This window comes from Sinohyriopsis cumingii, chromosome 10 (genome assembly GCF_028554795.1).
Source record: "Sinohyriopsis cumingii isolate HCF-2022 chromosome 10, ASM2855479v2, whole genome shotgun sequence".
Classification (NCBI taxonomy): Eukaryota; Metazoa; Mollusca; class Bivalvia; order Unionida; family Unionidae; genus Sinohyriopsis; species Sinohyriopsis cumingii.
The window spans coordinates 30,352,320-30,612,278 of NC_142970.1; the positions used below are offsets into that span (position 1 = coordinate 30,352,320).

General features: G+C 34.9%; 3 protein-coding genes across 9 annotated transcripts in view; 2 read left to right on the forward strand and 1 right to left on the reverse strand.

The window, feature by feature from the left end:
- The window catches only part of LOC149789827 (anoctamin-4-like), a 143,309-nt gene extending 137,160 nt beyond the window's left edge, over window positions 1-6,149 (forward strand). The window contains exons 28-29 of the mRNA XM_089973133.1: window positions 2,920-3,025; window positions 5,690-6,149. Coding sequence (XP_089829259.1) covers window positions 2,920-3,025; window positions 5,690-5,860 — 277 coding nt within the window. The 3' untranslated portion in view covers window positions 5,861-6,149. The remainder of the gene's footprint in view (window positions 1-2,919; window positions 3,026-5,689) is intronic.
- A 26,366-nt stretch (window positions 6,150-32,515) lies between these two features.
- On the forward strand, window positions 32,516-33,343 carry LOC149789829 (uncharacterized). Its single transcript, XM_089973135.1, has one exon. The coding sequence runs from the start codon at window positions 32,516-32,518 to the stop codon at window positions 33,341-33,343; it is 828 nt and encodes a 275-aa protein (XP_089829261.1).
- Window positions 33,344-34,686: 1,343 nt separating this feature from the next.
- LOC149789830 (anoctamin-4-like) lies at window positions 34,687-225,244 on the reverse strand. 7 transcript variants are annotated; one of them, XM_089971819.1, is made up of 29 exons: window positions 224,873-225,244; window positions 215,965-216,072; window positions 181,069-181,176; window positions 178,177-178,233; window positions 171,920-171,969; window positions 170,828-170,872; window positions 163,760-163,933; window positions 144,828-144,926; window positions 134,332-134,462; window positions 116,613-116,725; window positions 114,438-114,493; window positions 110,424-110,480; window positions 109,457-109,521; window positions 103,077-103,211; window positions 99,242-99,408; window positions 95,747-95,829; window positions 94,620-94,682; window positions 92,022-92,096; window positions 83,424-83,588; window positions 79,747-79,783; window positions 78,590-78,701; window positions 75,088-75,145; window positions 74,536-74,633; window positions 68,233-68,369; window positions 67,661-67,813; window positions 64,611-64,663; window positions 59,824-60,008; window positions 50,408-50,513; window positions 34,687-44,051 (listed from the first exon to the last, which is right to left on the reverse strand). In XM_089971819.1, the coding sequence occupies exons 1-29, from the start codon at window positions 224,910-224,912 to the stop codon at window positions 43,878-43,880; spliced, it is 2,904 nt and encodes a 967-aa protein (XP_089827945.1). In that variant the 5' UTR covers window positions 224,913-225,244; the 3' UTR covers window positions 34,687-43,877. The 7 variants fall into 7 exon arrangements, with proteins under 7 accessions (XP_089827945.1, XP_089827951.1, XP_089827947.1 ...); XM_089971825.1 differs by lacking the exon at window positions 215,965-216,072; XM_089971821.1 differs by lacking the exon at window positions 178,177-178,233.
- Between the last annotated feature and the right edge of the window lie 34,715 nt (window positions 225,245-259,959).

Here is a 259,959-nt window from a genome sequence, read left to right on the forward strand (position 1 = left end):
TCTCCTGACCAATCTTCTTCCAGAGACTGACCTATCTGATAACTCTTTTGTGAAGATGTTCAGGGTCTATAATTTAATCAAATCCTGTCCATTGTCACTACTGAATGTCTCCTTCTGCAACTTAAGCTGTTCCATCCGATTACTGTTTGGATCTTTAACATTGTTGCAGCAGTCACAATTTAATGTCTCTTCCATCTTGGATCCTCCAGTTTTCAAATTTTCCTCCTTAACCTATAAACTTCATCCTCTAATAATTTTACTTTTCTGCTGTCTGGTCTGAAAAAAAAGGTAAAGTTAGTTAATTACAGATAATCTCTGATCAACATTGTTTTTAGCTTTTAGCACATTATCATTGTAACCCACTTTACTTACTGGAATAATATGATCCAACTCAAAAATGATTTAATCCCTTACACATAATACTGAGCATTTATATTATTGCAGAATTTTGTCACTGTTTTATATTAATTGAATCTGTCTAGCCATAGGTATAGTCACAGGAGACGGATGTTTTATTCAGTAAAATATGACAATTTTTTTGACAACATCGTAAGACTAAATAACCATATATATTACAGATAACGGTTATTTCATACTTTCAAATATTTTCGCCATTTTTTATTGATAAAACGCCAGACTTGTGTGGTATAGGCCCTTAGTATGTCACTAATGCATCCACTCCGACTCCGCATGTTGCGTATAGCTGCTTCTGGTTTCATCACGCTGTTATTTGCACTTTTATTGTGAACAGTTTCACGCATTAACTATTTTCTTAAGGTTTTTTTTTTTAAATTACCAAATTACATCAGATTATAGAAATAGTGATGTCATGTAAAAGAAAACGATCTCGAACATCTCAACTCCTGTCAATATCGTACCACGTCTGGTATTGAGAACTGGGGGGTGGGGGTGATAATGTTTAGTGATTTTCAAAACTTCGATGAGCAAGTTTAAATTAGGTCTGAACAAAATCGTGTCATTAGCTTGGTTATAAATAATATGATGACATATATAAACCAATAAAATATCCATATAACTTCTACTGAAATAATCACGAATGACCAAGAAAAAGATACTCACTGTAATTTTGGTCATCCAGGCTTGGTACACTTTTCCGCCTAATTTTGCTGTCACCAAATCATTTCCTTCATATTCTTCAAAATCGCTTCTCTGCACTTCTACTTACTTTAAAAATATGATATTGAAAATATTTTCATCTGTCCATTCCATGGAGTCCACGGTTTTTGTTCGAGGTTTTTGCCTAACCATCTGCATGATCTTTGGTTTCTGAGGAAGCTTGACTGTTGAAATTGCGCGCATATATTAACCAGTCATATCACGTCTTTTTTCATAGTCATCCAATCAGGATAATCGTTGTTAATATATTTCGGTTTTTACTGCAAATTGGCAACCAGTGGCTAAGTCAATAGAATATGCAGTTTATAACAGTAATGGAGAGAAGAAAAAAACGTTAGGACAAAGTCATTGAAAACTTTTTAAAGCAAATACATTTTGTTGATGCTGGCCAGAAAATATTTTTCCATATTAATCCAGAAATACTCAGGTTAAGTACACAAGTATTGAATTAAAGATCTGTATGAACATTTATACAGTATATCATTTTAAAAAAAGAAGAAAAAATTCACCTTTATTTAAATTTCACTAATATTGTGAGAAGTTTGTATGATAAATTTTCATGAACATTTTATGAATATAATGATATAGATATTTAATATACATTTTTTTAAGAAATACCATGGTATTGCATCAGAGTACTTGAATTGTTCATGAACCATAAGTTCATGACATTTCAGGAACTTCAAAGATATTATAATAGTTCATAAAAATTCATCAGTGTGTTCATGAACTTCAAGTACATGATTCATCAAAATTCTTGAAGTTCATGAACTTAGTTGAGGAACTTTCATGAACACTTCATGATTGTTCATCAAGTCATGAATTTGTTTTCATAGGGGCGTGACAGTAATGGTGCCTGTGCCTGCTACTTGGATACATGGTCTCAAACTTTCACAAGCAATGGATATATATATATATATATATATATATATATATATATATATATATATATATATATATGAAGAAACTTGTTGCAAGCTAGTTTAAATTTACTTTCTGAAACATACAAGAAAGCTTGCGCAAGCTAGTTTTACTTTCTGAAGAAAACAAGCTTGCGCAAGCTAATTTTACTTTCTGAAGAAAACAAGTAAGCTCGCGCAAGCTAGTTTTACTTTATGAAACAAACAAGAAAGCTTGTGCAAGCTAGTTTTAATTTCTGAAGCAAACAAGAAAGCTTGTACAAGCTTGCGAAAGCTTGTGCAAGCTTGCGGTTATATCCAGCTAGCTTGCCCAAGCCTGCACTTGCTTGTACAAGCTTGCGCAAGCATCCATGTTAGCTTATAAACATCAAACTAGCTTATCGCAAGCTTTCCACAAGCTTTCAGCAAGGATGCATTTTGGTTTGGGACTATTGTTTAAATAATGGAGACAATCCAAAGCACTGGAAGAAATTTCCACAGGAATCATCCAGCTGCCCCATATTTCTTCAACAACTGCTATTGCGTTATGCATTGAGGCAGATATGTTATCCAGGTGAATGATAATGGGTCCATTTGAATCTCTTATTTATTACAAAAAGGCTGAGAATTTATCAGGTCTAAGGATTTTAAGAGTACAACAGGACTCATATCAAATTCATTAGCCTGTGGTGTCTGTTAAATGTATCATTGAAGTTGAAACAGTGTGAAGGACATTTGAATGTATAAATATTTGGTGGAAACCTTAAGACATTTAATCAGATTGGGGCTTTGACCTTAGAACATTTATTTTAACAACCATGTTTCCAATAATGGAAAGAGACAAGAAAGAAATTTTTTGTTATTTTTTGTGCATTTTTTGCAGATATCGTGACTTCCGGCATCCACCAGGTTCTGATGATCAGTACAAGTACACTGTTGTATTCTGGCATGTACTCGTGGCCAGACTGGCCTTCATTGTTGTTTTTGAGGTAAGACTTTTAGTGTACCATAATCTGGATGATATTCAAGGTGTTACAAGATAATACCTCATTCTTCAGCTACTTTTATAAATCCAGGCTAAAGCATTTGGCAGGATATAAGTATGACTTTATTGCCAGCATCAAAGGTAAAGCATCAGAGTCATGATTTCTTTTGGAACTTTTGAATTGAAATCTTTGTCTTGCAGGCCATATGTTCCAGGTTCCAGGGAACCATTTCTTGTGACCAGCATCAAGCATAGTTTAGGAACCATTTAGCATATTTTCTAATGTAGTTTGGTGTGTTCATTGTCTTGTAGATCTAGATGTGCTTTTTCTGGATTTTGTCTTATCAGGTCAATAACTCGGGTCAGAATTATTGCCTTGACAATTTACTTCACATTTTCACATCGGTTATTGCTTGTAACAAGCAGGACTCCAAAATTATTCAACATATTTTGATGCAGTTTGGTATGAACATTATCTTGTAGACTTGTATTTACCTGTTATAGGTTTTGTGTCATTCTTTTTGGACATAGTTTTGTCTCTTATTTAATGTTTTGTTTCACCGTGGGACCCTTTTTGTCTTCATCATGCTTTCCAGTTTGGTTTAGTTATCAAATATCAAATATCATCTTAGACATTTCCTCCAATATATAATTAATTTCATATATTTTTCTTAAACACTGAACAAGTTGTTTACTATATATCTGCATTTGTACAGATATATTGTGAGAGGTTCTGTCTCTCTGTATTTGCATGATGTGAATAGTTTGTTTTTGCTGCTGGCTGCAAAGTGCTGTCAAGACATGTGAAAACATTTGATCACAAACATCTTAGTGCTGTTTGCAGATAAGGCTGCAGTTGTTTACAGAATTTCTAGACATATACATAGTGAAAATGATTCAGTTGGATATTGATACAATTAGAATTGTAATGTTTTTAATTTTTAATTTATTTTTATGTACTGATCATCAATAGATTACCTGGGATTTGAGTTTTACTTATCTCCTTTGTTCCTCCAGGCTGGTGATATAGGTTTTTAAAATTCAAAACAATGACATTCAGTACATTTGGAGTGATGTCATATATTATAAATGTTTTATACCGTATAATATACTTCATGCTATAAAAGCATGCATTTAAATCAATGTTTTTCTTGGTCACCTCTGGCGGGATTCAGTTTGTATGATACATCTTTGTTGAATATATAATGACAATTTCAGTACAACATCATTATGATCATTGTGATATTGTTTCCTACTACTGGATACAAGTATGAAAAACTCCATAACATCAATATCTGTTAACTCTGCCCAGTTCATACTAAATTTACGTAGGTGTGATATTATTGACTGATAAGTCATGAATAGTAGACAAATGCCATTCAGTGGCACATACAGTAAATTTGTTATGGACCATGCATGTTTAGTAGGAAATTGCCAGATCCAGATTAAGGTTAATAAAAACTTGCACTCAGGCTAAAAATCAACATGCTTCATAAAAATGCATAGGATGTAATTTCCATCCTTCAGAAAGGGGTCACTTTTAAATTCCAGGCATAATAATAATAATAATAATAATGACCTTATTTAAAGAGGGTAACACAATTAGCTAAAAACTAATCTACCTTGAGGCCCTCATACAAAGGAATTCATTTATTTAAGCTGCATTAAAACCAGAGGGTATGACACATGTCTATTGAAGACCTTGTTTGTTCATTTCTGATCTAGAATGAACTGAACCAACTCTTGCAAATGAAAAATGTGGTGGTTGCTTAGTACTGGTTCTATTTTTTCTATACTTGTTTGCTTAGTACACATGACCTGTTAAGCAGGTTCAACTTTTAGCTGTCCAAAGATATATAAGAATCAAATTTACATTTCCAAATTATTGAAACTGGAGACAGATGCCATAAAAGGGATCAGATTATGTGCACTTTATTATCTTGTCACACACACTGAACATTATGTCAAGAGTTCTGCCTCATCTTTTGGTGTAGAAAAAGCTCAGAGTGCTGGGAGACGCAATCAACAGCTGGACAGATGCTGAATGCACAGAACAGTGTTATATGGGGACATGTCCTTTAATGCAGATCCGTGCTTGAAAGCACAGATCAGTACATTGGCTTGGACAAACGGACAGGTCCTTGAATGTACTGATATACATGACAAATTAATTTTCTCTGCAGAAATCAGATATATTTTAAACATATTGTAATCAAAATCTTGAAACAAAAACATTATTCTTTGCCACTTGCATGACAACATTGGGAATCCAAAGTGGAAATGATCAGAACTCAAGTGAATGTCCAAATAATTTTTTATACCAAATTTTATTAGACTGTTATTTCAACTGAAAGCTTTGCTTGTCAACAGTCAGTGTCTTAGAGTAAAAATAAACGTTTTGTTGTGACCATCACAGACATGACTGACTGGTCTTTCTTTAGTTGCATAAAAACATAGCATTGTGAAAACATTTTAGAACATTGGTGATGGACTTGCTTTGCACCTTGGTATGTAGTGGTCTGTCCAAGATTATTGCTTTTCTCAAAGTTCTCAGGATTCTTCCACCTTATGTCATCATATAAGCTGTTGAGGGTATAAGGTGTTAGAACTTGGCATAAAACTGATATAATATCAGTAAAGTGTAAACTTGTGTTAAACTATATTACAGAACCTGACTGTGTTCCTGACATGGTTGATTATGTACCTGATTCCAGACATGCCATATGCTGTCAAGGTTCAGATGTTGAGAGAAAAATACCTTGCCAAGAAGGCACTCACTGCTTATATCAAAGACCATCAGATAGGAGATGAAGAACACATTGCCAAGCAGCTTCCTTGATGCTTAAACCTATACTTCCTTGCAAGGTTCAGCTGGAAAAAGATATACTGTGCAGGGACAGAATACTGATGTCATGGAGGACTGTCTTCTGACTTTATTCTCATTCTTACATTAGAACAAAGACATGTACAAAGCCATTTTAACTGTGCATTTTTCATTGTAAATTGCATCATTTTTTAAGCAAATCATATATATTATTTACTAAAATGCAATAGTTATTTTACAAGGATTCTACATATTCATGAAGATGTTTAGTTTCAGTTATTTTTCATCCAAAGTGTCCTTACAATTTCCACAACAAATACTGCTCAGGTTGGAGAATATATATATATATATATATATATATATATATATATATATATATATATATATATATATATATATATAATTAATCATACCTTCATAGAATTTATAATAGTTGGGTATAATCTCAGCTTTGTTTTCACCTGACATGACTTTTGTCAGCTTAAAGATACATGTCAGTTTTCACTTGGGTATTGTTTGTCAAGCACAATCACTTTATTAATACAGATATTGTATTTTTGTTAATTTATCTTTTGCTCAAGAAAAAACTCAATCCTTTTCTTTGAACATGGCAAGTCCTTTGTTTATTGCCATATTTGTTTAAAAGATTAAATCAAATTTCAAGAAATTCATTAATCCATCATTGCTGTCCTTGGGGTTCATAGAGTAGACTGTTTTATAGCCAGACCACCATATAATGGAATACACAATATAGATAATTTTATTGCCACGTAATAAAATGGGATCCATGTCCATACCAGCCTTATAACATGAACTGTTTTATTATGAAGGATGCTATAGTGAGGGGGTGCTGAATGTGTACAAACATTTATGGAAAATGCATCTTAAAAGTTTAGAAAGAGTGTGTTTTCCATGCCACTTTTTTTTTCAGAAATATTTGTGAGAAATATATTACTTAAAACAAATTTTCTTTATGAATGATTGGTATTGTTGGCTATAATTTTCTATTTCAAATTTTAATTATTTTAATTCCAGTATTTAAAATTTTTATAATTTACACAGGATTATTTTGTATGCTCAAAGACAGCATACTTTGATTTTAATTGTGCTGTTTGTAGGAATGAAATATACTGATACAGCTTGTTTTATGTTGATGAAGACACTAGAAAGAGAAAAGAACAGTTGAAACATAAGACTGGAAGAAGCAGACAAAGTAAATTGGTTTCTTACTTTACAATTCAAAAGAGAACATTTTCAGGTTGTAATGTAAAGGGACCCTAAATGTTTCTTTAAGGCAATGGACTATTATTCAAGACTGAGATCGTGAGGAACAATTACTAGTTAAGTTGGAGTTATAGTTTTTAATAGCATTGAATTAAAAAGGAAAAGTGGTCAGTTATATATAAAATTTTGTTGAATTTTAAATAAAATCAGAATGAATTCTTTTGATTGGTGAGAAAAATTTTATGTGATAGAAAGTACCACCAACTGGCCACAAATTTTGTTGATCTCCAGATTACCAAGTATATTTGTTTCATCTTCTTGAAACAGGTCATCTTTATGACCTTGACCTGATAAAGGGAGGTAATATGTGGTATCAGATACAAAGTGGAAATAAGCAGATTGGTCACCAATTCTTTGCTTTTAAAACAAATGTCACCGAGTAGTTTTTTTGCGACCAGAAATTTAAATCAAAGAGATCTCTTGATGATGACAGGTCTGATATTTAGAGACTATAAAATGTTTTTCCAATCATTTGCTGATTTTCTTGGGTAATTCTGAGAATTTCATGTGAAGTGCTTTCAGTTTAATGGGAAAAAACGATATTTTGCTACCAGAAGGATCTACATTTTCATTTCAAGCATATGATGAAAGTGCATGGAGGAAGAGGAGTGACAAAAGCAAAATTCTCTACATCTTGTTAAGATTTTGAACATGCATTTTTTTCATTGAAATGCTAGGAATGTGTGTTGCACTGCATTTGTTGACCTGCTTCAAATTGGTTTTATTTCTATGAAACATTGATACTTATCTTTTCCTAAAGAAAATATATTTGGTTATGTTCAACAGGATTTTGATTTTTAATAACTTATTGCAATTGGTATATCTGCCATACACAGAAAACTTGACAATTTTGCACACAGATACCTGTTATTCTAAAGGTCAAATTAAAAACACATTATAGTATACAAAGTGTTTAACTTTTAATTTTTACCTGTTCTATATTTGTTAATAATGTTGTTTTAGAAAATAAAATGTTTTATCTTCCATACATATCTGAATTATGTCAATGAAGAGGTTTTCCCAAAACTTATTCCATTTAATTTTAGATTAACCAAACTTAGCATGCAAGTACATCCATACATTGTCTTTGATAGGTTCTGATATCTTCTGCCAATGATATCAAAGGCAAAGACATGTGTAGGTCACTCACAGGTTTCGTATGAACATGTGAACTTTGATAAGTAAAAAAATATTTTTTTATACCAAGTATAATGGAGATTCTCATGAATATGTTTAAGAAACTGTCTTATTGTGGAGTCTTGAAAATTATTTTCATTCTGTCAGTCCCTTTATCTATTTGTATTTTAATTGCATGACATATTTGTATTCTAATCTACTGTTTCCTTTTTTATACCGTTCTGTTTTAATATAACGTTAGTTTGCTTAAGGCCTATGATATAATATACAAGTTACTGCAGAACTATTGAATTTTTTCAGGGCTATTACTGTGTGAATATGGAACATGACTTAATTACTACAACTTTAAAAGAAACTATTGGAATCTAATGGCATATAGAGTCATGGTTTTAAACCTTTATAGTGAATGATGTATTTCAATACCAAATAATTTACTTGCATATCCATTCACAGTACACACATCATGTTTTTCAGAAAATCCACATTCCCAGGGTGGGCCTTAATACTTTTCACTTTTACACAGGCTCTTTGAGCAAGCTCATGTTCCATTCTATAACCAGCTTAAAAATACACTTAGAATTGCAGGTTGGGTCAACTGATGAGTTTACATGTAATATTACACAATGGATGGGTGAAAAACTGAAATTGAAATAACATAAGTTTTTTCATTATCTCATGTATTATTTGCAGTTAATGCAGATGAGAATTTTGACATTGCATTCTTTAAATCTACGTGACAATTACCACAGTAGCAGTTACTTTTCTCCAGTACGTACAGTTACATACTATCATCATCTTTTGCATTTCAACGGAAAAGTCCACTATTATGCAGACTAGGTTGTGAAATAGGTATCTACAATACATGCAATTTTATTTACAGTACAACACATATCCTCAGTTTTGAAAGTTTGTTTTATAAAAGCTCTATTCTAATTGGAATTTGTTCTTGTTCATGTTTGACAAGGCTATAAAATCTATCTGTAATTGAACTGATTGTTATTAATGTGGCTTATTATTTTTCATGGTTTTCAACAGGTATCCCGTGTAAAACTTCATTCACTCTTTACTGAGAAGGATGAGATTTAGCTTCAAAACTTGTAAATTCCTATTATTTTATCTTTATTTTGAACATTTCCTATTAATTCTAAGGTCATCACTTTTTTTGGCAATAGTTCACAATTGTTTGACTTTCTATAAAATATTTGAAACATTAAGTTCATACATGTTAAATATGACCAAATTCAACAATAAATAAAAAGAAAATAAGAAAAGCACACTACTAGCAGATTAATGCATGTAACACAATTTATTATGTAACAATTCTTGCTAAATACAATATGATCTACTGCACAGAAATTTACCTTTTCACTTATTTTGAATAAAGAGTGGAATTTATTTAATTTAAATTTTTTGTCAGTAGACAAATTCCAAATTGAAGATAAATGTAATGCATTTTAAAAAATAATAATCTAATTATCAATGTCTGTTTCCAGGTTACAAAGTAGGTTATGGGTGACATCGATCAAAAGTTTTGGTGCACAAATACTGCAAGCACTAACTGAATGTCATACAAATATTGTTTATCATTTTAGGTATAAAAAAAGTATATTTTCACCCAATTATCTTTTTTAAAGTAGTTAACTTGTATACAGATAAAACATTTTGTTGCCAGACAAGTGCGTGTATATACAAGGTTTGGCAAATTGGCAATCAGTGTGAAATTACTAAACTATACCCATAATTGCCCAAATGGCACTGAATCATTGGGAACCAAAACTAAGCTTCAAGTCACATTAACAAAATTTTGATTAGTAAAACTGAAAGCAATCATAAATGAAGGTAAATGGGTGGGGCCAGTTAGTATGTGCTTATGTGGGAAAAAGAACTTTTTTCCTCATGTTGCAGTAGCTAATTTCTCTATACATCCATCATATCATTGCACTTCAACTTAAATGCTTACTATTTTGCAAATTTAGTTATGAAATGGGTATCTGCAGTAGATAAATTGTATTGGATGTACAATTAAAAGTAACCCACAATTTTATATGTATGTTTATTTAAGTGGAATTGATTTTTCTCCTTCATATTTCTTTTCCCCCCACTTCACATCATTGTTTAACTTGTACGGTATTAAGCATAGGCTGAACACATATCCATCAATAATGCCATGTAGATTGTCTGAAATGGCAAAGCCACATGTTTGCCAAGGCTATACGGTTTATCTCTAATTGCATTGTTGCTATTAAAATGTGGCTTCTTATTTTTCATGGCATTAAATAGATATCCCCTGGTAAACTTCATTAACTCTGTATACTCCAAACTAGAGATGGAACACATTTCTTTTGCTTCAGAGTTTGTAAATCTCTATCATTTCCTATTTATCTTGAACAAGTTCATATGTCTTGTAAGTAGTTGCAGAAATGTCACTGTATTCACTTTGATTAGTGTAGTAATGATCATTCATGCATCTTTCAATTTCTGGAGCTTTAAGTTCGTACACGTTAATAATAAGAAAAGGACACTAATATGCAAATATATCACAACAGAACCACATTGCAATCTGCAGTTCATATTATAAGTTCAGTATTTGTTATCTCACAATATTTGCATTCAGAAAAATTGGTGCAAGAAAGAAAAAAACAACATTGAGATTCAACACCTTCCTGACTGGACCTTTGTTAACAAATGTGGTGGCACACTTCAGCTGGTGCTTGATGATAGATTCATGAAAAAGTGATGAAGGCAGTTACTTTTTTCATAAAATTACTTTTTTATTGCATGAACAGTCACTGATGGAGAGCAGAGTTCAATACTGTACAAACAAATTGGATGCATTAGAAAGGATTATCATACTCTCAAATAATCAGCCATAGTCTGAGTCAGCTGATAAAGGTATTTGTATACTGCAAAGTTTATACATTCATCAAGGCCATTAACCTTTTTTCAAAAATTAAAGTAAATGACTAGTCTCTAATTAGGAAAATAAACTATAATTATATTCAGGGCCAGATCAGGTCATTTTTGTTGTTGGGGGATCCAAAATTTCAAAGGGCCCTGACTTCCTCAAAAGGGCACCAAAAGGAAACATCTACGTGTCTGTTTTTACTCAACATATGGATACCCAATATTCTTATAGAATAAATATTTAAAAGAATCATGACATGCATGTCATAATGTTCTAGTGTTCTTGATTTTACATATCCAATATAAATATATGGTGTTCATTTGTAATCTCTCATATTTTATTTGTATTACAGCATTCACTAATTTATTCAAGGTGGTTGTTGGAAATATAAAAATAGACACTGTGACAAATTGTTAACCAGCACACGAAACACATAATTTATTGAGAATGAACATCGAAGTTACCACTTGATGCAAAGCAGTATGTAAATGTAAACTGTAGCTAGACAAGGGACTGGGTAGGATTATATAGATGAAATTTAGAACCTCATTTTTTCTACATTTTCATCTTTATGTATCCATAGTTAGGCCACTGAAAAACATAACAAGAAATGTTAGCAATGTAGAGTTTGTACAGGTATAAGTATGAAATTGACATCTGCAATGACCGAGTTGACGCTGTCAGGGTTGCTCCCATCTATTTAATAGTGAATCAAGTCATGGAGAGAATACAATAAAATAAGTGAGGGGTACCATAAAACCCACCACAGCTGCAATTAGATGGGCTTCTAGTACATTGAGTGGATTTCGACTATAATGGGTGCAAAATCCACAAGATTGAGTGGACTTCCACTACTCATAGTGGGCACTTAATCCCCTGCCATTCTGTCCATGTCCACCAAATTGAATGGGTGAACTGTAAAACATGATGCATGCACTGTTATGAAATCTTGAAGTAATGACTGAATTTCTTCTGTGAGCACATGAATTTGGAAGTTACAGTAATATGATGCACAAGTTAATTCATAACTCAGTTGAAATAGTTTCATGCATCTTTAACTGTTTGTGATTATATGGTGAATCAGTTCAGAGTTTTGTTTTGACATAAATAAGAAGGTTACTTTTAGTGAAACACCCTTCTCAGTAATTTTATAATCTTTGGCTCCTAATATTTTTGTTGCCATTTTTCTTATTTTGCCTTTTTTTGTATTCCTCATTTTCTTTCTGCTATACATTAACCAAACTCATATTGAACCTTTCTGAAAGTAAATTCATTTCCATGAAGAAGTCCCAATGCAAGTAAATCTTTATTATGACTGAATAATATTAATAATATGTACTTGTCTACTCATTTTATTTACATAAATCAAAAGGAAATGCTGTGTAATACAAGTTATCTATGCAGCATGTTGCCTTCCTGACTTAAAGTAAGTATATGAACACACACACACACACACACACACACACATATATATATATATATATATATATATATATATATATATATATATATATATGCAATAAACTGACAACAAACAATGAGAAACTAGTATTTAACTAGCCCGAGCACTTTAAAGTCTTTTTCAAAGGCAAATACAAAACATAAGACAAACAAATGAAAACAGAAAAATGGTTACATTTGCAAAACTTTATGTAACTGTTTCTACAGGAATTCAACCTTTTAACTCTTTTATGTGTCAACTAGTTTATTTCAGCTTGTTGCTGATGTTGGAAAATATTTGTATTGACCTAGAAATTGATGAGCCATAACGACAGCTATTATTTTATGTAACTTTATGTAAGTGTAAATTATATCCTAGATATTTCATTGATATAGTAGTCATAGGCTATTAAGCAAATTTAGAGAATTATTTAAAAGAAAATGTGTCGGCTGCAAAAGATAATTGTATTTGTGCATGGTTGTCTTTTTCAGGTCTTCTTGGTTTAAACCGCTTGGTTTCAATGTTTTAAGGTGGCATATCCATTAAGATTCCTTTTCTTTCCTGGTTTGGGAACTCCAGTTGTGGTTGTGAGCAATTGCAATAAGTATTATATCACTGAAAGTGTGGCCAGGGGAGAAGAAGTGTTCTGCAACCGGGCTTCTGTACAGCTTCTTTGTCATCCAATCAGATCTATAAAGGTTGATCCTCTTGTGTAGCTTTTCAGTTTCTCCGACATACTGATTGCTACAGATCTTAGATGTGATGAGATAAGTTACATTCTCTGTTTTGCATTGGCATTATATATATATATATATATATATATATATATATATATATATATATATATATATATATATATATATATATATATATATATATATATATATATTCTTGTTGTGACACCTTATACTTACCAATATCTTGAGCCCTGGCAGCAAGTGGATGTTTCCATGCAGTGACAAACTTATATGCATCTATTCTGATCTCAAAGATATTGTTAAGGAGAGCAAAAAGTGGAGCCAAGGGGAATGCAGCCACAAATATTTATATTATCAGACTATAGTATCTAGCTAGCATGCGCACTGTCGACTCTTTAATGAGTCGTTTTTAAAGCAAATACAAAACATAGAGAAGACAAACAAATAAAACAGAAAACGGTTATGTTTGCAAAACTTTACGTGGCTATTTATGCAGGCATTCAACTTTTTAACTATATTATGTGACAACTAGTTTAGTTCAGCTTGTTGCTAATACTGGAAAATAATTGTATTGATCTAGAAATTGATGAGCCATAATGGCATCTGTTATTTTTTGTAATTTTATACAAGCGCAGATTATATCCCGGATATTTCATTTTTATAGTAGTCATAGGCTATTAAGCAAATTTAGAGAATTATTTAAAAGAAAATGTGTTGGCTGCAAAAGAGAATTTTATTTGTGCATGGTTGTCTTTTTCTAGTCTTCTTGGTTTAAACCGCTTGGTTTCAATGTTCTAAGGCTGCAAAAGAGAATTTTATTTGTGCATGGTTGTCTTTTTCTAGTCTTCTTGGTTTAAACTGCTTGGTTTGAATGTTCTAAGGCTGCAAAAGATAATTTTATTTATGCATGGTTGTCTTTTTCTAGTCTTCTTGGTTTAAACTGCTTGGTTTCAATGTTCTAAGGTGGTGTATCCAGTCAGATTCTTTTTCTTTCCTGGTTTGGGGACTTCAGTTGGGGTTGTGAGCAATAGCAATAAGTGTTATATCACTGAATGTGTGGCATGGAAAGGAAAAGTGTTCTGTGACCGGGCTTCTGTACAGCTTCTTTTTTTTCATCCAATCAGATCTATGAAGGTTGATTCTTTTGTGTATCTTCTCAGTTTCTCTGACATACTGAAGGCTACAGATCTTACATGTGATGAGATAAATTACATTCTCTGTTTTGTACGTTTTGTTTGGACCATGTCTGTTTAATTTTTATAAAACGGCAAATGGGCAAAAGGAAAGTTTTTGTGTATGTACATCACAAGAAGGAGTTAAAGTTAGGGACTTGACACTTGTTTACTGGGCAACTCTAGTCATTGGAAAAACGACAATTTCTACTTATATTCATGCTTTAATCCCCCCCCCCCAATATCTGCAACTAATATCTGTGAGGATTATACATGTTTCAATTTTTTTTTTAAAGTTGTCATGTTAAAACCATATCAATGATTAGTTTGTGAAAGATTTATATGCATAAGGATATTGAAGACAAAATGTCAGGAGTCATGGTACAACTGTGTTAATAATTATTGTTATGAAGCATGTTGCAGAGGGGTTTCCTTGTAGTAGTAATAGTAGTTGTGATTTAGCATAGATGATGTGCTTTGTACAGGGAGATCCAGCATGGATGGACTAAAGGATATATAATAACCAGAGTGATTTGACATAGATAGACTAAAGGACAAGTAATAAACAGAGAGTGGTGTGACATGGATGGACTAAGGACAAGTAACCACCAGACAGGTTTTACATGGATGGACTAAAGTTAAAGTAATCACCAAATAGTTATCTGACATGGTTGGACTAAAACCATGTAATAACCAGACAGTGATCTGACATGGATAGTCTAAATGACAAGTAATAACCAGACAGTAATCTGACATGGATGGACTAACAGACAAGTAATAATAAGATGCAGTAATCTGATTTGGATGGATTCAATGACAAGTAATAACCAGACATTTATATGACATGGTTGGCCTAATTGACAAGTAATCATTAGCCAGTGAACTGATATGAATGGACAAAAGTTAAAAGTAATCACCAAATACATGTAGTGATCAGACATTGATGGACTAAAGTACAGGTAATGATCAGACACAGTCATCTGATGTGGATGAATTAAATAACAAGAAATAACCAGAAAGTGATCTGACACAGATAGACTAAACTTAAAGTAATCACCAAAAGGTGATTAGACATGGGTAGGTTAAAGGACAATAATAACCAAACAAAGTAATCTGACATGTATGTGGTAAAAGACAAGTAATAGTCAGTTATCTGACATGGACGAATTAAAGGACAAGTAATAACCAGACCATGATCTGACTGGATGAATTAAAGTGATAACCAGGAAGTGATCTGACATGGACGGACTAAAATGAGTAGTCCCTAAACAACTGTTACACCATGCCCATTATTTTCATAACTTTAAAGCATGAAACTCAAGGTCAAACTTAAAGCTGAAAAATGTCAGTGTATTTCTTTTGTACCCAGCCTCCCCCGCTGAGTTAAGAAAAATGGTAGTTAATTAATTTTGCCTTACATCTTTATTATTACAGAGCTACTGAACTGAAATGCAAAATAAGTTTCATGGCTCTGTTTTTAGTCATCAGAGAAATAGCACAGAAATGAGTACCAGGTAAACACAGTTAGCAGTAACCTGAACCTTGAATATAGCCTTGATTAGTTCCTGTGATATGCTCTTAAAACAAGTAACATCAGTGTACCAAAACTCATTGTATCACACTGTATTGGCATTTAAATTTTAAAGCAGAAATAGAAAGAACTTGAAATATTGACATGTGACCATGGCTTTGAAGAGATGACAGTCAATGAGGTGTGCAAGATACCTTCTAGTCATGATATTGAACTATACTAAGTTTCATCCAATTACATCTAACAACTTTGAAGTTATTGGGTGGACATAACAGATATGGAAACTGAAAATATTAACCTGTGCGAATTGTCAAAAAGAGAGGGGTAACACACAACCCATCATTCATTGATACCATAAATGACTTGCTTATAGAAGTCCAACTGCGAACTGCACAGACCAAGATCTGCCATTGCATAATGCACTGCCAGACCTGAGTCTGAGCAATTTGTCAGGACTAATCAGTAGAACAAGCAGCATAGACCCTGATTTGCATGCGCATTATGCTATGGCAGATCAGGATCATTGTTGTTTGCAGTTTGACTTGATTTATAAGCAAGTATACATGGTAAGTAGATCATGTTTCACTGATATATCTCAAATGGCTTCATTGCTCAAGTGCGAAAAAGAAAGGTCATGGACACCTGCCTTTGACCTTGAAGATAATACCCTAATATATATTTAAGATACCTTCTAGTAATGATATTAATATACAAGTTTCATACATTCATCACAAATGCCTTTAAGTTACAGAGCAGAAGAGAAAATGTCGACAAAAAAAAACCATGTAAAATATTTACCAATGACATTTACATGGATGATAGATTCACCAATGTGTTGGTGACACACCCTCTAGTGATGATATTTAATCATACCAAAGTTTCAGAGCAGAAATAAAAGTGGGATGGATGAATGGACAGCGATTGAAGAACCAATGATATATCCAGTCACATTTTGCAAAAAGATAGGGAACAAACAGATTTACATAATAAACTTTTATAAAAATAAAGCTTGAATCTTGGAGCATGTGGATTTTCTTTACTTTGGTCTTTCAACTTGCATGCCAAATTTCAATGAGATGTTATACCCTCTTGGAATTTTGATCAGTAGATGTAAAAGGCGTGTTTTGACCATACCTCTCGAAACGGTATAAAAAACCAGGGCCAGGCACAACCATTTTGCCCCATGCTCAAGATTTTCTGCACCGTCTCCCCTGACCCCCAGTCCTCTCCCCATCTGCAAAGCAACTATTAGGCCATACCTGCCATATCTATGAATGGTTAGATTTTACTTAGAGAATTAATTTTCTTTGAGCAAATATTGGGGATATACCAATAATGAAGTCACCTATCATATGTCTGAATTAAAATGCACTGCAAAGGGCTGATAATCCAAAGTGAACTGAAGAATTGATGGATTTACTAGCACCCAGGGATAATTAGCCAGTTCAGGTGACTGGGCCTATGTTTCAATCACAGTAGCCAGTTCAAATATTAACCTCTCAGGAATAGGCCACAACCAGTTTTGACTTCTGGCCTAAGACAACAACTGACAGATAGGCATTGACTTTCTAAGAGTACAAGTGGCTGAAGAGAGAGGAATGTTAAGCAGAATTAATTACATTTCTCACGGCCCGGGCAGGCAAGTGGCCAAAATCAAGTGGCTTGGACAGATGAATTGGGTTTGATTAGTGGGTAAAAGTTTTATTACAGAGGTAGAGCTAACACTATTTTGAAAGATTATCACGCCAAGCTGGTTGGGGTGGAAAAGATGGGTCCGCTTAATTGGCTCAATATTTAAAATATGCACTGATCACTTTGTTATCAATACTTTTGTGCCTGTGGAAACTTTGTAACAGTATTGTCTGTATCTGTGTTGGGGATACATGTAGCGAATGGGATTTGTAAAAACATTAACTGTGGCGATGATGGTTCATGACCCTCTACTTCCATTCCAATTGAGGCAGCAATGCTTCATTTAAATGAGCTAAACTGCAGGTAAAACATAGATTGCTTTGGCGTCACTTTCCATTTAACTGTCAATCAGTAAATTCAGTGGAGGCACGCTAGGAATATGACTCATTTTTTACTTTTGAGAATTGTAAGAAGGACGTCATTCCTACAGTCTTGTTATTTCTGAGACCATAGAGCATTTGAGATTTTTTTGCAGGCTTCAGCCTTGCAGCAGGTGATCAGTTGTTTTGTTTTCTTTTCCAGTTTGTGAATGACAACAAAAGTATGCACCTTGAAAGTGGCTGACCATATTTAGTTTTCAATTTATCAAGGATATGCCTGAACATTTCAATGGATAGGGTGTTGTCGCATAGTACTGTGGATATATGCTCCACGATTGTATTAAGCTTGGCTTAGGCGAATATATAAATTTCATCATTCCTTTTTGGCTTTCATAGTGAGGCGGCAGCTGATAACATTTCCAATGATAGAAACCATCTTGCACTCCCAAGCTGTAATTTCACGGGCACTGGCGATAGAGCTGACAGTGACTGTTGCCAAACTGCACCACATCAGTGCCTACAATCTAGCTGTCAGTGCAGTATCAATGATATCCACAACATTTACTACATTGTTTATAGAGGGTGGACCGCTGTTCAGACTCAGACCATAAAAAAGTTTGTCTTGCAGACTTGCTTTAAATGAATTTTTGTAGATTTTGGAGGTTTGGCTATGGGGACATGATAATTTCTCTATCAGGAGTGTGATATGAACATTTGATTGATCAGTTGGAGGTGGGGTTTGCTCCTTTGCAAACATACACTTCTATCCTGTCAATGTGGTGTACTGGCAAGAGGGTAGTGAAGTGAAATACAAGGCCAGTGTCCTCTTTATCTTTAGATCCAAAATAGCATGGTCATTTTTAAGCATGAAGTCACGAGTTGCAAAAAGTATCTCATCTGTTCATAGGTTTAGTGATTGCTTTCTTTTTCTGGCTGATCACTGTAATGTGACAAATGTATCATTCTCTAAGATCACATGTATTTTCTTTTGTCCTGCTCAGCCAATTGATAGAGGTGTTCTATATATATCCTGAAGGAAATTTATCGCAGAGGCTGTTCTAGTTAAATATCGGTTATAATTATTACATCAATCACACCCATAACCCAAAAAGAGTAGTACTTTTGAGATTTGTTGAAACAGTGAAAGTCCAATTACCCCCACCTGACTGTGGATAGGCTTAATATGTTTAATCTAATTAAAACTGTCTATATCAACCTGTTTTGAAAGCAGTGCAAATAATCCATTATTACCTGTTAGTACTGGGTCATCAGACATTGTCATAGATTTGTATTCCCTGTCTATGTCTGGTTTCTCCCTATGGCTTTGCCTTTATACTTCGTCCTAACTGGGAAAGCCAAAGTGGTTACAGTGGATACAGACCCCACTGGCTTTATGTTGACTTTGAGACCTTCACACCAAACGTTTCCATTTGTGACAAACATAGACTCAAAGCTTGTTGTTAGACTTTCATGTGAAGTGTTAGCCAGAATGGCAGTACTGCCATTATGTGCCATTATGGCCCCACTTACACAGATTTAAAATGATGCCCATGTTTTATTACTGCAGCTTTTGTGGAGGCTTATGAAGTATGAAAGGTGCTAGTGTTGTTATCATAGCTGTGTCTGAAGCTGCCAACTTGTTGAAAGCCTTATGTTCAATTCTAGCAACAAAAACCAGAGGCATGTATTGCCATAACCCTACCAATGAATGTGATTCTGTTGGTTGTTTAGGTAATGCAGGTCATGCTAACAACAACAATAGAGTTACAGCCTAAAATTGCAGCCCCTGGGGCAAATAAGGGAGGTGATCCAGAGAAGATCACATTGTGGGTACTGAAAAAGTCAGGACAAAATAGACTTTGTGAGAGCACTAGTGCTTTAATTCCATATAATCGGTTGTTTTGTTTTTTGTTGTGTTTTTTGTTGTTGTCTAAAATACATCTTGAGAGCTCATGGAAGCTGCCTTCAGGTAAGTTTTGCAAAAGTGATTTTCCTTAGGAGATAGCATGCATTCCACATAAGACTTACCGTCCACGAAAATAATGTAGCAGGTTACTGTTATTCCCATCAAGAATAGTCTCAACTGTTGATAAATGCAGGAGGACTGGACGACATGAGCATGCCAGCTTCCTAGCAAAATTTGTGTAAGCCTTCAAATTTAAAAGATGAAGTGGGGTGGGGGCAGTGAGAAAGAGCTGATAGTTTGTGTCAGTGAGCATGATGCTGGTCTGTCCGGATGCAACAATGAAGTTGTAATGCCCATATGGAATGCCAAAGAATGTTGGCCTGATGGTTGGAGTTGGTTTAACAGCAGATTTGTTGTTAAGGGCACACAAAATTTTTGAGCAATCCTGGTATGTAAAAAGTCTCCAGGAGTGCTGCATATGTACTTTCTATAGTCACATACCCAACTTGAGGAGTTGTCAGTGTAACATACATTGTCATAAACAATGCATGCATGCGATGATGGTATTGCCACATGTACTTCACTTTTATATTGATGCGAAATAAAGCGTCAGAGACCTGTTTAACTATAGTGAAAGTTGTGGCATCAGCTTTTGCATTCATCAGTTTGCACAGACCTTTTATTGCTCACATGTATACTACCATATAAGAAGGAATCTCACTCAGTTGTGATGTACAAAACAGGGTGGAACTTGCTTGAAAACAGCACAGGCATGGTTGTCGAAGGATGCATTTGCAGTGAGCTTAAGGTGGGGAAGAATCTCAGACTGGCAGAATAAGCCCAGGAAAAACCAAGGCGTGGGTTTGATGTACAACTATAGTGTCAAGAGCAGCTACCACCAATCCAAGAGCAGCTACCAACCAGTCCATGGTGTATGCATTTGATCATTCGAGGAAACACAAAATTGATTACTTCATGCAGGACAGTGAATGTAACCACGGCTTTGTGTATCTTTGCTCAACAAGTCTCAAGGCTTTACCCAAGCTGGGGTATAACGTTTCAATGAAAGCGTTCTAGTGTATGTTTGGGCATTCATGGACTCACAAACGTAAATGCTTACCTTGACTGTGAGTGGGATCAGGAAAAGCCTAATATTTACAAGATAAAAACAAGCTGAAAATGCCTCCACTTTGTTAAGTACCCAACTTCCATGGTCATGACAAAAACTAGATTATGGCACTGGGGTTGCATCTACATGTTCCCAACTGACATGGAGCTTAAAGTTGTCACCAATGAGGAGTATAACAAGGAGATTCTTTTATCAAACAATGACATGGCAGAAGGCACCATATTAACATTAATTAGATAGGAACATCAGTACAATTTCCCACTGCTCAGAAGCAAAGCATGCTCTAACAGCCACAGTCACCAAAGTGGCAAATACACAAAGCAGCACTAAAGTGAGTACCAATTCATTTGTCGAAAGAAGCCAAAGAACATAATGCCAATAAAATGGCACTAGTCATTGGTGGTATCATGGTGTGGCTCATGTCCATCTGGTTTTGTTCAAGTCTCGGGCTCGGCCAATGTGGATATGTGAAAAAGCTTGCTGGTGGCTTCTTGTGGGTCGGTAGTTCTTTCCAGGGTTTTCCCGGGTTCTTCCTCCACCATTAATACTGGCCGCCATGTATAGCCTATGTTGTGCTGAAAAATGGCATTAAACCCTATAACAATAACAACAACAACCGCCTGGTTTTTTTTTCCTGAGTGCCTAGCTTTTTCGTTTATTTGCATAACAAAAGCCAAAAACAGCAAAGAATGGCAGCATAGTTGTGATGGCAAGCAACATATTTCTGGTGAGCTAGTTGATGGCATTGCCAGTGGCCCTCAGCAAGACAGACATGGTTGATCCAATAAGCATTGTCACCACCTCTATATTTCCTACTTTCGTTTTCAGCCTTCCAGCCAGTCGCTACAGCTGCTGTTTACCCATACTTTCACACTGGAATGTATGGTTTAAATGCTGGAGCAGAAGCTGAAGATGGCAATGTGCCCCCACCTACATGTGAGAACATTTGTGTTTATGATAAACCCATATACCAAGAGAATTGAATCGATTATGATGCCCTCATTGTGAAAGAGGGTTCATAACTATTCACTGAGGGTTGAATCAGCATTAGTATTTGGATACTAAATTCCCTGACAGCGGTAAATTGGTTATGAGGATGTCCTCATAATGCATTTGACTTCTGGGATAGGCCATCGAGTTCCTCCTCCTTAGATGGATTTGTAGCTGCTCATACTCTGTTTCCTCTTTGATCATTTGGGGTTTTGGCAACATTGTTTGCAAGTGTGAGTTGTGGCCTAAGAGCTTGTGGAGACATGGTACCTGCTTACATCCAAAGGTATATTCTTCTGTACTACTGGAGCTTTTTGTGTTTTGTTGTCCTGGAGCCGATATTTGGCTGTGACGATTCTTTCATTCTTTCCAGTGAGGCAAGGGAATACAGCGCAGCTTTTTCTCTGTGCCCGTAATCAAACCATATTTATTGCCTCCAGAGCATTAATTTGCCATTTTGTAGAGTATCCCTGGCATTGAGACGGTTCTTGTTTTAGGACATTTTTGTTACAAACATTTTATCAACCTTTGCATCTCTGATTTCATTCGTCTCTACAGACAGTTTATGGCCAGCTTTCCACTTTCTGCATAATTCAGCATCTGCTTTTTTTCTCCTAAATGTGCTTTTCAACATCCTCCTGGTACAACCCAAACAAACCCTGGGCACCTGTTTGTTTGCCGCTTGCAATCTTGCCACATCCCAACAAATTCCATGACTGGCATATAGCTGCATTCATTCTTAAACTTGTGAATGATATTTTAGACACTGCTGGACACTTGAAGGCAAACTAGGTAGTCACTGGTGTAGTACAGGCCAGTACCCTAAGCCATGTGGCTTCAGAGATGCAGCTTAAATAAATGAATTCCTTTGTATGAGGGCCTCAAGGTAGATTAGTTTTTAGCTAATTGTGTTACCCTCTTTAAATAAGGTCATTATTATTATTATTATTATTATGTTGCAGTAGACAGCATCGGTCTAGATATGCATTGACAGGCTGTCAATGTCCATGTACAGGAGGTTCACTATGTTGCTGTACCTAGCTTTTATGCAGTTATAATAAAAGTCATACATTAAGATCTTGCAGAGGTCAGAGATTCCAGTTCCAATGTAAATTGAAATTGAGGTTGTCCTTTGTGCAGTGGATGGCTACAAGGTCTCAGCTGAGGATTCTCCTTATCTTAAATGCTGAGAAACCAGGCAGGATGTGAAGCTTGTTCTTCTCATATTTAGTACTTATCAAGTCCATGTATATCTGCTTTAACAGGTTCTCCTTTGTTTTTACAAACTCAGGGTTGACCAAGTTTAAAGAAATTCTTTTTTAATTCTGATGATGTCTTTGTTTGCCACCATCTACGCACTCTAGTGCCTGATAGACCTTCGTAGCATGCACCCCATGTTTGATGTAAAGGTACAAGTTACAATAGTGGACCATGTTTCACTCTTTTTCTACAGGTTTGGAAGTAGTTTTATTGCAATATAGTAAACTTACTCCATGCCCTAGCTCATTTACTAACTCATGCTGATGGGAGTGGAATGTGCATTGCCTCTGGGGCCAGTGGTTAATAATAATAATAATGAGGACTTTGTATAGTGCCTAATCTTTAGAAGCTCTAAGCGCTTTACAACTTTAGACAACACCTATAAGATAAGAAACATAATAATATTATTACAAACACAAACAACATGAAATTAGAAAAACATTAAAAAAATAAAAAACATGCTGAGAATATTTCAGGTCGGAAACATTATTAGGTCTTTAAGATTGTTCTTGCTGTCAAAATAAGTGAGTTTTGAGAGCCCTCTTGAATGTGATCACTGAGTCTTTGTGTCTAAGTTCAGTGGGCAATTCATTCCACATTGCTGGGCCCTGGTATGCAAAAGAACGCTGTCCACATGACTTTGTTTTCATAGTGGGAATAATGAGTATACGATTGTCAGAAGAGGAGCGTAAGTATCTTGCTGGTGTGTATACATGAGTGAGGTCAGATAGGTATGTTGGACTAGAGTCCGACAGTGAAATGTAGCACAGAGAACAAATTTTGTGTTTGATTCTGGATCGAATGGATAGCCAGTGTAGGGTACAGAGCAGCGGGGAGGTGTGCTGTGATCGTGGTACTCTAAGTGTGATCCGAGCATCTGTGTTTTGAACTTTTTGAAGTTTCTGAAGTAGATATTGAGATGAACCAGACAGAACTGAGTTACAATAGTCCAGTCTTGAAAGTACTAATGAACACACAAGTGTTTTAGTGGCATCAACTGAAAGATATTTGCGAATTGAGCTGATGCGTCTCAGCTCAAGATATGCAGCCTTGCATATGTTCATGACATGTTGGTGCAATGTGAGAGTACTGTCCAGAGTAACACCAAGGTTTCATACTGATTGTGTGAATTTACTGTTGGCATTGCTGATATTTATTGTTTGAGGTAAAGGATGTGAATGAGAAAGTCTTTGTGTTGTGATCAGAATGGCCTTAGTTTTATCATCATTTATCTGCAGCTTGTTACAAGTCATCCATGATTTCACATCAGAAATGCACTTCTCTACACCTTGGATGGTAGCATCAACTTCATTTGGGTGGCTAGTTTTGTATATTTGCGTGTCATCAGCGTACAATTGATGAGACACTGGATGATGATCTATGATGCTTGAGAGTGACTGAGTGTACAGAATGAAGAGAACAGGTCCAAGAACAGACCCCTGTGGAACACCACAACATAGATCAACTGGGCTGGAGTGTATTCCATTTGCAGATACAATTTGTGTCCTGTTGACCAAGTAGGACTTGAGGTTAGTCACTCTGCACATCACGTAACTCCTCAGGGTACTCAAGGTCAATCTTGAGAATGTGGTGCTTTGGTAGACACACTGATTGATTTCCAAAGACCCACTTTAAACCATTTGCATTTTGGCCCACCTATGAAGGGTTGTTACAGTCTAGGTAGGTCATCCAATTTTTGGGCTTCCTGTTGTTATAACATTGAACTGTTGGTTTCAGCTTCACCACTGAATTGTCATCTAGAATAGCATTATCAACAAACTGGTGTCAAACAAACTGTCTGTTAACAACCTGAGCTTGATCCCAGTTGTAATAGGATAACTCAGTAAAAGTAGCAAATGGCTTCTGTAGTTTTTTTTCTTGAGGCTTCATGAAAGGCCTCAAACACATCTGCGATTAGGAGTAGGTTTATTTGCAGGGAAATTTATAGTAGTCATCCATGGTTTTGCAGCTGTATGCCTGCCATGCATTTTTTTTAGAAATGCAAGCAATTTAGCTAGCTGTAGAGGGTGCAAATTGACAGTAGTTTATGTATTTATATGGGTATATACTCACTCTTTTGAGTCAAAAGGCCAACATCACCAGTCATGTGGTGGGTCCTAATGTGGAAAGTCTACTTTGGAAAGTTGACAGTCAGCTTTTCTGAACTGCAGCTCATAAATTGCAGGCTGCCCACAATTTGCAGTTGCACCAGCCAGAACACCATATATTTTTTCCATGTTGTTAGGACACCAATGTTCTTTTTAGAGGATGTTCCATTTGCTTCCTTGACTAAATGACCATTGTAGCTTCACAGGTTATGAATTACAACTGGTGCCTTTTTTTTTCTTGGTAGATTTGCAACTTGAGGTTGTATTCTTTATGAGTGGTGCTGTGGTACTTGCCATTAATATGATAGTGGTCCAACACACAGCAGTTCACAAAGTTCCAAACAGTCCTGGCACATACATGTATGTATTTTTTAAAATGTTCTCATTGATTTTACAAACTGTAGCACCAACAAGCTGCCCCATCTCATCAGGTCATAGCATTGTGTAGGAATTGAATTGCTTCTAAAGCATGATAGTATAATGATGGCATCTGCATTGGTGCAGTTTTCCCCAAATTTACAGTAAGTATACAAGACTAAACATGCAAGTCTTCTCTGCTTCACTTTCTGCATGCTTAGAAATGCCAAGGCATTTACTTAATCTTTTTCCCGAGAGGCACTATGGCTTGGAAGTTCCAAGAGGCACTATGGCTTCGAAGTTCAGGAGGCACTAAGGCTTGGAAGTTCCAGGAGATACTATGACTTGGAAGTTCCAGAAGGCACTAACGCTCAGAAGTCCCTGGAGGCACTAGGGCTTGGAAGTCTATTACAGCTGCATCAGCTCTAACCCTCCTCCTTATAAATCTTGGTGGGGCCAGAGCATGTGACTTGTTTGTCTGCTTAGGAGCAGGAACTGGCCATTGTGCTTAAATGTTAAGAGCCTTAATCCTTTTTCTAGGGCTGGTACATGAGGCTCAACTCTATGTCTAGAAGCTATGACTGGACATTGTGGTTTTACATGAAGATCTGCAAGACTGTCCATTTATGCATAGGTTTTGGTAGTAACTGCCCCACTCTGCAATGTAGTTGTGTACACTCATATACTTGTCCTTCATATTTGTGAACTCTTGCAAACCTAATCTCTAAAAGAAAATTGAATAGGTGGGTGCAGTTCACGAAGAACTTTGTCAACTGTATCCTTGTGTTTTTTCTTTTTCTTTTAGTTTTATTTCAGGGGCATTACCTTTACAGCCTTTGCATATTCTATGCTTGGCTCCGACTCCAGCCACACATTTCTACCATGGCAAATGCACACATCCTGTTCTACATTTTGCAACATTTGCTCTTCAGTTTGAGCCAATGCAGCTTTTATAACAAATCTTTTTTCCTCAAGTTTTGGCTAAATACACACATTTTTACAGACAATTATCAATCTATATATTATTAATTAATGAAATCATTCACTAATGTGGTTGCCACATGGCAGGTATAGCCCCAACTGGAGTCTTGCAAAGGGGTTGGGGGCAGAAAGCCAGATCAGTCCTGACTGCAAGGGACAAAAACATTTTTGTTCCAATGCTTAGCCAAAAACTTTCAAGAATATAAGGTCTGGTCTGCTGGTAAACAGGACTAGGTTTGAAGGAATTCATGGCCAAATCTGCTGGATTACAGGACCTGGTCTTGAATACTGACCTTCTGAAATAAGAGACTGGTGTTCTGGAATACTTGGCCTTATCTGCTGAATAACAGGACTTCGTCTTTTGTAATACATGTTCAGGCTGTTGGAGTACAAGGCTGAAATGCTGGAATACAGCATCTGGTTGTTGGAGTACATGGCTTGATCTGCTGGAATACAGCATCTGGTTGTTGGAGTACAGGGCTTGATCTGCTGGAATACAGTGTCTGGTTGTTGGAGTACAGGGCTTGATCTGCTGGAATACAGTGTCTGGTTGTTGGAGTGCAGGGCTTGATCTGCTGGAATACATCATCTGGTTGTTGGAGTACAGGGCTTGATCTGCTGGAATACAGCATCCGGTTGTTGGAGTACAGGGCTTGATCTGCTGGAATACAGCATCTGGTTGTTGGAGTACAGGGCTTGATCTGCTGGAATACAGCATCTGGTTGTTGGAGTACAGGACTTGATCTGCTGGAATACAGCATCTGGTTGTTGGAGTACAGGGCTTGATCTGCTGGAATACAGCTTCTGGTTGTTGGAGTACAGGGCTTGATCTGCTGGAATACAGCATCTGGTTGTTGGAGTACAGGGCTTGATCTGCTGGAATACAGCATCTGGTTGTTGGAGTACAGGGCTTGATCTGCTGGAATACAGCTTCTGGTTGTTGGAGTACAGGGCTTGATCTGCTGGAATACAGGGCCTTGTGTGCTGAAATGCATGCACATTTCTTGGATGCATCCATTTGAGATGCACAGCCCTTGTGCCCTAGAGGTCTGTCACTGATATATATATATATATATATATATATATATATATATATATATATATATATATATATATATATATATATACACATACACACACACACACATAAATATATATGTATAAAGAGAGAGAGAGAGAGAAAGAGAGAAATACTGTGAAATCTAAGATTGCTCACCTGGCTTACATTAATTAACAGTTGGCCATTTCACTAAACATACTTGTATTTTTATAAGACAATCTATGTAAACCATCTCCCAAATCTTCATATCATGTGAAGTTGACCTAGTTTGCCTGATAAAAATTCTTTCTAATGACAATGGCATAATTAATATGCAGCCCCAAACTCATAATCTAAGTCATCCAAGATTTTGATGGTGTTGACCATCTGACCTACTTTTCTTGAAATGGGATGAGAGTTATAGTCTGTAGATCAGGTAACAAGCCCAGTCAGTCAGAAGCAAGATTAATATGCACAGATCCTACATAACACAGAAATTATCATAGATAATGAAAATGTCATTATCAAGCTGGAGCAAGATTAAACTGAATTTTCAATGGTAACAAGTTCAGCCAACCTGATACAAAATTACTTCATTAATATACACAGACCTTGCTTATAATCAAGCCTAGCAATATCTTGATAATATGGTAATATAAATGATTTCTTAATCCAAATCTAATCAGACATACCATAATAAAGTTGCAAGGATGTATGTGTGATTTAGATTTTTAACTTAGCTTTAACAATTTTCCAGTCATATCACTATGATGTCTGCAGTGTGGCAGTTTAAAGTGATGTCTAGTACTGGGGCATCGTGCCACAGACATGTAGCATGATGTCCCACCCAGTCACATTATCCTGACACCAGGCCGAACACTAGCCTCTTAATGCTGAGTGCCTATTGAGGCAGCTGTTAGTATCATTTTTTTTTTAAAAAGTCTTTGGTATGACTCGGCTGGGGTTTGAACCCATGACCTCCTGCATCTGTGGCAAATGCTTTAACCACTAGGCCACTGGAGCGGTCAAGAAGCTCAGTCAAGCTACTACAAGATCATGTCATTAATATGCATGGATCTTGTTCACAATCATATTTAACTGCTATAACTATTTGATGATATATGCCTACTAACCAAGACTGAGCATATTCTGTAAAAATACAGCTTCTAGAGAGGTAAGCAACTCAGACAATTGGACGCAAGATCACCTCATAAATATGCATAGGTCGCACTCAAAATAAAACACATTTTACACCTTGTTGATAAATTTATTTACCAAAGTTTATTAATTAATAAGGTAGTTTTATAGTAATTTGGCATCCAGAATAGTAACATGTTCAGCATAACAAATTCAAAATCACTTCATTAATATGCATGGATCTTACTCGTTATCAAATTCAATATTCAGAGTTTGATTGTAACTGGATCAAAAATAAGGTGTTCAGAGTAAGAACAAGCTCAGCAATTCCGATGTAATATCACATTATTATATGTATATACCTCACTGGTTATCATCATTAATATGCATGTACTTCACTGGTTATCATCATTAATATGCATGTACCTCACTGGTTATCATCATTAATATGCATGTACCTCACTGGTTATCATCATTAATATGCATGTACCTCACTGGTTATCATCATTAATATGCATGTACTTCACTGGTTATCATCATTAATATGCATGTACCTCACTGGTTATCATCATTAATATGCATGTACTTCACTGGTTATCATCATTAATATGCATGTACCTCACTGGTTATCATCATTAATATGCATGTACCTCACTGGTTATCATCATTAATATGCATGTACCTCACTTGTTATCATCATTAATATGCATGTACTTCACTGGTTATCATCATTAATATGCATGTACTTCACTGGTTATCATCATTAATATGCATGTACCTCACTGGTTATCATCATTAATATGCATGTACTTCACTGGTTATCATCATTAATATGCATGTACTTCACTGGTTATCATCATTAATATGCATGTACCTCACTGGTTATCATCATGAATATGCATGTACTTCACTGGTTATCATCATGAATATGCATGTACTTCACTGGTTATCATCATAATATGCATGTACCTCACTGGTTATCATCATTAATATGCATGTACCTCACTGGTTATCATCATGAATATGCATGTACCTCACTGGTTATCATCATTAGTATGCATGTACCTCATGGTTATTATCATTAATATGCATGTACCTCACTGGTTATCATTAATGTGCAAACTATTCCAAGATCTTCATAAGTCCAAGTTTCATCAAAATCAGTTACAGATACAGGAATGAGTAACAACCAGTTCTGCCAAGCTGACAAAAAGTAACCTAACAATAATATGCATGTATCTTGTCGATTATTGAGCTCAATCGAGATCTTGACGATATAAGTATATCCTAGTATTCCAGTTGTGATCAAAATCAGCTCAGAAATATGGTTCAAAGAGTGGTATCAGATTGAAGACCTCATTTATATTAAAATTAGGTCAAGGTAAGGTTAAATGTTTATGAGATAGATTACCCCTGTCCATAAGACGCAAATGAGGGGCAAAGTTCCAGGTCAAGAAGGGGCCATAAATCCGCAGCATCTTGCTGGAATATGAGAATTGAAACTGACAATGGCCTTCTAAATGTTAAGACTCGTACCCAATTTGATTTTGATCCAAAATTTCTTCAAAAATCAATAGCGTAACCTGAAATTAAACTTACAATGGACATAACATGATGGAATGAATGGAAATAAATAATGTTACATGTTCCATCCATAAAATCTTTCATGGTTTTGGCAGAAATATGTAATAGTCCTTGGTAAGTACAACCTCATCTATCCCTTGCAAAAGGAAGCAGTTTAATATATATATATATATATATATATATATATATATATATATATATATATATATATATATATACATACACACACACACCTCGGGGGGGGGGCATGTCTTGCTCCTTTGGGAGTAGCTCGTCCACCTTTGGCGCTCATCTCTCACCTGTGGCTCCAAGCAGCTGTAGTATGTACAGCGGCCACACCACGGGCAACGACTTTGACTGGCTGGCTAAACCAGGTTGAGGGTTGTTGACGGGCCTCAAACCCTCGGTGAGTTAGGAACTTGCCTATCCTTGCATGCAAAGCCAGCTTCGACAGACTGGGCGGAAGACATCAACTGAATGATCCAACAGCCATGAAGGCAAATCTGCCAAGGCTTTGTGAGAGTGCAGGGCATGACAAAGCACTGAAAACATCATGGCCATCCAATGCAGCTGAAGTAGTTCCCAGCCGTGACGAATCTTTGTGCCGCTGAGTTCCATGTACCAAAGCCTAGAGTGGGGCTTCTCTGCAAAGGCTGTTTCACTTAAATCTCCTTCACGCACAGGTCATGTTGTGCACCTATCATCACACTCATTGTTCCCTACCTACACCTACCAAAGTGCTACAGCAAGGGGCGACTGGCAAAGCAATAGGTGGAGATGACCACTGAGAGTTGTTGCTAGAGACCTGCATGTAGGCGGCCTTTGGGCAAGTGGTCGCTCTGCTCTGTACCCAGGGTAACGGAACAGTTTGGCAGCATCCGTGGCAACTGAGCAGACCTTTTCAGGACAGTGCTGCTCACCCTGCATAGGGATGGGCCTAGAAAAGGTGGCTTAAAATATATCCTGCCCTTCAAAACCTGGCCAGCTTGCCATGGCTGGCAAGATCATCAATATCTGCAGTCAAAACAAAGAAAAAACCTCCTTATTAGAGCATGCAACATCCGTACTCTCATGGACAAAGAGAACGTTGCATGACCTCACAGGAGAACAGCCCTAGTTGCTAAGGAGCTTTCATGCTACAATATCAACATTGCAGCCTTGAATGAAACCAGGTTCACAGAGGAGGGTTTTCTGAGTGAGCTAGCAAGCGGCTACACCTTCTGCACAGGAAAAGCCCAAAACAAACACTGGATCCACAGAGTCGGCCTGGCTATCAAATCAGGTCTTCCGAAGCAGCTTCTGGACCTGCCTGTTGGTATCAATGAGGTTAATGAAATTGTGACTACCCATCAGCCACAAACGCCATGCAATAATCATCAACATCTATGCCCCTACCCTCTCGAACCCAGCGGAAACCATAGAACAGTTCTTTGCAGACCTCAGCTCTGTACTGTGCTCAGTTAAAGCTGACGACAAGATCATACTACTGGGGTACTTCAATGCCCTTGTTGACTACGATTATGGTCGATGGAAAGGTGTGCTTGGCAAGCACAGTGTCAGCAAGATGAACAATGGCCTGCTATTATTCAGCATATGCACAGAATTAGACCTCCTCATCACAAAGTCAATATTCAAAATGGCAAACAAACACAGGAACACCTGGATACACCCCAAATCTCACCAATGGCACTTAATCGACTATGTAATAGTCTGCCAGCGCGATGCCCAGGATGTCCTCATCACCAAGGCCATGCAAGGAGCAGAATGCTGGACAGACTACAGACTTCTCCCAACTACCCTAAAGCTGCGCATTGCCCCACATCACCCAAGGCGTTCTAAGCTTGTATGCAAAGCCTTCAATGTTGTCAAACTTTAGCAGCCTTCCACCCAGCTCAATTTCCAGAAGAGCCTAGATGACAAGTTGTCCATCAATGGACCTATACATGGGAATGCCTCGAAGAAATGGAACAAGCTCAGAGACATGGTAAGAGAAACAGCTATGGCGACTCTGAGCCCCAAGAAGCGAACCTATCAAGACTGGTTCAATGAAAACAATGGTGCCATTGAAGATATGCTTGCCAGAAAGAACAAAACATTCATGGACTGGAAGAATGAATCAAACTCCATCCCCAAAAAAGACCACTTTAAATCCTATCAAGCTGAGGCTCAGAGAAAAATCTGCAAGATGCATGACCAGTGGTGGGAAAGGAAAGCTGATGAAGTGCAATGCTATGCGGACACTAATAACTCCAACAAGTTCCACAACGCCATCAAGTCAATCTTTGGCCCTTCAAAGTCTGGCTCTGCTCCCTTGCTTGCTGAAGATGGCAGTACAATAATAAAGGACAAAGCTGACATTAAGGACAGATGGAAAGAACACGTTAGTCAGCTCCTTAACCTGCCCTCATTGGTCAGCCAATCTGTTCTTGTCCAAATTTCCCAACAGCCAACGCATGACCAACTGGATGTGCCACCAACGATAGAGGAGATGATGTTAGCCATTAAACAAATGAACTGTGGCAGGGCACTTGGAAAGGATGTGTACAAGGCTCTCAGTGAACGGATTCTGGAGGCATTCCACGATGTGCTAATCAGCATGTGGATGGAAGAAGAGATGCCAGATGACCTCCATGACACATCAATTGTGACCCTCTATAAGAATAAAGGCACACTTGCGGACGACAGTAACAACAGAGGCATCTCCTTGTTCTCCATAGCTGGCAAACTACTTGCTCGCTTCATTCTCAACTGGCTTATTGCAGCAGTGTCAGAAGATAACCTCCCCGAGTCTCTGTGTGGTTTTTCGCTCAGACCACAGCACCTTTGACATAATCTTTGAAGTTAGACAAGTCCAAAAGAAATGCCTTAAGCAGAACATGAATATGTAAGCCGTCTCCGTGAACCTGACAAAGGCTTTCAATACAACAACAAAGATGCACTGTGGGTAGTACTCAAGGAGCTTGGTTGTCTTCAGAAGTTTACCAACCTCATCCAGCTCTTTCAGGATGACATGACTGGAGAGATTCTCTCAGACAGTGAACCCTCTAAGAAATTCCCCATATCTGACAGTGTCAAACAGGGCTGTGTACTCGCTCTGGTACTCTTCAACCTCTTCTTCACACAGGTACTGCTCCATGCCATTTGTGACCTTGATCGCCTGGATCAGTGTTTGATATCCATCGCCAAGCTGCAAAAACCAAGATGGCCCATGAAGAGACTCACCCACAGGCAATCGTGGACAGGTTATTTGACGCCCCAATCTAGGACTCACAATTAGTCTAGGAAAGATAGAAGTCCTCTTCCAGCCTGCTCCAAACACTGTCCCTTCACAACCCTGCATCACCATTGGCAACATGCAGCTGAATAATGTGGACAGTTTCAGTTACCTAGGCAGCACAATATCCAGTGAAGCTCCCTGAACAAAGAGATCACTGTGAGGATACAAAAAGCCCGTCAAGCACTCAGACGACTCCGAACCAAGGTCTTGCAGCACAAAGATATACACCAGTCAACAAAGATGAAGGTGTACAATGCAGTTGTCCTCACATCTCTCTTGTATGGCTATGAACCGTGGACTGTCTACCGAAGGCATATCAGTCAGTTGGAACAATTCCACCAGCGCTCCCCGAGATCCATCATGCAGATCAAGTGGCAGGACTGAATCACCAAACAGAAAGTCCTTGATAGAACCAACATAACAAGCAATGAAGCCAAACTAATCCAGGCCCAGCTTCATTGGACTGGCCATGTCATCCACATGGATCAAAACAGAATCCCAAAGCAGCTGTTCTTTGGCGAACAAGCCCAGGGCAACCATAACCAAGGCCACCCTTGCAAGAGGTACAAAGACAATCTCAAGATGCATATCAAATAGGCAGACCTTCAACCCCACCATCTCAAGCTGGTGAGCCCTGAACAGAAAGGCCAGTTCCACCTTCCAGGCTGACTGCAGCTTGTGAGAGACCTCACAGAGTTGTGTTCCAGCCACCCCCATCCGCTGGTGTCCAATGCCCCATCTGCAACCGCCTGTGTGCATCAGAATTTGGACTCAGGAGCCACATGCACATTCACCATCGATGAGATCGCACAACTTGTCTGCTGTGGCCCAAGAGACTGCCCTCATATATGTATGTGTTGATGTTTTGTAAAATAAATCAGAAAGACAATATATTGTATTGAGAAATTTAATATTACAACTCTGATTGCACAGTATTTTTCTTTATTTCATGGAAATAAAATTCGTAGAAAAGTACATGAAAATTAATCAATTAAAATAAAAAAGTATAATCCACCATGTTGATAGAAATCAATTTGCTTTTCTGGAAGATTCAATACAAGTTTGGTAAATTTACAGCAAATGGGAAATAATAGAGAACGGGAAAAAAAAGCAAACAGCAACAAAATTAAGGGCCATAGATAACATCACTAAGAATGGTGTGTTAATTGAAAATATTCATTTTCACAAACCCCTGAAATAATTAAAATTTTAGTCATAAACTGTTATATGTACATATAACTGTTTTAGTTATGATTGGTTTATTAATCCTACATCCAAGGGCTAACATAAAACTTCTAGATCCATGGGATCTCAGTAGAAATTCTACATCCATTGGCTGACAGTAAAATTTCTAGATCCAGGGGATCTCAGTAGAAATTCTACATCCATTGGCTGACAGTAGAACTTCTACATCCATGGACTCACAGTAGAACTTCTACATCCATGGACTCACAGTAAAACTTCTACATCCATGAGCTCACAGCAGAAATTCAGTCAAGGTATTACTTTGATAATAAAAAATAAAAATAGAAATAAGATTTCATACAAGAATATATGCAAATAAACTTACTGGCACTGAAATATAATATACACTATAAAGATTTAAAACCATGAATCTATATGCCATTAGATTCCAATAGTTTCTATTAACACATTAACCCCTAGTGACGACTTTACGGGGCAGGAGGTAGTAGCCTACTGCCGAGCTCTGTAGTGTCATGGTCATGCATGATACACTAAAGTGGGTGGTATTATAGAAAGGTAGACAGATGTAGCTCTACAATGATACCAAATAATCTGGAATATCTAGTTGCACTACAAAATACAAATAGAAAAACCTGATTTTTTGGACCCGACTTTTCTTTAACCAAAATTCGCCTGTGGTCGGAATCCGATTTTGTGTCCGGATTTTAGACTTTTTGGTTTCAGATCTAAGGCAAACCAGTATGAACTGCTAACAGACAGATAAGCCTTTGCAAAAAGTAGGATAATATGGGCATTTGGAATAGAGTGGTCTCGATACAAAAATAATGGCTCCATTTAGCAAAACAAATAAAAACAAATAAAAAGTATTTTAAAAAAAAAGTCCAACTTTTACCCTTCTGCTCATGCGCGAGTCAAATAGCCAACAAAAAACAATGTTTCTAACACAACTAGGCAGTATGTTATTGAAAGATGACTGGGGATTTGGTGTTTTCGAGTCTATTCAGAAATAGATTTCAAAATGTGTTTCCTACTCGATTTTCAGGCAAAAATGACAAAAAGCTCTAGGGGTTATGATGTTAAAGTTGTAGTAACTTAAGTCATGTTCCATATTTCCACAGTAATGGCCCTGAAACAATAAAATAGTTCTGCAGTAACTTGTATATTATATCATAGTCCTTAAGCAAACTAATGTTATATTAAGATAGAACTAAACTGTACAAATAAAAGAAACCCTATATGTAGAATACGTATTTTTCATTCATGCAATTAAAGTACAAACACAACAGGAGTCCATCAATAGGACCAACAATTTATTGGCTGAAAAGAATTTCCAAGAATCTATGATCAGATATTCTTGAGAAAGCAAATTTTTCAGTAAACTACGTTTCTCGGATAATACTTACCTGATTACATTACATTAAAATAACTTTCTTTTTGCTGCCTCTGAATCCACCCCTCCTGGAAAAACAGATGAATATTGTTATATCTACATATATTCGTTATGTCTGTCTATATATATATATATATATATATATATATATATATATATATATATATATATATATAATAAAGCAACTCCTACATGGTAACTTGTCTTGATATATGCTGGGTGGTTACCATTATACACTGATGTACCAGCTTTAATTGGGAAAAACTTTAAAGGATGCTTGTATTGCATCAGGACAGTGCGAGGGATTATTTTTTTCTTACATGATCAAGCAAGTATTATTGAAGAAACAAAATTTACTAAGAAATTAATAGGTAAGAGAAGGAGGAATGTCACCCAGTAGAAGCATAATTGTTCTACTAAAAGGATGAACTTGCCCTAATGGTAGCACAGAATAACAAGAGACAATTTGTATTAATAGACGTGTTGCACAAGAGAAAATCTGCAATTATGAAGAGGAACCAACAAATGCATACAACAAATATATATAAATAAAAAAATGTAAACTGCCTTAAAATGACTTGTGTGATAGTTGAAAACATTTCTCCAGCCAAAATGAATGTGAATGATCAAAATCAAATGTGACAATAAAAAAACTGAACTGTATGATAACTGCAAAAATATGAATAAATTCACCACAATTCACAGTTCAATAAATTCACAAAAAAAGGCTGCATGCTGTATGCACCATGTAAAGCAACATTATACCACTGAAAATAGAGATTTAAGTATAAGATTAAATGGATTCTCTTGAAAACATCTCTAAAGCATGACAGCAAAAATAAAAACTGGTACAGTATAATGGTAACCACCTAGTGGGGAGAAAGGGGAGTTAATCTGTAAGAGTTGCCAACCTTTGTCTACATTATAGCAAGAAATATGCTTTCTGTCCTTCTGGGAAGGTTGGATCAGGAGGTAGTAAGGAAATTTATCCTAATGTAATGTGATCAGGTAATGTATCTGATGCAGAAACTCCACCATATCTTATATGTTAACAAAAGTATTTTCTTACAAGTGCTAAGTTATAATATTAACAAGATACCTATAAATGCACTAAAAATTCTATGTCATGGTTTTTGCCCATGAACCTGATATTACTGACAGAAAATCAGAGAACTTGTCTCAGACAGACAGACAGAAAATCAGAGAAAATGTCTCAATTTAAATATATACACACATACTAAGTTTAGTTAAATCCATATTTAACTATCTCTATAATGGTTTTTGGGGGGAACAAAATGCTATTTAAGTGGCATCACAACAAACTGGATTTGATAAAGTCCATTTGTAATTGTTTTATCATGATCATTTGTAATTACCCATATTCTGTGCATAAATATCTTAAGTTCAAAATTTTCAGCATTATCACGCCATTATAAGTCATGTGATCAACATTAATCACTGATGAAGGCAGTGTGATAGTGCGGAAAATGTTGAGCTCTTAAGGTATTTATTCTTGGAGTATGGGAAATTACTAATGATCATGAATTATCCTGAGCAAGGAAGCAACCTTTGCATTTGTTTTATCATGTTCATAAACCAGTCAAGACCTCTGACTTTGAACTCAATGTCACAGTGCTGACTATCAACTTATTCACATATTCACTGCAGTGCAACTAAATACGAAGTCAGGTCAAAATTCAGTTGTATATGTACACTGTGTTCATAAGCTCAGTGAAGTACAAAAATGCAATACAAAAATGCAAGCAATGACCTGTATCAGATCTGGTTTTAAATTTTATTTTAAAAAAGTCCAGATATGTTGGTTGATATTCACTCAGAACAAATTAGATACTGCAAGAAGTGTGTTGTTGTAATTCTTGAAAGAAAAATTTGTTGACTGAAAAACACTAGCATAGAGAATAGACTAGCGTGAACAAAGTACATTTTTACATTAAAGCTGTCCAAAATATAGACCACCATGAAGAATGCTACACAACCCATATAGTAAATATGTAGAATTGAATATGCAGATGTCAGTTACCCAAACGTATTGATTACATGGACCAATGGCATGTTTCTCAGGCACACATTTTATTGTGAATACAATAATTAGTTAATATATGAACAACCAATTATCTGGACAAAATCTCCCAAGTTTTCCTGGATACTGTCGATACTTCATTATAAGTCAAGTCCAGCTGCAAAATGTAAAGAGCCCAGATCATGCACTAGCATATCTGGGTCTGTGCAGAGTAATCAGTAGAATAAACATCACAGACCCTGATCTACAGGTGCATAATGCAATGGCAGATCACGATCTTTACTCTTTGCAGTTTGTCTAGACTTATGAGTATAAATGGTGATCCATGTTTTACTGAATAACTCTACACAACAATATGACTGACAAGGAGTATAAAGTTCCCTCACTTATAATGTAAATAATTTTGTTGTGTCCCATAAAAAGCATAAGGAAGAAAGCACTGATCAAAATTTTTATAATGTATTTATTTGTTATACGTGATACCTTATTAAAAAATCCAACATAATGATCATAAAATATACGTTATAAATATTTAACACAAACCTTACACTAACACAGCAAAGAAATGAATATCACTAAGCACAGTTAAACTTTAAGAGCAAAAAGTTACACTTTTCCATTTGTGAAAAAATCTTATGATGAACAATAACTATTAAAAATATTAACAATAACTGTTAAAAATATGCAAACAACCTGTAACCTATAAACAGTAAAATTAACTCTTTAGTAAAAATGGAACTGAAAAATTGAAGACTAGACAAGCTGCACAGGTTAACAGAGACAAATTTGAAAAACAACTATACACTTTACTGTTTTCTTTGTTCACCAGTCATACAATTTTAGAACAGTAAAATATTTGACAAACATTATTTTGTTATTCCTGTGGGGACATCATAAGCATTACAATTAAGCTTCACGTCTTATTAAATAATGTGGTGAAATGGATCTGAAAACATTAAACACTGATAAACTTTGACTTGAATGCAGAATTCAGCACATGAAAAGATGAGAACAAAAAGTATCAGGTTCTGTACAAGAAGTCCTGTAAGCTACCAAAATGTTGCATTCCACTTAAGTTTGCTAATCTTAACCAAGCACAATTTCTGTAGCTATTATAACAGATCATGGCATCTGTCATGGACAAATTAAATGATATTTATGTGACCTTATTTTCTTATTCAGATTCTAAGACATCTGTGAATGTGATAAGCTATTTAGCTGAACATTAACATTTATTAACAATAAAAACTTTAATATCACAATCGTCCTTTTTATATATAGTATATATTCACTTATAAGTTGAGTCCAACCTCATACAAAGCCTTCCTTGATCTGCCAGCAGATCTGGGTCAATATTGTTTGTTCTGCTTATTACATGTAACCAAATGCACAGACCCAGATCTGCTGGTGCATTATGCAATAGCAAATCTGGGTCTGTGCAGTTGGGCTTGATTGATGAGCAAGTACATTGTAATTCCATGGACAAAGACAAATTTTCAATATTTATTTTGGAGACAAATGAAGGTAAACTGTATTAGAATAAGAATAACTGTATTATGTTTTCAGACTGCCATGGTATCATTGTGGTTATACAGTTAAAAATTTAATGTTTCATCGGTTTCGCTAAAAACATCATAGAGAAAAAAATCACATTTGTTTCATTATAATGACTATAACAGTACAGTTATCCTCTAATTCATTTGCATAACACATGAACACAAATTAAGTCACTCTTATATTTTTGGTGGGAGGGAAGTTTTAGCTAACAAAAAAGAAACTAAGATATTTCCTTGGGTAATAACATACTTGCGACTTTTATAAATGTATATCCATGCCTGCAGCTTTAATTTTTCTAGAGATTTTGTTTGGACCAACCATAAATGATGTTACGTTTGAAAAGTAGTTTCCGATTAGTTGAGTGTGAAAGTCTCAGACCCAAGCTCAGTTTTATGATCTACCAGACCAGATCTGTGATTGTACAATGTGCCAGCAGATTTAGTCTTTGTGTGTTCATTCAACCCAAAACTTTTTAGCAACATCATAGAGTTGTTGTTGTTATAGGCCTTAACACCATTTTTCAGCACAAGACAGGCTATACATAGCAGCAAGTATAGGAGTAATCAGTATAACAAACAACATAAATCCTGATCTGCCAGTGCATTATGTGATGGCAGATCTGGGTCTATGTCGTTTGTAGTTATACTCAACTTGTAAGTATAGGCAGTAGTTATCTACATCATTCATTCAGTGTTATCTAAGGGATTACAAAGATAATTCTCTGCAGTGTTGTGTGTGTAGGTGTTCATATGCAAGTCATATTGTGCTAGTTCTTTTCATATATTCAAGTCATACTGAGCTAGTTATTTTCAAGTATACAAACCATACTGTGCTAGTTATTTTCATGTAAGCAGGTCAATTTTATCTCTAGGGTAAACCAACAAGTAAATTTTATATCTAGGGTAAACATACAAGTCAATATTTTACAAGGAAAACAGACAAGTCAATATTATACAGGGTAAGCAGAAAAGTCAGTTTTATAATTAGAATAAACAGACAAGTCAATATTATACAAGGAAAACAGACAAGTCAATATTATACAAGGAAAACAGACAAGCCAATATTATACAGGGTAAACAGACAAGTCAGTTTTATACAAGGTAACAGATAAGGCTTGGCAATATTTCATGTTAACAATTGAATCAGATACTCATGACAAAAGTGTAAAAACAGCAATAAGTTCATGAAATGGCCATGAATTCTGAAAAAATAACATAGAGTGAATCATATTGTTACAGCTGATCGATTTTTATGGCTTGCATCTATGTAATCATAAGAACACTTAAAGTATAATTAATGTCAGTCAACATGTAAATTATTATCCAAAAAAGAAAATCAAAGTAAACATTCATTTTAGCTGATAAAATCTTAAGAAGTTCATCAGAAAAATCAAATTTAATTTAATGAAAAACATGGTCTTTTTTAACTTGATGAATTAAAATCACTCAATGTTTCAGGTGCATGCTGAATACAATTAGAATAATTGTATGTATCTTCAATTGCACTGTATTTCTTTATCACAACCTGAAGAATTAACTCTCCAAATGTGGACACTAAAAACAGGGTTTATTTTAGGATACACAATTACCAGAGTCACACATTTTTTTAAAAGTAATTACGCTGAAAAATTAATCACATATGCAAAATCAGGCATCACATCTTCAAGCCTTACCATTTCACAAAGATACAGCCAACTTGGTGCAGGACAACAAATGAAGGGTAACATGTATTGCTAACACGTGAATTAAAAAATAAAATTATAAGTAAAAAAAAATCTTAATAAAATATACAGAAAAATAAAAATTTCTTAAATGCATGATTTTAATCACATCAGGTTTAAAGTAAAGAATCAACAGCAAATACCTAAGTCAAAGTCTGGTAGAAAAATGTCTTCATAAGAAGCATTATTTTTACAATAAACTGAAATCACATCAACTAACATTCGTAAAATAAGCAAAGAAATCAGCAGATCATTAAGATCTGCAATAACCATCAATATCAACCTTTATTTCCACCACCAATTACAACCATTATTTCAACCATCAATATCAACCTTTATTTCCACCACCAATTACAACCATTATTTCAACCATCAACATCAACCTTTATTTCTGTCACAAATTATTTTGGAAAAACAGCTTAAAGTCCACAAACATCAGAACTGTCTTCATCAGGAGTTCTCTTTGATTTCCATTTTTGATAGCAAAACAATGATCTATTATTTTTAAGTAATCAACAAAATCAAAGAATTGGTGACCAATCTGTTTATTTCTACTTTGTATTACCTCCCTAGGAGTCATAAGGATGACCTGTTTCAGGAAGATGAATCAGACATACTTGGTAATCTAGAGATCAACAAAAATATGTGGCCAGTTGGTGGTACTTGTATCACAATACATTTTACTCTGCATCAAAAGTATTAATTTGAATTTTGTTTAAATTTTAACAAAATATTAAATATAAATGACCAATTCAATTTTCCTTAATTTTACTACGTTATTAAGAAAGACTATGACTGTATTTCGAACAGAAATGTCTCTTTACAATCCTACATTTAAGAATAAAACTTTTAGGGGACAAATGATACCTACAAAAATAAAGTGACTATTACAACAAATTCAAAACCAATTTTCACAATTTTCAGTCTTACTGTCTAGGATATTAGTACATTACCTTTTAAAAAAAACATATGGTCCCTTTAAATCACAACCTAAGAATGTTCTTTTAATTTTAAAGCAATAAAGCAATTTACTTTCTCTTCTTCCAGTCCCTATTTTCAAATATTCTTTGAGGTTGTTTTTTTGTATCAATTTAAAACATGCTACATCAATATATTTTACAATTATAATCAGCACCAATAAAATCAAAGTACATTCAATCTTTGAGTGTACAAAAAGTCCTGTGTGAACTGCAAATCTTTCAAAATACTGGAACTAAAATGAATTTAAATTTGAAAAGGAAAAGAATAGTCATAAAACTTATGATTCATATAGCAAATTTCTTTTTAAAGTCATAAATTTCTCACAAATACTTCTGAACAAAAGTGGCATGGAAAATGTAGTTTCTTAATCTTAAGATGTATTTTCCAAAAATGTTTTTTTACACATACAGCACTCCCTTACTATAGCACCCTTCATTATAACACCGATCAAGTAACAAGGTTGTGGCCATGGATAAAATTGTATTAAGTGGTAGTAGAATTAGCTATATTATGTATTTCATTATAGGGTGGTTTAACTAGAAGTCAGTACATGATATCATTTCTAAGGACAGCGATGAGGGAGTACTGTCTTTCTTTTTAGTTTGATCCAACGTTTTAAATAAATATGGCAATAAGCAAATGAATTACTGTGTTTATGGCACAAATTTGGCTTTTTCTTGAGCAACAGATAAATTAGGAATACAGTTATAACTATATTAACAAAGTTACTGTGCTTGCCACTGATACCTAACTGCAAATTAACTTGCATTGTTTAGCTTACAAAATTCATGTCAGGTGAAAATTCTGGTGAGTTTCCCCAACTATTATAAGCCATATGATGATAAAAGTAATTAAATAAACTGTATATATATTTTCCAACCTGAGTATGTAGTTGTTGTGGAAATTTTAAGGACACTTTGTATCAAAAAGTAACTGTAATAGAACATGTTTAAGTGTTTGTAAAGTAATGGTTTAAAAAAAATGCATCAACAAATAATGTCTATGATTTGCTTAAAAATTCATGCAATTTACAATGAAAAATTATGGTTAAAACAAGCTATGTACATATCTTTGTTCCAATGTAATAATAAGATGAAGATCTGAAGATGGTCCCTCCATGACATCAGTAATCCATCCCTGTGCAGTGCATCTGTTTCCAGGTGAACCTTGCAAGGGAGGGTGGGTGTGATCAGTAAAGAGGCTGCTTGGCCTGGTGTTCTTCATCATTATTCTGTTTGATGGTCTCTGCAGAAAAGTGTGCCTCCTTAACCAGGTATTTCTCTCTCAACATTTGAAGCTTGACAGCATATGGCATGTCTGGCACCAGGTACATAATCAACCATGTCAGGAACACAGTCAGATTCTGTAATATAGTTTATCACAAGTTTACACTCGACTGATATTAAATCAGTATTATGCCAAGTTCTAACAACTTATACCTTAAGCAGCTCATATGGTGACATAAGGTGGAAGATTCCTGTCAACCTGGAGAAAAGCACTAAATTTGGACAGATCGCTACATAGTGAGGTGCAAAGCAAGTTCATTATCACTGTATTATCCTAAGTTTCTGATAACACCTTGTTTCTACATAACTGAAGAAAGACCTTCAAGCCAAGTCTCTGTGGGCTATGACTCTAATTCAGTTGTAGATTTGAGATATTTTACTTTACGACATTGAGTGTTGATGAAGCAAAGGTTTTTAATTTAAATGATAACCTAATATTTAGTAGCTACAATTAGTTGGACATTCACTCAAGTTCTAACCAGTTTCTACTTTGGATTCTAATATTTATCATGCTGGTGGCAAAGAATAATATTTTGGTTTCAAGATTTTTATTGCAATCTCTTTCAAAATTTCTTGTTTCTGTATTTCTGCAGAGAGATTGTAACTGGTCATGTCTATCTGTACTCTGATCTGTGCATTCAAGGATATGTCCCTCTGTTCAAAGCATGCAATGACATGTGCATCCAAGGACCTGTCCATCTCTTCAAGGCATGCAATGATCTATGCATCCAAGGACCTGTCCATCTGTCCAAAGCATGCACTGATCTGTGCATTCAAGGACTTGTCCATCTGTCCAAAGCATGCACTGATCTGTGCATCCAAGGATTTATCCATCTGTCCAAAGCATGCATTGGCATGTGCATCCAATGACCTATCCATCTGTCCAAAACATACACTGATCTGTGTATCCAAGGACCTGTCCATCTGCCCAAGGCATGCAATGATCTATGCATTCAAGGCCCTGTCCATCTGTCCAAAGCATGCACTGATCTGTGCATCCAAGGAATTGTCCATCTGTCCAAAGTATGCAATGATCTGTGCATCCAAGGAATTGTCCATCTGTCCAAAGCATGCATTGATCTGTGCATCCAAGGACCTGTCCAAAGCATGCAGTGATCTGTGCATCCAAGGACCTGTTCATCTGTCCAAAGCATGCACTGATCTATGCATTCAAGGAATTATCCATCTGTCCATAGAATGCATTGATCTGCTGTGCATTCAAGGATCTGTCCATAGCATGCATTGATCTGTGCATCCAAGGACCTGTCCATCTGTCCAAAAGCATGCAGTGATCTGTGCATCCAAGGACCTGTTCATCTGTCCAAAGCATGCACTGATCTATGCATTCAAGGAATTATCCATCTGTCCATAGAATGCATTGATCTGCTGTGCATTCAAGGATCTGTCCATAGCATGCATTGATCTGTGCATCCAAGGACTTGTCCATCTGTCCAAAGCACGCAATGATCCATGCATTCAAGGACCTATACATCTGTCTAAAGCATTCATTGATTTGTGTGTTTAGCACCTATCCAATTATTGGTTGGATCTCGTAGTACCCTGAACTTTTTCTACACCAAAAGAAGCATGAGAATCCTTGACAGACTTTAATGAGGGTGATAAAATAAAGTGTGGGTAATCATTGTCATAGCATCTGTCGATAGTTTCAATTATTTGGAAATGTAATTTGATTCTTAAAAATCTCTAAAAACTAAAAGTCGAACCTGTCTCGTAGGTCACATTAAGCAATCACCTGTCTTAAACAGGCAGTTTTGCAAAGTCCCATCTATGTATAGAAAAAAATAAAACCTGAATTAAGGAAGTAACTGTTCTGTCTTTAGTGGCCAGCCATTTTTCTCATTTCCTGCTTAAGACAGATTTTTACTCCAAATCACTGTCATAGCATCTGTCTATGGTTTCAATTAATTGGAAATGTAACTTGATTCTTAAAAATCTCTAAAAACTAAAAGTTGAACCTGTCTTGTACATCATTCTAAGCAATCACCTGTCTTAAACAGGCAGTTTTGCAAAGTCCCATCTATGTGTAGAGCAAAAAAAAAGCAAGTACCTGTCTTTAGTGGCCAGGGATTTTCTCATTTCCTGCTTGAAACAGGTTTTACTCCAAATCAAAAATGAAGAAAGATCATTTCTTTAAAACAACCATAAACTATCTTAACCCTAGCAAAAAAAAATTGAAATAATTTTTTTAAGTTTTCAAATTTTAAAGTAAAAACTTACCATAAGTTGGCTAAATTTAAAGTTCTCATCTCTTGGTCAAAATAAGATAACCTGAATTCTATAAATGTTTCATGGCTTAAATAAGCATTGTGCATCTAGTAGAGCAAACAAAACTAATGATTCAGCAGGAACCTAAATCCTAATATACTGTCAAAAATAATGGTTGTCTTCTAAATTACAAGGGTTCCACCACAGAACAAAACAGAAGAAATGTTGTTTAGTCTTGTGACACCATAAGTTATTTTCAAATATAAAATAATTTTTTATGAATTAAAAAAGATGGGACAAAATTATAGCAATTTTTCCATGTACTGTAAGTCCTGAGACACCTTAGACATTTTTGTACAGAGTTTTGGTGTGTTTTATTGATCACAAAATTATTTTTAAAAAAAATAAAAAAAAAGTTAAGGGAGCATGATTATGAATTATTTGATGGATGAAATTATACATTTTTGAAATAGGTAGAAATATTAAAAAAAATAGAAGAAAATTAAATATATGCTGTTATTTTTCAAACAAATTATGTTAATTTATAACATATCATACAAAAAAAATTGGTATGCCCAAGCTTTAAAGGAGACCAGAAACGAATGGAAATATAGAATAATAATAAAAGTACTATAGCAGAAAACCTTATTCTCAAGTATCATCTGTGACCGTAATGCCAATATTTAAATATTGGCCTATGTTCTAGGAGCTGAATTTCCATGACCTCGTATGCAAAATTTCTATGATTATTTGGTTACTTTCGGGATCTAACATCATAGTAGCGACTCCAGCAGCCCAAGTGGGAGATGCCAGAGTAAAAGACAATGCTGTTTTGCGTTGCTTACGGGTGTAATAGAACATTAAGAAAGCCTGGACAATATTTTTTTTTATTTTCCAAAAGATAAAGGCATAATGAAAGAATGGATACATTATTACAAACGAGTCAATTTCAAAGCAACACCATATAGCACTCTGTGCTCGTTACGTTTCTCAAAAGAATGTTACGAAAGGGATCGTGAAAAATTGGCCGCTCAAGGATATGCAAATGCTAGGCCTAGACTAAAAGTTGGCGCTGTTCCAGACATACCTTTGGACATTTTAAATCCTGGGAAAAGTGTTAAACGTGTGAGTTACGAAAATAGGCAGAAGGCCGAGTAAGTGACCACAAAATGCACCAATCAATTCACAGATCTTTTATCAACACCAGCAGTGTTAAAAACAAACCTGATAGCCCGACACCCTGGGCCCCTCTGGTTTTAGTTCTGGCCCATCCTGTATTCAAAGTGAGGTGCCCATCAGGCTTGTCACAACAAAAAGTGTTTGCCTGAGGAAACTTTGATCGTACTGGTGAAATGAGTAAATGTATTTTCAAGATGTTGACATACATGCCTTAACACGGCACAATCTAAATCAAATCACCACTGTCCTAGGTGAAATTTAGATCTGATTTTAATCAAATGGAAGCTTTGCTAAAAATAAGATTCTAAACCTGTCATGTTTCGAGGAAGCACAATTTTCAGTAATCTTAAAAAAATTAAAAATTATAAAAAAAACTTTCAGTGTATGCCTGTTACATGTAAATCTGTAATTATTGGAACTGATATAAAAGTATCCCTTGGGCAGTTTAAATAGCAATTAAAAGAAAAGAGGTCAAAGTTTCACATTAACTGGCTGACAATAGAAATTGGGGGGGGGAGGGAGGAGACTATTGACCCAACCCCCTTGCCCCAATGTGCGATCGCCCATGGGATGTACCTTTTCTCCCTGTGATACGCCTTATTATTCACCCAGGACAAGCCCCTTTTGCGTATTCTGGTCAGCTCTGACTAAATTGCATAATAGCTAAAGTTCTGATTTAAGTATGCAAACAATAATGAACAGTTAATCCTTATCCTTGCATTAATCTTGTCTGAAGGCCTGCGCCTTCGGACATACTTCAAAGAAACCATGTTCGACAGTGTGTGTCTGCAAGCACCAGCAATTGATTGCCAAATAAACGATGCCTATTTTGTTGTTACTTATGATGCCAATCACTTCATTTTAACAGTTCATATCTGCAGCCACAAGTTTACCATACATGTGGCAACTGTTTTTCCCATGTTTTATGCCCCACCTTATTTCCTTAGGTTTAAGTTTTAATGCATGTAACACTGTTTGCTGAATAAAATATTTATTCTGAATTAGTTCTTTAGGGGCACATATACTGCATGGTATATTTTGTTTTATTCCTTGTTTTAATTTAATCATGGTAATTAAACTTTACATATACAGTAGAGGAATGTCAGGTGTTAACTGGCCGAGTTTCTTTGGCAGAAATGGAGATATGATTTTGTTTGCAGAGAAAATTTCACAGCATTCACAGTGATCATTCATTTAAGCTAATTGGTAACAATTTTATTCTTTTAATTTTTTTATATACTATAGTACTGTTGTAGTTGTTTAAAAACATCTGAAATTTACTTGAATAATGTTTAATGTTCATGTTCTATTTACTGAAGAAAAAAACCCTGTTGTGTGATATTAATTATTTCGTCCAGTGCCGGATTTAGACGTGTGTGCGTGATTTGAATTTTTAACGTAGCTTTAACAATTTTTCAGTCATATCGCTATGTCTGCAGTGTGGCAGTTTAGACTGTGGATTGCATACGTTATATCTATTTATAAATGGTTTGGGGTTGTTTTTTTTCTTCTTCTTCTGACAAATGAAAACTGCCAGACATAATGTAGTAATCCGGACTTCGCTGCGAAAAATTTAGAGGAGGTAGATGAGGAAATACCCCCAAAATCGGGAGGTTTTTCTCCCAGCTTGAGAGTTGACAGGAATGAACTGTCGAGGCTTGTGGAATTTCAGTCAGGACTTGTGCCTAACAAATTTCTTTTAGCACTGACCAGTACAGTACATAAACTATTATATCAGACAGCAGATTTAACTTCTGAATATGCAACCCAAATGTGGTCTCCTCCTGTTTGCCTCACTCACCATGTTTATGTTTGTATTCGAGGACTGGCTAGTATTGCATAACGTGACCACGTCATCTGTCGTCTCATCAAAACTCGGCAATTTACAGAATCATAGTATCTTCCACGCAATATAATCACTACCCACTTATGTTATTTAATTTATAAAACATTACAGTTGAATTAAAATCTGTAGAGAATTACATACGTAAAAGAAAAAGTTTCATTTCTGGTCTCCTTTAATTTAAGCAAACCAATATCCCATGTTAGGTTCAAAATAGTAAAGAGGTAAATCCCAAGTAATCTATTGAAGATCAATATAGAAATAATTGTTTAAAAATTAAGCTTTTATTTCAAAAATTATATTAAAAATCAAAAATTAAAAATAAGAAGTGGCAAAAAATGCAGAGCAAATGAAACAGTCATGACTTCTGTGAGGTATGGTATGTGGTACATAATGGTTAGGTTTTTAATTGTCTTGATGAAATTGAATCCTTTTGGTTACTGTAATCGATGCATATGTTTAGAAATTCTTGTAAATATTCCACACAAACAGCATTAACATGTATGTGGTATGAAATAAAATGCTTTCACAAAAAGTCTTCACACCACTTATGCATTTAGTCGATGCATTTACAAATAGAAGATGGAAGCCATCATAAACATGTGCACCATGTGGCTGCATTCAAGGTTTGAAAATTTTGGCTGCCATCAACTCGTCCTCCTGAAACATCATACAAAATATGATTCTCCTCCATCGCTTGTTGTAGTTGGAGCTTACATTACAAAGAAGAATCCAAATTACTTTATAACCTTTGATCTCCATATTATTTTTCCTTGGGGTTGCATCCAGGATCTGAAACCTACATTGTCATTGACTCATGCCTTTAAAATATCAGGTCAAATATGGTCACTCTCTTGCAAACAGTGTTCTAAGAGTTAAGAGAACAGAAAAAAATAGGGACAGATAGAACCTCTCACACTGTATCTGTAAAACAGTATGTAAAATAAATAGGATTTTAATAAAAAATATATGTAGGGAAATTAATTATATGTCAGAGGATATGTATGTCTAAAGTGACATTTGATGTTTGTTAACTATAGCAACTATACTGGCAGAAAGGTGATCATAACCCAAAAGCCACCTCTGTTGCTGGAAACAATGTACTGCTGCCTGTTTTACCCAGTCCTGACAAAAGCAGCTGACACCTTGTATGTCATCCAGATTATGGTACACTAAAAGTCTTACCTCAAAAACGACAATGAAGGCCAGTCTGGCTGCAAGTATATGCCAGAAGATAATACTGTACTCATACTCATTAGAAGAACCTGGTGGATTCCGGAAATCACGGTATCTGCAACAGAAAGCACAATGCATAACAAGAATTTCTTTTCTTTTCTTTATTCCTACTGGAAAGTTGGTTTTTATAGTAAATGCTGATTTAGAGAAAATTTGAAGGTCAAAGTGCCAATCTGACTAAATGTCTTAAAATTTCCTCCATAAATTTATATTTTCAAATGTCTTTCATACTGTTTTATATTTAATGATACACTGAAGCCCATTGATATAAGTCCTATACTCTCAAAATTTGTAGGAATTCCTTGTATTTGAAAAATTAATCAACTGTTATTTATGAACAATAAGAGACCCAAGTGGACTGAGATCATTCATCTGGCTAACATCTCTATAATAACCTACAGGTGGCCAAGAAATATGGGTCAGTTGAGTGCCTTCTGTGGAAATTTCTTCCAATGCTATTGATTGCATGTTTGAGGAAAAAAATTCTTTCAAGGTCTCTCAAGCTTAGCCAATTCTGAAATCCCCAATGCCAAGATGCATCGTGGCAAAGTTAGTCAAATTCTGCTGAGTATATTTTCTTTTTGTTATAAAGTGACGTAAATGTTTTTCCATTGTTAGTAACAGAAGCAATACTTGATGGTGGATCAGCATCACTTTCTCTCAAATTTGTTTATAAGCAGTTTTATAGAAGAAATAGTGAAAGTCATTATTATTCTATTTTCAGTAACAGCAGCCATATTTGATGGCAAATTAGCATCATTTGCACAAATGTAAAAAGCTTTCATGACAGGCTAATTTTGTCAAATTCAGTCAAATTTAATTGGTTTTTGAGAAGTCATTTGAAGGATTTTCTATTTTTAGTACCTCATGAACAGCCCCACCCTGGACCAGCAGCCACCCACTATTTATGGCCAGACTTCCTTCGAACTGCCCAGTTTGTGTTGAAAAGCAATTATCAAGAAAAGCCACCCACCTAACATAATTAGTGGCCTACATATAAGTGAAATAAATGTGAAATTACCTCCCAACAGGTTGCCACATTTTATTTTAATATGTGTCCAGAACCAATATTTAATTCATGTAGTATGGTATGTAATCTAATTATCTTTACCAATGTCAGGTTTTCATTACTGAATGAAGTGTTGGCTAAAGTACATGTACCACTAAGGTGAATATTATATCATTAATAAAGATGTTAAGAGGAAATGGAGTCAACAATGTTGTGACAGAATTTTGGGCTTCACGAAGCTGTTGAGTTTTTCCTCTTTGATGGTTATGACCAGATCTAATTGTCAAGATCATAACATGGTCAGTATTGGCTAAATATAGATTCTGTGCACTAAGAAAGAAATTAACCTTGAACATAGAACGGTACCAGACAAAGACTGAAAAATCACGTGAGAGTACATTTATCACTCCCTTTACTAACAGGGCATTTTGTCTAAGCTACAAAAGTTTTGTCTGCATAATTAAATTGCTGTAATGTAGAATTAGCAGCATAGGAATAAATCATTACAAAGCTTTAATATATCATCACATAAACAGATAACTAATACTTTAGAAGAAAAAGTAAAAGTTATTTGACCTGACAACAGTGGGGTGAGTTTAGCTGTTCTTACCGAAAACTTTTATGTTGGGAAGACTCAAAATTACCACATTGTAACAGATAAGGAGAATATTCTGCACCAGTGGAGCAATGGTGTAAATTGAAAGAGAATCATTTTAAAAGCCAAGCAATGTATGTACCTAGATTTAAATTACATTTTTGAAGGTTTTGCCATGTGTAAGCCAGCAATACCCCACTCGCATTTCATGCTAAAAAATAAAAAATATCAACTTAAGTCAACTAGAAATAAGTCTGAACCACCCTATAAGACAAGAACTTTTTAATAATTAACGATACTTTTAAATGAAAATATTAAATGTTTTGAAGTCTTGTATAGCTTCTTTACTACATACACATACATACATGTATACATATTTCTCGCATATACATTGCCCCTCTGCAGAGGCCACCTGTCTTATACAGCCACTTTCCCAGTGCAGAAGGTGTGGCTGTATAAGAGGGGCACCACTGTAATTCTGTTGACTGCATAGTTTCTATGGTTCCAAGGGTAATGAAGGGCAGATAACTCTGCCTTGCAGTTACTGGTATTTGAGTGGAAGATTCCATTAACTGACTTTTTTGAGTGGAAGATTCCATTTACTGACTTCAACTATTATATATCAGCATATTCTAACTGGCAAAATATAGGGAATTAAAAGTATTGGAAAGTGAAACTGACCATTGGAGAGTGGCACTCCTCACATAATTCCCAGAAATGAGGTGGTTTTGTAACAATCAGACAATCATACCTGATTCAAGCATACATCCTGATGGGTAAACCTGAACCAGAGTGCATACCCTGCCTGTGTAACACATTCTTGCTGAGTACATAAACTTCCATCATTCTGTTTTATTGTGATGGCAATCAAGAAACTTTATGATGATGTACCACCAGAGAAAACCTTGGGACTTTTGAGGGAATGTGGATAATATAATAAATTTACTCTATTTTTCAAGGATTTTAAATTTTTAACCATTTTTTTTATATTTTATATATCTTTTTCAGAACTTTAACACCATTACCTTTTACCTTTTATCTTGCAGCACATGTTTTTATTAGTTCGAAGAGTTTATCATGTCAACGTTTTTTGCAACTATTTATCTTTGCATTTTGACAACCTAAATTTAATTTGGCACAATATAGCCTGTATTTTGATTATGTGCCATTAACCCTATGCATATAGATTCCATTTTTAATAATGGATGCCATATCTGATTGTCAATTGGCATCATTGGTATACATTATATAGTCCTAAATGACAAATGATTTGTCAAATTCTGCTCAGCAGTTTCTCAGAAGTCATTTTATCAAATTTTAGTAATGGCTGTCATACTTTAAGATCGATCTGCATCATCTGTAAATGACTGAAGGCATCAAAGTCATGATGCCTTGTGTTAAATGTGGTTCCTATTCTGTTCAGTGCTCTTTTGATTATATTCTGTTGAATTCTCTTTATGTCAAATTTGGTCACATTCTGCTGAGTGCCCTTTGAAAAGAAGTCATTTAAAGGTTTTTCTGTTATGGTGGACATATTTGATAGTGGATTACCATCATTTGTTCAGGCCTGCCTGGCTGGGATGTTTTCTGTTAAAGTTTGTCACATTTTGTTGAGCAATTTATGAGAAGAAGTTGGTTTAAAGTTTTTAATTTCAAGTACTGGTGGCCATATCAGACAGCAGATAAGAAATATATGAATAAATGTCATGCCTGGGTGCTTTTCTCAAACTTGGCCATGTTCTGCCGAGTAGTTTTTTGAGACATTTTTTAAGGGTATTTATATTTTACTAATGGTGGCCATAATCGAATGGCAGCCAATGAATGAATTGTAATGTCATGCTAATTGGAGATTAAGTTTATGAGAAGTTCTAATTCACAACTGTAAACAGACATCATATAGTGCATGATGGACAAAAGACCAGACTATACACTCACAGCATTATAGGTAATAATAATAATAATAATAATAATAATAATGTTAATTTACAAGGATTCATCACAGTATTTTACAATTCCATAAAAGGAGAAATTGCAGACGAAAGAAAAGAAAAGAATGTACTTATTGATCATACAGATATACATGTAGCCATTTTCTTATCTTTTGAGAAAAGTATTTCACATGGGTACTTCTTCCATGTAATTAGAAAAACTATTCCAAAAGACTGAACTTCAATATGCAAAATGTTTCTTAATTCTTTAGGTGCTTTTTGAATTTCTGTAATTATGACTCGAGGCAGAAAAAAAAATGACAAATCTGCATTTGCTTCCTGTGGTTTGATCATATATAGGAGGTACTGAGAACCATCTTGATTTGAAATTTTGTACACAACTTCAGAGACGTTCTTCTGATAAGTATCCTTTCTTTGACTGAAATTATTTTTAGGTGGTCCACTGTATGAATAGACTCAGCATAACTCTGGAGTCTGATAAGATTCCTAACAGTTTCCAAATACCATATTATAATAATTTATGTTGAGATGAACATCGCTTTAATAAAACACTTTGTGGGCTGTTGTACTACTTTTAGTCTCTGATATATTTAGAGTCATTCCATTCTTTCTACACCAAATGTGGTATGATCAGTGTGGTATCATTTGAGTTTGGTATGATCAGTGTGGTATCATTTGAGTTTGGTATGATCAGTGTGGTATCATTTGAGTTTGGTATGATCAGTGTGGTATCATTTTAGTGTGGTATGATCAGACTGTGGTAAGGTCAGAAGGTGGTATCATCAGTGTGGTATGATTATAGTGTAGTATGGTCAGAGTGTGGTATGGTCAGAGTGTGGTATCGTCAGTGTGGTATCATCAGCATAGAGTAAAGCTGAAATATAAGATTGAAATTTTTGATAAAATTAAATACATGAGGGGACTAAATTCTAAACCGTGGAACACTATATTGTACAAACTGATCACTTGTGAGTACTACATTTAATATAACCTCACTGCGAGATAAGATGAAAACCATTTTACAGCCATATGTCCAAATTTATAAATTTGAAGTTCCTCCTGAAGAATCAATGGTCAATGAAATCAAATGTTTTTTTAAAATCTATCCAGACTGTACGTCCAAGCTTTTTCTCAATGAAGACTTCTAACCATCTATCTACCATTGACATTAAAGCTTTCTGATAAGACTGACTGCACTATAAATTCTGTTGGATTACTGTGAAATAGGTTGTTCCTTACAAAGAAATCCATTAAAATTTTTCTATTAATTTTGAAAGAGCTGAAGAGCTGAAATAAGTTTAAAATTTGTGAATTGGTTGATTTTAGCTACCTGGGGGAAATGCCAAGTTTGCTTTCAAAAGTACTGGGCCAATTATTACCTACCCATAGCAGTTTGTACCCCACCTACTGATTTTAAGAATGACAAGCCTCAATGATATCAAAAAATGTACAGAACTTGGTCATTTCATTCACGAATTTATAAATTTTTTAACTGTCAACTAATATTGCCATATTACTTGCATTTTAAAAAAATTCAGAAGAAAACAGTGAAAATGCTCATTGTTTTTACTGAAAACTCATTTTGTTTTGAAACATGAATAAGATGCCCGTGTTGGGTATACAATTGGATTCATTATATCCTTGATGATTTTTGTTTTACATTTTCAAGGCGGGGTACAAACTGCAGGAAAGGGGGTAGAGGTTGTGGGTGGGGTGGGGTGGCAGGTCAATGCTACAGTCCCATTCATTCTCAGATTTTCTAGCAATAATTATTCCCAGCTTTCTGATTGTGCGTGTTTTATTAGTTTATTCCTCCAAAATGTAAAATATTCTCCTTCATTTCTCCTGGCTTTTAGCCTTCATTTCTCTTGGCTTTAGCTCTTTCTCAAGTTTTCATAACTGCAATAATATCAGCTATCAACCATTCCAGTTTGGGTGCATACTTAAGCCTTTCGAGGTGATTGGTAATTGTTAACTAACCACATCTAAAAATATATTTTATCCAGGCTTCAATGGCTTCTTATAAAGATACATTATCATGTACATGTGAACTATTTCATGTCTTATTAATTCCTTTCTGCTACCTCTAAATATCATCCAATTCCTACAAGTATTGTTGTTGTTGTTGCTTCTGGGTTTAGGACACACGGTACTAATTATACGGAAGAACTGTGAACCAGTCTAGAAATGGGTGAAGAAATGATAGAGTATTTACAGGTTTGGTGGTCCATATTTGGTTAATAATGAAAATTAAAATTTTAGGAAAAATATCTTTTGCGAGCTTGTCCTATATGTAATGTAAAAAAAATATTGACAAATTTCTACTGATGCAACTTTAGCATTTTTACAGGCTTGACTCAGGAGTACTCAATACTGAAAGTAGCACCTGATTCATTTGGTGCAGAATCAATAACACGTGTTTCATGCACATGTATGTAAACAAATTGCCGCGGGTCATATGGTGTTCTCCACACATAAGCTTGCACCAAGGTTAGATGTGCACGAAAAATTATAGGTGTCATTATCAGCACCCATAAATTTTAAGTTATTGAATTCTGAATATGATAGTGTTTCCATATGTTTACCATTGGAGTGGAATTAGTACCGTGAGTCCTATATGTGACCTATACCATAATAGGAGTTTGTTGTTTCCATGGTTACCACATGCATACAGGGTATCAATTTGGTGGTTTTTACATATGACAATCATAATGGAGTCTTTTTATCATGGTTTGAATGTGATTTTGGAGAAAAATTCTATACAAAAGACAGATGGGGATGGTTTTATACAATGGAGAGTGGAAGTAGATAGCTCAGGCCATAGGGAGAAGAGCATAGTATGGCCTGATGGCAGAATTTCATATGATGGTACCCATAGATTGGCCTATATGGTTAAATACCATTTAACACATGCAACAATTCCCCAAAAGGGGGTGGGGGTGGGGAGATTTTATATGTAAGCCACTTATGTCACAATCACTTATGTATCAGTACTGATCATTTATCTTTAGAGACACACTCAGCAGATCAAAGCAGAGAACATTGTAAAAATAAGGACTGTGCACAAAACTGCACATGCTGCATTGCCTCAACCTGTAAATTGAATTATTATATGTCGAGTCACATTGAATATCAATTATACCGGTCTTATTTCTTATCCTAGAATTAAACTCCTTGACACCTATTCTATGTTCAGCATGTTTCTCATATTGGTACATTACATTTTTGGGTAAACAGTATTGGAACTTTTCTGCATTCCTTTTGTTGAGGGAGCAGGGAGGGATATTTTCACTTAAAATAATAGTTTTCAACCCTTCATTCCAAATATAACTCTGCAAAAGTCCTATCTGTATTGCATTCTTTACACAGGCAGTTTTTCTTCCCCAACCTCTCTTCATACAGTTGAAACATTCTTGATATATAACTGCATGGTGAACATACTGCTCTCTCCCACCAAACCAGATCTCTTTTTTCTTCATGTACCAAGTCCCATGATAGAAAACCTTCATACTCAGGGTGTTGCAACTTGTGGTCTCAGAACACATTATTCCAAATCTCAGCATTTGATTACTGCATGCACTAAGCGATATGTGTTTTGTTCACCATATATGTTGTTGTGAATAAATGAAAACAAGCTTCATGTCAGAAATATGGTTTCATATTTGAAACAAAAGCTATTTATAAAACCTACATTGCTCTGTTCTTACCATCAAGTAATAGTAAGGAATCATTTAGCTGTAAATTAGACCTTGCTATTTGGTTTGCCAAATCAAGGTGTATTACCTCCCCTTTGACTGTAATTGAGTGATTGCAATGTTTGCTTTGTTTCTCTTTTGTTCAATAATGTATGCATTTTTTCAGCTTTATATTAAAAAGTAAGTAATTTAACACTGCTTATAGTGGAAAGCAGCCACAGTAATGATTTTTAGACTTTTTCTTAACTTTTTATGAGCTTTGGGTAAATGTAGGTATATGTTTATGTATTAGACAACTTCAATATGCAATTCAGTTCTATTACTTAAATTTAACAAGTAGTGTATTCAGTGACAATTTTTATCAGTGTCTGCATACTGCATAGAGAAATGAACTTGTCTTGGCATAGCAAAGTTTTTCACACATTTCTCCACCTCCAGCATACTTAATAGCTTGAGTCATAACAGTTTGTGCATACACTTTCTGTCTCCAACATCAATGTCAGCATTATAGGAACTTTGGATAGCTTTTTCAAATTTGTCTCTTGATGTCCTTATGTAACATACCTCATGTTGATGTGTTATTTGGGTTGATATACATTCCCTCCACCCCCTTTGTTGTGGGGAACATTACCAGGCTTGAAGAAATTACTCTGTCTATTCTTTGCTTATTCACTCTTCCCCATAGTTTTATACTAAAAAGTAGCACTATGTTGTTTAATTATTCAGTATAATACAGCTTATGGAACTCTTCCTTGGCTTTTACACCTTTTTATTAACATTTGGGGGTCATGAATCACATGTGATGATAGTTTAAATAAGTTTGGAATATCAGCATCTCTTGATGCTTCATGGGTGTGTGTATTTGTTTTAGTCACAAAAGGGCAATGGCCTCGTATCATTTTGACCTGTCATGTGGCACACTTATTTGTTTTGTTTGATTGATGTGAATAGGGATGCACTGTGTGTTATTTCTGTGAGAGTCAGCAAGAAAAGAAATGCAATTTTGAAATTTAAAACTTTTAAAACTTGTCTTATAGCCAGTGAGAGATGAAAATACAATGCGTCATGTAATTTGATACCTGTGATGTCATACTTGCTGATGTCAGCATGCTTGTGTTTCTTTTGTGTAGCATGCATGCCATAGAAAGATAACATGAAGATACAAAGGCAGAAAACAATTATTTTAATAACAAGAAAAAGCCATTAATAAGTACAATACAACACAGCAACATGTAATGCGGATGCAATTTAACTACAGATATTGGTATCACATAAAATGCTATTGCACTATTATCCATGCACAAGCATGGCCAATTCTTTCTTACAATTATGCTCTAATATCAAGGAGTAAAATACAACTTTTTCAAAAAAAATTAAATCTGGTTATAGGACACACGGTACTAATTATACGGAAGAACTGTGAACCAGTCTAGAAATGGGTGAAGAAATGATAGAGTATTTACAGGTTTGGTGGTCCATATTTGGTTAATAATGAAAATTAAAATTTTAGGAAAAATATCTTTTGTGAGCTTGTCCTATATGTAATGTAAAAAAAATATTGACAAATTTCTACTGATGCAACTTTAGCATTTTTACAGGCTTGACTCAGGAGTACTCAATACTGAAAGTAACACCTGATTCATTTGGTGCAGAATCAATAACACGTGTTTCATGCACATGTATGTAAACAAATTGCTGCGGGTCATATGGTGTTCTCCACACATAAGCTTGCACCAAGGTTAGATGTGCACGAAAAATTATAGGTGTCATTATCAGCACCCATAAATTTTAAGTTATTGAATTTTGAATATGATAGTGTTTCCATATGTTTACCATTGGAGTGGAATTAGTACCGTGAGTCCTATAATGCCATTTTTCAGCACATGATAGGCTATACATGGTGGACAGTATAACTGGTGGAGGAAGAACACAGAAAAGCCCCAGTAAGAACCACCAACTCAAGGGAAGCTACAGGCAAGCTTTCTCACATACTCACATTGGCTACAAGTATTGTATCATTAGCAAAACAATATACAATCAGAACTACACGATGAACACTTACAAAACAAGAATGCACTATGATGACTATATTAAGGACAAGACACTTTGAAACTTACCTGCATGTTGTAACATTTCCAAATATTTCAAATTTTGTGTGATCAGGTATACTCTGTTGCTGAAAGTTTGTCACGTTGAAGGTGGACAAACTAAAGTCATAATAGTACTGTGATGTTTGGTTGCTGTAGAAATACTTGTAGACCATTCTGGGGATAAACTCTGATGTGAAGGCTATGATTACGGCCTGTGATAGAAAAGAAAATATTTCATAACACAAGTGGAAGAGGTACCATATATTATAACTTATAATGCACACCCAGCTACAAAAAAATGTGGACTCGCACAATGTACCAACAACTCAAAGCCTATGCTATTCTTTCTACCTATAATTTCAGCAAAACTGCATTAGACACTAATCAGCTGGCACAGTATGAATCCTGTCCACCTGCAGATCTTGCTTTAAGTTTTCTGCCTATGGTGTTCATTTTACACATGTAAATAAGAATATTCAAACAAAAGACAATCCAAAACATTAACATTAAGAAACAAAATATTTGAAACAAATTTTGAATATATATATATATATATATATATATATATATATATATATATATATATATATATATATATATATATATATCTGTGTGTGTGTGTGTGTATTTGAAGAACAAAAAAGAAATGTATAGGTCACTGTTTGAAATCAACCAGTGGCAAGTCTTTAAATGGAATATCTCTTAATGCATCATGCAATGGCTCTACCATGACAAAGACTAGAACAATCTTAATTTTTATAAGTTACATATGAACCAATGAGTTATTTTATTTTGAAAATTAACCAGTTTTGTAAATAAATTGAAAAAGTGCTTCATTATAATTGCTTAGTGACAGGAGATGTAGTGGCATAATGGTTAGTATGCCAGACTTGCAAACAAGTAAAAGTTGATTATAAACCAACAATCAGATCTGCCCAAGTGCCCTGGGAATAAATAACCTTCTTGTGTCAGTGCAGTAAAATGTTAAACCAAACCAAAACATACCTTAAATGAACAGGTCATCCATTAACGAGAATACATTAACCTTATATGAAGTTTTATTGGTATCAGAAAACGAATAAGCTTGAATTCAGGATATGTAACTTTTCTGGTATGTTCTTCAATTAAATCAAGGATAAACACTGCTTGTTAAGACAATTAAGTGGTCTACTCTTGGAAAAATGGATTGGCACCAAAATCCTGTCAATCATCATAAAATGGAATTTTATGATCTTCTGTGAGTGTAACTGCAGGGAGGGTTTTAAAGGTATGCCCAAGTTATGATCAGGCAAGAAGCATCTAAGAAACATTTTCTCATTCCAAAACTTGGTCTCTTCTCCAAATATGTTGCCTGATCATAATACATTCTGGAGAATAGTTAATGGGAAGAGGAGCAAGTTACAATCCACTTCCAGGAAAAAGCCCTGCCTCCAGTTTCCTCATACACCCCTCCCTCAATAACTTGCGCACATTTGGGTCGACTGCACTTTAAGCGAGGGCACAAGTTACTGTGGGACCTCCAAAAACTGAAGAAAACAATCCTCTTAGACATTGAGAAAACTGCAATCGGGGGAGCTAGGGAACTGGGCTGTTTAATGACTGAATCCTTGTTTTACAATCAAGTTGAAAATAATTGTTAATAACATGCATTTTCTAATGAAATTGTTCATTATTCTGAATAAATAACATTTATTTTTAAAACATCCAACATGTGAAAGAGCGTCCCAACTGGTTGCTATGACCATCACATGTTCTCAAAAACATATGTGTATTACATCACTGCTTTTTGTTTTGTTGATTAGTCTAGTTCCCAGAGTGGTATTTAAAAGTAAAATACCAAGTAGCAGGGAACTAAATTAACTGCTGATACACCACCAAATAAAATCCCTTTCATTAAAAACACTAGTGACATTTTTTCGTGAAATAATTGTCTAAGTCAAAACTCAATTTTTGTATTGTTCAGTTAGTACAATGTTGATGTCGTGATTTCATTGAAAGTAATAGTGAAACTTCTTATCATCCTTGAGGATATCTCAAAGTGCAAACGTATTTTCAAATAATGATTTTTATTGGCGAGATACTATCATATACTTGACCTGGAAATAATTTCAATCTTGGTTATTTTGCACCTAGCACCATGTCATGCATGAATGATAGTTGTCTTCAAGATAAAGGTTGATATTTCCCTCTTGTTTGCAATTTTGCTGGACCCAGTTTTCAGTCGGACCTTTGAGCACAACCAAAACGATTTGTTTCTCAATGTTCATGTCAATGAACAATGTGTCATGTGTTATCGGACATAATACACGGTACAGTATGGATGCCAATGCTACATATACATGGTTCATGAATATATTTTATCTTTAATGCTCATGATGAAAAAAAAGGAATAATTGATAACAATACAAGGTTAGTTTCATTTTTTTTATCATCAAATAAGCGTTTTATATTTTACTGAAACATACATTTGGGGGTAGCAAATTCAATACAACTTTAATTTTATTTCTTAAGTTTTGGGACAAATGACCTAGGTGAAAAAAGTTTCACCATAAGTTCCGGGTCAGGAAGAAAAATAATTGTTTTACCATGTCCCAACATATACAGTAAATATGTATTCCTACAGAACATGTTTGGAAATTCAAATCTGAGTAATAAAATAAATAATGTCCACTTTTTCAAAGCACTTACAAAGACAAAAAATATTTGGTAGTCCTAGCATTGTCAAATATCAACACCATACATATATGCAAACACTCACATAATCACAAGCATACCGATATTAAATAAAAACGTGCATCAGATTTCTGTCTTTAAAATCTATTGGATGGCAAAATATATGCTTAATCTGATGCAGTTTTAGCTGCTTTCCATAGTTCAATAGTGGATTTGTTGTTCTAGTTGTTCTAGGGTTTAACGCCATTTTTCAACACAAGATAGGCTATACATGGCGGCCAGTATAAGTGGTGGAGGAAGAACCCTGGAAAACCCAGGGAAGAACCACCGACCCACGAGAAGCTACTGGCAGGCTTTCCCACCTACCCACGCTAGCCGAGCCTTGGACTCGAACCCACGCAGACAGAGGTGAGATGGCAGTGATCCGGAACGGTGAGCGCTTTAGACCACTCGGCCACTCGGGGCCCCTTAGTGGATTTGAAGGTAATACAAGTATCATTAGTGTTCATCTTGGTACTCACTAGACACTGTACGGTACAGTTGTCCAAACTTCCCAGTTAGATTCTCAGTGCGAATCCTGGTCAGATCTGACCAACATAATGTCAACATTACCAGACCTTTATGTGATGCAGTATGACCATGAAATTTATTTGTCTCTAAAGAAAATAAATATGTACCACATTTGGGACTGACCATTGCATTGGGGGTAGGAGGAGAACAATATTTATAAATTTAATAGGGCCTTTGCAGGTAATACAGCAATAATAAATACCTCTGTAAAGTTCAGGTGTTATCAACACAAATTTACTGTGCAAAATCTCTTTACTGTCTTTCAATCAATCTATTTCATAGCTAAAATCATCCTGAAAAACATGGGTCAATTAATAGTTAGTATTTTAACAAGACAAAGGTAACAAATTGAGAATAAAGAGAACCAATCTGAATGTTCAATTCATGGTGTTGACTATGTCTTACTCAGACAGACATAGCATGCTACAGACAGATGGTACTCCTATTCAGACAGGCATAGCATGCTACAGTCAGATGGTACTCCTATTCAGACAGGCATAGCATGCTACAGACAGATGGTACTCCTATTCAGACAGGAGCAGCACCCTACAGACAGATGGTACTCCTATTCAGACAGGCATAGCATGCTTCAGAATAACTAATGTAGTTACGGTTGCAGTATGTGCCATGAATTAAATGCTCTCCCTTGCTGCTGTTCTTGACAAAGTAAAATTCCATGAACCTGAGTTTTAAAATTTATTTTGCTGGGTTTTGCTTGGTTCTTTGATAGCATATTGCTCCCTGAGTCACACACTTCAAAAATGAATCACACTTGGATGCTATTCCCACAAATGAAATAATCATATTTTGCATTTTATATCTGGAGTAAAAATTCGACTTCAAAGAAATGTTGCCGCTGGCCACAAACTTTTTTATAGTTAGCTTCAACCTTTATATTCAATGCAGTGATGTCTCTTGGATGTACTTTAGCATGTCTCTCTGATGTACTTTACTTAGATGATTTGGGTTGTCCTACTTTGTGTACTTTAGACTGGACATATCACCCTTGCATGCCTAAATACTGTCAGAAAATTAATTGCCCCTATTGTCAGTCGTTTGCCCCAAGGATAGGTTTAGTGGAGCGTTGAGCAGGATTGTTTACCTTTCATACATACTGATTACAGTCATAACTATATCATAATTTTATCATGGTGGTCAAGAAATGTGTTTCTTCTGGCATTTTGGTTGCTGAAAAACTCTATGGCTAAGAGTCATAAAAATAATATTTTTTAAACCTGACCATGTCAGGGGCTTTGGGATTCTGAAATTGTGTTACACTGCCTTTTATTACAGGTATGTAAAAAAAAAAATTGTGGTCCCTTAAAATTTTCAACTGGTTCAATGTTTTCCTAAATTTTGCATTGCAGCTTTGAAAAGAAAAGTGGGCCACTGATTCATTACAAAGGCCAACTGGTGTTCTAACCAAGAAAGATCCCTGCATGTATATAATATTTTTATCAAAAGATGATAAAACAACATATATATATATATAAAATCAAGACTCTGAAACGTCATCTTTTAACACTAACCAATATGTAACATAAAGAAAAATTGCTTTTTGCTCAACTTACATTTGTCACAATAGCAATTGCTGTAATCCCTGTCAATATTCCATACCAAATTCCTGAAAATAAAAGATACCATAACCTCTATTATTCCATCGCAAAAATATAGGACAAAAAGCCCATACACACAGCAAGGTAATGTATATAACCTTTGCTGTGAATGCCAAGAAATCAAGTTGCACCATGTGAACTACACTATTACTCTATAAAATGAACCTTCCAGAAGCAGAATGTTTCACATTTGTACCATGTTTACCACACTATTATTCTGTAAAATGAACCTACCAGAAGTAAAATGTTTCACATTTATACCTTGTTTACCATTCTGTTACTCTGTAAAATTTACCTTCCAGAAGCAGAATGTTTTACACTTGTACCACGTTTAGCACACTATCACTCAGTAAATTAAGTTTCTCTGGCAATACTTACCCAATCACATTAACATGAGGAATATAAGCCTGCTAGCAATGAATCCAGCCCTTTTAAACATGAAGATTCATCATGTAAAGTATGTTTACACCTCAAAGTTGGCATGTATGATTATTACATGGAAATGTTATAAGTTAATATAATTTGTTTGAAAAGTCAATAAATTTATTTAATTCTCTGCTTTCTCATTTTTTCTGCCTAATTCAGATTTGTGTATAATTTGATCAGACCATGACAAGAATTGAGCATTTGTGGGTTGCTGTAACAGTGACTCTCCCTTTTTACTATCTAATTATTTTGTTTATCCATTATTGATTAAAATTTCATATCAGTGTACTAGTAATTATGTTTTTATTTTGTTCACATTTAGGCTAGTAAGCATATTAATTTTACATAACAGTGCCACTGCATGTACACTGAAGGTTTAAACTTGTGCTCACTGAATGAAGTACATCCCACTGAATTAAGTACATCCTTTGGATTCCAATCATAGGCACCATTACACTAAAGTTAAATAATAGTTAAGTTTCAGAAATTAACCCATTTCAAATAGTTTTCCATATAAATTGTGTAAATTGTCATTTACAATGAATGACCCATGCTATTTAGTGTCATCCAAACCTGTTACACTCTATGACAAACAATATACATTTTTAAGGCAAAAATCTTAAAAATAAATTAAAAGAATGTTTAATTAGTGATTTTAATCACACTCAAAGTCATGTTTGAAAATGATATAAATGTCAGGTAATTTGATGAATGCTGACTGCAAACTGAAATTATCAAAAATGTGGGTATGACGCAGACCTGCCAACCCTAACAAGATCTTCCCAGTAAGGTAGTTGGTTTTTTTTTTTCCCTTATGTTGGACCAGTTTTCAGTGAGGTTTAACAAAATAGCATGTACTACTATTGTCAAGGGTGATTTCCATAAAAATTGCAGCAAAATCATAAGGGTTGACAGGTCTGCCTGAGAAACCAAACAAGAATGCAAGCTTGCCAAGGCTACAGATATCGCATTTAAATGCAAAATAGAACAAAATAAATAGGAAAAATCACAATCATTAAAATCTTTGGTTTAATGATCTTACACTCTGTGATTCTATGATTATTCTACCCCAACCCAACAATATTCACAGTGAAAATCTGTACAAGAATGTTTTAGTGAAATTAGAAATTGTATAACTTTTCATATGACACAGTCAATAATGTCAAAAATTAAACCATAATTTGTTGAAGATCAATTTTTCAAATTAATGCAAAATATTTTAACTTCTTTTTATTGATGCAATAATACTGCACATCACAGAATGTAAACAAAAAGAAAATCTAAGGAGTACATATAACAAATTATTTCAAGAATGAGGTGGAAACACTGTACTATCCCAAGTGGTGAAGTCATGAGAGGCCAAATGAAATGTTTCCACTTTGCAAGTGAAGTCATGAATGACAAAACGTTTTCACTTCACAAGTAGTGAAGTAACAAGTGACAAAAGAAACTGCTTCCACTTCACAAGCTGATGTAGACCCACAGTTCAGTTTACATAACAAAACATACTCATAGAGGGACATGATCACAAAACACATATCCTCTATAGCTAAATTGAAAGGTACATACTTGAAAATTTATTTGAGATTTTGCCATCTGTATCAGCAGTTTAAAGTTATGCCATTGAGTTTTCCCCATTAAAAAAATCTATAAATAGTCTTAACAGAAAAAAGAGCCTACATCAAAATTACATCACTAGAAGCTATGAATTATTTCAAATGTTTATAGAAAGTTACTTCTCTATAAAATGTAAAATCCAGAATATAAAATCCAGACCAATTCCATGTTTGCATTTAATGAGTCTTTTTCAAAGGCAAATACAAAACATAGACAAGACAAACAAATAAAATAGAAAAACAGTTACGTTTGCGAAACTTTACATGGCTGTTTCTACAGGAATTCAACCTTTTAATTTTATTATATTTCAACTAGTTTATTTCAGCTTGTTGCTGATACTGGAAAATATATGTACTGACCTAGAAATTGATGAGCCATAACGACATCTGTTATTTTATGCAAATTTATGTAAGTGTAAATTATATCCTAGATATTTCATTGATATAGTAGTCATAGGCTATTAAGCAAATTTAGAGAATTATTTAAAAGAAAATGTGTCGGCTGCAAAAGATAATTGTATTTGTGCATGGTTGTCTTTTTCAGGTCTTCTTGGTTTAAACCGCTTGGTTTCAATGTTTTAAGGTGGCATATCCATTAAGATTCCTTTTCTTTCCTGGTTTGGGGACTCCAGTTGGGGTTGTGAGCAATTGCAATAAGTATTATATCACTGAAAGTGTGGCCAGGGGAGAAGAAGTGTTCTGCAACCGGGCTTCTGTACAGCTTCTTTGTCATCCAATCAGATCTATGAAGGTTGATCCTCTTGTGTAGCTTTTCAGTTTCTCCGACATTCTGATTGCTACAGATCTTAGATGTGATGAGATAAATTACATTCTCTGTTTTGCATTGGCATTATATATATATATATATATATATATATATATATATATATATATATATATATATATATATATATATATATATATATATATATATATATTCTTGTTGTGACACCTTATACTTACCAATATCTTGAGCCCTGGCAGCAAGTGGACGTTTCCATGCAGTGACAAACTTATATGCATCTATTCTGATCTCAAAGATATTGTTAAGGAGAGCAAAAAGTGGAGCCAAGGGGAATGCAGCCACAAATATTGTCACAAAACCATACTGGATAACTGAAAAACAAACCCAAGTTATAAAGTTAACCTTTGAACCCAAGTTATGAAATTAACCTTTTAAGTACAATTCATGAACCCAGGCAGTGCTTGCCACAAACATGGAAACAGTTACAAAAGTGTCAACTAAAGAAATTAATTTCTAATTTATTTAAATATTTTCTTTTACCTAGTTCCAAATATTTACCAATATTCAAAATATTTTAATAAATATATTACAAAATTATTGTGTTCAATAAAATGTTGCCTGAAATGAATTGCACATTAGAGATTCATGACTATAATGTCTGACCAACATGAGCGAGATACATAACTGCACAGACTTTACATTTCTAAATAAGTCAGAAGATGATATTGCTACGTTATTTGTATGCCACAATATCTTGTGGTCTTTATATAATGAAATGGTAAAATCTTACCCATTTCAAGGTATTCGTCAAATAGTCCAAGTTGGGGCATTTCAGACAAGTTGTAGTCTTGCTCCCATCTTGTGTATACAGTAAGATCTGAGGTGTCTTTTTCTGCCGATCGTGATCTGAACCACACCATGATTTTCCTGTACCAGAAATAAAAATAAAACACAGAGTCAACATTATTGTGGAATATGCTTTGCTTTCTTTAAATAGTGAAATTTCTTACTGTGAAATTATGTTAAAGTTTTAATGTGAAAGTAGTCTTGATGTTGTCTGAGACAATATCCCTACTGCAACATACTATTGTAATCAATGATTACACACACAGCTCACCCTGTTAAGGAATGACCTTCTGTCTACAATATCCCTACTGCAACATATTATTGTAATCAATGATTACACACACAGCTCACCCTGTTAAGGAATGGCCTTCTGTCTACAATATCCCTACTGCAACATATTAAACTGAATGTAATCAATGATTACATACACAGCTCACCCTGTTAAGGAATGGCCTTCTGTCTACAATATCCCTACTGCAACATATTAAACAGAATGTAATTATTGATTACATACACAGCTCACCCCATTGTTAACACATTAACCCCTGGAGGTTTTTGTCATTTTTGCCTGAAAATCGAGTAGGAAACAAATTTTGAAAGCTATTTCTGAATAGATTAGAAAACACCAAATCCTTGGTGATCTTTCAATAACATACTGCCTAGTTGTGTTAGAAACATAGTTTTTCATTGGCTATTTGACTCGAGCATGAGCAGAAGGGTGAAAGTTGGGAGTTCTTTTTTCTTTTTTTTTTGCTAAACGGAGCCATTATTTTTGTATCAAGACCACTCTTTATTCCAAATGCCCATATTATCCAACTTTTTGCAAAGGCTCATCTGTCTGTTTGCAGTTCATACTGGTTTGCCTTAGATCTGAGACCAAAAAGTCTAAAATCCAGACACAAAATCAGATTCCGACCACGGGCGAATTTTGGGTAAAAAAAGTCAGGTCCAAAAAATGAGGTTTTTTTATCTGTATTTTGAAGTGCAACTAGATATTCCAGATTATTTGGTATCATTGAAGAGCTGCATCTGTCTACCTTTCTATAATACCACCCACTTTAGTGTATCGTGCATGACCATGACGCTACAGAGCTCGGCAGTAGGCTAATACCTCCTGCCCTGTTAAGTCGTCGCTAGGGGTTAATGTGTTAAGGAATGGCCTTGTGTCTACAATATCCCTACTGCAACATATTAAACTGAATATAATCAATGACTACATCCCTATGCAACATATTAAACTGAATATAATCAATGATTACACTTACAGCTCACCCCTGTTAAGGAATGGCCTTCTGTCTATAATATCCCTACTGTAACATATTAAACAGAATATAATCAATGATTACACACACAGCTCCCCCCTGTTAAGGAATGGCCTTCTGTCTACAATATTCCTACTGCAACATATTAAACTGAATGTAATCAATGATTACACACATAGCTCGCCCCTGTTAAGGAATGGCCTTCTGTCTACAATATCCCCACTGCAACATATTAAACAGAATGTAATTATTGATTACAAACAGCCAACCCCTGTTAAGGAATGGCCTTCTGTCTAGGACGTGTACAACATGGAAAAATATATGTGGTCATGAGCTGAAACACAAATACTTAACCTAAGTTAGTGAAGCATAAAATGCAGGACAAAGTGACCTTATTTGCTTGTAAGGGTGTAGTACTAACTGAGGTGAATCCAGTTAACAAGTTTTATTATTTAAACATAAAGACCACCCAATAAATAAACATTAATCAATTCATGACTCTAGTAAGCACAGAGCATGACCCAAGACATGAGCTAAATGCAAAATCTTAATTAAAGCCAATATGGGATGAGATACACATAATAATAATAATAATAATAATAACGAGGACTTTGTATAGAGCCTAATCTTTAGAAGCTCTAAGTGCTTTACAACATTAAACACCTATAACATTAAAAAAAGTATATATAATGATTACAAAAAACAAACACCATGAAATTAGAAAACATAAAAAAAGGCTGAAAATATTTAAGGTAGGAAACATTATCGGGTCTTTAAGTTTCTTCTTGGAGTCGAAATAAGTAAGTTTTAAGAGCACTCTTGAATGGGATCCTGTGTCATTTTTGCCTAAGTTCAGTGGGCAATTCATTCCACGTTGCTGGGCCTTAGAATGCAAAAGACCGTTGTCCATATAACTTCGTTTTCATAGTGGAAATAATGAGTATACGACTGTCAGAAGAGGAGCATAAGTATCTTGCTGGTGTGTACACATGGGTGAGGTCGGATAGGTATGTTGGAGTAGAGTCTGTCAGTGAAATGTAGCACAGAGAACAAATTTTGTGTTTGATTCTGGATCGAATGGATAACCAGTGTAGGGTACAGAGCAGCGGGGAGATGTACTCTGATCACGGTACTCTAAGTATGATCCAAGCAGCTGTGAGTTTCTTTTGTTACAAGGGTCTAGTACTTTATGATTATTGGTGTAAACATTGCTTGAAATGAACAACAACCACAAAATTAAACCCAAATCAGTGACACATAAAATATGGGCCATACTGAGCTATAACTGTAATGAATGCCAATCAAAATGTATCAGCTCTTCCAACTTCATGATTATAAGTAGGACAGTATGTACATGCATCCAAAAAACTGATGTATTCATGTCCTAAATACAAAAAACCTAAGCTAGCAAAATATGAAAAATGTGTGTGTGTGATTTGGATTCTTAACATAGTTTTTAAAAAAATTCAGTCATATCGCTATGATGTCTGCAGTGTGGCAGTTTATAGTGATGTCTAGCACTGGGGCATCATGCCGCAGACATGTAGCATGATGTCCCACCCAGGCACATTATCCCCACACCAGGTCGACCAGTCCTAAACCTAACTTCTTAATGCTTAGTGTCTAGTGAGACAGCTGTTAGTACCATTTTTATGAGTCTTTAGTATGACTCAGTCAGGGTTTTAACTCGCGACCTCCTGCATCCAAGGCGGATGCTCTAACCTTTAGGCCACTGTAGTGGTCTTTCAAAGAGAGAAAATCTGCCAATAGGCTGAGTTATGGATGAATGGATGGAACATTCCATGTGAAGGGCATGGCCTCTCCTTGTCAAATAATTGGTCAGAATAATGAGGGGATGTGTCTGACCTGGTACAATAAATTCATCTGTGCACACTAGTGCAGAAAGTTTCAGACCAGAACACATAGTCTGAGGGAATTCATCTCCACCTGAAGAGGTAAACCACCATCACCAAGCTAACCATCATAATGAGGACTACTACCATTCTGTATAATTGAACCCTCCAGAAATGAAACATGTTTATTCTGGCCCCCAATCACCACTGGTCTTGGTAAAGCTGAGCTACAGGTTTGCTTCCAAGTGGGAATTTACCAAAGGAATCCCAGCCATGGAATCCCAGCCATGCACATTCATTTGTTGAGTCAAAGTAGCAGGAAAAATATAAATTTGTTCAGGATCAGGATTTGCTGATTGGGTGAATCTGAAATTCTGGACTACATGTATCAGCAAATTACATACAAACAGATGGACATGAAGAGTAAAATCTGACATCACTAAAAGCAGACCGAGAAGTTGTGGACACTCTACTGCAGAAATCCATGTTGGAAAATGACTCAGCAATCTCAAAATTATGAGCCGTGTGTGCTTGAAGAGGGCAAACAGGTTGAGGTTATTTCAAAATGTTCAGGTGTACCAATTACCAGAATGGACTGAGGGGATGTCCAATGTACTAAAAGTCCTGACTGAAGAGTGTCACAATACAGTTGTCAACCTTAGTGATTCAGTCACTGTTGATAATTTTGACCAGAAGATCGTGACAATATGGTTGTCAACCATGGTGAATACCCAACGGCTGATGTTGATACCTGATGGGAGAGTGTGAAAATGGTATAAAGGTAGTGAGTGTGTGTAGGAACATGAAACTATGCATTGATTAGGTTTAACAACAAATGTCATGGAATTGTATAAATCTATCGTTGTATTAAATACATGTGATTGGGTTTCATTTTTTTATGTACAGCGTTAACAGAGAGATTTCTGTGGATCGCATATTATTTTGAAACTGTGAGTTCAGTTTATCCTATGCTGCATGAGCGAAGTGCTTGTGATGGGAAAACTGATATTCTTCAAGCGCACAGACAATGTAGGGCTACATAGTCGGTGTATAAATTACCTCACCATACAGCAAAATGGCACAGTACAAGAAGTCTTGTCAGTGAGCAGTCTACTCTAATGATAAGCCATCTCCAGTTGTAGAGGTATGTGAATTATATATTAGTTTCCTATTTGTACTATAGGATATAATTATTGTATTACTACCATGATTATTTTGCATTTTTGGTAACTCTGACTTGTTTCGTATACTGCAATGTTATAGTCTATTTCCTAATTTACCTGTATGTGATTTAACATTCCATTTATTAAGGTACATTAAGTACTGTATGATTCTTATCAGACACAGGTTCACTTCTGAACTGCTTATAGCTTTGTACAGTTGTCCCATTATATATAATTTATATTAAAGAATTAAATCAAGTTTACAGTCCGTAACGTCATTTGATGCTATAATACATGCCCGTGTCATTTTTAGTATATGGATTTGGATATATTTTTCAGCTGATTGATTGACCATTGACTGATCAGTGATTGAGTGATGGTTGACTGACTGGTAGCCAAGTGCTTTACTGGAAGAGTGATGGAGTGATATGCCATATCTCCATATATGCACCGGATTGTAGATGTCTTTTAGCCATGGGCTAATTTGGATTCTATTATACCCAGTGTGTGCTGCTGATGGAGAGGACATTGGCCGGATGAAGCTTCTGGACCAAAGAGTTTGCAGAGAACAAAATATTAAATGGATCTTTAGGCAGACTAGGAGGGGCAGACCATTGAAGGTGGCTCCTAAACCTCCTGACATTGCGTTGGGGCTGAGAAGATACTTCATATTTCATTATTTGAATGAAAAACTTGTACATTTCACTATCTGAAAGAAACACAAGATTTTACTATCTGAGTGAAACACATATCATATCTCAGTGAACCATATCATTATTTGTGTGAAAATTGCTGACGTATATGTGAATCATTTGATTTCATTGTGTGAGATCACTTTGAATCAAAAATCTTTGTACTATTTAAAGTTCTTTTCCTACATTGCATTAAATTATCAGGTTCGTGCATATTATGTTAATTGTCCAACATTTGGATCTTGAATGCACACGAACTGAACACAATATTTTCCACTGAATCATTCATAGATAAACATTGTATTTTTGTCACCATCATTAGTGTTCTTCATTATAATCCAACCCCAACCCAGTTATCTTGTTAAAACAAATTTGTCCCTTTTTACAGAAAGAAAACTTGACCTTGTCATTTCTATTTTGAACCTTTGCATGGCTATGTACTTGTTAAGCATGCTGAGGTCTATGACTGACTTGAAATTTCCACTGGCACTGGATACAAAAAACAGCCCAGCATAAAACTCCAGAGAGTTTGGCTTTTAAACTATCTCCACTACTCGCTTGTTGAGTAACAACCTGATCTCCTGCAAATTTGAAGCTCTCTACTGATCACAAAATAAGTCCATCATTTGAAAAGAAGTAAAATGTGCATGGCTTTGAAAAAGAAAATCCCAAACCCTCTGAAAAAACTTGGATTACCCATCCATTTTCACTGTAAAAATAAAGTTGTCCGACACCCACCAGTAGGCTGATTGTGGGTTGTCAAGGTGGTATGTCATTAATAATTGATGTTAGGTCAAGCTTGGGAAAGGAGAAACTTAGTTTCAGATCTGCCACCTTGAGTGGGACCCCCCACCAGGACTGGTGTTTCCAACCATATATTTACAAAAACTTTACAAAGCCAATGACATCTCCAATGTCTTATGCTATTTACTTCACTTGAAAAACTTCTGCTACAGGATACAATGCTGACTGTATAAGCAACCTAACAATAGTCAGGGATGGTAATGTGAAAGAGGTTCTTCCCTTCGTCTCACTGGTACATAGATATTTATCTTATTGAGACTGTTTGATCTGAGAGGTAGTGGAGTCTTCTCCTAATGTTAACGTGATCAGGGAATGTATTCAAAGGAAACATTTGTTTAGACACTGAAGTTGAGACACATGGCATAATGCTTACACTTTGAACAACTAATTCTTTAGGGCCACTAATTAGTTGTCATTTTATGTTTGAAATCCAGCTCTACAAGTTTCACAAGATCGTATAAAATTGTACTTACGGTAAAAGAATTTCCTTGAAGTTGCCATAGGCCTGTTTGCCCACCATGATAATTGCCATCTGAAGACATAACTCAATCAAGCAGCCAGCTGGGTCACACTGAATAATACAATATCTAGCATCAAAAATGTGATGGAAAACATAACTGGATCAGAGTTTTTTAACAAAATACTTCTGAGGAATCTGAAAGAAATTTTTGGGAATAAGAATTGACAATTTATTTCACTGAAAGAATTTCAGTTTCTGAGATATGATATAGGAATTTTACCATACCTGATCACCACCTTCACTTTCTACCTGACATTAAGCTCTCATGAGATCAGAAGGATACATTACCATGTGATGTTTTATAATAATAATAATAATAATAATAATAACAATAATAATGCCATCACCATCATGGCAATTGTAATCATCATCATCACTGCCCAAAGCACCATGTAATCTATACTATGCTATTCAAATACTCCTCAATGGATACTCTGAACAGAACGTACATCTTACTGAGGAAGACCATAATATCTGATGCTTAAAACATAAAAATTAAAATTACCTCTTCTTGCCTGTATCCAAACAAATTGTAATCATAAGCTCCTGGTCGACCAATAAATCTGAAACAAAATTAAGATTATTACTCTCTAAAGCTCTGCCAATAGTTAAATAGCTATACACTATGACTGGGGTTGGAAGCCTACGGAACACGTGCCACAAGGTGGCACCTCAAGAGGTTTAGTGTGACATGTGAAGGGCAGCAACAAAATTTGATTTTAACAGTGTTACTCTCTTACTGGTGGCACACGCTCGTTCATTTTGTGAATCAATCTGGATAAAAGTGGCAGGCTATGTAAAATAGATTGCCAACCCCTGCCAACCTATGATGTCCTATTATTGCACCATACCGCTTAAAGTGGCATTTTAACATTTTTAAGAACCGCAAACATCATACAAACAATCTGATACACAGGCTATCTTTCACCACCTCAAGAACATATCTGATTTCATGCCGTTATAAAATTTTCCATTGTTCAATAGAGATTTCTGGATAATTGTTGATTTCCTTTTGGGTATATTTTCTAAGTAGTAATGTGGTAATAGGATGTACTGACCTAATAGTTTCAGATACATTTGGAAACTCTGGTGTTTATCCTGACAATTGCTACAATTTTAATTACTAGGACTTCATACTATTTTAACATACTATAATAGGAAATGAATAATCATACATTCTTCTGATTTAAAAAAAAAATAATCAAAGAAACATTGTTATTAAAATATCCTTGAAAGAAAAACCCTAGAAAATGCATCTGGATCATATATGCTAGTGTTCTAGGTCAATTCATTATTTGATTTTATCTGATAAAGAGCACATCCTTTATAAATGTTCTTCCAGCCTGTCTGGATGGACAATTATTGATTAACCAGAGTGCATCATGTCTGCTATGTGTTAAATAGTCCTCTACGTAGGCATTAGTGACTCTGGAGAGCATTGGCCTATGGGTCTCAATAACCTTAGAACCTTTGTCAAAGCATCTGGTCTTCAACTAAACTTACACTGTAGACTCTGGAGAGCACTGGCCTATAGGTCTCAATAACCTTAGAACATCTGTCAATGCATCTGGTCTTCACCTAACTTACAATGTAGACTCTGGAGAGTATTGGCCTTTGGGTCTCAATAACCTTAGAACCTTTGTCAAAGCATCTGGTCTTCAACTAAACTTACACTGTAGACTCTGGAGAGCATTGGCCTATGGGTCTCAATAACCTTAGAACATCTGTCAAAGCATCTGGTCTTCAACTAAACTTACACTGTAGACTCTGGAGAGTATTGGCCTATGGGTCTCAATAACCTTAGAACATCTGTCAAAGCATCTGGTCTTCAACTAAACTTACACTGTAAACTCTGGAGAGTACTGGCCAATGGGTCTCAATAACCTTAGAACCTTTGTCAAAGCATCTGGTCCTCAACTAAACTTACACTGTAGACTCTGGAGAGTATTGGCCTATGTGTCTCAATAACCTTAGAACGTTTTCAAAGCATCTGGTCTTCAACTAAACTTACACTGTAGACTCTGAAGAGTATTGGTCTATGGGTCTCAATAATCTTAGAACCTTTGTCAAAGCGTCTGGTCTTCAAATAAACTTACACTGTAGACTCTGGAGAGTATTGGTCTATGGGTCTCAATAACCTTAGAACGTTTGTCAAAGCGTCTGGTCTTCAAATAAACTTACACTGTAGACTCTGGACAGTATTGGCCTATGGGTCTCAATAACCTTAGAATGTTTGTCAAAGCATCTGGTCTTCAACTAAACTTACACTGTAGACTCTGAAGAGCATTGGCCTATGGGTCTCAATAACCTCAGAACATCTGTCAATGCATCTGGTCTTCAAATAAACTTACACTGTAGACTCTGGAGAGTATTGGCCTATGGGTCTCAATAACCTTAGAACATCTGTCAATGCATCTGGTCTTCAAATAAACTTACACTGTAGACTCTGGAGAGCATTGGCCTATGGGTCTCAATAACCTTAGAACATCTGTCATGCATCTGGTCTTCAAATAAACTTACACTGTAGACTCTGGAGAGTATTGGCCTATGGGTCTCAATAACCTTAGAACCTTTGTCAAAGCATCTGGTCTTCAAATAAACATACACTGTAGACTAGGGAGAGCATTGGTCTATGGGTCTCAATAACCTTAGAACGTTTGTCAAAGTGGCTGGTCTTCAACTAAACTTACACTGTAGAAACCTTTAATTCCATATTAGATTTGTTCTGACTGTGAATTTAGGTTTCTTTATTACCTAGTACAAGTAGTCTACAACCATTTAGTCAAAGAACTTAGTAAAAAAAAATAAAAGATTCTTTTTGCAAAACTAACTTTTCTGTGCCTGAATGACTCAGATCTTTGCTATTTTGATCCCAAATGCTATAAGCTTCTTTCATACTGTATGTGCACGCCCTCCTCAAACTTTGGTCAATGTATCAAGTCTAGAGTCATAATTAGTAACCAAAATAGATTTTGCAGCCAGCCACCATGACTATGACCTTTGGATTCCTGATACAAAAATTCAATAGGTTTCTTTCTTACCCAACTTGTGAATCATCCACACACTTTTGCAAAGATGCCAAGCTAAAAACTGCAGATTTTGTACAGAAATAATTTTTCTTCTTTGAGTCAGTCAGCTTGACTTTTCACCATTTACCCCAAAATTAATAGGTTTTTCCTTTTTAAATCTGTAATCACAAGCCCAAAAGTCTATAATATGGGGCTAAATTCTGTAAGTTTTAAAATGAAACTCTGTAATAATCCAAATCAATTATAAAGTTTGCACACCTTGTTGTCATCACTAAATCCTTAGATATACAAGAACAAGGACAATTCACTCTGAAATGATGGTCAGTTTAATTTATGTAGATTTAATATTCATCTTGTACTCAGTAATATCAATATTCATCTTGTACTCAGTATCATCAATATTCATCTTGTACTCAGTAACATCAATATTCATCTTGTACTCAGTAACATCAATATTCATCTTGTACTCAGTAACATCAATATTCATCTTGTACTCAGTAACATCAATATTCATCTTGTACTCAGTAACATCATTATTCATCTCGTACTCAGTAACATCAATATTCATCTTGTACTCAGTAACATCAATATTCATCTTGTACTCAGTAACATCAATATTCATCTCGTACTCAGTAACATCAATATTCATCTTGTACTCAGTAACATCAGACTGGATTCTATGCTGGTTACTTTAATTCGTATACAGAATGACACATTATATAATTCATCTCAGTCTATACCAGGTGTGTTGGCCAGTCCTTCATATTATGCAGCCTGCAGCCTGTAAGCAGTCCTTTTGAAAATATACATTTTAATTAATAATTAGTGATAAACAACTACTCATGATTTATGCATTCTATCTTTTTTGGCCCACCTGCCAAAAAAAGTTGGTTGTACCTGGTCTTCACTGTTGACAGGTAGCTACATGGAAAATTGAGCAAAATACAGTAGTGGATGAAGAATGCAGTATTTATTTACCTGCCCTTGAAGAAGGCGATGTAGAAGATAGAGGAGTAGTAGTTGACAAACTGGAAGAGGAACATCTTGAAGGTGAAGGCATCTTCCCATTCAGTCTCTGTTCTGTGTTGTTCTGAAATGACAAAGTTGAAATGAATATACTTTCCTTATCAATTACCTTAATTTATATAGCAGATTACAGATTGCAACCATTATTGGTTTATTTTTTTAGTTAAACGAAAATAAAAAAAAACAGGCTATAACTGATTTCTTAATTTTTTCATATACAGTTAACAATTCTGTTTTATATTTTTTAGTTTTTATGTCATTTGGGTGAATTAAATGTGCAACAAGGGGAGTTCTGCTTGTAACTTTTTAAAAATATTTTTACTTCAGGCCAAAAATGGAACCAACAAATCAGTGGTTAGTCTACTGCCTTCATAAATTATTTACAATGTCTTTTGGAACAACTTTAACCAAAAAACCAATTATCATTGTTTTTCAACAATCTAATGATTTATAAAACTGTTAATCCATTCCCATAATGAAAATCAAACAAAAATATTTTTTTATTTATTAATCAACTCTTACTGATTTTAAGTGTACTTTTCTTTGGTTCAAATGTGCTTCCTGCACTAATCTTTCCCACAATGCAGGATGCTGACATCTGCTGAGAGATGACTGAAGGCATTGTATTCAATTTTTTATCCAAGTCTTTATTTTTATAATGAAATCTTCCCGATTTCAAGTGGGTGTTTTTTAGGTTCAAATGTGCTTTCTATGGTAATCTTTCCCAACATGTGGCATATTGAAGGTCCAAGACAGCAAAGGCATGGCATTTCTCCAAAGTTGATTTTTTGTGCGCTCAAATTCAAATGAACACACTGTTTTGTATAGGTATAATCCTCATTGGTCACTTTCAGTCTAACAGCTTTCTTCCATTGTCTCAAGCGAACAGAGCATGAAATTGACATGATTTCTGATTGGTCAATGTCCAAGTGATTTTGTGTGATTAAGGTGTTGTTCATTGAAATTCTTACTTACATCTTAAGATATATAAAGGAAAGTTTTCTTCGTATGGTTTCATTTAAATGATATGACATTACTTCACCCAATTATCACATCTTAATAAGGGCTATGTGTGACATGGATATATCAGTAAAAAATGTGACACTTACCCATGTTAGTCAAGATTAATCCTATTTTTAGATACAGCTGAAAAAGATACATATATATAGTATAGAAAATGATCAAAGGCTAATCACTATCAGACACTTGCATCATGCATAATCTTTCTCTTTGTACAAGCAAACATTTCAAGACATTGCAACTTACAAATAAGGTAATTTTACGAGTTTACTCATGATCTGTCTCAATATTTTAAATGTTTACTTATTTTTATATGTCAAGGGAAAGGCAGCAACAAGAACACTCTGAAGGGGCAGGTTTAAGGACAAGAACATACAAAATGTGTTCGAACATTTTCAGTACTGTCACTAAAATACTGGACTTCATATGAGACAGTTGTGTATCTAAATGCCATTGTCACCCTTTTCATTTGTTCACAATTTTTATCAATTACATTACATGAAACGTTTTGATCAGCACTGTACGCTTACATTGTGATGACATGATGTTAAATCATTTACATACGTAATATTTTAACAGGATATAAAAGACAACATAATACATCCATATATATGATATCAAAAAGAAGAAGTACTATATGATAAAACCACTGTTAATTTAGTCTGCTTCAGGAGCTTATATCACTGTCCACCTCTGTAGGGCAGATTTTATTGGGTGATAGATACTGGATCTGAGTAAACATGGAGTGCTAGCTGTATTAATAGGAGAGTTCATGCATCAATAATTACCATGATTAGCCACTACATACATGACTCACATGAAAAGCATACAATTTAATTCTAACACTCATTCACAAGTACAGTTAACCTGCTGAGGATAACTTATCACAAAAATGTACAAATTATTAACATGGAAAGGTTACCACTGAATAAACATTTATTCCTGCTTCCATATGCACTGTTCAGAAAGGACCCTCAGTGTAGGTAGAAGAAAATATATGGTCCCGAGCTTAGCACATATGCTTAACCTATGGCAGCAAAGCATAAAATGTAGGTCACATTTGACCACCTTTGGTTGTAAGGGTGTTCCACTAACATTGATTCATCCAATTAACAAGTTTCTTTATTTTCATGCATAAACAGTACCCAATATATGTACTATGCACACTTTTCAACAAAATCACTGAAGAAGGAAATACAGGTCACAGAGACCTCTTTTTGCAATAAGAATATAGAATTTATGAGGATGCATTCCCTCAAAGAGATTCAGTATTCCAGGCAGGACAGTTAAAATGTAGGTACACTACATGCCGTAACCTACTGGGTGATGAACTAAATGCAACAACTTTATCAGAGCCAATAAAGGATTAAATAAAGGTCTTGATAGACTTTTGTTGCAGGAGTATGGCAGAAACAATAAAGCATATTACTATAAATTTCATGACTTAGGAGTGAACTGTGCCAGAGAAATAACATCAAACACAAAGTTTAATCCAAACCAGAGAAGCGTAAAATATTGTCCATAATGACCTAATGTTGAATGAGAAAGAAGTACTCATCAAAATGCATTCTACTGTGAAGTTCAATGACTTCAGATATAACAATATGTATATAGCATGCAAAAAAAACAACAACAACAATGTGCTCATTACCTCAATGCAAACATGTAACCCATGCCAGTAAAATGTGAAAAAAGGTCACAGTGACCATTTATTGTCAAGGTTTGGTATTCATGGAGATGAATACAGTCTCCTAATTTGATGATTCTAGGATGAACAACAGAACCTGTGAAATAAACTTAAAACTGAAACTTTAGCCAAATCATGACTGTATTAAGCATGGGTTGAATAAGACCTACTTTTGTGATGAGGCTAAAATACTCATCCAGATGCATCACCTCAAGTTTCTCGATTCTAGGTTTCAAACAGCCTGTATACATTTTGAGAAAACATTTATTCTGTCAAAAGCAAAATACAAAATCATAACCTAAAGTTAGTAAAATGTGAAAATTAGGTCAAAGTGACCTCCTATTGTTATAATTGTTTGGTACTGTGGCACTAATAAAGATAGATACAATCTTCTAGTATGATCAGTTTGATGATTCTAGTATGAACAGAGCTTGAGAAAATAACTTTTTTAAAAAGTCAATGAAGCATGAAATATGGGTCACAATGGCCTATTTTTGTGATGAGGGTGTAGCACTAATCAATATGCATCCCTTTGCCAAGTTTTACAACTCCAGGCATAATGGTATGCATACAGACTTAGAAACAAAAGTCCCATGAAGGGACTGGTGTGCTACTGGCAAATGGAAGAATTTACAGTAGTTTAAGATGAGACCATTTCTTCCCTTTAATTGCTGGCTGTTGAAGCCATTTTTGGTATTCTTGAGTGATAAAAAGATTTTCAAATTAGCTGCTGTGGTAGACATGTTAGATAACAGCTTGGCACCATTTCATTTAAGACCAACAAGGCATCACTAAATGTCTTCTGATGGAAACCCAATTTTGATGACTTTCCATTTTTGGAGTACCATATATATTTGCGTATAAGCCAAAATGTTTTGGAAAAATTAAAAGCTCTGAAGAAAGGATGTTGGCTAATTCATAGGACAAGGTCTAAACTTGAAATTGTATTAGTTTTCTTGCTGATTACTGGTATATATTGTTACTGCGGATTGCCAAAAACGAGATCATATGCCTAACCTAAAACTCCAGAACTTGTGCACTGAAACCCTATGTCAAGATGACCATCCGTTCAGACAGAGTCCAATAACAAGATTTTTCAATATGTCTGGACTTATGGGTTGGCTTACAGTGCAGGTCATGCAGTTTTCAATGTTTAACCTATTCAGTTTAACCTATATGCAAACAGGCTTATAAGAAGTATATACAGTAGTAATGATAACAAGATTTTCAAGATGGATACAATAGTGGCCATATTTACTATAAGATTGATACCATTCCTATTTAGTACCTAAAAGATAACATAAAAAGTCATCAAGTGAAACACAATGTCATTATGGCCTGTCATCTAAGAGTAATGATTTTAAAAAACTCTAGATAGCCATTACTGCAGTCATATTAGAAATACGATCAGCACTCTTTTTATTTACAGCCAACGAAACATCATAAGAAGTCTTTAAATGAAAAACCATGTTGATATGTCCATCCAATTCAGGAAGAGCAATAAGAAAATGTTCAGGATAGCCACTATGGCAGCTATCCTGGATATCAGATCGGCACCATTTCCATTCAGAACAAACAACGTATGATAAAATAAGTCCTTTTCAAGATAGTCATTGTACTTATGTCCGAGCCATACTATTTTCATCTAGGACCAACCAGACCTTGGGACGAATGTGTGTGTAACATTTCATGGCAATCCTCCAAGTAATTTAGGAGGCATGGCAATGCTCTTCTGGTCTAGAACAGCTAAAAACATTAGTGAAATGTACAAAATTAAACAAGAATGTATAACTAATGTATGTGTATGAACAAAGTTTGTCCCATAAGGTCCCTCCCCAAGGGGCAGATACAATGAAACCCATTCCAAATTGCTGCCTTTGGCCTAGAAAGAAAGAAAGACCAGTCAAGATGCTTGAGGCTTTACATATGCATATTACTTTAAATGTGATGCTGAATTTATATTAGAGGTGAGCTAAAAGTTCCTACTTCATAGGTGTGAGCAAACAGTCCCTACTTCATAGTGTTGAGCTAAGAGTCCCAACTTCATACAGGTGAGCTAAAAATCCCTGCTACAATTACCTGGTTCAGGACTAGAATGATCACCAGGTTGATACAAGCAGCCGTTCCTGATGCGACTAATGTGCTTCGAGATCTCAAGAGAAACTCGTCACTGGAATACAGCACAGCTGTGATGATGATTCTGTACAGTATGACACCAAACACTGCTCCAAGTACCACACAGAGCTGTGTCACAAGAAACAAAACAAATTAATCATCGCAGGAACCTATTATACCTTACACCAATACAGCAAAAATGTATCTACAGTTTTGAATTTCTAAAGTTGTTACTGTGAGCTATCACAATATGAATCAGTTACCAGATATAACTTGTTTAACTAAAGATTTCAGAGCCTATAACTTTCAATAGACGAGGCTTTTAAAAGTATGTATAAAAAGTTCCTGAGATGGAAACAAGCCCAACCAGAAAGTAATAAATCACCATATTACATTGCTCTGATTTTAATTCATACCAAACATTTTTAATATATATTAAGTTGTACAACGTTACAAAATTCTCCGTGATCAGGGGTCAAGCTAGACTTGAGCTTTAAGAAGAAGTGAATTCTCCTTTTGGACAGAACAGGGAGAAGTGAGATCTCAAAATGGGAGCAAAGCAAAACATGCAATATATGTGTGTGTGTGTGTGTGTGTGTGTGTGTGTGTTGTTTTCATTCTCTTATCTGAATTATGCCATATATTTCCCAATATGTATATTTGCATTTAACATTGGTTTTAAGCAGTACTTTATTTTCAAGTAGAAAATTTTGTGAGTTCTATCTATATTATAAACACATTTGGTGCATGTTTAAAAATTATCATGTTCATATTCACTGCATTTTGGCAATATGACTTAAAAAGAGAACAACAGAAGGTATACATTGCAATGAATTTTAACTGAGTCACTAGATTACAGTATTGTAATTGCAAGTTAGTACAAATGCTTAATTAACTACCCTTAATCAAGAATTTTTTCTTTTTACCTTATGAAGTTCATTAAAAAAATGGCATTTGAAAAGTTTTATAAACTTGTTTGAAACAACCCCTGTATACATGAGAGCAAATGCACACATCTTTCAGATCATACTGTTCACCCTAATTTCTTTGTTGCCCATAAAACTTTATGGTAACTGTTCACAGACAATACAATGAAGAATTAAAGTCAATATATGAATGAACTAAACCCTTTTTTTAACAACCGAATTTACATATCCAACATGCAACTGCATCTATTTTTAGAACTAGGGTTTTTCTTAATATAACAACTCACATTATAGCTTCGTTACAATAGTCTATTGATAGGATTGCAAATGTAAGATTGTATTATTTGTCTACATACTTGGGGTAACATTAGGCTTTTGTCAAATAGTATTTGCTTTGCTGTTTTTTTCTTCTTCTTTTTCTTCATATTTTCACAGAATGAGTAAACTCAGAATACAACCTTGACCTTACAGTGTCTCTCAAATTCCACAACACAGCATTACCCTATATGTTTATGACCTACACACTTGCATTCTAAAGCCAAATCTTTAATAACATAATATTTAGATTCTGCTTTCATTAAAATGTATGTTTCCTGAATATATTTGCCCAATAGTTTATGAAAAGAGACAATCTAATAAAACGGTACTTCCCACAACTGATCTTTACCAAGAAAATAATGTACACACAGCAGTTAAAATATTCATGTTACCAGTCCTATTCTTAAAATTTAAATTGCTATTTACATAAGTTTAAATTTAGAAACACAAGTTTGTATGTTTTTATCATCAAAAGATAACTTGCAGAAAGGGCAGTAATAATAGTTATTAACTTACTCTGGAAATGGTTAATGGTCAATCAACTATAAAAGCACATACCTATGAATGTGCAAGAGTTTGTCAATGTAACTGATATCAACACCAGGTGGCTTGAAGCCTACATTTTGCCTTGAGCTACAATATATTACACAATGCTGGAACTAACCTAGCCAAGGTGAGGAGCACCTAAAAAAGGACAGTCATTCAATGTTCCTCTATAAAATCACAGGTCGAAGTCATTTTCACTTTCCCAACTTAGTTGCCCACTTCGCCTAGTAGTGTGACCCCTGCTGATTTGCCTTAATAAATTTAATTGGTTTAGTCTGGTATTTTACGGTACTGCAACTGAAGTGGGTTAATTAGTGCTGAGGCAATTGGAATACAGTGTCTTGCCCAAGGACATGCCACAGTGCTAATTGTTGGCATACCCTGCAGAGATAATGCCAGGAATTTTCATAAGAGGGGGAGATCCTCAACACCTACATGTGCCTCCAAAAGTGGGGGGATGAGTAGGGGGAGATTTATATTACTCTGACAACAAATATATAAGGTATCTGCATACCTAATTTATTTTTTCTACTCTGATAACTATTTTTCTCTGCTTCCTATCACTCAAATTATTCAAAGCCTCTGAAAATGGGAAATGATCTGTATGACCCCTCCCCCCACCACGTATCTCAATAGCCATCTGTTTATTAATTGTTTCTTATATTAAGAGCAGTGTAAATAATGTTTTATTAACTAAATCCCCTCTAACCATCTGTTGTTTTCAATGGGAGAAACACTGCAGTTTGGCCAATTTTAACAAATTAGGAAACTGGTCTTTATGGTATTCAAACATAACTTTCCACAATTCAATCAATTTGTCCCTAGGATATTTCTGTTGTAAGATCACATTTTTGCAAGGCTATATAAAGTTAATGTTGCAGGACCATCATTGAGGGCTTTATTGGCTACATCACCAATTTTCTCATCTTATCCTAAATGTTGTATGAGAGTCTCGATTTCAGTTCAGCCGTAAAACTTGTTGCAACAGTTGTATCTTCTGCTGGAAATCTTTTCATCTGAGCTACAAGCTTATCACAAATATCTTTTTTGGCCTAATTAATTTCTTTGCTTACTTCCTTCTGGTCATTTTCTTTGTTCCATGTTAAACATCTTTTATAGAAACACATTTACCAGCATTGGTCCATCTATAGTCTATTCAAAAATGGAGTCTGATTATGGTTTATCCCTTCTTTAGCTCTTTAGGCAGCAATATAGAACCTATCTAAAACAGGTTTCACTGCAGATACATCCAGGACCTGCTTCTGAAATGTTATGCTGACAGATGCCAAAGATGGCATAATACCCATCAGAAAATAAAGCATTGTAACAAACTTATGGTGTGTGAGATTCTCATCTCGTGTTTTGCTGTCGGCTTTGTGTTTCTCAAAGTAGCAGAACAGAGGCTTCCATAAATGGCAAATTGCATATAATGCACTGTAGAATGTCATCCAATGAATTTTGTAGAATATTCATTCAAGTCCAATAAATTTTGAATTTTTTCAGTTAACTTTCCTCGAAGATGACTTCTTAAAATATCTGAACAATTTCTTCAAAACATTTTGAAAGGTTTTATTTAAAGGTCACCGGCCATACTCCAACATTTTCCTAGTTATACTCGCACAAAAAGAACAATAAAATTATCAAGTCTAAAGAAGAAACAATAATTTAATTACTCGAAATAGAAGTATACAATGCTGTTACTTCCCTTTAGTTACGATTTCCAACCTATAGAGGACGCAACCAGAAATGACGTACATTTATCCCTACAAGATGAAGTACATGCTTCTTGTTGTCGAAAAATAAAACACTATAAAGTATGGATAGGGAATATTTAGATGAAACTATGAAAACTAATTTACTGTTCAGCCTTATATCAGTATGCGTGCACGAAGCACTAGATTTTGTCGCTTTTAAAACTGTCTCATAGTTTCAATTTATTTTCAAAATTCCCGTTAATACAGGTAAAAAGAATCAATGCTGGCTTCCCTGCGTCAGTAGACTTTATAAAAAAAAAAAAGATGAAAAGAAATCGGCACACTTAAAGAATCCAAAGGAACCAAACTTGACTTCCTTTTGTCTGCCGACTTCAGAAGAACAAATTGGCACACTAAAAAGATACCAAAGTCAAGATTCTGGGGTTGGTTTGCACTGTAATAAAATAACCCATGTATCTGATATCCTGTCGGTAAGTTTAAACAATGAGTTTATTGCTCCCTGCTAGTTATGGTTATCACCCGGGCTTCTATTTGTTTGCCATATGTAATCATGATTGATGTTTGCAGGGCAAATAGTATACACAATAATAACTTCCTTTAATATTACTTCTGTAACCCATGCTAGCAAAAAGATTATCATCTGCACTCACATTAAATGTATTTTAAAATAAAGATTTTTTTTTATTTGCGAGATACCGACTTTTAGTTAACCTGGAAACAATACAGTCTGGGTCAGTTTGCAATAAGTAACTTATAATGCATAAATGGCAGGTGCCTTCAAGCAATCGGGTCATACTTTCGTCTCATTTGCGATTTTGTTATTTGACATAAGTGATACACACTACAGTAAGGATGCATACGCAAGCTGGCATCCGCTACATATACAAAGTTCCTGGATATGTTTTTTAAAAATAATTTTCGCATTATGAAAAAAGAAGGAATATATGATAAAAGTGCAAGGTTAATTTCTTTCATTTTATTTTCAAACAAGTCTATGTTTATCAATTTATTTTGTACTGTGAGTGTGTGTGTGTGGGGGGGCACAAATTAAACACAAACTTATTTCCTTTCTAATTTGTGAGGAATAATGGAAATATGATTGACGATATTGACCAGTAATGACAAGCTTTCAATGTACGTGTGCAAACACTAAGACAACTTGAAAAATAAAAACAAACAATAAAATCAACTGGTAAGAGCTTCATATTGCAGCAACTAAATACTGACAAAATGCTCAACATTATTCTCTCTCTCTCTCTCTCTCTCTCATGTGCAGTCTAGTATGTACTGTATGCAGCTGTGTTACAACGTGAAGCCTAAAATTATGTATATTTGTTATAATATTTCATGTACACTACCCTTAGCAAAATGTATACGTATTATGTAGAATATTATCTGTTACATATTTTTGTTTTATAAATGATTATTAATAATTTGACCAGAAGACTTAAACTGAGAATGTTGTTGTGCAGATGCATATATTTTTAGCATAGAAAATGTATGTAAATATTTTAATTAGAACAAACAGTTTGTGTTTTCTCTCATAAATATGTACATTATGAAGTATGTTTATTTTCTTTCAAAGAATATCAAAATAGTTTGTTTAAATTTTTTTTTTCTTCGCTAAAACATATCTTACATGGCATCTACTTTTTTGTTGAAGAAAAAGAACGTACAAACTTATTGTTAAGTTTGGCTGAATTGTATTTCGAGCTGGGCCGAATTGTCTTTGGGTCAAATTCACTATAATCCAGCATAAATGATACAACTTTCCCATCCCTCCCCTATTCGATCCCACAGATTAAATACACTTTTTTCTGGTAAACATGGTTTTTCGGAAAAAGAAAATGCTTTTTTCAATCATCACTCTTTTGGTTACATGCGAATGCAATACAGTGCACCATATTTGCTGTACAAAAGCACAATCGTACGCTATATCACATAGACATTTCTGTGGGGAAATTAAGCACTTGAATGGCTAGGTTGAATAGAAGGGATAAATGTACGTCATATCCGGTTTTGGCACACAGAAACTACCGATTGTTTATGGAGATTGCCAAATAATTTTTTCATTTTATAAAGCGGAGTTTTAAGCCTAATTAAACATTTTTGTGGTGTGCATACATAACCAATGCGTTTTGTTTATAACTATAATAATATCACACGTATGTACAATATAGATGGCAGGTGACCTTTACGTTACCTCTTCTGCAGCCTTTGAAGAACTTAGGTTTAATCTATGTGCAATACAGTAATGACACAAGGTGGGGATTCTTTTCTTTGAGGGGCCCCGAATGGCCGAGTGGTCTAAAGTGCTCTCCATTACGGATCACTGCCATCTCACCTCTGTCTGCGTGGGTTCGAGTCTCGGATTCAGCCAATGCAGGTATGTGTGAAAGCTTGCCAGTAGCTTCTTGTGGGTCGGTGGTTCTTTCCGGGGTTTTCCCGGGTTCTTCCTCCACCATTAATACTGGCTGCCATGTATAGCCTATCATGTGCTGAAAAATGGTGTTAAACCCTACAACAACAACAACTTTTCTTTGAACTGAGTTACAAAAGCAGTTTTATTGCTAGCCATAATGAAGCCACCATCACTGCCAAACCCTAAAATTTGATTGAAAGACAAACCACTTTTCTTCAAAAATTATCTAGCTCAGTGACAAGAATATTAGCTGAAAACAATAAATCTACCTTAGTATAGCGTAAACGAGATCACCAAAATGGATGACCAAGACTTAATTTGGGAAACTTTTATTTTGAATTTTTGTGTTTAAAAACCAAAACTATATGTTAAATCAGATTCTTGTTTAGAGACTGAATTTGAGTTTTGTAAGGAACACTTTCATCATACACTGTGTGAAATCTATTAAAGGTTGCAATTGAGCACATGTCAGTTGTATAGCAAGATCAAATAATGACATTCTGTTACTTGCTACTGTACCACACTCATGCTCAATCAAATGGAGTGTCACATGGGAAAAGAAGCGACAGGATTAAGGTCAAATATTTACTGGAAGAGGCAGACCTCTGCTTGGCACTGAAAAAGTACATGTATTCGTGACTCAATCAATTGGATTGTCAAGTGGGAAAACAAACAATGGGATTAAGGTCCAATATTTACTGGAAGAGGCAGATCACTGTTTGGCACTGAAAAAATACATGTATTCACAACTCGATCAAACAGATTGACACTTGGGAAAACAAGCTATGGAATTAAGGTTAATATTTACTGGCAAAGGCAGACCTATGCTGGGCACTGCAAAAGTACATGTATTTGCAGCTCAATGAAATGGATAGTCAACTTTAAAACAAAAAAAGTGAGTGCTGCCTTTACAAGCACTGAAAGAAAACTTGTATATGTTAAGTGAGTACCCTATGTGGCTCATTTTGTTACCAGGTAATTATTAATGGGTGGGTGACTGAGTACCCCCATTAGCATCTTTATCCATTTGTTGAAGATTATTATTTTTTGAGACACATGTTAAAAAATTTATTTTATCCCAGCTGATCACTACCTTAATTACATGTTCCATATGACTGCTGATATTTCAATATCGGTAACTAAAGCTTGCATGAATTCATCTTGACATCATTTAGCATCTAATGTCTCGTGCTCTCTGTGTATGTACCAATATTACTCATCTTTTCTACAGAGCCCATATTATATCTCATTTGTATTCTTTTGGGACAACTCTTATGGAAATTAATGCTGCTTACAAATTAAGGTATTTATTCTTAATTAGTTCTTTGTACACATGCTGCTTGGTATATTCTTCATTCCTTATTGGTTTCACCTAATGATGATGTAATTTAAGTCAATATCTATGGTACAGTGTAATGGCAGATTAATTCATGCAAGTTTCATTGGTGTGAATGGATATGCTATTTAACTGCAGAGAGTAGGAAAAGTAATGAAACTCATTTGAAAAACTAGATTTTAGAGTGCATTATGTTAAAAAAATGCTTTAGACAATTAATAATTTTGAAAAATAGGTTATTTTCAATATGATCTTATAAAAGTCTAAGAATTGAATCCAAATAAGTAATGATTCTGTATATCATTAGGTTCCTTTCCATTCTTTGTAAAATTAGGTAAGGGACTTCTGAGTTTATACCAGGGACTCAACAAATTGTATGTGGACTCCTCAGCACCAGGAATGAAGAGTCAAGGACCATTCATCCTGAAACTAGTCAAGAGCCCTAATACTGTATCAGACCTGCCATCAGACCTATTTTACATTCCTGGGCCCACAGGGGCCTACAACCTATTATCAGACCTGCTATTAGACTATTCTACATCCCTAGGCCCAAAAGGGCCAGCATACTTTATCAGACCTGCCATCAGACCTATTCTACATTCCTGAAGCCACTAGGGTTTTACAATACTGTACCAGACATGCCAACCCTAGCAAGGCCCTCAGGAAGACAGTCAACAAGTTAAGCAAATTTTCAGTAGCTGTTCCTACTTTTTTCTCCCAAGAAACTAAATATTACTTTTCTTCCCTGAATGCTGGCTTTTAAAATGTTATCAGAGGCTTACTTTCACTTTTGTCTGCAAAGCATTTTTGTTCACTGGATGCCATTTCCAGACTATGTTATAAGCACCAGCTTGGACATACAGGTGTTTTGCATGAAAAATATATAGTCTTTTTAAACATCCAATGTATCACTGTAAAATTGAGACTGGTTTCCTGACCAACACCACTGAACTTAATATGAAACCTGGATCTGAATCAAACATGAACAAGCCCATGATCATATTTTCATAATGCTCTGCTAATATTCCACAGGCCCATGATATCATGGTCATTTCAAATTGTAACAGTTGGCAGATCTCTTATTTGCTTTTAAGTGTAAATGCAAACTGCAAAGACCAATATCTACTGTCACACGTAACAGTATATGCAATTTGTTATGAGTAATCAATGGAACAGACAACACAGATCCTGATCTGCTGGCATATTATGCTACAAATGATCATGGTCTGCTTGCAGTTAACTCAATTTATAAACAAGTATAAATGGTATATTGGAAAGAAAGTGAATGGTGATACTTACAGAGAAGAAGATGACGCTTGCTGTGGTGAAGTATCGAATGGATTTACTCCATATTGGTACATATGGCTCTTCTTTCTATTAAAAATAAATGTTGTATCATTATGATCATTACACAGCAAGAAAGTTCTGCAATAACTGAGAATCTAAAATATCTATTGACATATATTTAATGAATGTCCTTCCCCTGACCTTCACCTTTTGAACAATTAATTACCAGAATGTTTTTTTTATAGAGGATTTGGCAGAGGATGATCTATGCCTCAGTGCTCCATAAGTTATTGCTTTGGATCATGAAAAGACAAACGAGAGGAGAACTCTCTAAAACAAAGATATTTTCCACAATGACGATGCTTTTCCAGTGAGATTTCATAATTTAATTTTTCCACTTGTCCATGATAAATTTAAAATGCATATAAGATTTAGAAGTCTCAGTATTTCCTTAAAATGGCATACAGCTCTGAAAGAAGAAACTGGTTGGCTTGGAAATAGCTGACCTGGCTGATGGAGCAAATGGCAAAAACAATCTGGATTAGCTGGATGCCTACTGTCTAATTTCTTCAAATTTGTAATAATGGATATATTGGATAGTGAAATGGCCATTTTTCATTTTAAAAAACTGAGATGGCTACATCAGACCTGCCAACCCAGACCAGTCTGTCTTAGTAAGGCAGTTGATTTTTTCCTGTAAGTTTTACCAGTTTTCAGTAAGATGAAAATAATATCATAAACAGCTATTGTAAAGCTGGAAAACATAACTAAAAGTTCGGTATTTGAAACATGCAGCGAAGATAAACATTATATTCAACTGAAAAGTTTGTACAGTAGGAGAAGACTTTATTTACCACTAGTACAGTAGCACAAACTTTAGTTCCAAACCCTATGCAGCTCAATGACTTGTTGCTATCTCTCAACTTTACGTAATTCTTGGAAATTCTTTTTCCATTTCAAATGACAATGGCAATCATATCTCCTGCCATGAATCATACTCAAATTGGCATGTGATGTCCAATAAACTTAATTGTGTCCCTTCCAGCTTTTATTCACAAGAATCTGAATATTCCTTTTTATTCTTATGTGTTTATTATTAACACTTTTCAAGAGGCTTATTTTCCTTTTCATCTTTTACAAGCATTGCATGCTGGACGCCATTTAAAAAAAAATAATTCTATAATCAAGAATTTGATCATGCTGATACTTTGCATGAACAAATAGGTGCAGTTTAAAGAGTCCAATGTGCTGCTGTAAAGTTAGTCTCGTTCCCTGGCTAATTTCACCTAATTCTAATATGAAACCCGGATCCAAATCAAACACAGGTGAAAAATTTTTCCAGAGTTTTCAGCAATGATCATTTTTCCATAGTTTTTGTTGTTATGCCACAAGTGTGTATTTTAAGGGTAATTTTCATGAGACTTAAGGCAAAATTGTAAGGGTTGGCAGGTCTGCTACATGCCCAAAAGTTTCTTATGACATTTCATCAGTGGTTGGGAACAATTTGCTTAAAGTGTTCTTTTTCTCTTTTCTTCAGTAATGGTGCCATATTTTAATGGCTGATTGGTACAATATGTAAAAACTTGAAAAGCATTTGTGCAAGGATACTTTCTGCCTAATTCCACCAAATTCTGTTGAATGGGTCCTGAGAAGTCCTTTATGGGTTCTGTTACTTGGTTCTTGAGAAGTCCTTTATGGGTTCTGTTACTTGGTTTATGAGAAGTCTTTTATTGGATTTCTTGTTTTCATAATGGCAGCCATATTTGGTAGTGGATTTGTACTATTTGTACAAAATTGAAAGACCTTCCAATCTAAGACGATATCTGTCAGACCTGCTCTAATTCTAGTGAACGTTCTTGAGAAGAATTAAAATGTTTACATATATTTAGTACAAGCAACCATATCTGATGCCAGATTAGCATCATTTGAAAAAACTGAAAAGTTTTCATGCCTGAATGGTGAATGGATGGCATTTTACCAACCTTAAAGCTATAATGCTTTATTAAATTTGGTAACATTCTGCTGAAAGAAGCTTCTTAAAATTTTAGTAATGGTGTCCATGTCTGATAGGAGATCAGCTTTATTGAGCAGTTTTCTTTTATAAAGAATCCTTTTAAAGATTTTTCGAATTTTACCAATTGTGGCTATATTTGATTGTGGGTCATCAGCATTCAAACAAATTTAAAAGTCACTCATGTCACTTGTGCCAATATGCTTTCTGCTAAATTTGAAAAAATTATGTTCAGCAGTTATTGACAAGAAATTAATAATTTCTAGTTTTAGTACCAGCACCCATATTTGATGGCAGATCAGCTTCATTTGTATAAAACTAAAATGCTTTCTTGCCTGGATGTTTTTTGCCAAATTTTGTTGAAACTGGTCCAGTAGGTTTTGAGAAGAAGTTAAAAATAGAAATTGTGGATCAATGATGTATGACAGATATAACACAGATAATACATGTCAGAAACATGTCATACTATAAGCTTACTGGCGATACAAATTTGAAGATCAATTGTGCATACGAGATTTGTGTAATACTTTTACATACCAAAGAGAGATCATTTTGCTTAATATTTCTTCTACTACAAAAAAAATTAAAAATTTGTTAACCTTTGTTATTGGGTTTGTTCTAAGGCGTTGAACTTGTGCCTCAAATTCTGGACGAGGAATTTCCTAATAAAAAGAAAATACAGTAAAACTTTTAATTATGAACAGTGTTAGCAAATATATTCAAATGATGGTGGTGCTGACATTTGAAAATACAAAGGAACCACATTATGGAATACTTCTGATATAACATGGTCATATCATGGCTGTTCTTTTAATTACTTGTCCTTATTCATCATAATAATGATATTACATATGGCTCTATTTTTTTAATTACTTGTCCTTATTAAAATAAAAACTGATATAACAGTCATATCAATGCTCTATTTTTTAATCACTTTATTCATTACAATAAAAAAATGATATAACAATGTCATATCATGGCTCTATTTTCTAATCACTTTATTCATTACAATAAAAAATGATATAACATTGTCATATCATGGCTCTATTTTCTTATCACTTTATTCATTACAATAAAAAATGATATAACATTGTCATATCATGGCTCTATTTTCTTATCACTTTATTCATTACAATAAAAAATGATATAACATTGTCATATCATGGCTCTATTTTCTAATCACTTTATTCGTTACAATAAAAAATGATATAACATTGTCATATCATGGCTCTATTTTCTAATCACTTTATTCATTACAATAAAAAATGATATAACAGTCATATCATGGCTCTATTTTCTAATAATTACTTGTCCTTATTCACTGTAATAAAAACTGATATAACACGGTCAAATTATGGCTCTATTTTTAATTACTTGTCCTTATTGTAATAAAAACTCAAACAACATGGGCATATCACAGCTCTGGTTTTTTTCATTACTTGTACTTATTTATTATGATAAAAATTCTGACATAACATGGTCATATTGCCAGTAGTGGAGGTTTTGTTTCAGTCAGAGAGACTTGCATAATGGCTCCTTTGACTGAATACAACATAATACTAATAACAGTAATGGAGCATTTAAGACCTTTATTAATAGTAATGATATGGTCCTAATTAGAAGGTGCAACTGAATTTTGCATATTTTTCATGAAAGCATTCTTCACATTTCATTTCTGTCCCATAATAATTTCCATGAGTTTAGTATCAAACGAAAGTCTACTTACTTCTTCCTGTTCAAAATCTGCTGTATCCCATTCATATTCCAGCTCAACTTGCTTTCTCTTCCACAGCTCATGGAAAAAGGAAGCTAAAAAAGAAATTAGTATGTTTAAAAGCATACCATGAAGATGGGAATCTTCAATAAGAATAGTTTGGACACATCAAGAATATTAGAGAAAATATGGATGGATATTTAACAGGGAAACTATTCTGTATAGTAGAAAATCAAGGTATATCCAAGTGTTTAAGTTCTGAAACTGTAAAATAGCCCAGTTCCTGGGCACGTTGAAAATTAAAGAAATCTGAGTGTTTAAGTTTTGAAATTTTAAAATAGTCCAATATTTATCTGATACACACACAGTATTCCTACCTGATAAGGAAATTTGTTGGGTTTTTTTCTTCAAGTTACACATATTGGTTCATACAGATATTTAACATCAGAAAATTCAAGGCTTTTCAAGGCCACAAATTTAATACATATAAACTTAGGAATAATGTTTATTATGGCATATAGAATTCACAAAATATCAGAATTAAGTGTTTTATTCTTAAATAAAATCTCTGAATTTTTGTTTCTTAAAACAGGCCCAGGAGAAGATATTGTAGCTCCAATGGTATTGTGGCATGGAGGTTGAGCTCCAGTAATGACAGCTACATCAATGTGGAAGTTAGCACTCTTATTTGTCAGTGTTTATAACTCTCAGTGTTTGTCATTTTTAAGCATAATATATTCTGAATGCATTCCTAACATCAATAATTCATTTTTAAGCAAGAAATTATTGTAAAATCGTTCCTAAACAGAATTATTCCTTTTATAACAAATATATATTCTAAACTCATTCTTAACATCAATAATTCATTTTTAAGCAAAATATATCCCAAATTCATTAAAAACACCAATATTTAATTTTTATATACTTTTCACATTGGCAAAACTCTCTAACTCTATTGATCTAGCTGAGGTTACTTTAATTCTGCATGTCTCTGATTATAGCGACAGTGGGAACTTTAGAGCTAACATTCGTGGTTGTGCAAATGGTGGGGCTTTAGAGCTAACATTCTTGGTTGTGCAAATGGTGGAGACTTTAGAGCTAACATTCTTGGTTGTGCAAATGGTGGGGACTTTAGAGCTAACATTCTTGGTTATGCAAATGGTGGGGACTTTAGAGCTAACATTCATGGTTGTGCAAATGGTGAGGACTTTAGAGCTAACATTCATGGTTGTGCAAATAGTGGGGCTTTAGAGCGAACATTCTTGGTTGTGCAAGTGGTGGGGCTTTAGAGCTAACATTCTTGGTTGTGCAAATGGTGGGGACTTTAGAGCTAACATTCTTGGTTGTGCAAATGGTGGAGACTTTAGAGCTAACATTCTTGGTTGTGCAAATGGTGGGGACTTTAGAGCTAACATTCTTGGTTATGCAAATGGTGGGGACTTTAGAGCTAACATTCATGGTTGTGCAAATGGTGAGGACTTTAGAGCTAACATTCGTGGTTGTGCAAATGGTGGGGCTTTAAAGCTAACATTCTTGGTTGTGCAAATGGTGGGAACTTTAGAGCTAACATTCTTGGTTGTGCAAATGGTGGGGACTTTAGAGCTAACATTCTTGGTTGTGCAAATGGTGGGTACTTTAGAGCTAACATTCTTGGTTGTGCAAATGGTGGGGACTTTAGAGCTAGCATTCTTGGTTGTGCAAATGGTGGAGCTTTAGAGCTAACTTTCTTGGTTGTGCAAATGGTGGGGCTTTAGAGCTAACATTCTTGGTTGTGCAAATGGTGGCAACTTTAGAGCTAACATTCTTGGTTGTGCAAATGGTGGGGCTTTAGAGCTAACATTCTTGGTTGTGCAAATGGTGGGGCTTTAGAGCTAACATTCTTGGTTGTGCAAATGGTGGGAACTTTAGAACTAACATTCTTGGTTGTGCAAATGGTGGGGCTTTAGAGCTAACATTCTTGGTTGTGCAAATGGTGGGAACTTTAGAGCTAACATTCTTGGTTGTGCAAATGGTGGGTACTTTAGAGCTAACATTCTTGGTTGTGCAAATGGTAGGGACTTTAGAGCTAACATTATTGGTTGTGCAAATGGTGGGGCTTTAGAGCCTGATGATATATCCTCATTTATTTTAACAACAAAAACTATAATTATAATGATGTTTTATACTTGCAATTTTCTATTGCTTCAAGTAACAGGGCAAAAAGCTGTGCCATTTTGTGACTTTGATTTTCAACTATCCTGACCTGTACATGTCTATCAAAACTGACACCAATCTATAATGTCTTCTGATAAACATAACAACTAGATCTTTGATTATTGGTTGGTCATACTGATATATAGAGTGCTTTGGTTGTACTGATATATACAGTGTATACAGTGCTTTGGTCATACTGATATATAAAGTGTATACAATGCTTTGATCATACTGATATACACAGTGTATACAGTGCTTTGATCATACTGATATACACAGTGTATACAGTGATTTGGTCATACTAATATACATAGTGTATATAGTGCTTTGGTCAAACTGATATAAATAGTGTATAAAGTGCTTTTGCCATACTGATATATAAAGTGTATACAATGCTTTGGTTATACTGATATATACAGCATATACAGTGCTTTGGTCATACTGATATATAAAGTGTATACAATGCTTTGGTCATACTGATATACACAGTGTATACAGTACTTTGGTCATACTGATATACACAGTGTATACAGTGATTTGGTCATACTAATATACATAGTGTATATAGTGCTTTGGTCAAACTGATATAAATAGTGTATAAAGTGTTTTTGCCATACTGATATATACAGTGTATACAGTGCTTTGGTCATACTGATATACACAGTGTATACAGTGCTTTGGTCATACTGATATACAAAGTGTATATAGTACTTTGGTCAAACTGATATATACAGTGTATACAATGCTTTTGCCATACTGATATATACAGTGTATACAGTGCTTTGGTCATACTGATATACACAGTGTATACAGTGCTTTGGTCATACTGATATACATAGTGTATATAGTGCTTTTGTCATACTGATATATACAGTGTATAAAGTGCTTTGGTCATAATGATATATACAGTGCTTTGGTCATACTGACATACACAGTGTATACAGTGCTTTGGTCATACTGACATATACAGTGTATACAGTGTTATCATCAGACTCATAAATAAGGTGTAAACAGTGCTTTGGTCATACTGATATATACAGTGTATACAGTGCTTATGACAATGTTTCTCACTGTAGAGTACTTGACTATGTTATCAGCTGTAAAAGCCCAGTCAACACAGCATCTATTCATTTACATCATGTAGTGCTTACAATCCCAAATGAGGCTGCTTACTAATGAGAATGCAAGTGACTAAACCAGAAGTCTTAATGACTACAAAATTAACACTGAAACAAACTTTTTGGATGATTGGGATTTTATATAAAAAGAAACACAAAAAATTCAAACACTTTCATGCAAAACCTATTAATTTACCCCAAAGAGCCATGAAACAAGCAAAAAAGACAGTGGCAGGATTGTCAAACAGATATGTTGCCCTGGAATAGGAGCAGCTGTCTTCAAGTTTCCAGTATGAGCACCGCTTGTCACAGAGTGGGCACATTGTCAGATTCCCAGACTTGGTTTTGTCACAGAGCTCTGAGCTGGAAAAACAAAAAACAAACACCAAAATTACTTTACTTTTTGGAATATAACATGTACTTTTTACAACATTTTTTCTTGTTTTGCATAAAATAAAGTACAATGTTACAAAAGGCAGAATAAAGGAGCTATCACATTCATACATACCACACCCCCCCAAGAGGTATAAGCATAATTATTGCTATTATAAGTGGCACAAAAGCGTAATTAGGTGTAAAAAGAGTAATTTATATATCACATGCCAGAATTACAGAACATGTGGAAAAGATTTACTAAAAACCTGGTTCTGCAGCTGGTCAAAATTCTTGTCACTAAGGGCAAAATCCATATGGATTAGAACCAGAATACAAACACAAAGTACACTGAAAAATTATTATATTCAGCATTCACTTCAATTAGTCTATCTGTGTAACTTCGCTGAATGATCAGGAACTGGATTTCTGCAATGATCATGGTCAGGTGCTCAGAGTGCTGTATTATTTTACATTTAAAGTTTGTATTGTTGATTTTACCTTTTGCTGATCTGACATGTTTTGAAGTTTCAAAAGACCCATCTGCTCTAACATTTTCCATCAAATAACATGCACAATTCACAATGTAAAGTGTTACACTTAAAGCCTGGCATCATTTTCTTAATATAGACTGGTTCACTAACAAACTAGCTTATCAATAAACATGTATCTGTTAAGGCAAAGTTCACATTTGAAGAAACCCATGTTTTTTGAAAAATTTATATGAGTAGAATTAAAGAGATAATAATAAAAATGACAAAAACGACTTTTAGTGCTTTATTTTAATTTTATTTTTTAATGTAATTTTTTTTTATCCATATAGTCTAGTGGAAAATGTAATTTGGTGAAAAAAGTATACTGTTTATTCCAAAAGCATAATGGTTTGCATGTTCATAATACCCTCGAAAACTCGCACAGAACGGGGTCCACAAACATAGACCACACTATAAGCGAGGTGCAAGTTACCGATGGACCTCAAAAAATTGCTTTGACATTGAGAAACGGGGGGGGGGGGGAGGGGGGCAGGGAAGCAGCATTAGGGAAATGGTCTGTTTATTGACTGAATCCTCATTTTACATCCACGCTGATAATAATTTTTAATAACATGCTCTTTCTAAAGAAGTTGTTCATTATTCTGCTTAAATAACATTTATTTTCAAAATGTCCAACATATGAAAGATCGTTCCAACTGGTTTGAACAACCATCATGTGTAAGCGAAAAAAATGTGTATTACATCACTGCTTTTTGTTTTCTTGATAAGTCTGGTTCCTGTAGTGGTGATTAATATTATCCTGCTAAATCGGGAGTCCCAAGAGCAGGGAGCTAGACTAACTGTTCATACACTGCCAAACAAGATTCCTATTTTTTTCAAAAACACGCGACATTTATTTCGTGTGACATTCGTCTGTGTCGAAACTCAATTTTTTTATTGTTCAATATTACAATACTGATGTCGTGATTTCATTGGAAGTAATAATGAAACTTCTTATCATCCTTGAGGATATCTCTAAGTGTCAGTTCAAGAATTCTCTGAAACTCGCTTGCCGACAATGGAATGTATCTGTGAAATCAAGCTCTTTATTTTACGAAGTATTCATTTCGCTTCGGGCTGCCTTGTTATCTTTGATCAGAGTAATGAATGAGTCTGTTAATTTAAGGCAGTTTATGTAACATACGCAATAATATTTGTAAGTGTTCGATTGATCAAATGAAGTGAGTTCACCCAACATACGACCAGGGCCGCTAGATTTTAAGTTTGTTGGATTTTCATTCATTTTAGATTTTCTTCTATCCCACCTCCTTTATTTGATTCAAAACACATAATTAACGTGATAATACAAAAGTCAGCTTTTAATTCAGTGCAACAATAAATACTTCCAGAAGTCAGTTATCAAAACAAGGTCAGCACCTACTTAGGTTCTCAGAGAAACGCTCGCGGTCATAGCTTTTACGGTAGATTGATGCATTTCATGTTTAATTTCAAGAGGACACATTGCATTTATGACGATTACACTTAAAAGGAACTAAAAGATAGAACTAGAACACAAATTTCAATTGATAAAAAAATATTTAATTTGTATTTATTAAAGTACTGCCTCCACTCGACGTAACTGACATATTCATTTATCTAAATTTCCTTACATATCGTTAACTGTGGTGGACTAGGAATGTCATTTGGAAAGAAAATGTAAAAAATTGTATGATCTATTTTTAAATTTAATATTTCATAGTGTTGATTAAAATTTCCAGGTCCTATCTACCATTTTCGATGATAAAATGAGCAATACATCAAAGTTTCCATTACCAATTTTGATCGCGATTTTCTTCAAGTTCATTAAATAGGAATCAATTTTTGGTGTATTTTCTGGTTTTAAAAAATGGGATCCACGCCTGACCCCATGTTATAAGCAGGTTCGTGAGTTATCAGGGCGCGAGTTATCGAGGGAGTGGTATAGATTGAATAATGCGTGAGTTTGATTCAGGTGTGCACCAAGATTGCCAACATACAGTATGAAATACTGTCAGTAATTATAAAAGTGTTAATTAACAAACTACACCCCCAACACCCGACTGCAGAATCTGAAATTCTGGCTCAAAATAATTGGGCGCATTTGATATTTAGCTGTACAATCTAGTTAGGAAACTAGGGCTATTAGGACCCAACTCACTACAATTTCCTTGGAAAGGTCATAAACAGAGCTACTGTTTGAATACTATGGTTTAAAGAAGATGGATATTCAAGTGTCATAATTCATCAAAATGCTGAAATCCAACTAACTGAAAGTTTCATCAATATAATGGTACACGATAACTTTGGTTGAAATCCAAAATTACACTTTAAAGTTATGCTTCAGAAAGCAATGGTAAGAGAATGGTTAATCAAAGGCAAAACTGTTTGAAAATCATGTTGTTAATGCTGGAATTCAAATTTGTTCAAGGTCTCATCAATACAAAGCAAAGATCCAACAAAGCTTAAAATTGTTATGTTGTGGAAACCAAAAGAAAGGCAGACAAATAAGGGCCAAAACTCCTGTAAATGTTGTGGAACAGTGGAAATTCATTCATGGACTCACCAACATTACATCCCATGCTAAATTTGAATGAAATCAAGCTGAGCTATGTAAAGTCAAGCTGTGGAAACCAAAACAATACAATACACAATCAGGGGTCATGATGCATGTATATGACATCATGGAACATTGCCTCATCAATATGAAAGCTACACGTGTGTGTGTGTGTGTCAGTGTGTGTGTGTGTGTGTGTGTGTGTGTGTGTGTGTGTGTGTGTGTGTGTGACTTGGATTTTTAACATAACTTTAAGAATTTTAGTCATATTGGTACAATGGCTGCAGTGTGGCAGCTTATAGTGATGTCTAGCACTGGGGCATCATGCCACAGACATGTAGCATGATGCCCCACCCAGTCATATTATCCTGACACCAGGCCAACCAGTCGTACCACTAACATCTTAATGCTGAGTACCTAGCAAGACGGCTGTTAGTATCATTTTTATAAGTCTTTGGTATGACTCGGCCAGGGTTCCAACCTGCAACCTATCGCATCTAAGTTGGATGCTCTTACCACTAGACCACCGGATTGGTCTAGAACATAACAACAACCAAAACTAAAATTCTAACAAATAATAATCAGGTACATACGTTGGTGTATCTTGAAAGACTGTGGCACATCCATAGATGAAACATATCAGGCCCACAATTGCAGCTGGTATCAGCATAGCAGTGTAGTACCCCAACCAGGCAAAGTATATCCCAATCTTCTCTCCAAAATAATCCCTGAAAAGTAAAATCTTAAAAATATTTTCTATATACTCTGAGTAAGTAGTAAAGTGGTACATCACATTCTTTTTCTCTCTAAAATTCCTTAAATTTGTATTGTTACAACTCCATAGTCACAAACTAAGTAACAGAAAGAAGCAAAACAACAAGTTTTGTAAAACTTAACAAACAATTATTAAAATTATAAAATGAAAATTTAAGAGGAATTTAAAGTATTATGAACTGAGTCCAAAATAATCTTAAAAAAGGTCTAGTAAAGTCCAAAAGAATCAACATGTATTTCAGATCCTCGAATATACTGCTTTGCCAACAGCCACTGATGTGTCAAAATGGCCTTGTCCAGAACTCTACTGAATAATTCACGATAGTACCAGAATAATATTATAGTCCAATGAATACTTTCTATTTCCAATGAATAATCCAAACAAATATTTCCTCTCAAATAATATCTAAGACAAAATAAAATACATCTGAAGACTTGATGTTACAACAAGAACACAAGAAATAAGAATGAGAAAACTGTCCAGTCATATCTGCTTGTAAACTAGCAAAAAGGATTAAAAGTGCATTTTGCTACTACTTGATACATGACAATTTGCAAATCTCCAACATCATAAAAGAACCCAAATGACCTAACCCATCCAATGGGAAACAACTTAATTCTTCTAATAACTCACCCAACCGACCTGTCCAATGGAAAACAGCCCCAAACTTGTAAATATATTTACTACCAAATTTATTATTAATAACTGTAAACACATGCATAAGCATCTATTTATATATCCTATGCAATCTTACACTCTTAATATCTTAAAATAGAACCCACACCCATATATGAAATGCAGCTATAGATAATCACAACAATTTGCAGTAATTAATAAAATTAAAAAAATTACAGATATACATAACAGTATGATTCTGACTGAATTGGGAACTGAGCTCAATTATCTTCCGAGTTTGACAGTTTGTACCACCAGAAAAATTAAGTCTAACAAATAAAGAAGAAGAATATCATGTTTTTGCTTAAATTACATTTTCATTACAGATACAGGTTTTTTGCTGCTATAAAATATATATATCTATTAAATTTAATTTTAAAAATAGTTTAGTTAGACATAACTTTTGAGTAAAACCTTACATACAAAAAATGATTTGTTTTTCACAATTTCATTTATTTATTCTCATTTTTTATTATTTTATATTCTTTTTGTCTTGGATATTCATTTTGAAAATAAGGAACATTTAATTTTTTATCAAATACTTAATTCTCAAGTACTTATTATATGTTCTGATACTTATCACATATAATGATATATTCTTTTTGTTCCACTTTACTATGTACTACATGTTGATCATTGTACCAAAGAATGTGCAATTGTGTATGTATGAGAGTGAGTCAGTGGCAACAAAGTTCTCCCTAATCTTATCTTTTTTGGAAGAAGGGTTGGGGGGGTGGTTACTAAAGCTGAAACTTGAGAATAACATGTCCAAATAACTCAGCAACCATACTAATCTTAAGGGGGCCCCGAGTGGCCGAGTGGTCTAAAGTGCTGTAAGTTATGGATCATTGCCATCTCACCTCTGTCTGCGTGGGTTCGAGTCTCGGATTCAGCCAACGTGGATATGTGAGAAAGCTTGCCAGTAGCTTCTCGTGGGTCGGTGGTTCTTTCCGGTGTTTTCCTGGGTTCTTCCTCCACCATTAATACTGGCCACCATGTATAGCCTATCGTGTGCTGAAAAATGGCATTAAACCCTGCAACAACAACAACAACAACTAATCTTAAGATTTTTGTATTTTTAAAATTTTTGGTATAACAAAAATCTGATTTTTGGTATGTTGTTTGTGAATTATTTATCTATTCAGAAATAGGCTATGAAATTCAATATTTTATATATGGAAAGAGAAGTCATGAGGATAACGAGGATAAACTCAAATAATGCTAATTTAAAAGGTGACCCCTATTTCTGAGTTACACTTATACTGAATATGAAAATAATCCTAAACAGATGTCATGATGCAGTTATGGTACAACTTAAATTAAGTATAGTTCAAAAGAAAGAAAATTAAATATCTTCTAAAAATACATTGTCGATGACAGCAAAAAAATTAACTGTACTCTGATGTTGATAACAAACTGCTACAGTAAATAACAGGCAATGTTTACCAGTATGTATTCAAATTGATAAAAAATGGCACGAAAAACCATAACCACATTAGTGACCACAGTCAGATATTGCATAATAAATTAATTCAATGCACTGGTAACTGGAGCAGCACTGAGTTACCTTCCTTTGATTCCAATTTCCAGCAAATTACTAATTACTGGTATTTACCTATTAAACAAAGTTATTAATTTAACTATACAAAAAATGTTCTAAAAAAAACCTGGAATTTCATTTTTTATCCAAAAATAAAGGTATACAATGCTAAATTAATTAGGTTAAAAAGCTTCAGAGGACAGATACATTTTTGAAAAAGCAAATATTTCTCCAAAAAATAAAATGTGTGCCTAAGATAAATTCAGTTCTTCACAGTTTACAATGTATTGAGAAAATGGGGGATTTATCTTGCTGGCCAAAATCTGTATCACTACTATATATCCATTTTTGGTCAGTGTCAGATTGTTCGGTCTCCTTCCTATGTTTCATCCTGTGCCTATGACCTTTCTGTTCTCATTTCACTAAGGCTGAAAATGCACTTTTAATCTTCCTTTTCTTAAATCTTTTTTTCATACATAATTATTTCACAATCATTTCTGCTGTCAGCTTCTTTATTTTTCTTTGCCATGAACTCTGCACCAATGAAACAAAATAGTCAAGTATGGCTGCAGATTCACACAAAGTAAATGTAGCTGCAGACTTGTGGCTGTTCTCAGAAAATCCCATCATGGCTCATTTTAAGTGGATAAATGAACTATACCCTACTAAGAAATAGTTCCATAAGAACCCTCTACACTTCTAACATAAATCACACCTGGCCTTGATCATGCATAAATCACACCAGACCTTGTTCATGCATAAATCACACCAGACCTTGTTCATGCATAAATCACACCAGGCCTTGATCATGCATAAATCACACTAGACTGTGATCACATATGGCTCACATCAGACTATGTATAAATCACACCAGACCTTGTTCATGCTTAAATCACACCAGGCCTTGATAATGCATAAATCACACCAGGCCTTGTTCATGCATAAATCACACCTGGCCTTGATAATGTATAAATCACACCAGACCTTGTTCATGCTTAAATCACATCAGACCATGATCATGCAGATATCACTAGACCTTGATCATGCATAAATCACACCAAACCTTGGTCATGAATAAATCACACCATACCTTAACCATAAATGATCTGCACCAGATCATTATCATGCAAAAATCACAAAAGACCTTGATTGTGCATGAACCGCACCAGACCTTGGTCAAACATAAATCACACCAAATCATGATCATGCATAAATTATGCCAGACTTTGATCATGCATATCTCACACAAGACCTTGATCATGCATGAATCACACTATATCTTGATTATGTATAAATCACACTAGACCATGATCATTTATCAATCACACCAGACCTTGATCATGCATATATCACAACAGACCTTGATCATGCATAAACAACACAAGACTTTGGTCATATGTATATCACACCAGACCTTGATTATGCATATATCACACCAAATCATGATCCTGCATAAATCACACCAGACCATGGGAATACATAAATTACACCAGACCTTGATCATTTATCAATCACACCAGACCTTGATCATGCATATATCACACCAAATCATAATCCTGCATAAATCACACCAGACCATGGGAATACATAAATCACAACAGACATTGATCACACAAATTCTCACATGATTACACTACATCTACATACATAAAGATCAATTAAAATCATTATGAAAGAGGAAAATTCAAATGGTTTTATATTTAAATACTTTGGACTAATAAAGAAACGTGTGTATTGGGTTCAACAAATTTTAGGAACTGCAGGTAATCTGTGTGAACTGTTGCCAACTGGGTTTTAAAAATTGCCTGACTCTCTATGGTATTTCAAAGAATCATATAAATCACATACTTCTGTTGCCTGGCAGCCAGTCTGCTGCTTGTGATCTCAAAATCTCAAACTGTGAAACATTTTGGTACTTCAAGTCTAATCAATCTTTGGTATCATCAACCCTTTACCTCATGCAAGCGCCTTTGGATGCCTCTACTGAATTCTCTTGGAAGCACCTTTGGACACCTCTACCCGATTCACATAGAAGCTCGTTTTGACACCTCTACACCATTCTCATGGAAGCGCCTTTCGACACCTGCTGTAAACATCAGCCATTTTGAGCTGGTTTTTGTAGTGCCACCTTCAGGGAAAACCCACTATTAGATACTAATTCACTGGTGTGAATGACCATTATATCAGATCACGTGGTCACTGCTTAAGCTCTAGTCGTAATCTGCTATTTAAAGTAATGAAGTCGGATTCTCCACTCTCCAAAATGGAGGCCACAGATTTCATTCCGTACTTTCTCAAGTCTGCATGATCAGAATCACTACTATGAAAGCTTCAATAATGTCTGTAAAGGCTCTGATATTTATGTCGTCAACAATTAGTTTTAATAAATTATCAAATTCAGATGATTTTATGATGTAGACATAGATAAAAAAATTTAAATTTCAAGTATGAGAAATGGCAGCTATGGTTGGCCACACAGCTTCAGTGGCTTAACGGTGAACAGATTCTCTCAAGATTTTAAATCACTTTAAAAATTCTTCCGTGAAAAAAATTTATACAGCTATAATGATTGGCTTTTACTCTTAAATCTTTGTACACATAAAATATGTGTACCAAAAATAAAAAATGTTCAAAATTGATCTTAAATGTACCATATACTACACTGCTTAACAGTTAACGGACAGGTCTATATGTATGTAGTCAAATAGGTAACAGGTGTTCTAATTTTAGCGCAATGTTCTGTGTAACTTTGGTACATGTGTATCAACTGCCTAAAAATCCATACACTCTATGAGGTAAAGGGTTAACTACTGAGTCAATCATTGTAAGACAGTCAACAAATGACCAAACATCAATTCAAGTAAGTATAGTCAACAAATGACCATACATCAATTCAAGTAAGTATAGCCAACAAATGACCAAACATCAATTCAAGTAAGTATAGTCAACAAATGACCCAACATTAATTCAAGTAAGTATAGTCAACAAATGACCAAATATCAATTCAAGTAAGTATCAGTATCCAGTAAAGGTAATAGGTACCTTAAATCCAATCACTGATTTGTATTGTTAACAATCTAATCAGGCACTGACTGATATTGATCTGAATTGGTATTTTACAGTACAGTATGCAAGTAGGTTATTTAGTGCCATAGCAACTGGAGTAATGTGCCTTACCCTTGGAAACACCATGGTAACCGGCCAAGGCTGATCTGATGGTAGAATTCTAACCCACACCCTTTTGGTCATGAATCCTGCATGCTGACCACTGCATGCCATGCTTCCTTGACTGATATTAAAAACATAATAAGTAACTGGTAGATAACACGAAAATCTAGCACGTCTCTAACAAAGTGCCACTTAACCCACATAAATGAGTCAACATGCTCATGTGGATTTGAACAACTCAGGAAAGCTTTCTGAATATGAATTCCAAAACATGAATCCGATGAAGGGTGGATTTTTTACCTATACACATTTGCATTACTCTGCAAGCTATCTGTGGTACATGCTTTAGATACTGTGTATTGCCATTAACATACTCAATTCAACCACTGTTCTTTGCATACTAAAATATGTTTAAACATCATCTGAAATTCATACAAACTGTTTTGGTATAATCCTAACAATTTATGCTCTATTTTAAAGAAATGAAATTTTCAATGGATGTTTTTCTGTTTGAAAGTTATATCATTATTCACTATATGTCATATTTACTTTCACTTAAAATTTTCATTTCATTTGCTTTAGTCTAGAATAGGAAAATATCGCCCTTGGGATCAAAATTTTGACCCCTGGGTGGAATTTTCATATCCTACAATGATACATATGAAGGACTCAGCTTTCGATACAATGTCATGGGCTCAATACCATCCATGGCATGTCCTTGGGAAAGGTCCTTAACTTCCACTGCATAAAATAACCAATACTGCATTAAAAGTGCTGTTAGAACCCACAAAAACAAAATTGTCCTGTATCCAAACCTGATGTGATCCAATGGCTGGAACTTGTACCACATTCGCCATTTCGCCCATATCTCATACAGCAGCTAAAATGTACAAATTAAAACAACATGAACTCAACCTGGAAGGCCTCATATTTAAAAGAATCACATCCTACTGAGATTTGAACATGCCAAATGGCTAACACAGACTCATTTCACAAAATAGATCTACTAGGTAGATACCTATTCTTTATAATTCCTTGTGAGCTTTATATCAACACTAGTTTGAGGCATATATATCTAACTTAAAATGTAAATCCTGAATTATCAACTCTAGGAAGTACAGTTACTAGTGAACAAACAATTCATTAAAAAATATCACATATACACCTTGATAACTCAAGAATAAATTTATATTGCAATCTGTTGATGGATCCCATTTTTTTAAAAATCGGCAACAAACAGAAATCCATAATGACAAAACAGGATGCTACGTAAATCATTTTTGTACATCCAATTTTTATTCATTTGTGTGAATGTCTTATTTACATGTCATATTGTTGACTAGCACAAAAAATATATCAATATATGTGAATATACACATTTATATTGATACAATACTACTGAGTCTAATGTTTAATGACTAAAGCATAGGGAACATGGTAAAATCAAAATAATAACTTCAAACCTTACCAATGCATGAATCTGTTTATCAACTTTAATCTACTCCTAATGATCTAATATCCATTAATATTAAAATCCATTCAATGAATATCTGTTTAAAACAATGGAAATTATAATTTTCATCTACTAATTTACTGTTGCAAGCACCTGCCCCTTTCCCCCAACCAATGACATTAAGTTCTGGGTCTCCCTCTCTAGCCTGCACTTGTTCAATGTTTAGAATCATTAGTGCTTGCTAGTAAGAAAAGTTGAAATCACCTATCTATCCCAACACATATACACACAAACAAATCCATTTAAAATCCTTTGTTATTATTACTTACATGCCTGTCATTCATCTTCCCTCTTGTCAGGAGTGAGTGTTCACTGAGGTACTTTCCCTAAAATGACACATGAATATTTACATACACCATATTCAACACAGACCTTCACTGTCTGCTTCAAAAATAATTATTTAGCAAGGTACTGTACATTTTAATTGCCTTTATGCTGGGTTTGGTACAGTATTCTTTGTTCTGTTACATTATCCACTCAAGCAGAGTAGTAACTGATTTTGAAGACAGTCATCAAGGCAGCCATAAATGACATATGACTGACACCATTTTCATTTAGGAGCAACTAGGCATCATAAGAATACAACAACATTTTCTGGATATGCAGGAGAAGTAATAACAAGAATTTCAAGATGGCTCCTGTGGTGACCATACTTGATGTCAGACTGGTGCCTTTTTCATTTAAGACCAAATTGACATAAGAAGTCTTTTGGTGAAAACCCCACATCAACATGACTTTCTTTTCAAGTAGAGTTGTGATAACCTGATTTCTAAGATGGTTTCCAAGATGGCCATTTTAGAAGTCTGCCTGACATCATTGTTAATTACAACCAGCAAAACATCATACTGAAAACCCAAGCTGATACTACTATCCATTCAGAGTAGTGATAACAAGATTTTCAAGATGGTTGACTTGGCAGATATATTTGACATCAGATCGGCACCATTTACATATATGACCAACTAGACAACAAAAATAAGTCTTTTAGTGAAAACCCATGCTGATAGGACCATCCATTCAAGATTACACATATAATGGATGTCCTGTCCAAGCAGCACCAATTTTATTTAGGACCATCAAGAACATGAGAAGTGTGTTTGTGTGTGTGTGTGTGTGTGTGTGTGTGTGTGTACATGTGTGATGTAGATTTTTAACATAGGTTTCTTGGTAAGACTTAGTCATGGTTCAAAACCCATGACCTCTCACATCCTAAAGTTTCAAGGCAATCCTCCATGTAGTTTCAGAGTAGAAGCAATAAGAAATTTGTGTTAATGGTTAGATCAATAACACAAATCCTCTCAGGAATACATTCATTGTAGCCAACAAATACAGACTGATATAGATGAAAATACGAGGGTCATGTAAGTCTGAAAATTAGGTTACAGCAGACGATACTCAGGAAGGCAATGTTTTTCTATAATTTATTCAGTAAGGTGTAACAAAATATCATGTACAGCTATGTCAATGGAAAACATGAATTTAAAAAGTGTGATTCAAGTCTCATGCAGTGATGGCAAACATTATGTTCTCAACTAAAACGCTGGCAAAGTAAACTCTGATTCAATTACCTCAAGCAGAGTTTCACAAACTGCAGTTCCAAATCTTACAGAGCCCAATGTCTTCTTGCCATCTCTCAACATGATGCAATTCTTAAGTTTTCAATTTCAAGTATCAATTTCAATCATCTCTCCCACCATAAGACATACTCAGATCTACGCAATATCCAATAAATGAATAGTTGCCTTGTCACCCCAACCCCCTGCAAGAATCTGAATATTCCTTTGGTATTCTTATGTACCGACTATGAAAACTTCCTGGGAGGGTTACTGTCTTTTATCGTCTTGAACACGTATCACATGCTGGATGCCAATTTTGGAAGATTAAAAAAACAAAAGATTTATTGTTGGATGCCATCTTTAGAAAATTTAATACACAACAGCTTCATCATGCAGAGGTTTTGCAAGAAGAAATATCTGCAGTTTAAAGCATCTGAGGTAATGGAACTCCTGTAAAGTTAGTCTGGCCCCCTGACCAACTCCACTGAACTGAATATGAAATCAGGATCCAAATTAAACATAGATACACCAGTACCCAGATTTTCCTGCAATAATTATATTTCTGTAATTTTTGCTTTAATTCTATAGGTCTGTATTTTAAGGTCATTTCCCTTGACTTATGGTAAAATTATAAGGGTTGAGAGGTCTGTCACAGTGACCAACTTTTGGTATAGTCAAATTATTCCTCTTGTATTGCATCATCATGTCAATTTTCACAAGTGTTGGTGTAGTATGGTACTAAATACTTTGGGTGTAACTAAGAGCAAATTTTAAATACTAAAGCCATTCAAAGCTTTACAATTAGGTTGCAGGGATCTAGTTTTTACATTGTTGAGTTTACCGCCTTAAGATGCCTCCAAATGCCAAGTTTCATAACAGGTGAAGTAGGGGCTGGTGTAACAAATGGATACATAAAAATAAAAAAGGAGTAAAATGCAAACAAACAGATCATAAAATAATAAAGTCATTTAAGCATAGTCAAGCACAGAAGATATTTGGTTCACCTTGTGTTGGTACAGTTGAGTTACTCTAGTTAAGATGCATCAACACACCAATTTGAATGACTAGGTGTAATAGTGTTCAAGGTAATGAACGTACAAGGAAACATTGCTGGCAATTCAAAGATCACACAAACATAAAAGTTACTTTGAAAATTCTTTGATATGCAAACATATACCAAATTTCATGAGTGTTGGTGAAATAGAGTCAGTCACATGTGAGGTACAACAAACAGCAGTCTGAAAACATTAAAGTTACTCTAGCATGAAAATTGGGTCAAAGTGACCTAGTTTTATAAGGTTCCATTTTTTTCATCCAAATTTATTTAAATACCAACTTTCATGTATATGTGAAATTTAGATCAAAATATTGAGGCTGTAATAAGTGAAGCGCTAAAAACAAAAAAATCATTCAAACATGAAACTTATGTTAGAGTGACTCAGTTTTTGTATGATGAGTATGTTACTCTTCCTGAGATGCATCTATGTACTAATTTTCATGAGTCTAGGTGAAATGGAGTCCTAGATATTAAAGGCATAACAAATGAAGCAATGAACATGCAACTGAACAAAGAGCTGCAAAGACCTTCACCCGTGACCTTTTCACTCCATAATCAACAGGCTGCTTCCATATTTTAAATACAAGCTCTCGCACAATCTTTGGTCAAGTGGTCAAGAATGAAAGTTACTATGAAAAAACCATTTCTCTTTTAGTCAAAGTGACTTTGACCTTTAACCCCAAAATGTTTCCTATCCAACATGAAAGTCATCCACAAACTTTGATGAAGGTATATAGTTGATAATCAAAGTATTTGTATCAGTGACTCTAACTCCAGACATTTTAATTTGAAATCTAAAGGGTTATTCTTTACCCAGAGAACAAGCCTTCAACAAATTTTGGTCCAAGTTACTAATGCTAATGTGGAAACCATTTCAATTCTTTTTTTAGTGATCTTAACCTTTAAGCTTTTGACCACAAATAAATACGATATTTCCTCACCCCAAATACAAACAATCCACAAAGACTGGAAATGGTACTCTGAGGAAAAAACAAGTCATTTTGTGGTAATAATCCGCAAAGACTAGTCTCTGTACTTTCAAGAAAACTCAATCGTTGTGTGGTATCTTTTTTTCCTCATTTTAGTCAGATACCTTGACCTTTCACCCCAAAATGTATAGGTTTTTTCCCTACCTCAAGTCCAAGCTATCTGTCAAATGCTGATTGTGAAGAGTTCAATTTATTGCACAAAAACCACTTTCTTCTTTTAGTATGTGACCTTGACATTTGGTCTTTTCATCTTGAATTCGACAGGATCCTTTCTTACCACAAATGCAAGCCATTGACAAAGTTTCATAACTGTAGATGGTGGAGTTTTATTATTTCATGAAAATCTCTTTTTCAGTCAGTTACCTTGACCATTGACCTTTTGACCCAAAAATCAACAGGATTCTTTCTTTTCTCCAAGTATGAGCCACCACAAAGTTAGGTAACTGTTGATGGTGGACAACTCCTTATTGTGCATAAATTAAACTGGTAACAAGCAATAGCTGATGAACAACATAATATGATACACTTGGCCTCAGCTCAGGAATTAAAAAATTTGCTAAAAACAATTAGCTGAAAACAAAACGTACAGTACTTATAGCAGTAAACATACTCATCTATGCTCATATATAAATGTACTCACTGCCCTACTTGACAATGATGATTGATTGGCAAAGTACTCACATCATGTAGGGGATAGGCTGCATCATATGATTCGCTGCTAATCATTTTCTTAATCCCTGAAAATACACAATACATGTATATACATAGGGCAGCCATTTTGAGCATTGATTTCAAGTAAGACTGCATTATTCAATTCCTTAAAATTTGTTACTTTATCATTACTTGTAGAAAACATTCATTTGATTATCTTCCCAGCCACCACTTTTATTACACATGGTAGCCAAATTTCCATTATCCTTAATTACTTTTTCATTATATTACTCAAATGCAATAACTAAAACAAACAAGAATTCCCCAAAGGGTCTGATGAGATACTGGGTGAAAAGAATTTCCAGGAATTTAAAATAAAAAATCTCTTCAATTCTTCAGAGATACTAAGATTTTCAAATTAGCAACTGTGTTGGATATACTGGATATTAGATAGCCACCATATTCATTTGGACAAAGTATGCATTGCTTGAATTCTTTGGATGAAAACCTCATGTTATAATGATCATCCATTCAGGGGTGTAGATTTTCAAGACTGTTGTGACAGCCATATTGGAGGTATGATTGGCACTATTTTAATTTAGAAAGCCCCTTGTTATAATGATCATCCATTCAGGAGAATAGTAACAAGGTTTTCACAAAAGTCATCATCAAAGCAATCCTTGATGTACGATTGGCACCATTTTCAATTAGGACCAACTATGTATGTACCAGTACCACAAGAAGTCTACTGGCCTTCAGACTGCATCATATTCATTTAGAATCAACAAGACATCATAAAAATATTTCAGTGAAAACCTCATGCTGATATGGCCATCCATGAACAGCAATAACAAGTTTTTCAAGATGGCTGTTGTCTTATCCATAATGATGTCACATTGGCACCATTTTCATTTAAGATCAACTGGACATCATAAGAAGTCTTTTGGTTAAAAATTATTGTCAATATGACTTTCTGTAGCAATAACAAACTTTTCAAGATGGCTGCTATGGCAGCCATATTGGATATCAGATCAGCATTATTTCATGCAAGACCAACAAAACATCATAGGAAGTCTTTTGGTGAAAACCCCATGTTGATATGACAATCATCCAATCAGGAGTATTAGCAATAAAAAAAATAATTCAAAATGGCTGCTCTGGCAGCCATACTTCCAAACAGCAACATTTGTATTTAGGACCAACTAGACCATGTGATGAATGTGTCTGCAAAATTTCAAGGCAATCCTTAATGTAGTTTATGAACAGTAGCAAATAAGAACCTTGTGTTAACATTTGGATGGATGACAGATGACTGACAACAATCCATCCCATTAGAGCTAAATATCAAAGTTCATGATACTGAGACAACCTCAGGAAGTAAGGTGGACTCATGTAATGGGGATTTCGGAGAAATAAAAACTCAGAACTTAAACTTGGCTTTACTCAGTCATACCAGGTGCTGAGTGTGAATCTGAAAATATGCATTCCAATAACCTCAAAATCATGAAACAGAGTGAAACACTTGAAATCCATGTAGTACATCTTGCATTTGTCAAGTAGTTGCAGCACTGTGAAATAAAATAGCTGAAATGCAGATGGGTTCATGTTAAACATGGGTACATAAGCAGTATAGAAAATTACTTCTACAATCCTTCAGTACAAAAATTCTACTGAATGCTACGTCTCACCTGCTCCATCTTGGCAAAATCCATCAACGTTTCCAAGTTGGTGGACTAAGTAGGTCACTGAAACCCAGTTTTTGCCTTGATTAGTAGAACCCTTCAAGATGATGTTGTTGTTTGTTACCTGGGGAGAGTTTAATGCCATTTTTCAGAGTATAAGGCTATATATAGGCAGCCAGTATAAGTTGTGGAGGAATAACCCAGGAAAATCCCAGTATGAACCACCAACACACAGGAAGCAACTGGCAGCTTTCTCACAGCATCACATTAAGCAAGCCCGAGACTCAAACCCATGTGGACAGATGTGAGATGGCTGTGATCAGTAAAAGCAAGAACTTTTGACCACTCTGCCAACCAGGGTTACATCTTCAAGATGAATACATCCATCCAGTTTCATGGCAGTAAAATGTCAGAAAAATTGTGACAAATGCAACACTGTTCATGTCTATGCCAAAAACACAAACACAAGAATGAAACTTAATAATTTCAACTATGTTTTGCCTATACTTAAAAGTGGACTTACCAAATCTCTTTCTGCCATCCTCTTCCTCATATGTGGCTCGTGACAGAATTTCATACACGACCCTACTTCTCTGAGCATTGGAGAAAAAACTGTCTCTGTCCTTGATCATGAACCTATGCACAAAGTAAAAAGAAAAGTCACACAAGTCTCAAATCATGCTACTTCTCAACTTTATAGTTGGATATTTGTATAGTGCATATACATGAAAAAGACTGTACAATTATCATCGTACGATTTCCAATTATCATAAATATTTACTTGTTATTTAAAAACATGATCATATGTGTGCGTTGTGTGTGTGTGTGCCTGTCTGAGTGAGTGTTTGTGTGGGTGTGTGGAAAGAGATGATGAGATTACAATATTTAACATAATGTCCCACTATGCACTAAAAATTATAAAATGGGTAAATATCATGAGGATAAAGCTCATCATATTAAGCATGCCAACAAAAAAATAAAAAGGGTCCCATCACAATGTGGAAGAGTTAGTTCCCCTAGTGTGTTACAAAATGTACATGCCATCAGTTCAATCTCTATTCCAAAATTGTTGTTCCCAATATAAACATGTTAGATCCATTTTGGGACTGAATCATTACACAAAATTAGGTCATACCAATTGACCAGGCATACATATTGGTATGTTCTGAGTAGGTCATTATGTTTTAAGCTGATTTTTGTAGCCAATTGCTCCAATAAGACAAGGCACTTGCACTCACAAAGGTGCTCTTCTTGAGGCTTTTGTGGGTATTACAGTGAATACATTGTACAAAAGCTTAAATAATCTAGCTCTGAAGATGTGAGAATTTTACATTTTCTTAATACTCTCTTCATGTATATTAAGATATATTTCTGTTAAAACATGATCCTAATGTTAAACATGCATTTCAAAATGGCTTTTATCGACTACTGACTGCAGAAAATAAGGATATTTCATTAATTCATGCCATAATAACTTCTGCCAACTTAAATAATGGAAACTATTATATCTGTTGAAAATTTTCCATTTTCCATTCCTTTTTCTTCATAAAATTATGAATGTTCAATTCAAGTTAACTGTAACAATAGATATATCCCTAAAAAGAAAGAAATATTGTATCAAATAACCAAATGAATATTAAGCGGAATGGGTTTATAACATCACAAATACCAGCAATATCATATTAATGGTATATCATCTGAACTGAGAAGGATAAGATCTTTCCTAACTAAAAAACCATGGTAAATAATGAAGCATGGTACTGAATACAAGCATGACAGATGTACTGTACAAACCATGGTAAATAATGAACATACGCATGACAGATGTACTGTACAAACCACTCTAAATATTGAAGCACAGTACCAAAGACATGCACGACAGATGCACTGCATAAACCATGATAAATAATAAACCATGATACTTACAGACATGATTCTGTTCTTTCATAAAAAAAAGCCGAAAAACTTTTAAGGGGGGTTTGGGGTTTTTCCCCTAATGGGGCTTCGAAGGGCAGCACCCCTCATCTGGGGGTCCAAAAACACATTTTACACTTGTACATTTTTTTTACACTCATAAAAAACTGCTCCTGGTGCAAATTATGTTCATAAAAAAAAACTAAATAGTAATTTGAAAAACTAATAAACTTTAAAGTCACAATATTTATTGTCACATGAATTTGTTCTCCAATACTATTGATGCTTAAGTTATTTCATGTGCATTTCAGTGTTCACATCATAATTAAGTCACAATAAATTTCTTAATTTTTGCAGCAAATATATTATACTACTCTTTTTTCATAACAAATCTGTAAAATAAACACCCAAGTACATCAACTATATACAAATAATCCCACACATTCACTTGTCTTTTTCTCCAATGGACACAACCTGTTGATATGCGGCTTTGGCAAAGATTTCTTTAGACTTCATTTTTGTCACCACTGACCTTTTTGGCTCAATGTGCAATAGTTTCTTTTCCTTCTCAATGAGAGCTTTTTTCCTTTCAAGCTGGTGCTTGTATTGGTGACATGCAGTGTGCATATTCTGACAGAGGGCTACATCTGTTCTCTCAGGCAAGAAATCTTTCTGCTTATAGTAATTAATTGCGCTTTATCCAAATGCCTTCTAAGCTTCGATTTTTCCGTATGCAGCTTCTTTTGTAGGTGCTGTTCCAAACTCTTCCAACTGCAATTACTGTAATTCAGATCTTTCTTACAGAGGTCACAAAAGCCAGTCCTCTAGTGTTCAGTTTTCTCATAAACTGACCAACTGAATTTCCGTCAACTTTTCACTCCAGCCATTCCCATTTCCATACATTTTTTAAACCTTTATCTAAACGTTTCATTCATGTTCTCTCTCAACAACTCTGGATGCCATGTGTTACAAGCATACTTCTTCTTTCAATTGCCATCAGCTTCCATTAAACGATGATTCATTGGATGAATTTAAACCTTTAACTAATCATAACACTCTTTACGAATAGTATTTGGAACGATTAAGTTACAAGAGTTGTTGCTGAATCAGAACGGACAGACCATTTTTTAAAAACTGGATTGGAAATGATATAAAAAATGGATTATATCAAGAAAAATCTGATTCAAGTCAGGAGAAAAGTGGAATTCTACTTTAAAACAGAGAAAAATCATGACTGTACTTAACACATGCATGACAGATATACTGTACAAACCATGTAAATACTGAAGCATGGCACTGAACACGTGCATGAGAGATGTACTATACAAACCATGACAATAATGAATAGTATTACTATACAAACCATGGCAATAATGAATAGTATTACTATACAAACCATGACAATAATGAATAGTATTACTATACAAACCATGACAATAATGAATAGTATTACTATACAAACCATGACAATAATGAATAGTATTTAATACATGCACGACAGATGTATCCTACCCTCTTTCACTTAATATTTCACAGCAAGCATATAATGCTAATTTTTCACAGAAATTCCTAAACGTAGATTTCATTAGGACATATTACATATAATACTAAACAGATTTCATTAGGATATATTACATATAATACTAAACAGATTTCGTTAGGATATATTACATATAATACTAAACAGATTTCGTTAGGATATATTATATATAATACTAAACAGATTTCGTTAGGATATATTACATATAATACTAAACAGATTTCGTTAGGATATATTACATATAATACTAAACATAGATTTCATTAGGATATATTACATATAATACTAAACAGATTTCGTTAGGATATATTACATATAATACTAAACAGATTTCGTTAGGATATATTACATATAATACTAAACATAGATTTCATTAGGATATATTACATATAATACTAAACAGATTTCGTTAGGATATATTACATATAATACTAAACAGATTTCGTTAGGATATATTACATATAATACTAAACATAGATTTCATTAGGATATATTACATATAATACTAAACAGATTTCATTAGGACATATTACATATAATACTAAACATAGATTTCATTAGGATATATTACATATAATACTAAACAGATTTCATTAGGATATATTACATATAATACTAAACAGATTTCATTAGGATATATTACATATAATACTAAACAGATTTCATTAGGATATATTACATATAATACTAAACATAGATTTCGTTAGGATATATTACATATAATACTAAACATAGATTTCATTAGGACATATTACATATAATACTAAACAGATTTCATTAGGATATATTACATATAATACTAAACAGATTTCATTAGGATATATTACATATAATACTAAACAGATTTCATTAGGATATATTACATATAATACTAAACAGATTTCATTAGGATATATTACATATAATACTAAACATAGATTTCGTTAGGATATATTACATATAATACTAAACATAGATTTCATTAGGACATATTACATATAATACTAAACAGATTTCATTAGGATATATTACATATAATACTAAACAGATTTCATTAGGATATATTACATATAATACTAAACATAGATTTCGTTAGGATATATTACATATAATACTAAACATAGATTTCATTAGGACATATTACATATAATACTAAACAGATTTCATTAGGATATATTACATATAATACTAAACAGATTTCATTAGGATATATTACATATAATACTAAACATAGATTTCATTAGGATATATTACATATAATACTAAACAGATTTCGTTAGGATATATTACATATAATACTAAACATAGATTTCATTAGGATATATTACATATAATACTAAACAGATTTCATTAGGATATATTACATATAATACTAAACATAGATTTCATTAGGATATATTACATATAATACTAAACAGATTTCATTAGGATATATTACATATAATACTAAACATAGATTTCATTAGGATATATTACATATAATACTAAACAGATTTTGTTAGGATATATTACATATAATACTAAACAGATTTCATTAGGATATATTACATATAATACTAAACATAGATTTCATTAGGATATATTACATATAATACTAAACAGATTTCATTAGGATATATTATATATAATACTGCTGCATTAGAAACACAGCATTGCTAACATATATACTTGTGCATAAATTAGATCCAACTGCATAGATCCAAATCTATTATATAATGCAACGGTAGATCCGTGTTTATGTAGTTTTGTGATGATTAATAGGCAGAACAACAGAGACTCTGATCTGTTGGTGCATTATGCAACATCAGATCTGGATGCTTCCTGGGTTGGACCAAACTTGTAACCAATTATATACAAAACTTTAACATTTTCTTTTATATTGAGGTATTCTAGATTTCTTTTACTACAACAGTAATTCCTTTTAAATTTAATAAAATGCTAAGAAGAAAAACTGACATTTATGAATCACTGATTTTTCTCATAAACTGGACTTGAACTATGATACCCTTTTTCATTAATGGCACCATGAAAAATAAAAAAATGTGAAAATTCTTAATTCTAAAATAACTCACTTTTGATTTTGTTTCTGACAAGGAAAATGCATTTCAGAATGTTTATTTTTAAATTTACAAATGAATATAATATGACAGCAAATACCTATATGTGCCTACTTATACTACTTGACAAAGGGAGAATTAAATATCCCAGGGAGAGATCATTCATTCCACTATCATATTAGCTTGGGTTACCTACTGTGGTGTGAACAGGGGCAATTAACTTGGATTTAAAAACTTATATGCACTGATGTGCCATAAAAAGCCAAACTAAAAAACCAGCACAATACATAAATGGACTGTACATGTAAAACAGCATGCATGTTGATGAATGGATCTATTAATATTAGCCTAACTATGTATTCTATACTTGGTACCAAGAATTACCCATGTTAATACTGTATATATATGTGTACTGTTACAAAATCTGATGTTGACTTATTATAGCATATTTGGTTAATGTACACAATAGGTGAGAACCAATATCCAAATACACTTATTCATGCTTTGGTATTTGATGGATCACCAACAGTCATTGTTTGAACTGCTCCTTTCTTTTTTCTTTTGTCCATCCATAACTCTATCTCCTCCTTAAACTGGTGGGAAGAAATTAACATAAAATTTGCAACACAAACTGCCCACATGGCTGCCATTTACAAGACATATATAATTGTTGGCTCCCTCTCTCCTACTGAGTTCCTACGATTGTTCAAAGATCAGATGTCCATAACCATGACATTTTTATATCTAAAAAAATGCACATGCAACACAGCAGGAAGACACAGGATATATGTAACAAAGTTTGAGTAATGACTCTTGGGTTATGGTTTAGGGTGAGAGAGGTGGGCAAATTTAATGAGGGCCCTATGAGATTTTTTAAAGTTTTTTATATGTACCATATTTACTCTTTCATAAGTTGAGTCCAATGGCAAACACACAGATCTGACATTACATAATGTACTGGAAGATCTGGGCAGTTTGTTAGGAGTAATCTGCAATACAGGCCCTGATCTGCTGGTGTATTATGCAATGACAGATCAGGGTCTATGTTAGACTCGACTTTAAAAGTGAGTATCAATGATACTTGTCAACACTTGAATGTGTCATGCTTAGAAGTCCACAGGTCCTGATCTGACATTGCACAATGAAATAGCAGATTGGGGCCTTTGCATTTCCTGAGTAACCTGTAAAACAAACTATCACAGACCCTAATCTGTTGGTACATTAAGAATCATCAGTTCAGGGTCTATGCTGTTTGCAGCTAAGATGATAAGTGAGTATATACAGTACTTACTGATGTTAAATGAATTACCCAGTTTTGATATTATGCTTATTAATAGCATATCACATAACTGGGTTATTAACAAAAGAGACACTTCATATATTTTTTGCCAAATAAATATTGAAATAAAAGTTTGATTTGCAGTATTTGATTGCTCCCTAAAAGTTATGCATTTAGTCCTTTATAGAATCATAAAAAGATAGCAACTATGAAGCAAATGGTATTATTAAAAAGTTTTTGAAAATATTTTTTTAACCACACCCAAAATATCCCATCCAATGTATAAACAATCCATCAGAGAGTTTAGGAAATAAAGGGAACTTAAAACAATTTATACCAAACTTTAGTGCAAATTTTCTGTGAATGACTTTGTCCCCAAATTAAAAAATCTGAATTGTTAGCTACATAATGGCTCACCTCAAGTATGAATAAAATCCATCAAGGGGTTTAGGAAATACAAGCAGCTCAAAAAACCTTAACTATAACCGTAGCACAAATTTTCTATGACTGACCTTGCTGCAAATCGTCTATGACTTTGACCACAAGGTCAAAGGTCAAACTAGAATAGTAAAATCAACATCTCAGGTCGCACAGATGAAAATATTTATTAATTTTCATAACCAGTCTTCATATAAATTGTCAAAAGATTAAAATAAAATCACAGAAGTCACTGTCCTGACATTTAAAAAAATTGTGTGATCATTCTTCAAGACAACCAATCACAACATAATAAGGTACTTGAACAGATATGTAGACTTGTTAATCTCTTAAAAAGGTTTAAAAAAAAAACAGGTTTCTTTTTAGAATGAGAATTTCTTACAAATATGTATGTACACAGCAGTATTCCATTGCTCCTCATCACAATAGTGGACCATTAAAGTGTAAAGTTCATAAACTGTGAAATTGAACAGCACAAAAATTTAGAGATAAACCCTTCCAAGATAAATATGAACACAACAAAAATTATAAAGCATAAAGATGTTAAAATTCTGTAAAATGCATATAAAATAAAATTTTAGAAAAACATGCAATATCCCTAAAATGTATGGTCAATTTTTTTTAATAAACTGTATTCCCTCAAAAAGTTCAAGATTTTATTGAGTATTATCATCATAACACACTTTGCAGTTCCTGCCAAGATATGTCTGTCTCAGATGGTGGAAAACAGGACACTCGATAAGTACACTTATTTTCACAATAAAACTACAGGAAGGCCCATGTACACATACTTTCCCAAGATGATTATTTTTATTTTATTATCCAGATTCTAAAGTATCATTTTTTACATTATCCATAATAAAAAAAACTAATTTATACAAGGAAGCAAATGCCAGCTTGGTAACAAATGACACCTAAACAGAAAATATTTTGTGGATTTTAATTATTTTTTAACATATAAACAGACTACAAAACTGTACCCTTTCTTAAATGTTTCTTTACCTGAGGTATATGTGACAATCTAATTACTTAAATTAAAAAATCAAGTCGATGTATCAAAAACAGTTTAGGTTCAGCAGTGAAAACTAACTGCAATGTAACTAACTTAATTTTTAATTTTCAAAAATTTTTCATACATCTGAAATAACGTGCCAGATATACCAAGATTATATACATTATCATTTTAAACAATGACAGAATACAAAAATCAATAAATCAATATCTGACAATTCAGAGCAGGAAAACTCTTGAGAAATTACCATTCAAAAAGTTCCCTATTATTTGGCCCAATGGAATTTGGATAAGAGAAGACAACTCATTTTAACTTTACTGTATGCAAATTATAAGAAAGGAATAAAACATCCCCTTTAATCCTATTAAGAGGAGGACATGATATAAAAAAAAATCTACCACAAAAAATGCAGTTACAATTAACCATCTGTCATATAACAGATACATTTATATTTAAGTTTTAATAATAATAATAATAATAATAATAATAATAATAATAATAATATATTGCAAGGACTGCATTATCATGACCTGTATACCAAATATCTTATTGTTTCCATGAATATTAGGATGAATATAGACATCCATTACATTTTCTAACTCAACTTGTTTCTATATGGAGCCATGGAATTATTACTGGCTTTAAAAAATTCAGCAATATATCAAAATAACTCTTAGACATGAACTATTCTTCAATAAATTCAATATGATCTTTTCAAGATATATGTCTCCCACCATGATCAATATTATTTTCAGTCTTGTATGTTGTTAGAGTGGGACGTCCCAAAATGGTAAAGACATTAAAGTCAAGTACTGGATCTGACAAATTGAACAAGGTGCTCCAAGACAGACAAGAACTCATGTGCATGAACTCATGCAAGTCATTTATCAAGATAAAATCTTTGTAGACTATACAGACTCTGTTTAGAAAGACAAAGTAAATTTATTGAATACATGTCTAAATTGAAATTTATCATCACAATACATTTTCTCCTTTACAGATAACCTCCCATTTCATCTTTACTGTTGCTCAAAAAATTACGGTCTTTTATAGCACTGATCTCATAAAAATGCTATCTTCTCAAAGTAATTATTGGAGGCTGTTTTCACAGCTTGTCAACCTATATCTTCACAAATTTTCTCTAAGGCCATCTCATAAGTGTTAGTCTCTAAAGCAGAACATTTTAACGCTTTATACTCTATATTAATTATTTTCAAGGAAAATTAGCTTTAAGTAGTCTCGCTTGCACTGAACACTGAGGAACAGAGATTTCAATCCATGTGGTTTATTAGGCTGGCACATCTACAGCTGTGGTAAAAAAAATAGTTTATAAACTGTGTTGTAAATAATTCTGATATAATAAAAACGTTCCAAAAAATGCATGAAGCTGCTTTTGCCCACAGTTTCAAACTAAATCTGCACATGTACCACACTTTTGGTGTAAAACATTTAAAACAAGGAATGAAACGGGAAGACAAAAGGTAGTAATCATTAGTTCTAGAAATGATAAGCAAAAAGAGAAGCATTTGATAATGAGTACAAAATAATCAGGAATAATTTTAGTGATTAACTAGGGATAGGATATAACACAGGGGTGGGAAACTCCAGAATTGTTCCATATATCACCCACTCTCTTTTGATGATGGGAGCTCTAGATAAACATTTATTGAATTTGGGTATTTTACAAATATTTAGGGGTATTTTGTAAGCACCACAAAGCACACATATTTATTACCAATCTTAATCATCAAGAATTCAATTATGCCTTTGTGTAAAATGGCTTACTGACCAAGACTAATTCGGGATGTACTTGATTATATGACTCTATTCTTACAGTATACTTACAGTCATGCAGAAATATCATTTCAGACATGCATAAAACATCCAGAACTTGTCTTAAGTGTGTGATTTATGACTGAATACACCGTAATAAAACATGCTTATGGAAAAAGCAATACACCACCAACTTTAGATTAAATGCTTAAAGTGAAATTGTTTGGCTTAATGTGACTGAGTTTAAAATTTCATTATGCATACTTAGTCAATCTGCATAAAATATGCAAATGTACAGTTTATCTAGAGCTATAAATGAGGTTTCCAGGAGCAGTAAGATCAAATGCATAAAAATGGCTAATTTTCCAATAAGCTACAAAAGTTAGTTCTGCTTTCCTGGTTGACAGATTGATGTTGGAAATAACTGTGTGTTGTCACAATTTATATATTCTAATTTTCCAATTTTAAATTTTAATATAATATTTTGCTAATGTGTGTCCCCAAAAGAAATATAAATTATTTTATATTCAGTATGATATATCTGTTGGTAATTTTAAAAAAGTGACACAAATGATGTCAGTGATAATATCTATTTTTGCTACTTTTAAGTTATTCTTGACTTTTGGTTTTGAAAGGTCTTATATGGTGGTTTCTTTTTAAACTTTCTTTAATCTTTCATATGTAAAAAATGCATTTTCACTATTATCATAAATTTCTACATCATATAGTTCATGAATAAATGCATTTCAGACGACAAGTATTACCTCCTCTGATATGTGGAAGTGACATATCTCTTGAACAAAGACTTCCTAACATTGTGAACATAGTGTATAGGATTGGCAACGAGTTTAATACGAAACGAACAGTAATCCTGTGGAAATTGAAGAAACTGAAATGACTAATGCTATATGGTCAATGATAAATTATGAGGACAATAATGGCAACTTTTTGAAATAATTAAAACATCAAATGCATTCAAATGCAGAAGTGCATATTTTCTAACTTTCTAAGCCATACTGTGAAAATAAATACATAAAACTTCTAGTGTCATTCCAAATTATCAACAATAACTCTTCCAAAAATTAAACTTGGTTCGTTGAAATGGCACATAAAAATATCTGCTCATTTATAAGTAAGCCTGCTTTCATTGCTCGACAAACATGCCCCAGCTACCAAGTGCAGAGTATCAATTCAAAAGTGTTCTCCATGGTATAGCAGTGTTAGGGACCAGCTTTGCACTTCTAAAAGAGATCGCTGTAAAGCTGAAAGGCGCTGGCTTTCCACCAGACTCACTATTCATAGCAAATCTATGAAGCCACTAAGAAGAATGTCACAAATATAGTCCATGCAGCGAAATCAGCCCACTACACTACCAAGATCATGGAAAGTTCCAGCTGCAAAGAGCTCTTCAAGATTACTAACAAGCTAATATCAAGGAACAAATCTACACCACTTCCAACTACCTTCTCTCCAGCTGACCTTCCAGACATGTTTACAGATTTCTTCCATGACAAAGTACAAACCATTAGAGATAAGCGTGACACCACAATTTCAACTGACTCGTCATCACCAGTTTGGATACAGAATTTGAGCGGCAACCATTAGCAGCATTTGAACCTGTCTCTATGGATTTCAAATGTACAATCCTGATGAAGAGTGTACCAAAGTCATGTGAGCTTAATCCAATTCCAACATCACTGCTGCTTGAGTGCTTAGACCCAGTATTGTCTTCATTAACTGATGTTATTAATACCTCTCTCTCATCATGGGAATTCCCATCATTTTTCAAAACTGCCATTGTAAAGCCTCTGCTGAAGAAACCAACATCAGACCATAATGATTTAAAAAACTACCGCCCAGTTTCTAATCTCCCATTCATATCAAAAATCTTAGAAAAGGTTGTTCTATCCCAGCTTGTATCTCATCTGAATTCAAAGTCTTTTTAGCAATGTACAATCTGCATATCACCTTTGCCACAGTACTGAAACTACTCTTCTAAAAGTAGTTAATGACATTCTCTCTGCTTTGGATAGTGGATAGATTACAGTCCTCACCCTCCTTGATTTGTCTGCAGCATTTGACACAATAGACCATGATATATTACTTCACCGTCTTCAGCATGTATTTGGCATTCATGATACAGCCTTACTGTGGTTCAAGTCCTACTTGGTCAACAGGACACAAATTGTATCTGCAAATGGAATACACTCCAGTCCAGTTGATCTATGTTGTGGTATTCCACAGGGTTCTGTTCTTGGACATATTCTCTTCATTCTGTACACTCAGCCGCTCTCAAGTTCATAGATCATCATCCAGTCTCTCACCAATTGTATGCTGATGACACCCAAATGCACAAATCTAGCCACCCAACTGAAGTTGATGCTACCATCCAAGGTGTAGAGAGGTGCATTTCTGATGTGAAATCATGGATGACATGTAACAAGCTGCAGATGAATGATGATAAAACTGAGGACATTCTGATAAAAACACAAAGATTATCTCATTCATATCCTTTACCTCAAACAATAAATATCAGCAACACCAACATTAAATTCACACAATCAGTACGAAACCTAGTTGTTACTCTGGACAGTACTCTCACATTGCACCAACATGTCATGAACATATGCAAGGCTGCATATCTTGAGCTGAGATGCATCAGCTCCATTCGCAAATATCTTTCAGTTGATGCCACTAAAACACTTGTGTTTCATTAGTACTTTCAAGACTGGACTATTGTTAACTCAGTTCTGTCTGGTTCATCTCTATCTACTCCAAAAACTTCAAAAAGTTCAAAACACAGCTGCTCGGATCATACCTAGAGTACCACAATCAGAGCACATCTCCCCGCTGCTCTGTACCCTACGCTGGCTATCTATTCGATCCAGAATCAAACACAAACTTTGTTCTCAGTGCTACATTTCACTGACACACTCTAGTCCAACATACCTATCCGACCTCACCCATGTGTACACACCAGCAAGATACTAACTCTCCTCTTCTGCCAATCGTATACTCATTATTCCCACTATGAAAACAAAGTCATATGGACAGCGTTCTTTTTGCATACCAGGGCCCAGCAACGTGGAATGAACTGCCCACTGAACTTAGACACAAAGACACAGTGATACCATTCAAGAGTGCTCTCAAAACTCACTTATTTCGACTGCAAGAACAAACTTAAAGACCTAATAATGTTTCTTACCTTAAATATTCTCAGCATGTTTTTTTTTGTTTTCTAATTTCATGGTGTTTGTGTTTGTAATCATATCATTATATATGTTTTTTATCTTATAGGTGTTGTCTAATGTTGTAAAGCGCTTAGAGCTTCTAGGCGCTATACAAAGTCTTCATTATTATTGTATTCTAACATAAAAATTTGCCCTTTTATATGTAAGCCTTATATTCTAACATAAAAATCTGCCCATTTATAGGTAAGCCTTATATTCTAACATAAAAATCTGCCCATTTATAGGTAAGCCTTATATTCTAACATAAAAATCTGCCCATTTATAGGTAAGCCTTACATTCTAACATAAAAATCTGCCCATTTATAGGTAAGCCTTATATTCTAACATAAAAATCTGCCCATTAATAGGTAAGCCTTATATTCTAATATAAAAATCTGCCCATTTATAGGTAAGCCTTATATTCTAACATAAAAATCTGCCCATTTATATGTACGCCTTATATTCTAATATAAAAATCTGCCCATTTATATGTAAGCCGTACATTCTAACATAAAAAATCTGCCCATTTATATGTATGCCTTATATTCTAACATAAAAGTCTGCCCATTTATAGGTAAGCCTTATATTCTAACATAAAAATCTGCCCATTTATATGTAAGCCTTATATTCTAATATAAAAATCTGCCCATTTATATGTAAGCCTTATATTCTAACATAAAAATCTGCCCATTTATATGTACGCCTTATATTCTAATATAAAAATCTGCCCATTTATATGTAAGCCGTACATTCTAACATAAAAAATCTGCCCATTTATATGTATGCCTTATATTCTAACATAAAAGTCTGCCCATTTATAGGTAAGCCTTATATTCTAACATAAAAATCTGCCCATTTATATGTAAGCCTTATATTCTAATATAAAAATCTGCCCATTTATATGTAAGCCTTACATTCTAACATAAAAATCTGCCCATTTATATGTAAGCCTTACATTCTAACATAAAAGTCTGCCCATTTATAGGTAAGCCTTATATTCTAACATAAAAATCTGCCCATTTATATGTACGCCTTATATTCTAATATAAAAATCTGCCCATTTATATGTAAGCCTTATATTCTAATATAAAAATCTGCCCATTTATATGTAAGCCTTATATTCTAACATAAAAAATCTGCCCATTTATATGTATGCCTTATATTCTAACATAAAAATCTGCCCATTTATAGGTAAGCCTTATATTCTAACATAACAATCTGCCCATTTATATGTAAGCCTTATATTCTAACATAAAAATCTTCCCATTTATTGGTAAGCCTTATATTCTAACATAAAAATCTGCACATTTATAGGTAAGCCTTATATTCTAACATAAAATTTTTTAAAGTCTGCATGTTCTTTTTAATATCTGCTGTTCTTATTTCTACAACATAAATCCATAAAGCAAACTTATGGTTGAATGAAGATTTTAATTTATGTATCAAATATAATGGTGCTACATTTTACAATATTCTATTTCTCTCTATTTTGCTTGCTCATTCTCTTGCTCTCTCATTTTCCCCGTGTTAACTGCCTAAATGATGTGTCTAAATCCTTTATTCAATGTTTAGTATGATCTTAATTGTCTGACCACTTGTAATGTGGTTGGAAAAAAATCTGAATTGAAGGTGTAATCAAATCTCGATAATAGTTCTTTGTTTCACACAGTTCAATTTGACTATAATCTGTGGAATCCGATTTAAATTTTCTGTGCCTATCTTCATTTAGAAATTAAATAAAACAACTGTACGTTTTCTCGTTTTAATAAAAAATTTTGTGACCATTTACTGCACAAAATCTATCAATTTACTTGAAATGACAGTGCAATTAATAAACATTTTGATTAGTAGCTTGTCAACTCCTTCCTGAACAGTGTCACACATAACATCAGACTGAACCTAAGTTACTGGATGTAATGCAGTCAGCAGTTTTTGAACAATCTAATAATTTATAAATTGCAATGGTAATAATTGGAAATTCATTCACAGTAAATTTTACCAGAGAAACAGATTTTTAGTCTACATATGTTTTACAAAGGCATGAAAAATTACCATTTTTAAGACTTTCATCATAAATGACCTTTAAAGTACCCAAAGAAATAAGTTATCAAGTTTAAATTTGTAGCAATGCATTTGTCAGTGTGCTTCATTTAACATTAACCTTTATCTCTCATTTTGCGACTTTGCTTAAATAGAATACACTAATGCAATAATATATCATTGACAATCATAGGATATCTATTAGGTTTTTGTTACAAATAACTTATGAAATACAGAATCAGTATGGTCTACAAAATATATGTACCATGAATGAACTTTGACCCCATTAAAAAATCTACCTCATGATCTTACAGTGCAATGGGAACCTCATTTATACAAGTATGGAATGGGTGATATTTAGGTGAGCTAAGTTGGGAGTTTCTAATCCCCTTGTATGTTAGTTTCAGGATTAACAGAGATGATAAGAGATTTTTCCTACTTCATAGCAAGATGTGCTTTCTCTGTTGGCAAACTTAGGTCTCTCTGGAATGCAGCCTTGCCTGAAAAGTGTGCTGCAAAAATTATGATACCAAACCAAGCATCTGATAACAGCATGACTTAGACCACGATCTATCATTTTCACAATCAATCAGCTGTATGTTATAGCATGACTTAGACCACAATCTGCCATTTTCACAATTAGCTGTATGTTATAGCATGACTTAGACCCAGATCTGTCTTCTTCACAATTAACTGTATTATACAGCATTACTTAGGCCACAATCTGTCATTTTCAAAATTAGCTGTATGTTACAGCATGACTTACGACCCAGATCTGTTATTTCAAAACTGGATGTATGTTACAGCATGACTAAGACCAAAATCTGTCATTTTCACAATTAGCTGTATGTTACGGCACTACTTTGATACATAAGGAAGACAAAACTTAGTTCTGTCGAGCTACTGCCTTCCAGTTGGATATCTTTGTAAATAATTGATAACTTCATGATATATAATACCTATCCAAATTAGAATGAATAAAAATACTTTTGTTTCCTGCACTTGTTTTTTGAGATAAACTAATGGGATAATCCAAGACCAAATCAAATCTATTTTTTTTTCTCCTTTAAAATGTGAAGAAATATATAACAATGTATCCCTATTAGTGTACTTATTTCAGGCTTTTTCTAATTAGAGAATGGTTATCAGGGATACAAAATGCTACTCAAGTGATTTATTGTATTTATCTGTATAAAACCCATTTGTCTGCAGCAGGAATCCAAGCAATTTGTCATAAAACTTTAATATGGGGCAATAAATTTGACCCTATACCTATAAATCTTACTCATATCAAGAAAATGCAGCAATTTGATTGGTCAGAATAAAATGCAGCATTTTGAATGGTCAAAATATTTTTCTGAGTGAGATTCAAGGCTGAGAAAAGTTTCATGAAGGAGTGGTTTGGCATCATGAAACTCCAACTTCTGAATGCACTCAAACTAAAAATTACCATTATCAAAAGTTTTATTCTTGTTAAAAAATTGTTACAAAATTAAATATACATATTTAACAGACACCTGTTTCATAACTTTAAAATCTCTGTTTCAGTAAGATGAACTACTATAAGCTATCAAAATTTAAATCCAAATGATCACTCAAACTGAGTTTCACAAACACAAGGTCTAATCTGATGCAACATAATGTATCATTAGATCGAGGTCAGTGCTTGTCATTTTATAATTTAAGCAAATATCGTTGACCCTAATGTGCTGGAGGTGTACTATAAAGCAGATCTGGGTCTACAGAGATCACATCTAATGTCCCTTATACACAAGGAGATATAGTACAGTACTCCCTCTCTATAAATTATCTCAAAATAAGGGGTTTCCTTTTATAAGACAAGGAGTCAGAGATCATATTATTTTAATAATAGTATAGGCTCTAATTTTGTCCTATATTTTTAACACAAGAGGCAGCTAAACTTGTATTCCATACATGTCAAGCAGTATACATCATGATGCGTGTCATGACATACTTTGGTGATGCTCAATATCCAGATTTTAAAATATTTTATTAAACTTTTAAAATGACGTACTGGTTTCATTATGAAAAAACACATTTTTACTGCAGTACAAACAAATGCTAGCACTATATTATGGTGCACTGTAAAATGTGTGACCTTTGCTGACTGTGTAGCAATAAAACAAGGAGAGTCGTAAGCATGATCTTAATCGGCAGGATACGGATCTTGTTCATTTACTGCTTTTGCAAAGCATTAAAAAAAATCTTACAAGCTATTATATGCTGAATTCTGTTCTCAACTTTTCAGGACACACTAGATATGATGAACTTTTTGGGCATCTTTTATAACTATAACATATATAAAGAACTTTGCTAGTTTTAGCTGATTTCATGAAGTCTTATTTCACGTTTTGTTAATTAGTATTTTTTTAAATAAATCAGCAGCATCATAATAAACTAAATGCTTTTGATGGAATGATGGTACATATGAATCTAATGATTTGCATGAGATAAAGAAGGAACTAAAGTGTAATAAAAAATAATACATAAACATCAAAAGTTCTGGGATTCCATGTCAAGCCCAAGATTAAAGTATTGCTGAAATTTTTTAATATTAACCTTAACTTTTAACAATAATGACAAATTAAAAATTACTGTTATGTCTCAATTCATTTCAATGTGGGCTTGACCATGAATGTTCTGGCTCACATAATCAAAACTGCTGTCATAACGATGGTAAACATGATTCTGGACCAAAGTGCATGTATACTTTTGGGATTTTTTTCTACTCGAGTATCTACTTCCTGAAAAGTCAAATTCAGCTGATTAATGAACAGACTCAGATCTGACATCACAAAATGTGCTGGCAAATCTGGGTCCAAGCAGTTTGTTAGGAGTAATCAGTAGAACAAAGATAGACCAAGATACGCCAGACAAATCAAGGTCTAGGTTGTTTGCAGTTGGACTTGTCCAACAAGCAAGTAAATCTGGTAGGTACTGAAGGAACTATATTACATACTGATGCATTCTCATGCGGCTGAAGGGAGCTGTGAAGTAGTCATTGTCTTGCTTCGTGATGTCCTTGTCCAGGTCAAAGGGTGTAGGACACTTGCTCAACCATGTGGTGAAGTCAATTTTCATATCATTTTTCTGAAGGAAAAAAAAACCCAACCATGATGATAAGCCACTTTCTTTCTTTAAAACATGGGACAAAATACTTCAATTTGGTAAGATGGACAATTAGATCTTCAAGTCTGTGGCAATCACAGAAGAATGTTAAGCATTACTCAGGTCAAGAGATTCCTTTAATTTTGGATGCAATGGAATGATTCAAGGATTTTCCTTGGCCTTATTTGGTGGCCAAAATTTGGCCCCATCCTCAATGTTTTCCCAATTTTGACCAGAAAGTTTCCAATTGAGAGGAGCTAAGCTAGCAAGTTGGATAACAAGTAAAATAACAAAATCTTTGCTCTTTCCATGCATTTCCTAGTGAACAATGAAAAAGAACTAATGAAAATGAAATTTCTGCATTCAATATGGTTATTTTACGAGAAAGAAGAAGCATTTTGCTATGCAGGATTTTACACAATTTTACTAACCACTCTGGTGGTCTAGTGGTTAGAGCATCCGCCTTGGATGCGGGAGGTCGTGGGTTCGACCCCCGGCCGAGTCATACCAAAGACTTATAAAAATGGTACTAACAGCTGCCTCGCTTGGTGCTCAGTATTAAGAGGTTAATGTTAGTACTGGTCGGCCTGGTGTCAGGATAATGTGACTGGGTGGGACATCATGCTACATGTCTGTGGAATGATGCCCCAGTACTAGACATCACTTTAAACTGCCACACTGCAGACATCTTAGCGATATGACTGAAAAATTGTTAAAGCTACGTTAAAAATCCAAATTACATACACACACAATTTTACTTAACAAACAATTCAGCCTATTTTAGGAAAATGTTTACATGCTGATTTGCTAATTAAAATGTTCTGTCCTGAGGTTGCTAATACAATGCAATCTTGTGTTTCATTTATTCCAAAAATTCTCATTGTAGCTCATTTACACATAAAATTTCTCTAATTATTTGGGCCCTTGGCATAAATTTGGAAATATAGGAAATTCCCTGAGAGCTGGTGATACATAACCTAATAACTTAAAATATAATTACCCATGTTAATCAATATAAGATGTGATGCAATTTGGATTTTTAACATAGCTAAGAATATAAGAATAATTTAAGTTAACAATTCAACTAAATTAATTCAAATTCCAACCAAACTGATACAGTACAGCTCAAACAATTATTAGGAACCCCAAGTATCATGTGGGGGTGGAGAGGATAAAAAAAAAATCCAACATCAATCTGGCATCCTGATGGAGTTGCTGTGGATAATTGTTCTGCACACCACACTTTCTCACAGAGTCATTACAGATGACCACTACCGAGTGGACATGGTCTCTATCAAATGGGTGTGGCTCACTGCAAGCATGCTCTATAGAGGTTGACGGAGAGGAGGCAATTTACCTACATCATGACCGGATGATTATACACCTGGTTCCAATGAAGAAAATGTAATAGATATAATGCCAAATGAAATTTTAGATAATATTAACATAAGTTGCAATGCCTACTAATATTACTGAACATTTTCATTTAGAAAAGACTGATCAACACCTATTGTAACAAGTTTACACTTTTACTTTATTCAAAGAAATATGAACGAACTAACGCACTGACTTGATGAGACTTTGTTGAGCTTCTCTTGAATGATATAAATTTATCTACTGTTGAAACATGAAAAGTAATCCTCTGAGGTATGGACAATCAAATTCCGGATAACTGCCACTTCTTTTTTTTTAAAGCAATAAAAGAGAAAACACTGAATTTACACTTAAATATGAACCACGTGTTTAGTCCTTAAACAGTAACTACCAGTTACGAGGCTGAATATACATGCACGTAGCTATTAACTAGTTCAATTTTGACTTCACCGGTACTATAAGGGACTGGCAATTTAATTTATGGGACTAGATTGTTCTTTCTGATGAGGGGATTGTTATTCTTTCATTCATCACAAGATAACTTTGTTTCAAGTAACAGCAAAGAATGTCCTTCTTATACTACTTATAGTCAAGTCAGGGCGTTAAGTTTGTTCTGATTATTTCAATAAAGAGTTAACTCATAGTCAAGTCAGGGCGTAAGTTTGTTCTGATTATTTCAATAAAGAGTTAACTCATAGTCAAGTCAGGGCGTAAGTTTGTTCTGATTATTTCAATAAAGAGTTAACTCATAGTCAAGTCAGGGCGTTAAGTTTGTTCTGATTATTTCAATAAAGAGTTAACTCATAGTCAAGTCAGGGCGTAAGTTTGTTCTGATTATTTCAATAAAGAGTTAACTCATAGTCAAGTCAGGGCGTTAAGTTTGTTCTGATTATTTCAATAAAGAGTTAACTCATAGTCAAGTCAGGGCGTTAAGTTTGTTCTGATTATTTCAATAAAGAGTTAACTCATAGTCAAGTCAGGGCGTTAAGTTTGTTCTGATTATTTCAATAAAGAGTTAACTCATAGTCAAGTCAGGGCGTTAAGTTTGTTCTGATTATTTCAATAAAGAGTTAACTCATAGTCAAGTCAGGGCGTAAGTTTGTTCTGATTATTTCAATAAAGAGTTAACTCATAGTCAAGTCAGGGCGTAAGTTTGTTCTGATTATTTCAATAAAGAGTTAACTCATAGTCAAGTCAGGGCGTTAAGTTTGTTCTGATTATTTCAATAAAGAGTTAACTCATAGTCAAGTCAGGGCGTAAGTTTGTTCTGATTATTTCAATAAAGAGTTAACTCATAGTCAAGTCAGGGCGTAAGTTTGTTCTGATTATTTCAATAAAGAGTTAACTCATAGTCAAGTCAGGGCATACGTTTGTTCTGATTATTTCAATAAAGAGTTAACTCATAGTCAAGTCAGGGCGTAAGTTTGTTCTGATTATTTCAATAAAGAGTTAACTCATAGTCAAGTCAGGGCGTAAGTTTGTTCTGATTATTTCAATAAAGAGTTAACTCATAGTCAAGTCAGGGCGTAAGTTTGTTCTGATTATTTCAATAAAGAGTTAACTCATAGTCAAGTCAGGGCGTAAGTTTGTTCTGATTATTTCAATAAAGAGTTAACTCATAGTCAAGTCAGGGCGTAAGTTTGTTCTGATTATTTCAATAAAGAGTTAACTCATAGTCAAGTCAGGGCGTAAGTTTGTTCTGATTATTTCAATAAAGAGTTAACTCATAGTCAAGTCAGGGCGTAAGTTTGTTCTGATTATTTCAATAAAGAGTTAACTCATAGTCAAGTCAGGGCGTAAGTTTGTTCTGATTATTTCAATAAAGAGTTAAGTCATAGTCAAGTCAGGGCGTAAGTTTGTTCTGATTATTTCAATAAAGAGTTAACTCATAGTCAAGTCAGGGCGTTAAGTTTGTTCTGATTATTTCAATAAAGAGTTAACTCATAGTCAAGTCAGGGCGTAAGTTTGTTCTGATTATTTCAATAAAGAGTTAACTCATAGTCAAGTCAGGGCGTTAAGTTTGTTCTGATTATTTCAATAAAGAGTTAACTCATAGTCAAGTCAGGGCGTTAAGTTTGTTCTGATTATTTCAATAAAGAGTTAACTCATAGTCAAGTCAGGGCGTAAGTTTGTTCTGATTATTTCAATAAAGAGTTAACTCATAGTCAAGTCAGGGCGTTAAGTTTGTTCTGATTATTTCAATAAAGAGTTAACTCATTGCAAAATAAGTAGATCAAATTTTCTAAAATTGCTAAATATATACGACTTTGAAATTAATTTCTGCTGTCTATATAAGTGATTAAAACAATGATCACTGACTGCTGAAATGGTATTTGATTATAAATCACTCATTAAGTCTTGGTCTTTCCATGGGTCATCTTCATTCATTGGCTGTTTGAATGTCAATCAATAAAGTCAATCAACCACTCCAATGTGGAGATACCGTCTGCATGCCCGCCAAGGCATGGTGGTGATTTGTAAGTATTTATTACTCCATCATGGAGCATTATAATGAAGCAAAGGTGGAAAGGATTAAGACCCTTGCCACAACACACTCTGTTCCTAAACTGAAAATTGCTTGAGCTGTACTGCAACATTTTCATGTGCTGTAAAAAAAATTATCTTAAAATACTGGCACATTCAATTAGTTATGATATGACTCTATAAGATGATGCAGTTCTCCCTTGTTATGAACCACTTTGAAAAACATGATTTCAAATATAACACAGTACCACAATGGACCCCATGACCAGAAAATTAAACAAATGAATGATAATATGAGTTGAAAGAAAAAAACAGGAAGTTTTGTGTTATATCAATATATCCTTTTCAAAACATTTGGACCAGTCTTGCTATCACATGGCAAGTGGTTATTGACCCCAATTACCATATTATATTGCATCAGTTCTATTTCATAGATGTCATAGGTTTCCTATGTAGATCACTATGTGTTCATGTCTGCCAGAGGAACATGATTGGAGACATAAAACCCAAATGATTTTAAGTCTTTCTGAATGCTCTGCAAACCAAGGTGGCAGTTAGAGTGACTTCCACTTGGTACCAGAATTGAAGGCAGAAAGATGTTACTATGGGGGTGCTGAGATGGTGTATGTGTATTATGACTGTGTAAGTATCATCAAAAAAACATATTTTACTACAAAATAAAAATTGATTTCTTATTCAAATATGTAACCCAATCATAATACCTTAGGAGAATAAGTAAGAGGTGGAAGGAGATACAATCCCTTAACACGGAAGAGAATATCTCAAGTCCCCTAAGGTTATCTCAAGTCCCTTTAAGGTATCTCAGACAGCTTCTACATTATCTGACCATTTAATAGACTCCACATATTGAGAAGTGGCTTCAACAAGGAAAAACTTTCCTCCCATGCAAAGCTAGTGTAAGTCATTAAGCCCATGCAAAGCTAGTGTAAGTCATTAAGCCACAATGTATGAAGCTGTCATACAACCCTGAAAGGTAACCTTTTGTGCCACTGGTAAAGGTTCCTCCAGGCCAAACTGAGCCTTTTAGGATGAAAAATTTCTAATAAAACAGGAGCAATGTACTTTTGGTTCTCCATCCTATGCTATTGATAATTATAGTTAGAGAACAGTTTCGATCATATGCAATGTTTGTGGCGACTGTCCTAATTTCATGACCCAATATGCAAAGCAAATTGATTGGTGTGGGTTTAGTCCGATATGTCTCACTTTATTCAGGACTAAAGTGTCCATGTTTAAATATTGTCCTTCCCCTCTTTTGAAGGCAAAATTAGGTGCAATCTCATGCAATGCAACAGCTCGGTCTTCCTGAATACTACTCCAAAACTCCCACTGGGTTGTATAGATGACCTTGAGATGAAGTGTCCAGAATAGATGGGAATTATTACCAATATCTGATCATGGCAGCCTATTCTTAGCAATGAAAACAGGGAGCTTCATGAGTGATACTGATCCATTTTATTGAAAGACTGGAGCATTCTTCCTACTGGAGTCTGTGACAAGGGAGCCTTTTAAGAGTTTAATGTTGTTTTTTCTGAGTTTATCATGGTATAAACTGTCAGTTGCCAAATCACACAGCAAATAATGCCAGAAAGGCGTTATGTAAGCTGTGTGAGTCAGCAACTGACACTTTATACCACAATAAACTCAGAAAAAAAACGATAAACTCTTATAATTGCAATTATTTAAAATGTTATTTATTTTTTATTGTTTTTTTAAAAAAAAAGATATTTCCCTGTCAGTTTAAGAGCCTGTTTAAGCGCAGGAATTCTTGTTGAGGCATTTGTTACCTAGCTATTTATAGAACAGGGAATTCTCCATCTGCAATGCAATATCTATGTCAAATTCTACCAATGGTAGGTAATCAAAGGTTTTGAACATTCCACAACAAGGTCATAATCTTTATCTAAATTGGCATATGTTTTCTGAGTAGAATTCAATATTCCAAGGAAAGGATGTGTTGTTTTGTTTGACATACGAATGACTCCTGGATTTGCTGTTATCATGAATTCACTGTGAATCATTATTGTGTAGACAAGTGAGTAACCAATTTTCGCGTCCAATTTTCGCGTCTTTAAATCTATTTTTGTGTTGATTAACAGTTTAGGTTACCTACAGGTGCTACTTACAAATGAAATAAGACTATCGGTAAATGGTTGTAGTGATGGGGGTCCAATATCCAAACAGTGCAATACATCAAGACTAATGGTTACAAAGGGCGTTTTGCAGATCTCCCACCACCCCACATCGTAAATATCAAGTTCACCGTCTTATAATGTAGGAATGTGAATCCAATTCTTATAATGTTAGTATCTGAACCCCCTCCTCCCAATCCCTATATCCATTACCTATTGTTTGAAATTCATTTGTAACGAGCTGCAGTTAAAGTGCTGTAGCCCCAATGTTCTTGGCAGATTTTGAGTTTCCCAGCTTTTCTTTTTATCAGATCTGGTAAAATAAAGAATTATTTATATTCATAAAACAGCCAAAATATGTTATTTGATTCTGTCAACTCAATTTATTCAGTTTTCTAAATAAAAATATAAACCCACCATTTTTATTTCGTTTTAAAGGCATGCAGTGTGTATGCCTTCCAGTTCAGTGTTAACGTTTGTTACTTTGCATGTGACTCTATTTATATAAGTTAGTCTAAAGTAGTTCTCCATACAGTTCATACAGAAATAAACACAACTGGGTCTGATCACATGATTGTGTTCTTACCAATGGATATCTTCCATTCATTTATCAACTGACGCAACTGCAATTATAGATGTATGACATCTTGTGGAATGCTGGCAAAAATTATCAACTTCCATTTGATTATTTCACTTAGGTCAGGAGAACTGGTATTCAACATTTTGTAAATTCAGTAGGACTGCTTCCCAGTGGCATGTGCTCTTGGGACATCCTTGTGATCTTGGGTTGGTGCCTTGCAAATTCCTCCACTTCTGTGCCGACTGTGAGAGATGGAAGAAATGTATCCTTGCCCAAGAAACACAACTGAAGACTTAAAACCCAAGTGTTTTTAAGTCTGTTCTGAATGTCCTGCACACCTACCGTATATACTCTCGTATAAGCCCGTTCACGTATAAGCTGCCCCCCCCCCCCCCCCCCCGAATTGGTAAAACTGTTATAAAGTACATGACCCGCGTATAAGCCGACCCATAATTTCTAGACTACTGGTACATCACAAGATGCACAAAGTGAGTTCTGAATACGTTTATTTAGGCAAATCACATTATTAAATAAAATGAAAGTAAGAAAGCTAATTTATATGTTGAAATAAAAACAATTCTAAAGTGTTAAGTCGTAATGGAAATTTAATTAATCCTCATTCTAAAATTATTATAGTGGTAGTATACTATTTATATGCCTTATCCTGTAATTATTTCCATGTGTGGTTGGTTATCAATTTGTATCTGATAATTATTTATCATTGTTGTTATTTGTGGGGTTTTTTGAAACTACCGGAAATGTGATTCAATTGATCAAAATATGATTGGTTTCAGCATGGACATTATTCAAGTATTGTGACAGTTTATAACTTTGAGCAGAAACCATGTCCACTACCATATCTCATTAAACAATACATCTGAGAGTCGGCATGTATTAGTAAAGTCATTGGCATTGTGCAACAAAACAAACCTATTATCCCCGAGGCATTTACCACAGATTAAGCATATGGTTGCTATTGTACAACACTCTACCGCTAACAAACCACTTTGCTTTACAAAAAACTAAACAACAGTAGCATATAAACTGTGGCTGCTGATTACTTCTAAAACACCTGTCAAAGAAATCCCACAAATTATATTGTTTTACAATTATTCATGCTGACTCGTATATTGCCCCGTTATTTACCCTTCCTAAGCATGCGCGCAACAAACCCCTATGGAGCCTCTCGCTATTGTTCCTTTAAGACTATCGTACCTGTATTTCTACTCTCGATCAAAATGTTTGTCATATATACCTTCAGTATCGTAATTCTTTTATTTTTTTACGTAGATTCTTTTCATATTTACACTGAAATAAGCTAGCGTGCATTTGTATGATGCCGTAGAGTTTAATGATTACTGATTAGCTGAGGGTTAAATAGTTGACTGGAGATTGCTAATATGGTGGTTCTTTTGGAAAATACACGTACCACCATGGCTCAAATAACATGTATGGCTGCATTTTCTGGTGGATGGACATCTATCAAATAGATGTCAAGTACGTTAAAACATGTTTTTCATTCATTATCCTACCACTTAAGTTAGAAAAAAAATATTTGTTTCACTTCATGGCAGCACAAATCTTATGAGCCATGTGGCATCATTAGGCATGTGATCTCATCTTCGGCGATCGACAGAAACAATAAATACTGGAAATCGTGGGAAAAAAGCATTAAAAATTTCAGACTTAGACCTTGGCCCACAGATAAGCCAACCCCCCTTCTTCCAGGCCTTATTTTTTTCCTAAATTTTTCAGCTTATACGCGAGTATATACGGTAGGTTGCAGTTAGAGTGATCTCTCCTTGGTACTGAGATTAGCACCAAATCCTGTGAAATAGGCAAGTACTACTGGAGCAGAAGGCTTGCTGTATAACTGGTTTCATGAAGTGGGTTCTTGGATATTGCAGCACTAAAATGGGCATCATGCACAGAAAGTGTTTAGCAGCACTCTGCAAGTCGTGAAACTGGACAGGTTCATTTTCTGGTGGCTGATGCTGTATGATCGATTACAATTGTGGACCATGAGATCTGAGTTATATGGCTCAGTCCATTTGTGAAGGAACGTGGCCATTTTGGCTGGCATGATATTATCCAATTCCTGAGGCTAAGAATGGGTATGGGATATTGATCCACATAGCCGATCTGCAATTCTGATATGTGAAACTGTATCTGAGGCTCTTGTTGTTCCCCACCTCAATTCTCATTAAATGATATGGTTTTGAACCCTTATGTGCATGCTGATGTTTTCATACCACAAGCTATGTTTCTGCACCTTCTCCTTAGTACCTTAGAGTAAAACATGCATCGCATTGATTTCTGTCCATAACATGCAAGTCTGACACGTATTCAAGGAATGACAACTTGAGAAAACTACAAAATAATGTTGAATGGTTGTCAAATAAAATAGTGCAGTGAGTGTCCCTCTTTACAAACTAGAGTGCCTAAGCAGAATTACCAACTATAACAAATACCTGTAAAAGGTGCATTTTGCCAGTACATGTAAAGAATTAAAGTAGCGCTATTAATATTTACAGAGTGGAAGCTAAATAATTAATTCTGGTAGCAAGTAAACTGTAGGAAGGTCAATGCTGACTGCTATGCAGGTAAAATTACTTAAGTGTCATATACAGTAACTACATGTATGAAGTAGAAGGCAAATAATCAATTCTAGTAAAAATGTACCCCTAAACAGGCCAATATTTGACTGCTTACAAAGGTAAAATCACTGAAGCATCGCTTATAGTAACATTCATGCATTGTTGGATGCTAATGAGTAAACCATGTACAGAAAACTTACCTATACGTATCTGACCACAGTGGAGGATATACAGTAGAAGTTTTCTATGTTAAACACAAAAACCCTGCACACAAAATAGGAGCTGATACACCATTAATGATAATTGTGAAGTAGATGCCACAAAAATCAGTTTCATGTATACAACTATGAATCAGATGCTAGGGCAATATAGAAACTGCACTGTATATATCCTGACTCAGTGGAAATTGTACAGCCACATTAAATGAGTTTTCTATATCAGACACGCACTTATTAATAGCAATGAGGGGTTGCCATCACGACCCATGCAGGCGTATACAAAAGGCACCAAAGTTTGTAAAGATGGCAAAGTAATAACATAGGAAATTTTGTTATCAGGTATAGGAAGAACAGAAAAGTTGGAAATTTATAGAGAGAGTATACTTCCCTTAAAGATGAAATTCCTCCAACTTGTTCTGAGATAGAAAACTTCCAAACTGATTGTATGGATTTTGCGAGGTCCCTCTGTAGAGAACAAGCTACTTGGCACTTGCAAAAGTAGTAATTGCCAATTTCAAAGGATTTGGTGCCAATCCCAGTTTCAAGGGGAAATCACTCTAACTGCCACCTAGGTGGGAGGATAGCTTTCAGCTTTTTAGCTAAACGTTTTAGCTTGTGAGGGCTGGATTTGTGAGATAGTAGTCCTCCTAAGGTATTATGAATGTGTAAGATATCTGAAATGTACTCATGCAGTATGTGAATTTCCAGTACCTAAATAGATTAAAACTGTTTTAAATGGAATAAAATAAAGCTATCTGCAGCTGTAACATATAAAGCCTTCTTATCAACTATCCTGACTCTAAATAACGTAACTCAGAACAGTTTTGTCAAGGAAAACAAAATATCATAGAATTTAATAGATATTAAAACAATGATAATTCTCAATGCCTGAACTCCATCCTTATTTAAGTTTGGCATCAACTCAAAGGGAGGTAACTCACAGTAAGTGGCATGTGCATGTGCATCAACTCTGCATACTTCGTCAGTACTTCCCATGGAGCATGAATCTTGACAAAGCATACCTTTCCACTCTTAGATTTCTGAAAATACAACCAATTAATATTATGTAACAGAATCTACTCAGGTATTAAATCTACATAAATGTTTCTGAACCTATCAATTTTGCCACAGTTTTTACCAATTTTAACAACAGAAAAGATATTAAACTAAAGCATTTAAAGCCTGGATCCTCTATAATAATAATAAAGTACATATAATAATAAACTCTACTTCATATGGGTACAATCCAAAAGTCAGTCAAACACTCCATCAAGAAGTGGTTAACAGTCACCTACTTTTCAATAAATGTAAATAGACAGTGCAGTTACCGGAAACAAGAATTCTCCTGAATACTGTCTCACCTGTTTCACTTGAGTATATTCTAAATGCCAAGCAATGTTACAAGAACAAGAAAAGTATTTCACTGTGACCACATTTTCTGGCTTTATTATATTTCATGACAGTGCAAACAAACATTTAGAAATAGTCAACAATTTAACATAATCAGTAATGTGTATAAAGTAGGTCAATGTTAACTAGTTTTACTACTGGCGTGTTGTACTCCTTCAAGGCAGATACATCCATGAAGTCTCATGACAGTACAAATGTCAGAAAATTAAATGCTTACTGCAAATATTTTACAAAAATATTTGAGCATGAAGTAGGTCACTGAGACCTACATTTTCCTATGATAAGTAGTACCCCTCAAGGTGAATGCACCCATCAAACTTGACAACTGTACAAACAGTTGTGTCTGATAAGTGTAACTAATTGTGTTTGTGTTTTAAAAAAGATGCATGTACCCACAGAAGACCAAAGTGGCAGCCGACTTAACTTGAAAAACAAAATGGAGATGCACAGTAACAAGAACTTTGATCGCTGCAAGGAACACAGCTCAGAATCAACACAAATCTTTCTTAAGAAAAAGGAAAAATATGTACAATGTTTGTACAAATGTGTTGTGTGGTGCTGAACATAATGTCCAAAATTATCATCAGTGACAAGGACTTTGACCTGGGAACTACTAAACGTTTAATCAGTAGGGTTCTTCCTGGAAAAAAGAGGAAGAAATATACCAAAAAAATTATTCTGTTGTCTAGCTTATCACTCTAAAATGAAATGCAAAGGCAGTATCTATTTTTAACAATAACCTTGCCCATGGAGATATTTTTAAAAAAAATCAACCTGGTTCTACTTTGAGCTGAGGGAAACACATGTACCAAGTTGTGTTGAAATCTGTTCACTATAACTTAAATTATCATCCAGAAATTAAACACAGAACTTTTCAGCAGCAATGACATTGACCTTGGATTAACTAGTGACCACTTGATCAATAAGGCTCTTCCTAAGAGAATAAATGTACAAAATTTCCTTGAAATCTGCCATGAAGTACTAAAGTTACCATCTAAAAATGATACAGATACACTAGCTCTACTTTCCCTTAAATTAAAAGGGTTCCTTTTGGGACTAAGCAAAACTCATAACAAGCTGTTTTGAAATCTGTTTACTAGAACTTAAATTATTATCCAAAACTGAAATGTATAGGAAGAATTGATTGTCAGCAAACAGTGAGCTTGACTTTTACAACTAAAATGATGGTGTTCTTCCTTTGTCTAAGGGGAACACAGGTAACAACTGGTGTTGAGATTGTTTCACTAGAACTTAACTGAATTTTGTATAGAAAATTCAACTTTTATTATAAGTGTCCTTGACCTTAGAGTTACCAACACCTAGATCAATTGGAGCTTTCTCTCAGCTAATGGTAATAAATGTACTAAAGTCAATTCGGTTAAGTAGAACATAAGTCATCATCTAAAAATGAAAGGCAAAGCCAGAACATGTTTTAACAACAGTTACCTTGAACATAGAACTACAGACACCAAAATCAACAGCCTTGTTTTTAACTTTTTGCTAAGGAAAAATACCAGGTTGCATTGAAATCTGTTCTCTATGTAAAGAATCTAAATTGGGTAATGATTTGATATTAACTGATTCTTGCTTGTTCATCTTCACTAACCAAGGTTTCAATGTGTTAACCCTGTCTACATCTCAGCAGATCAATCAGATATTCAGCACCCATGTCTGTAAATTTCACTGCCGCATCCATGATCAAGACAAGGGGAGCACACATCTGGAATGGACTCGTAAATAATCAATTTTCCATGCCAGTCCATATTTGTACAAATACATTCTTTTTTGCAAATACACCTGTACATTCTTTACCTTAAATACACCTGTACATTCTTAATTACCTCAAATACACCTGTACTGGTTTCAGTCACGTACGTAGTTCAACTTTCAATGTTAAACTTATAAAGTATCCTTTTCAAGTCAATTGCCTCCATCATTTATGGCCAATGTACAATGCACCATTGTGTCATGCTATTGGTTGTTGTTGTTGTTGTTGTTGTGGGGTTTAACGCCATTTTTCAGCACACGATAGGCTATACATGGCAGCCAGTATTAATGCTGGAGGAAGAACCCGGGAAAACCCCGGAAAGAACCACCGACCCACGAGAAGCTACTGGCAAGCTTTCTCACATACCCACATTGGCTGAATCTTAGACTCGAACCGCCGCAGACAGAGGTGAGATGGCAGTGATCCGTAACGAAGAGCGCTTTAGACCACTCGGCCACTCGGGGCCCCTGCTATTGGTTATTTGGCATTAGATTCTAAGGGAGACAACTCATGAGACCCAATACATGAGCTGTGTGTGTTTGATTTGGATTTTTAATGTAGCTTTAACAATATTTCAGTCATATCGTTAAGATATCTGCATTGTGACAGTTTATAGTGATGTCTAGCACTGGGGCATCATGCCGCAAACATGTAGCATCATGTCCCACCCAGTCATATTATCCTGACACCAGGGCGACCAGTTCTAATACTAACTTCTTAATGCTGAGCGCCTAGTGAGGCAGCTGTTAATACAATTTTTAGAAGTCTTTGGTACGACTCAGCCAGGGCTAGAACCTGCAACCTCCCACATCCGAGGAAGACTCTCTAACCACTAGGCCACCAGAGTGGTCTCCAATATATGTCACTAGGACAAAGCACTAAAATATCTGATTGATTCACCAAGGTGTAGATAGTGTCAATATATCAAAACTAGTGATGATGTGCTTACTGAACTAACAATGTCTGCATCAAAACAGAGACAGCTTAACTCACTGACCCCTGGAAATTTTTTCATTTCTGACTGAAATGAGAGTAGGAAACAATTTTTTGGGGTTAATTCAGAATACATCCAAACAGATCTGCCTCCAGGCAATTTTCATTTATCCAGATGCCTAGCTGTGTTAAAAATGTTGCTCTGGAGGCTATTTTGCTTGTACATGTACAGAAAGGTTAAAATTGGGAGTTCTTTCTTTTCTTTTTCTTTTGCTTACTGGACTTGTCATTTTCGTGTACTGGCCTATCTTTACTCCAAATCTCAAACATATCCAATTTATGCAAAGGTTTACCTGTCCATGTGTAGTTCAGACTGGTCTGCTTCAAGATCACAGGCCAGAAAATGTTAAATCTGGACACAAAATATGGTTCCATCAACTGGTGAATTTTTGGCATAAACAGTTGGGTCTCAAAAGTTTGGTTTTTCCTGTATTTTTTAATTTGAGTAGAAAGTCCGTATTATTTGGTATCAATGAAGAGCTACATATGTCTACTTTTCTGTAATGCTACCCAATTTGGTGTAACATAAATGATCTTCATGGTACTGAGCTTAAGTATGGTAAAACCTCATTACATGTAAAGATTGCATGCAGGGTTAATAGTCAAACATTTTTTAAATGCAAGAATACCCATAATGGTGCATGAAAATGGTAGACATCTTCAATCCCCCAAATGAAACAAATCAATGAAGTTTGGTCTAAGTCTGCAATGTAGAACTGATGTTGTTTGGTGAAAATGATTTATCTTTTTCCTCTTGAGATGGATATATATATATATATATATATATATATATATATATATATATATATATATATATATATATATATATATATATATATATATATATATTATTAAGTTGCACAAATGTACATGCAACAGTGTCAGAGAAATGGAACCAGATGCAAACAAATCTTCAGACACATGGGACATTGTTGCCAATGACAACAAGACCAACATAATAGTAATGCCTATGCCTTGCCCATTCCTAGCATGAGAAAAAAAATTCAGATGTTTGAAAGATAAATCTATTGATATACAGATATCAATATTTAGCAGCAGAATAACACTTATAAATGTAAAAATGTCAACAGAAATTGTTTAGATTGGAGATTTTTATTGGATACCTTATCAACTGTGAGACGACCTTATCAAATGTAAGACCACTTTATCCTAAGTTCAATAAAAACAAGTACAAATATAAGTTAAAACACATAACAGTACAAAATAAAAGAAGTTAATGGGCATAACTACAACTTATTGGGTAAAGACAGAAAAGACACAGTATGAAAATCAAAGCAATGTGAAACACTAAGTTACTGCATATGTACCACTAAAACACTTGTGATAAATTATACAAACACAAAGACAAAAAGATATTAAGACACTGAAAATAATTATCCATAAAACAACTAAAAGGGGTTAGCAAAATTAAAACATTAGAGCACCCTTTTTATACAGGAGATAAACATTACAATGAAACTCATAAGATTCTATATACTTGTACTGCACTTATTTTTTTTCTTAAACATTTTAAATTAGTGGATTGTACATCTAGTTTAAATTAGTGGATTGTACATCTAGTTTAATTAGTGGATTGTACATCTAGTTGGAGATCATTCATTGCCCTGGATCCAAAATACTTAAAATAATTGCTCTGCTCTCCGACATATTGTACATCCAGTTTTACAACTCATTCAGTATTCTGGGAAATCAAGAACATTTTTTATGTAAATTGGTCTATTAAGTGTTTGTGAACAAAGCTGTGCACAACCTTCCACATTATGTGTGACCTTCTGTAGATAAGCTGTTCTAAAACACTTTGAAAATTGAGCTGATTCAGTATATCAACAGAGTGAGTGAAGTAATGATGGTTTAAAATTATACTCATTGTGCCATTTTGTATTTTCTTAAGTCTTTCAATATAAGTTTTCAGCAGACTACACCAAATATTAGAACAATACAAAATATGTGGGAGAACACAAATGTTGTAAAAGAAATTCCTTCTTTGGTTTGGAATGAAAAAGAAACATTTTTCTAAATCCCAATACATGTATATCTATTTAATTTGCCAACTGCTTTCTGTAATTGTTGTAGCTTAGTTTTTGTCTTAAGTAACATTTACTAGTTACAATTCTTGACTCTTGAAACTGTTTCTTTGTTGAGTTTAACAGTAGTGTTAGCATAAACAAGTTTTCTTTTCCTGTTGTGTAGAACAAAGGAGCACTGAGTTTAAAAAAGTTTGTTGGCATTCAACCATTCTGATATCTGTAAGTTCCAACTAAAAAGCTAATTTTATTTGCCAACACTTCTGTCAGCATTTGCTTTTGCCAGCAAAGTAAATAACAGCATTATCTATGTACATCGTTATGCCGCTTCTTAAAGAGTAATAGGTCATTAAATAATTAAAAAACAAGAGGTCCTAGGATGGAACCTTGGGGAACACCAGTACTGATGCTAACAGGTTACCATTTACTTTTCACTTTTGATAGATACAGTATATACTCCCCAATAAGTTGAGTCAAACTACAAACTGCACAGACACAGATCTGCTGTCACTTAATGTGCTGACAGATCTGGGTCTGTGCAGTTTGTTAGGAGTAATCAGTAGAACAAACAACATGGACCATGATCTGAAGGAGCATTATGCTATGGCAGACCAGGATCTTTCTTGTTTGTAGTTTCACTCAACTTATAAGTGAGTATATATGGTACACGCATTCACAAAATCAAAAATTCAGTACCCTTAATTTCATAATGTTTGAATGAAGTGAATAAAGTATAGTGGCTTTGTTTGGATAAAGGGCTACCATTCCCATTTTATGCCATTACTGTATATGTTTAAAAGACATGCAACTAATCTTAGCCGCTTTCTAAAGCCACATTGGACAAAAATGAAATTATTATATGTAAAACAGAACTAGAGCAGCAAATGAACAAATGAACAGCAGCAAATGAAAAATTCACTCTAAAACTTTGGAAAGTGGTGGCTGAACAGATATTAACTGACAGTTACTTGGATATTATTGACTTCTTTTCTTTAAAAAAAACTCAGATGAATTACATACATTGTTTTCTCATGATGTTTGCAATTGTACCTGTTCCTAATGGTGTTCAAGACTCCAAATAAGACAGGTATATTGTTAGTATATCTATATTGTGTGCTTAACTTTTGTCCATGATTGCAGATTGTACTTTAAAATATTTCATTTGTTAATAACATTGTTTGCACAGCTAACTCTTGTCCATGATTGTAAGTTGATAATAAGATGCTGACATAGCTTTTGAGTTAGAATAGTTTGATGGAATTTTCAAATCAGAAATGACTTGCATCTATGGAATTTCCAGAACATTCTACTGTTTCTTTTAAATGTATATGTACTGGACCTTTGTAAACAAAGCATCCATTCCAGTTTCATTATAGTCTCATGATCAGTCTCTGGATTCATTTACAGTCGTGTTTTGATATATTTCAAGAGGAATTATTTACATCATTTATTGGAATTACTAAAGTGATCCTTGACTTACAAATTAATTATTGTGAATTTATTCAGAGACATTCTGGATTGAATTACTGGTACATCAGAACAGTCAGGACTATTGGCATTCATTTGGAACATTCTATACTTCTGGACTTGTAATAGGTTATTTAGAATTTTTAGGAATTAGTTCACCATATTGTAAGTGTTTCTTAAATTTAACACTTTGTAACTTAGAAAAATAAATAATTTGTTGATTTTACTTAAATTATTGGTTTCACTTTTCTTACTCTTTTAAGACCCAGAGTCATAATATATTTTCAAGTGTTTCGATTGGTAGTTATCAATACCAGAGGTGTTTTATCAGAAAAGTTTTCCATTATGCTTGAAAACTCTGCAGATACACCCTAAAAGGTAACAATATCTGCAAATAACACAATGACGATTATATGCATTTTGGAATATTTTTAACAAGAAAATGAAAATATACTGAAAACATTGGCAATAGACTTAGAGTCAAAAATTCAATTTCCATTTAGTTACGAGATGTGATACCAGTGTCTTTGCTTTTTGACAGAATTCTTTTTTATCATAGATCATATTTGTCTGCCGTCTTCTTTAAAGTCACATTTGTTTGCTGTCATCATTAGAATCTTTAATATAAGAACAACAGAAATGTTTTATATTTTTGATCAAATTGTTGCTTTTTTAAAAAAAATAAATATGCCAGTGTTCAGGTGTATTCAAATCTAGTGCTTTTGTTAAACAAAATCTCTTTCACACTTTTCTCAGTTAAGTTCATGTTGTTTTTTGTTCTTTAGTAGGGCAATGTTGGTTTTGGATATTGTTGAATAAAGATGCCATGATGTATTGATATGGTATGGAGGATGGATTGTTCTTCTCTATGCAGACAGCTTCGTTAGTTAAAATGTGATGATCTAGAGACTAATGGGGTGGGGAGTACCTGAATTGAAATATCTCTTTCCCCATCAAAGGCAATACTCATATGTTCACCTTACATGCCACTAGTTCTAGAGAAGCGTGGATCAATATATTTAAGAAAATTTCAGAAAAGCCTTACTAAAGATTAAGAAACTATCAAATTAGGTGATTTTAACACTGACTAACTCCACCATTAACGTGGATAAGTAACTTTGAACTTACAACTTTACCCATTTATTTAACACCCCATCTGGAGTAACAAATAAAAGTGCTACTATCATTCATCATTTTTATAAACTAAACAACGTAAGTGAAATTAATGTGCTAGAGTATATAACTAGTCAAGTTCCAAAAACGTCTAAACATTATCACCATACTGAAATACAAAACATGGAATTTAAAGTTTGATATGAAAAAGTTCTTAAATGATTTAGTCTGCAAACCCATCCACTCAGTTCACAATATAGATGATGTCAATACTGCCTTAGTAAATGGTATAAGATGTTCAATATAGCCTTCGACAAGCATGCTGCAATTAAAACAAAAAGGGTCAAACACCAAATAACACCCAAGAGAATTGTCACGTTTGCCTGCCCGCGATTACGTAAGTCAGGAACAAAGGAATGGGTTAGCAGCCATGGGTATAATTAGACCCTGTGGCTATCGAAGCGATTCGTGTTTGTACAAGAGCCCACATCGTTAGGTGTCAAAACTAACATGTAGACATTAGAAGCTTTGTTCTAGAACAAAGGACCCTCAATGCTGTTGTAAATCTCCCTGCTTTGACAGATGGCCTGAGGCTCGTCTGTTAATCTGTACCAACTGGGGTAGAATTGATATCCAATCGGAACTGAGGAAGGGTGAGGCCATCAATTCAAACCAGAATTTAACAGTCATTTGGGCTGGGAATGAGTTAGTCATTGTGAAGCATCATGCTGAAAGTTATAGCAATAGCTCCGAGGAAGCCACTCATGAATTGGCGGGAAAAACCTTGGTACATTCAAGGACAGAAAGCTTTGTAAAGGTCAGTGAGTTATTTGCTCGATTGTTGTAGAATGTTACGGCATTGTAACTGTAATTATGTGCAGTATGTATATTTACTTACTAGAATTGTTAGTATGTAGAATTACCTTTGTATTGTTTAATTTACAAGCGTACTTAAGAAATGAGCTATGATTATGTAGACTGCTAGCTTGTAGTTAGAATTAATATCGTAATTCGCTATCTGGTTACTTCGTGGTAAACTAGTGTATTTATTTATGTGATATTCTAGATTTTGCAATTGCTGAATTAAATTGTAACTTTGGAAATGGTTGCAGTGTGTAAATTTAAATAATATGGATATTTGGATATTTGTGTACACTTGTGGGAGTGTAATGTACAGAAATGCGTCTGACTGTTGTGATATTGTTCAGAATAATGAGATTAAGAATATATTCATGTAATGCAATTTAGTGATGTCTGTATGTTAAGTAGGATACTGCTCTTTATTGCAATGTTGTTTTCTATAAGAACATGTGTGGTTTTCAATGTGCACGAATGCGTGACCGAAGATGTAGATAGCCTTTATCTGATGATTGATTGTTGATTTAGTGTGAGCGAGATGGCTAACAAAACATGCTAACGTCCTTGTGTCTTTCGCAGGAAGCTTTTGGGGACAGAACTACCGGGTAGTCAAGTCCCAAGTCTCAGAGAGACAGAATAGAACAAGGCAGTAGGCAGAGAACAAGCCTAGTTGCTAGAGAAAGAGAGAGAGAAGGGGGAGGAGAAAAGGAGACAAAAGGGGAAGAGGATAGGAAGAATCGGAGTACGGAGAACGCCGGGAGGAGGAAAGGAATTGGCAGAGTAGAGCACAGATGAGTAGAAACCAAGTACAGGGGAAAGCCATCTCACACTATAATCACGTGATAAAATAGGTTGTTACATGGTCGAGAGGGAGAAGATTGGTTGAGAAATTAATATCGTTTCAATTGTATTAAATTGTTATTCTTTTGAATTTCACCTTTGTGTTCTTAATAATTTAACTGTCGGCATTGCTGACTGAGGGCTTGGAGCTTTGCCTCTCTCTATCACTAATTTCACTTCCTACAAAAACGAGCCAGGGTGGGAATTCCATAGTAATTCAAATAAATATTAGGAGCACCCCACCCCAACTCATAACAGAATGTTCGTAGAACGCCACAAGGATCACCCCTGAGATCAATGAGGCTAGGCACCTAAGAGATAATTCCACAAGGAAATGGACATGAACAACTGAAGAAAATGGAGGAATAAAGCTAAGCACCTGATAGATACAGCAAAACAAAAAGACTACTTTAAACGGGATATTGTTGAAAGTGAAAGTACCAAGACTGTGTAAGCATCAAAAAGAGCTGAACTCACCCATAATCAGTTGCCTTACCCACTGACTTAAGCAAAATCAAAATGATGACATAGCAACATCTGTGGAAAACATTTCTGAAATGTTCAATAATTTCTTCACAAGCATATCCAGTAAATAGTATTCAGAACCAGACTAACATCCCAACTGAGCTTGATGCCTACATATTTTTGTCCACAAGCAATGGATAATGATTCTATGATTGGGATTCTTTTCCTTGACTTTACGAAAGCCTTTGATCTTGTTGATCATGAAATTCTGCTGCAAAAGATGAACTGATACAGGCTTAACAATCCTTCTTTAAACTGGTTTAGATCATACCTAAACCAAAGGTCTCAAAAAGTAAGCATTGGCAATATTAGCCCAATAACTCACACTATTCATTCAGGGTCCCTCAAGGCTCATTTTTAGGCCCTCTCCTCTTCCTTATCTATAACAATGATCTACCATCAAATAATGAATCCACAAGTACAGATTTGTTTGCACATGATGCACCTTGTATACATCTAGTTCTGATACTTAAGTTATGTTTAAAAAAAATTATTAGACTTGGGGCTTATTAGAGTTAAAAACTGGGCACAACAAAATGAGATGGTAATTAATGAAGGCAAAACAAGATGTATGATTTGGGGGACATCACAGAAGCTACACAAGTTAAGGAACCCAGAACTATCTCATATGATAAATATCATCAGGTGGAAAAAGTCAAACATGAAAAGGTGTGTCTGTAGATAATCATTTACAATGGGATGACCATATTGATGAACTTGTTAAACACTGTCATCCAAAATTGCCCTACACTGTAGGATATTTACCTACAGAATCTCACAATCTATACTTCAATCTTATCTTCTTTCAACAATAGATTACTGCTGGACTGTATGGGGAAACTGTGCCAAATCTCAGCTTGACAGTATTTATCAACTTCAGAAATAGGAAGGAAGCATGCATTATTTCAGACGTATCTATTTATCATCCATCACAAGCATTGTTTACAGAACTAAAATGGTTCATAATATATGAATGGGAAGATTTGCACCATGTCTACATGGAGATACACTAGAGTATCTTCAGGATTTATTCGGGCATTTTTCAACACAGTACAAGTATTGAGACCAATGTTAGATGGAAACCTTCAAACACCAATACCAAGAACAGAGCAATTTTAAAAAAGCTTCCAATATTCTGGTACAAGTTTGTGGAACAAGCTTCCACTGCATGTAAAATCTGCTGAAAATATTACCATATTTACGAAGAGATATCATGAGCATATATGTTTTTCTAATAGATAAAGGAATTTAGTATTTTAATACTAAACATCTTAAAATAAACAGTACCGGTAATTACTGTTATCTTTCATGTAATCAAGATGTAGTACTTGACTAAATGAGTCACCCTCTGAAAATAAATTATTATTATTATCATTATTATTATTAGTAAATGATTAAAAATTATCGTACAAAATTTGACTAAATCCTTAGGAAGATATCTTTTATCTGAGAAGAATGTTTTTTTTTAAAAAGAGTTTTTAAGGTTTTTAATAGTAAGATACATTATATATGAAAACATCAGGGCATGTTAACATAAAAAATAATACAATTCATGAAATTATCTGTAGCAAAAATGGGTATCATTCCTGATGTGGTTTTGCTAGTGTCAAAGCTTAAAAGATCAAAGCAGGTAACTTTGTTGTGTTATTCTCATGGACTTAATTAAAACATTAATTATGCATGAGGTTTTACAAATGGTTGTTTTTAAACATTTTTCACAAACATTTATATTAAAACCACCAGTTACAATACAATCAATATTAATGTTGTGAGGGGGCAAATTTCTGTCGATCCATGAAAAGCACATTAGTTTGGGCCAGAGAACAATTAATTAGATTTATGGAGACAGGATGGACTATTAGGGACATGACTAACTTCAATTTCATAGTGGAACTGTCAAACTTGAAAAATTTCCAGAAACCGTTAGTCAAAAACCTGGAAGGTCACGTTGACCCCAGTTTTGGTGCCTAGATAAAAGGTGGTAAATATATATCATCCTGATTGGTTATGCTAAATAGGGGTGTGTTTCCCACATGAAATTTCCTAGTTGTAAATATTCCCCCCCAATCAAAAAATCTAATTAGTCAAAGCTTTGCTGAAAGAGTAAAGGTACAGGGGACTCCAAGAATCAGTTTGGAAGAAATTCTCTCATAAAACATTTGTCCAAGGGACAGGATGTCTGGAAGGTCGACAGACACAATTTTGGCGGTAGAAGTGAGAAACGCTCGAAAGCACAAAAAGGGAAAATAGCTCTTCAGACGTATTCCCAGAAGTATCCCCAGACATACCTATACGCTGATGTATCCACATATGTGTTTATCTACATGCTTACATATCCACCAACCCACACAAATTTTGAGGGCTGAAAGGAGGCAAGTCAGTAGGGAGGTTGGAAGAGAAAATGAGGAAAAAGGCGGAAGGATAGAAAACAGCTACAGTGAAATTCGAGTGAACCAGAGATAAGCAGGTCATGCAATTGTACAAGGCAACAACTTTGACTGTTCACTCGATTATATGATGAACTAATTCTATCAGTAATTATTACTGATCAGCTATTATTATAAATATATTTGTGTTTTGAAATTCGGTGAAAGATTTATTCCAAAAAGAAGTGTATCTTCCTAAGGTATTGTGTTATCACCACTGTTTATGTAATTGATTAAATTTTGATTTTCTATGTATGGGGGTTTGAGTCATTCTCGAATCGTTCTGTTCTATATATCTGCTCAGATCTCTATTTATTCTACCTATAAGTTTGCTTGATCCGGGCAATAACATCAAGGGCGATCATTTCCTAGATAACAAGAACCGAATAAAGCGGACACCTTGAAAGAAGGTACAATCCGCCAATCAGCCTTCACCCTTTTGAAAGAGAAGGGCGTTTACAAATGTCATAAAGTGAGTTAAGTTCACTGTCCACAGACAAATACCAGTCAGACTTTACGAAGAAATACATGTAGCTGTAATAAACAACAGATAATGAAACAGGATTGCATTTATTTCTTCTAATTTCAGTGTGTGAGTTCATGAAAATTTTCAAACTGTCCACCTGTTTTGCTTCTTATGTAACTCTGGCTTATAACTGAATCAAATATTATGAGAATCATTTATTGTGAAATAAAACATACAGTGAGGAAATGAGGAAATATTTTGATTTATATACTTATTTATTAGTCCAACTGCAAAGAACCAGATTTGTCATTGTAGAATGTGCTGGCAGATATTGACCTAATCAGTTTTAGGAGTTAATCAATAAAACGAATGCATAGGAACTGCTGATGTATTACGTGATGGCAGATCAGGGTATAAGATGTTGGTAGATGGGTTTGTCTTGTAACCAAATATATAAGGTAACAGAAAACTACCAAATATTACATGGTAATGGTTGATTGATTGATTGATTGGTTGATTGATGATGATTGCAGTTTTACAGCACACCAGCACTGCAAGGCTATTTAGTGAGATAGAAGAGGTTATATGCAAGATTATTTACAGTTGATAGATAAAAGGTTTATTATCGACCAGCAATAATAAAATCAAACAGTTAAGATCATAACAATGATGGGGACCCCAAGTCGTCAAGTGGTTTAAAACGCTCACCATTACGGATCATTGCCATCTCACCTTTGTCTGTGTGGGTTCGAGTCTTAAGGTTTGGCCAAGGTGGGTATGTGAGAAAGCATGCCAGTAGCTTCTTGTGGGTTGGTGGTTCTTTCCAGGGTTTTCCCAGGTTCTTCCTCCAGCATTTTTACTGGCCACCATGTATAGCCTATCTCGTGCTGAAAAATGGCATTAAACCCTACAACAACAACAACAAATCAAAACAGTGAGAGGGTAATATATAAAGCTTCCCAATCAACAGGCAATGAAAATCGTGTGTGTCAATGAATTTTTTAGATGACAAGGTACTTATTACTTATAAGGTAATGGAAAACTACCAAGTATAGAAGGTAACAGAAAACTACCAAATACATAAGATTATGGAAAAGAATCAATTATAGCAGGTAATGGAAAACTACCACAGGAAAGGATTTTATAAATAAGAACTATTCAAAATCGATTAAAATTTATCATATTCTTGAATAATGATACCTCTTGTTCAATATAAAATTTGTTACAATTCGTTGATTTTCATGTTCTATGTCCTGTGTTTGTCAATATTCCAACTGCACAATGATATCACCAACGTAAATATAAAGAAGGTGGGCTGACATCAATGAGCCTTGCAAAAACAATGACCCAGCTGTGTTGACGGATGTAAATATGTTATATTCAGCCTCATATTAGAAATATCTTGACTAATGCTTGTCAAACTTTGTCTTTTACTTTGTTTAACATCTTTATAATAACATGTCCCTGTGGTATAATAAAAAGTTATTTTAACTGAACACATAGACTGTTATTTTCTTTCTTGTTTTTTTGTGATGATCTTGTTGACAAAGTACAAAAACAATTTCCAAAGGTGATACATTTTCTAAATTAGTTATCAAGACAAAGGTTGAGCTCCATATTTTATCTGCTGATTATAATTTCTCTTTACCTTTGTTATTTGTTTAACAGCATCAGAAATACAATATAATACACTATCCATCTGTTCCTGTCCCCCTGGTCTTATCCACCGCAGACACACACACACCCCTGTTTTATCGCTGTAGAAATTATTCTTGTTCAGTAAAACAAGTCCAAGTAATTAATTTGTACCAGTTTATATCTTGCATTCTAAAATCAAGACTAGTTAAGCATCATTATAATGAAAACATAAAATCAACTGTGTTAACTTATTTTTGTACACGATATATATATATATATATATATATATATATATATATATATATATATATATATATATATATATATATATATATATATATCAATTCACTCATACAGTTCTGAATACCACACACAACACTTGTGTGTGTGTAAAGAAAAAGCCTTGAAGGAAAGAAAAACATAAAGCCTTGAAGGAAAGAAAAACATAAAGCCAAGTGATTTTGACATAATTCATTCCATCATGTAAAATGCACACATGTATAAATGAAATTATAGGAAAAATAAAAGCTAGATTTAATGCTCACAAAACTATAAAATAATACTTTGGGTGGGGATATGTTAATCATTTGCTTTTTAAGGATAGAAGTATGACCTTATTAAATCAAATTCTCATGAAAGAAGTCAGATAGATTGTTTATCTTAAAACAGAATAATTCAAAACTTAGCAAGATAATCTTTCCTACTGAAATCTACTTAAGAGTTGAGTCAACATGATAATCATTCCAACTGAAATAAGACCTACTTAAAAGCAAAGTCGATACGACATACTTTTATATATTGTCTGTTCACATTTATCTGACACCTGTTTATCCTGTAATTACTTGTTATACTTTGCCACCAATAGAATGCCATGCATGTTTGAAATGATAGTTGTTGATCACTATAAGAACTCCGACAGAACCATATCACTGAATGTACCCTGATTCAGACTTGGTCACTAAAGTTATTTTTATAGTCTGTCTCCTATCACAAGATTTTGTTCCGCAGTGTACATTAAACGCTCTCATGAATTCCAGTGAGACCAGATCAGTTCAAAACTAGTCACTAAATTATCCAATTTATGAAACCAAAATAGTTCAAAAACCAGTTAGCTAATATGTAATTTATCAAATTCTTATCTACAGCTCTATGGTAAAGTAAACATCTTGACATCTGTCACTGTGCAGAATGGAAAGTATGGATCATGGCAGGTTCCAATACAGTATATACTCACCTATAAGTTGAGTCAAACTGCAAACAACATACAAGGGTCTGTGTGTTGTGTTCTGCTCATTACTCCTAACAAACTGCACAGAAACTGATCTGCCAGTGCATTATATGACAGCAGATCTCGGTTTGTGCAGTCTGCAGCTGGGGTTGTCTTATAAGCAAGTATTATATAAAAGTATGAAAATCACAACAACAAAAATTCTTCTTTAATATTAGTTACATATACCATGCAATAAAACAGTCTACAAACTTACATTCTACTTACCAGAATCCATGTCAAGTTTGGGGACAAAAAAAACCATTTATCTCAACTGACAAAATTATCAGAGCATATGGTACTAAAATTCAATTGTATCCATTTTACTCTTGAATGAGCAAATTTAACTCACCACTCGACAATGTACTATTACTGCAATGGTTTGAATACTTTGAACACTCTGATTACCAAATACCATATATAGCTATGCAAAGCTGTCAGCATACCAAGTTTGTCAACATGTCAAGTTTGTCCAGATACCAAGCTTGTCAGCATGTCAAATTAATCTCCATACCAATCTTACCAGCATACAAAGTTTGTCAGCATGTAAAATCTGTCTGCATACCATATCAGCATGTCAATTTTTATCATACCATGTCTGTCAACATACCAAGCTTGTCAGCATACCAAGTTTGCTGGCATACATTTGTCAGTGTGTCAAGTTTGTCTGCATACCAAGCTTGTCAGCATGTCAAATTTTTCAGCATACCAGTTTGTCTGAATACAAATTTTTTCAGCATGTCGTCTTTTAGCAAGTCATGTTTGTTAGCATACCACGTTTGTCAACATGTCCTGTTTGTCAACATACCAAATTCATCAGCCTGTTAAGTCTGGTACAGAAATGTACAGCATGTGCATCTCCATTCATTATTGGATCATGCAGTACTTGCACCTATTCATATCTATGTTACTAATCAGCTTTAGTAAAATCAAAGAACCACATACTATTGTGGAACTGGTTGACTAATTAGACCATTTTAAGTTTCCAAGATCTATTTATACCTAGAAGCATTATTATAATGTTATGTTGGATAGCTCACCAAGGCCCAAAGCCTATGTTAGATACACAAAACTTTCTAAAAAGGAATTGTTAAGAATCCCACCTGTCAAGAGATTTGACTATAATTCATCTATGGAAAATGTACATGATGGAATTTTAAATGGCAGGGGGGTGGGGATAACTGTAGCATACTGTAGGGAAATGGTGAAAATCAAACTTGAGATCGTTTCTTTTAATTTAAAGCCTAACAGAAATCTATTTTAATCCATATCTTTCAAAGGTAATTGAGTGGAATGTATCATAAGAAGTCTCTTAGTGAAAACCCCAGGTAGACATAGCCATCCATTTGGAATGAGAACAGATAACACTGTTTCAAGTGCCAATATGCATCTTTTTCATTTATGATTAACTAGCCAACATTAAGATCGCTTCTTATGAAAACCCCATGTCAAAATGACTTTCCATTAAAGAGAAGCAGTGACAACAAGATTTTCAAGATGATCATTAGTATGGACATATTGGACATCTGATCGTCACCATTTAAATTTAGAATCAAGTAGACATTATAAGCAGTCTGGTCAAACCCCATGTTGATATGACTTTCTGTTTTTCAGGAGTGACAATTATAAAATTTTCAAGATGGCTGGTATGGTCACTGCTACTGTTTCCATTAGTACCAACTAGAAATCGTAAAAAGTTTTCTGGTGAAAGCACAAAGTTGCTATGACCAGTCATTTTGGTAGCCATAAGAAAATTTTCCAGATCGAAAATGTGGTGGTCATATAGAAGATCAGACTGGCACCATTTTCATTTAGAAGGAGTAGCAAAAACTACAGATGGCAACAGTGGCCGTCATAATATATGCAAAAGCTTCTGGTGAAATGACAAAAATATTTCAATCTGCTGCTGCAGCTGTGATATTGGGCATCAGATTGGCACCGTTTTCATTTATGACCAAGTTGACATCACAAAATGTCTTTCAGTGAAACCCCCATGCTGATATGATCATTCATTCCGAAGTAGATAAGATTATCAAGATGGCTAAAGTGGTGGCCATATTGGATCCTGATGCTACACCATTATCATTTAGGTCAACTAGTCATGATAAGAAATTTTTAAGGAAAAAACCCATGCTAATACAACCATCTATTCAGAAGGAGTTGCAAAAACTACAGATGGCAACAGTGGCAGTCATAATAGATGCAAAAGCTACTGGTGAAAATCCAATATCAATTTGACTTTTTGTTCAGGATGAATGGTGACAAAACTATTTCAAGCTGTGCTGCAGCTGTGATAATGGGCCTCAGATTGGCACCATTTTCATTTAGGACCAATTAGACGTCTGGTGAAACCCCCATGTCAATATAACAGAGGAGTAGAGGTAACAAGATTGTCAAGATGGCACCTCTGACAGCCATACTTGAAATCAGATTGGCACCATTTTCATTTAGCATCAACTAGACATCATTACCAGTCTGTCAGTACAACTCCCATGCCGATATGCTATCCATTCAGTAATAACCATAACAAACATTTTCAAGCTGGACACTGTAGTGGCAATAGTGGACATCAGATCAGACCCATTTTTATTGATGATCAACTAGACATCACGTCTTCTGGTGAAAATTTGATATGACTTTGCTCAGCAGTAGTATATGTAATAGCAAGATTTTCAAGAAGACTACCAAGGCAGCCATAATAAACATCAGATTTTGGACCAACAAGACATTAAGAAGTCTTGTAGTGAAAACCCCATCTTCATATGACTATCCATCCACAAGCAGTGACAAGATTTTCGAGATGGCTGCTTTGGTTGCCATAATGGATACCATTTTCATCTCGGACCAACTAGACCTCATGACTAATGTGTGAAGTTTCATGGCGATCTTTCAAGTAATTTAAGAATAGCAATAACAAGCATGTACTAACAGATAGATGGATGGATGACAGACTATCCCAAAAGATCTTCTGGTCTATAATCAATAGAGTTAATAAAACTGTATGAAAGCAAAGCCATCAGTACCTTATAACCAATTCAATGTGGAGTATAAACCTACCATTTTATCTTCATGCTCTAACTTCAGCCCCTCTTTCTCCAGCTCTCTCTCAAAATGTTTTCTTTTTTTCTCCTTGACTGTCTCATCTTCTCCTGTTCCAGGTTCATATGCCAAAATGTAGTCAATACGGTCAACACCATTGTTGAAAAACAAGTTGTCGTCATCTTTTGGATTCTATTTAAGAGATAAATAAATATTTCACAAATTACTTACAATGATCAACTTAAACTTGAGCATGGCCCTGCATCTGACATGCTTAAAACACTGACTCTGTACAAGGACAGGAATACTTGATATAGTCACATTTTTAACCAAGCAGAGAAAAGTTTTAACAATGTTATGATTTTCAGCAATACAAAATTAATTAAAACCAACACTTATCCCTAAAGCTAAATAACTATAAACCATCAAATATTAAACTTGTTTTTAAATTAATGACTATAGTAGTGCACATTTTATCAAATATTTTTATTGCATTATATTTTGTATGAAAAAAATGACCATTTCAATATTATCAAGTCTGTTCCAAACAATAGTGAACAAATCAGGTAATGAAAACAATATTTGCAAAATAATGTAATTTTTAAAACAGCATTTTCACAAGAGCTTTGCAAACAATATTAAAAATTAACTACTTGTCATTTATTTCAAATTTTGTATTTTACTTTCTTACAAATGTCTTTATTAATAGTTTCCATGTGCATAATTCGGAATCTCTATACACTGTTCATTATAATCAATAAAGTTGCTCTATCTGGAATACCTTGGAGGTGGCTCTACAAAAAACGAAACCCTTGCAAGGTATTGGGATAAGCCATTACTTACATTCAAAACATCATCAATGGAAATTAGGGAAAGGTTCTAGAAAAGGAATTAAAAACATCTGTGCAAAATTTCTGCAAAAACTATAAAATGAATACCATCTGTGTTTAATATTCTCTATGTAGCCACTAGTTGGGCATAGTCAATTCTGTAGATTATTGGCCATTGAGTCTTAATGACCTTTGTATTTGGTGAAGATCGGCAGTTTTGAATATAATATGATTTAGGTATGCTGATACCAATCCTTTCTTACAAGACTCACTATGAACATGACCTCTTACCCTTCAACTCCCCAAACATTAACCTTAAATGCAACTGTCCATAGAATTTGGCCAAGAAATTTATGCCAGAAAGCTATTATGCAATAGCCATTTATTAATGACCTTGACCTTTGACCTGTTCACTTAAAAAAATTAAGAGTCCTCTTCTGAACGTCAAGTACAAGCCTTCCACAAATTTTGGTGAAGGTACATGGTCTAGAACTAAGTACCTGCAGGGACTGTGCACAGAAAAATGCAAAGCTCATCAGTCATGCAAAGTTTAGATATAATAACTGACAGTCATCACCAGTGTATCAGCATAAACATAATAAGCTGTACAGCTTTGCTGGAAAACAAACAAAAAAGGAAACAGTAACTGATTCATGCTGATGCTTAAAGAAAAGTAATCTGTGTCTCTGATGCAAATTTGTGCCAGCTGTTTTACTAATTTCATGTTTAATCTATCAAGGCAAACTATTTAAGTACACATAAAGAGCTGTGCCACAACAAAAAAAACCAAAAAAAACAAATATTAGACTTTTTAGGAAATCGTTGTAAGATTAAACTAAACTAAAGGCCCATTAAAATATTTTTTGGTAATTTTTCATTTTTTTTCTCTAAAGCGAATCAAATCACTGAGCATGACTAGTCACCAAAGATCTTATTTGAACACAAGTACATGGAGTTTCTTAAACAACAGATTCAGTTTTGACAGTATAGTTCTATGAATATGTATAAACTCTTGATAAACTTAGGACTACATATTTATACAAAACATTACACTTGTATAGAATGTTTACTTTAAGAACAGTTCTCTAATTTCACATGCCTTGCAAAACTGTGCCAATTTCGTTCTAACAACCATATTTACTAATTGTGCTCGTGTTGAAAACAAAAGTCGAAACTTGTGATAAAATTAAACATTTTGTTTACTTTAAAGCATGAACTGTGAAAAAAACTAAACACTTTTACAACACCGACTAGACTTCAGCAATTTGTCTTACTCAAAGTCACCTCAATATCTGTTGGTCTTTGTCCACTAGTATGGCCACTCGTCTTTCCTCCATTATTAACAAAGAGTTCCATCAATATTGATAAAAGCAAATGCAGTGGTGCACCCCAAATCCCCTGAGTTGGGGATACTTTGTCCCCTTGTCCTACAAATCTAGTGGGCACTCACAATTTCAAAGAAAGAAAAATACATGACGAAAGGTCTCAAAGAACTTTAGATTACTCAGCTGGATGGCATCTGTCTAACAGAAAAATGCATTTGGCCACAAAACTTGGGTCAGTAGGATGCTTGTTTTAAACAGAATATTCCTCCAATGTACTTGACTGCATATATTATAAAAACGATGGTTTCAAGATTTCACTAATATCTCCATCTATATATCTGACACAAAATCATCATTTGTCCAATATTAATAGCTATTCATGAAACGATGCTTTATGAATGATGCTTTCTGTCAATGCTGGTAACATTTTGTGAAGGTTTTTTAATTTTTATTTTTAATCTTAATCCAAGTCTAGGGCATGGTCGTTTTATTGAGAAATTCCTTAACTTGTTGACAACTTTCAATGTTTTAGAAATGGCTGACCTACATCCTGGTTCTAATATTGTGTCTTAGCTTTTATACTTATGCCGTTTACTTGAAAAAATGATTCATTCTTGCCTTAACATCTTGTGCAGAATCCTTCGTATTGTTGTCTTCAGTTTTTAGTTTGGATGGATTTAAATTAATCACTGGAAATACTGTGCTCAATAATATTCTTAGACAGAAACATTAATTTGTAATTATAGTGAATTCAGAGAAGGACATTTTGGATTATATTATATCAAAAAGACTATTAGCACAGTAGCACATTTGAGACTACAGGCACATCAACACATTAAATATCAGAATTTATTTAGATTTCCACTGTAATTCAATTGGAAATCCACACATCTGGACTTATGATACAATTTTCAGGACTAAGAACTTTCAGGACTATTTGGGATTTAATTCACAATCCTGTAAGCTCTTTTTAAATTTCACTTTTTGTATTTTAGCGAAATAAATTATTTGTTGAATTTAACAAAACTTGTAGGATTTTGCTCTTTTCTGTTACTTGATTTGAGACCATAAAGTCATAAATGGCTGGCAATCTCTACTTCACGAGACCAATCTAATTCACTGTGCAATTTTAAACACATGCTACATGTGGCTAATTGGCACAGCTTGTTCTTGTAAAGCAAATAATAGGTCTGATTGAATAAGCTGAGGTGAAATATATACATGTGTGACACTTCCTATGCCATGTATTTGTATTTTAAAACAACACTTGAGAATGGAGTAATTCCTATATTAGCTTAGTCTCTAGTTTAGATCAGTTAATCAGATTAAACTGGCTAAAAAAACTAAATAAATAAATAAATTCTGTTTCACTGTACACAATGTTGGACATAAAAACGGAGTAATACACCTAAATGGTGGCAATTTTCTAAGGTTATTCATGTGAGAGTTTAGAAAATGTAACGAACCATAAGGCATGATAATAGGTGCACAAACTACATGACTGATAACTGGCATTGCTGAAGTTATCTATATGCAAGTATTTAGGAGGAAAAGATCAATGTTAACTATCATATATACTCACATATAGGTCAAGTCCAACTGCAAACAACACAGACCCTGATCTGTCATTGCTTAATGCACTAGCAGATCAGGGTCTTTGTTGTTTGTTCCACTGAACTCTCCAAACTAACGGAATAGACCCAGATCTTGTGGTGCATTATGTGATGGCAGATCTGGATCAATGCAGTTTTCAATTGGCTCTAATTCAAAATTTACATGATTTTGTGAACACTAATTTTTATCCACTTCATTATTTGCCAAACAGCAAATATATATACATGTATGTATATATATATATATATATATATATATATATATATATATATATATATATATATATATATATATATATATATATATATATATTAGTTTCCTATATTTATAATGTAAATAATGACAAACACCACTTGTAGGTGGTTGATGTTTTGGTACATGAATCGTTTTTTTCTGACCATAGTATATTTTTATTTCCAAACACATAAGTAGGGGCCCCGAGTGGCCGAGTGGTCTAAAGCGCTCTCCGTTACGGATCACTGCCATCTCACCTCTGTCTGTATGGGTTCGAGTCTAGGATTCAGCCAATGTGGGTATGTGAGAAAGCTTGCCAGTAGCTTCTCATGGGTCGGTGGTTCTTTCTGGGGTTTTCCTGGGTTCTTCCTCCACTATTAATACTTGCTGCCATGTATAGTCTATTGTGTGCTGAAAAATGGCGTTAAACCCAACAACAACAACAACAACCAAACACATAAGTAACATAAAATATCAAGAGTTATTTCATGAAAAAAATCATCTCATCATTCTGAACCAGGTGACATGCATTAAAACAATCTCTGACATGCTGACTTTTGAGAGTTGGCAAACTGGTACCATTTTATTGTAACAGAAAGTCAGCTCACAGTTTCCTTGTCAAGCATAACGATTAAACAGAACCCTAACCACCCACTGCTTGTGCCTAGTTTGCAACTTGAAAGCTAGTAAATCGAAACACACCTTGCATGATAACTTGCACACAACAGGCAAAGAACACTGACCACAGTTTAAATAGGGGCATGAGTTACTGAGGGACCTCTAAAGATTTAAGGGGATGCTGTAACAGCTGGACATCAACAACGAGAAGATGGGGGAGGGGCTAATAATGGGTGACTTTCGATGATGTCACTAAATTTAAATATTTCTACCCAATTTTATTAGTTGTACATTAATACTTCACAAAAATTACAAAAACAGACATTCCTTAACAATTTCTAAGAAAGTTTAAAAAAAAAATCAATTAACTCATTATGTGACATGACATTTATGTGTCATCATGCAATATCCTACTGACCACTCCAGTGGCCTAGTGGTTATAGCATCCGCCTTGGATGCGGTAGGTCATGGGTTTGATCCCCAGCTGAGTCATACCAAAGACTTATAAAAATGGTACTAACAGCTGCCTCGCTTGGTGCTCAGCATTAAGAGGTTAGTATTAGGACTGGTTGGCCTGGTGTCAGGATAATGTGACTGGGTGGGACATCATGCTACATGTCTAGACCTTATTTACTTGGATCTAAATCAGACTGGTCTGAAATAACGCAAATGGATAAACAGTGGGTCCAATACATTAAAAAAAAGGAAAAAAGAAAGCCACTTTGTACCCTTCAGCACATGCGAGGCCAAAATAGCCAATCAAAAAGTCTATTATACACATAGGCATCCAGTTACATGAAATATCCCAGAAACAGATGTGCTTGAATCCATCCATTCAGAAGTAGCCGGTAAAATGTTTTTGCTACCCCAATTTCAGGCAAAAATAAAAATAATTTCCAGGGGACAATGATTTAAAGGTATGATACTCATTTCATACTGGAAATAAGTGTCAACAAAATGCTTTTCTGCTTTTCTATATAAATTGACTTTTTTAACGAAGATAAGCAACCTTTCAAAGATCATTAAAAACATTACATACGTGTATTGCATCACTGCTTTTGCATGGGAATGTGGATATATTCAAGTGTTATTGTTGATTCACAGCATAACAAGATTTCATTTTTCTTTTAAACAACATCCATCAATGTCGGAACTTAATTTTTTTTAAAAATATATTGTCCTATTTGTAAAATATTGATGTTGAGATTTCTTTGCAAGTAATAGTGAAATTTCTGCTTGTCTTTGAGCAAACCTTTGAGTGTCTATCCAGAAATCTTAAGTGCACTGCACACTTTGGAACTTGCTTCTCAATAATGAACTGAATCTGTGAAACAAAACTGTTTGTGCACCATTTACTCTTTTCGCTTTGATTCACTTGCAATCGCTAATTACAATTACAAATTAGTAGGATAAACCACTGATTAATGTTACATATTTTAATTAGGTTACCTACATGATACTATTTATAACAGTGTTCAAATAGAGAAATGAAATGAGTTGACTGATTCACTATATGGTGACTGCTAGCTTCAATGCAGGTAGAATTTGCATGCCTTCTAACTTTCCTTTTATTATTCCACTCCCTTTATTTGAAATAATGCAAAAGACATGATAATGCAAAGCAGGTATACTTTTAACTGATTGTAACAATACAACAAACGCACTCAGGTATACTTTTAACTGATTGTAACAATACAACAAACGCACTCAGGTATACTTTTAACTGATTGTAACAAAACAACAAACGCACTCAGCACTTAACTAGGTTCTCAGAAACACTCAGAGACATAGCTGTGATGGTACATTGATACTTTTCACATTTGAATACAAGACGGTATATAGCATTTATAATGATTACAGTGGAACCAGATTAAAAGATCAGACTAAAACACAAATCTCTCTTCCCAATAAGTTTTTATTTGGCATTTATTTCTTAAAGTGCTGCCACCAGCTGGGATTACTGATATTGTCATGAATCAAAATAGTAAACATAGTTATTTACAGTGTCCTGAAGTTTTTATTTTGGTTGCAGAAACTTAACAAAACATGACTTCTTATTGAAAGCTGAGAATTTCATGATGCTGAAATAGATTTCTGGGCCTCACCAGTTTCCGATGTTAAAATGAGCAATGTATTAAAGTTTAATTAACTAGTTTGATCGCAATTTCCTGCATATTCAACAAAACGGGGCTAATTCTTTGGGTATTTCTGGGGAAACAAATGGGAACCATACCAGATGCTTATGCTATAAGCGGGTTCACAGGCTATGCTCGTGCAAGTTATCAAATGAGATGTGTACTTACAAATATTACAATTAAAATGTGAAGGCAGATCAGGGTCTGTGCTGTTTGCAGTTGGACCTAACTTATAAGCAAGCATATGTGGTACTAAGGCAGGATATAAATACTGTTCTTACATCAATGGCAACCTAATTATGTATGTAAACTTGTATAGACTGAAATCACCTCAATGCCATCATCCGCTTTTAAATCCTGATTTTTCATATTATCCTGAAAATAGTCAATAGTCCCTGTATCTATATGATACTTTTCTAAGAAATATGGATCAGATAGTCATTCAAATGAGGTCAAAGGTCGACCAACTTATTCATTAAAATGTCCCAAACCTTACTGTATCAGTCATTCAAATGTGACCAAAGGTTCATTTAATGTATCAATCATTAAAATGTGGCCAAAGGTCTGCTACTTGTATCAGTCATTAAAACAAGGTCAAAGGTCTACTAAATGTATGAATTGTCAAAATGAGACCAAAGATCTGTTAAATGTATCAATATTCAAAATAAGGCCAAAGGTCTGTTAAATGTATCAATATTCAAAATGAGGCCAAAGGTCTGTTAAATGTATCAATATTCAAAATGAGACCAAAGATCTGTTAAATGTATCAATATTCAAAATGAAGCCAAAGGTCTGCAAATTGTATATACCAGATGACTTGTCTTACCTTTGACTAAGTTATATATGGTTTATTTACATTCTAAGATAAACCATGTATGTAGGATTCATGGGAATAAATACAAAAACCATATTTTTGGCTACAGGTATATTTTAAACTTCTTCATGCTGTTGAAACATTTTATTTTACATTTTATTTTTTACTTCTGTAACTGATTAAAAGTAAATTTATTCAGTTATATGAAACACACACTAAGATATTAAGTAAAGACTAGAGAGACACACAAATATGAATTTCACATATCTGATAACTTATGTAAATAGGTTATAATTTACATTGTAGTTACAAATGCCATCTTGAATAAAGTGATCTACAGGAAGGTTTACATTTCATACAAAACACAATAATAAGCAGTCAATGAAAAAACAGGAGTCTTTACAAATCATCCTATCATACATGCCACTACATCTGGTGGAGCATTAATCCCCCAATGTCATTTATAAAAAATTTATAAAAACAATATGTTTGAAATGCACATAACTAATGGTTTACAATAAAACAACAAGTTCCTATCTACTAATGAGACCATGCTATCCTAAACAAGTTCCAATCTTGAATCGGAGATTGTGTTGTCATGAACTTACCCCTTTAGGCCCCAAGGACACCTTGGTCTCTGTGGCATTGTTGTCCTGACCTGGTCAAACAAAACAAGAGAAACTTTAATCCACTGACCACACAATTTTTTTTAAACACAACTTGGCAGAAGCTTGCCAATGTGATCCCTTTGGCATTTATATGTCTGTCTGTCTGTGCATCTGTCCATCCCATTCCACACAGAAGATTAACTTTAATATTAAATTTTCCTTTACTTAGATAAATAAAAAAGACAGGTTTAGCAAAAGCGATTTCTCTTGTTATGCTTAATGAATCAAATGTGTTCAACCTTCTGGGTCATAACAAACTGGGTCAGATTTATTTTAAGGTGTCACTTCAAGAAGTTGGTTCAAGATCATGATTATACACATGAAATGTTGACTTCAATAAAAACTGTAAAAAATTTACTTTGGCATGTATTAAAGCTAGTATTTACACATACAATGGTCTTCTCTGCTGAATTAATAAAGCTAAATTTGTGTTTGTAAGACACGTATGCCTCCATTGCAACCATGCAAACCAAAATGTGAAAAAAAAATTAAAAAAGAGAAATATGAAATATTGCCACAAGTGCATGAAAATTTAAATCACCTATACATGAACGTAAATATGCATGTTAAATTTAATGTCCTACTCAAATGATTTTAATTTAATTGTGCCAAGAAGGTTAAAAAGTGCAAAACATTTAAACGTAATTGATAACAGCCTGTAATTTTAATAAAGTCATCAACATAAAAATATGTCCCCAACAAATTTATTTAAACTATCTCCAGTGGTTTTTGAGTAAAAATGCAAACTATGTTTTGTGTAAAAAAAAATTGTCGAAGGCCACAAGTTCAAAAATGTGTATTAAAAAAATATTAAAAACTTTCTGTGATATCTTGAAAATTCAATTAGGGCATCTATATATGAAGGTATATCAAATTAAATTTGTTGAAGTAATTTTTGTACAAGCTTGCTAACAAGCTTCTCTGAATGAACAGACACAAGGATAAAGTTACAGATATGACCATAATTACAAATCTAACAGACAGACACAAGGATAAAGTTACAGATATGACCATAATTACAAATCTAACAGACAGACACAAGGATAAAGTTACAGATATGACCATAATTACAAATCTAACAGACAGACACAAGGATAAAGTTAAAGATATAACCATAATTACAAATCTAACAGACAGACACAAGGATAAAGTTACAGAGATGACCATAATTACAAATCTAACAGACAGACACAAGGATAAAGTTACAGATATGACCATAATTACAAATCTAACAGACAGACACAAGGATAAAGTTACAGATATAACCATAATTACAAATCTAACAGACAGACACAAGGATAAAGTTACAGATATGACCATAATTACAAATCTAACAGACAGACACAAGGATAAAGTTACAGATATGACCATAATTACAAATCTAACAGACAGACACAAGGATAAAGTTACAGATATGACCATAATTACATCTAACAGACAGACACAAGGATAAAGTTAAAGATATAACCATAATTACAAATCTAACAGACAGACACAAGGATAAAGTTACAGATATGACCATAATTACATCTAACAGACAGACACAAGGATAAAGTTAAAGATATAACCATAATTACAAATCTAACAGACAGACACAAGGATAAAGTTACAGATATGACCATAATTACATCTAACAGACAGACACAAGGATAAAGTTAAAGATATAACCATAATTACAAATCTAACAGACAGACACAAGGATAAAGTTACAGATATGACCATAATTACAAATCTAACAGACAGACACAAGGATAAAGTTACAGATATGACCATAATTACAAATCTAACAGACAGACACAAGGATAAAGTTAAAGATATAACCATAATTACAAATCTAACAGACAGACACAAGGATAAAGTTACAGATATGACCATAATTACAAATCTAACAGACAGACACAAGGATAAAGTTACAGATATGACCATAATTACAAATCTAACAGACAGACACAAGGATAAAGTTACAGATATGACCATAATTACAAATCTAACAGACAGACACAAGGATAAAGTTACAGATATGACCATAATTACAAATCTAACAGACAGACACAAGGATAAAGTTACAGATATGACCATAATTACAAATCTAACAGACAGACACAAGGATAAAGTTACAGATATGACCATAATTACAAATCTAACAGACAGACACAAGGATAAAGTTACAGATATAACCATAATTACAAATCTAACAGACAGACACAAGGATAGAGTTTGACAGACATATAACCATGATTACAAAATCTGACAGACACAAGGATAGAGTCTGACAGACAGATATGACCGTGATTACAAATTCTAATGAACAGATGCAAGGATGGAGTCTGACAGATGAATAGATTTGACCATAATTACAAATCTAATACTGTAATAATAATAATAATAATAGTAATAGTAATAATAATGGCCTTAATTAAAGATGTAACACAATTAGCTAAGAACTAATCTACCTTGAGGCTCTCATACAAAGGAATTTATTTATTTTTAGCTGCATCTCTGAAGCCACCGGATATATTGAATTTGGAAGAAGGAAACAGAGTGGGCATTTCTAATCTCAACTGGAATACTATTCCAGAGCAAAGTTCCAAAGTATTGGAAACTTTTAAAAATAAATCTTTATTTCGTTTGGGAATTTCATACTGCTTGGTAGACATGGATTGCTGGTGGGGAGTATTACCAGGTAGCTTATACTGGAATAGTGATTGTAAATATTCAAGAGCACTATTATTGGATATCCTGTACATCAATTTGGCTTTTCTCAAACAGATTCGGTCTTTAACAGGTAATATTTTTAACTTACCAGCTAAATTTTCCATGCTTTCTTTCTGGATTGATATTTACCCAAATGCTCTGTTTTGAAGCTGTGCCAGCTTTGCTATGTTTTTATCATTTGAACTACCTCATACTGTATTACAGTAGTCTAATTAGGGTTGTATGTAACTGTTATAAAACAGTTTTTCTGTGCCTTTCAGGGAGAAAATGTCTTATCCTACTGAGAAGCCATAAACTTGAATTGACTTTTTTACATATATGTTCAGTCCATGATAGATTATTATCTACCAGAACACCAAGTAGTCTAACATGACAGACCATTTGCAAATTTGTATCCTTCCATGTCAGACAAAGTTCATCACTATCAAGATTGGTCCTTTTCTGTTGTGTTGAGATAAGTAATATTTTAGTCTTACCAGTATTTACCACCATAGCATTGCATGTGCACCAGTTTTCCAGTTTGTTTAGGGCATTCTGCAAAGAAATTTCAAGTTCATGCTTGTGTTTTGGATGTCTGACAATGTTGTGTCATCTGCACAGAGATCTGAAGATGATATGTTCCAGAACTCTGTATCCCACCTGTGTTCATATCTTGATTTATCCCTCAAATCAATATAATGTATTTGATTTGCAAAAGTATTTAAAACTAAACTTTAACACAAGAATTTAACATTGCTGGTGATGAAAAATTCACCATCATTGTCAGTGCCACTACGTTAATGCATATAACAAGATTATGACCATGAGCTCACAAACCGACTCCAGTACACACTCTAAACATTGTTACTGGGCACATACAAATAAAAGGTCAAGAACAAAAACAAAAGCTGCTGTTCATAAAGTGAAAAGCAGAAAAGCGCTGCGGAAATAAACACATTACATGGAACCCTATGTTTCACTTGTGTTCAAGCGCTGATTTATCTCACCCCAACTCATCCCTGCTGAGCCCCCCACACCCAATTTGATTAGTAAAATGTTGTTTCTTTTTAATTAGTTTTAACACCCCTATAGGAAATTAGAACAAAATGCTTTTCCCAAATACAGATCAAGGAAGGCGACCCATGCTGGCCTTGGTGGGTACTGATTATTATACGTCTGCTATAGTTTTTACAAACATGAACTGAAAACATTCAGGTTTTTTTAATCTGTACCCATAATTTTTAACATTTTCAATTAGTTTTATCCTTAACAAAATAATGATCAATATAAATGGACTTCATATCATCACAATACTGTAATAAGGATTATTAAGTCTTAAAATATTTAAAATCAATCAGTGAATACCCTGGGTTGATTTTAAGTCACCATAATACTGGTATAGTCCTGACATAAACAAATGTCACTTTGCAAAAGAAAATATTACAGATACATTTAAGCTTAATTCAATTTACTAACTGCCACATGGCAAATTCAAAAATGTTTTATTGTACTAAGGTCAACGTGAAGAAGTGCTTAGCTTGTCAGACTATATGATATTACTGATTGCCTGCGACATTTTTAAATTACATCATTTTCCTAAATACTGATTTTGCCTCATATAAGCAAATGTTGTTTTTCTTGTTTTTCTTGTGTGTGTGTCCAATAGGGTAAAAGGTAAAATAACTTTTAACACATTACTGGTTTTATCATAATGTGCAAATGGGAGCTAAGTGCCTTTTCCCTGGATACACCAAGGCAGTCAACCCCGGCTGTCCCGGAAAGGTATTAAACAAATAACCAGTGGAATATCAATCAGGTGCTCTGCCAACTGAGCTACTGTGACACCAATAAGCAAACAGACTAGTTACAAATCTAATATTTACAAACAGACAATACTGTGAAAAGCCAAAAGTGTGAAAAAGTTCTGAGAAATGCTGATTTATTATTTTTTAATAGAGTACACCAAACAGAAAAAAGTCTTTATATTTTAGTCAGAATATAATTTTACATTCTTGACACTGATATTAATTTGCATTTTCCCAACAACTGTGTGACGTGTGATAATGTTAAACATTAGTCTTTTATATAGTCAGTGTTAGTGTGTGTGACGTGTGATAATGTTAAACAATAGTCTTTTATATAGTCAGTGTTAGTGTGTGTGATGTGTGATAATGTTAAACATTAGTCTTTTATATAGTCAGTGTTAGTGTGTGTGACGTGTGATAATGTTAAACATTAGTCTTTTATATAGTCAGTGTTAGTGTGTGTGATGTGTGATAATGTTAAACATTAGTCTTTTATATAGTCAATGTTAGTGAATTGTTACACAAGCATCTAAATTATTCCATATTATCAGATTATGATTAAAAAAACAATACAGTGACTACAACAGTATCAGTTTCGTCAGAATTATTATTTGTGTTATAATCTCTCCATTCAGAACTGTGCAAAGCTGCAATTGTACTGTATTCTAATGTATATACAGTGTTAAGTACGGGCCATGTTGCCACATACAGCATTATTTGTGGTGCATGTTTAAATTCTGTTATACCTTTGTAACATGTATAGTTAACTCACTTAGTCAACTGACTTACTGTGGCACATACCGTGACAGAAGGAACTTAATATGGCACATACCATAGCAGAAGGAACTCACAGTGGCACATATACTGGCAGCAAGACCTCACTTTGATCATTTTTTCCCCTTATCTCACCTAAATGCGAGCATGCTGTCATAATGTCATCCAATTCAAAAAGCAAGTACTTGCCAATAATTCTATGATAAGCAGTCCTTTACAACAATGATGCAGTGTACCAAAAACATAGAAATATAAACTTTTCATCGTGGCTAAGTTTCTTGTTCAAGCTGCAGTATCCTTCAAACACTCCGAAAAATTGTTGCACTGACTGACACAAAACACTACAAAAAGAATTGTCTATGATATAGGGATGATGAGACTGTGTTCAAGACTTTGAAAGTCACAAACAGACATTTTAACAGGTGAAATAAGGTGTTGTCTTGTGACTTCCAGTGCCATTATTAATCATGTCCAACACAAGTTAATTTTTAAAATATTTTGACTTTTTGGCACTTTACCTCATCTGAATTTTCTACAAATGTGGAAGAAATGAAATGGTTGTATAAATTGTATAATGTTGCAATCTAAATTGGTTTTAATTCCTTAAAAAAGGATTTATGCCTAACTGTGGAGGATTATATCAAATAAATTTTAAAAGTGCAAAATGTGCACAACACATGTATTAGGTTGTATATAGAAGGTAACATTTTCAATACAGTAGTCACACAGGAAGGTACACAGGTTAGTAAACATAATATTTTAATACATTAATACAAGAAAAAGCACAAAAAAGCACACACAAAAAATAAATATAAATTTTGACATTTAGGATATTTAGCAATGACAGATTCATGTGTGATATAAATATATGTTAGAAGTGATTAGTATGCCACTACAAAATGAAAAACAGTAACACTCTGTAACCTTCTATGCTCTCAAATCCCAACAAAGTTACGCCATCTGAATTCACTGGAGCATTTCCTGTAGAGATATAATTTATTAACCATAATAATTATCTTATTGAGAATGTACATGAAGTGCACAGTTCCTATCTACTTGGTTATTTTCACTGAAATCATGTCAAAAACAGCTAATTGATAAATGTACTACAAATAAATTTACATTATAAATGACCATACACATGAATTGTCACCATGACATATTCAAGCAAAAAGTGGAAACTGTTTATAATTTTACCACAATGTAATATCAAAAATTTTATACTGATGTGTGCTTTATTAAAACTCATAAGAGTACATACATTTCTTTAATTTCCAGTTGAAGTTTATCACAAACAAGTCCTGATTCATATGACAAATTAATTACAAAGTCTACGGTACCTAAAGCAATATAAGGTTGTTTAATAAAAACATTTTTAAATGAATTTTTTTGTCATAGCTGTTGATAAGTTGCCTTCAAAACCTGGAATTTCACCCCAAAAAATCATTATTGTAAATTTTACAAACTACAATACTGATATGTAATGAAAATACTGATATGTAAAGATTACAGTACAGATATGTATCGAAAACAATACCAATATGTAATGAAAATACTGATATGTAATGAAAATAATACTGATATGTAATGAAAATAATACTGATATGTGATGAAAATAATACCAATATGTAATAAAAACAAAATTGTCAATAAATAGATTATACTGATGCTTTCTCTTATCCTTAACACAAAGATATCTAGTAAGAAAGTTAAACTGTCCACATTTGTTCATTAACTGAATATTTATCCTATAATTACCGTACTTACTTGCATACAAATCCGGTCAATGGCAAACAACACAGACTCAGATCTGGCATATTACACTGGTACAGCAAATATATCTTGTTTCTTCTAATGATTAATCATAAACCGCATAGACCTAGATTTGGACTACACAAAACCTTGCATTTTATTGCAAAGCAGCATTTAAAAAGTTCAGAATCTTAAGTGTGCTGTACAACAAAGTTCTTTGGTAGTGAACAGCATATCAACGTCCCTCCTCAAAAGTCTAGCCATTAGTTAGACTAAACCATGTTTTGTGTTATTAAACAAAAAATGTTTTGCTAAATAACACAAAACATGGTTTGATCTAGCTACTTTAATGGCTAGAATACTACTGATTCAAAACAGAGAAAACACACGCACACTAGTTTTTCACCCTAATGTTATCATAAGGCATATAGGGTAACAACTGAGTGAGAGCCTGGAGCTGACCTTAGGTGACCTGTAACTCTCAGACCATCTACAAAATGTTAATACCATATATTACCACAGTTACCATGAAGTCATTTTCAGATACCAAACATCACTGAACTATCAGAAAGATATGATGATGTTCTAATTAAAGTTTAGAAGGTCTCTTTTCACATCACAATGATCAAGTTTTACTTTACACACCTGTAACAGATCCATGCTTGGAGTTCTATGTCTCAAAGTCACAATATTTTACTTATCTACTGATGGCTTGGAGTTCTATGTCTCAAAGTTACACTATTTTACTATCTACTGATGGCTTGGAGTTCTATGTCTCAAAGTTACACTATTTTACTATCTACTGATGGCTTGGAGTTCTATGTCTCAAAGTCACAATATTTTACTTATCTACTGATGGCTTGGAGTTCTATGTCTCAAAGTCACACTATTTTACTATCTACTGATGGCTTGGAGTTCTATGTCTCAAAGTCACACTATTTTACTTATCTACTGATGGCTTGGAGTTCTATGTCTCAAAGTCACACTATTTTACTATCTACTGATGGCTTGGAGTTCTATGTCTCAAAGTCACACTATTTTACTATCTACTGATGGCTTGGAGTTCTATGTCTCAAAGTCACACTATTTTACTTATCTACTGATGGCTTGGAGTTCTATGTCTCAAAGTCACACTATTTTACTATCTACTGATGGCTTGGAGTTCTATGTCTCAAAGTCACACTATTTTACTTATCTACTGATGGCTTGGAGTTCTATGTCTCAAAGTCACACTATTTTACTATCTACTGATGGCTTGGAGTTCTATGTCTCAAAGTTACACTATTTTACTATCTACTGATGGCTTGGAGTTCTATGTCTCAAAGTTACACTATTTTACTATCTACTGATGGCTTGGAGTTCTATGTCTCAAAGTCACAATATTTTACTTATCTACTGATGGCTTGGAGTTCTATGTCTCAAAGTCACACTATTTTACTATCTACTGATGGCTTGGAGTTCTATGTCTCAAAGTCACACTATTTTACTATCTACTGATGGCTTGGAGTTCTATGTCTCAAAGTCACACTATTTTACTTATCTACTGATGGCTTGGAGTTCTATGTCTCAAAGTCACACTATTTTACTATCTACTGATGGCTTGGAGTTCTATGTCTCAAAGTCACACTATTTTACTATCTACTGATGGCTTGGAGTTCTATGTCTCAAAGTCACACTATTTTACTATCTACTGATGGCTTGGAGTTCTATGTCTCAAAGTCACACTATTTTACTATCTACTGATGGCTTGGAGTTCTATGTCTCAAAGTCACACTATTTTACTTATCTACTGATGGCTTGGAGTTCTATGTCTCAAAGTCACACTATTTTACTATCTACTGATGGCTTGGAGTTCTATGTCTCAAAGTTACACTATTTTACTATCTACTGATGGCTTGGAGTTCTATGTCTCAAAGTCACACTATTTTACTTATCTACTGATGGCTTGGAGTTCTATGTCTCAAAGTCACACTATTTTACTATCTACTGATGGCTTACATCAGTAATTAAAAGCTTGATCTAAGGGTAGATAATGGCTTTATATGGAAAGAATGAGTGACTCACCTTCTGCAGCTTCAAATCCTATGGGATTCATCTTGCTGTGAGCAGCAGAGTTTGGTGCTGATGTCTCTATGGGAAAGTACAGGGAATCACTGGGGGTGGGGGCCACACCTGCAAAGTATATAGATGAGTATTATTACTATTTGCCCTGGTTCAAAAACACTTCAGACTGAGGTTTTCTTTTATTCTGTTATCTACAGTTCTACTGACACACCCGAGTACACTGTGTGTAGGTGGTGAACACAAAACAAGTTTCACAAGCTTTCAGAATGTACATGTATTATGGAACTATGTATACTGCACATGTAGCTTGGAGATGAAGATATTTTGGGAGGGCCTGGTCAAAACGTAGGAATCATTTGCTTCTGTTACAAAATATTTCAAACTACCATATATAATTGCTTCCAAGATGAGTCCATCTGCAAACTGCACAGACCCAGAGCTGCTGGCGCATTATGCACTAGCATATCTGGGTCTGTGCAATTTGTTAAGAGTAATCAGTAGAATAAACAGCATAGACCCTGATCTGCAGGTACATTATGCTATGGCAGATCAGGATCTCTGTTTGCAGTGTGAGTCAAATTATAAGCAAGTATAAACACTGTGTGCTTAAAGCTAACTGACTTTCACTTAAAAGTATACAGTACACATAGTAATTAAAATAAACTGACTATATTTAATACAAATGTAACAGCAGATAATACAGCACAAACACTTATAAAGGTATTGCTCTTAAAATAAATATATTCAGCCCTTAGCAAGAGAGCTTAGATGGAACATCAATTAACTTATCATTCAGGGTGTGTTCCCAAGAGTAGTACTGTATGTTATGCCTGATATGAATGTTGTGTGGTTGCTGTTAAGGCAGGGTATATCTGGCCTTGACCTACTGTATGTAACCCAAAATTATGATATGATATCAACACCAAAGTAATTGATATATATATATATATATATATATATATATATATATATATATATATATATATATATATATATATATATATATATATATATATATGATTACAGTAAATACTAAAGCAGAATATTTTTTAAATTTGTGTTTAAATAAAATGAATGATTTATATTAAAATGAATTAAATTACATTTCAAAAAGGTCTAAAGGTAAATTCTACCAGCTTAAAATGATGAAGTACAAACACTGACAACACAAAATCAAACTTACTGCATGCAGGTAAATGAATGTTAAAATTCAACAAGAGGTTAACTTTATAATAGATGATGGCAGACCCCGAAATTTATGTACAAATCAGAAATGTGTGCAAGTTGTTGTGGATAATGTTTAGTGGGGCATTGTGCATAAGAATGTGGGAGTGTATTGGGACTTATTGTGCAGTACAACAGGTCAAGATGTGGGAGTTTATTGGGACTGATTGTGCAGTACAACAGGTCAAGATGTGGGAGTTTATTGGGACTGTGTGCAGTTGCAACAGGTCAAGATGTGGGAGGAAGAAGTTTCAAGGCCCCACAAAGTAGACTAAATTGTTGTGAATATACAGTAACTGTCAGCTTTGTATCACACCTCTAGTTATGACTGGATTTAGCTCAAATTTCTAAATCTATTCTTTTATCACAAGACAATGAGGGTGGATAGAGCTTTATATAAGCAGAACTCTCAATTACCATATATACTGGCTTATAAGTTGAGTCCAACTGCAAACTGCACAGACCCAGATCTTCCATCGCATAGTGCGCCATTAGATCTGGGTCTTTGCAGTTTGTTAGGAGTAATCAGTAGAACAATCAATATGTATCCTGGTCTGCAGATGCATTATGCTATGGCCGAACAGGACTAATGTTGTTTGCAGTTTGACTCAACTTATAAGCATGTACATACTGTAGGAATTGTGAAGATCTGTTCCTAGCTTATATTATCAGGGTTTGTTCTTAAGAGGACAGGGAACTAATACAAGTGCTGGAATCAAAATAAACAGGTGATAAATTGTTTATCGTTAACAAATGATACCAAATTATCATCAAGTATTAAACTCCATTTTCAACCCACCACCCCAGTGTTGATTTCTCTACAAAATATTTGACACCTCTGCTTTCTGACAGTGATGTAAATGAATATTTTGGAAGAAATTAATCACTTCAGTTCAAAACAGACATAAAATAAATATTTGGAACTATTCATATTAATGGAGATGATTAAAATGAAATTGAACTAGCTACTTTTTGCATGGAGTTGAATACACAATAAAACCTCTAAAACTCAAACATCACTGAAATACTCATTATCACTCAAATGACTCAAATATCAATCACTCAAATACTCATCATCACTTGAATCACTTGCTCATCCCACTGCAACACACTCTCATGCAGGGGTGGATTAAGGCTCACTGGTGCCCTAAGCACTGACAAATCTTGGTACCCCCCTCCTTTCCACGTACACCTGGGAAGATAACCCTAGGGTGCACCATGATCAAGAAACAGAACATTATGATCAATCTGCACTTGTTTTATCAATTTTTTTTACAAATCTTCATTCGTTTTTTTTTTTCTCTCACCCTTTTCTCAACTTTGTGGTGCCTCCTTTGGCCCTGGTGCCCTAAGCACGTGCTTAGTCTGCTTAATGGTTAATACGCCCCTGCTCTCATGTATGCAACCTGGAAAGTCTCAAACCTAATTAAAACTCAAACTGAACATAATGGCAAACATCATTTTGACTCAACATTACCAAAAGCTAAAACTAAACCTTTTGAACCCACAACAGTTAGGCATTTTCAAAGTTTTCAAGAACAATTCACAAACAAGAAAGTCCCTTTATTCAACATGTTTTTTTGAAGAAGGTGTAATGGGGATTCATAATGAGTCTCCTAAAATTTCAGGACTATGTCAGGTAAAGACATCATGCACTTGAGTTCCAATGAGTTGGGCAGTTAACAATTTTAGTGAATTCGAGAGATAAGCTATTGGTCTGTTGGTGCTAATAATTACCAATACCAAAGGTGATCACACTACTAGGCTTACATTACTAGGCATAACAGCTTACTTGACACAGACATGTATCCCCTGGGGAGTAGGCCTAAACAGCTTACTTTATAAGTACATGAATCCCCTGGGGAGATGGCTGAAAAGGGAAACTTTATACATACATGTGTCCTCTGGGGAGTAGCCAAAAACAGCTTACTTGATACATACAAGTATCCCCTGGGGAGTAGGTTGAAGGAGCTATTACAGAAATACATATATCCCTGGGGAGTAGGTTGAAAGGGCTAGTAACTTCAGACATACATATATCCCTGGGGAGTAGGTTGAAGGAGCTAGTAACTACAGACATACATATATTCCTGGGAAGTAGGTAGAAGGGGCTAGTAACTACAGACATACATATATCTCTGGGAAGTAGACAGAAGGAGCTAGTAACTACAGACATGCATATATCCCTGGGAAGTAGGCAGAAGAAGCTAGTAACTACAGACATACATATATTTCTGGGAAGTAGGTTGAATGGGCTAGTAACTACAGACCAACATAAATCCCTGGGAAGTAGGTTGAAGGGGCTAGTAACTACAGACATACATATATCCCTGGGAAATACAGTAGGTTGAAGGAGGTAGTAACTACAGACATACATATATCCCTGGGGAGTAGGTAGAAGGGGCTAGTAACTACAGACATACATATATCTCTGGGAAGTAGACAGAAGGAGCTAGTAACTACAGACATGCATATATCCCTGGGAAGTAGGCAGAAGAAGCTAGTAACTACAGACATACATATATTTCTGGGAAGTAGGTTGAATGGGCTAGTAACTACAGACCAACATAAATCCCTGGGAAGTAGGTTGAAGGGGCTAGTAACTACAGACATACATATATCCTGGGGAGTAGGTTGAAGGGGCTAGTAACTACAGACATACATATATCCCTGGGGAGTAGGTTGAAGGGGCTAGTAACTACAGATATACATATATCCCTGGGAAGTAGGCTGAAGGGACTAGTAACTACAGACCAACATATATCCCTGGGAAATACAGTAGGTTGAAGGAGGTAGTAACTACAGACATACATATATCCCTGGGGAGTAGGTTGAAGGAGCTAGTAACTACAGACATGCATATATCCCTGGGAAGTAGGTAGAAGGGGCTAGTAACTACAGACATACATATATCCCTGGGGAGTAGGTTGAAGGGGCTAGTAACTACAGATATACATATATCCCTGGGAAGTAGGCTGAAGGGGCTAGTAACTACAGACATACATATATCCCTGGGGAGTAGGTTGAAAGGGCTAGTAACTTCAGACATATGTATATCCCTGGGGAGTAGGTTGAAGGGGCTAGTAACTAAAGACATACATATATCCCTGGGAAGTACAGTAGGTTGAAGGAGCTAGTAACTACAGACATACATATATCCCTGCGAAGTAGGTTGAAGGGGCTAGTAACTACAGACATACAGATATCCCTGGGAAGTACAGTAGGTTGAAGGTGGTAGTAACTACAGATATACATATATCCCTGGGAAGTACAGCAGGTTGAAGGTGGTAGTAACTACAGACATACATATATCCCTGGGGAGTAGGTTGAAGGGGCTAGTAACTTCAGACACACATATATCCCTGGGAAGTAGGCTGAAGGGGCTAGTAACTACAGACATACATATATCCCTGGGGAGTAGGTTGAAGGAGCTAGTAACTACAGACATACATATATTCCTGGGAAGTAGGCAGAAGGGGCTAGTAACTACAGACACACATATATCCCTGGGGAGTAGGTTGAAGGGGTTAGTAACTACAGACATACATATATTCCTGGGAAGTAGGTTGAAGGGGCTAGTAACTACAGACATACATATATCTTTGGGAAGTAGGTAGAAGGAACTAGTAACTACAGACATGCATATATCCCTGGGAAGTAGGTAGAAGAAGCTAGTAACTACAGACATACATATATTTCTGGGAAGTAGGTTGAATGGGCTAGTAACTACAGACCAACATATATCCCTGGGAAGTAGGTTGAAGGGGCTAGTAACTACAGACATACATATATCCCTGGGGAGTAGGTTGAAAGGGCTAGTAACTTCAGACATACATATATCCCTGGGAAGTACAGTAGGTTGAAGGAGGTAGTAACTACAGACATACATATATCCCTGGGGAATAGGTTGAAGGAGCTAGTAACTACAGACATACATATATCCCTGGGAAGTAGGTAGAAGGGGCTAGTAACTACAGACATACATATATATCTGGGAAGTAGGCTGAAGGGGCTAGTAACTACAGACATACATATATATCTGGGAAGTAGGGTGAAGGGGCTAGTAACTACAGACATACATATATCCCTGGGAAGTAGGCTGAAGGGGCTAGTAACTACAGACATGCATATATCCCTGGGAAGTAGGCTGAAGGGGCTTGTAACTACAGACATACATATATCCCTGGGAAGTAGGTAGAATGAGCTAGTAACTACAGACATGCATATATCCCTGGGAAGTAGGTAGAAGAAGCTAGTAACTACAGACATACATATATTTCTGGGAAGTAGGTTGAATGGGCTAGTAACTACAGACCAACATATATCCCTGGGAAGTAGGTTGAAGGGGCTAGTAACTACAGACATACATATATCCCTGGGGAGTAGGTTGAAGGGGCTAGTAACTACAGACATACATATATCCCTGGAGAGTAGGTTGAAAGGGCTAGTAACTTCAGACATACATATATCCCTGGGAAGTACAGTAGGTTGAAGGGGCTAGTAACTACAGACATATATATATCCCTGGGGAGTAGGTTGAAGGGGCTAGTAACTACACACATACATATATCCCTGGGAAGTACAGTAGGTTGAAGGGGTTAGTAACTACAGACATACATATATCCCTGGGAAGTAGGCTGAAGGGGCTAGTAACTACAGACATACATATATCCCTGGGAAGTACAGTAGGTTGATGGAGGTAGTAACTACAGACATACATATATCCCTGGGAAGTAGGTTGAAGGGGCTAGTAACTACAGACATACATATATCCCTGGGAAGTAGGTAGAATGAGTTAGTAACTACAGACATACATATATCCCTAGGAAGTAGGTTGAAGGGGCTAGTAACTACAGACATACATATATCCCTGGGGAGTAGGTTGAAGGGGCTAGTAACTACAGACAACATATATCCCTGGGAAGTACAGTAGGTTGAAGGTGGTACTAACAACAGACATACATATATCCCTGGGAAGTAGAGTAGGTTGAAGGGGCTAGTAACTACAGACATACATATATCCCTGGGAAGTAGGTTGAAGGGGCTAGTAACTACAGACATACATATATCCCTGGGAAGTAGGCTGAAGGGGCTAGTAACTACAGACATACATATATCCCTGGGAAGTAGGCTGAAGGGGCTTGTAACTTCAGACATATATATATCCCGGGGGAGTAGGTTGAAGGAGCTAGTAACTACAGACATACATATATCCCTGGGAAGTACAGTAGGTTGAAGGGGCTAGTAACTACAGACATACATATATCCCTGGGGAGTAGGTTGAAGGGGCTAGTAACTACAGACAACATATATCCCTAGGAAGTACAGTAGGTTGAAGGTGGTAGTAACTACAGACATACATATATCCCTGGGAAGTACAGTAGGTTGAAGGGGCTAGTAACTAAAGACATACATATATCCCTGGGAAGTAGGTTGAAGGGGTTAGTAACTACAGACATACATATATCCCTGGAGAGTAGGTTGAAGGGGCTAGTAACTACAGACATACATATACCCCTGGGGAGTAGGTTGAAAGGGCTAGTAACTTCAGACATACATATATCCCTGGGGAGTAGGTTGAAAGAGCTAGTAACAACAGACAACATATATCCCTGGGGAGTAGGTTGAAGGGGCTAGTAACTACAGAGATACGTATATCCCTGGGAAGTACAGTAGGTTGAAGGAGGTAGTAACTACGTACATACATATATCCCTGGGGAGTAGGTTGAAGTAGCTATTACAAACATACATATATCCCTGGGTAGGAGGTTGAAAGGGCTAGTAACTTCAGACATACATATATCCCTGGGGAGTAGGTTGAAGGAGCTAGTAACTACAGACATACATATATCCCTGGGGAGTAGGTTGAAGGGGCTAGTAACTACAGACATACATATAACCCTGGGAAGTAGGTTGAAGGGCTAGTAACTACAGACATACATACATCTCTGGGAAGTAAGTAGAAGGAGCTAACTTTACACATACATGTATATTATTTGTTCATTCTTGGTTAAGTTCATGCATTTAGCTTATAACGGTAGAAAGTTTTATGCACTCTGCATAAGCACTTATAATCCTACCAGAATAATGAAACCTGGTGAGAGGATGAATTGTGACGAGTACTACAGTCCCATCACAAAAGTAGTTCATACTTCACTGACTTCAGACAGCTTCTGTTTATTTCTTAAGCAACGTTCATATAATAGCCTATGACCCAATTAAATCTTTCTTTTCTAATATCAAAGTGGACATCTCAACCTTGCATTTTATTAATTATGCTATGGGATAAATTGTGAAGCTGTTTCCTGGTTAAAAAGTCAGAGGTCAAGGTCATAAGGTCAAGTGTTTCAATATGAATGCAATGTCTATATTTGGCAATCAATCAGTACAGATGTTACTCGTACACTAACCAAAATGAGCCTCTCTAAACCACATAAAGTATCAACATGTATTCAAATGCACATATGGTCTACTGGAAAGCAACAATCGGCTTATTACACTTCATTAACTCATTCGGCCCCAGAGGTTTTTGTTGTTTTCACCTGAAATGTGCGTAGGAAAGACATCTGGGGGGCTATTTCTGAATACATCATAATACATCGGCTTTCAACAGATTTTCCATGAGACTAATGCCTAGGTGTGTTAGAAACATCATTTTCCATTGGTTAATTTACTTGCACATGAGCAGAAAGGTAAAAGTTGGAGTTCTTTTTTTTTTTATAGCTTAATGGACCCATCATTTTTGTATGGAGACCACTCTTTATTCCAAATGCCCACCTTATCCTAGTTTTTCCAAAGGATCACCTGTCTGTGTTCAGTTCAGACCAGCCTGCCTTAGATCTGATGCAAAAAGGTCTAAAATCCAGACACAAAATCACATTCCGACCATGAGCTTATTTTGGGTGGAAAAAAAACGGGTCCAAAAAATGAGCTTTTTCCCTCTAGCGCAACTAGAACTTCCAGATTATTTTGTATCATTTTAGAGCTATATCAGTCTGCTTTTTTGTAATACCACCCACATTAGTGTATCTTAAATGACCTTGATGCTGCAGAGCTCGGAAATAGGGTACAGCCTCATCATGCCTACAGACGGGATCAGGGCCGAATCGGTTAAGACATCATTTATTGACAGATGTGAAACCATGGGAAAGAAAAACTTCTCCTGAACACACAGCATAAAAATGCAGATTTCAAAAACAGGTCAAAATAAAACAACATTATAGTAGATTTATACAACAAAATTTTATTTAGTGTGTCAATAATACTTATGTAAACTTTACTGCATGCCACATTTGTTCAGAATAGCCTGAGGGTAAATCAAAGCAGAAGTGATCATTATCTGTTGTGTATAAATGAAGATATCCCCGAGAGTCATTTTCAAAATATAGTTATTGGACAGATGAAACAAAAATTTATAGATGCATTTAAATCCTACTTTCATGATGTATTTTAGTATGTATTTGTAGATCACTTACTTTTATTTTAATGAGATAAATATTTGTATGAATTAATTAAGGCATATGTATATATACTTTTTAGACAGCCTCAAGGGAGATTAGTTGATTTAACTGATTGAGTTACCCTCTTTAAAAAAAGATATTATTATTATTATTACATGTATTATTATTATTATTATTATTCAGCCCAAAATGTGCTATTTACAGTGTTAAAGATGGCATAAATGGAAGACCTTATTTTACATAAGCAATTTAAAGTACAACACACTGAATTCATACACTTACTGTCCAAACATTAAAATCATGATGGAATGTGCATCAGGTGACATGATGGCGTGTGTATCAGGTAGTTTTATTTTTTGATACAACCCATAACAAAACCATGCCTTTCAATGTGCCCTTATAACCAGCATTTTACTTTGTGAATAAAGAACCCCATATGAATGCACATGAATCAAAAGCTGATACAAGACCTTACTGCTTTCTGCATAAATTTCACTTTATGATTGATGTAAGATACATATCTAAACATGATATCAATACCTGATCCATTGTTTTTCAAATGACAATAATACAAATAGGCAACTCAACATTAACAGAGTACTGTTTTTTTTAAAACAAAAATATAAATGTCTTACATGCATTTATTAAGATGACAAAAAAAATCATTTTGAGTTTTAAGGAAGGTACCATGAGAGACCTTGAAGGGATTGACTTCTCAATTTGATTTAAATCTCATCATTCTAATTCGCAGACATCTGGATCGCATCTGTCTCGTATGCATTAGCTACAAATCTCAGTCACATCAAACTATTGCTCCAAGTGTTGTAAAATATTAGAGCTGGTCTGAACAGCTAGGGTAAATAACTGTTACTCAAGTGTCTCTCATGCACTACATCAGTCTCACAAAATTACTCAAGTGTCTCTCATGCACTACATCAGTCTCACTAAATTACTCAAGTGTCTCTCATGCACTACATCAGTCTCAAAAATTACTCAAGTGTCTCTCATGCACTACATCAGTCCCACTAAATTACTCAAGTGTCTCTCTTGCACTACATCAGTCTCACAAAATTACTCAAGTGTCTCTCATGCACTACATCAGTCTCACTAAATTACTCAAGTGTCTCTCATGCACTACATCGGTCTCAAAAATTACTCAAGTGTCTCTCATGCACTACATCAGTCTCACAAAATTACTCAAATGTCTCTCATGCACTACATCAGTCTCACAAAATTACTCAAGTGTCTCTCATGCACTACATCAGTCTCACTAAATTACTCAAGTGTCTCTCATGCACTACATCAGTCTCAAAAATTACTCAAGTGTCTCATGCACTACATCAGTCCCACTAAATTACTCAAGTGTCTCTCTTGCACTACATCAGTCTCACAAAATTACTCAAGTGTCTCTCATGCACTACATCGGTCTCACAAAATTACTCAAGTGTCTCTCATGCACTACATCAGTCTCACAAAATTACTCAAGTGTCTCTCATGCACTACATCAGTCTCACAAAAATTACTCAAGTGTCTCTAATGCACTACATTGGTCTCACAAAACACTGCCTATAGAATACTTTGCAGCAGAATCAAACTTTGAAGCATGATGTTTTTATATATATATGGCACTATCTGATTAAAAAATAAAATTTATGACTGTAATTTAATTATAAGTGTAAATATGATCTACTACACCAAAGACATTGATGAAGTAGCTATTCATTTCAGATAGATTACTTGTCTGAGCAATTCTGATTTCTTCAAACACGCCTACCAAGTTTTGTAAGTGGAGATCACAAAGCTATTGCCAAAAAGGCATGTATTCTGTATGCTTGTTATGTAGAAGGTGAGATTGTTAAGTTGGTCCATGTTCTGACTTGTCACTGTGACTTGTAAGAGGCAAGGTCTGACTTTAATCTGATTAATAAGTTCTGCCATCTAGGTCAAAATATTGTACACATTTAGTGATCTAACATGATCTTTTGGGTCTTATACTAAACCTCACCCTCATTATATCACAGTTGTTGGAGTTCATATTTTTCTGACCATGTCATGTACCAAACTACATTATATTGAGAATTGTGATATGTATGGAACTGCAATATACTGAGAATAGTATAATATACCAAACCATGTTATAGCTGGCACTATCAAAATTTGTTAAGAAATGGTGTTTTTATTTAAATGGAAAAGACAATATAAGACTAAGTTTTACCTTGTTTTCTTTCAATTTACATTGATATGATCCTGATCTTGGGGTTCATAGTGTTACTACATTATATTTGGAATCGTGTTATAATGAGGTGCCTAATAATGAGTCAAAGCTGAACTATTTATTTTCCTGCACCCAAAACATTCAGGCACAGCTTTCCACCCACCCCATACAAAAAGTACACTATAATACTTACTTGAATTTCTGCTCATCTTCAAAATGATGTTATGATCTTTAATTGATTTTCAGATTGTTGCAGAAAGAATCCACTAAACTCGCAATCATGAATTTATCACACTGCAATTGTTGTCTCTTCTAAGTAGAAATATTAACCACACAAGTAAGTGCACACATAAAATCCACAAAGGTTACCAAGTCTAGCTAGCATCACAATAACTGATCACTTCCAGCAAGAATAACTTGATTAAAGACAAGATCTCCAACATGACAGACATCTAATGGGCACTGATAAAGCTTTGTGTTGTGAGGTCTTTGGTATTCCTGGTCTGCTTATTTCTAGGCAACCTTATCACGTAGGAGAGTAATCACCAATACATATATGCTCTGAATGACAATTATGTAGCAAATTTAAACTCAAGCAGAACTCTTCCATCAAATTTTTACAGCTGGCCTTTCCATGGTGTTAATTTTAATATAGAAAGCAATGTTGAAATTGTTTAAAGTATATATAAAGACATCAAGCAGACATGTACACGAATCATGAATTTAGGATAGTACAATAGTTTGGTCAGCAACAGGTGGGTTTATTGTGATGTAACGAGCTTTTATTTATTCACTCCCTAATGTGAACTATCTCATTTGATGCAGTGAATAACTTGGTCTTTATCAGTACAAGTGACACTTTTGTAAAAAACTTTAATGAGTTATACTTAATGAGCGTTTTGAACTTTCGTGATGAAGATACTGGCAGTAATACTGTCTGTAATACCTTTAAAACATTATCTAGATATGCAAAATATACCACAAAATATGGTGCCAAACTTAATGACTACATAAAGGATAAAGATCCAATTTTCACCTCAGACAAATCAGGAATTGCTTCAAAATACAAAAATATAAAAAATATATGTTTATGCTAGCAACTTCATTCAGTAAGCACAAGTCTAGAATATTCAGCATTTCCCTTCATCTTAACTGAAGTATCACATTGGAAAACAGAACAACTCTTTAATATACACATAAAAAAATCAATAGTTTCTATATAGAAGGGCAGTCAATGTGTTGCATGATCCAATTTGATGGCAAATAGAAATATTAAAGCCGATTAACAGCATCAAGGATACTCACTTAATGCCACGCAGATCTGTAACTAATACTGAAAATCAAGGTTAAACAAAATAAATGTTGTGAGTTCATACAGGTATTCTTCCATTGTTGAACATTTCCCCCCAAAAAACGATACATCAGAATGTTCAAAATAAAAATAAAAACAACAGATTATTAAAAAGATCACACTTGTTATGTATGGTATGTTCAGGTATCAATCAAAATATGACTTTAATGCTAATTTTTATATAAGCCACAAAGTAAATTTACAACAAAAATATTATCTTAACACATTAACCCATGGTGACAAGTTTACGTGGCAGGAGGTAGTAGCCTATTGCCGAGCTCTGTAGCGTCAAGGTCATGTATGATACACTAAAGTGGGTGGTACTATAGAAAGGCAGACAGATGTAGCTCTACAATGATACCAAATGATCTGGCAGTTCTAGTTGCACTACAAAATACAGAGGGAAAAACCTCATTTTTTGGACCCATTTTTTCCACCCAAAATTCACCTGTGGTCGGAATCCGATTATGTGTTTGGATTTTAGACTTTTTGGTCTCACATCTAAGGCAGACCAGTATGAACTGCAAACAGACAGGTGAACCTCTGCAAAAACTAGGATAAGGTGGGCGTTTGAAATAAAGAGTGGTCTTCATAAAATAATGGGTCCATTAAGCAAAAAAAAAAAAGAAAAAAAAAAAGAACTCCAACTTTTACCCTTCTGCTCATACATAAGCAAAATTATAACCAATGGAAAACGATGTTTCTAATACAACTAGGCATAAGGCTAATGGAAAATATGTTGAAAGTCAATGTATTAGGATGTATTCAGAAATAGCCCCCAAAATGTCTTTCCTACTCGCATTTCAGGCGAAAACAACAAAAACCTCCAGGGCCAAATGAGTTAAGCAAAAAAAAAAAAAAAACTCCAACTTTTACTCTTCTGCTCATGCACGAGCCAAATAGCCAATTAAAAACAATGTTTCTAACACAACTAGGCATCAGGTTATTGAAAAATCACCTGGAAGTTGATGTATTATGATGTATTCAGAAATAGTTTCAAAATGTGTTTCCTACTCAAATTTCAGGCGAAAATGACAAAAACCTCCACGGTTTAATGTGTTAATAATCTTTCAATGCAGGAACCTGTGAAGATAGTACACTGATGACAAAGCTGACATGTCAATGCACCTCCTACCCTTGATTATTGCTGAAAAAGCCTAAAAGTCAAATGAAATGAAATGTGGACAATATAAATTTGAAAGTTTATGACCATAGATACTGTTGTTATGCCATTGCCTGTTGGGTTTGGAATGTGATAAAATCAATAAAAAGGAAGAAAATAAAGTTACTTAAAGGGTTAAGTTCAGCTGGCCACATGGCTTATCACTAATTTGTGTACTTGCTATTTCCCTGTGAAGATTAAATTCATTATAAATCAACACATATTACTTTTACTGCATACAAGGTATCAAGTGGGCCATAAAATGGTCACCTGGATGGCATCTCCCTGGCAGTGAAAAACAAGAGCAGTTGGCCAAGAAGTTTGGATGATTTAGTAGGATGCTTTCTGCACAAATTTCTTCTGTTCATTGCACATTATAAAACCAATTCAATCATTTTTGTATCATTATCCATATTTGATGACACACCAGCATCATTTGCCCAATACTGAAAGGCTCTGATGAATGTTTTCTATTTTTATTAGGAATAGCCATATTTAATGCTGAATCTACACAAAGCGTCCGCCTCAGATGCGGGAGGTCATGGGTTCAATTCCCAGCCGAGTCATACCAAAGACCTACAAAATTGGTACCAACAGCTGCCTCGCTTGGTGCTCAGCATTAAGAGGTTAGTGTTAGGACTGGTCGGCCTGGTATCAGGATAATGTGACTGGGTGGGACATCGTGCTATATGTCTGCGGCATGAAGCCCCAGTGCGAAACATCACTATAAACTGCCACAATGCAGACATCATAGCGATATGACTGAAAAATTGTTAAAGCTACATTTAAAAAAAAGTTTAAAAGTCTGAATTTACACGATTTATGCAATCATGAAAGGCTTTCAAGCTAGGGCACTTTCTGCCAATTTCTGTTTCCCAAGCAACAGCTTTTTCTTTCAAACTGTCAAGTATCAGCAAGTAAAATCATGTGCAAATTGGTCAAGTAATTATCTAAAGAACTGTAAATAACAGCTGTTAACAGATGACAGATGACCATACCAATGCACTACAGGTTATACCATAAAATCACTTGACATTATGGGCAGGTAATTTTTCATGATGGCCAGGGCCTGCATGTCAAGCCCATGATAAAACCATCGCTGTAAAATTAGTGATCTTAACCCCAAGGTGAGAGGGTTAGTAAGCATGTCCCAGAATCGTCTTAGCATCATAATGATTCATACAAAGTATAATCAAAACCCAACCAATGTGCCCAGGAAGTATCAACAAATTTAAAAAAAAACTGAACCAAAATTTTAACACAATATTTTTATGATCGTGACCTTAACCACAAAGGCAAAGGGCAAGTAAGCATGCTGCAGAATCACTTGTCTTAGCTTCACAGTGATTCATCCCAAGCATGAACAAAATCCATCAACAGGTTTAGGAAATATAATTAATTAAAATGAGTACTGATAATGGTACAGTATCTGCCTGCCTTGTGTTTTATAGTAACTATGTGTTGAAAACTGAAAGTTTGGTGCAAAACCCATTCATCTTCTTTCTGTCTGTGACCTTGACCTTTGCACCACAAAAATTATCAATTTCTTCCTTACATTAAGTACAAGTCATTCACAAACTTTGGTCCAGGGCTGTGATGTAGAAATGTTATTGTGCAGAAACCATTTTTCTTTAACACATTAACCCCTAGCAACAACTTTACTGGGCAGGAGGTAGTAGCCTACTGCCAAGCTCTGTAGCTTCATGGTCATGCAGATACAATAAAGTGGGTGGTATCATAGACAGGTAGACAGATGTAGCTCTACAATGATACCAAATAATCTGGAATATCTAGTTGCACTACAAAATACAGATAGAAAAACCTCATATTTTGGACCTGACTTTTTTTTAACCCAAAATTTGCCCGTGGATGGAATCCAATTTTGTGTCCAGATTTTAGACTTTTTGGTCTCAGATCTAAGGCAAACCAGTATGAACTGCAAACAGATAGATGAGCCTTTGCAAAAAGTAGGATAAGATGGGCATTTGGAATAAAGAGTGGTCTTCATACAAAATAATGGCTTCATTTAGCAAAAAAAAAAAAAGAAAAAAAAAACGAAGAAAAAAATAACTCGAGTCAAATAGCCAATGAAAAATGATGTTTCTAACACAACTAGGCAGTATGTTATTGAAAGATGACCAGGGATTTGGTGTTTTCGAGTCTATTCAGAAATAGCTTTCAAAATGTGTTTCCTACTCGATTTTCAGGCAAAAATGACAAAAAGCTCCTGGGGTTAATGTATTAAATCACAGTGAACTTGACTTTTGACCTTCTGATGCCAAAAATATATTTGTTTCTTCTTTAATCTAAGTGCAAGCCATCCATAAAGTTTGGTTCAGGTGCAGTTGTATATGTTGCACAAGTAATCTTCTTGTACAGATTTAATTATTTATTATTTCCTTTAACTTTTAACTCCAAGGTCAATCATACATAAAATGCAAGCCATCCAGTTCTTCCAATCACTGACAATGGAGAACCCAACATAATGTGCAGAAACCATTTTAGTTCTTTCAGAGTGGCCTTGGTCACTGAAGCCCAAATTAATATAGTTCTTCCATACTTCAAATGCAAGCTATAAAAAAAAGTCTGGTAGCTTCATGTATAGATAGTAAAGAGGTTGAGTTATTGTGTGGAAACCATTTTTGTTCTTCCAGTCAGTGAACTTGATGCATGAGCTTTAAAGCCTGTAATGTCAAGAGATCTTCCTGACTCAGTGCAAGCCATCCACAAATGGTTTTATTACAACAGACTATGGACACCTTGAGTTATTGTAAACAAAACAGGCAAATGAATGAGCAGGCAAAATCATAATATATGTATCTTATGTTCCACCTTATAGCAGGTGGAATTTTGTAAAAACCAAAACGAGGATCCCAAGGGCAGGGTACAGTGCTCACTCCCCTTGCAAATCTGAGGGACACATAACTATTTAGAGGGACTATGGAAAATTGTATTTAATGTACTAGTAGTGCTCAAAAACAAAATCTGCTGAACTTTCTTGCTTGCACTATCATATCGTCTTTCGCTTGGACAATTATATTTCTGTGATCAACATTTATAAAGTGCTCAAGTAACTTGTGACAAATTTGAATACAAGTATCTGTGCCACAAGAAAAGACTAGTAACTCATAATATGTTTGAATACATGTATCTGGGTCACCTGAAGTGACTAGTAACTCATGACATGTTTAAATACATGTATCTGGTTGTCTGAAATGACTAGTAACTCATGACATGTTTAAATACATATATCTGGTTGTCTGAAGTGACTAGTAACTCATGACATGTTTAAATACATGTATCTGGTTGTCTGAAATGACTAGTAACTCATGACATGTTTAAATACATCTGGCTGTATGAAATGTCTAGTAACTCATGACATGTCTAAATGTATCTGACTGTCTGAAATGACTAGTAACTCATGACATGTTTAAATACATGTATCTGGTTGTCTGAAATGACTAGTAACTCATGACATGTTTAAATACATGCATCTAGCTGCCTGAAATGACTAGTAACTCATGACATGTTTAAATACATGTATCTGGCTGTCTGAGGTGACTAGTAACTTATGACATGATTGAATGTATCTGGCTGTCTGAAATGAATAGTAACTCCTGACATGTTTAAATACATGTATCTGGCTGTCTGAAGTGACTAGTAACTCACTGCATGTTTAAATACATGTATCTGGCTGTCTGAAATGACTAGTAACTCATGACATGTTTAAATACATGTATCTAGCTGTCTGAAGTGACTAGTAACTTATGACATGATTGAATGCATGCATCTGGGTCACCTAAAAAGACCTGAGTAAGTCGTCACAAATTTTAATATATACATGCATCTGGATAACCTGAAATAAGGAATATTCATTTATGGATCTTGCTCCCATTTAGCTTTATTGTTCATTAATTACCTACCAGCATTATCATAACAGTTCCCATTTTTAAATTACTTTTCTTTTCAAATAATAAAATTTGCTGATTAAATGACAAATCTGTGTATTTTTTAATAAATTTAGTCCCTTTAGTACCTTCAACCTCAATATTATGTTACACTTGCAGCTGTCAAAGGCCATACTGTAGCTTGGCAGATCAATGTAAACCCTAAATGTCTTTATTGCCAGCTGATGAACTGAATATTAAATGCCATCTCAACTGTACCCAAGGTGTGACATTCAGCCTTCATGCAAATTTTCTTGGACTTTGCTTTAGATCCAGGGGCAAAGTGGCAAACAGAATTAATTATCTTGGATTCATAACAGTTAAGCATACTGAGAATCTATCATAAGGTTAGAAATATATCCAAATAAAGTATATTATCCAAAGCTTTAACAAAATGATGATACTGATGCCATCACCAGAAAATGATAATGCTGATGACACCAATAGAAAAGGGACAGCTATGTCTCACTTTCCATTAAATTGGGTTCAATTTAAATAACACATTACTGACAGACACATAATGAAAGAACAGAAAAGCAGGAATATTGTTGCCTAATACAATTATTTCAGGCTCTATGTTATTTAGTTCATATAACGCTTCAATCCAACATTCCTTCCACAGAAAACTCTGGATGCTTATATCCAATGAAATCCTTCCTGAATTTTCTGCCATCTTTTTTTTTTTTACACACACTGGTCAGCTACTTAGTAGACTGATATCTTGATAAATTACAATTAAATTACACCATAAGACAAAGGACTTTACCATATGTACTCACTTATAAGATGAGTCTGACTGCAAACTGCACAGACAGATCTCTGGCATCACATAATGTGCCAACAGATCAAGGTCTGTGCAATTTGTTAGGAGTATTAAGTAAAACAAATAACATAAACCCTAATCTGCAGGAGCATGATGGTATGGCAGATCAGGATCTTTGTTGTTTGCAGCTTGACCTGACTTATTAGCAAGTATATATGGTTATCAACATTTGAAATGCCTAAACAATTCACACTGCATGACTAATTTCAAGTAAAGCAAACAAAGTTCTTCCATTTCATATATAAATATATATATATATATATATATATATATATATATATATATATATATATATATATATATATATATATATATATATACACAATTAAATTACACCATAAGACAAAGAACTTTACCATATATACTCACTTATAAGATGAGTCTGACTGCAAACTGCACAGACAGATCTCAGGCATCACATAATGTGCCAACAGATCAATCATAAGGTTTATATGCAAGTAATGTGATGATGATTAGGTTGTACTAAATAATGGAAGGCTATATTAACTGGAGCTGTTTTTCACATAAAAACACTTTTACGACTCCAAAAGAGGGCTTGCCATTTAATTCTAGATCAATCTACAGACAATTTCCAGGATGCAATGATTATTATAAAGATTTTAACAATAAATGAAAGAATATTTCTTAGAAAAGCCATTCCTGTCTATCTAAGTAATATCTTTCGTCAAAGAGAAGCTGACTGGTACTCCAAATTTAAGGTCCATAAGAAGTAGAAGTTACATTACACCAAGGCCAAATAACGAATTGTTTTAAAAAATGTTTTTAATATACTGGTCCACTGGTATGGAACAACATTCCCAGTGACATAAGGCAGGCTCCTAGCATTTCTTCATTTCATAATCAATGTCTCAAATGGATGAAATCTTTATAGACAATTGAACAGTTCTAGTAAAATAAATACCATCTGCTTTCCTGCAATTTCGCATCATTTTCACAGCAGAATTTTCAATGCAGATTATATTTTATATATGTTTATGTGTTCACAGATGCCTGTGCATATGTTCCAGGCTTGATACTTTGATTTCTAAAATCACTTACTTTTAGTGTCAAGCCAGATTCTTCACATCATGTTGTATATACTGTATATATTGTACATAACATATAGAACACCTCAAGGTAGATTAGTTCTGTAACTAATTGAGTTACCTTCTCTAATTAAAGTCATTATAATTATTATTATTATTATTATTATTATTATTATTATTTATATTACTGCAATGCAATAAAATGGGACAATTTGACTTTGTATATGCCTATATTTTCAGTAAATATAAGCTTAATATATTTTAATATTTAAATGCAAAACAATATTATGGAAGTACTCAATGCAGACCTTTTTGATCAAATTCGATCAGCAATGAAATGCCCTCAAAAACATTTTATTTTCATTGCCTTTCTGTCAAAATATAATTTAACAATTTTCAAACATAAAGCTATTATGGCTTTGGCAGCAAAAGGTTTTTAAAAAAAAAATAAGCCTGATGAAACAATTCATGCAATAATGATCAACTCCAAATTTCAAAATCATAAACAAATCAAGTATTAAACATTAAAAGAACACAAAAATCCATCATATAAAATTATATATGACCAGTGAAATATCATGCAATTGAACTTATCAGTAATAACCTCCCTTGCATCCATTGGGATATAAAAAAAAAAAAAAAAATATTTCAGATATTTGCCCTGAGCCCATCAATACTTCATTCTGCATAGGAAATTAAATCTTTATTAATCATACAAAAATTGCAATATTTACAGATTCAGTCCAACTTACTGACTGCAATCAAAATTAACTACAAAATTCAAGATCAAATCCCAACAAACTGCAAATAATTTGTTAGTAAACCAAATTCAAAATAATTATTTTCTCTTATCCTGAGTCAGCTTTCTTTAGTTTCTATCACTATGAATTGTATAAACAAACCAGGACCAGTGGCAAAAAAAATAACCATCAAGCAAAATGAAAATGAGGTCCAACACCCAATTTTAACTAAGATTAAGGAACAATTAATAATGAAAGAAAGCCACACCTTTAAGGTAAAAGTTTATATTAGTCATGAAACATGTAAATGATGTCTCAAAGGATGAGAACTAAATGTATACACCTGATGTAAACAAACTGCAATGGGGATGTAGATTTGGCTGGAGGAGGGTTTCTCACATTGATACCTACAAATTCTAAATTCAAAACATCGCAGAACTGGATAATTATCACATAATGTATCATATCAAATTAATTTTTGGGGGGTAAATGTGAAATGATCAATATCTGACTCGGCAGTTACGGTACAGATTTCAAACAATAAAATATGACAGTGAGTGGTTTGTAGACTTTCAGAATTAATGGATCCCACAACAACATTCAACCTTACATCAATCAACCTAACTTGCACCTATGACCAATAGAGGCATAGACAGCTGCTGTCTGGCATAAGAAACTGCACCGTATTTCATGATATATGTACAGACAAATATATGGGAGCAAAATATGGCAAGATTCCAGAACACAGAGAGTATATTTCTTTTAATCTCCGCTTGCCCAGACTGTATTTGCAAGTACAAGTCCCTACTAAGGAATTAACACTCTACTGGACAACAACAAAAAACGAATTTGTAGGAACTCAGGAGATCACCTCTTTCCTTTATTATACAAAGTGAGGACTGAAACCATATCAGGTATTCTTGAGAAACTCCACCATGTTAAATCTGGTTACAAAATTATTTTTGCATGTTTGATTTAAAATGTTCACAAGAAAAGCACAGTACATAAGTCTGTGATATGGCTTTTGACCTTGTCTAAAATACTGCCAGGTTACATAAATGTACCCACATGCTAAGTCAAGTTTAATCAAATTATTCTTTTATTTAAACTTTGTGAACTGCCTTTATTTAAGGAAATCTTCAGACATATCCACAAACTGGATTTGATATAAATCCATTCATTCTTGTTTGTATCATTGTGCTCACAACCCAAAAACAATAAAAGACCTGAATAAACTTGGTTGTTTGGTTGGTTGGTTGGCTGATTTTAATGGCACTTTTAACACATTATATATATCAAAACAAGGAAATGTAGCTTTCCCATGGACATACAGAGGCAACTGTCTTAGCTGGACTAGACATAAATTGAAACTGCAACTATTACAAATCTGACACTCTACCACTGCTACTTCAGACCTCAATCAAGAACTTAATTTGACCATGAAATGACCTTGAAATCAGAGTACTGCCTATCAACTTGTTAACTGAAAAACACTAAATAAAAAGTTCTGACAAAGTGCATCTGTATAATTATGTACTGTTTTCATATACTCAATAAAATACTAACACGCAAGTGATGACCTCTGACTTCCCGAACGTGAAGAAGGTCTGGTTTTCAAACTCATTCACAGCAGCTCAGACATGTTGGTATCAGACCTGCACTAATTCCATTCAAGACCAAGTCTATACTGCAGAAGTGTTTTTATCAAAACCTTTTCCCAATGTCATCATTCCATCAAAAGTAGTGATAACAAGTTTTAAAGATGGCCACTATGGTTGCCATATTGGAGGTCAGATCAACATCATTTTCATTCAGGATCTGCAGGTTATTATTCCTGTGTTTATGTTGAAAATGACATGTCAGTACAATCATCCATTCAAGAAAAGATGCGTTATGATGATTTTCAAGCTGGCCACCAAAGGCAGCATTTAAAAAGTTCACTTTAATATAGGACCAACTACATGTAATAAAACGTTCTTCTTGGAAAACCCCATGTCAATACAACGATCCGTTGGGGATGGAAGACATAACATTTTCACAATGGCCCATGTGACACTCATAGTAATAGTAATTAGGAGGTAATTATAAGCACGAGTATCATAATAGACCCAACTATTAACTGCAGCAAGTACTTTTTATTTAAATAATTTAAGATTAGTTGGTGTTAAAACAGCTAATATTGTTTACTCATAAAGTGATTTTGAAATGACGATTCATTCAAAGCCTCATATTGCATTCTCACTACTGTGTATTAGCATTAAATATAACCAAGTTGATACTTACAATTAGGCATTTTAAGTAGTATTACCAGTCTTGAAAGTTATATTGACAGGAATACATTTACTTAATATAATCATTCGTTGGTAAAATAGTGTTCTAACATTCATTTAAAGACTATCTGAATGTATAATAGCTTTAGGAATTAATGTGACACATTCAAAGACATTTGGATTTAAACCTGTATTTTAAATTCTGTGAATTCATTTAAAGACATTTTTTGGATTATAAAAAAATGATTTCTATTGTAAACAAAATTATATTACTATCATTCAGAAGATCTTAGAACCTCATCAGGATTACTCAAAACTATAGAACCTCATTAGGATTACTAAAAAATATAGAACCTCATTAGGATTATTCCAAACTTTAGAACCTCATTATGATAATTCAAAACTTGAGAACCTCATTAGGATTACTCCAAACTATAGAACTGCATTAGGATTACTCAAAACTATAGAACCTCATTAGTATTATTCCAAACTTTTGAACCTCATTAGAATTATTCAAAACTTTATAACCTCATTAGGATTATTCCGAACTTTAGAACCTCATTAGGATTTGTAATGTTTTACCCCAACCCCTTGTATTATACATGTATTTATAAGTCTGTAAGTGGAGCCAGGTAAGCTTTGTTTTCCAAGTACCTAAGTTGGCTAATCCTCTTACGTAACCCAGTCTTTGTTTGAGCTCTTGAGTGGAAATCTGGCGGGAATCTTTGTACATGGGAACACGTGACGTAGACAACTTCAAAGAGCCGGAAGCCGACAATGGTAGGCTGGACAGTACATGGGGACACACAGACTGACATTTTTATGATTGACAGTTCGATCAAATGACCAGAGTCCGTCGCCATCCAATCGGGATGCGTTGTAGGTGGGACTTGATTCGAGAAACTGGCATAAGACTTGTACAAGCCTGAAATTCGTCAGTTGGTGTTTAAGAGTCGCAGTGACACACACTCCGTTAGCCATTCGTAAAAATTGGCGGAATTTAGGAAATTCATGAAATAGCTTCGATCAGGTAAGTTTGATGTTACGTTGATTCTGCTTGATACGACTGCTGTTAATTGAAGAGAATTTGTCGTATGTATACATTTTACTTGTATTGAAGTATGAATAGTTAATTATGACCTTAATATTTTGCATTTTTTTCATGACTTTAGCTAGTACCTTTGTTTACGATTGATTACGATGTTGATTCGTTGCATCATTATTCATAATGTTACTATGTACACCTTATTTGTGAGGCGAAAATGTTCTCTTCTTTCGCTAGTAATATGTGTGCATATTACTTCGTGGATTATTACGTTTACGCCCTTTTGAAAGGACGATTTGTATTTGTGAAGAATTGTATTGCTCGCTAGCCGCTATAAGAATTAATATTGTAATTCTTTGCGTAGTTATATTTTGGTAGACAAGAAATTTGTTTACGTAATGATAGATTTTGCCATTGAGTAACGGATTGCCGTTTATCACCATTTGAATGTGAATATTGTGGATCTGGTACGCTTGTGTAGGAAATATATATAAATATATATAAATATATAGATAGTCATATTACTAATCGTAGTAATATTTTAGTACAATTATATTTGAAATATTTTGTATGTATATACTGATAGGGCTCAGTATGTAGATATTTGAATCCTTTGTGTGATTGTGTTATGGCGCCATTTTTGTAAGCGGCGGAAGTGTATGGGAATTTCGATGTGTGCGCATGCGCGACCCAAATGTCCCGCCTTAAACTGATGGTTCAGTTCAGTGACGTAGTGTGAGGGAAGATTTTTATAACCCTATGCTAATGCATTATACCTTTCAACAGGAAGCTTTTGGGGGACGAAAGAATTTCAGAGAATTTCGGGGGACGAGAGAAGTTCAGAGAATTTCGGGTGACGGTGAGAGATACCGAGTGAATTTCGGGTGACCTCAAGGGATACCGTCAAGGGTTCCGGATACTAGAAGAGGAACCGGAAGTCAAGATAACGGCAAGGAACAAGGATTATAGAAGAGGAAGCGGAAGTGGAGATCACGAAAGGAGAGAAAGACAAGGGAACGTATCTCGTAGCCATAAATATATTTAGTCAATAAATAATATAGTGTCCAGAATTAACCTTCTGAATAAGGACCAGGGGAACTTCTCACAATTCGTTAAAGTCTATAAGAAGAACCCCACCCCTAGACAACCACTACACCCCCACAGTGGGCGCTTCGTCCGGGATATGAATTAGACATATATATTATTTTGGGACTTAAAGTTATTGGTAGAAGTATTAGTGAACAGTGTGAGATATTTTCCATTCTTTGTATTTGAAATTTTGTGATTTTCTCATCTTGTATTTTTATTGTCATATGTGCAGGCTTTGTAGATCTTCCATTCATAGCAGTACGTGTGAAGCAGATATCGAACAAATATCTTACCTGAACGAAACTAGTTGTTGTCGACAGGTAAGTATTTAAACTGGTATTACAAATATCTGTATATTGTTTGAATTTTGAGACAAGGTATCACTTTACATTAGTATAATGGCTACCGAACGACAAATGATAAAGGAATATCGCGCCATGGGGTCGGAAGATCTTGGATACGAGGGAGATCGCCTGGCAACCTTTATAGAAGAAAGGATCAAGGAATGGAAGCCCGAAAAAGCAGCGGAAAGAGAAGCCCAGAGAGAACTAGCCAAGATAGCAGCGGACCAAGAGTTAGCCAAGATAGCCGCGGACCGAGAAGCCCAGAGAGAACTAGCCAAGATAGCAGCGGACCAAGAGTTAGCCAAGATAGCAGCGGACCGAGACGCTCAGAAAGAGCTGGAGCTAGCCAGACTCGCTCACACTCTGGAGATGGAAAAGGTCAGAGTTGAAGCTAGGACCAACGGACGGGACGACGCCAGTACAAGCTCTGGAACAACCAGCCGACCTTTCATCGACCACCGGATAGTCCAGATCAACATGTCACGCTTCAATGATAGGGAGGAGGCTATTGACGATTTTCTCGTCCAGTTTGAGAAACTCGCACGTGCTCATCAGGTCCCTGAACAGCACTGGGCCATTAATGTCTCAGCCTTTTTGCAAGGTGCAGCTCGGGAAGTCTACCACGGCTTAACTGCAGAAGAGGCTGATGACTACACTGCCCTCAAGAAGGCGCTTCTCTGCCATTACCGGCTGACCGCCGAGACTTACCGGAAACTTTTCCGGGACTCGGTGAAAAAGGTAACAGAGACCCACTCTCAATTCCACAACCGTGTTCGAGGTTTATTTGAGAAGTGGATGAAAATGGCCGAAGTCGAACGCACGTACGAAGGGCTACGCGAGGTAATACTCAAGGAACATGTCCTGGGTACTTACCGTCGCGAGTTGACAGTTTTCTTAGCAGAAAGAGAACACCGGACGCTCGAAGAGATCGCTAACATGGCGGAGCGATACGAGCAGGCGCACTCGAAGAGTGGAGGTTCCGGGGTTGCTGACCGACCCCGACCCTCTGAGTCGCGTCGTATGGGGGAGGTTGAGCCGGCTGTCCGTAACCGTCAGGGCGACGGGAAGGTCGGAGGGGCACCTACAGGTAGGGCTGCCGCCTATCGACCTGGACAGGCCTCACCCACGAAACCAGGACTTGCAAGTCGGTGAGGGCCGCCGACATGTTTTAATTGCAAGCGCCTGGGGCATTTTGCCAGGGACTGTCCCAAGGGCAGGCAGACCCAGGTGAATGTCGTAGCTAAGAAGGAATGTGTGCCGGAAGCGAGTCGCAACCCAGCCAACCTTGCGGCCGCAACTGTCAATGGTGAAGGCGCCACCATCTTGTATGACACTGGGTGCAGCGTCCCCGCGCTTGTCGACAAGAAATATGTCAAGCCGGAGGACTATACAGGGGAGGTAATAGAAGTTCAGTACGCGAACTGCGCGCGTGACTCATTACCAGTAGCTGTCATTGACCTCGATTCACCATACGTGAAGGGGAAAATTGGAGCTGCTTGCTTGGAGGGGCTATCACATGACGTCATATTGGGTTGCCGTTATGTGTTACCCCAGCCGAACCCCGAAACCTGCACACCTATGCCAGTGAGTGCTGTTGAAACCAGGGCCATGAGTCGACAGCCGAAACAAAAGCCAATCCAAGTTACATCGACACCGGTTAGTAATGTTATTCCAGCGGAGTTAAGGAAGCTGCAACAGGAGGACGCAACTCTGGCGCAGTTGCACAAACACGCAGAAGCGGGAACAGAAAGGGAAACTCCAAACGGCGCGGTGAAGTTTGTCTACAAGAAGGGAATCTTGTATCGCCATGCCAGGAAACACAACGAACACTTCAAGCAAGTCGTCGTGCCAAAGGAAAAGCGTTGCGAAGTACTGAAACTTGCACACGAGAGTCTCATGGGTGGACACATGGGAATTGCTAAGACGCGTGACCGTCTTGTAAAAGAGTTTTACTGGCCAGGGGTCCAGGGAGACGTAAAACGGTTCTGTCTCTCCTGTGACAAATGCCAGAGAATGGCACCGAAAACGGATCAGCGACCCATCCCTTTGGGGAGTACGCCCCTTATCGATGAACCATTTAGACGTGTTGCCATGGATTTAATCGGACCGATAAAACCCGTGTCTGCGCACGGAAATCGATATATTTTAACGGTTGTCGATTATGCTACACGCTATCCGGAGGCCGTTGCGTTGCGTAACATTGACACGGAAACCGTCGCGGAAGCTCTGTTTGCGATCTGGTCAAGAGTCGGAGTGCCCGACGAGATCTTGACCGATCAAGGAACACAATTTATGAGTCGTGTGATGGCGGAGGTGAATCGTCTCATGTCGATTAAACACCTCACGACTACACCGTATCACCCCCAATGTAACGGATTGGTCGAACGGTTTAATGGGACCTTGAAAAACATGCTCAAGAAATTGTGCGAAGGCCGCCCCAAGGATTGGGACCGGTATATTCCGGCCATGCTTTTTGCATACCGGGAAGTACCGCGAGCGAGTTTGGGGTTCTCTCCCTTTGAACTCTTGTACGGGAGAACCGTACGTGGCCCAATCACCGTACTGAGACAGCTGTGGACAGACGACCACGCTGTAGAGGAAGTACGCACTACCTACCAGTACGTCGCGGACTTGCGCAACAAACTGGAAGAGGTTTGTTCTCTCGCGCAAGAAAATCTCAAACGAGCTAAGGCGCAACAGGCGAAAAATTACAATAAGCGCGCAAAACCACGTCAGTTTGAGGTAGGGGACAAAGTGTTGTTGTTGTTGCCCCAGGAACACAACAAGTTGCAAGTTTCCTGGAGGGGTCCATACGTCGTCACCAAGAAGGTCGGAGGTCAAACCTACCGGATACAGCTACCGACGAAAGAGAAATTGTACCATGCCAATTTGCTCAAGAGGTACCGGGAAAGGGAGACCGCCAGCGATTTTGTTGTCGCAGCGATAGTCACCGAGGATATCGAAGGCGATACGGAAGGTGCTAACACTGTCCCGAGCTGTCCATTAACGAGGGCCGAGACTCCGTCGGACGTGGAGTGTGACCCCATGTTAACTGAAGGGCAGCGGAACGAGATAGAGACCTTGCTGGCCGGATATTCCGACGTGCTAACAGAAAAACCCGGGAGGACGACGCTTGTCGAGTTCGGGTTAAAGATGGTGGACGACCGACCAGTTCAGCGTAAACCCTACCCCTTGCCCCACGCGAAACGACAAGTTGTAAGGGAAGAAATCGAGCAGATGATTGCTCTGGGAGTAATCGAACCTGCCGACTCTCCGTACAGCTCACCAGTAGTCTTAGTGCAGAAGAAGGACGGCACCCATTGGTTCTGCGTCGACTACCGGAAGCTGAATCAGGTGACAGAATTTCAAGTTGAAATGCTACCTGACCCCGAACATATCTTCGCTTCGGTCTCGAAAGCGAAATATTTTTCCAAACTGGATTTGTCCAAGGGGTATTGGCAAATTCCGGTAAGGAAAGAAGACCGACCGAAGCTTGCTTTTGCTACTCCTGACGGGACATACCAATGGTTGGTGATGCCGTTCGGGGTACAAAACGCGCCCAGCGTCTTTACCAGAATGATGCGGAAGTTGTTGGAGCCCTTGCGCGATAGGGGCGTCCACAACTTCATGGATGACCTCTTGTTAGCTACAGAGACATGGGGTGAACACCTCGCTCTGTTAGCTGACGTTTTGGAGCGGCTACGTCAGGAGGGCTTGACAGCCCGCCCTTCCAAATGTCACCTTGGTTTCAGGACATTAGACTATTTAGGACATACCCTGAGCCAAGGCACGCTGTCTCCAGAGAAGTCGAAGGTGGAGCAGTTGAGAAACGCCGCACGCCCCACCACGAAAACGGAAGTGAGGTCATTCCTGGGACTGGCCGGATATTACCGGAGGTATGTCGCTAATTTCAGCGCGATTGCGGGCCCGTTGTCTGACCTAACCAAGAAACGGACCCCGAGTAAGTTCGTTTGGACAGATGCGTGTGAGCACGCATTCCAAACGCTAAAGGATAGACTTACATCCGACGCAGTTGTTCGTCTACTGGACTTGGATAAAGAATTCGTTCTGCGCACCGATGCATGCGACACGGGACTGGGAGCAGTACTGCTCCAGGAGCATGACAAGACGCTTTTTCCTGTCGCAAACGGCAGCCGGAAGTTGTCTGCTGCCGAGAAGAATTACTCAGTATCGGAGAGGGAATGTCTCGGAATCGTGTTCGGCATATCACGGTTCGAGCGATACCTATATGTAAGTTCATATTGGAGACCGACCACCAACCACTCGCCTATCTGGCGCAGGCAAAGTTGTCCAATGGTCGATTGATGCGATGGTCGCTGTTTTTACAGCAGTACCAGATGCAGATCAGATACGTGAAAGGATCTGAAAACGTAGGCGCAGATTTCATGAGTAGAAGCGCCGAAATGATATAGATCATTTGTTATATTTTCGTGTTCATACTCAGTTTAGCATTTAGTTCATTTTGCTGATTTTGTTCTTTATATCGTGTAACACTTTTGCTTTTTTAGTTTGAGTGAATAAAATCCTGATTTTATTCTCAAGCGTGGGGGGATGTAATGTTTTACCCCAACCCCTTGTATTATACATGTATTTATAAGTCTGTAAGTGGAGCCAGGTAAGCTTTGTTTTCCAAGTACCTAAGTTGGCTAATCCTCTTACGTAACCCAGTCTTTGTTTGAGCTCTTGAGTGGAAATCTGGCGGGAATCTTTGTACATGGGAACACGTGACGTAGACAACTTCAAAGAGCCGGAAGCCGACAATGGTAGGCTGGACAGTACATGGGGACACACAGACTGACATTTTTATGATTGACAGTTCGATCAAATGACCAGAGTCCGTCGCCATCCAATCGGGATGCGTTGTAGGTGGGACTTGATTCGAGAAACTGGCATAAGACTTGTACAAGCCTGAAATTCGTCAGTTGGTGTTTAAGAGTCGCAGTGACACACACTCCGTTAGCCATTCGTAAAAATTGGCGGAATTTAGGAAATTCATGACATAGCTTCGATCAGGTAAGTTTGATGTTACGTTGATTCTGCTTGATATGACTGCTGTTAATTGAAGAGAATTTGTCGTATGTATACATTTTACTTGTATTGAAGTATGAATAGTTAATTATGACCTTAATATTTTGCATTTTTTTCATGACTTTAGCTAGTACCTTTGTTTACGATTGATTACGATGTTGATTCGTTGCATCATTATTCATAATGTTACTATGTACACCTTATTTGTGAGGCGAAAATGTTCTCTTCTTTCGCTAGTAATATGTGTGCATATTACTTCGTGGATTATTACGTTTACGCCCTTTTGAAAGGACGATTTGTATTTGTGAAGAATTGTATTGCTCGCTAGCTGCTATAAGAATTAATATTGTAATTCTTTGCGTAGTTATATTTTGGTAGACAAGAAATTTGTTTACGTAATGATAGATTTTGCCATTGAGTAACGGACTGCCGTTTATCACCATTTGAATGTGAATATTGTGGATTTGGTACGCTTGTGTAGGAAATATATATAAATATATATAAATATATAGATAGTCATATTACTAATCGTAGTAATATTTTAGTACAATCATATTTGAAATATTTTGTATGTATATACTGATAGGGCTCAGTATGTAGATATTTGAATCCTTTGTGTGATTGTGTTATGGCGCCATTTTTGTAAGCGGCGGAAGTGTATGGGAATTTCGATGTGTGCGCATGCGCGACCCAAATGTCCCGCCTTAAACTGATGGTTCAGTTCAGTGACGTAGTGTGAGGGAAGATTTTTATAACCCTATGCTAATGCATTATACCTTTCAACAGGAAGCTTTCGGGGGACGAAAGAATTTCAGAGAATTTTGGGGGACGAGAGAAGTTCAGAGAATTTCGGGTGACGGTGAGAGATACCGAGTGAATTTCGGGTGACCTCAAGGGATACCGTCAAGGGTTCCAGATACTAGAAGAGGAACCGGAAGTCAAGATAACGGCAAGGAACAAGGATTATAGAAGAGGAAGCGGAAGTGGAGATCACGAAAGGAGAGAAAGACAAGGGAACGAAGAGATTTAGATGAGTAGCACTCAAGAAGGGAAAAAGCTCCTCACACTGTGAACTCAAATGATGATCAAAGGGATCATTGGGTGAAAGAGAGACATTGATTACTTTAAATTCTTTTAAATTTCATTTATTAAATTGTTATTGTTTAAATTTCATCTTTGTATTTCTTTTAATTTAACTGTCGGCATTGCTGACTGGGGGCTCGTAGCCATAAATATATTTAGTCAATAAATAATATAGTGTCCAGAATTAACCTTCTGAATAAGGACCAGGGGAACTTCTCATAATTCGTTAAAGTCTATAAGAAGAACCCCACCCCTAGACAACCACTACACCCCCACAGGATTACTCAAAACTATATAACCTCATTAGGATTATTCCAAACTATTATAGAACCTCATTAGGATTATTCAAAACTATAGAACCAAATTAGGATTATTCAAAACTATAGAACCTCATGAGGATTATTCAAAACTATAGAACCTCATTAAGATAATTCAAAACTTTATAACCTCATTAGGATTATTCCAAACTTTAGAACCTCATTAGGATTACTCCAAACTATAGAACCTCATTAGGATTATTCCAAATTTTAGAACCTCATTAGGATTATTCCAAACTATAGAACCTCATTAGGATTATTCAAAACTATAGAACCTCATTAGGATTATTCAAAACTATAGAACCTCATTAGGATTACTCAAAACTATAGAACCTCATTAGGATTACTCAAAACTATAGAACCTCATTCAGATAACTTTAAACTAATGGAATTGATAGAACATTTAGGTTTTTATTCACCATACTGTAAGCTATTTTTAATTAATTCACTTTTGTCTTTTAGGTAAATAATTTATATTTTTCAATTATAAAAAACTTGATAGTTTTGCTCTTTCTTCTCACTTATTTTAAGACCATAGAGTCATAACATATATAAACATAATCATTTGTTCACACTGAATACTGACAACAAAAATTTTCAAGATTATCACATGCTGACCATGTCTGAAGTCAGATTGTAACCAATCTCATAAATTTAGAACCAATAAGTTCTTTTAAGTCTTTTATTAAAAACCTCATGTCAATATGAAAAAAGAAGTCTGAACAAAAACTCAATGTCAATATGCCCATCTACTCATGAAAAGTAGCTATAAAAAAACGATTTTCAATATGGCTGCCATGGTGGTCATTTTGAATGCAGATCAACACCCTTACAATTGAGATCATCTACATGGCCTAAAAGTCTCTCAGTCTAACTTCCATGTCGATATGACCTTTTCTTCAAAAACAGTAGCGATAACAAGGTTTTTAAGTTGGTAGCCATTGTGGTCATGTTGGGGGTCAAATGACAAATACTGTTCTTTATGACATATTTTACACACTGAAAGAAGTCTTTCACTGAAAACTTCCTCATGCTGATATGACCATCCATTCATGAGAGTTGTAATTTTAAATGAAACCATGTTTAGAAGCAACTAGACCTCAAGCTGAAACTGTGTGCCAGTTTTCATGACTTACCTCCCAGTAGCCTAATAGCAGGAATAATAATGATAACAGACTTGTACTACCAGTCAGATGGATGCTGGACAGATACTTGATGGACCTTCACATAAGCTCTTCCAGACTTTGTCCAGTAGAGCTACAAGTGACTTCCAATTGTAATCGCACTTTCCCACCTTTTATAAATTTGCAAGCTAGGACCCAGGTGCTTTTCAAGGGCAGAATTACTGATATACTTGTACCCATAAGCTAATGCATGGAAAGACACTAACACATTTCTAATGACATCATGGAAAACACTGATGAAATTAACAGGAACTGAAAAGTTAACATCAAATATGTTATCTTACCATGCCTATGCCACCAAGAGGCTGTAGAATATACAGATATAGAAACTATAGAATACTACAGAATACAGATAATATATAGCATATATATACACACACACACAAGGCATGTAAAAGTACATGTATACTAAGTAATTATAATGAATTACAGGTAACTACCATACTAATGCAGATAGCTTGAATTAGAAGCAACACATATCGGAGATTACAACAAAAAAATTGTTATGAGTTATAAGGTATTTTGAGAAGAAAATTTCTAAATCAGTGCATGTAAATAATGACCAAACTGCAAACCTATTATTAACAACATACAATTTACAAGTTAAGATGAAGTCTGGATTGCAAGAAAAAAACTGTCTATGCAAGATTTACTTTGACATAAAAAATGCAATCTATATAAGGACAAAGTCTCCATACCCAAATATATCACATATTTACATACCCAATTAGATGTTGTCCAAGAATTGACAAGATATATAACAGAAATTGTGGACATTTGGATCTGAAGTGTTTTTAAATACATGTACATACAATACATGTGTTAAAAAAAATCAGGTAGAAAAAGATGTCTTTTTCATGTTTGTGTTATTGCATCATAATTGAAATCTTGCTTGCCATTTTAAGCTGACATTTAATTTTTGTCCCTCTCAGGATCATGTACCCAGATTGAAAATCATTTTTCCTTCAGGACTGAATTCGGCTAAGACAAGTAATTAACATATTATTATCTTGTATCTAAGAATTATAATGATGAATACAGCCTTAAGCTCAATACAATACAATGACATTATCAAAAAAAAAAAAAAAAATTGATGACAAATGGTATGACACAGAAATGTTTAATGACTGCAAGGGTTTCCTATTTTTATGCCATGCAGACAAATTAGCATGTATAATGATCCCTTTCCTCCCTAACAACAAATGTGCAAAGTGAAAATTACATACAAGAATAAAACAACTTCATTCTTCTGATGAAAATGGGAGACATGAGAGAGTAAATAATATAATTTTCATTCACAGATGTATATTTATTTAAAATATAAATAGTCTTTACTTTGGACCGCAGAAATATTTTTTCATGATTTACATCAGAATATGCACCCAGGTTTTGAGATTGAGAACTATACTGGTATGCATTCATTGTAAAATGTTTTTGCTTTGTGTTTTTTTTTACATGACCTTGCCACTATTATCAGGTAAAAGTCTGTTCCAAATAACTGCAACAACTTTTTTTTTAAAATCAAAGCAGTATCTGCACATATCCTGGGAAGAATTTTTAAAGACTGCATTTCATGAGAACTATGCACAAAAACAATAAAATTATGTATTGTCTGTTAATTTCCTTGTTCACTTCACACTCAATGATTTCCAAGTGCATAATTCTGTAACCTGTATACACTGTTCATTCTAATCAAGAAATACAGCTGCTATTTGGGATACCTTGAAGGTGACCCTACAGATGACTGTACACATATCTGGTAATTCCACACCTTTCAACATTTTGTTTTGGAATAAAACAGTGCAGGTCAGTAATGATCTACTCTAATTAATCCTCTTTTATGAAATCACCTTACCTCATAAAACAACTCATGGCAATGAAGTTATGATTATCCAATGGAAAAAGCTATTAATTATGTCCATTAACAAAACTGCCAATATGACCAAATACAGGTATCTGGCATTGTGCATCTGTGTGCCTTATAGCTAGCTATTGGCATTGGTGCATCAGTGTGCCTTATAGCTAGCTAGTGGCATTGGTCAATCTGTGTGCTTTATAGCTAGCTATCAAATGTAAATTTGCTGCATATTAGGGCCCTATTCTCCAGTAAAAACCATGACAGGTACTTCAAAAACCAGTGATCTTAGATGAGTGAGAATCTGCAGTAGGGAATTAAAAGGGTATCATACCAGTCCATGTTTCAAAGTGGGGGGGGGGGGCATTATACAAATCAATTGGCATTTAAAAGGCATCTTTTCAGTCCAAGAGGTTATTCAAGTCACTGCTTCACCCATTAGTTTAAGCCCTGAAAATATATAACAGAAAAAAACACATCTCTGCATTTGTGAAAGAACTTTTTAAATATTTACAGCATCCAGTGACATCCAGATGGGCTGTACATTTCAATATACGAATTTATGATTTTGCTATTTCACATAACCATGACACAAAGTAAGCTCTAAAAAAATGTGTATGTAAATGGGAAAATGAGAAAATGTCTTCTTCATGCAGCAGTGCTGAAATAGTGAAGTGTTGACCGACACTTACCATTTCCAAGTAAAGACTGGGGTACAGTTGAAGTCAAAACAGGGTCATAACCTTGAGATAGACTGTGAGAAGTCACAGATAGTGCTGTCACATGCCGAGGACTATTTACTACAAAGGATAAGAATTAACAGGCAATTGGTTATTGATTAAGTAAGGACACTATGAAACAGATCAATTATGATGATATACACACGATGATAATAAGTACATCATAATGATAATGGTAAGTACTGACGATGATGGTAAGTACCTGAAAATGATGATGGAAAGTACATGATAATTAGTGTTGTTCTGATTATCAATTATAATCGATCTTCAGTTGGTTCAGCAAACCAATCAGAAAACTGACTGTGAAACTCCATAATTGACTGTATGTAAAGGGAGACTACTTCTTTTCAGTTGCATGCAGACACAAAAGTTAGTAAAACTCCAGTGTAAAAGGAAACTAAATAGGGCTTCATATCCACTAAAGTTGATCTGAATTATTTGTTCCCTTCACAACTTACAAATATAAAACCATACCATATTCTGTAATGCAAACTTTCATAATTAAGATAATCATGATTACATAATTAAGATGTTAAATTACTGAGTTAATAAATTTAAACAAATTTTGATGACTTGTTTCAATGTAAAATCCTTTGTAGTATTTGTCAATAAAGACAAACAAGGAATGCATTTCCTTCTATATATTAAATTATAGACACGACACATATGAATGAAAGGATTTTGGGGGACTGCAACAGTGTTTCAGTTACATAAGACCGATCACCCATAAAAAGTTGCTTTCATTTAACAATTTGTTCTTAGCAACTGATTATAATTGATTATCGGTTGTTTAAGTGGAATCTATCATCGATTATGAAATTCTAACCGACTCCCATTACCAATGATACTGATAGTGGTAAGTACATGATAATGATAATGGTAAAGACATGATAAATATAATTGTTAAGACCCTCCCCATAAAAAAAACCCACATGTTTCCATTTGGCTGACCATCCCCATTTTTCATTTCTGACCCTAGCACTCTCCCACCCCAGGTAAAAAAAGCTACCCACCTACCCTAATTTTAAAAACAGTGTTAAAGGAAACATATTTTTGGGGCCAAAGTACATGATAATGACAATGGTAAGAACGTGATGATCATAAAGAATTTTAATGATCAAGGTAAGTAAATTTTAATTATGATGGCAATTAAAAGATAATGATGATAGCAGATACATGATAATGATAATGGTAACTAAATGATGATGATGATGGTAAGTAAATGATAACGGTAATTGGTAAGTAAATGATGATGATGAGAATGATAATGGTATTAGACGATAATGATGGTAAGTATATGATAACAGCAATGGATATAGATGATATTGATGACGGTAAGTAAATGAGAATGATAATGGCATTACATGATAATGATAATGATAATGCTGACCAATTTAAGAAATAACATAATGCAGTTTACTCCCATGACTTGCTCAAAATTCTTTCTTAGTCTAGTGCAATATTTATGCTCAAGTAACTTTATAAAAAAGAACACACTTTTCCATAACTTAGACATATTTATTTTCACATTACAGAAAAAAATCTTACATCCAAACCACTATATGACCACTGACAAATTGAATGTTTTATAAAGATATGTAGCCCAAAACAAAACTGATCAAACAGAAACATTGCAAAGTGACAAAAGTAGATCCATGTATGTATCATATGTAGTCTGCACACATGTCGGTTATGAGGATTTACTGTACAAAATTGCAGTTCTACTTGGCATAGCAGAGTACCACAAGAAAGACTAGTTGTTCACCCAGCTGGCACAAGGCAATACAGCACCCAATGCAAAATAGACATCTGGCACCCCCACCCACTGATCATTAAAATATTTGGTGGTAAGAACGCTCGTAAAAAACTAGTGAAAGTTATGACCAATTAAAAAGATTGCCAGATGAAGAAAAACCAAAGTTTTTTCTTCTTTCATTTTAGCTCCCTTGTCTGATTTTGCTGCCCTTTTCTTCTCTGATTTGTTACCCCTCCAAAAACAGCACCCAGTGCAAGTGCACTGCTCACACATAGTGTATGCCAGCCCTGGTTCTTAATATTTGAATTACCCTCCTGAAATATTATTATTATTATTAATGCTTTTATCGTAAACATTTTTCATTCATGGACTTGACACTGTTTATATCATAAAACATAATGTAAGCATGCATTTTAGATCAACACCTTTGTAAGTATAACTAACTGAATTGATAGAAATTGTATGGAATTCATGCATAAAAGTCATAGATTTTCATAATAAGTCACTATGACAAAGATGTTTTTTTAAAGTCTTTTTATACCTAAATCGGGCATAAATATTGGAAAGCAAAATCTGCAGAAAAAGTCCTTTACAAGGAAGCGTAACATAAGTACATCTGCACCCACAAACAAATCCAACTGCAAACTTAGACCCTGATCTGCCACTACATAATGCAAACTGCAGAGACCAATCTGCTGGTGCATTATGGGATGGTAGATTTGTGTCTGCAGTATGTAGTATATGTGAGAAAAAAAATCTTTCAATTTTGAAGAAAAAATGAACAAGAGGCCCATGTGGGTCTCAGATTGCTCACGTCACTGACATCTACCCAAAGCCAAATGCATTGGAAGTGGGCCTAAAGATCTTAATAATTTTAATGTTTGTTGCCATTAGCTATTTCTTTTTAAGTAACAGTGATGCTATTTGATGACTTATCAGCATCATTTCTAAACTCTTTAAAGTATTTCACTGAAGCATACTTTCAAACAAATTTGATCAGGCTATATTTCAGGGATTATGACTTTATGACTGGCTTATAAGAAGGTCGGTCACAGTTAGACAGCTAACTTGTTGGATATACTTTTGATCTCAGATCACCAATACATAGCAGTACATGAAGGTTACTGACAATTTTATTTTGAATCTATACCATTTGAAGGAAACTACATAAACTTTAAAACAGACCATGTTCAGTTTTGGTATGCTACACACCATTTTACCAATCGCAAAACTATTTGCCAGTGTGGAGACAAGAGGTTCAACAGCATTGAAATTTAGTACAGAAAGACTCCATCTGAGGCTATAGCACTAAATGCCAGTATTCATTACTGATCATGAAAAATGGATTGTGTACTCGGAAAGCAATTAAATAGCTAATCTTATTGAACAAAGGAAAAGGATTTAAAAACTTGGACCTAATAAAGCAAGTATAAAAGAAACAAAAACTTTAATGTCTTACTTTTCACAATATTTTTTATAATATAAAAAACCGCTGTTTGAAACAAAAGGATATTCTTATAAATACAGAAGTGAACTTGAAATGCAGAATTTCTGCCCATGAATAGCACCAGAAATTTAAACACAATGTTAACCTGCTGCCTACATAAAACAAACATTAAATGTAAACTTTACCCTCAAACATTTTTCCCAAATCTGCACAAAAATGTCAAACTGTATGAGTAAACAAGTATTAAATAAGAACAAGCTATTTATCTCAAGCAAAATTTAAATTCCTTCAAGCAACAAAACAAAATCTCAAAGTTTAACTTAAACCATAATTCCCATAAATTGTAGACCACCATAACAATCAGTAAAACTTGGCAAGAAAAAAAAAGATATTGAATAAGCTCAGGCACATGTTATTTAGCACACAAACGCAATTCAAATATACTATTCTTCCTCCAAGCAATAAACATAATGACCTAAATGAAAGTTTTAACTGGCTGTCAACATACAGCCAATTTTAACCACAAACATTAACCAATAAAGTGAACAAAATCTGGATAAGCTTTATTCAGGTCTTGTCCTTTACTTCCTAGTGACAATATAAATGACAAGCTGTATTTAGGTCTCATCCTGTACTTCCTAGTGACAATATAAATGACAAACTGTATTTAGGTCTTCTCCTTTACTTCCTAGTGACAATATAAATGACAACCTGTATTTAGGTCTTCTCCTTTACTTCCTAGTGACGATATAAATGACAAACTGTATTTAGGTCTTCTCCTTTACTTCCTAGTGACAATATAAATGACAAACTGTATTTAGGTCTTCTCCTTTACTTCCTAGTGACGATATAAATGACAAACTGTATTTAGATCTTCTCCTGTACTTCCTAGTGACAATATAAATGACAAACTGTATTTAGGTCTTCTCCTTTACTTCCTAGTGACAATATAAATGACAAACTGTATTTAGGTCTTCTCCTTTACTTCCTAGTGACAATATAAATGACAAACTGTATTTAGGTCTTCTTTACTTCCTAGTGACGATATAAATGACAAACTGTATTTAGGTCTCATCCTGTACTTCCTAGTGACAATATAAATGACAAACTGTATTTAGGTCTTCTCCTTTACTTCCTAGTGACGATATAAATGACAAACTGTATTTAGGTCTTCTCCTGTACTTCCTAGTGACAATATAAATGACAAACTGTATTTAGGTCTTCTCCTTTCCTTCCTAGTGACAATATAAATGACAAACTGTATTTAGGTCTTCTCCTTTACTTCCTAGTGATGATATAAATGACAAACTGTATCTAGGGGTTCTCCTGTACTTCCTAGTGACAATATAAATGACAAACTGTATTTAGGTCTTCTCCTGTACTTCCTAGTGACAATATAAAAGACAAACTGTATTTAGGTCTTCTCCTGTACTTCCTAGTGACAACATAAATGACAAACTGTATTTAGGTCTTCTCCTTTACTTCCTAGTGACGATATAAATGACAAACTGTATTTAGATCTTCTCCTTTACTTCCTAGTGACAATATAAATGACAAACTGTATTTAGGTCTTCTCCTTTACTTCCTAGTGACAATATAAAAGACAAACTGTATTTAGGTCTTCTCCTGTACTTCTAGTGACAATATAAAAGACAAACTGTATTTAGGTCTCCTCCTGTACTTCCTAGTGACAATCAAAAAGACAAATTTTATTTAGGTCTTTACTTGATCGCCATACTGAAGATCTAAAAGACATACTTTATTTATCTCATTTCCTTTATGTCATGCTGACAATATAAAAGACAAACTTTATTCATATCTCCTGTACATCAATCTGATGATATAAAAAACAAACTTTATTCAAAACTACTCTTATGTCATATTGACAATGTAAAAGACAAACTTTATTCAAAACTACTCTTATGTCATACTGACAATCTAAAAGACAAACTTTATTCAAAACTACTCTTATGTCATACTGACAATCTAAAAGACAAACTTTATTCAAAACTACTCTTATGTCATATTGACAATCTAAAAGACAAACTTTATTAATATTTTCTCCTGTACATCATTAGGACATTGTGAAAGAAAAACTTTATTCAGATTTCCTGTACATCATACTGGTGATCTAAAAATCAAACTTTATTTAGATCTTAAAAATAAGCTTTGTACCAAATTTGATTTCAACTTAAACAAAATCATTCAAAAATTATTCAGTGCAACCAAAATTTGTAACAGCCATGACATGACATGGATGAACTGATGGGAAGGGTAACACTATCTGCTACCTGCACTGATGTAGCAGGGACATAACGGTCACTTGACCATATTCATCATAGCTGACAAAGGGAGGTAACATCCTACACATACAAGTGTTGGACTGGAATAATGCCTGTGTATTTAATATACTCACATTTAATTAGGTCCAACTAAGAACAACAATGAGCCTTATCTGCTTGTACATTATGCAATGGATGATCAGGGTTTATGTTGTTTATTGTAATTATTAGTCACAACAAATTACACAAACCCAGATCTTCTGACACTGTGATTGCAGGTCAGTGTCCATGCACTTTGCAATTGGATCCAACTTTTAAGCAAGTATGTTCTCTCTAAAAATGTGGTCTCTTATTACAGGTCATAATACTTTATAATCTGTCAATCTGTGCTTTGAGGACCTGGTCTCTCAAAACAGGTGGTCTTTCATAGCAGTGGTCATTCAAGATAGGTTTTACTGTATACATATTCAAAAGAAAGAAATATAAGTTTTGATGGATTTACAACACTGTAAAATGTTTGCATCATCTCTGACCTTTTGATCTGTCCATAATAAATCAAATGAAAACCAAAAACTATATTGTGATATTATAACTAAATGTCGGTACAGGTGAATGGACTGATGACAAATGTTTTTCATTGACCAGTAAACTAATATCAAAGGTAATAATGGCAAAGGAAAGGTGATAAATAACAATCCCAGGGACACATTCCCTCTGGGAATAATAAAATGACAGGAGTTAATAATGTACAGGTGTCCCTTAAGTAGTGACCTCATTAGTTCATATATGTACTGCATGTGATTGAGAATACAAGGTAAAGTGCAATATCAAAATGAACACTGAATAATGACAAAGTACTGATAAAGAATACAAGAATGGACTATATGCCTTGGGGATGCATTCACTCTGGTCAAAATGGAAGTGGTGGCCTTGTAGCATCAATGATAACCAGTAGCCTTATCAGTATGTACTGCCTGTCATCTCAACTTAGTACTTGCAATATTTACAGGTGTACAGGTGTAATTATATAACTTTGTACATGACAGATGACACAAGGTAAAAACATCTTCCAAGGAATTGTTTGGCGATGTTTTGTTCAGCAAAGGATCTTTTTAAGGCAGTCAGTTTAAAGTATGATGACCCAGACAAAGACAGGGTTTCATTACGTTTCTTTTTAAACAATTCATGATTTTGTAACATCTTTTTAATGATCTCTCAGATAAAAGTGGCAGTTTTATAAAAAGGTAGAGATAACATAATTAAATCAACATCAAATCTGCAACATACATATAGATGTACCGATTACATTGTGCCCAGTACAGGGTTTTAGTATTGTCCATAAAATGACATACAGTAACTGCAACATCAAGTGGTCACTATAAAACATTTTCTTTATAAATGAAGCCGTCCATTTTCATAATTGTATTTATTACCCATGAATTCGCTTACAAGAACCAACAACCATGAATAAATCATATAATTAAAGAGGTCTTACCATTAAAGAAGTATTATCATTAAAGAGGTTTTATCATTAAAGAGACTTTATCATTAAAGAGGTTTTACCATTAAAGAGACTTTATCATTAAAGAGGTTTTATCTTTAAAGAGACTTTATCATTAAAGAGATTTTATCACTGAAGAGATTTTATCATTAAAGAGATTTTATCATTAAAGAGGTTTTATCATTAAAGAAATTTTATCATTAGACTTTATCACTAAAGAATTTTTATCATTAAAGAGTTTTTATCATTAAAGAGATTTTATCATTAAAGAGACTTTATCATTAAAGAGTTTTTATCATTAAAGAGACTTTATCATTAAAGAGTTTTTATCATTAAAGAGATTTTATCATTAAAGATGTTTCATCATTAAAAAAGTTTTATCATCAAAGAGGACTTACCATTAAAGAGGTCTCATCATTACAAGAGTTCATTAATACTTCTCGAGTTTCTTTGGAACTGCTTGTGTTAAGTCATGAGGATCCAATTGCCATGCATAAGGCACACATTCTGGGATTTGTACTTTATTAAGGCCAAATAAAAAATGTATGTTTTCAGTTAGCTGGCAATTTCTGTTTTGTTCATTCATAGTTTTTAAAAACAAAATACAAAACATTATATTATATGAAGATAATGTTACAAAGAAGAACTTCCTACCCTAATTTTAAAACCAGTACAACAGAAAACACATGTATTATTTGGCCTAATGAGCCAATGTGCTTTAATGGTATGGGGAAAAAAACCTGTTTCATATAAATCTACATACCAGTAAATTATGAAAGATGTAAAGAAAAAAACCTTCTACAGATAGGAATTCCTGTGGAAAAGAGCTATCCTCAGTTTTCATAAGTATAAATTATTGTTTTTAAATACCTTCTAACAGATTGTTTCACATGCACTGAGCCAAAACAGGTTGAACTGTACAGTTCTGCAACCTGGTAGTTCAAATTTCAAACCTGCAGTGACAAGTTGACTTAAATGTTGGCTTCAACATAGAGAATACAGTAATTAACAGATCGCACTTACAGTATTTCAGTGTGTAAAGGAGCCGAGAATAACAAACGTATCCATCTTAATCCTAACTACAGTTGATAAAATTAATGAAAATATACAATCTCCATGTTTGTCAAGCTATCGTGCCTTTTAATTAGCTAGAAAGTATATAATCTGAACACTGAGCAAATCAACGTGAACATTAACCTATATCCAGGGTGCAGATGGGCACACGGACACACATGCAGCAACCAAAGTGACCACTGTGTCAAGATTCTGCCAAGGTGGGTTCAGACAAAAATAAGGATACCATTACATTAAGACTTGCCATCCCAAATCCTTATACCAACAAATTGTTATACATCACTTTTATTACATTGCATCAGTGTACTGCAGTTAAACAGCCTGGACAATAGCTATCGGACTGAAACGTGGTCAATCATGCAAGCTGAGTCCGACTGCAAACTGCACAGACCCAGATCTGCTGTTTGCATAATGTGTCACTACAGGATAACGTTCTTTTCTTGATCGGTGAAAATGTGACCATGTTGTGAGATACGTTTTATTAATGCAATACAACTACCATTTTGTTCACATTCATACCCGCCCACGCCCCACCTCCATACCCTTTGGCCATAAAATCAAGTTATCCTAGTCTAGTCCTACATGTAAGACATAGCACATTTTGATTTTGTTTAGGTGCTAAAACATAAATATCAGCGTCAGGTCTTACATGTAGGACTAATCCTAGTCTAGCTACGATGTCGTATCCTCAACTTGATTTGTTGTGGTTGGGGTATGAGGTAAGGGTACTAATATTAGTACTAACCAGAGTAGTGAACATTTCCTGCATTGGCGACACAACTTTTGGATTACTTGCTTACCTACATCAGCATTTTGCATTTCAAACCCAATATGGGACATCTTCGTTTGGTGGTCACTCAGTTACTCCGGTAAATTTCGTCAGTAAAATGAAAGAATCCTCCGTATATAACGACCGCACCCCACGACTGGAAGCTGTCTGCTTGACGTTTGCAGCGAATCAGCGATTGCGGTGTACGTCTTCACTGTCTCTAGCAGAAACTTTTTTAAACCGATTAGAAAGGAAATCACACAGTCATTAGAAACACTACTTACTAACTCTTAAAAGTCGGAACTTAACACCTAAGACAAGTGGTAGGCCCTAAAACTTCTGAAATGGGTTATCGTAATCAAAACAAACCTATTCTTTTTAACACAGCGATTACAGTATACCGCTGTTCTATTTCTGGCGCCTGTAGGGTAGGAGCTATGAGCTATAGCCTGTTTCAATGTTAAGCCCAACGTTCAACATACTGTACACATTATTCAACGTCGGTAGTCTGTATAACGTTCAAATGTTGTGCATTCCTGCAACCACATATGAGGTTAGTTATTGTCTTTGATGGAAATGGCAAGCACCCTTAGATGTTTACGGACTGTGGCAAATCTGATTCTCAGACATAACGGAGAATGTTACAGTTGTTCGGGTGATACCTTGATGAATTAACGAAATTCCAGTTTTTAGGAAGCAATTTACTTAGTATTAGTCTGTTTGGACGTTGTTAATTTTTACATCCTTTAGAATATTTTGCTGCATCTATAGTGTTCATTTAGCTGTTACATAAAGATCTTTTATTTACAAATTTTTTGTGTTGTTGAGATTTGTGTATGATGGCTACACAAACAACCATATTTTAAACTCTTTTGGTTAACATGTCAATCCTAAAGGTGTGTAGACTTCAAGTTATGGCTCAAAAGACTTTTAAAATTCTGGATAAGCAAGCTTCCAAATTTTTTGAATGATTTAACATGTTATAAACATAATTGTAATAGGATATATACGATATACCATGATCCTGCCTTCATGGTATGTTTAATGTTAAATTAGACAACAAAATGAAAGAATCATTGATGTCACATCTTTTACCAGCAAGAATATTGCAGAAAGTTTCAAGTGGTTCATTTGAACTATATAAGAATGACTACATAGTCATAATGAATGCTTATTCAAGCTACCAGAAAGTTGTAAGCCTTTTAAGTTAATCACTTCAGAAGTTTTCAAAGCTTTGAAAAGTGTCTTCCCAAGACAAGGTATACTCGAGGAAGTACTGAGCTATTATGATCCATGCTACAGTAGCATTGATTTTAAACAGTTTGTCAAAGATTGGGATTTTAGACACATAACAAGTAGCCCTGGATATCCAAACTCAAATGGTTTTGTTGGAAAGGCAGTACAGATTGTGATGTCAATCATTAAATTTGAAAACGAGGTGGAGAAGATTCACATCTTGGAATTTTATCTTATAAGATATACTCCCCTAGAAAATGGATTATCCAAGCACATCTGATCAAGGGGGAAAAAAACAACCCTAAGAAATAATCTACCTACAAAGCAAGAGACAATACAGGTTAAAAATTCAAAGAAAGTTATGCAATGGAAACGGAAGGCCAAGGAAAAATCAGAAGTTCTACCATGATCTCGATGGACTGATCAAGTTACTGTTAATAAAGGAGTCGCAACAAGGTCTAAGTAAAACCAAATTCGAGGTAAATGCCGAAGAAATCAGAAAGACATGTTGCTATTGCCAAATAAAATATCAGACTTGGAGGAAAATGAGGACCAATACAAATTATTAAACATTGAAGATGAAACAAATTAAAGTTTGATCTGTACATTGTAATTCATTACCATAGATAGGATCAAATTTTCATGTATTTAAATGTGCATTGCTAAATGATACACAAAGTAAACATTAAGATAATAGATTTTCATCTCTTTTTTTAAAGAAAGGGAGATGTAATTGTATATATACGATATATCAAACTCCCGCCTCCGGGTCTGTTTAATTGATAGTAAACAATTTAAATTTAGTGCTGGAGCTGTTATAAAATTCCTGCAACATATATTGTAGTGAAGCTTAAGTGAGGAAGCTTAGAGGCGGATTTTGTAATGTAAACACCTAATATAATCTCATAGTTACTAAATTATGCAGTCTTTAAAACGGACAAGCATAAATAATTGTAACATTAAAATAAATAATGTTAGATTTTCAAATATTATAGATGCCGCCAGAATTAAAACGCCAAACATTTGGCCATATTTTTGGCTATGCAGCAACTAAAAAAGAGTGAAAATGAACAAGTTTTGTAAAATTCAACAAATAATTTATTTCCCTAGAATAAAGCGAAAATTAAAAAGAACTTACAGTATCGTGAATTAAATCCCAAATAATCCAAAACGTTATATTACCAATCCTAATGAATAAAGTTCTAATTCAGTTCCAGTGGTGTTCCAAGAAAGCTTAAAATATGAATGGTTTGATGTGCCTTTGGTGGCCTGTGACGCGGCGATGTGCCAATAGGCTTTGGATGAATCACATTAATATAATCCAAGGTGTCCTTATCTGAATTCAGTGTAATTCCAAGTTATTGTTCCAGTCCAAGAATATTATAGATGAGCACTTTCTATTTCCAGACAATAATATTTTGAATAAATGATTCCACACAAATGAAAAACAGAGCACAACAATAAGACTGATCCTGCCTCAGATATTAAATGCAAGAATGGGTAATTTTTAAAGTAAACATGATTATATATACAAAATTTCGGACACAAAAGTTGAACAAAGATGAGGGTCAAAAGTTAATTCTAGACAATTCTATGCTGAAAAAATCTGTTATTAAAATTATAATAAAGAATGTGGTAACCATCGGATAGACCACGTTATTCAGTGTGTGAATTCCATTGTATTATACTCAGATTAAAATAAACATTAATAATAATCTGAATACTTAATCCACAGTCATAGGAAAACAATATTAGTTATGTATTATGTTGTCCACCAAACAAATATTACTGGTCAGGTACAACATGAACTTCACTCTTGACAAGGTCATGTCCAAAATACAATTATGGTTAACACATAATCATGGAGAATAAACTAAAAAACAATACATATTAAAAATACATAACAACTGTAAATGTAGTATATACAAATAAAGGCGCCACCACCATGATGATGATGACAGCAAATTTTAGTGTTACCGTTTTGGTTTTGTTTGTTTGTTTTTTGTTGATCTGTCTTTTGTCTTATGTACTATCAGTACCTACTGTTACCTTCTCTCTTTTTAAGCAAAGCGCAAGCTGCATCGCAGTGTACATTTGGTACTAATTTGGTGCTTCGGCGTTTAATTTAAATTTCGAATTTTGCAAATAATTATGTTGTGATTTTAATTTATCCAGATGCTAAATTCACTTTTAATTACTGCCGTTTAAAATGTTTACTTGCGCGTGTTTTAAGTTACGCGCCGTGTTTTGTCCAGTTGTATCTATATATTTCGCTATGTTTGTATGTCATGCAAATAATGCTTGTCTTAATGACTGTTGTTTTATGTGATGTCGGTGAAAAGCTTAATAGAGCTAATGTTGAATTGTTATTTGACATGCCGACCTTAACTAAATCTTATACTATATTATCTTATATTACATTACCTTAGACTAGCCTAACTTAGTTTAGGTCCGCTCAGCTCCGCCCAACTTAGCTTAGCAAGAATACGAACTATATTTAGCCAGTATCTTTAATTGTTAAAATAAATTCTCTGGTATCAGATTGGTCCAGTTAATTACCTCCCCCATGATACTGATTGTGGTTATGGAGACACATGATCCAAAGGTCCAAAGGTCACTGATTCCATACCCGCCCAGGAGAGTGGTAGTTGGAGGCCTCGTTATGTTCCTAGGCAAGGGATCTAACTCTTCATACATTAGCATGATATAGCCAGTAATAGATTTTACATAGCTCTCTTTTTCAACCATGCAGCCATTTTAAAGAAAGCCCTGAAGATGTAGTTACGCGTGAACACTGTTTGACGAATTTGTTTTAGTTCATGTATATATACATTAAGGGGAATAAGAACATGTAATGTAATTTAACAATAATTTAGTATCAATGAGAAATACTGGAATGTAATTATTACAGTAATTTAAAGAAATATAATGTAAAATTGTTCATGATTTTAGTAATGTAATACGATCATAGTAAATTAAGGATCCCTGGGTGACCAAGTGGTCTAAAACTTTCACCTTTACCGATCACGACCACTTCACATGTCTCGTTTCGAGTCTTAAACTCTGCCAATGAGGGAATTTGTACGACTCTATGGTCTTAAACTACGTAACAAAAAAAAAGAGCCCAAACCAACAATCTTTGTAAAATTAAACAAATAACTTATTTCCCTAGAATACAAACTGAAAACTTGAAAGGAACTGATAGTGTTGTGAATTAAGTTTCAAACAGTCATAAGTTCTATCACAAGACAAAAAGTAGGGTATATTCAGAATGAATTCCAGTGGTGTTCTGAAAATTTTCCAGTTTTGAATATGCTGATGTGACAGTAACATGAATCATGCTAATATATTTAAGTATCACAATGATATAATACAAAATTTTCTAGGCATGAATTCACAATAATTTCCAAGATATTTATTTTGTCTAAAAATGATCAATGAGCACTTTGTAATTCCAATAAATAATTATACAATTTTTTTAAATATCCTTTCATCTGAAATCAACTAAAATCATGGATTCTTCTAGACGTATGATAAGATTAGAAATGAGCAACTCTGAAGTAAACAACATTATACGAAAATATAAGACAATTACAGAACCAAGATAGGGTCAAAAGTTCATTTTCCCATCAAATTAATAAGCAAGACTAGATTTAGAACATTCAAAATTTCTAAAGCAAAACTATTTTTTTTTTCAGCTCAACATCTGTAAACATGTTTACCTTCTACTAGCAATGATCTTAAAACAGAATCTAATATCAATGACAAAAATTAGCTATGTTATATGTTGTTCTTAAAAAACAATACAATAATATGATGAGTCAGGTAGGCATATACCATCAGTTACTGACCAAGATAAACCACATACTATGCATATACATAACAGTATGTAAAAAATCTCGCCAGTAACCTCCCGTGGGTCAGTGGCTCTATTCTGGGCTTTCCTGGGCTCTTCCTCCACCAGTTATGCTGGCCGCCATGCACAACATATATTTCTCTGAAAAATGGCATTAAACCCAAAACAACATTTACAACAATCCAATTAACTGTTGAAATCATTGACAGGGTTACTTAAAAGGGCAAAGGTTGTTATACATAAAAGGTGTGTGTGTATGTGTGTGTGTGTGTGTGTGTGATTAACTTTTTTAATTTTTTCTTTCTTTTTTTCTTCTCTGTTGGAATTCTGAAGACAAAGACTGGTTTTATCATACCTTACATACAAATAGTGTTTACTAGAGGAAACTGTCTTAACTCTTCAAACATCACATCAAACAATAATCACATACGCAGGAATTATACCACAATAAATAAGGATATTTTTCTTTACTTCGCAACTCTCTGTTTGTTATATTTGTGTTTGTCATTGTGTTTGAATTTTACTATTAATAAACATGAATAGAAAATATTCATAAACGTGATTAATTTAATAAATAAACATAAATATTTGTTATTCACATTTTACTGTATCCTAGCAAATTTATGACAACTGTGATTATACGAAACTACCGTTCAAATTTACAACAGTCATCATCTGCTTTAAGCTGTTTCGTTTACATACATTTTTACTTCCATAAACTGTAAATGGTAAATGTTACACCCTCCACTATTCGTTATATTCCATGGATTAGAATACATACACACCCAACCTGTGGTGATATTTGTATCTAGTTTGGGGGACCCCAAACCTATATTGATATTAATGGGTAAATTTTTGGGACATATACTGTCCGAAAGCTTAGGAGTCAAACACTTACTTTGCTTCAGAAAGGTACATATTTTTAGTTTCATAAACTGCAAATGGCACTAGCAGGTAATAATATTCATTCCAGGATAACAGTGATGTCTGCATGCAGTATTACGGGTGGGGAATATTTAAACCACTTGTAATCGGCAAGGCTCACAAACCTAGATACTCCGCTCCTTTAAAGATATCAGTGTTATAAATTTGACAGTGACATACGTAGCTAACAGAAAGTTGTAGATGACTACACAGATATTCACTAAATGGATAAATAATGTAAATAAACAAACAGACGAGTCGACAGGAGAAACAAATCATTGTTCTTGGATACAGGATTGAGGACAGGGTAAGACAACTAGGACGAAGTTCATGGTCCCACAACAGTCAGGGTCCCACTGCCGAAGAGAAGAATTTTTGGTGTTATTCAAAAGGTACTAACACAATATCACATTTTCAGCTTTTTGACCAGGGCATAATTTGTGCACTTAAGGTAAGGTATCAGAAGTATGTGATGCGTTGTCATGTGGCTAAAACTGATTGTGTGGTCAGTGTTAGTGATCTTTGTAACTAGATTGCTCTGTTGGATGCTATCAACTGGATTTCGAAATCCTGGTCAGAGACGACGCCTGCTACAATAAAGACGTTCTTTGACGTTGCCGGTTTAAATATTAGGACTGTATTTCTATGTGAAGCAAATATATTTATTAATGTGATAGTGTGCGAATTTTGGTAGGAAGTTATATCGTCTTCATAAAATTCGTATATTTAAAATTTAATATAAATAAACATATTTCTTAATTTTGTGTACTTCTTGTTTTTTTGGTGCTCTTTTGTAGCTGCTTGTAATGTCCATCTTTAACATCTTATCAAACGAAGTTGCTGAGAAAAAACATTTTGATAGGTAATAAACGAGAATAATAGTACATTTTTGTATTACTGATTTTGTCTAGATAAATGTATAGAAGTTAAAATTTAGGGAAAAAAAAACAACTTCCCAAAACCCCAACAAAAACCCCAAACAACAACTCAAAATCATATAAGATTTGATGTATACCACCATGGCTAAGGAGATACCTGTCTTCGCTAGCCAAAGTTCAGATATGTTAATTCTATCTACATCCTGGCGGATCAAACAGATATTTCAGAGCTTTTGTTCTAGCGACATCTATTGGATTTTGTGGCTTGTCTCCCTTAGTAAGTAATGCCAACTAGCGTGTAACAGCAGTGCATAGTACGTCGGCCAAAAATCGTGGAGGCAAATGGCTTCAAAAGGATACTTTGTGAGTTTAACATCGAAATTATGACTATATACTAGAGAGAAGCCATTACATATTTATTTGAGGGAAATGATGTATTTTGTACAAACTCTGAACGGCAGTGAAAATTTACTTATTTATGAGTCTATTCCAGTTGTGTGAACTCGACTCGACCTTGTAGGAACAGTGTTCAAATTTGTGCAACTTGAATTTGATTGAATGTGGTGGCTTGACGCCTCATTGAATGAAATTCACAGTACCGAACTGCCTTAAAGATCCGCCAAGGTGTAGATAGCGTTAACACATCTGAATCTCGGCTATTGAAGATGTACATATACTCTGTACATGATTTCATAGACCTTTAAAATTACGTCTCTTTAAATCACTGTCAGGCATCTTTTTGGTCATCTTCCTTTTCAAATGCATGAGAAAAATTATCTCCATGAAAAATTGAATATTTTCAAGACATCTGTGTGTATTTAAAAAAAGAATAATATTGCAAATAAACAATACTATATGCAGACTGAATCATGTATTTATAGTCATATCTCATAATACCAGTATGAGACGAAATTCCATTCCGTTAAATAATGTCAAAGATTCAGGTTGACCAAAAAGACGGCAGACACCTTTCACAAGGGAGGTAAACCGGACTGCAAGTGACAATGGTCTATATAACCCAATCATACTAGAGTTGCATTTCCTATGTACACTATGGAATTGCCACTTAGTGATATTAGCTTTAGATTTGTTATTTAAATATCCAACATATTTATAGATATTCCTATTCTGATTTCTTTCAGTAAAAGAGATTTCATTATCAGGACATGTGTCTATGCAGCATAAATATCAAGCCGTATAGATAAAATTGGCACATTGAAAACCTGACCAGCCAAGAGTTACCTTTTCTGCAAATCTCTGACATCTTGGCGTTCTGTGTTGTTTTCTTTCTGATAGCATTTTTGTATCTTGTTGTTTGTTGTTGTTGGGTTTAACGCCATTTTTCAGCACACGATAGGCTATACATGGCGGCCAGTATTAATGGTGGAGGAAGAACCCGGGAAAACCCCGGAAAGAACCACCGACCCACGAGAAGCTACTGGCAAGCTTTCTCACATATCCACATTGGCCGAATCCGAGACTCGAACCTACGCAGACAGAGGTGAGATGGCAGTGATCCGTAACGGAGAGCGCATTAGACCACTCGGCCACTCGGGGCCCCCATTTTTGTATCTCTTTGTATATGTTGTATGCGTAGATGATTATAATAAACTCTTCATTGTTTATTTCATTGTCACGGATCGCTTTGTCTGTCACGTGGTTGATAGATATTCCTATATAGGTTTTAGGTTGCTGTGTTGTATTTTTTTTTTTTTAACATTTTTCTTGGGCTTGCTTCATAAAACGAAAATGTCACTATTTTTGGGTCTGGAAATACTCATTCTGTTTTACCGCTTGATCAGGTAAAAGTTTCCTATCAAACGTTCAATTGTGAACTGAAAAAAAGTTTGTACGCAACTTGAATTTAAAACCAGATAGATAGATAGATAGATAGATAGATAGATAGATAGGAAAGTGGGAGCTTTGATGCTTGGAGGTGTAAACGGTTTTATTGTTTTAGGCTGCACTGTTTGTATTTTTTATTTTTACATTTTTATTACCGTTGCTTCTTAAATAGATATTTAACAATCAGTACTCACTCGGATTTACAGATGTCACGCAATTTACTGAGTAACAATTCGGATTTACAGATGTCACGCAATTTACTGAGTAACAATTCGGATTTACAGATGTCACGCAATTTACTGAGTAACAATTCGGATTTACAGATGTCACGCAATTTACTGAGTAACAATTCGGATTTACAGATGTCACGCAATTTACTGAGTAACAATTCGGATTTACAGATGTCACGCAATTTACTGAGTAACAATTTTGTCAGGTTAAACTCCATATGCTATCAAAAAGTGAGTTGTGATCCGACTAGAATACTCTGGAATAATTAGTTTTACCACTGCTTAAAGTTGATTGTGGACCAATTTTAAGCTTCAACAGTTTCTTATAAAAGAAGAAAAAGAGAACATGCCCTCAAAGTTAAACCATGTAACAAAGTATGTTTGATTTTTACCTTTGTTTGCACAATGTTTACACTATTGTCCGGTAAAAGCCTATATGCTATTTTTATGGTAGATTGTGAATTGACTAACTGGAAAAAAGGGAATTAGTTCTACAATTTCTAAAGTATCATTATTTGACAGTAGATCTACTGACATCTTGAACGATATCTTTAAAAGCATGATGTATGCAAAATGTGAGAGCAGATTTAGGCGATGGATCGTAAACGTGGCTAGTAGGGTCCTTTGTTTCACGTTACATTTGTCTGTTGGGAAACACGTTACATTTAGTATGAAGCATTTCAGGTATTGCGTTGTAACATATAGATAGAGTGTAATGTTCGTCTTGTTTTTTTGTTGATTATTCATTGTTAAATCCACTCAATTATAATGGATTGTCCTGTGCAAGCGTGCTTATGGCACAATATCGATGTTTTTGTAAAGAAAAAAATACTTCCTAACCTCGAGACCAAAACTCTTAAAACAGCTACACCGCCACCTGTAATAAATATATCATGCTGTTTGAATCTTTATCATTTCTTACACATAATGTGTCGTTTACAAAAGGTGCATTGTGTGATATCATGATTTGCACCGTTTCGACGCTTAAACTCGTTTTTTTTTTTTTTTTTTTTTTTTTAAAGTGACAGCTTTTAGCTTTTGAAATTCATATGGACGACTTCCATGTTGGCTATTATCTTAAGAGGGTCTTTCGGGCTTTTGAGATGGAACCTTTTCAAGATTCAATAGTAAAAATTAGTTTGAAATTGAAATGGGGGAAATGTTGAATTTCGAGACAGAGGCGATAATTAATGCAGACGTTGTGGAAATAATACCTTACAAATTAACGATAACAAGATAGCTGGCAAAAAGAGAACCCCGAAGAGATGCAGTGAAGAAACATTTAAATGAATACAACAAAGAGCACACGAGACATGAAAATCAAACAATGATCAACAGGAAAGTTCAATTAGAAAGACGTCAAATTTTAAAAGTATTAATGCAAAATATTAAACCAGATAGAACGCTGAAAAAGTCAATTTTATAAAATAGTAAAACCCTGGATGCATTAAAGAATAAGATTAAGACATATATCAAACTATATTCATAATTCTATTTGTCTCGTCCTGAATAAGATGCTTCCAGTTATCAAACAGGAAATAGCCTGTAACAACAAAATTACAAAACCCTATCGAGGAAAGAGAAAGAAGAGCATAAGCAAACCTTATTGCACAATCGCCTACATTTCTTTAATGGGAAATATTTTAATAACTGGTCAATGAGCAGAGGTTTAAAGACATTAAAGGGACCATTAAACGTTTATTTCATGAGAATTTTATTTAATAAGTATTTTTTAAAAGTATTTTAAGATTCCTTACTTTCTGGTATATTTTTGTTTTAATGTCATCAACCAGACTGATGATGCTAAAGGCTTTGAAAGTCATTAAGAATAGATGAGATGAATATGAATGCATTCAATAATTAAAAATATTGAATCATACCTATATTAATCTAACCTATCAACAATAGTTTGTATAACTCCAAATAAATGATAATGAAGAGATTATGAACACGTACAAAACATAAATCATATGAGTCATAAAGTAAAGATGAAGAATATCTGTTGACGATAAATGAACATTCGAATGAAGATAACACGTTTATTGTGCATGACATAAATCGCAACAGAGACAGAATATCAAAGGCAAATAAATCAGAAAAATTTTAATTGAGAATAAAATAAAAAATGGATATGTTTTCAAAGAAACAAAAATAAGCATTTGGAAACAACTAGAATAGCAGCCAGACATTTATTTTAATGTATCGTTTCCAGTATGTGTTAACCTAGCATATGAAGGTTATGTACCCACTGTCTCATCAGAAATAACACATCCCGTAGCGAGCACTATACACCCACTAGAACCAACAGTTAACACGAGACAGACAGTGTGTATAATGAGAGGCAACAATATAATTGCAAATAATAGATTGTTTAAAACACAAAGAAAATTAAAATCACGGGGTTATGTAAAACGCTGTAGTCGTTATCGATTGGAAATTTTTCTTGATTAAATCTGATGTTGAAATATATAACAAAAACAGATTGATGGTATAAAAAAAAACACAAGTAAAGAAGGAGAAGCTACTAGAAAGTTAAATTACAAAAACTGTTGAAAAGTGTCGAATGTAAATGAGCGCAATCAGCTGGGCCTCGAAAACAAAAGATGGAGATGAAGTTAGGAGAACCTATTGAAGGACTTGAAAGAAAAGAGCAAAACTGATGTGAAAGATTGAAGAGATCATTCGAATAGATGATTGTGGCAAATTATTACTACTAGTTACAATAATAGCAATGAGTATATTAACAAGTATTCCGTCGTCAGCAAATTAGGCCAAAAAGAGTTGCTTTTCCTACCCATGCTACACTTCAAGTTCCCGTTCCATCTCATACTCCAAGCCAATAATTCTTTGAGAAAATCAGAATGGTTTGAAAACTTTGACCAATTTTTTTCTTTACGTTAGCGAAAAAAGTATCAGTGTCATTAACTGATTATATTTTGTAGTATGATAAGTTGGCTGTTTAATAGTGCTTGTTTATTTTTTGTCTTTTCTAGCTGATCAAGTCATGTTGTTTTTACATAATTGGGTCATTACCAGCATTGTTTGTCATAGGTGTAAACACGATATCAAATATCATAATTCTCGTTCGTATCCTATTAAAAAAGACTAACAATAGTAGCCACTGTTTGTCAATTTATCGTGATTGTTATATGTCGTTTGGTATCTATTTTTCACAAGCGTAAGCATCCTGGCAGAAATTATCGTGATTAAAATCCTCTTTTTCTTCATAACTGGTACTCGCTTTGTCTTTTTTATCGTTCGAACTGTTAAAAATTGTTTATCAGCCTCTGGAATACCGTTCTTTTCCACATCAGCAAAAATTGGAGGGCTTAAGTTTCAACGAGTTACTGGACTTCAATACATTATTGTTATAGCCAATGATGCCTGCCATTTTCAGTAGAAAGTTAGTCACCATCTTCAACATAATCCCATTTCACTTTTGAATTCAATATGAATTGTTGAAAAGTGGTTTTAATGTTTTCATATGTGTTGTAAATTTGCATGCATAAGATTAATACTTACATCAATCTTCTAGCAGTGCCTGATAATGTCAAAATAGGTCGTGTAATATTTTTCTGTTTGTACGTGTATACCTATGAAGCAGATTACACGATACCTTTTACTTTGATTTAGTGGATCGGTTCTCACGTCTGTTAAGATGTTGCGTTCTTGCAGATAAATATTCCAGCCAGTCTATGTTTCTCATATAAATCGTTTCATAGGTCCATGCCATGCAGTATATAACTGTACATACTACATAGCTATATTTACTTTTGTAAGCAGACAATTGTTTAACAGGTGTAGGCTCTTCGAAACCATGGTGTGGGTAGTATATATAAAATGAGGTTTGGCAACATTTTTTTTTTTTGATCTCCCTGTGAGCCTCTGAGATTACACTTATCATCACGAGGTAAAGAGCCGGGGGAGATCATGTTGTGTGGTCATTAGATAAAACCGCGCTGATTTACTGATTTAGATTACCGCCTGTGGTTTTATACATGTAGCTATTTTTTATAATTTTTAGGTATTATTATTGTATAAAAATGACTGATTACGTAAAGTCGTATCGTCCTGTGATAGTGCATTACATTCCAACCAACTATCGAGAAGCGTACAATTCTATAACGTCAGCGAGTCATTTAATGGGTAGTGAGTGAAAGTAAAATCATTAAAATCAGCAACGCGAGAGATATTGGGTCAAAAACCTGATGGACGTTTATTTGTGCGACCCCAAGGGTAGAGCGGTCAAGTGTCGTAAAATATTACGATAATGCTGATAACGTTGATTTAATTTCAATAACATCGTTGTTAGTATAATCCTGACTCAGCTCAAATATAAACGTCGGTGGGGTTTTCGCCAACAACATCAACGTGGCCATGTGCTAGTGTGAATATTTCGTCATTAAGTATATAATGCTTATCGTCATAACAACTCAGCCCAATTTGTTGACCGCGCACGTATACATTGTGTGATTTACTGATCTTATAGTGTTCATGGAGATTCTGTGTAATTCACCCTGTAAAGCTGTTAAATAATCTTCGTAGGTGACTTTTTGGGGTGATCCATTTTGCCCTTTTTATGCTCTCATCAGACAGTTTGATAGAATATATCCTACTGCGTAGTACGACAATTCCGCAATGGGTACCGACGACGTCTCATCCTTAAATCTTCTAATAATCTTCTTATTAACCGGATCATAGTACTGACTATTTTTGTGGATAATGCGAAAAGTCAAGTAACTCTCGCGCTCCATATGTATCCGCGTATAAATTGTCTGTCTCTACCTTATAACAGAGAAAATCCTTGTCAGTAAACAATGATTTTGCTCTGCTGCCGTACTGTTATTTGATGAATCCTTAGTGAAATTCGTAAAACATCAGCATTGATAACTCTAGCACAGTAAATCCGTAGTAGATGGGCTTATCGAGTTGGATCACCGTCCGTTTATGGATCGCCACTAAACTATCATCAAATATCTTCATGATCACAATGCAAGGTTAATCTACTAATGTATCTCGCTTAGTAACATAATTGACCAACTCGACGTTGACACGATTCCCTAAGTTTTCCATTGTCTTACCCCCGATCACGCTGCTGTTCATCAGCTTAAAGAAATCCTTTTCGAAATCCAACTTGGCTTCTGGTCGTATAGCGGTGTTAAAATCAATGTCCCTTTTAAGCCAGGGACATTGTTTAAACTTAAGCACACGGTGAATAAAAGTCACACACAGACCAAAATCCGTGTAATACTTCATATTTAAGTAATGTACTGTGTATCGATACTTATTCACCAGTTTCAGTACACTCATCCCGACACCCAGTTGTGCATGTAAACGTTCACTCACTCGACTCAATATGTCACCCATTACTATTAAGTTCTAGATGCTAGCGGATAATCGTTATAATCCACGTGAAGATTTGTAGGATATTCCATCTCCACCTCAAAAGTGTAACCCGTATCATCATCGGAATCTAACAACCGTTGGTTAAACCACTCTTGACTAATCTATGCAAATTCTCCTACCGGTAATTTTGCGACATTGAAAATCTATATCGTTTATTGGAGACCAAGTAAATGGTGTATTTTGACTCATCATTGGGATTATACTCAGGCATGAATTTGTTGTTCGTGCAGTTTATAATAATGCTTGCATGTGTCCCTGAAATTTTCGTATACATCAGCGAGTAATAAAACATCCTTAGTCAAGCACAAGTCATCATACTCACCAACATTTTTAACTCAAAATGACTCCAAACCCGATGAACATGTACACAATCGCTATGCGTGTCAATGTGCGGTTAGAAGACTCGTTATCAGGCAGTGACATTTCTGTGAACTTATCTCAGCGAGTCGTGTATTCGTATGGACAAATTCACTTGCGTGATACCAATTCGAGGTCATCCAGAAACTGTTCTCGAGTAGGATTAAACGTTTTTTCCCCCTTCTTTTTTCTTGTTAACTGATTTGGCTAAGCTTGCGTTCATGAATTGCAAATTGTCAATTAACCTCCATATTATTCGGAATGCTAGTGATCATTTGATGATACTTTGCGAATCATTTGATGATCAGATGGGAATCGAAGCACTGCATTCTGTGTCGCATCAGAGGACACAATCGTGTCGTGACAGATGTAGATTGCTAATAATCATGTGCGGCTCCTGCATACTATCCCGTAGACTGATCATGATCTCTCACATGTCTCTGTTTTTGGTCGTCTAATGGTAATCCGCGTACGTGGCAATCAACCGCGTTGATAAAATCCAATGAGTCCTCGTCAGTCGTCACCATTGGATGATTAACCGTGTCAAGTGTGATCACTACGTTCAGTAGCGCATCGATAAACCTGGTAACGCAATCAGGACTCAGATACAACACCAGCGGTTTAGAATATTTCGCGTTAACGTGGACGACATTGTAAGCAAGACGACAAGGAATGTGTTCCTTTTATTTTCTTGTAGATACTTTATCATGATCATTTTTTCAACACCCGCTATTTGTACCAGCAGTGACTCAAAATCAGCGTAAATCACAGATGGAACACGGGTGTTTTTTAAGTGTTTAAATGGCAGCAAATGTTTGTTTGTGTCACTCTCAGGCTTCTTTGGGAGAATATTCGGCGTGCAGTAAAGATGATGATTATTTAACTGCATGTCAGGCGTGTATCAGTGTAAGCACTGCTGAAAGTAATATTTGTTTCATGCGATTTATCGTTTTGATGATGCAGTAATCCAGAAAAGTTTTTGATCCAACAGTAGTGCCCTTGATCATTATCCTGCCCAACCTTTTGCAGGTCTAACTTCGACGTGTTATCTGAAGGTTTGTATTTTGATATCAATAAGGAATAAAGGGTGTTGTCATGTTCATCCACGCCATAAACGTTAATTGAAGTATGAGTTGCTCAAACACATGAATCTTGTATAACTGCACTGGAAAATCGATTCCGATTAAATTGAGCGTATGCTGATACTGCTTGTAATTACTTACCGCGTAACATATTGCACCTGGACACGTTAAGACCCACGCTGACGATACCGGTAAACATCCAACCATTTCCTTCTCTGGTATAATCATCATTTTTCGGTTGTAGCTATTGAATCATTTACCATACATAATAAAATCTATTTGTGATCCATTTTGACTTCGACACAAACGTCGGGATTGACTCTGCACCGTCTGTCTTTGTGTATTCGAAAGTGACTGCAAATGTACACTTTATACCAAGATGCACTGCTAAATTAGCGTCGATGATGCATCTAACACTATTATCTGTTCATATTGCAATCTGATGAAGCGTGGTCCCATCATCCACATCAGCGTAATAACTCTGATCATAGCCTGTTCAAGCCTCCCTGCAGAGTACATAATGTATTGCTACCAGGTGTATATAATGACACCATTTTTTTAAAAATTGGTAGTGCTGTTTGCATTTTACGCTACGTTCCTAATCATGACTGAAGCTCCTTTTTGATATTCGGTGACTCGTTCGATCAAAATTCCTTGGAATAATCGATTTAAAAAGGCGCTCTCACCGATTTTAGGCATCGTCGTTATCAGTGATGTTTTCTCGTTTCCATTGCCGTTGATTCTCACACAGACGATGACGTTGCTGTCAGGAAGTAAATGTTGGTAAACAACTCCATCTTCTACGTCACCCATACTGACAACATCGCAGAAATATACATAAACCACTTCGTCCTTCATTTTCTCTCATTAAATAGATTAAACAAAACTTACGCTATAAAATGATGTTTCACGACGATGATCGTGTGCTCAGTTATCAGGATGAGGATTATCGACATCAGGTAGAACGCCAGCACTTGTATTACAGACCACAACAGAGATACGCGCCCAAGTACAATACGAAATAAACTCGCCAAATTTAACTTGTCGTATGAGGACCGAGTGAGATTTGACATGTTCAGAATTTTCATTGGAAGATCTATTCCTGGCAGAAAAAAATTATCAAAGTTGATTTTATATTTAAAAAAATATTTGACAAGATGGGGTTACACGATTGCACTTATTCCTGTAAACCAGTGGCCAGAAAGCGAGTTTTAGAAGAATATGAACGGGTCAACAATGAGATTATTGCTGAATATCAGCGCTAATAATCCGCGAGTTAAATTCATCAGGGTATACAATTATTTTGACCAGCGAGTGTTTACCACTCTGCGCTAACACCTTCTCGGTATGTTTACATCATTCGTGGTCTTTGACAACTCCTCCTCGTAAAATGACCTTAGTATGGGTTCTTTGCGCTGGTCTATGATCGCATATATCACCGAATAGTATTTAACACTCTGCTAGCCGTGAAACATCTTCTGTCCAATTCTGTGTAAATCATTTTTTAGAACGTACGTTTTACTTTAGAAACCTAACACAATCCTCTACTCGAAACTGACTTTGTCGATAAAGTGCCTTTGTTACAGCATCCTTATTATTTTGTTCCCATGTTTGAGTAGGGGTCATTTTAATACTGCGTTGCTTGGTGCTATTGTACTCAGATACAATGCCAGGTAACACGTCTATGTACCGCACATTGCCACTCGCCGTAAAATGCGTCCACGTTTTAGTTTTAATACCCTGTTGAATACTCGACGACACCGATCTACCCTGATTATGCGTTGAGTACATATGTATTCCACTCGAGGATAACCAGTCCTAGAATATTTTATTATAAAATTCTCCGCCGTTATCCACCCAGAATTTATTCGGGTTAATCTCTACTGACTCAAATGCGTCTCTGATGGCCACTCCAATTTTATTTTTGAGAGGAATACTCCGTGCAAATTTGCTGTACACGTCTACAGTGGCGTCACTCGGGTTGGTGTCACCCAGTGCGGTAGCTCATGGTGTCACCCCCCATGGTCCTCCTTCCGTAACAGACCATACAGAATCCTTAGTAATGTCATTTTGGTGTCACCCCCTCTGATGGTGTCACCCGGTGCAGTCCACACACCCCGCATTCCCCTAGCGACGCCACTGCTGTGCCTGCTAGTCATGTATTTAACTAAGATCGGTTATCCGCTTATGAAATCCGACTAGACCGAGCAGTGTGTGCTCTGTAAAATTTGCAATTTTTCATTTTGGTGTCAGTCCTCGAAATGGTGTCACCCGGTGAGGTCCGCCTCCCCCCCCCCCCCGCACCCCCTAGCGACGCCACTGCACGTCTATGGTGTTTTAGCAAATGTTTATATCCATCACTGTCCTTTGAAAACTTACTGATGTCCACAAGATCAACGCGTGAATATCATCCACTCCATTGGTGATGACTGCGGCTTGCCCAAACGAGTGCGCTTTCTTTTATCCACGATTCGGTGTGTGCCAACGCCAAGTCTATTCTTAGCGCCAATGATGGTACGTACAAACGTTTTATCAATATGCTCACAGTCCACTGGGTTTTATCGCCCTGAGTTCGGCTAACATTATGCGGTCACAACCTAATTTGTCATCAGGATGATCGCTGTAAAAGATATCTTGCCTCATCGCGGTGGCATCAACCTAATTTTAAGGTTCTTGCCCTGGTAACGGTCGATAATTCACGTCAAGCTGCTTGTCTAGAGAATTATATTGTCCTGTGTATTCGTGACCAGGTAACGTCCAACCGCCACGTACATTGTTTTAAACCTTTATGTTAAACCGTTTAGTCATATGTTTTTAAATCTTTAATTTTAGTTATCTGCACGGGATTTACTGTAATCATCGACGACTATTATTAGTTCGATGCCCCATGAGCACTGGGTATGCACCCACTGGTCACGGTGTGCTTGATCGTACCGGGATTACATTTTAATTTGTTTTACCACACACCGCCTAATTCGCTTTGATGATAATGGGGTCATTTCCCGACTTGTTCAGTTGTTCATCAGCGTTTTTGGTAAACGTTTTACAACTCATGCAGTATATTTCAGTCAGTTTTCTCGCTATACTATGGTTTACATAAAACATGGTTTTCTGTCAACGCGCGTTGTACTATAGTGTCATTCTCCAGTGTCGAATGCTGCTTAAACAACAACAACATGTAAATCGAGGAAACACCAATGCTGCGTGACCGGATATAATAAAACCAATACAATCTACATGCGTTACTGTCGACGTGCTGAATTTGGATGGAATTATACACTAGTATGTACTCACCTAAAGGTAATCAAAAAGAGTCAAATTGCCCTACATCGGGAGAGTCCTTACCGTGATAAACGCAAACCCAACGTCTCGATGATTACGACGCAGCACCGTCGTGCAAGCTTACTTTCCGCAAGTTTCGTGCCGTGTGCACTGGGCATTGGTAACTGATCCTTTGAAAATACGATATCAAACAATGATATGTCCGACAACGCCTTATCGATATCAAAATTACTTAGCGATATACTGTCTCAGGAAGAAATAATCCTCCGCTTGAGCGCGTTCGCGCACCGCTCCTGAGTTTTTATTTAGACCCTGAGGACTCCGTTCTATGGTGTCAAATTAGATTTCTGGTAGTTTAAAACTAGATTAAGTGATTTAAATCACTGGTCATCTTAGGTGACTACGGTCATCTAACCTGACATTGCATCGAGAGTGAAAAACCGATTAGCGGTCAGCAACGCATAAGCGTGATAATGTGTATCTGTTACTAGCATGTTACCATGATTATATGGATCGTCTATAGTAGTCAGACAAGGCTGTCTAATCTCTCCCACACTATTCAACCTATTTATGGAGAGAATCATGTCAGACGCGCTTGAAAGGCATGAAGGGACGGTCAGCATCGGAGGAAGAACAATCACCAACTTACGTCTTCCCGACGACCTTTATGGACTAGCAGATGAGCAAGAATTAACTAGCGTAGTAGAAAGCCTAGACAAATCCTCTGCAGCCTACGGCATTGTAATCAGTGCAGAGAAGACCAAAATGATGACCAACAACACCAAGGGCATCAGCACTGACACCAGGGCCAAGGTACGAAGCTAGAAACAGTCCACAGCTTCAAGTATATGGGGGCAACTGTAACATATGAAGGATCTAGGCCCAAAATACTCTCCAGGATTGCACAGAAAACCGCAGGGCTAACAAAAACTAAGCCCATCTGGAACGACAAAAACATCGCACTCAGTTCAAAAGTCAGACTGATACACTCACTGGTGGTCTCCGTATTTCTCTACGCCTGCGAATCATGGACCATAACAGCTGACTTAGAGAAAACGATACTGGCCACAGAGATAAGATGTTTCCGAAAGATCCTCGGCGTCACATACAAAGACCATGTCACCAATGAAGAAATACGGCAAAGGATAATACAAGGCATTGGGCCTCACGATGACCTCCCGATCACAGCGAATAAACGTAAATTGCAGTGGTATGTGCATGTCTCACGATCACCAGGACTTGCCAAGACACTCCTACAAGGCACTGTACAAGGAAGAAGAAGGAGAGGCAGGCAAAAAGAGGTGGGAAGATAACATTCGAGAGTGGACAGGCTTGACATTGAGAGATTCACTGAGAAAGACGGAAAATCGAGAGGAATGGAGGAAGCTGTTTTTTTCGGTCTTGTGCGGTGCCTCAATAGTCTATCAGACTACGAGACTGATGATGATTGCTTAACCGTATCAGTGTCCTGGTATATTTACAACTCCTCGACGAACATCATGTACGCATGTGAATAGTTCCTAGTAGAGTAAGCGTAATTGTACTCGAGATCCTGCTCGGGATATTGCCGACTGTCGATTCTGACATGGATTTGTTATAAGTTTAAATAATCAAATATCATATTATTTAACTCCTGATTGTTACCCTGCACGTTTTTTGAAACAAGATAAAACAAATTATGTGCTGTCCTGTCCCCGCTTTGGCGGTGATTCGCCATGTTACATTAGTTTCCTTAAACTTTTAAAGGACGCGTCTAAATTCGTGTGGCTGCTTTAAATATCTAAATACTAAATACACACACTTGGAAAACTTCCATTTGAGGTTTTCAAGTTCATTCTCAAGCAATGAGATGGTCTGATTTTAGGGATCTCTAACGAAATCCCTGTAAACACAAACTACCCAACCCCAACACCATGTGCCAAATGGAGATAATCCGCGTGGCGGTTACGTTTGAACTTGATCGTGTGTTTGACTTCAAGAATGACAGTGCTGACATCGTAACAAAATCCGAAAACGGAATTCAGTGGGACAAACATGCAAATTTAATGTCCGTCATCGGTTAGTGCCTGTCGTGTGGCAAATCCATCAGCGTTTTTGTACCCATTAAACGCGGTTCTGATTAAATTGAGAATAAGGGCGCAAATTGCTGTAACTCTTCCGTCGTTGCCTGTGTTATCAGCAGTATCATCAGTAGGAAACACCGGATCATCATCAAGTAGTATTACCGCGGATGCATTGATATCTCTGGATACAGCAGCACCAGTGGCTTTGTCTTTAAACTCCCACATGTTGGTGGCGGTGCTTCGACTAAAATCATCGCTGACCATCACTAGATGCTTGATCATGCTAATTACGGGAACTTCCTTAATTTCCTTCACGACTTGGTAGTTGAGCTTGTGTGTCCTGGATTCAAATAAACTCTAACCGTTGTTGACCAATACGATGTCAGTGTCAGCGTAAAATTTGTCTGATGGTACCGCTAACTTCTGTAGTTTTCCACGGATCTCAATAAAACCCGTAAGCACAATAAATAAACATACTCGTCTTGGATTTCAAACATACTCAATCCTTGTTTGTTGATTTCATGATAATCCCGGTCGAGGTGCTCGATGTATTCATATTCATTCGTGGACTCATCGTTGGGATCGATGGGATGGAAAGTTTTAAAATAATCCGGAGTGTACTGAGACAGTATTATTATATTGTGTGGTTACATACAAAATCTCAGCCAGCACGACGACTAATATATCGTCAAGGTACGTGTGCTAATCCGGTTCCGATCATCACTGAGGACATTCTGCATTCAATCGTCGGTTTACCGACGGTGGCAGCAATGTTAGCTGAAGAATCCAGGTCATGCATGATTTTTTGTTCAAATTGAGACAGCTTTGGTTTTTTAGTAGCGGTCATTACACGCTCAATTGGAAATGATTGGTCTATTTCTGTATCGCCTCTTTTAATGGGGGCGGTGAGCTTGCTCGCTGATCCTTAACCGCTTCTGCAATTTTATCTCAGACTGCTTTTACAGCGGAAGACTCCACTGCGGTCGCTGATACTTTTGATGCTTATATTACGATAGGTGCTACTTTTCTGGCTAATCCTGATAACGCTGAGGTGGTCTTGGAGAATAACATCGACCAAAGCCATCTTATGGATTTTTGCCGTTGACTTTTCCTTGGTCTCATCTTTTATACAATTGAGTTACATGTTTTGTAAACACTGGAACTGTATCAGGGTTAAAATCCGTCAGCGGTGTGCAGGAAGTACTAGCACATTCCACATCGTGCTTGTACCTGCTTGGGAAAGTTACACCTCGCCTGTGGCAAGATACATTTGCCGCAAATGAAAATAAAACGTTATTAAAATCTGCAGAATGTCCAACGTGGTCGGTGATTGACATGGTTTTGGCGAAGATCTTCATCAGATAGTACATCAGCGGAAAAAGTTGTACTGTCATTAACTCACTAGGGGGTTTATTGGATTAAACACTATAAATCACCCTGTTGAAACCACCACGGGTGTCGTATGATCCTTCGGCGATCGAACAGTGGATGAGTAAGCTGTCCCCGCTGCTGATTTTCACCGGGGAGTTTCCTTCGGTGACCGCGGTATTTCTCTCAGTACCACTGGAAACCATTTGACGCTGCGTAAACCCGAGAATCGACCTGATAAAATTATCTGCTTTACCTCCCTGTGATCTTGATCGGGGTTTTTAACATGGAATAATTAGGCTCCATTTTAATGTTATTTACATTATGGTAAATATCAGTTATTTTCTGATTGCCGCACCGGTGGCGGTCACGTTATACGCCCCGGGGGCAACCGCAAGCCTGTAAAAAGTGTCAGTGGTGCCTGCATTAAAGGCCTACAACAGTACTTGTGGTATCGTCGATACCAACACCGTACCGGAAAACGTTTTTGTGCGCGGTCACGTTATGAAACACCTTCCAGATTTCCACGGCGATCAACACGATTTCGTACTCGTAAAATTATCGCTTGTGTTAGCATTATTAAGCCAATTTCAGGTATGAATAAAAATGTAAACCATAGGCAGTCAGCAAACTCCAGTGAGCTTAACTCACGGTGAATTTTAGTTCTTTAAATCGTGACGAAGCACACGATAATCCTCATGTGACATCACTGCTAATGCCGCTAAACGATCTAGTATATATACGATTTCGTTATTGATTTCCAGTCAAGTGTTACGGGCGAATTTTTTGGCGGATATTAATTTTAATCTTTGGACAAACTCATTTGGGGATTTGTAGTACTTGATACTGCTTCCTTCTCACTCAGCATCGCCTTTTTAGTTTTGTTTCATTGTTTTCTTAGACCGTTCTGGTGTCCTAGTCGTTAGTGCGTCCGCCTCGGATGCGAAAGGTCGCGGTTTATAACCCCCGCCGAGTCATACCATATACTTATAAAATTGGTACTAATTAGCTTCATCGCTAGGCGTCAGCATTAAGTGGTTAGTGTTAGGACTAGTCGGCTGGTGTCAGGAAAATGTGACTGGGTGAAACATGGTGCTACATGTCTGTTGCATGATGCCCCAGTGTTAGACGTTACTATAAACCGCCACACTGTAGACATCGTAGCGATATGACTGAAAATTTTAAAGCTACTTTGTTACGAGTCTATGCTCTTAAAACAAGTAACAGAAAAGAGTGAAGGGAACAAGCTTTGTAAAATTTAACAAATAATTTATTTCCCTATACTACAAAGTAAAAAAATAATAAGAAAAAAGTTCTTACGGTATTGCGAATTAAATCCAAATTGTAATCCAAGAATTAAAACACAAGTCCTACAAATGAAAATTTCTAAATGCATCACAATTCAAATCCTGATCAAAATCCAAGATGGAAGGCGATAACGTATGCAATAGTCAGCGTTTTACTGATGTGTCAACAGTCTCTTGTTGAATCACAGAAAATATTATTCCAGTTTTTGTATTCTGTATAAATTTCGGTAAATGTCTTTGTGCAAGAAGTAATTTAGAGCACTTTAGTATTTCCAGGGAAAACAATCACATGAAATTCAACAAGTTGAAGAAAATAACAATCCAGTCCAAAACTGGACACAACATAAAACAACTTCACGTTTCAAGTGTTAAGGCATGACTGATAGAACTCTTATTATAACATCAGTTATAAAACTAACTTAAACACAAAACAGATTCCCGGATGGGGGGTCAAGAGTTCGTCCTACTGGAAAAAATAGAAGTTTGTTTACGAATTAGCACGTGCCTCTCGTCATGTTTCAGGCATGACCTTGACTCAACTAAATGTTTCTTACTCTGCGAAAGAATGAAAATAAAAATAAAAAGGTTGTTTACCAAAACTGTCACAGATTTTAATGTCAGCAACTAGATACAAAGTTTCTATTATTAGGTATTTACATACATGAAATGAATAAAAATAAATCAAATCAAACAGAACTGAACTTAATTCTGAGAAAAAAATCAAGTCCAGTAAACAATATTACATTACAATAACATGTAATGGAATAAAAAATTAAACTAACAGAAATGATTAAATTACATATACATAGCAACGTAAATAATCCCAAATCCAAACCACACACACACACACACACACACATACATTGTTTTCTTCTTAAATCCAACACTGAACCAATACCGTCTCGGTCTCGTTTTATATCACATAAATTATCGGCAATGGAAACTTATTTTGGCAAGTTCATCATACTCATGGATAAAATCATCAGGCTGATTATATGCCCGCTAACTGTTTGTAATCCTCGTTAGATTTGTTTCTTTTGGATCTTAAATTGAGAATTTCCGGAAGGATCTTATCATGAAAATAATAAAAACTCTCCTGATGTTTTTCTTTTTTCCCTGCAAGCGTGTCGGAATAGTTGTTTTGGTCAATTTCAGCCTTACCGATTGCTTTGAAGATGTTCTTCATTATTTTCTGCTAATTTATTTCGCTGATAATCTTATCCAGATGTTTATCATGTTATGTTGCCAATTCAGTGATCGCTGTCGTCACGGGTCTAAATATCAGCACAACGACATCACGATGAATCTCCTGTTCATGAACCCGTTGTTGTAAAATACGCTGTTGTATTGATTGGCGCTTCTCAAGAAATGCATTTATCAACTCTGATCATTTTCCAGGTGAACTGACTTTGACAAACAGCATTGTGGTATATACTTTTGTGTTGGATAAAACCCTGCGCCATCTCAGGGATGTAAAAACCATCAAAACCACGTCGGTATATTTCGGAGACCTCTTGGGCACCCTATGACGCACGAGAAAATCATGCTGGGTAGGCGTCACTTCGTGATAAGCTCGTTTTAATTCCGCTGCTGAGATGGTCCTACAATAATCCCGCACTATTGAGTCTACATCGCCATTGTTCAATTTCGAAAAGGGCACAAAACAACCAGTGTTACGCCTGATGTATTTAGGAACGTCATAATACAATCGTGCGAGGTATATCGTGTTGCAGCGTTTATTGCGGATAGCAGAAGTTACTCGCTAATCTTGTTCATATTCTGACGATCAAAATCTTGTTCATATTCAAGATGCTCCATCAGAATGATCTCCTCAGGTTCATTTATCGTGATCATATCATAGGGTCCAGCAGAGCGTTTAAGCTTTTCATTAAAATCTGATAACGTGAGGTAATCATGCACTGACCACAGTTCAGTGTATACACTGTGACGGTGTCGTATTTTAATCCGTTGTTCAGCAGCATGTTCATGAACAGGTTGATTTTACTACGACCTGTGGGCTTTATGATCATATCATGGCAATGTGGTAATAAAAAACATGTCGTGGTTTAATCACATTCTCCTTGTCAAAATTAATTATGTTCATGTTATATTAATACTCGATAATAAAAAGAAGCGTACACATTTAACCGATATGATTGGGTTTTTTGTTTTCTCTTATAAACAATATGAGGTACTCCGCGTTTTGCACTATCAACCAACTATATTTTGTTTTTTTCTTGAGGTATCCACAGTCGTGTCTGTTGCATATGAAATTTACTGTTGTTATTTGATTTGTATGGCTCATCATCAGGTCAAGGTATATTACATTCAGAAAAGTTTCATCTTCTTGAAATACGTTTCCATACTGATGTGACTAATTATGACATATTTTTATTTGAAAAATTCCAATATTATATATCTGAACGAGATTTTGACATCCATACCGTCAAGTTTTGTTGATTCAGCTAAATATCGTGTCACACTGTCATCTGTTCCTTTTCATACAGTCGTCATTGCAAAGTTTAGAGGTACAGTAATCAAACCTGCATAATGACTTGTATGTGAAGATATTTATTTTCATTGTAGTCAATTAGTATCTCGTAAAATGTTTGAGATGCAATATAAGTATAAGATCAGTGTGCATGCATGTCTCTATTTACCGTTTTTGCAGATTTGTGTGTAATTTTCTGTTGATTTCTATTTCAAGTCCTATCATTTCCTCTATTGTTATACTATTGCGATCACTTTGTTACACAATCTGTGCATTTCTGGTACTTTGTATTTCGTTTCTCCGATTTCTCTCAATTTTTCTCTGATGCATTTTACGATTTTACAACTGGTTAAAGCTTACATATAGACTATACCATCTATTTATATGGTTTAGTTTCAATTTAAATGTCCACTCAAAATTGGGGAAACACTATCTTTAGAGTCTGTATTTCTACACAATGTTAGAGGTGTATTGTTTTTTTTTTTTTATACTTCATGGATCATTTATTCATAAATACTCCTCCCTATCTACTGATGTTTGTTAATTGTTAGGCTATTCTTGCTAACTGGTGGTTTTATAGGAGCATTAAAATTACATAGAAAAAGTTTGTTCAGAAAAATTGTATAGGTGATTTTGTATTTAGTATGATTGCTATACCTTTAAAAAATGTGAAAAAAGTTTAAATGTCACCATAATTGCATCAACACGTGATTTTTATTGCCCATTATTTTGTTCACTACCTCGTAAAGTAACTTGAAGTCATTAGCATTATATTTATATTTTTCAGATTTTTTTATTCATAAAAAAGACGGAATTAACTTCTTATTTAGAATGCTAACTCCTTACATTCCTTTCCTGTGGTCGCATTTAATATCTGCTAGCACATTAATATATCAAGAGTTGTGACCTTAACACATGTTTCATGTGTACCATATTGTCACCGTTATTTTACATATATGCTTTAGACATTTGATTTTTGTTGCAACTTTTTCCCATACATCTGTTACATCACATTACTTTTGCGCATACATATTTTGCCGTTCATTCTTTTGTTATTTAATATTTTTTTAAAAACTTTCAATATTTCATCTCGTTTATCGTATAGAGATAACTCTAATTTGCAAAGCATATGTTCTATATTCTTTCCCTTCAGGTCTTCAATTTGGTAAACAAATGGATCCCCTCAAATTACCTTCCTTATCTTAAATATTTCCTTTGTAATGTTGCAATGATATCCCTTTGCCATGATTTTAGGTCACTTTAAAATAAAAAATTACATTCCAAATGTATCTGCCCGCAGGTAGACAAATATAATAATCTATATGTTTGATCTTGCTTGCTTTAACTGGAGTTATTATTATCGAAATGTAATTAATGGTATATATCAATCAACTATAGTTGGTGAAAGACTAACCTATTGTTTGATTCCATTCTGAGTAAAATACTTGCACATTCTTGTTTTAAGGGTTATGTTAAACTTTCAACAACATATCCTCTTTGTGTCTCAGTAAGTTGAAAACATAATCATTTATTTTTCTTTTTCAACAACCGTTCACTTTCCTATTAAGAAACATTTCCTCCTTGTCAAAATTTATAAATTTTTAGTCATTGTATATTGTAAGATATCATGCATGTAATTTCACCTTTCCCCAATTAACGTGTCTTAGCCCAGGCATATTTTGAGAATACATCTTTTACTTTCAAAAATGTATTCGTATCCACCGTCGTTGTAATTTCTGCAAATATTCATGTCAACAATGTCTGCCTACCACTGGACATCCACGTAATCAACACAAGCTATATCATGGACACTCTGTTAATTGCTTGCTTGTGTAATGGTTGGGTACATTGTTTAGTTAAAATTCGTTCAAATTTACAGTATTTTTTAAATCCCATTTTATTTGTTCCCATGCTTGATATTTTGACTTTTAGCAGCCAGACCTTCAGGATTGTTGTATGTATGTGTGTATGTATATATATATATATATATATATATATATATATATATATATATATATATATATATATCTTAAATACCGATGTTTTCTTTTACACTGCAAAGTTCTATATTAAAGAAGCTATACCATCTTCAGCATTTGTAATTTAGTACAATTCAAAACCATCCAGATTAAACATTATGCTTGATAATGATTGTGTTTGAAATTTAATTTTTGTTAAACTCAAAATTAGATTCTAATGATATTTTCTTAACTTTGCAGTAACATTATTATACACTCCAGGTAGAACCTTTGTCTGAAAAACAATATGGTAGATACTGACTGTGGACTTGGACATTGACTCATTTTGGATATCAGTGAAGTGTCAAGCATTTGAGTAAAGATTGTACAAACAACAAACCTTCAAAGTAAATACGTCACTAAAGCAAAGACGAATAAGGCACTTTGACCTACATTTTATATGATGCATCCACATACCAATTTTGATGAATGAAGGCAATAGGGTATACAGTATGTATGCTGCAGCATATAAACCTCTGAAAATAAAAGAATTTAATCATGCATGTAAAAACCCTACTCTTTATGGATAGGATACTCTTTTTAAGAATCATCCAGAGACTAGTTTTAATGTGTATGCAAAATAATGTCCAAGAAGTGGACTCTGCAACATACAGATCTTTAAAAATATATCAATTACTCATGCATCAAAAGTAGACCACAATGACCATTTTTTTGTGAATTAGTCTTACTGGGATTCATTCACATATTAGTTTTGATGAGTTAAAACTGGACAAAGAATGGTCCGTGATAAAGATGACATAAAAATGTCTGATAAATGAATAAAATAATGAACCTATTAACCAATGAATCAAGCAATGAAGAAACAAGCAAATGGACAAAATGCTACACTACCTTAGACCATGGCACAAATATTGTTGAAGAATATAGTTAATCCATACAACTTTTGAATTTCAGTAAAACCTGAATTTGTGTTAGCAACAATCTGAAATGTGCAAAATGCTGAGATTCATATTTCATGATGACAACAAATTCAAAGGACAGAATTCAAGATTTTAGTAAACAAAATGTTAAACGTTCTTATCACAATGTTAGTGTAAAGCATTGAAAGGTAAATTTATTCTTAGGAAATGTATGACCTTTTCATGTATTCAAAAGTAAAACATAATTATGTGAACAGCAACAATATAAAAACTAAAACTTGAGGAATGGTGAGGAATTTACTCATATACTTCAACCTCTCCTGCATACAAACCCCTATCTCAATGAATGAGACAAGACTCTAGTATTGCTGAGACTAAAACTAATTGTGAGGCTAGTATGCTCCAGTGCATAAGTCAAAATGAGCAGTAAGTCTTGCAACAATCATGAAAGCATAATGATTGGTTAATATCCACATTTTCATATAAATACTGTAATATGTAGCAAGTATTGCTGAAATCCATCTCTCACAGTAAGACTAATTGACAAACAGGGAAAAGACAAACAGTTGTTTCCCCCTAGACTTACTGGGTAAGCAAACTGATGATGTATCAACATCTGTACAAGACATCGTGAAAATGTTCAACAATTTCTTCACAAGCATCTCAGTAAGAGTATTCAGAACCAGACTAACAGCCCAATTGAACATAATGTTGTTCTATCATTTATAATTCCTAAAATTCCTGATGATAATTATTTTTCAGTAGCTAATATTAGTGAAGCTGATGTTTTTGATATGCTCATTAAGGTAGATGTAAATCCTCTGGTTTGGATGGTATTTGTCCACAAATTTAAAGAATTGCTTTGGCTGACAGACTTGGATATTTGACATATGACTGGGATTGATTTCCTTGACTTTAAGAAAGCCTTTGAGCTTGATGATCATGAAATTCTACTGGAAAAGTTAAACTGATACAGGTTCGACAATCCTTCTTTAAACTGGTTTAGATCATACCTAAACCAAAGGTATCAACAGTTAAACATTGGCCATATTAGCTCTCAAACTTGCACTGATCATTCAGGGGTCCCTCAAGGCTCAGATTTAGGCCCTCTCCTCTTTCTTATCTATATCAATGATCTACTATTAAATAATGAATCCAGAAATACAGATTTGTTTGCAGAAGATGCAACCTTGTATACAGTACATCTAGTTCTGATAGTGAAGTTATCCAAAATAGATTAAACACAGACCTTTTTAGAGTCCAAAACTGGGCACAACAAAGTAGGATGGTAATTAATGAAGGTAAAACAAAATGTATGATGATTTTGGCGATATCACAAAAGCCACACAAGTTTGGGGCCCAGAGTATCTCTTGCAATAAATACTCATCATTTCGAAAATGTCAAACATGAAAATATTGTAGGTGTGTCTGTAGATAATAATTTACAATGGGATGACCATATTGACAAGCTTTGTAAAACACTGTCATCCAGTATTGCCCTACACAGCAGAATCAAGAAATATTTACCTATGGAAACTCTCAGTCTATACTACAAGTCATATCTACTTGTTTGACTGTATAGGGAAACTGTGCTAAATCTCAGTTTAACAGGATTTATAAACTTCAGAAACAAGCAGCATGCATAATTTTAGATACATCTATTGATCATCCCTTAAAAGCATTGTTTATAATATATGAAAGGATAGATTCTCACAAGGCAGTTCTTGTATATAAAAGGCTGTTCTTGTATAGAGTATCATCAGGACTTATTCAGGCCTTTTTCAACACAACAGCTGAGATCAACATCACATGGACACCTTCTAATACCAAAACAAAGAACAGAGCAATTTAAAAGGAGCTTCCAATACTTTTGTACTGTTCTGTTGAACAAGCTTAAACTTCTTTTAAAATCTGCTTAAAATATTACAGCATTTAAGAAGAGATATAATGAGCATGTATGTGTTTCTAATAAAAAATGGAATTTAGTATTTTAATACTGAACATGCTAAAATGAATAGTAATTATTGCTATCTTTCATATAATGCACATTGTTATACTCTCCTTAAGAGGTCCTGAAAAGAGAATAGTCTTTGACAAATGAGTAACCCTCTATAAATAAAATATTATTATTATTATTATTGTTATTAATTATTCTGTCAAGTATTGTCATATATTGCACATACCCAGTACCTATAAATCAAAATGAGTATTCATTTTTCAAGATAAAACTGTAAATGGTAGACAATACATACATTTCATGACATTTAACTTGCTGGTGACCTTGACCTTAGAGATGATATAATATGTTTTGGACCAGAGTAAAGGCTAACTGAAATACCCTCAGTGGTTAAAAAATGATAGCCTAGTTAAATTTTATTAAAATATCTTCAGTGGTTCAATTGTTATATGCCACACAAGAAGAACTACCCTCTCCCTTGCTACACCTTAACACTGAGGTGTGTGTCTAGGGGTGGGTGGGCATGGTTATGGTATTTGACACACGTGATATATACTTGGTGAAAGTTTCATGAAAATCTCTCCAATTTTGACAAAGTTATGGACTGAACAAGTAAATGTTGATGGATAGACAAACTGCTGTATAATGCCATGACATAATATGCCAAACTTAAGATATGTGTCAAGAAGAAGAGTACAGTGAGTGGTCAACATGCACACTTAATTATATATATACCAAGCATGACAGAAATCCAAACTGAAAGATTCTATCATATACTTCATCTAGCTCTAACTTATGTTAACAAGAGAACCATAAATGAAAAATTGAAAAATTATCCACCTGCCATATCAAGTTATTTTGCAGAAATAGGTTTCTTCTTTCAGTCTCAGTGACACCGATCTCTGAGCTATTGACTCCAAAACTGATAGGTGCCTTTCTTATCTCAGATGCAAGCCATCCACCAAGTTTGATATAGTGTGTTGTATATGACTCTAATTATTGTTTAGAAACTCCTCCCTGGACTCCTTCTAACATTGACCTTTGACCTTTTAACCCTAAATTCTATTGGCATCTTCCTCATCTCAAATGCAAATTGTCTATAAAGTTTCATCAGTGCATGTGACATGGAACTTGTTTAAATATTATTTCTTCCATTCGGTCCCTGTGATCTTGACCATGGACTCTAGTTATTATTTCAAATCTTTTTTCCTCCCTAGACTCCCTCTAACATTGACCTTTGACCTTTTAGCCTTAAATTCTGTTGACGTCTTCCTCATCTGAAATGCAAATTGTCTATAGGTTCTGTCAGCGCATGTGACATGGAACTTGTTGAAATATTTTTTCTTCAGTTCGGTCCCTGTGATCTTGACCATAGACTGTTTTACTTCAAAATTGATATATGTCTTCTTTGTCTCAAACAGAAGCCATCCATAAAGCTTGGTCAAAGTAGGTGAAAAAGGGACCCAATATATCATCCAGAAACTGTTTTTCTTGTTAAAGTCAATATGACCTTGACCTTCAATCTTTTCACTTCAAAATCAATATGTATCTATCTTGCCTCAAATGCAAGCTGTTTATAAAGTTTGGTCAAGGCATCTGGTATAAATGACAATTATTTCTACTGAGACATTTTTCATTCTTTCAGTCATTGTGACCTTGACATTTGAAGCCCAAAATTATTAATAATAATAATAATGAGGACTTTGTATAGCGCTTAACGTTTAGAAGCTCTAAGCACTTTACAACATTAGACAACACCTATAACATAAAAAACATATAGTAATATGATTACAAAACACAAACCCCATGAAATTAGAAAACATTAAAAAATGCTGAAAATATTTAATGTAGGAAACATTATTAGGTCTTTAACTTTGTTCACGCAATCAAAATAAGTGAGGTTTAAGAGCACTCTTTAATGGCATAACTGTGTCTTTGTGTCTACATTCAGTGGGCAATTCATTCCACATTGCTGGGCCCTGGTATTCAAAAGAACATTGTCCATATGACTTCATTTTCACAGTGGGAATAATGAGTATACAATCGTCAGAAGAGGAGTGTATCTTGCTGGTGTGTACACATGGGTGAGGTCAGATAGGTATGTTGGACTGAAGCCCGTCAGTGAAATGTAGCACAGAGGAAACATTTTGAGTCTGATTCTGAATCGAATGGATTGCCAGTGTAGGGTACAGATCAGCAGGGAGGTGTACTCTGATCATGGTACTCTAAGTATGATCAGAGCAGCTGTGTTTTGAAATTTTTGGAGTAGATATTGAGATGAACCAGATAAAAGTGAGTTACAATAGTCCAGTCTTGAAAGTACTAATGAACAGACAAGTGTTTTAGTGGCATCAACTGAAAGATATTTGCGAATGGAGTTGATGCATCTCAGCTCAAGATATGCAGCCTTGCATATGTTTATGACATGTTGGTGCAATGTGAGAGTACTGTCCAGAGTAACACCTAGGTTTTGTACTGACTGTGTGAATTTAGTGTTGGGAATGCTGATATTTATTGTTTGAGGTAAAGGATGTGAATGAGAAAGTCTTTGTGTTGTGATCAGAATGGCCTCATTTATATTATCATTCATCTGCAGATTGTTACATATCATACATGATTTCACATCAGAAATGCACCTCTCTACACCTTGGATGGTAGCATCAACTTCAGTTGGGTGGCTAGATTTGTATATATCCATGTCATCAGGATACAATTGGTGAGACATTGGATGATGATCTATAATACTTGAGAGCGACTAAGCATATAGAATGAAGAGAACAGGTCCAAGAACAGACCCCTGTGGAACACTACAACATAGATCAACTGGGCTGGAGTATATTCCAATTGCGGACACAATTTGTGTCCTTTTGAGCAAGTAGGACTTGAACCACAGTAAGGCTGTATCATGAATGCCAAATACATGCTGGAGACGGTGAAGTAATATATCATGATCCATTGTGTCAAATGCTTTAGACAAACCAAGGAGAGTGAGGACTGTAAAAGGGACAAATTTCTTACCCCAAACAACTTACCAAGATTGCTAATTGCAAGTTATTGGGCATGAACAAAATAGGTAACAGAAGTATGTATGTACAGTAATTCTTCTGAAATAGTGTGAATGCAATCATTGATCAACATTCGAATCATTTGATGACAACCATAATATGTGTCCGGTTTCACAGCGATCCACCCAAAACTGTGAGGATATGTGGAGTTGCAGCCACAAGATATTGTCATAAACTGTATCCATCTGGAATAACAAAAATTGACTATTTTAACAAGAATACCATAAATGGCACTGAATACTCCCACCCTCAAAAGGTGGCCTTTGAAATTATCACTGTAGTATATTCAAACAATTGAAAGAAAAAGAAATCATGTACAGATATATATATATATATATATATATATATATATATATATATATATATATATATATATATATATATATATATATATATATATATATATATATATATATATATATATATATATATCATACAGACAGGTGGGATGCAGAATAACAATTTCTTAATTGTTTAGATTTTGTTCAAAATATCTTTAGAAATACTATATAGCCTGAGAGAATGAGAGCTACTGGTAATCATCCATCACTGCGATCAAAACCCTTTGATTGATCCTAACAAGGAGTAAAAGTGACCTTATCAAAAGCCTGACCAATATATGTGCCAGCTAAAGGAATACTTTCCTTATCAATATCTTTCTCAACAGCTTTCTTTGCCATAGCTTAGGTAACTGCACAAGCTGGGAATAAATCAGGGATTTGTTTTCTCAATTGGATCGACTCTCTGATCCAAGCAGAGCTTGTCAGTTACAAGTGGATTACCACAAACTTGTCTCCAGCTAGGTTGTTGCCTAGTACTAAATGAATGCCCTCAACGGGTAAAACATACTGTGTCGGCTGTCATGGGTCCTG

What these genes read in the sequence shown, in the direction of transcription:
- LOC149789829 (XM_089973135.1), top strand. Translation starts at nt 32,516, where the DNA reads ATGGCGACTCTGAGCCCCAAGAAGCGAACCTATCAAGACTGGTTCAAT.
- LOC149789830 (XM_089971819.1), bottom strand. Translation starts at nt 224,912, where the DNA reads ATGTCCCATATTGGGTTTGAAATGCAAAATGCTGATGTAG. An exon ending in TAGAGCATGAAGATAAAATG is followed by an intron (nt 144,927 to 163,759) that starts GTAGGTTTATAC and finishes TTGTATTTTCAG; the next exon opens with AAATCTAAGAGTGGAAAGGT. An exon ending in CAAGCGTCATCTTCTTCTCT is followed by an intron (nt 83,589 to 92,021) that starts GTAAGTATCACC and finishes CTTGTGACACAG; the next exon opens with CTCTGTGTGGTACTTGGAGC.